This window comes from Cnephaeus nilssonii (assembly GCF_951640355.1).
Source record: "Cnephaeus nilssonii genome assembly, chromosome: 19".
In the NCBI taxonomy this organism is placed as follows: domain Eukaryota; kingdom Metazoa; phylum Chordata; class Mammalia; order Chiroptera; family Vespertilionidae; genus Cnephaeus; species Cnephaeus nilssonii.
The window spans coordinates 2,044,953-2,316,222 of NC_137090.1; the positions used below are offsets into that span (position 1 = coordinate 2,044,953).

A 271,270-nucleotide genomic window follows, 5' to 3' on the forward strand; every position below is an offset into this window, starting at 1 on the left:
CTCCCCAAACCTGGCCCTTCCTTCCTCCCTGTTGTAGTGAAGCGTGCCACCATCCACAGTCAGTCACCCAAGTCAGAAACCGGACCCACCTCCTCAGCACTCTCCCCTCTACACAGCCCCCTCCTCCCCCCCACCCCGAGCCCGCTCTTCTATTCCCACTGTCCTGACTTCATACAAACCCACCACCGTAGGCCTGGACCACTAGCAAAAGAAACTACACAGAATCTCAGAGCCTGCTTCTTGGGATCTTGGCCCAGAGGACGGACTGACTCCCAGCTCCCCCCACTCCCTTTCCGATAACTGCTGTCAGCTCCTGGAAATGGTCTGAGCCCCTGTGGACCTCAGAACTGCGATCCCCTGCTGCTGTGATCGTCACTCACCACCCTTCCCAAAGCCCCGTCCTCATCCTTCACCTAGTCTCCTCCTATTCTCCCAGCACATGGCTCTGAGAGCACCACCACCAGGGAGCCTTCTGTGACTCCCAGGTGTGCCTCTGAGGGACCTGACTTTTTCTACCTCAACTCTGCTCTTTTATATATATATATATATATATATATATATATATATATATATATATTATTGATTTTTTACAGAGAGGAAGGGAGAGGGATAGAGAGCTAGAAACATCGATGAGAGAGAAACATCGATCAGCTGCCTCCTGCACACACCCCCATCGGGGATGTGACCGCAACCAACATACATGCCCTTGACCGGAATCGAACCTGGGACCTTTCAGTCCGCAGACCGACACTCCATCCACTGAGCCAAACCGGTTTCGGCTCAACTCTGCTCTTATTGTGGCTTATGGACCTGAGCATCTTACAGCGTGAGTCAGAGAGAACGGCAGTACTTCTGGGTCACTAGTTATCAGCAGCCTGAAGCAGAGCTCTCGGTCACTAGGGCTGTATCTCTAACTGAAAGGAAACCACTGCCGGGAAGGAACAGAACCCTCACCGCCGCCTCTCCGGCCGCCAGGACCCGGCAGGCACTCCGACAGCTGGGTCAGACTGGCAAGCTCACGTCTGAAATGATCTCAGCCCATGACTACACAGAACTATTATCAATGAATCAATGATCCGAGTTACAAGAAACCACACCATTCGGGGAATGAGGAATTGGGAGGTGCAACTGAACGAAGAAAATGAAAGCCAGCAGTCACGGGTGAGTGGCCATGCAAACCCACACACCAAGGCCACAGAGAATCGGAAAAAGAAAAAAAAAAACACCTGCGAACCGAAAAGGGCCAGGCGTCAGAAACCTCGAGCGTGGTAATGCCAGTCGCACAGGCATTCTTTCCAAGGACGGCAAAGCACCAATTTCTGGCAGGTGTGCTTCTGTGTTGGTGATTTCACCGAGTTTCTGGTGTCATTGTTGACCCAGAAAAACACCGACTATCTCTCTCGGTTTAATCACCAAGAACCATGGGGCCACTGCACCTACTAACACTATTTACAAAAAGGGATTTGCCATTTTATTTATTTATTTATTTTTAATTTCTTTATTGATTAAAGTATCACATATTTGTCCTCATCCCCCCATTCCCATCCCACCCCCCTCCCCACACATGCCCCCACCCCCCTGTTGTCCTTAACCGCTGGTTAGGCTCATATGCTTGCACACAAGTCCTTTGGTTGATCTCTCCCCTTTACCCCCACCCTCCCGGGATTTGCCATTTTACACAATCCCCACTGACACATGGCCCCCGCCCCTCTCCTCTCCCCCCCAACCCCCCCCCCCCCAAAAAAAAGAACACACCAAGAAGACTGTGTTTTTGAGAAGAATTTGTGAAGATTGCCCAACATCCTTTAGGTAATCAACCCCAATGTCAAACAATGATGCATGAAGTGGTTTTCGTATAGTTTAAACACGTACAGGGCGATGACAAAATCGCCTAAACAGCTTGGAGGAGAGAACATTTCTTGAAACTTTAAAACAAATTTCTCGGTAGCTTGAGGCCAGGATGTGGAAGTCACCTGACTTGGCTGTCCCCTGGAAGGGACCGGTCTCTGCTAAGAACCGGTAACAGAAAGCGGCGAGGCCACGCCCACTCCCCCTGGCTGCAATCCTGTGGGTCTGAAACGCCTTTCCCAGAGTTCCAGCGCAGGACAGTTCCCCTAAATCAAACTCTTTCTGCTGAAAACCTCCGGCCGTCAGCCCTTCCCTTCCCTAGAAGCCGCACACTGGACTGGACCGCAGATCGCGGTACCCAAGAGGCACAGATAAAAATCTCAGGCAATGCAAAGGACGCAGTTCTGATATTTCCCCCCTAAGGATGCAGTGTAAGGCTCGAATCTAATGAAAAAAAAAAAAAAAACGTACTGGAACACAGAGAACTCTTTCCCCCTTTTTTTCATCTCAGCCACAGCAGCGGGCCTCTTGGGGCGGGGGCTCGGGGCAAGTGTTTGCTCTGGAAGCCCGCGGCCCGGAGGACCGGCCTCGAGCCTCCTTCACCGTTTACGTAACTCCCCTCAGTACTTTTCCGGGCGCAGGCCCGCGGAAGGCGCTGGTGGGGCGGGTTGGAGTGGGTCCTCTTCCCGGGCCGAGAGCCCCTGACTCAGGATTGCTTCACGGCCTCGGCCGGCGGGATGGGAGGGACACCGCGCAGCACCCCCGCCGGCTGACTCACGCCCCGGCCCCCGCGGCCAGCGTGACTCAGGGGAGACCCCCGAGCCCCACCGTCTCGCGTGGACACTGTCACAGCCCCCGCCGAGGGCACGCACTGCGCCTCGGGCAAGTGCGCGCGGCCCGGGGAGCCCGCAGGGCCACCCCCTCCCCGGGCAGGCGGGCGCCGAGGCGGGGACGCGGGGAGCCTGCGGGGTGGGGACGCGGGGAGCCTGCGGGGAAGGGAGCCTGCGGGCGCCGAGGCGGGGACGCGGGGAGCCTGCGGGGTGGGGACGCGGGGAGCCTGCGGGGAAGGGAGCCTGCGGGCGCCGAGGCGGGGACGGGGGAACCTGCAGGGCGGGGAGCCTGCGGAGAACGGGCGGGAACCTGCGGGCGGCGGGCGCGGGACGTGGGGAGACGGGGACACGGGGACCCGCTGCCACCCGCCGCCCTCTCACCTCCGGCGCCGGCGGTCCCGGTTCCGGCCGAAGCGGTCGGACAGGCGCCCCAGGAGCGCGGCCAGCCCGGGCCGGCCAGGCAGGAGGCCCAGCAGCCGCCGCCAGAACACCGGCCCCGCCGCGGCCGCCGCCATGGAGACTCGCGGCTTCCGCTTCCGGCGCGAAAAAACTTTATTGACAGCGGCGCGCGGACACGGGGCGGCGCGCGCACGGGCAGCGGCGGGAGGAGGCCCCGCCCCCGCGGCCGGCGGCTGGTGGGCGCCGGTGGGCTGCACGCCCCGAGCCGCCGCCGCCGGCACCCCCGGCTCGGCGTCGATACGCGGGGACACTGCCTTTCGGACCCCGCGGCCCGGTTCGGCTGCGACTCGGGCGAAACTGGGTTCCCGCTGACTCACTCCGCGCGCCGAGCACGGAAAAGCCCTGCCGGGCGCCGAGCCCGCGGGCACCTGCGGGTCCCTGGGCTGCAGCCCCACTGTGTGCAGGCCACGAAGGCTCCCGCGGTCACCGGCCCCCCGGGAGGGACGGGGCTGTGGCCGGACAGGAGCGCCTCCCTGCAGCCAGAAACACCGTTTGGCTCGTTTTTAAAAAGGAAAACGTTGCAGGATTCGGAGGCGGGAGAGGGAGCGCGGATGGGTTCCCTGTGGCTCCGGGGCGCACCCGCGTGGGCTGGGCCCCCGAACCTGGAGACGCTGCAGGAGATCCTCATTCCCTACTGATTCCGGGGGGCGGGGTGGTTGTGAGGCTAAAAGGACGTGGACACACGGGATAAAAAACTCCCCGAATTCCGCTTCCACCAAAGGGTTCCAAGCGAGTCAGTGACACGTTCCCTACAGAAACGCTCAGCTCGGCGTTGGTGCGTGACGTCACCAATCGGGACGCCATCCACCGCGGGGCGGGGGTTACACAAACACGGGTACTCCCCACGCTGGAGAACCACGCATCCATTCAAAAAATGCTCTTGAAGATGGGCTGCTAAGAATGTGTTTTGACATTAAGAGTAAACATCAATTCACCAAAGAGTAGGATGGCGCTTACCTCGTTTTGTTAAAAATTGAAAGAGAGTGCGTACAGACAGACTGAAGAAAAAGAAAAAGTTAACATTGGTTATTTGGTGCTATTCAAGAATTTCCAAATTGTTTGCCATGTCGAGTACTTGATTGGTTTTGATTTTCCCATTCAGATCAGATAGCTTTGCAAACAAATACAAGGCGGAATTTGATTCAGCTCTTCCCAGCCTGAAGTGGTGAATCACCGAACTTCCGAACTTCCAGGAACCAGAATGAGACCATCCCTTTCGCGGTTCCACGTGTGCACGGCGCCCGGCACGGGAGACGCACAGTCGAGGTGCTGGTTGGCCGCGCCATGAAGCTCAGTGTGAGCACCCGGTGGCCCCTAGCCGTCCTGAACAGGGCTCCCTAGCTGGTTTGGCGCAGTGGCCTGCAGACCCGAGGGTCCCGGGTTCGATTCCGGTCAAGGGCACCGCATGTACTTCGGTTTCAGGCTCCTCCCTGGCCCGGGCCCTGGTCAGGGCTCGTGCAGGAGGGAACCAATCGATGTGTTTCTCTCACATGGATGTTTCTCTCTGTTTTTCCCTCTCTCTCCCACTCTCCCTAAAAATCAATGAAAAAATATCCTCGGGTGAGGATTTTTTTTTAAATATATTTTTATTGATTTCAGAGAGGAAGAAAGAGGGAGAGAGAGATAGAAACATCAATGATGAGAGAGAATTATGGATCGGCTGCCTCCTGCAAGTCCCCCACTGGGGATCGAGCCTGCAACCCAGGCATGTGCCCTTGACTGGAATCGAACCTGGGACCTTTCAGTCCGCAGGCTGATGCTCTATCCACTGAGCCAAACCGGCCAGTGCTGGGTGAGGTATTAAGTGAGACAAACAATCACGTGCTGACCCCCGGGGCGTCTCCAAGACCTCAAATAAAGTGCCGTTGCCCTCCGTGAGGCGGACAGCATTGTGTGTGGGAGGCTTGCCTGCGGGACCGTGTTCACCGGGGTGTATGACGCAGTGCCTGTGGAGGGACACACTCTCAGAGCCTCTGGCCCTGACGCGGGCGTGAAACCAGCTGCAACCGGAGTGAAGCAACCGCAACTGTGCCCCAGAACACGCACATGTGGCGATCGCAACGTTTTCAATGATGGTTTTCAGAGATGGAGCCATGTTGCAAAGGGTTGCATTTATAAGAGGACGTTACATTTGCAAACACTCACTCCTTCGGGAGGTATCCCCGGGCCTTGGTGGGAATCCGTAGAGCAGCTAAGGGCTGTCACAGAAGGCGGGTGCCCCCCACGCCAGTCAGGGAGCCCCCTGAGCAGCCTGGAGGGTGGGTGGGCGGGCAGCCTGGGCAGACACCCCTGCTGCTGCGGGGGGTCTCGAGTCACACCGTGACGACCTGGGGAAGGCACCTGCCCTCGGAGAAACCCTGGCGCTCGGAAGCCATCGGCGGAGCCCCCCTCACCCACGGCCTGCCTTCTCGTTAGTGCTCTCGCGTCTTCCCACACAGGAGGTGCCAGGGTTAGAGTGACAAGGCCGATGCCCGGATGACAGAGCTCCTGTCTTCCCGGCCGGAAAAGGAAGCCCATTCACTGAAGGAGAGTTGACGTCAGGAAGTGGGGGCTGCTGCCCCCAGAGCCGGCTGCTCTCGCTGGCAGGAAATCCGGAGCCGAGGCCTGGGCCTCACTGTCCGGGCCTCACTCCCTGAACTGAAGACCCCGCCCGTGCCAAGGGCAGGGCCTGCTCCCCTAGCCAGGGTCTCCCCCCAACGAAGGGCTGTCAGCAAACTCGAGAGGGCGGAAGAGGCGGACCAGCCCACCGCCTGCCTCGGCGAAGATGGGAGACTTTCCTGCGCCCCTGGGACTCGGGGGATGATCTGCTGGTTCAGGGGAGCGCGCTCTGTTTCGCAGGGACCCCGGGACTCAGGCTGGGCTGCAAGCAGCTTCGGCCGCTGCCCGCCTCTCCCCCCATTCTCCCACCTGGTCTCACCAGCGGGCCTTTTTATTTTAAATAATTTGTATTGATTTCAGAGAGGGGGAGAGAGAGAGGAACATCCATGATGAGAGAGAATCATGGATCAGCTGCCTCCTGCACGCCCCTCACTGGGGAGCGAGCCTGCAACCCAGGCAGGTGCCCTAACCGGGAATCGAACCGTGACCTCCTGGTTCATAGGTCGATGCTCAACCACTGAGCCAGGCCAGCCGGGCAGCCTGACCTTTTTTTCAACCCCTTAGGTTCCCCACACGCATTGCTGCCTTAGGATCCTGTGTTAGCTGTTCCCTCTGCTTACAGGGTCTCCCCCGTTCCTCTCACCTCGGTGCTCTGACCTCCCCTAAAAAGCCTTCCCGGCCCATGGCGAGGCTTTCTCTCGGCCCCACGCTCAGTGAGCTGGTCCTATGCCCTGGTTGATGGCCCTGTGGTTGGTCTCCGCCCCACCCACCCCACGTGAGCCCGGAGAGCCTCCTGAGCTCTGAGCGCCCCGATGGGGCCCTGGCACCAGGGTGGGCTCCACAGGCGCTGGCTTCACCGACGCACCCCGGGCAGGAGCTGGTCAACTCCAGAGCCTCCCGCTGCACCGGGAACCACCGGTTCGTGCCTTTCCACCCAGGGTGGGGACAGTAGGGGGGCTTGGCCACCCGGAGGTTTCCTGACCTTGACCTGCTGCACCGATCCGTCTGTAAAACTGGACCTGCCTTCCGGGACCGGCTCGCCTGGGCCCTAGGCCTCCCTTCAGGCCACGGACCCTTTTCCTGCCTCCTTCTCCCGGGATGTAGTCTCTCTGCTGAGCTGTTACTCTGATCGCTTACAGTCCCTGACACCCTGTCCCTAAAACTAAGACCGGACGCCAGCCTCCCTGGCATGCGGCAGGCTCTGTCCCCTCAGAGCAGGGCTTGGCAAACGTTTCCTCAAAAGGCCCAAGAGCCCTGGTCAGTGTGGTTCAGTGGATAGAGCGTCGGCCTGCAGACCAAAGGGTCCCAGGTTCGATTCCGGTCAAGGGCATGACCTCAGTTGCAGGCTCCTCCTGGGCCCAGGCCCTGGTCAGGGCTCGTGCTGGAGGCAACCAATCGACATGTTTCTCTCACATCGATGTCTCTCTCTGTCTTTCCCTCTCTCTTCCACTCTCCCTAAAAGTCAATGGAAAAACATCATATCCTCGGGTGAGGATTAACAGTAAAAATAACGAAGTAAAAGGCCCAATAGTAAATATTTTACACTTCATGGTAAATGGCCAGACGGTAATTACTCAACTCTGGAGCCAAAGCAGCTGCAAGCAATACCAATAAATGTGGCTGTGTTGCCAATAAAACTTTATTTACAAAGACAGGGCACCAGCTGGAGCACCATCATTTGCCATCCTCTGCTTTGGAAAACAGCCTTCCCCGGAGTGGCCTACCACGGAGGTCTTCTGGCTCCGGGCCTGAGGGGCGGGGCCTGAGTCAGCGGGAGCGGCGGGGAGGGTTAGGGTTAGGAGCAGAAGGTTGCAAAGAACAAATTTGCCAAACACTGAAGCTCAAACCAACGACCTCCCCTGAGGGGTGCCTCCCCCCCCCCCCCCCCGCAAGCTTCTCGCATTTATCACCCCATCTTTTCAGGGTGGAAAACCTTGTCATCTGCAAAACAAAACCCCTATTGCACAAGAGCTCCCCGGCCGGCCACAGAGAGGCCCAGGCGGGCGCAGCTGGCATTTCATTAACAAGAAGCCAGAGCCCGACTTTCTGGAAGTGCGTCCTGGGCCGAGCATCTGGGCTGCCTCCATCGCGGGGAGGTGCGCGCAGCTCTCGTTTCCAGGGCAGCTCGGCCTCTTGTGGCCTGGCAGGCTGCCAGGCGGCCCGGCGAGGTGCTGCCTCCTCGGATCCAGCGGCCGGGCGTGGGGAGGCAGGCCGGTGGCCACTGAGTCCCAGGGAATCCCGGCTCCCTGGGGCTCGCTCGGGTGGCCAGGCCAGGGGCTGGGGGTGAGTGGAAGCTAGAGGCTAAGTGTGACCCCGGTCTGCATGGGCCGTGCCCGGAGCAGAACATGTCTTGCTGGAGGCGAAGCCCACGCAGACCGGCCCTGGCATGTGGGAGAAGCTCGGGACGCCCAGGCCTGTGCTTGATTAATTTCCAGTTTCCTGGAGTTGAGGAGACAGATCCCCTGAAGTCAGTTGCCCTTCCTGCCTAGACAAGGGGAGGTGGGAGGCCAGATCGCAGGAGCTCCTGGAAGGGAGGGGAGAGCAGTGGGGCGGGGGGGGCGGGGGGGGGTATGGGAGGGCGACTGTGATGAACTCTAGAGCCTAAGTCCCATCTCGAGGCCGACGGAGACCTGCCAGACTGCAGGCCACCGACGCCAAGTCATCTGATTTTTCCAAAGGAAGCCCCCAGTTCAGATGGAAATGTGAACTTTGCAGATTTTCAAATGTCTCACACTTTTTTAAAAATTCTGCACAGCCCAGCCGGTGTGGCTCAGTGGTTCAGCATTGACCTATGAACCAGGAGGTCACAATTCCATTCCTGGTCAGGGCACATGCCTGGGTTGCAGGCTCGATCCCCAATGGGGAGCGTGCAGGAAGCAGCCGATCAATGATTCTCTCTCATTGATGTTTCTCTCTTCTCTCCCTCTCCCTTCCTCTCTGAAATCAATAAAAATATTTTTAAAATAATAATAATAATAATAATAATAATAATAAATAAAAACTCTGCACAGGCCCACCAATGTGTCTTTGGTGTGTATTTAGCCTGTGGCTGCCCACTTTGCACACATCTTTTGGTCTGTAGAGACATGTCCCAGGTACCACGGGGAGGGGGCGTTAATAATGGGAGACCACCGTTCACCGGTTTGTACCTCTTGAATGTTGAACTGCGGGACCCCATTGCCTGTTCAGAGAATGTGCCTGACCCACCTCCCGCGGGTGGAAGGGAGTAAAATATCCTCATCTTCCCAGCTCGTAGCCCCTCAGGTTGAACTGGGAAGCAGGGGGCTGAGGCCTCCAGGGAGCAGGAGGGAGAGGGAGGCAGGAGTGACCAGCAGAAAGGACCCGTGGTGGCGGAGCGGGCACCTGGGGCTGGAGGCATGCAGGCCCCATCTCTGCTCACTCCTGGCACCTACACGCTGGGAGACCTGGGGAGAGGAGGGGACCTCTCCACGCCTCAGCTTCCCATCAGCCAGTGCGCACCGCCTCCTCCGGGAATCAATCCCCAGGGATGCCTCCCCGTAGATTGGGTCTCAGGGTTAGGATCCCACAGGCCCGAAGGCTTCTCCTTCGAAGTTCCTAGCGCAGTCGAAAGGAACGAATCCTGACAGCGCTTGTGGTCAACTCCTGTCCAGGAAACAATCGAAAGCTGCATGAGCTCCCAGACTGATCAACTGCAGACACCAGCTCTGTCTCTGACACACAGTAGGTGCTCAATAAGCCCCTCAGGAAGGAAGGAAGGAAGGAAGGAAGGAAGGAAGGAAGGAAGGAAGGAAGGAAGGAAGGAAGGAAGGAAGGAGCTGAGCGCGCAAAAACAGAAAAATGACGGGCGGGTCCACCTCCCCCAGGACCACCTCCCCCAGGACCTGGGCGCCCCCGCACTGCAGGGTGCTTAGGAAGTCCGAGCTGCGCTGGTGGGGAGGGGGGCACGGGCGAGGCCCCCCAATGTCACCCCGGGAATCTTCCTCTGTCCCTGATGGCGACCCCACCTCCCACTCCTTCTGACCCACGTCTCTGCCTTGCCCAGATGGGTGTGTGACGAAGTGTGCGCCTCACGACGGGGGGAGCCGGGGACGTCCTAGGAGACCCCGGCGTCAGGGGCTCCCGGCCACCCTGGTCCAGCGGGCCGCCGCCTGGCTTACTGCACCGCCTGCCCCCCCCGCCCCCCGCCCCAGCCCCGGCTCTCCAGAGGCACCCGGGCCCAGGGCGGCCTCCCAGGAGCCAGCCACACTGCCAGCCCCTCCCGGGCTCTCCGGCTCGGGCACTGCCACTTCAGCTCCGGGCACCGGGCCAGGCCTCCTTCGCATGGCAGCCCAGATGGTTCACCACAGCCTCGCTTCCCAGAACTGCCCGCTGCCCTGGTGTCTGTTCCGGGCGCAGGCGAAGGCGCCGGCGGGCACAGCACCACTGCGGCCCATGGAGACTCCTACCCCGCCCGGGCAGAGCAGCGCTGGGTGGTTCAGGGTCAGGGGAGATAGCGGACTGGAGGCAACTCCCTCTTTCTCTACCGCCCCCCCCCCCCCGCCCCAACTCAAAACTTGGACCAGATGTGAACTCCTCCTAGAGCCACAGCGCTGGTGGGAAGAAACCCCCTCCCCTCTGCACCCTCCTGAAGTCCCGCACCCCCAGACCCTCTGTGGGTGGAAGAATGGGCCCCCAGGACCGGCCGGGAGCTCGGGCCCAGCCCAACCCCACGGGCAGGAAGCAGGCGGCCGAGCGAGCGGGTGGGCGGCCGGCGGCGGGCGCAGTGTCTCTCCCCTCCCTCGGCGCTTTTTCTGGGAAATGCCAGAGGCCGGGTCTGGAATGTCAAGGCTGGAAAGAACTCCGGCTCAGCCTTCCAGCCACAAACCTTTTCATTAGCTCTGGGCCCTCGGACCGGCGCTTCCCTTCCCGCAGGGCCATTGTCCCGGCCTTGCCCGCCGCCCGCCCACCAGATTAGCAGGAAAGAGAGAGAATAGGGCCGCCCTGCTGTGTGACCTCTACCCACAAGCACAAAGGTCACCTCTGCCACAGCGGCTGCGACCAGGGGTCCCCACCCTCCGGCCCGGTGGGGGGGCCTCAGAGCAGAGGCTGAGATGCTGCAGGGCCCAGCTGCCCAGGGAGCTGCCCGCGGCCACGGGGGAGAGGGGGCAGGGCTTCCTGGAGGTCCCGTGAGGGGCAGGCCCCCCAGCATCACCTCCTTGTGGATCTGGAGAAAGGGGGGCCGGGGAAGGAGGCTTCCTTGCTCCCAGCACCTCCCCTCGAAGCACCATCCCCCCGGGAAAGCATCTCCGGCCTCCCCGACGAGCGGCACAGTCACTGAGAGACGTGTAAGGTCAGGCCACCGGCCGGCCGACCCAGGCTCCCTCCTGGTGCCAAAGACAGTCCGCCCGGGGCCTTGGCCTTGGCCTTGAGCAACTCTGTGGTCTGAGGCCAGTGTCCCAACCCCCGTGGCCGCAAAGGCAGCCACCAAACAATGGCCACCTTGGTGCCCGCCCCCGGGGCCGGCCGGAGGACAGAGAGGGTCCAGGCAGGTAGGGACCTTGAGCTCGCCCAGCGGTGCCAGGGCTTCCCGGGACCAGCCCGAGGGACCCGGGTTCCCATCGCCGAGGTTTGGGGAAGAGCTCCCGGGCCGTCACACGCCCATGAGTAAGTGGCGCCCCGCAGGCAGCTGAAACCGCGTGTACTTCCCCTCGGCGTGAATGAATATTATCTGTATGACCAAGCGCCTCTGACTGGAAATGGGATTCTGACTTCATAGACATTCTCACGGGGAGAGATGAGGAACAGGCGGGGGCCTCCTGCGTCCCTGCTTCGGGAGCAGCAGGGCAGGGCCAGGGGCCACCCGGACCGGACCGCGCTCCTCCCGCCGAGCCCCCAGCAGGCCGGGCGGGGAGAGGCCCGGCGACCTGCTCTGGGCGGGCGCCTCTCTTGCCTGGAAGCGGGGCCCCAGGAGTGTGTCTTGTGTTGGATGGCGGCTCCTCCCCCACTCTCCCAGCCACAGCGAGTCCTCACCCCCTTTGTCTCTGGATTAGCGGGCCTACTGATCCCCACCAGTCCACCCACCCACGCCCACCCGCTCCGCGCTCCCAGCCTCAGGGAGAAAGCTCTGCGAGGCAGGGCTGGTGGTACCCGACAGCGGGAGGCGGCGGGAGCCCACCACCCCGCCTCCGAGACTCCGGGGCTGCAGGGCCCACGCTCTGGCTCCCAGAGGAAACATCGGACACCGTCGGTGCGCTCCAGGTTCCCGCCAGACAGCGGCAGCAGAGCCGTTAGTCCACGTGGAAGAGCCCCTGGGGTTAGGGTCTCCAGCGCCAAGTGTCGCAAGGAAACAGAAACCAGCCAAAGTGCGGGACTTCGGTCCACCCGGAGGGAACCAACACGCACAGACCCCGGTCCGGGCCCTCTGGAGTCAGCGGGGAGCTCCCTGGAGCTGCAGCGTGAGGTGTGTGTGGGGGGGGGGGGGGGGGCAGAGGCAGCTGGCGGGGCGGAGATGGAGCGGAGCCGCGGCCACACACGCGCTGAGAGGCCGGGACCACCCCAAAGGCGACGGGAACCCCTGGAGCGATCCGGCAGCCGGAGGGACGCTCGGTGGCCGCTGGACACAAGATGACAGCTCGTGGGCAAGGACGCTCCGTCGGAGACGTCGGAGACGTGCAGCTCAGGGCCACACCACAGAGCGCCGCTCAGGGCCACACCACCCCCTGGCAGCCCCCGCGGCTCTCTCCACAAAGGCTCCCGGGCTTTGGAAATACGATGGCTGCCATGCATGGAGCACTTCACACGTGCAAGACGCTCTCCTGAGCGCTTCTTTTCTTTTCTTTTCTTTTCTTCTAAGCATTGTGCATGCATTCGTTCATTTAGTCCTCACAACTGCTGGATGGGGTAGGCACTGCCATCGGCCCATTTTACCAGCAAGGACAGCCAGGCACAGCTGGGCGAGTAAGTTGCCCAATGTCACCCAGCAACTGGGCGGCAGAGCGGGGCCAGCAGTCCAGTCTCCTGAGTCGGCACACAGGGGGCCCAGGCCCCCTCCCTGCTGCTTGTCCTGACTTCCTCCAGCCAGGACGGCCCCCCAACCCCCCGTCAGGGTCCTGGGCGTGCCTGCTGCCCTCCTCGCTGCTCTCCCATCAGCCCTGTACCCGGGGCCCCCGCCGAGCTCCCTGCCAGCCTGCAGCCCTTGCCGCCGGGCCTCCCCAGAGCCTGGGCTCGCCTGGGTCCCACACAGCTGTCCACAGGATCCACCCGTCCCAGAGGTCTCTCCACCTAGACGGGAATTCCCAGAGCTCCAGGCTGTTTCTTTCTATCACGCCCGCCTTCAATCGCCTCCTCCTTCCGCTCCCCAAATGAACCACCACCGTCTCACAGCGTCATCATCACCCCCAGCCCTTCCTCAGGGCACTCAGCACGTGGGGGTAGCGGGAGGGGGCCGGGAATCCCACGTCTCTCACCTCGCGCCTCTCTCCACAGGATTCACCCCGCACGCCGTCCGTCTTCCCAGCACTCTGGCCCGTGCCCGGCAGAAGCAGGCACTCAGCGGGGTTTGTGGGATGGATGAGTGAACCTGCCTGGTGTCAGAGCATTGTAATTTACACAGCACTTTCTCAGCCATTAACTCAAGGGCTATTCCTTGCGAGTCTTCCTCGTCCCCCATGAGGCTCCGCACAGAAGTGATGCTCATGGCGCAGCCTCCGAAGGATCAATGGCGGAGGAGAACGGACTCCTGGTTCCAGGGAGACGGACAATCTGTTCCACCAGCCCGTGCGCATCTTGAGGGCAAAGACCGGGTCTCAGTCGTCTTGGTCGTTCAGTGCCCTGCACCATGCCTGCTGCATAGACCGCCTTTTGTGAAGCGTGCTGAATAACCCAGCTCCCCTCTGCACACGTAATAACACGAGCACTCCTTGCTGCTGCGCTCCGCTAGGCCCCGAGGGCGAGCTGGACGATTGGCTTCCACGCCTAGCGTGCTCTGACCTTGTGGGGTTTGTTCATCTCAGACGTCTGATGGGGAAAGGTTAAAGCAAAGCAGTGTCTCAGGGAGCCTGCGTGCTGTCCTGCCCAGATCTCATAGTCCCCCAACATGTGGGGGGGGGGGGGGAACAGGTGATGGCACAGTGGCAAAGGCTGTGGGGTCCTATGGGCTCCCCAGAAGCAAAAGGGCCAGGCCCCCGTTCTAGACTCCCAGGCTGCCCTGGTGTTGTCGGTGCCTCTCGGTCCTGTCCGGCTCCTTCTCCTCAGATGTGGCGCCAGGGAAGAGGGCAGGACCCAGAGACCACAGCCCAGCCTGGGCGGGGGGGGGGGGGGGGGGGTGCTGGCAGTGCCGCCGCTGGTGCTCAGGGGTCTCCAGCGCCCGCTGCCTGCTGGGGGACAGATTCCAAAACCTTCCACCCTCATACAGCGGGCGCGATGCCCAAGCCACCCACACCCATGCCAGTGGGACCACGCGCATGTTCACCTCAATGGCACCAGGTCTCCCTGCCCCCCTCGCCCCCCAGAGATCAGAGCCCCTACTTAGAGGTGGGGGGGGGGGGCACGTTCCAGGCTGTGCTGGGCCATGCTTTCTGAAACGTCGCCCCTGCCGGACTTTTATTTCCAGGTCTGATTCCGGACGGGGATGCGAATTGTCCTGGTGTGTGTGTTGGGGGGGAGGGGCGGGCTGAGGTCCCCCGCGCCAGCTCCTGAGCCAGCCTCCGGGCGGCCCCCTGCGGTTTCCACTCCAGGGCTGCGGGGGAGCAGCACCAAACTCCACTCCACCTCCGAGACCCCAGGGCGCCCTCTAGCGGACGCGGGGTGCAGCCCTCGCTCGCCCTCGGGCCAGTCCCGCCGGGAAAGCGCACCTCGCCGACCCACACCACGCCACGCAGGTCTGGAGACCACGACGTGGGTGAAGCGGCTGTCCGTCGGTCTGGGTGGTGGGAGGCGGCACCTTGTCGGCGTCCGCAGAGAAACTGGCCGTGGGCCCTGGGCCGAGGCCGGCAGCGGCCACGCAGCGGCGTCCCCTCCAAGCCTGGGACTCGGGCTTTGCCTCGGGGACGTGCCCACAGGTGACCGTCGCGCGCCCCCTCCAACTCCCAGATCCCGCCTCCGTTTCGCGGCCCGACTTTAGGGTGTCCCCCGTTCCCTCCCTGCAGCCCCTGGAGACCCAACTTCCGCGCCTCCCGGGGCCTCGATCGGGACCTCGGGTGGGCCCGGGTGGGGGCGAGGGGGCGTCTCCGCGAGGTCCGAGAAGGGACGGGGAGCCGGGGCCTCCCAGCCTCCTGGAACTGCCCGCGCTCCCGGCGCGGCGCCCCCGCCTCTGCCAGAAACCAGCCTTCTTAGAAGGGAGGGAGGAGGGAGGGAGGAGGGAGGAGGGGAAAGTGTGAATGAGAAGTTGGGGGCGGAGCGCGCGGGGGGAGGGGCCGCTGCCAGGAACGCGCCGCCGAGGCTGGCGCCGTGCCCGCCGGCCGCCAGCGTCGCGCTTTGTCTCCGCGCGCGTCTCTGCCGGCCCCGGCGGCCCGGCCCGCCCTCGGCGCGGCCCCTCCCTCCGCGCGGCCTTTCATTGCTGCGCGTAGTGACTAAACATTACAAGAAGGCCGGCCACGCAGTTCCAGGAATCGCGGGGGGCGGGGCCGGCGCCGAGTATATACTCCCGAGCGGGGCCTCCGCGGCGGCTTCGACTCGGACTCTCCGCGCCGCTGCCGCCGCCGCCGCCACCGCGCGACTCCAGCCCGCACGCCGCCCGCCCGCCCGCCCGCCCGCAGCCCGCGCCACGGCCCCCACCTCTCCCCGGCCCGACCGACCCCGGGCTGCGCGGGGAGCCAGGCGGACGCCCGGGCCAAACCCGAGGGACGCACGAGGGAGGAGGGCTCCATTGTGGACTTCGCCGCCGCCAACATCTGGGCGAAGTGCGGGCCCCCGCTGGCCGCCGCCTCACCTGCGGGACCGTAGGAGGCTCAGCCCCGAGGCCGGAGACTCCAGTTGGGGATCAGGTAGGAAGGAGGGGCGCGCGGTGGACGGGGGTGGCCCCGGCTGGTCCCGGGAGCTTTCCCGGCTTCCCCTCCCTCTCCAGGGTCTTTCCCGGCAGGGAGGGGACGAGGCGGGCGGCGGAGCGGATGGGAGTCGGAGATCCCAGGTTCCCGGAATACCCAGGCCGGGGCCTCGGGCTTCTCACGCCCTCCCCCCGCGCACCCTCTCCCCGCAGCGCCTCGGGTTTCTCTCCTCGTCCCTGCCGCCCTGAGCCAGCGGACTGAGCGGCGCCCAGAGCGTCCCGGGGCCCTTTCCTGCTTCCCACCCCAGCCACGCTCCCGGGGACCCAACTTCCGCGCCCGAGTGGAACTCGGGGGCTGCCTGGGTGCCGCCACCCGCCGGCGCGACGACGGCCGGGCGGGCTCCGCGGGGTCCCTGGCTCGGAGCGAGGGCCCGGGCGAGGACCTCCAGGGCCGTGGGTGCCCGGCCGCTCGGGGGGGAGGCGCAGGCACCGGGGCGGGCCGGGCGCGCTGGAGTGTTCCGGGCACTCACGCGGCGCTCCCCTTCCTCCCCGCAGCCCCCCGGGATGCAGTAGCGGCCGCTGTTCGGAGGCCGCCGAGCAGCCGCAGCCGCAGCCGCCGCCGCGCAGATCCACGCTGGCTCCGTGCGCCATGGTCACCCACAGCAAGTTTCCCGCCGCCGGGATGAGCCGCCCCCTGGACACCAGCCTGCGCCTCAAGACCTTCAGCTCCAAGAGCGAGTACCAGCTGGTGGTGAACGCCGTGCGCAAGCTGCAGGAGAGCGGCTTCTACTGGAGCGCCGTGACGGGCGGCGAGGCGAACCTGCTGCTCAGCGCCGAGCCCGCCGGCACCTTCCTCATCCGCGACAGCTCGGACCAGCGCCACTTCTTCACGCTCAGCGTCAAGACGCAGTCGGGGACCAAGAACCTGCGCATCCAGTGCGAGGGCGGCAGCTTCTCTCTGCAGAGCGACCCGCGCAGCACGCAGCCCGTGCCCCGCTTCGACTGCGTGCTCAAGCTGGTGCACCACTACATGCCGCCCCCGCCGGGCGCCGCCGCCTTCCCCTCGCCCCCGACGGAGCCCGCCTCCGAGGTGCCCGAACAGCCGCCCGCCCAGCCGCTCCCCGGGAACCCCCCCAGGAGAGCCTATTACATCTACTCGGGAGGCGAGAAGATCCCGCTGGTCCTGAGCCGGCCGCTCTCCTCCAACGTGGCCACGCTCCAGCATCTCTGTCGGAAGACGGTCAACGGCCACTTGGACTCCTATGAGAAAGTCACCCAGCTGCCTGGCCCCATCAGGGAGTTCCTCGACCAGTACGACGCTCCGCTTTAAAGAGCCGAGGGCAGGGGTCGGGCGAGGGGCCCGGGCGCCCCCTCTTCTCCGTGGCACATGGCACAAGCACAAGAATCCAGTGGAGAGAGCCCCGCCGCCCTGGGTGAGCCAGGGGTTGGGCCGGCCCCTCCCTCGGGCCCTCCCCCTGCCGAATGGGGCAGGCGGGACGTGGAATGTGTTGGAGGGACGGGGAGTGCCACCTGAGCGCCCCTCCCCCGCTCGGGCCCGCCGGCCAGAAGGGACCACTTCAGCGACCGCAGTGGAGGGATGACCCTCTCCTCTCCGCTTCCTTCCGGACCCGGACACTGCCGCGTGTGCTGAACTAGTGAGCACTGCCGGGGAACCTGTAAACTTTCCAAAGGAACTTGTCTGCGCTTTGATTTGGTTTTAAACATGGCTTTAATCCTGAGCAAGTCTCAGGCCTGGGAAAGGGTGGACCAGAGAGGGCGCCTCCGGGCCCCAGGGCTACAGGCTGGCCAGAGAAATGGCCACTCCCACCGCCCAGCCCAGGTGAGGAGGGTGGCTGCGAGCTCCTCCCCCGGCTCAGGCTCCGGAGAGAAGGCCAAGGGGTGGCCTGAAGGGGGTCCCATTCTGCTCCCTCCCCCTTGGGACAGCCACCAGGAAACACAGGTCCTAGAGTCTGTTGAGTGCTCAGGAGCCCAGGGCCCTTCCCCCGTTTTAAGGGGGAAGTGGCATTCGGAGGGGGAGGGATGGACAGGCTGGTCAGCTCTTTCCCCCGCTCACACTATACCTTCCAGCACCTGGGGGCTGCGGGGATGGAGGAGATGAGCCATCTCTGACCCCTGATCCCGGCCAGAGAAGGTGGAGGGTTCTACTCTGCCTCCTTTGTCTGGCGCCGAGATTTGCCTTAAACGCTCCCTGTCCCATGGACAGGGCCTGGCACACAAGCCACACACTCAGCCGATCCTGGCCGAGGCCAAGGGGTTCTCAGAGGGCAGGCCGCCGGCCAGTGCGGGAGGCGGGGGCAGAGGTGGATGGCCACCCTGTCCCGCCGAGCCTGTCACAGGTGCCTCCTGGTGCCTGGGCTCTGGCCCGAGCACAGCCACCAGGCCCCCCACGGCCCCAGGCCCTGCACAGCGCTCCCCCCTCACCTGGGGACCGGGGAAACTGCGTGGAGCCACCCATCAGAGGCCGGGCACCTGCCCCCCCCCCCGCCCCGACCCCCTGGGCGGCTGCTCCACAATAGCACTGATAGGTGAAAACTTACAGGAATGTAGCAGCGATGGAATTACCTGGAATTGTTTTTTGGGGGGTGGGGGGAGGACTAAACACAGTTTTCTGTGTCGGGTATTGGTCTGGATGGGGCAACTGTGTGTTGGGGTTTTTCTTTTTTTTTTTTTTTCTTCGTTATTTTGGTTTTTGTTTTGTTTTGTTTTGGGTTTTGTTTTGATGATGTTTACAACCTGCCTCACTCTGTCTTTTATAAAGATTCCACCTCCAGTCCTCTCCCCTCCCCCACCCAGGCCTTCAAGGCTGTTAGGAGATGCTTGAACTCAACCAAATATCAATCCAAGTCAAACTTTGCACATATTTATATTTATATTCGAAAAGAAACATTTCAGTAATTTATAATAAAGAGCACTATTTTTTAATGAAAAACATGACTTGAGCCTTTCTCCCCGCCTCCCCCCCCTTCTCTGCCTTGCTTTCTCTTTCACACACACCCACACTCCGTGCCCAGGGGAGGGAGAGGGAGCGCCAGAGCGCCACCCTCCGCAGCCCTGCCCCCTTGCGGCCCTGGCGTCCTCGGCTCCTCTTCACGTCACTTACAAGCTCCGGCAGCCCCTGCACTGTACCGGGAGGGTAATTCCTGCTCGTCTGATTCAGATCTGACCAGAATATGCAAAGCGAGTTCGAAGGAAGCTCAAGCGCTTCAAAGGGCTTGCAGGGAGCGAGCTGAGCTGTGGTCAAAGCTTTTAGAGGCTCCAAGCTATTAGAGGCGCTCGGCTCCTTGGCAGGGAGGTTTTCCGAGAAAGCCAGACTACAGGGTCCTGGTGATGACCCCTGACCTCGGCGTAGCTGGGTTCACCGGAGGTGGGGCTCTCCCCAGGGGCTCTGCTCCCCACACCTCCAGCTGCCCACCTAGCTCCTTGGAGCCTCAGCCTGAGCAGTGATGGGGTCCCCGACCTCCCAGTCAGTTCTTCAGTCACTCCCGGCCCCGGGGCCCTTGGAGACCACCTGGATTAACCTCCCCAGCCCCCCCCCCCGCCCCCCAGGCTGATGTTCTCACCCCCACACTCCCAGGCACCGCTGTGTGTCCGTGGGAGCAGGGACGTGGACTGGTCACTTCTGATGCCTAGAGCGGTGCTCAGTAAATATTTGTGGACTCATTGGGGGCAGCCACTCAGTTCACAGAGGTGAAGCACCCTGCCAAGGGCACGCCATTCGGGAATGTGGGAAAGGCACAGGCACGAACCCTGGAGCATTCTCCCCAACGCCCCGGCCTCGCGGCTCCCGAGCACTGAGCGTCTCCCTGCCCAGGCTGCCCCTGGGGGGAACGCCAGGAGGTTAGTGCCACCCCACCGCCAGGACTCGGGTCTCAGCACTAAGGTTCTGCAAAAAACAAACAAAAGATCCCTTCTCTCTGGCATTTCCTTCCCTGCTTCCTCCTCCCCCAAACCCCCCAGACCCGACAGACGGAGGGATGCCTAGCAGCCCCAAGCCAGGGGCCCAGTCCCCATCCCTGAGCCGCGAACGCCCGAAACAAAGGCAGGCTCCAACAAGCTGCTCCAGGACCCAGTGTCCAAAAGGCACCGAGAGTAAACAAACAACGTCGTGTTTCTTTCCCATTTCCTGACCTTTTGAGGAAAATAACCTAAAGTGACCAGGCCAGGCGTCACTCCGTCCGCTGAGTGGACAGAGTGCGTAAGAACCACGCGAGAGAGACCCCCCGCCTCTGCGACCGGGAACACAGGCCCGATAGCATCACCTTCCCAGGGCACCAGGTCAGGTGGGGGGACCCAGTGGGCCTGGCTCCCCAGCGCCTCCCGGGAGGATGAGAGCCTGGGAGACTTCTGGCAGGCTCTTCCCTGCCCCGGGCTGCCAGTCAGCCACCATCTGCCTTCCAGGGTGCCTGAACCTGGAGCACACGGAGGCCCCCTCCCAGGGCAGGAGGCAGCTGTCACCCGGGGTGTCCGGTTAGGGCCACAGGACCCTAACAACATGGAGTGGCCTGGACCCCTAGCTGAAGGAAGACCCCTGACCCCTTTCCCTTGATGACTACTCCAGCCTCTTCCCATCTCCTCTTCTGTCCCCTCCGTTTCCAGTCCACAGACGGGGCTACCCTCTGGTTTTGCTCACAAGGAAACTGAGTCCCAGAGAAGGAAAGCAACTTGCTTCAGGTCACACAGCAAGCCAGTGGCAAAGGCAGAGCAAGAATCCCTCCCATAGCCCCTCGGGGCTCCTCCAAGCACGTCCCTCCCCCTCCTCCTCCTCCTCCTCCTCTCCTGCGGCAAAGGTCTCCCAGTTCTATCAGGGGCAGACACCCCCACCTCCAAAGGACTTCATGGGGGGCTCTCTGCCCTGGCGCTAGAGGAGGGGTGCCGCCTGGTTCCAGGATTTACTGAGAAGCATCCTGCAGGGCGTCGGGACAATTCCTGGTGGCTTTGCAGGTACCAATGCCTCCGTGGCCTCAAGAAGAGCACAGCTGGGGTCCCCTGGCCCCTGGATGGGGCGGGGGGGGGGGGGGAGCTCGCCACGCCCCGCACTGTGCCCTGGCTGCTGTGGACTCTGTAAGACCCACCCCAAGAGGCCCTCTCTCCCCGGCGCTGTCTGGGGGCGGGATCCCGAGGAGGGAGCGCCAGGCCAGGAATGGGAAACCGAAGGCTGCTCTGGGGGCTGGGAGGAGGCCCCGCCGGGGAGCGGGGGGAGTGTGCCCGCGGGTCCAAGGAGGGTGCTCGGGAGGGGGCGCCGCGGCGCACGGGCCGAGGGAGGGAGGGAGGCAGGGAGGGAGGGAGGCAGAGCCACGCCGGGAGTCGAAGCAGAGACAAGTGTGCAGGGTGGGGGCCGGCGTGCACGGAGCGGACCGGGAACACCGGGAACACCGCGGCCGACGGTGGGAAGAGCCGGGTCCGGGGCGCACCTTCCCGGGCCGCGTCCCGCCCACTCCAGTGCGGGCGGCCGCCGGCGGGCGGGCGGGCGGGCGCGTCGCTCCCAGGCCGCCGGTGCCAGGAAGAGGCGCTTCCCGGACTCGCGGGAGCCCCGGCGCAGCTCTGCGAGGAACGTCCGCGCCGAGCCCGGGCGGCGGCAGCTCCGGGGCCCGCGCCGCCGCCGCCGCCGCCGATACCGCCCAGCGAGCCTGCGCGCCCAGAGGCCCCGCCCCGCGCCGCCCGCAGAGCGCGGTCGCCATGGCAACGGGATTGCAGGCGCAGAGCGCTGTTTGTGCTCAGCGAGTGCCAGGAAGCTCGGCCGGGAGGCGGCCCGGCGCACCTCCCCGGCGGGGGGCGGGAGGGGAGGGGACGGGCCGGCGCGCGCGGGCTCCGCGGGGAGGGAGCCCGTCACTGGGGGGCCTGACCCCTCCGAGGGGGCGCTGCTCAGAAAGCACCGACTCCTTCCCGGAGGGGGTCGAGTTTTCTGGTCTCAGGGGAGCCCCGTGCCCCTCCAGGCAGCAGAGGCCTCCCCACCCCACCCCACCCCACCCCCACTCTCTATCCGGAGCTCCTGTTCCTGCAGCCCCCGAGCCCCCTGACCCCAGCCCCTCCCGCCCTCATTTGTTCACTCAGCAAACACTGATTGCACACACCCTGTGCGTCAGGCGATGGCGCGTGGACCCGACAAGGCCTGCTCGCCCCGCTCGCCTGAGTGAGTGGGAGTCAGTGGGAGCGGCAGACCCTAAACTACAGTCAGTCCACCCGCGGGGGCTCAGTGCACCCTCGGGGGCTCAGTCCACCCGCGGGGGCTCAGTGCACCCTCGGGGGCTCAGTCCACCCGCGAGGACTCAGTGCACCCCTCGGGGGCTCAGTGCACCCTCGGGGGTTCAGTGCACCCGCGGGGGGTTCAGTGCACCCTCGGGGGCTCAGTGCACCCGCGAGGACTCAGTGCACCCCTCGGGGGCTCAGTCCACCCGCGGGGGCTCAGTCCACCCGCGGGGGCTCAGTCCACCCCTCGGGGGCTCAGTGCACCCTGGGGGGCTCAGTCCACCCGCGGGGGCTCAGTGCACCCCTCGGGGGCTCAGTGCACCCTGGGGGGCTCAGTCCACCCGCGGGGGCTGCTGCACGTGCTGGAGGCGCCTCTTCCAGCCACACTGCCCGCGCGTCGCTAATCCGCAAGTTGGTGTCACCCTCGGTGGGATGACCCGCTTGGCCCGGTCCGCCCCGAGCTGTCCCAGTTCAGACCTGCAAGTCCTGCGAATCAGCACCGCCCCTCACCCGCCCCTCCGTCAGAACCGTCCATGCCAGAGAGGGAGAAACTGAGGCCTGAAACACAAGGCAGGTCTTCCAGGGGTGGGGGGCGGGGGGCAGTTATGGAGCTGGGGGTCCTAGCTGAGGATCCAGGGCTCTTCAGGCTACGGACCCTGAAATGAAACGTGGCGGGGATCCCCTCGGGCCGGTCCTGGGAACGCACAGAAACACCTGCAGACCCCCGCCCCCGCCCCCACCCCCTCCCCCGGAGGCGCTGCAAGCTCTGCTGCCGGGTTGCAGCCCCCGCTCTTTGGAAGCAGAGACCCCAGGACAGCACGGGAAGCTCAACCCTCAGGGGCTCCCCGTGACTCGGGACCCCGCTGGCGGCCTTCGGGGAAGACAAGCCGGGTCCTCCTCTCTTCCTCCCTGAGCCTTGACTAAGCGCAGCTGGGAAGTCAGCGGGGAGGGAGGCCCTCCACCGCCCTCCCCTCGCGGCGGCAAGCAGGGACAAGTGCAGCCGTTCCCTCTCCAAGACGGGGGGGGGGGGGGGGGGAGGACTCCTCTCCACCCCAGAGCTGAGCCCGCCCAGCTGTGCAGTGCTGGGAACAGGCCAGGCCTTTGTGAAATCCTGGGTGAGCCTGCCGCTGTCAGGAGGGCGGCCTGTGGAAGCCGGAGGGGGGCGGGGGGGCTGTTCCCAGAAGCGGGGAGGACTCTGGACTTCCCACTCCTGAGCGCTGGGCGGCCTTAGGCAACAGCGGCCCGAGGCTGTGCGTGGGGCAGGGAGGCTGCGGCCCCCACCCCGCTCTCCTCTGAAGGCAGCGGGGCTCCCAGCGCTGCAATGCCCTGCAGCCCTGAAAAATGCCCTGCAGCCCTGAATGCCACCGCGCAGCCCTGAAAAATGCCCTGCAGCCCTGAATGCCACCGCGCAGGCCCGGCTGTAGAGAGAGGCTGCCGCCCTGGCCCCCGGGCTCGGTGGGTGGGAGCCTGGTCCTGTGCACCCAAAGGTGGCGGGTTTGGTTCTGGGTCAGGCACATACCCAGGCTGCAGGTTCAGTCCCCCGTCTGGGTGTGCACGGGAGGCAACCGATCCATATTTCTCTCTCACATTGGCCTCTCTCTCTCTCTCTCTCTCTCTCTCTCTCTCTCTCTCTCAAAATCAATAAGGAGGCTGAACACCTAGGCTTAAAACACACACAAACACACACACACACACACACACACCAGGATGCAAGTTCGTTATTTACGTTTCACAAGAAAACTCATTTCCTCTCTTAGGCCTCCCTTCCCCCAAATCTCCAATCTTCTTTTCATACAGAAACACATGAGCAGGACCTGTAATGTACAGCAAACAGGTCAAACTCGCAGCCCACAACGAATATTTTTGCGGCCCGACCAAAGTAACGGTATGTAAGAAACGTTTTAATAAAAATTTCATACCTTAATTTTTACAATATCCTGCTTTACATAATTATTAATAACGAACTACAACGTTCGCTAATGGCTAATGACTATAATCGTGTTGCATTCACTTCCCTCACGTGCCTTATGCGCAGACGCACCATTTCTCTCCACTAATACCAGCAGCGAATATTTTAGCAGCCGATGGCCACGTCATTAGTCTTGGACGGACTTGTTTGGTGCGCGCAACAGGAAATATTTCGCTTTCGGAGAACAAGAAAAATAGGTCTATTTGCGTTACGCTTATTAATTTGTGCAGTTATTCGGTGTCTGGTAAGTTGATGTTCAAGAAAAGATGTTAATTTTTATTAATGTGTTCTATTATTTTATGTTAACGATGACTCATTTATTTCAGCCCTTTGTATTCACCTTGTCTCTATCGGAATAAACCTACGTTTCTATGAAACTTGAAGCTTTTGTTTTTTTGCGGCCACATACACTTCCACCTTGTTTATTTGGCCCGTGTTGGCCGGTGAGTTTGACATGCTTGGTGTACAGGATAGCGAAGGTATAGACATGAACATGAGGACCTGCCGCATGGCACAACTCCAGGGGGCGCTGTTTGCAATGCGATCTCTGTGGGTGGCGCCCGTGAAGTCGTGTGGTGGGGGCTGCAGGGTTTCTGAACTTGGGGTGCAGTAGCAGCACCTGCTACTCGCCTGAACAGCGCCCCAGCTGATGCCAAGGCAGGCAGGCGCTCCCTTCTGGACCCCGAGACACGCCTGGAGGTCCATGCCCATCAGGGGACATTGGGACTTTGAGAGGCTTCCCGTCTGAAAGGGGAACCGGGCAAGAAAACCAAGAAGCACCCGAATGAGGAGTGGGTATAAAAATAAAACGGCGTTCTGGGCCCGGCGGGGAGGGGGGGGGGGGGTTGGGGGAGGAAGTGGCCTCAGGTGTCTTCCCAGAAGCTAAGAAGCAGCAGCAGGGGCTCCTCGCAGGCGCGGACCGCGGGGCATGCTCAGGTCCAGAAACAGGGAAACCGCCCGGAAAGGGGAAAACACTTTGGGGAACTTCAAGATGTTTGCTGTGTCCCCATAGGGCGCATCCGTGCCAGACTCATCGTCTAAAAATACTGCCTTCCTCACACACACACACACACACGCACACACACACATACACACACACAAACACATACACATACACACACATACATACACACATACACTCACACATACACACATACACACATACACACACATACACACACATACACACATACATACACACACACACATATATACACACACACATGCACACACACACATGCACACACATACATACACACACACACACACACAGCCCTGTCGGACCCACACCGGTTCCCCTGGGCGCTCTCCTCTAAGCGGTTCCTCTAAAGAGCTTCAGGGTCTCACCAAGCACAGAGCTGATCTTCTTCAACTCCCCCCCACCCCACCCCCCACCCCCCACAGGGGGAGGCATGCTTCCTCCCAGCGGGTGGTCTCCTCACCTGTGCTCACCTGGGAGCTCTGTCATGCCAGAGGGACCTGCCTACCCAGGCAGCCCTTCCCCCTCTTGGAATTCCACCTCTTTTGAGGCTTCCTCCTTTCCTTCCCCCGCCTCCTCCCAGAAGCCCCCCTGGACTCCCTCTCCCCTCGGAAGGCATCCCATAAGCTATTCCCTGCCACTTGGTCACATGGCGTCACTGCCTCTGGCTTCCTCCAAACGGGCTGGGAGCTCCCGGGAGGGAGAGCTCACGCTTCTTCATTCCTCAGCCACTGTGCACGGAATGCCTTCTCGGCACCAGGCACGGGGGCTTCCACGTTTGTATGTTTTTCTCAAAACCCAGCAGAGTGGGGGTGCCTGGCAGAAGGCCCCCCTCCCCCCTCTCCCCCCACAGCCGCCAACCACTTGACCTGTGGCTGCACCAAAGAAGTCATTCCCATATGATTTAAATCATTCGTAACGTTTTACTTTGGGAAGCGAACGGGCATCTTTCTTTTCAGCACCTGGTGTTCGCATAAATGGTGCTTCTGTTTTTCAAAAATGCGTCCTAATGCATTAGCTCATCGCCGCCCCCTATGTGCCCGGGGTCCAGGGCTCCCTGAGGGGTCCAAGCGGTGGCTGAGTCACACTGGCCTCCCCCAGCAGCCAGCTCAGCCCTGGGGGTCCGTGTCAGCAGGGGGCCTTCCCTCCACCCAGACGCGGGTGCGAGCAGAGGCCCCGGGGCCGCCCCCTCCCGCAGCAGGAGCCTCGGCTCGCCGGTGGTGCCCACAGAGGTGGAGTTCCCAGGGCCGTTCCAGCAAGACCCCTGGCCAGCCCAGTGTGCGGGGTTCTGCCTGAAGGAGCCCAGCAGCGCCCCAAGGGAGGCTCTCTGGAAGCCCAGGGTGGGTGCGATGACTGTCCCCCTCGGTTACAGAATTCTAGAAACCGAGGCTGGAGGGAGAGGGGCCGGGCCGGAGGGAGGCCGCTGGCTCTCTCAAGCTTCTCCGTCCCCTGGCACCTGGTGGACGCAGGCAAGGGGGTCTGGCAGGAAGGCCACCCAGGAAGGGACCTAGCCGGCATTGCCCAGTGGGGGTGGGACAGTCATTGCTATGGAATCCTGCCCGACACCTGGGGGCTTCCTCACGGGGTTCCTCAGGCCCTCACTCGGGGGTTTGGCTGAGAACTCAGCAAGGACCCTGAGCAGCTGGGCCGGAGCCCTGGAGCGGAGGGGAGGAGCCAGGAGAGCCCCGCCGCCCTCCCGCAGGCGCAGGGCCAGGCCTGTCTGGCTACGAGGAGCCGAGCGCACCACGGGGCCGCCTGAGGAAAGAGACCGCGTCACCGGGGTCAGGACCGCGCTGGTCGGTCCAGCGGGGGGCGGGGGGCGGATCCTCAACCTGGGCAGAGCGTATGGGGCCCTGGGGCCCCCGGGCCACACTCTGTGGCTATTGGGAGGGACATCCGGAGAGGAGCCAATTAAAAGGCCAAATGGCCCCAGCCGGTGTGGCTCCGTGGATAGTGTCGGCCTGCGGACTGCAGGGTCCTGGGTTCAATTCCGGTCAAGGGCACACGCCGGGCTGCCGGCTCAATTCCCAGCAGAGGGTGTGCAGGAGGCAGCGGATCAATGATTCTCTCATCATTGATGTTTCTATCTCTCCCTCCCTCAGCCTTCCTCTCTGAAATCAATTTTAAAAAAACATTATTTTTTAAAGGGCCAGATGCCTGGTAGAGGTTTAGCCCCCCCCCCCCGCCCCCGTGACACAAAGATGGGGAAATGGCCAGAGAAGGCTGGAGGACTTCCTGTGTGCAAGGGTGGACTCGGGGAACGTGTATGGCAGCCGGCCAGCGCGCTGACTCCTTCGGCAGACCTGAGGCAGAGCGGGCCTGGGAGAGCAGAGGACCGCTCTCCTGGGTGATGCGTGACGGGAGTCACCCCAGTCCAGGTTAGCGCCGGGAGCAGCCCGGCCACCCGGGAGGCGGCTGACCGGGCCGCCCTGTGGAGGCCATGGCAGGGGTCCGAGCTTGCCTCTGGGAGGGGAAGGCTGGCCTGGACGAGGACCAGAGGTGCTCTTGGCCTCGGAGGCCAGATTCAAGCAACCAAATCGGCCGGCCAGGTTGCAGGTGAACACTGGCCCCGGGGGTCTCTGCCAAGTTCTGTGGGAAACCGACGGGGGCGGCCATGCCCTTGGCCTTGGTCTCCCGCAGCCCAGGGAGCGGGAGTAGGGCAGGTCCGCGGTCCCACAGCCCGTGTGTCTTATCCATTTCCGACGTTTTTAAAAATATATATTTTATTGATTTTTTACAGAGAGGCAGGGGGAGGGATAGAGTTGGAAACATCGATGAGAGAGAAACATCGATCAGCTGCCTCCTGCACACTCCCTACTGGGGATGTGCCCGCAACCAAGGTACATGCCCTTGACCGGAATCGAACCTGGGACCCTTCAGTCCGCAGGCCGACGCTCTATCCACTGAGCCACACCGGTCAGGGCTGATTTCAAACTTTCATGGTCATGTTTCCAATGCACCAAGAACCAGAAACACCCCCCCATTTCATTCTCCAGCAGCCCCTCAGGTAGGTCTTGTTGTCCCCATTTTTTTAGGGGGGGGGGCTGGGAAAGGGAGGTGCGATGTGACTTGCCCGAGGTCACACAGCTAACCAGGAACAGGCCAAGCGTCCAAAGCCAGGCAGTCAGGCTTCGGCATCTGTGCCTCGGCCAGCCCCCGCTAACCGCCCCCCCAGCCCCAGGCTGGCAGAGGGCAGAGTGCCAGCCAGCCTAAGGCAGGGCAGAGCGCCGGCCCTGGGGCAGGAGGGCTGGGCGGAGTCCTGGATCAGTGCTGCTAATGAATGGCCTTGGGCGGGTACCCAAGGGCCCTGCCTGGGTCCCTAACCCAGACGTGAGGATCTCAACCAAACCTGCTTCCGGATGGTTGTGAGGCTGAGACAGAGCCTGTCCGAGGTCAGTGTTCCTGGAAGAGTCTCCGGGGGACCAGCCCGATCGATCGGGACATCGCCCGCTCACCTGCCACCAACCCCCCCCACACTCCTGCGGGAGGAGGGCGGCAGCCGGCGAGATTCAGCCACTCGGTCCGGCTTCCTGTGCGAGGCGAGAGGAAGAGGCTGGCCGGGAAGATCCCTTCCGGCTGCTCCTGGGTTCCGCCGAGGCCTTGCTCTCGGCGCCGGCTGCCCTTCCTCCTGTTCTCCTCCGCTGCCCTCGGCCTGACCTTGGGTGGGTGTGTGAGTGTCCTGGGCCGCCATAACCAGGGACCACACACCGGGTGGTGGAAAACAGACCTCGATTTCCTCACGTCGTGGGGGCCAGAAGTCCAAGCTCAGGGTGTGCGCAGAGCCGTGCTCCCTCTGAAGCCTCCAGGGGCGGAGCCTGCCCCCCGCCCCCCCCCCCCCCCCCCGCCTCTTCCCAGCGCTGGGTGGTCACGGCAATCCTTGGTGTCCGGGCTTCGCCCCACAGCACTCCGGCCCCTGCCTCCGCTCCGTGGCCGCCTCCCTGGGTGTCTGTCCACATCTCCCTCTTCCTGCAGACACCGTCCTTGGACTAGCGCCCAAACGAACCTGCATGGCCTCACCTGAGCTCATCACGTCTGCAAAGACCCGGTTTCCAAATAAGGCCAGGCTCAGGTCTCCACGTGGACATGAACTCCGAGGGGCACGTTCACCCCAGCACTGCCGGTCGGGCCTGCGGGATGTCCCATCAGAACGTTTGCCCCTTTCTTTGCATCTTCCAGGAAGAGCCTGAGAATGTGCCTTTGGCTCAGGCAGGGGGACACGTGGAAGGCGCCGGTGTGTTCTGTTAAAGGCACCCCGCGCAAAGGGCGGGCTGGGAAGGTGCCCGGGGATGGAGCCCGGCGGATGGCCGAGCCAAGAGCAGGGCTAAGGGCAATGGCTCCTGGGAGGGGACGTGTCTGAAGCCGGAGACGGGCTGGCCTGGTCCTCCACAGACATGGCCTCATTCAGCTGCGACTCCGGCATGACGCTGGTGAGGAGCTGCAGTCGCAGCCGCCTCAGAGGACCCCTCACGGGAGAGCGCACCCTCGGGAAAGCTTATTCCGAGCATCCGTGGGTAAGAGAGGGGGGTGGAGCCGTGGGGCTGGGCGGGGGAAACCTGGCCGGCGTCACAGTCCCTCGGCAATGTATGAAGCTTAAGGGGCTTTGTCATCGCCGCCTGTAGCTGCATCCTCACCCCTCAGAGGGGTGGTGATGGAGGAAGGCGGCAGGCGGTCCTTGCGCGCGAAGGGGAGTCCTTAGGTCCTCACCTCCGAGCAGGGCCTGCAGCCCGGCTTTGCCCACTCTGAGCCTCACCTGCACCAGGGACTTGGGGTGCCCAGGTCTGACTTCTAGAGCCCAGGAAAAGGCACAGGGTGATGCTGCTACCTGAACCACAGGAAGGGGACCGCCCTACCCCATCCAGGGACAGGAAGTCAGCTGAGTACCAGCAAGCGGCTGCCTGGGGGAGGGGCTCAGGCCCCGGGGGGTCAGCGGGGCCGTCTGCGGCTTCTCTCCCGGGGCCACACTGGGAAGCCTGGAGTGGGGAGCCAGAGCCTGGGTTTCACCCCAGTTCCTTCACCGGCTCACAGCGGGAGACCGGGCCGGCCCCGCCTGCTCCCGTGCGCACCTGGGGGTGCCTCGTGCCACTTCCTACAGTTGTTGTGATAGCTCGGCGAGCAGACCCGCCGTGCCCAGCGCCTAGGGAGCACCCCTGGAGAGGCCTGGGCCCGGGACCCACTTTATTTCTCGCACGCAGCCTGGCATTTACGTGGTGGGGCGACCTGCGGAGGGGCGAGAGCTGAAGTGTTAGCACGCCCCGGCGGCCCCATGGGACCACTCCTGTCCTGGGAGGCAGGGAGGCCCCTCCAGGCCTCACGCACGGAGCCAGGCAGCTCCGGCTGCAGCGCCACGGGGCCCCTCGCTGGCGGGCCTGCCCAACCACAGGACCATCCGGCTCCGGGCCAGGCAGTTACCGTAAGCCCGCCCGCCCTCCCTCACATGGGCACCACAGTTCCCGCTCGGGTCCGAGCCCTGGTTCCCACTGAGGAGGAGAAGGGGGCTCAGGGCCCCTTCCCCCACCCCCAGGACACCCGTCTGTCTCCCCAGCCACCTCCAGGGGCCGCTGGAAGGGGCAGGGCAGCTGGAGCAGCAGTGAGCGCGGGCGGCTGACTCACTGCAGCCGCTGGGCCTCCAGTAATATTCTTGGACCTCAGCCCGGGATTCCTGCAGGTTCTGACCCTCCCTGTGTGAGGCGGGTGCCAAGGTAACCCCGGGGGGGTGGGGTGTTGACCACAGCAGCCCAGCCCTGGGGCGCGGGCTGGGGCAGAGGCAGGCCTAGCTGCCCCCAGGCGTGGCGGAGGAGGAAGGGGGGAGGAGGAGGGAACCCCATTTAGAGAGGGCAGGCCCCCTTACATAATTACTCTAATTTAATCGCACCAGCCCTGCATGGCAGATATGACAGGTCACTGGTTAACAGATGGGGAAACTGAGGCTGGGAGAGGTTAAGGAGGTGAGCATGTAGGGGGAAGGCTGGTGAGGGGTGGGGGCGCACAGGCAGAATGTGGGGTTGGGCGCCTCGGCCTCCGTGTCCGCCGGGGGTGCAGCGGGGAGCCTGTGAGCAGCGGCCCAGCCTCCGGGGACCACGTGGCCCCAGGTCTGCCTCTGAGGGCAACGCCGCTTTTCCAGGGGCCGGGGCGGGGCCGGGCCGAGTGAGGGTCCTGGGGCCCAGGTGAGGGTCCTGGGGCCGAGGTGAGGGTCCTGGGGCCGAGGTGAGGGTCCTGGGGCCGAGGTGAGGGTCCTGGGGCCCAGGTGAGGGTCCTGGGGCCCAGGTGAGGGTCCTGGGGCCGAGGTGAGGGTCCTGGGGCCCAGGTGAGGGTCCTGGGGCCGAGGTGAGGGTCCTGGGGCCCAGGTGAGGGTCCTGGGGCCGAGGTGAGGGTCCTGGGGCGCGGGCCGCAGGCCTCTCCCCACTCTCCCCGGGGCCGGGCGCCTCGCCGGGGCTGGGCTGGGGACCAGGCGCTGGAGTCCCCCGGCCTCCGGTGGCCATGGTAACCGCTGTGTGTACAGCAGAGGGAACACGCGCGCCGCCCCCGGCCGCCAGCTGCGAATTCCTCAGCCCTTCCATCAGCCGGGCTTCCTCCGGTGAGGTCAGCGCCCGCCCCCTGCCCCCCTGCCGCCGCGGGCTGGCCCCGCGCCCGGGATCCCGGCCCCGCCCCGCCGGCCGCCCGCACCGGCCCGAGCCGATCCCGGCCCCCTCCCCGCCCCCTCCCGCCCCGCCCCTGGATCTCGGCCCGCGCCCCGCCTGGTCCCGGTCCCGGTCCCGACGCGGGTCCCCCGCCCCCGTCCCTGCCGCGCCGGGGTCCGGGCCCCCGGGCCGAGCCCTATTTCGGGCGCTGGCGCTGCGGCCGGGGCAGCCCTGCCCGGAAGGGAGCTATTCTGGGCCGGGCGCGCTAGCAGCTGGGGCCCGGGCTTCCCGGCAGGGTGCGCGGCCGGGACAGAGGGCACCCTAGGGCAGGGCTCCCCTCCTCCCCTTCCTCCCAGGCCGCGCCCAGCTCCCACCCCTTTTTGGCCAGACCCAGGTCCTTCCGAGGCCTCGAACCTTCTCTGGTGCCAGGTCCCTGCCTGTCCAGAGCCAGGGGCCTGCAGAGCACCCTCCTCCAGGCCCCTCCCCCCCCCCGCACCCCCCCCCCCCCCCCCCCGCTGGCTCAGCCTCCTCTCTCTGCTCCCACCTCCCTGTCTGGGGTCTTCCCAGCACCCCGTGCTGGTCTGGGCACAGCCTTTGCCCCCACGTGTCCCCCTCACCTGCCCTCCCCGACTAACCCCTCACCCGTGTGTCCATATGGCTCAATGTTGAATCTCCACTTTCCAGCACAGGTGGGTGCCCCCAAAATGGCCTTAAATAAAAGTTGTTCAACGGTCACGATTTGTGTCCCATTTAGGACCCCAAACTCCATCCTGCCCAGCAGGATGGTCAGAGCGCCCAGCTGCCCCAGGCCCCCCGCCCCCCACCGGAGGGAGTGACTGCGTCCAGGGGGCCGTGGCTTGTTGGACAGGCCTCAGGCACCTGCGCACATGACCCTGGGCCCCTGGGGTTTACTCGGTGACCTCAGGGCCATTGCTGGACTCCTCGGGCCACACGGGTGAAGCAGGACAGGAGTATCCATGTCGCTCCCATGCCCACTTGTAAAGGAGACAAACAGCCCGGCCGGGTGGCTCAGTGGTTGAACGTCGACCTAGGAACCAGAAGATCATGCTTTGATTCCGGTCGGGGGTCAGGGCACATGTCCCGGTGGCGGGCTCCATCCCCACATCCCCCGTGTGGGGCGTGCGGGAGGCAGCCAATCAATGATTCTCATCACTGATGTTTCTCTCTCGCCCTCTCCCTTCCTCTCTGAAATCAATAAAAATATATTTAAATTTAAAATAAAAGGAGACAAAACAGATGCAACACCATGGGAACGCAAGCCGCTACCATTATCTAACCCAGCCCTCCCTCCAGGGCAACAGGCTCCCTCGGAGAGTCTAAGAGGCTCTGGGAAGGGCGGCTAGCGTTTACCCAGCCTGCTCTGCTCTGGCCACGACGCGTCATTCGCCCAGCACCTCGCCCACTTAGTCCTGGGAAACACTCGGTTCCTGGTGGAGTGCGACTCTGATTCCTCAGCCCCAGGTGCGGCCTGAGATGCCGCCTCTCTCCCCAGCCCCAGGCCTGCCTGGGCCAGCACCCACCCTGTGGGCTGAGGGGGGGGCGGGGACCACACACAGTCCACCTGTGTTCAGGTGAGGACTCTGAGGCTGAGCGAGGCCGGCGCCCAGGCCCAGACGCTGGGGGCCCTGGAGCCTCGGCTGCCGGGTCCTCCGGGTGCTCTGCCCAGACCCCAGGCGCTCCCCTCCTCCCCCCCCCCCCCCCCCCCCCCCCCCCGTTTACAACCTCAGCTTCCTTTCTTTTTCTTTCAGATTATGACACAATACCTGCACCTGTACACCAGGTGTACTAAATGTGTACGTGTCCTCAATTAAGATAACTAAAAATTCAGTCAGCCCAGCCGGTGTGGCTCAGTGGATAAAGGGTCCCGGGTTCGATTCTGGTTAAGGGCACACACCCCTGTTGCAGGCTCCTCCTGGCCCAGGCCCTGGTCCGGCCCCATGCAGGAGGCAACCCATGGATGTGATGACTCTCTCACATCGATGTTTCTCTCTGTCTTTCCCTCTCTCTTCCACTCTCTAAAAATCAATGGAAAAATATCCTCAGATGAGGATAAAAAAACAATAATAATAAAAATAAATTTAAAAAATATTCAGTTATCCTATCTAATAAAGAGGGAATATGCTAATCGACTGCCACGCCCTCAAAGATGGCAGCACCCACCGCCACAAGATGGCAGCGCCCAGTCCCCTCAGCCCTGCCGCGTGCCTGCCTCCAGAGTCCCCCAGTCCCCTCAGCCCCCCAGCCGCCCAGGGCCGCCGAGGCTCAGGTAACCAGGGCCGGCCGAGGCTTGCGCTGCCGGCAGTGGCAGCAGCAGAGGCGTGATGGGCGCGTCGCCTTCCCCTGATCACCAGGCCGCCTCCCGCCCCTGAGGGCTCCTGGACTGTGAGCGGGGGCTGGCCGGGCTGAGGGACCCCCCTCCAGTGCATGAATTTCCATGCCCAGGCCTCTAGTATATGAGTAAAAAGTGAGACTTAGCCCACTCCTCTCTCACTCCCAGGAAAAGCGGTGTGCTCTCGGGCTCACTGTCCATCTGGCGGGCGCCCTCTTGTTTCCTCACCCCTGGGGCTGCCAGAGTGGGGCTGGCGGAGAGGGGGCAGGGCGGGCAGAAAGCCGCCGGCCTGCGATGGGGGCTGGCCGGCGAGCAGGCGAGCGGGAGCAGAGTGTGCTGCACACAGGGCCCGGGAGGCGTGAGGAACCCACTTCCTCCCGGGGCCTCTCCTCCCACGGCGGGGGGCGGGGCACCAGGTGAGGGAGGCCCAGGTGCGCCCGCTCAGCTCAGCTCGTGAAGAAGCGAGAGCCGCCGAGGCCTTGTCAATAGCGGCCAGCCCTTCGCACGCCCCACCCCTAAGGGGAAGGCTGCTCAGTGGCAGGTGGATTAAAAGTGGGGGTTGCTGGGAATGTAGAGGGCTCCGTCCAGACTCAGCTGCGGAGGCCAGAGCTGTGGCTGAAATACACAGAGGGGGTCCTCGAAGGACGGTGCCTGCCCCTCGGGGGGCTCCCAGTCCGGGGCGGGGGGCACCCGGGCAGAATGCGCAGGCACTTGGCAGACCTGGTCAGACCGCGCCCACCAGCCTCTGTCCTGGTCTGTTCACTGCGGTGGCAACAGCCTGCCGGGCCCTGGGCACAGCCTTGGGCCTGGGCCTGGGACGTGGCAGGTTCATGGGGTCATCCATTTCCTCCTCCTTTCCCCGCTCCCGGCCCACCAAGGGCCCCAAATCTGCCCCTCGGTTCTGGGGCGGAAAGGAGCCGTTCCCAGCGAGTTTCCTTTGGGGACGGTACTTCCTCAGACTCGGGCCATGGGGGAAAGTCACAGGCGTCATTTCGGAGAGGGAAGGAGCAGGGCCCCGGGGGGGGGGCAGGGAGCGGGGTGCCGGGGAGGGAGGATGGGAAATCTCGCCATCCTCACTTCTGCTTTGCGGGTGCTGAACCCGGAGCTGCCCACAGCCCTCTCTTCCCATAACTTCCTCTCAGCGGCCCGCGGGCCATTTGCATGTGTCTCGTTGAAATTCCGGCCGAGCATCACCCTCTGTCCCCCGAACCGCCCTCTCTCCCCCACGGCCCCTGCGCCGAGAGTGGCTGGAGTGTCACCGGGGAGCCCAGGGGTGGGGCCGAGGGGCCCCAGGACGCACTGGCTGCCCCAGACCTCCCCCCACTGATTCACCCTGATTCACAGGCGGCGGCTTTCCTAGAATGTTGCATCAGAGGGTTGAGGGTTTTTCCAGAGATTTCCACTCGCAATGACCCATCGGGAGCCCCTCAGGGAGAAGTGGAGGTGACTCCCACTGGCCGGCCGGGTGTTTGCCCTTGACCTTGGGGTCCCTTTCTCGGGGCAGAGCTCAGCCTCTGAGAGCGGCCTCACGGCGCGCCCCGCTGTGCGCCCGGCAGGCTCTGGCCGGCGTTCTCTGTGAACACATATGGGCTCCGCGGATGGGATGGCTGGGAATCGCTGACCCCCGACGGGGACAGGAGGACGTCAGTTTTAAAATTCTTCTAAAAAAAGTCTGTCCCGAGCTTTACCCCTTCTTCCTAATGTTCCTTCGCTTTAGGTCGTCAGCTCTCCGATTCTTCGTTTTAAACTCTTGGCATTGGATTCTAAGCTCCTTGGGGCTCATCTAGCCCCCGAACCCCGGTTCGGAGTCACAGAGCAGGTTTCGTTCTGTTAGATTGCATTGCCTCTCTGAGCCGTTATTTACTTTTTAATAAAAAATGTTATTAATGCTTTCAGAGAGAGGAAGGGAGAGGGAGATAGAAACATCCATGATGAGAGAGAGTCGTGGATCAGCTGCCTCCTGCACGCTCCACACCGGGGATCGAGCCCGCAACCCGGGCCTGTGCCCCAACCGGGAATCGAACAGGGACCTCCTGGTTCAGAGGTCCACACTCAACCCGGAGCCACGCCCAGAGGCAGGCACAGCCCCGCTGACTAACCTTGGGCCGGCTCAGGGGTCACATGGTGGTGGGGTGATGGCGGTGGGATGATGGCGGTGGGATGGTGGGGTGGGATGGTGGGGTGGGATGGTGGGGTGGGATGGCGGTGGGATGATGGGGTGGGATGATGGGGTGGGATGGTGGGGTGGGATGATGGCGGTGGGATGGTGGGGTGGGATGATGGGGTGGGATGATGGGGTGGGATGGTGGGGTGGGATGGTGGGGTGGGATGATGGCGGTGGGATGGTGGGGTGGGATGGTGGGGTGGGATGGTGGGGTGGGATGGTGGGGTGGGATGGCGGTGGGATGGTGGGGTGGGATGGTGGGGTGGGATGGTGGGGTGGGATGATGGCGGTGGGATGGTGGGGTGGGATGATGGGGTGGGATGATGGGGTGGGATGGTGGGGTGGGATGGTGGGGTGAGATGGTGGGGTGGGATGGTGGGGTGGGATGGTGGCAGTGGGATGGTGGGGTGGGATGGTGGCGGTGGGATGGTGGGGTGGGATGGTGGGGTGGGATGGCGGTGGGATGGTGGGGTGGGATGGTGGGGTGGGATGGTGGGGTGGGATGATGGCGGTGGGATGGTGGGGTGGGATGATGGGGTGGGATGATGGGGTGGGATGGTGGGGTGGGATGGTGGGGTGGGATGATGGGGTGGGATGGTGGGGTGGGATGATGGCGGCGGTCTTTTCCGGTGAAGAGCCTGCTGTTTGAACTCCGGGGAAGGAAGTTCAGGGTGCACTCACTTTCCACGCGGTAAGTCCCTGTGGGTGCCTCACAGCCCGGGAAGAGCGATTGGGAATTGTCAGCCGGGCAGCCTAGACTGTAGGGGATATTTCTTCAAAAAGTTCAGGGAACTCTGGCCCAAGCCAGCTGTAGGCTCTAGGAGTGAAAAGGGTAAAAGAGAGTGATAAGCTGGCGGGCGGGGGGGGGGGGGGGGGCGGGGGGCGCAGCTCAGACCATGCGATCACAAAGATGTCTGTGGGAAAGAAACTCGGTGGGTGGGGGCACTCAATAAAGCACTGGGAACCTTCCAGGGAGCTGAGGTCATAGTTCAAAAAGGTGAGAGAGGAGAGGAGGAGGGCTGGCAGGAAGGGCAGGGAGGGAGGGCTCCCCACAACCGGCCGGGATCTGGGCCTTCGGCGAGAAAAGGGACTGAACTGGTCCGAGGACGGAGAGGGAAGAGGACGAACCCGCCTGTACTGAGCCTGTTGGGGTGTAACAGCGCGCCCCAAAGCCTCGGCATCTCCCCGAGGCCCCACGGAGAAGAGACCGCTGGACCCTCCTGGCGAGGGGGCCAGGGGGGGGCGGCCGCGCCCTCGCTGGGCACAAGGCCCTGCAGTCCGGCCCCAAGCCCTCCCTGCTTGTCTGTGGACTCAGAAGGAAAGTAGGGCGGGGGAGGGGAAAGGGAACCGAGGTCTGAGAGCAGGAGTGGGCCGGGAGGCTCTGAGTCGGTGGCGTGTCAGCCCCGGTCCCCGCCGCCCCGGACAGTGTCATCTCCCGTCATCCCTGAGCCGGGGAGAGGGCCAGGAAGATGGGCACACCAGGCCTGTGGGGCAGACACGGCTGGGGAAACTGGAAACTGAGGAGTGTGGTGTTAATCACCCGCAGGGCCCTGGGTGAATCACTGAGCAAATTTATTCGTGCCCTTCGTCAACAGATCTTGACGGGAGCGTCTCCAAGAGCAGGCTGCTGTGCTCCGGAGAAGGGGAAGGTCTTCAGTGAGGTGGGTGGGGGATGCGGGGCGGGGGGTGAGGGGCTGCTCCCTGCAGGACCTTAGCAGGACCAGCAGGGAGAGACGGTATATAATTACTGTTACGGAAAATAAGTCTATCAGAGAAGTACAGAGCAAGTCCGAGGGGGACTCAAAGGGGCACGGAGAAAAGGCAGACTGTAATATGGGGACACGTGCAGGGAGGAAGCTAGGTACATCACAATAGGTGTATCCTATCCCATATAATAGAAGGCTAACATGCAAATGGTTGTGACGCCCTCACGCTATAACGAGCCATCAGCAGGAGGCTGCATGTGGGGCAGGCGTGGGTGGGCGGGGCTGCGTGCGCTGCAAGGCCGGGGTGCCTGAGGCTGCGTCCCCTGCCCAGCGGGGCTTGTCGGGGGTGGGGCCGACCGGGTCTGGGTCTCACGCGATATATTATTTTCATATACATTTTGCTAATTTTCTTTCATCTCTGACACTTCTATTACAAAGAAAGGGCAAATAGCAATATTAAAATGTTTCCTCTAATTAATTCCCTTTTACTGTGCATGAATTTCGTGTACCGGGCCACTAGTGTAACAATAAAAGGCAAATAATCCCAATCCAGTCACATGGCCGTGTGGACTAGGACGGGTCCTCACTCCGGAAGACTGCACGGCGAGTAAACCTAGTTTATGTAGCCGTCCACTCACTCACACGGGAAGACGGTCACAGAACAGTCATCAGTGAAAAAGGCAGATAACAACACTATGTAGGTCCACCTGCATTTTTCTTTAACTACATTTCCATTGACTTCAGAGAGGAAGGGAGAGGGAGAGAGAGATAGAAACATCAATGATGAGAATCATTGATCGGCTGCCTCCTGCACACCCCCCACTGGGGATCGAGCCCGCAACCTGGGCATGTGCCCTTGACCGGAATCGAACCCAGGACCCTTCGCAGGCCGACGCTCTATCCACCGAGCCAAGCCGGCCAGGGCTGTCCTGTCTTCTTTGATAGGGTTGTCAGATCATAAAAACACCTGGGCTGTGGAATGCCTCGCTCGCGGTGACACCCTAGCGGGAGGCATGGAGACACAGCCTAGGCACCCGTCCCATCAGGTTGGGGCAGGCGGGAGTCACTGAGGAGGAAACAGAAAGCTACTGACTCGCAAACAGCGTCCCTCCAGGCCACGCCCTCTTCCACCTTCTCATCCACGACGTGAATGACAGCCACGACAGCACACGATGAGATTCTCAGATAAAACAAAACTGGGTGGGTGACCCCACTCATCTGGATTCAAAAATGACGACCGGCTAGAACAACAGGTTGAAAGACACGGATGGCCCGGCTGGCGTGGCTCCGTGGTTGAGCTTCGACCTATGAACCAGGAGGTCACGGTTCGATTCCCGGTCAGAGCACATGCTCGGGTACCGGGCTCGATCCCCAGTGTGGGGCGTGCAGGAGGCAGCTGATCCATGACTCTCTCTCCTCGATGTTTCTGTCTGTCTCTTCCTCTCGCTAAAATCACTACAAATATATTTTAAATTTTAAAAAGGAAAGACACGGATGAAGTGGAGAAGGCTCAAGTCGGAGGCCCCGGGGCCCAGGCCGGGGCCGGGGAGGAAGGAGCTGGAGGTGGAGCTGGCTGCAGATGGGTTCTTGCTTGGACGCCCCGGGACCCACGAAGCCACCACGTCCTGGCCTGTTCCGGAGAGAGTGTCCGCTCCTCCACGGCCGGCCACGGGCACAGTCCTGGCGACACGTTTAAAGAGCAGGGCCAGTCGCTGTGGGGCGTCCGCAGGAGGAGGACAGGAAGGCGGGGAACCTGCTGAGCTGGAGGGGATGGTGAGCTTCCCCCGCCGCTGGACAATCACGGGGAGGGGGTTCCCCAGATCCCAGAACAAGGGGCGCTTCCAGGAGGCTGGTTTCAACTCAACACGATGGACGGGGCAACTGTCACTCATCTGAGTGCCAGACTCAGCCCAGCCCCTGTCCACGCAGGACCCGGGTCTGTGGGCGCTCCAGCCACGGTCAGCTGACCACGGGGACTGCAGCCGAGGACCCCAGGGTTCCCTCCCAACTCCCTGGCAGCTCCTGCACGGGCCTGTGTTCGTGCTCAGGAAGAGGCTGAGCAAAGCCCCGACGGCGACAGTGACGACAGTGACAGGCCGGCGTGGGGGTGGCCCTGGCTGACTGGCCGGAGGAGTGACATCAGGCTGAGGGACAGCACGGAGGAGGAGAGGGCCCCAGGGAAGGAGGGGGAGGGAGCAGGAAGGGAAATCGAAAGAGAACGAGCAACAAGAGAAATGCAGGAGAGAGAAAGTGGGGAGCAGGGGGCGTCAGAGGCTGGGAGGGCACAGCGGGGCCAGAGAGAGACCGCGGGCCCCTGGACAGAGCCCCGGCGGTGGGCGCCAGCCTGGGCGTCCTGCGTGCGGAGGGAACATGCCCGCTTCCCCTGACAGGGAGCGTGGGCAGAGGAGGCGGCAGGAGGCTGTGCGGGGCGTGGGTGCGAGTGGCGGGGTTTCTGCAGAAGTCTGCGCCCAGAGTCACCCTCGAGTCATGCCCAAGCGCCCCGCTGTGTCAGGGCTGCGGGTGCTGGGAGGGTTCGGAAAATGAGGAAGCCACCCTCCGGCCAGCCCCCCAGGCTCCCCCTCCAGCTGGGAGACAAAGCAGAGACACATGGGAAGTACAGGACAAGGCAGGAAAGGGAGGTGGGCTCTCTAGTCAGGAAGATCTGAGTTCAAATCCAGACGGGATGCTGTGTGGCTTCAGGCAAGTTCCTTGACCTCTCTGAGCCCGGTTTCCTGTCATGGGGAGAAGTGAGACAATGGGTGTACGAGCTGTGGGCCGCCCCCATAAATGTGAGCAGGTCCTCGCTTTGAAGTAAGCAAGCCCGGCCCTACGCGAAGGAAAGCTGGGAGGTCAGGGCCTCCCGGGCGGCGGACGAGGCCTGGGCCCCAGCAATGCTCCTTCCTAAGGAGGCGCTGGCTTTGGACCCTCCACCGAGAGAGCCAAGCCCCCAGCCTGGTCTTCAGGCCGGAGGAAGTGCTGTGGCGCGGGAGCCCACACCGGCCGGCCGCGGCCTGGGCCCCAGGGACCCGGCCCGGCCATCTGCCTGCCTCGGAGTGCGGACGAGGTCCCTGCGCAGGAAGGCGACAGCTGGGGGCAGCCGGCAGGGTCAGGGCCCTTGGCAGCCGCTGCCCACTTTGCAGACGGTGGGGAATTCTTAAGGAGTGTCCAGTGCATGTGCCCACAGATGGCCAGAAAGCTGCAGGCCGTGGGCAGAGCGGGCAGAGGGCCCATCAGCCAGCCCCCGAGGGCGAGGCCAGGCCCCCCTCGCTGTGCCCCAGGCCCTCCCCGCTGTGCCCCAGGCCCTCCCAGCTGTGCCCAGGCCCTCCCAGCTGTGCCCCAGCCCCTCCCAGCTGTGCCCAGGCCCTCCCAGCTGTGCCCCAGGCCCTCCCCGCTGTGCCCCAGGCCCTCCCAGCTGTGCCCCAGCCCCTCCCAGCTGTGCCCCAGGCCCTCCCAGCTGTGCCCCAGGCCCTCCCCGCTGTGCCCCAGGCCCTCCCAGCTGTGCCCCAGGCCCTCCCAGCTGTGCCCCAGGCCCTCCCAGCTGTGCCCCAGGCCCTCCCCGCTGTGCCCCAGGCCCTCCCAGCTGTGCCCCAGCCCCTCCCAGCTGTGCCCAGCCCCTCCCAGCTGTGCCCAGGCCCTCCCAGCTGTGCCCCAGGCCCTCCCAGCCGTGCCCCAGGCCCTCCCCGCTGTGCCCCAGGCCCTCCCAGCTGTGCCCAGGCCCTCCCAGCTGTGCCCCAGGCCCTCCCAGCTGTGCCCCAGCCCCTCCCAGCTGTGCCCCAGGCCCTCCCAGCTGTGCCCCAGCCCCTCCCAGCTGTGCCCCAGGCCCTCCCAGCTGTGCCCCAGCCCCTCCCAGCTGTGCCCCAGGCCCTCCCAGCTGTGCCCCAGCCCCTCCCAGCTGTGCCCCAGGCCCTCCCAGCTGTGCCCAGGCCCTCCCAGCTGTGCCCCAGCCCCTCCCAGCTGTGCCCCAGCCCCTCCCAGCTGTGCCCCAGGCCCTCCCAGCTGTGCCCCAGCCCCTCCCAGCTGTGCCCCAGGCCCGGTCCCTAGAGCAGCACTCCCTGGCTTATCACTGTGGGTGCAGAGCCCCCTCTTTGGGGCCACCTCTGGCTGGGCCTCAGCCACTATCCCAGCTCCAGGAGGAGAGCGCAGAGCCACCGTGAGTCACCGTGCCCACTTCCTGCCACATGGACCCGGGCTGAGTCACTGCCCCCAACGGGAAAGACTGGCCACAAGGCCCGCGCTGGAGCCCGCTGGTGGCAGGGTGGGGGCACTGGCACTGCGGACCTCGGCGCCCCCTCCTCGGCCAGGGGGCATCAGCGGGACCGAGCCTTCGATGAAGCACCCAGCCCCCCTCAGCAGGACCTGAGCCCCCCCCAGCACCCAGCCCCCCTCAGCAGGACTGGCTGGTATTTCCCTCCCGCAGTAATGACCGTATCATCACCTTCGAAACAAAACAAAACACAAAACCCCAACTTTTTATTCTGCAATAATTTCCGGCTTACAGAAAGTTGCAAAAATGCTGCAAAGAATTCCCGTACGCCCTTCACCCAGACGCCCCGAGTGGTACCATTTTCCCACGTCGGTTCCCTTTTTCTCTTTCTCCTGGGCCGCTGCCTTCCGCCCAGACCCTCAGTGTGCGCCCTGCAAGCCAGGCCTTCTCCCCGGCAGCGCAGCGGGCACAGGAGGCCGGCATCCGGCAGTTTCGTCGCACCGTCTCCCCGCTCCTGGCCTGTGCGTGGGCCGGGCCTGGGGCTCCACCTGTGCGCTCCCCTCCCGCCTGGCCTGCGTGCAGGGGGACCACTCAGCACCCGTGACATCTGGGAGGTTCCCTTTGACTGCCGTACTCGGGAACCCTCCTCCCGCTCTGTCCTCACCCCTCGTGTTCGTCCGCTTGGGAGAGGGGAGGGCCCGGGAGACAGCCGTCAGCCCATCGCACTCCGGGCCCACGCTCGGGAGAGAGCCGAGCGCTGCAGTCACCTTGAAATCCTTTTTTTTTTTTTAAACATATTTTTATTGATCTCAGAGAGGAAGGGAGAGGGAGAGAGAGATAGAAACATCAATGACGAGCCCTAGTCAGTTAGCTCAGTGGATAGAGCGTCGGCCTGTGGACTGAAGGGTCCCAGGTTCGATTCCGGTCAAGGGCACGGATCCCTCGCCCAACCCGAACACCCCCGGGCCAGCCTGCCTGCTCCCGCTGCCCCTGAGGCCACGGCCGCGGTATGGAGCTCGAGCTGCCTGAGACCCCAGGCCCGGTGTCGGGTCTGCAGGGCCTGGGGGCACAGCCTGCTGCCCCCCTGAGCCAGCTGGTGTCCCCGCGGGAGTGTCCTGGCCGGAGCCGCCCAACAGGAACTGTGCTGCTACCATTCCACAGGTGAGATCACCAAGCCTCAGGCCAACTCCCCGAGGCCGGCGGCAGGCCGTTAACACCCTGGGACTCAAGCCCAGCCCGCCCTGCTCCGAAGCCCCAGCCGCCCTCGGCCATCCGCGTGCATTTCTGAGGCCTCTCCTTCCATCGCAGGGAGACAGGGACGGGGCGGGGGCGCCGCACTCAGACAGAGTTGGGTTAGGCTGGCGAGGCCCACGGGAGGGGAGTGACGCAGGTGCTGCCCCACGTGGCCCCGGACGGGCTCCCGGAGGCGGCCTGGCGCTCCTTTCCAGCCGCCGGGGAGAGCGGGCCTGAGTCACCGCGGCCCGGACCCTGCCTCCTCACCCCACGGCACGCGGTCCAGTCCCCGCTCTCTCTCCCCGGGGAGCGGAGAGGGGTCCCCGCACACCGGGCCCTGGGGTGCGGAGAGGGGTCCCGGCGGATTGGAAGCCGTCTGGGGTGGGATCCCTGCTCCTGCTCCCCAGTCCCCGCCTCACCATGGCCAGGTCTGTGCGTGGGTCTCGGGAGGGGCTGATCCCCAGTAACTTAGGGTAACAGGTCAGGAGCATGAGATACAAAAGCCTCCCGGAGAGAGCACCTCCGACTACACGTGACCTGCCGCTCGTCACCCCTCGGCTAGCTGTGAGGGCGGCACTGTTAGCACCCCCACTATGCCCAGGAGGAAGGAGAGGCTCAGAGAGGTGCAGTAACCTGTCTAAGGCAGCGCAGCAGCCAGCACAGCAGAGCCGCCGCCCCCCCACAGGCACTGGCCGCCAGCCCGGGGCTCGGCTCGCAGAGTCCACGGCTGCAGCCGCCCCGCTGGGGAAACTGACCCTCCGGATAAACAACGCTCTTCCTCCCCAGCCCAGGCCCAGGCCCGCCCGCCCGGGAGGAGGTGCCGCTCACTGTTTATAGAGACAGATGTTTGGGACGGAAAAAGACGGACAGCCCTCCTCCGTCCCCATGGAGACGAGGAAGTTTGCGACTTGGGCAGAGGCAGCTGAGCTGAGGAAGGAGAAGGGGAAGGAGGGAGGGAGCCGGGTCTGACCCGCTAAAAACCGTTGGACATTTTCGGATGCTGGTGCCTCACAAAGGGGTGTTGCCAGGGCAACTGCAGCCAGGCCCAGCCGGACCAGCCGGAGCCCGAGGGGAATCTGCCCGGGAGGGTGGGCAGTAAACCCCGAGGAGCAAACAAACAGCGCACGGAGCAAACAAACAGCGCACGCACCTCGGGGCCTCTCAGCCCGCGACCCCCAGGGCCCGCACAGCTGGGAAGTGACCCAGGCCCCCATCCCTCCCCTGATCTCTCCTGCCATCCCCCTTCATTTCCCCCCCGGCCCCTCTCTCGCCCTCTCCCACTCCTTCTCTCCCTCCTTAGTCCCGTCCTTCCTTGTTTCTCTCCTCCCTCCCTCCCTCCCTCCCTCCCTCCCTCTCACCCTCCCTCCTTCCCACCCAGGTGTTCAGCCTCGCTCCTGCCTGGCCCAGGAACAGCGTCCCCCACCTTCCTGGCGGCGGGTGCAGGTGGCTCCAGGCATGGCTGGCACTAGAAGGCTCTTTGGGCAGGGAGCACACCCCCCCACACACACCCCGCTTGGGCCAGGCAGGATGGCCACATGCTCACTCCCTTTGCCTGGAACCCTGCACGTTTGGAGCCGCAGTTACAGGAAGGAGGGAGGAGAGGAGCGCTGTGGGCTAAGGAGCCAGATGTGGTGCCTGGGACACCCTCTGCCCGGCTCCCCAGCCCCACACCTGCACGCTCCCCGCTCCGGGGAGCAGCAGCCTCCTGCCTCAGGCCTCCGGGAGTCACATTCTCATCTCGTTGCCTCCCAAGTGATAGCGTCCACTGTGGGGTCTGCGCCATGACTGTCCGCAAACTGGCCTCCCCGGACCCCGCCGGGCCCCATGCCCCCCCCCCAGGGACAGCCTCGGCTCCTGGAGGGCGGCCCTGCTCTCTCCCCTCCTTGCTCCCTGCAGGGAGGGGGGGCTTCTCATGAACGCTGCCCAGGTGAGGGGAACCCCAAAGCCCGGCCACGCTGTCTGCGAGTGTGAGGAGCCGGCCCCCACATCCCAGCCCCCAACCCAGGAGCCCCCCGAGAGGCCCGTGATGGGCAGGCCGACCACAGCTGGGCCACATGTTTGTCCGGCCGGCCCGCCCAGGAGCACCCCGGTTCCCAGGCCGACGTGTCGGGGTGACTGCCCTTCTCTGAATGCGGGGAGATTAGCACTTGGCAGGAAGCACTGGGCTGGAGGCTGGGGGGGCTGCCTCCTTCGCAGGGGGGGTTGGGGGGGGGACGTGTCCCAGGGTGGGGGCGTGTCACGGCAATGCGGCCCGCCCCTGCCACGGGCTGCAGGGGACACACTCCTCCGCCGGAGGGACCTGGCTGGAGGCGGGTGCCGAGGCCGAGCGGCCACCGGGTCAAACTTGGGGGCTCCTGCTCCCCTTCCTGTCCTCCACAGCTGCAGGAGCCAACCTGCACCCCAGCTCCTGGCTCCTCCCCCTCCTCCTCCCCTCCGCCCCCCTGGCCTGGGCTGCCTCCTTCGCAGGGCCAGGCTGCAGGCCTGGGCTCCAGCCCTCTCCTCTGGGCACGCCCACCGGCTCCCCGCCCTCCTTGGCTCCTGAGCCCGTGCTCAAGCCCCTGGATCTGCCTCACGCCACGGACTCTTCCAGCCCAGGTCCCCACCCAGGCCCTTCCCACTCCTCCCGCCCGCCCGCCCTCCTCCCTGAAGCCCCGCCCCTGCCTGCCTGCAAGTCACCTGACTGGGCTGCAGGGAGCCCAGCCCCACCCCGATTCCTCACCCAACTCTCCCAGCTCCAAGGCCTCCTGCTCTGAACACCCCCAGCCGGTCCCAGGCACACACGCAGCCTTGCCACCCCGCACCGGAGCTCCTATAACATGCACACACCCGTCCACATGTATGCACACACATGTGCATGTGTGTGTGCACACGTGCAAACCCGCCCACCATGCACACTCGTGTGTGCCACATGCACACAGAGATACACTCAGGCGTTTGCAAGCATTCCCACGTGTGCCTGCACACACACACACACACACACACACACACACACACACGGGCACTCTTGCACCGTCCAGTGGGTTTCACACGCCATGCTGCCTCCTCTCGCCTCCTGCACTGCTCCTTCCTGTCTCTGGAACTTGGGGTCCACATGAGCTCCCCAGTTCTTTCCTGAGTAGCACCTCACCTCACCTCTCAGGACAGTGCACTTTCCTGCTCCCAGGAACTGGCATCTAGCGCTCCAATCCCCTGTCTGACAGCCAAGATTCTTTGAAAAAGGAATCCGCTGTGACTGTCTGGTATTGGGGAATGACTGGGGGGAGGGGGCCGCCCCGCCCGCAGGCCCGGCTCCCCGGGAGAGGGACTTTCCTCAGAAGGAACCAAGGCGTCTGGTATCAGCGCTTAACGATTTGGGAAGGGAAGCGCAATCGCTCTTTACAGTAATCCGAACAACTAAATTATTCATCGAGATGCCAGACAGGGACAGTGGCTGAGAGACCAGAGCCCCCGGCCCAGCCCCGTGACCCCGGCCTGGGCGCCTCCCCCTGCAGTGAGAGGGGCCTGCGAAGGAGAGGCCTGGGGGTCTCCAGGAGGGAACAGTGTGGGTTCCAGCTGGGGGTGGGGGGTGGGGGCGGGGGACACTGCATCGAGGGCCCTGGCCCCTCAGGGCCTGCCCCAGGGGAGGGGCTCAGTGCCTGGCAGGGGGTCCGAGGCCACCGCTCTGTCCCGAGGCCTGGTCCCAGGTGTCTGGCTCCCTCTGCTCCCCTCTGCGTCTTCCTCCTGCAGCCCCAGGGCCCACCCTGCGGTCCTCGGTGGGTGGGGGGTGGGTGGGAGGGTGGCAGGGACATGCCAGAGGCTTCCCAGAGCTCAGGCCTGGCCTTCTCCCACAGGGGGCTCAGGCGGGAGGCTGGGAGCAGGTGGACGGCAGGCCTGGTCCCTCACATCCAAACAGCCCCAGGCCTCCCAGTCTCCCGCCCTGCCTGGTCCGCTCCCCACACCCTCTCCGCCCACCCGCCCTGAGCTCTGACCGGGAGGCAGGCAGGACGGGACGTGGGGTGAAGTCCCAGACACTGTCCCTTCGCCTTCTGTTTGTGGGCCCAGCTCTGCCTGTCCGGCCGAGGAGCGAGCAGGGAGCAGGGGGCACTGGCTGGGCTGGAGGTACCCTCGCAGGCCCCGCCCAGAGTCTCCTTCCCCTGGTGGGTGCTCCGTGATGCCCACGGACGGATGATGGAGGTGAACGTGGACGAGGAAGGGAGAGACCCGCGCGAGGACTGGGGCGGGAGCCGAGGCCCCGGGCAGGAGGGAAGGGGCAGGAGCAGAGGGGAGGCAGGGGAGAGGAGAGGAGGGAGCCTTGTGGTGGAGAAGAGGCCCAGGGCCGAGGGTCAGTGCCAGGAGGGGGTGGGGCGGGACGGGGCGAGGGAGGAGGGGAGGCGCAGCCTGTTGAAAGGGGCGGCCCGCCCGGGGCAGCACGTGCTGACTCACCCGCATGCCTGCGATTTTCCCTGCTTCCTGGGGATTCTCATTTTATTTTCGGGAAAGCTGCCTGTTCCGTGACTAATTTGTTCTTAAACAAACCAAACCCAGCGCTGGGGAGGCTGGGCGGGCCTGAGTCACTCTCCGCCCAGGGGGACCACACCTCAGCCCCGGCCCCCAGGTGCCTCTGCAGCCCTGACGGACGGACGGACGGACGCCCCGGGGATCCCCACCGCGAGGGAGCTCCCGCGCCCACTGCCCGGAACAGGCCTGGCACCGAGCCCGCACGCAGCTGGTGTTTGTTGACTGACTGACCGGCTGGCTCTTCGGTCCCCTCCCTCCTCTCCGCAGCCACTCAGCTTTGTGACATGGGTTTTACCAACAGGGACCCTTCCCGGAACCAGACCCTAACCACACACAGGATCCAGGCGTGCTGTCTGAACCGCTAGGCCCCGCACAGGACCCTGCCTGCCCTGGGGGTCGGCCCCTAACGGCTCTGCCCTCTGGGGTCGCTCAGGGGTGTCTATCCCACAGCCCGCCTGGCACAGAGCCAGTTGTGGGGGGCAGCCCACAAGCCGCCGGCCCTCTCCCAGGCCCGAGGAAGGCACTGCACCCTCCATCTGACAGAAAGGAAACAGGTCACTGAGCCAGTAAATAGCAAATGCACCCCCAGCCCCCCAGGCCTGCTGAGGCCTCTGGAGTAGGAGCCGGGTCCGCAGGCAGGGTGGCAGGAACCCCAGTGGGAGGATGGGGTGCCTCCTCCTGCTCCGGGCCCCGCCCGGAGGAACCCCGGTCTCCTCAGTGGGCCCTGAGCTAGACAAGCCATGGGCGTAGGGCAAGAAACACAGCCTTCTTTTTAAAAATCTCATCCTTTAACCCTGGCTGGTGTGGCTCAGTGGATAGAGCGTCGGCCTGCGGACTGAAGGGTCCCGGGTTCGATTCCGATCAAGGGCATGTACCTTGGTTGCGGGCACATCCCCAGTAGGAGGTGTGCAGGAGGCAGCTGATGGATGTTTCTCCCTCATCGATGTTTCTAACTCTCTCTCCCTCTCCCTTCCTCTCTGTAAAAAAATCAATAAAATAAATACATAAAATAAAATCTCTTCTTTAAAAATGTCAACTCTTTTTTTTTCTTTTTAAATATATTTTATTGATTTTTTACAGAGAGGAAGGGAGAATTAGAAACATCGATGAGGGAGAAACATCGATCAGCCGCCTCCTGCACACCCCCCACTGGGGATGTGCCCACAACCGAGGTACATGCCCTTGACCGGAATCGAACCTGGGACCTTTCAGTCCGCAGGCTGAGGCTCTATCCACTGAGCCACACTGGCTAGGGCTAAAAATGCCAACTCATATTATATAGAGATAGTAACAACGTGTCTGTGGCTTTTAAATAGACAAGTCCACAGGGCCTGGAAGATTCTCCTAAAGAGAGAAAGCCACCCCTGACCAGCCCCCCTCCCCGCCATGGTAGGCAGACACCTGTGGCTGCGGGCGCCCAGCCCGAGAGGGCGGGGTCCCGCAGAGGGAGGGGGCTCCCGGCTCAGAGCCGGATCCCCGGCCACCTGTGCGCTCCGCAGGGCAGGGCGTGGGGCTCCGGCCCGCCTGGCGCCCCGCCACCTTCCTGGGGAGGCCACGCTGCTACCGGGAAGGCAGGCAGCTGCTGACCTCCCGCCCCGCGGCTTCCCCGGGGCCCCCCCGCCCCTGCCCGCCAGCCCCCTCCCTGCGGGTCAGCAGCCGCGGGCACCTGGTGCCGGGCGGCCGTGGGACAAGGCAGCCCCGCTCCGGTCGCCCGTCGCTCGGGAGCACGTTTCCAGGAAGCGCGCGCGGAGCCCCGGTTCCCGACAGCCGCCCGCCCGCCGCTGCCTCCACCAGCAATCGATGCGCGCCCGGCGCTGCGCCCGCCTAATGGAGAGGGGCGGCTGCGCCCACACGCGGCGCTGGCCTCACCGGGCGGCTCCGCCAGGCCCCTCTCTGCCCGGAGCCGCACAGGGAGCCGCCACCCACCCCGAGCCCCGTGGGTGGGCGCATGGCGGGTGCGGGGTGCCCAGGGCCGGCCTGTGACCCCCAGAAGTCGTGGCGCTATTGTCACACAGCAAACCCTAGCGGAGACCCCGCTGGCCAGGCCTTGAAGCAGGCAGCACCCCCTCCTCCCTAACCAGAACCTTTCTCTCCGTCCCCCAGGCCCCTGCCCGCTTTTTACTTATTTATTTGTTTGTTTTTAAATATATTTTTATTGATTTCAGAGAGGAAGGAAGAGGGAGGGAGGGAGAGAAACATCAATGATGAGAGAGAATCATGGATCAGCTGCCTCCTACATGCCCCTTACTGGGGATCGAGCCCACAACCGGGCGTGTGCCCTTGACCAGAATCGAACCCAGGCCGGTGCTCCATCCACTGAGCACACTGGCCAGGGCACCCCCGCTTTTGAAATGGGTCCGAGAGATCAGCAAAGAGTCCCTGGAAGAACTCCTGTGGTGCAGGGGCTTGCTCTGGTCCCGGTTGGGGGGCTGCTTTGTCCCCTGAAAGGCAGGGGCGGGAGTGAGGGGCTGGGCGGGGAGGCCAGAAGGGAGGTTGGGGGGGGGGGCTGCCTCTCAGGCCCCTCCTCCAGGCTTGGCCACCACCTGGCCTGCAGCACGTTTGCCCCAGGAGGGGACCGCCCATTCACCTGTGACCTGGGGGACAGGCTTGCCCAGAATGGCGTGCATAGGAAGCCGTGATTCATGGGGCGTGCACGTGCGCGTGCATGTGTGCGCGTGCATATCTGCCTGGGCGTGACATATACCTGGGAGGTACACTCAAAACCACCTGCAAGCTGGGCTGCCTCTGGGTGGGGAAGCAGGCTGGGCAATGCGTGTATTCCTTTCCTGTAACAAATCAGCGGCTTAAAAGGACACAAAGGTGCTATCTTCCAGTCCCGGAGGTCGGGAGGCTGCAGGAGCCCGAAGCGGCTGCTCTGGGGGCTCTGGGGGCTCTGGGGGCTCGGGAGGAATCGGCTGCCTCGGTTTCCAGCTGTTAGAGGCTGCGTCTAACCTGGCTCAAGGCCCCTTTATCATAAACGGAATGCTTGGACCCCAAATCAATATGTTGAAGCCCTAACCCCCAATGTTGGGGGGACCTGGAGGTGGGGCCCTCATGATGGAATTAGTGTCCTTATATTATTATTATTATTATTATTATTATTATTATTATTATTGCCTTTATGAGACAGCGTGCTCCCTCCCCCTCTCTCCTTCCTGCTCTCTCTCCCCCCCCGCCCCCGCCACGAGGAGACACAGCGCCAGAGGCTGGCCAGCGAGAGGTCTTGGGCCAGCAGCGCAACTGGCCGGACGCTGGTCTGGACCTCCAGCCTCCAGAGTGAGAAATGGATCTGCGGTTTAGGCCCTGCCCCCAGGCGGTGGTGCTTTATTGCGGCACCCGACACCTTCCTGCACCTGCAGAGCCCGCTGACCCCTGACCCCTGCCTCCCGCTGATAAGGAGCCTTGTGATCCCATTTAGGCTCACCTGGATGACCCGGGATAACCTCCGTGTCAGGCCCTGAACGTAGTCACACCTGCAACGTCCCTGTGGCCAAATAAGGCAGCACCGGGCCCGGTTCTGGTTCTGGGGACTGGGTGGAGGGCACGACGGGGTCCCATTCGGCAGCCAGCCACAGAGGTGGCATGTCTCAGCCAACCCTCTTCACGCCTGAGCTCTGAACCATGGGACGCATGACCTATTCAACATGCAATGCCGGCTAAACCAACGAGGGGCGGAGACGAGGCCAGGGCTGCCTGGACGGGACGGAGGAAGCTGCTCCGAGGGAGGGACACAGGTGTAAACCCCGGACTGGGGCTGTGGGCAGCCCCCCGCCCCCCCAGGGCCTCAGCCTTCCTTGTTGGATGGCTACAGTGACCTTTCCTCCCAGGCACCAAACAGAAGGCATCCCAACGGCACCCCAAACAGTAAGTAACCCAGGGACATGGAAAAGACGGTGACGGAAGCACCTCTGACCTCTCCCCAGCACGAGGGGAGTCCCCTCCACCCCGGACGCACCTGGCCTGCCCCCCCTCTGGGGGAGGAGGGCTGGGAGCAGAGCCCCAGGGATGGACGCACCCCGGACACGCTCGCCTCTGCTCCAGTCGTGCGGGAGGCAGGGAGGCAGCACGGCGCCGAGTCAGGTGGCCCTATCCCCACAGCGCCAGCCACTGCCCTCGCCTGCCCAGCACCGTGGTCTCGGAGACTCACTGACGACCTGACCTCCCTCGGCCCCTGGAGCGAGGCACCACCCGGACGACCCGGTCAGAACCTGCACGCCCCTGTTGGGCCGGCCATTGGACCAGACACACGCAGGCCCGGCACGGGCTTTCTCAGAGCCGCCGAAGCCAGGTGGGCCTGGGGCTGCTCCCACCTGGGAGTGTCTATCATGTGAGCCAGTCACATGACCCCCGCCCGACCTATGACCCAGGGGGCCACGATTCGCTTCCCCGGTCAGGGCACATGCCCGGGTTGTGGGCTCGATCCCCAATGGGGGGCGTGCAGGAGGAAGCCGATGGATGTTTCTCTCTCTCTATCCCTCCCCTTCCTCTCTCTAAAATCAGCAGAAATAAAGAGACTTGGAGAGCTATATTTGTTTTCCAGAGGAGGGAGTTCTGACCTGCTACAGGGTGGGTGATGAGCGTGAGGACGGCATGCCGAGTGAAGTCAGCCAGACACGAAACCCAGGTCCTGTGTGACTCCCCTCCTGGGGGGGGCCAGAGCAGTGGAGCTCAGAGACGAGTGGCGTGGTGGGGGCGGGCGGGGGGGGGGCGTGAGTGTGCAAGGGGGACAGAGTCACGGACGGGGAAGAAGGGGGTGACGGCTGCACAACAACGCGAATGCGCTTACCGCCGCGGAGCCGTGCGCGTCACACGCTAACCCGGCAAACGCTCTGTCGTGTATCTTACCACATGGAAACATTAAGTCACATTTACAGTCCCTGTTATTGAACTCGTCTATGGGTCATGGGTCTGCCTTCAAACCGGGCTGCTAAGCCCAGACCTCGGCTTTTCACTGCCCACCCCCCCCCCCCCCCCGGTCGCTGGCAGGGGCGGGGTGGGGGTGCCAGCGCCCGGGGCCTGCCAGGTGGGCTGCACAAACTCTCGGGCCGCTGTCCCCTGGGGATGACCAGGGTCTGGTGTGGCAGCCAGACCCCATGGCCCCTGCCCAGTCCCGTGGAGCACACTCGCCCCTTGGTCCCCCCGGCCTGGGGAGGCGGGGCACGCCCACACGTGCTGGGGTCCTGGGGCCACAGCAGACCCATGACCCCTGACCTCAATGCACCTCCAGCTGCGTGCACACACACACCACACAGACAGGTCTGTCACCAGGTCGCCGGAGCTCCTGACTGCACAGGGAGAGGGGATCCTTGTCCCCCCGCCCCCCCCCCCCCCGCCAGCAGCCTAACCCCCCCCCCCGCCCATCTCGACTGCTGCCCCAAACAAAGCTCAAGTTCCCCTAAACATGGGCACCCTGGCGCCCCGGCACTGGCTCAGCCGGCCCGGTGCAGAGGCTGCCTGGAAATCGGAGGCCGAGGAATGCAGTGGGCAGCTTGGCAGAGAGACAGCCAGCTCCCGGCTGCCAGGAAGGCCCGCGGCCCTGCCCTCGCCCACCCGAGGGCGCAGCCAATGGATGGCGGCCCCGGGCTCCGGCCTCCAGCAGCGCCCCGCGCCCAGCTGCTGCGGGTCCTCCTGGTCACCACCCCTGCCCCCGCGACACGGGCGGAACCGAATCCCTGTCCTCCCGCCCCAGCCCTGCCGGGAAGGGGTATCTTAGCTTCCCTTCCTGGAATCCCACTGGCGCCCGGCCCGCCATGCCCAGCAGCGCTGCCCGCGAGCCCAGCCGCGCCCCCTCCTGCCCCGAGTCCCCAGGAGAGGAGAGGTCACCCCAGAAAGGCCGGCTTGCCCAGCTCGGTGCCCACCTGGCTGAGGCCCCGGGGCCCAGCCTGGACATGAGGCCACCAGCCCTCCCTCTCCTTCCTGCCCCCCCTCCCCCCGCCAGGGGCTCCTCATGCAGCCTGCTGCTTGGGGTTCTGGCCAGAATACTCCCACCCTCAACTCACTGCGGCCTGAGAGAGTCTGGGGCCAGTCCCTCCTGCGGGAGCAGGAGATGGAGGAGGCTCAGAGGGGGGTGGGAGCGGGGCGGGTCACAGAGCGAGTTGCACACAGGAGGCAGCCCCAGCCGCTCCCCACACAGCGTGCCCCCAGGGTGAATCCTGGCCTGAACCGTGTCCGTGAGATGCCGTGGGTGGGGCTGCTGGGTGAGTGACCTGCTGGGGCCATGTAGGGGACGTGAGGGGAGAGACGGACCGCGTCTGACGAGGCAGAGGGGCTGCTGGGAGCGGCCAGGGGAGGACGGGTGTCCCCGGAGGGGAGGACAGGTGGGGTGAGAAGGAGCAGCCACCGGTGGCCCTGGGCCTCGGAAGGGGGTGAGGGTGCAGGGAGCCCCTGGACCAGGAGTGAAGCTGGTCGGGCCAGGCCTGACCTCACTCCCCGGCCCAGCGACGGCGCTGGGCACAGATGGTTAAGCCAGGACGGGGGACACTCTCCAGGCGCCAGGGCTGGGTCGGAGGGGAGACCCGGAAAGCCGGCTGTCCGCCCCCAGGGGCTTGTAGTATGTGGGGGCCGGGAAGGGGCAAGAAGAAGAAACCGAGCCCCCAGCTAGCTGCGGCCAGGGCAGGGCGTGGGCAACGCGGGGGATTCGGAGCAAAGTTCGCACAGGTGAGGAGTCTGCGGCGGAGGAGGCGCCTGATAGGATGGACGCAGTGTCGGCAGCCGAGCTGGGAGCCGTGGGACCCGGGGCATGGGGGGGAGGGGGGCCGGGGCGTCAGGAGGCTGGGATGTTGGGGGACCAGGGTGTCAGGGGGGCTGGAGCATGGGGTGGGCGCGGGGGCTTGGAACAGCACAGAACAAGGGTGGAAAGGATGGGGACTGTGCAACTCCCAGGCCTGGGACCTCGGCGGCCGGTAACAGACTGAAACCAGGAAGACGCTCACGGTTTACATAACAAAGCATCCAGAGGCCGCTCCGAGCTGGGGGGCAGCTCAGGGCTGCTGGCGGGGCCGAGTCCTCTCTGTCCTTCCACGCGACGGAGGTGGGTGAGCACCAGGGCTCTCCCCGGTGTGGGGCTCCTCGTCCTGCACCCGGAAGTCAAACCCAGACGCCCAGTCGCCCTCGCACTGAGGACGTGGCTCTTCGTGGGCACAGAGGAGCTGCCACGTTCCAAGCATCACGCCTCACGTGACCGTGCGCTGGGCAGGAGGAGGTGGGAGGCCAGCAGGACAGATTTCTCCTCGAGCTCTCAGGAACCCCCAGACACCTTCCCCTTACACTTCACTGGCAGTCCTGGGGGGAGGGCCACCCCCAAATTGAAGTTGTCCCTCATATCCGCAGGAGCTGGGTTCCAGGACCTCCCACGGATACCCAGATCCGGGGGTGCTCACGACCCCTGTGGGCCGTGGCCCAGGCCCGTGCACCGCGAGGCCCGTGCCCGCAGACGCCCCGCCGCAGGAGGCCGGCCGGCGTCCCTGGAAACGCCTCCGTGCGGGGACCCGCGCCTCCGTGGCCGAGCGTGGATGTTCTGCGCACATTTCAAACACCCTGAGAGCGAGACAGACGCCCAGCAGCCTCCGCTTTGTAGGCGGAGAAAGTGCGAGGGGAACGGGTCCAGCGCTCGTCTCTTAGAACCACCCGCTCAGCCGGGACACGCATCGGCGCACGGACAGCAGCACCTGCATTCGGGGTGCTGCGGGGAGCCCGCCAGGACCCACGGCGGGACTTACTCGTGGGATATCCTCCCATTTACCGCACGAGGCCCATCCGGGTGGCCGGACGCGGTGTCCGGTCAGCAGGGGCCAGGCTGCGGCCGGGGTCACGCACATCTCACCACCGGTGCCCACAGCCCCAGCCACGGCGACCCTCGGAGGCCGGGGGTTCGGCTGCGTCTCGTGCGTTCCCCGTTCCCAGCGGTGTCTCTGGACCGAGCCCCCCACGCCCCAGGCTTCCCGGGGAGGGGCCTCCCTCTGTGCTCATGTCCCCACCTGCCTCCCGTTCTGCTATTAACAGTCACTCGATGGCCCCTCGGAGGCCTCCAGCCCTCGGGGACCTCCCTGGGGACCCCACCCCCGAGACACCCCCGTACGCCTGTTGGTCCGGGTGGGGGCGGGTGAGGGGCACGCGGCACCAGCTGGAGCGGGCGTGAGACCCCGGGATGCAGGAGGTACAGAGGGGGTGGCGGCCAAAAGCAAGGACTGGAAGTGGGGGTTCCCGGCAGCAGAGAATTCTGGGGGTCAGGACTGTGCATGTCGAGCGAGAGACAAAGGTAGAAAGGTCAGAAAAGCAAGACGGCAGATGGGAGCTAATATTAGTCATCCCCTCCTGAGACAGAATGTTCCAGAAGTCAAGTGGGCTGCCTCACCCAGTGGTGGGTCCCGGGGCCGGGCACGCAAGCACAGACTGCTGGGAGGTTCTGGATGGCAAGTGAGCGAGGACCAAGGTCAGCCCAGGGGCACCAATGGGCACGGGTCCGGGCGGGCGGGCGGGGTCCGGACAGGCGCTCCCTCCTGGGCTGGCTCTCCCCAGGGCTCACACGTGCCGCTAGGTCCACGGAACCGAGAAGGAACGCGTCTCCCAGCTGATGGCAAGCCCAGGGTCCCCTCTCTCAGCCCGTGTGGATGGATGGGGCTGAGATGTTCAGACCGGCTCAAACCAGCCCCGGCTCACACCCAGGCTGGAGCTGGGTCAGTGGGGAAAGTGCATTGTGGGGTGGGGGGTGGGGAAGAACAGACGCCGCGCTGGGGGGGGGGGGGGAGGGGGCGGTCACCGGTCCCCGGAGCAGCAGCAGCGTGGTGTGTCCACGTAAGAGCTGCTGGATAATGGACTGGGTCCTGGCTGGTGGGGCCCGCGCACCGAATGGTCTCGGGTCCAGGTCCCTGTCAAAGGCACACACCTGGGCGAAGGGGTCACTCCTTGGCTTGGGAAGCAACAAGTTCATGTCTCTCTCACATGGATGTTTCTCTCTCCCCCTCCCTTCCTGTCTCCCTGAAAAGCAGTGGAAAGGTATCCTCAGGTGAGGATTAACAACAACCGATAATCCTCCTATCCAATAAAGAGGGGATATGCAAATTGACCGGCACCCCATCACGAAGATGGCGGAGGCTGAGTTCCCGTAAGGAGCCTTAATGAGCAATCAGCAGGGACCTGAGGCTGCATGGGGCTGGGCTGGAGCTGGGGACCTGAGGCTGCGCCCCCCGCCTGGTGCCGGGCCGGGGGATCTCAGACCACACACCCCGCCCGGCAGGGCTTGACAGGGGACCTCAAGGCGCGCCCCCCCACCCAACGTGCACTGGGGGACCTGAGGCTGCACCCCCTGCCTGGCGGGGCTTGACAAGGGTGGGGCCGGCCAGGTCTGGATCTTGCCCAATGGGGGTAGGGCCAGCTGGGTCTGGGTCTCGCGCAATTTTGGGGTCCCGCAGGTGGGCGGGGACTTGACTCTGGATCCCGCGGCACACCCCAGACTCTGACAGGAGGAAGATTTTCATATACATTTTATTAATTTTCTTTCATCTCTGACACTTCTATTATAGAGAAAGGGCAAATAGCAATATTAAAATATTTCCTCTAATTAATCCCCTTTTAATGTGCACGAATTTTGTGCACCGGGTCACTAGTAATAATAATAATAATAATTGATTGTTGAGTAGATGCATGAAAGAGAGGGAAGGGGCAAAGGAAGGAATGAACGAAGGAAGGAAGGAAGGAAGGAAGGGGGAGGGAGGAAGGGAGGAAGGAAGAGGGAGGAAGGGAGGAAGGAAGGGGGAGGGAGGAAGGGAGGACAGGGCGTGAAGGCAGGAGACGGCTGAGACACGGAGCTGGTGTGCAGCCGGCCTCCCTGCTGGCCGGGACTCCGCCTGTTCCCAGAACACCACCTGCCCCGAAGGACATTCACCCGGCCGGGGAGGCTGGCCAGAGGGCAGCCTGGCAGCCCGCGCGCCGGGGTGAAGGCTGAAAGATGCCAGCTGACAGGCCCCGTGTCCCTGCTGGACCTGCCGAGCCGAGGTGAAGGTGGGCGCCGCCTGAGGGGCTGGGACAGGGGCTCCCTAAACGGGGCGACGCTCAGGCCGAGCGCCAGCGTGCCGACCTAGGAGCTCCCGCCTGCCCAGGGAACTGGGGTGCAGAGAGCGGATCCGCTATTGAAACCACCTCCATCTACAGCAGAGGAGCCGAGGGGCGCGGCTGCTCTGCCTCGGGCCCAGGATGTGTTTATCCTGTGAGGTGGGAGCAGGGAGGCCTGTGCGAGGGGAGGAGGACGCCATGGGCTCCCACATGCACTCGCCACAGATGCCAAGGCCCGTGGCCACGGGCAAGGCCCCACCAAAGCCCAGAAGTCTGACTCCCTCACACCCTGCGGCCCAGTTACCCCTCTGGCGGTGCCCGGCCCCCGTCTCAGAGGGGAAGTGAGGCTGCAGAGGGGGAGGGACGGCCGGAGGAGGCTCAGCTGGCCGGTGGCGGAGCTGGACTCGAAAGCCAGGCCCGCAGGACCCCGAAGGGCTGTCTGAGCCGCCGGGCTGTGCCTCCTCCCGCTGCGGGGCCACGCGCTGGCTCCCCTCCGTGGCGGCCACTCCCAGGTCTGGCAAGTTCCTCAGCCTCTCTGGGCCTCAGTTTCTTTATCTGTGAAATGGGTATTGCTTGAGCAGACCCCACCCCTGCAGGGCTCATCACACACACAGAATGCTTAGGATGGCACGGGCACCCTGCTCCATGGAGCCCTGTGGTTCTATTTGCCGTCCGCCCTGCCAGGGCCCAAGCCTCCCACCCCGGCTCCTGTCTCCCACCTCCAGCCCACGGAGCTTCCCCACCTACAGGGCGGTGTGCAGGCTCGGGCCACTGCCCACCGAGCCACTGCCCAGGTGAGGAGACACACACACACAGACACACACACACACACGGACACACACACACAGACATACAGACACACACACAGACACAGAGACACACACACATACACACACAGAGACACTCACACAGACACACATACACACACAGAGACACTCACACAGACACACACACAGACACACACAGACACACAGACACACACAGAGACACACACAGACACACACATACACACAGACACACACACAGACACACAGACACACACACAGACACACACACATACACACACACAGACACACACACAGAGACACACACACAGACACACACAGACACACAGACACACACAGAGACACACACAGACACACACATACACACAGACACACACACAGACACACAGACACACACAGACACACACACAGACACACACACAGACACACACACAGACACACACACAGACACAGACACACACAGAGAGACACACATAGACACACACAGAGACACACACACACAGAGACACAGACACAGACACACACAGAGACACACACACAGACACACACATACACACAGACACACACAGACACACAGACACACACACAGACACACACAGAGACACACACAGACACATACACAGACACAGACACACACAGAGAGAGACACACAGAGACACAGACACACACACACACACACAGATACACACACACACACACACACACACACACACGCACACACACTTCCTCTCGCCCCCAGACTGCCATGCGCTGCCCGGCGGCTCCGGCTCAGTGTGAGGCTGGGCTGCGAAGGTCTCCCTCTAGCGGCCCCACAAACTGCGGCTGCGGCTTGGGCCTGACTCCTAACCTCTGCAGGAAACGGCACCTGGGCACCTCGCTCCTGCTGGGGTTTCAGCAGAATCCTGCCTCCGCCCCCACTCCCTGCCCCCCTATCCCCCCCAGGCCTGGAGCTGCCTGCTGCTCATTCATTCATCTGGCGTCGGAACCAAGCCCTCCCCAGCAGCCCAAGTCAGAGGCTCGAATCTCAGAGCAGAAGACAGAGTTGGGGGCCTCAAGGCGGGGGGTGCCAGGCTGGGGGAGTAGAACAGGTCACCAGTGGGAGCCCGCCTCACCTCTGAGACCGGAGAAGTCCCGGGTTCCTTGTTAGCTTTTTTCTTAAGAAAAAAAAATCGGTGGTAAAATACACAGGACCTGGAACTTGCCGTTTTAACCATTTTGGGGCTGGAGTTCCGTGGCGTTAGACACATTCACGTTGTTGTGCAAGCATCACCCCATCGTCTCCAGAGCTTTCGCATCTCCCTAGACTAAGTCTCCGTCCCCACTGACCAACCCCTGTGCCCCCCCCACCTGTCCCCTGCCCCACCCCCGTCCTGGGCAACCTCCCTTCCACTCTGTCCTGGACTCGACGGCTGCAGGTGCCGGATCTAAGTGGGATCACACGGCGTTTGTCCTCTGGTCACTGAGCGTGTGGCCTCGCGAGCCGTCCACGTGCAGGCGCCAGGAGGCCCCTCCTCCTCAGGCTGAGTGACAGTCCAGTGTCTGCACGGACCACGTGGTCCCCCAGGGCATTCCCTACTGGACCCCATCCCTGGGCCTGGTGCTTCTCAACTTTTCTTTCCTTTTTTAAAAAAAAAAATATTTTGTATTGATTGCAGAGAGGAAGGGAGAGGGAGAGAGAGAGAGAAACATCAATGATGAGAGAGAATCATGGATCAGCTGCCTCCTGCACGCCCCACATTGGGGATCAAGCCCACAACCCATGCATGTACCCTGATCGCGAATGGAACTGTGACCTCCTGGTTCATAGGCCACTCGACCGCTGAGCCACTCTGGCCGGGCTCAGCTTTTCCATCTTACCTCCCAACTGGCAATGACAATAATAATCATGTTATTACCATAATGGGTTGAATGACTCTCCCCCCCAAAAAATATGTCCACCCAGATCCTTTGAATGTGACCTTATTTGGAAAAGGGTCTTTGAGTGAGCTCTAGCCAGTGTGGCTCAGTGGATAGAGCGTCGGCCTGTGGACCAAAGGGTCCCGGGTTTGATTCTGGTCCAGGGCATGTACCTCGGTTGCAGGCTCCTCCCCAACCCAGGCCCTGGTCGGGGCTCATGCAGGGGGCAACCCATCGATGTGTTTCTCTCACATGGATGTTTCTCTGTCTTTCTCTCTCTCTTCCACTCTCTCTAAAATCAACGGGAAGTTATCCTCGGGTGAGGATTAAAGAAAAGAAAAGAAAATAAATCTTGAGTGAGATCATCTTGGATTAGGGTGTGCGCTCAATCCCATGCCGTGTCCTCGGGAGAGACATAAGTGAGGACGGGCACAGAGAAACAGGACCCCAGACCAGAGCGGCAGAGCCTGGGGTGCAGCCGCCAGGAGCCCAGCAGCGTGCTGGTCCCAGAGCTGGGAGAGGCCAGGAAGAGGCCCTGGAGCCCCGGCAGGGAGCCGGCCCCGCTGACGCCTCCAAACCCGCGAGAAAACCGATTTCTGTGGCTGTAAGCCCCCCACGGCGGCAGCCCCAACACAGGGACCGGTGGGAGCCTCCGTGCCTCACAGCCAACCCTGCTCGGTGGGTCTTCTGTTCCCATTTCACTGGCTACTGAGGCTCTAAAACAGTGGTTCTCCACCTTCCTGATGCCGCGACCTTTAACCTTTTGCACTCGGATGTCGAGTGTGACTCGACACGGTTAGCATTAGAATAAAGGAATCGAGAAAAAAGCAAGCGAGTGCAAAGGGTTAATACAGCTCCTCATGTTGCGGTGACCCCCAGCCATAAAATTATTTTCGTTGCTACTTCATGACTGTCATTTTGCTGCTGTAATTTAGGCTCTACAGCAGCGGTTCTCAACCTGTGCGTCGCGACCCACAGGTTGAGAACCGCTAGCAGGGTCGCCTGAGACCATCGGAAAACACAGATATTTACATGACGATTCATTAACAGTAGCAAAATTGCAATTATGAAGTAGCAACGAAAATATTTTTACGGCTGGGGGTCACCACAACGTGAGGAACGGTGTTAAAGGGCCGTGGCGTTAGGAAGGTGGAGAACCACTGCTCTAAAATGTTCAGTAACTCGCTCCCCAGGCGACTGCGAAATCCTTGCTTCGTCCTTTTGAAGTCTGCCCTGAACCCTAACTGCCAGGCGGGCCCCTCACCCCGACACTCCCATCTGGACGGACAGCCCCCTTTCCGAGAAGGGTGTGTTAAGCGTTCCGCAGGCTTTCTGCTATTACGTTTATTCTTCACGGCCCCTTTTAGGGACATCACACGGTAGCTGTGTTGTGGCCGTACATTTTATTTCCATGGTCTTAAAGCGCAAACAAACAGAGCGAGTCGCCCTGTGAGCGGCTGAGCATTGTGCGCATCCTGCAGGAGAGACGTTTTCCTGCAGCCAGAACCGTACGGCACCAAGAACCTGCCGCAGCAAGGTGGTTGGGAACAGCCTGATCCCGCCCCGGCTGCCACGGGCCTGCTCCTCCGGAGCACAGGTGTGCCGGGCGGGCGGGGCCTGCACCCACCACACGGCGCCCAGGTCCTGGCCGAGGCCGGCAGCCGTGTTCCCGGGACTCCCGTTCATGCCCCGCCTCTGACCGGACACAGATAAAACGAATGACTCCCTTTGAAGTGAAGTTTCAATCATCCTGCTGACAAGAATGTTTTACTGCTGCAAATGTAAAGCCATAAAACGAAGAAGAAGAGGAGGAGGAGGAGGAGAAGGAAGAGGAGGAGGAGGAGGAGGAGGAGAAGGAAGAGGAGGAGGAGGAGGAGGAAGAGGAGGGGGAGAGAGAGGAGGAGGGGGAGAGAGAGGAGAAGAGGGTAGGAGGAGGGGGAGGAGAAGGAGGAGGAGGAGGAGGGAGAGGGAGGAGGAGGAGGAGGAGAGAGAGGGAGGAGGAGGAGGAGGGAGAGGGAGGAGGAGGGGGAGGAGGAAGAGGAGGAGGAGGGAGAGGAGGAGGAGGGGGGAGAGGAGGAGGAGGGGGAGGAGGGGGGGGAGGAGGAAGAAGAGGAGGAGGAGGGAGAGGAGGAGGAGGGAGAGGAGGAGGAGGAGGGGGAGGAGGGGGAGGAGGAAGAGGAGGAGGAGGGAGAGGAGGAGGGAGAGGAGGAGGAGGAGGGAGGGGAGGAGGGAGAGGAGGAGGGAGAGGAGAAGGAGGAGGAGGGGAAGGAGGAGGAGGAGGAGGAGGAGGAGAAGGAGGGAGAGGGAGGAGGAGGAGGAGGGGGAGGGGGAGGAGGAGGGAGCCATTTCAGCTCTGGGATAAGAAGGCAGCTGCAGGACCTCCCCGGGTGCCGGGGCCAGGGCTGCAGGATGCAATGCAGGGCGCCCAGTTCGGTCGTGTTTGGGACAAGTCTACCCACACGGGCAGGAGACGGACTCAGGCTAGAACCAGCGGCTGTTTACCTGAAATTCAAATTGAACTTCTGGGCGCCTGGTCTTGTGTTTGTTTCTTGTATTGAACGTGGCGGCCTCGGGTGGGACTAACGAACAAGACCAAGCAAACGGGCACCCCCACAAGTGACCTGGGGGCCCCTGGGGCCGTCACAGGAGCAGGTGCTCACGGCTGGTTAGCGAAGCAGGGCGTCCTGGGTCTCAGTGGGTTTAACGGTGCCCCCAAGCTTGAGTGAGGGGAGGTGAGGGTGCTCTGAGGGGCTTCGGGGGCAGAGCGTGTCCACCTGGGAGGCTCACCTGCCGCCCTCCGGAGCTTGGAAGGAGGCTCCGAGCCCCCCGCCCCCCAGAAAACCCCCCCAGGACTCCGGAGCGAGGGCGGGTTTTGGACCAAGAGCCGCAGGATCCGGTTTGGGTCTGCCGCTCCTTTGCCAAACCTCGCAGCCCACGACTCGGCTGCTGCCCCAATCCACCGCAGAGGTGGGCGGCGTCGCCCCTTCCTTCCAACAGGAGGGAGTTAGGAGGGGTGCACCCCAGGGGCCCCCAAATAGACTCCACCCCAAGGGGGCTCCGCGGATGAGTCCTGCCCTGGTCCCCCTTGGCTTCTGCTCAGTTCGGGTGGTGGTCATGGGTGGACGTGGACAGTGGCCCTCCCCACCTCCCATTTCAGGAGCACCCCGAGATCCTTACCTAACTACATCTGTAAACACCCTGCTTCCAAACAATGTGTGGAGGCATCTTTTTTGGGGGGCTACCATTCACGGGGGGTTTGAGTGGACAGAGGAGCACTCCCCCCGACTGGGAGCACCCACCTGGGCGGTCCTGAGAGGGAGAGGTAAGTGTGGGCACAGCCACAACCACCACGCGGGCCTCTGGGCACAGCTGCCAAGCCCACCCCAACTAGTACCAGTTACGAGAAACAGAAACCTATCTCAAACCACAACTGAAATGCAAATCACAACTGGGAGGTACCGCCGCTCACTCAGTAAGATAGCTGCTATAACGTCACACGCCCCCAAAACAGAAAATAACAAGCGTTGGTGAGGATGTGGAGAAATGGCTGGTGCATCGCTGGTGGGAATGCAAACCCACAGAGATGGGAGCAGAAAAAGGAATGCTTACTGTTGAATGCCCATAGAGAGACTATTTGTTACACAGCCAGTATGGGAACGGCTGACTGATACAGGGGCAATGTCCACCACCCACGGGAATGCAGGGAAAGGCTAAGGGCGGGCCTGGATTCTCAGCCCTGCCTCCACCAGAGCTGGCCCAGCCCTCCCCCCCTGTGGTCCCAGCCCAGGCCCTGGCATGGCTCATTTGTGTTTTTTGTTTTTTTTAATATATTTCTTTATTGATTTCAGAGAGGAAGGGAGAAGGAGAGAGAGATAGAAACATCGACGCTGAGAGGGAACCATGGATCAGCTGCCTCCTGCACACCCCCCACTGGGGATCGAGCCTGCAACCCAGGCATGTGCCCTTGGCCGGAATCGAACCTGGGACCCTTCAGTCCGCAGGCTGACGCTCTATCCACTGAGCCAAGCCGGCTAGGGCGGCATAGCTCATTTGGACCAGATTTCCGCCCCCCGCCCCCCGGCTCCCCAGCCCACATGCCACAGAGCTGCAGGGCGGGGCTGTCCAAGCCAGGTCTCCACGTGCCCACCCCAGTGCCTGCTGCCACGCTCACTGATGCCCAGAGCCAGAGGTGGGGATGGCCCTGGCATGGTGCTCAGGGCCCCCACTTTGTTCCCCGGAGCTGGCAAACCATGGAGCATGGTCCTCACTCAGACAAGGAGGGTGTGCGAGCCTGGCTTTGGCCTTCAGCTTCCTCACAGCCAGCCAGCCCGCCAGCCAGCCCTCGCCTGTGTGAAGCTTTGCACGGAGGCTCTGCAGACAGCTGGGGAGCAGGCCCCCCCCCCGCCCCCACCTTTGTGGGGTCTACATGGGGCTGCCGGGGATTAAATGAGCCCATGTAATGTGCTTGGACCAGGGCCTGGCCTGGAATAAAAGCCACAGAACTGCTTGCCGTGGTGATGAACGCCTGGTCCCCACGTACCAGGCCAGCCTGTCCCAGCGTGCACAGCGTGCCTTCTCGGCCCCAGCACCCTGGGGTGTCCACGTGGCTGAGCTCCCTTTTTCCCTGTGTGCACTGGGGCGGGGGACATGGTGCCGGACCCAACAGAGACCCAGGGAGCCCAGAGCAGCCCCCTGGTCCGGCGGGGGGCCCCGAGGGTCCAGCGTGCAGTGGGACATGCCCTGTCCCCACTCCCCCGGGGGAGGGGCCCCCTGCCTCTTGGAAGAGAAAAGGGATGAGTTGTAATTGAGGGGCGGAACCTTGCAGCGAGGCGCCAGGAGGTTGGGGCTCAAGGAGAAGGGGGGCCCCCCGGGTTAAGGCTGAGCCCGGGCCACGGGCCACGCAGAGGGAACCCTGGTGCAAAGGGAAGGGCCAGCTGCCGCCCGCCCTGGCAGGCAGGCGCCGCGCGGGCAGCAAGCCCTCCCTCTATCATCTGCCGGAGCATTTACAGTCAATAAACGGGCTAATTAATTCTCTTCAAAGACCTCTCAATTATTCATCCCGGCTGGAAGGAGCGATGAGAGCCCTCGCTCCCAGCCTGGAAGTGGAAGCGGGGCTGGGGCCCGGCCTGCGCAGCCTCAGGGTCCCCAGGGCCCCCCCACAGAAGACCCAGCAGCACCCCTCTTCCTCCTCCAACTGCAGCAGCCCAGGTCATCCCCACGCCCAGGGGAGGCAGCCCAGACCCCGAGTGACTTTTGTCCAGCAGCCCATGGGGGGCCTGAGCCACAAAGCCGGCCCTGGGCCCGCAGCCTGGCTTGGGGCTTCGGGGTGGGCAGGGTCACAGGGTCGCTGTCCCCAGCTGAGCGGGGCCTCTAGGGGAGAGGCTGCGCTGGGAGGAGCGTCGGGAGCTAATCCCCCAGCAGCTGCAGGCCGCTAAGTCCATGTGACCCCAACCCCTGCAGCCGAGACCCCTTGGAGAGCTGGGCCCTAGCGAGGCCCTGGGGCCACACCAGGGGCAGCCAGACCCCGGCAGGCCCCTCCCGGGTGGGGCCTAAGTCCCGAGCTCGCTTCCCGCGCCCCCTCCAACTTCCTGGAGTTGCTCCAGTCCTCTTGGAGGGTCTTGGGGGACCGGGCGGCAGGCCTATCCCCCGCCCACCTTCTCCTCTCCGGCCCCTGCCCCCCCTGTCGGCTCTCCCCCAAACAGCATGTGCCGGTGAGCGGAGGGTTAACTCCCAGCTGCTCCCAGACCGCGGAGTGGGGGGCGGGGGGCCGGGGGCGTGCCTGTCGGGAAGTATGGATTTCTGCAGTGGTTTTACTGGAAAAGCCGGCGCTGAAGGTGGGAGGGGGTCACCATGGCAACTTCTGGCGAGGGGAGCAGGTTGGCGGGTGCGAGCCCATTCCTCCGGGGGCCCCGGGGGACCGGCTGGCGCTGGGAATCCAGGGGCCCCCGGCCGCCTCCCGGGAGTCCTCGCCCTCTGCGGGGAGCACAGGGACCCGTCCCACCCTGGAGCGACCGCCTTCCCGCCCCAGCGACTGCTCCCGGGGAGGGGGCCCTGCCTCCCGCCCCAGCAACTGCTCCGGGGGCCCTGCCTCCCGCCCCTGGGAATCGAGGCTCCTGCGGAGCTCCAGCTCACCCCGCCCGGCCCACCGGCGGTTCAGGGAAGTCCTGCCCGTCCGTCCCCAGCGCGGGCACCACCACCGGGCGAGGGACCCCCAGAAGCCCCAGATGGTGGGGGACGCAGCCCCCAGGCGCAGGAGGCCCGGGTGCACCTCCAAATACCGACGCCCCCGCCAACTCGCCACCCCGAGGCATTCCGGGGGCTGGGGGGCTCCCGCCTCCCGCCCAGCGCTCACCCCGTCACGTCACGTCGGGACCCTCCGCTTGGCCCCGCCGGCCGCGAATGCAGCCCGAAGCCGAGGGGCCGGGGCGGCCTGGGCGCGCGGGTGGAGGGATGGGGCTCAGAGTCCTGGGGCGCCGCGGGGCGGGGGGGGGGGGGGTGCCCTCGGAGCCCCTTGCAAATCCTGCAGCGCAGCGGGGGGGGGGGGGGTACCCGGGAGGCGCTTCCAGGAATCTGCGAGGCGCTGCGGGCGGCCAGGAGGAGGGGGCACACGGAGGGCAGCGCCGCGGGGTACGGGGGGGGGGTGTTGGGGGGAGACGGCCCCCTGCCGGGGAAAGACACCCCCTTGCCCCGCTCCAGTCCGCGTGGGCACCAGCCGGGGGTTCCTCTGCACCCCCACTCTGGTCTGCAAGGGGCGGGAAGACCACTGCTCTCCGGGGCTGAGCGTCAGTAGTTGTGCGGATGGCGAGGCCACGCCTCCGCTCGCGCCCCCCACGCCTGGGCCCCTCTTAGGCCTCGGTTTGCGGCTGAGAGATGTGGGCCCCCCCCCCCCCCCCCGCGTGGCGTTCCCCAGGTGCGGCCCAGCCGCGGGGTCCCAAAGCCCATCAGCACCTGAAAGAGTTAAGCCGATCCGTGACCCCGGATCGGGACCTTTCCCTCCCTCACCCCCAGTCGGTTTGGGGGACCCTAGGCCAGCTCCCCGGCTCCCCACTGCTCCCCCAAAGTCCCCTCCCCGCCCTCGCGCCGCCTGGGGCATCCATTTAGCGCCCTCGGACCTGCCGAGTCCCGATAAAACATTTGGGGCCGTAAGTGCTGCATATAAATAATTAAGGCCACGTGCGTATTCGCCAACAAAAAAACAGCCCAAAGCCCCCATTCCCGGAACAGCGCCCGTGTGGGGCCCGCCCCCCAGCAAGCCCCGCCCCCAGGGCCAGGGGGCTGCTTCCCTGCTCCACCCAGATGGGCGGGGCGAAGGCGGAGGAGGGGCTCTGAGCCCAGGGTGGGGTGGGGAGACTAGCCCCACCATGGGGGTGGGGTGGCCTTCGTGCACCCCCAGAGGCCCAGCCCTTAGGCAGGGTCTCCCAATGCGTGGCTGGTCTCTGGGCCCAGTTGGTGCCCACAAACATTTCCTGAATAAATGCACGAAGGAGCCCCTGATCTGACTGATTGTGGGTTCCAGGGAGGGTCAGTCCTGAGCTCTGGCAGACACACACACACACACACACACACACACACACACACAACCCCACACCCCTGTACCCCCCACCAAGGGGACGGCTGACAGGCACCTTCTCCAGGTGCAGCTTGAGGCCTCAGGTGCGAAGGCTGGAAGGATTCCTGGAGGAGGGTGGGCTGGGCTTGCCCTGCCCTGCCCCTGATCAAGGACCTGACAGGGCTCCCTACTGACAATGGCGCCCAGTCCCAACCCTCGGGCTGGCGTTCAAGGTCCTCTGTCCCACTGGGCCCTCCGCATGACCAGACAGGCTCTGGCACGCCCCCTGCTCCGGGCCCTTGCTGGAACTGCCCCAGGTGGCCTGGCCCTCCCTGCCTGTTGTATAAATGCTGCTCCTCTCTGGCCCATTCCCATCTTGGGAGGGATGCCCCTCACACCCCTCTACTCTCCCCATCCTCATCCACATCTATTCAGGTCTTTTCTTTTACATCTGTACTAGAGGCCTGGTGCACACACTCGTGCACGGGTAGGGTCCCTAGGCCTGGCGGGTGATCAGGGCTGATCGGGGCCTTCCTTCATTCCGCGCCGCCCCCTGGTGGTCAGCACAAGTCATAGCGAGTGATCGAACTCCCAGTCTCCTGGTCAAACTCCCGAGGGGACACTTTGCATATTAGCCTTTTATATAGAGAGAAGATATATATATATATATTTTTTTAAATCAATTTCCGAGAGGAAGGGAGAGGAAGAGAGAGATAGAAACACCAATGATGAGAATCATTGATCAGCTGTCTCCTGCACGCCCCACACTGGGGATCGAGCCTGCAACCCCAGCATGTGCCTGACTGGGAATCAAACCCATGACCTCCTGATTCATAGGTCGATGCTCAACCACTGAGCCACACCGGCCGGGCTATTCAGGTTTCTTAACGCCCATCAGGTTCCAAGCTTGTGCAAGGATCCTGACAACAAAAGATGCAGGTCCTGCCCTCCAGTGAGGGACACAGGCTGCCCAGAGGGAAGGCAAGGTGGAGACGCAGGGAGAAGAGGGTGTGTCTCTTGGCAGAGGGCACGGCTCCCAGGGGCCCCCCCTGGCAGAGGGGCCGAGCTGAGCGGCCTGGAGGACAGCCGGGACTCCTGAGCGTGCAGACAGCTCTCCGGCCCTCCCAGCACCGCCCTCCGGCCCCACACACCTGTGGTCCTCACAGCCAGACCTGGTTCCCATCCTGCCTCTGCTCAGCAGCAAGCGACTCTAACTCCCAGGCCTCAGTGTCCTCGCCTGCAAAATGGGGATCCTGGCCCCGGCCGTGCAGAGGTCCTGGCCATGCCCCCTCAGGCCCCTGCCTCCGCGGGAGACAAAGCACCTCCCCCTCACGCAGGCTGGCACCCCTCACCGTGCCCAGGAGCGATGGCCCGGTGGGTGCACGAGACCTTGGCGTTTCCTTCCTGAGCCCCCTTCCTCGGTGCCCACAGGCCCAGCTGCTGCACCAGCCTCTGCTCGCCCGGGGCTCTGGGAATGCGCCGGGCACTTGGGGTCCCTGGCATCGTGTGCGGCTACCTGCCCACCCGCCCAGGAACACACGACGCCAGCGCCGAGCCCTGCCTGCCCGGGCCCTGCAGGAGCGAGACCGATATTGGTGTGTGGACTCAGTCTCTCCAGGGACCTGCTCCTCGCGGGGCCGGGGCTGGGAGACGAACGTGGCGCCCCCTGCAGTGCAGTCCCGTGCTGCCCCTCCTGAGGAGGGGGCCCTGATTCCGGAGGGCCCCGCCTGGCCGCCTCTCCCACGCCCAGGGCTGCCGAGCTCAGTCTTGTCTCTGCTCCTGATGGGAGAGGCCCAAGTCCCAACCCTGCTCACAACACCCCTGCTCCTCAGGCCCCCCCCCCCCCCCGCGCCCCTCCGGCCAGCTCGAGGCGGTTCCTGGCAGCCAGCCCTCCCCGTCCTTGACCGTGGGCCTGCCCTCCTCCTGCCCCGCGGACTTCGGGCTCGGCGGGCAGGTGCACAGGAAGAGAAGCGATAAGACCCGAGAGGCAGGACCTTCAAACCCCCGCGCCCCCGTGCTCCGCAGTGAGAAGGGTGTTGGCTCTGTGTGCACAGTTCTTCGTGGGTTACAGATTCCCACGCCCAGAACCTGCTGCCTGCTTCATAAAACACTCGCCAGGACAGACATTTTAAAAGGGTGAAATTTAGACACGAAGCACAAAATCCTCTCCCCACCCCATGGGCCGTGCTGAGACCCTTTGGAGACCTAGGTCAGGGGGCGACCCCTTGGACTCCCCAGCGGGACGGGGTCCCCAGCCTCCAGATCCAACCTTCCTTCTTCCCAAAGCCATCCTGCCACACCCGGGGTGCCCGGGGTGCCCCCAACAAGGCCACCTTCCACCTCTGAGAGCTGCCCCGGGAGAGACTGGATTTGTCTGTGGCCCAGGGGACAGAAGCAGGCCAGCCAGGGCCAAGGTCACAGGAGCGGTGGGGGTCCAGGCAAGACGAACTTCCCACACAGTTCGAGTACAGAGGAGGGTGCCCTTGGGCGCTAGAAAGCCCGGGTTTGGGGCCTGTCTCCAGAGCACACAGTAGGTGCGCAACATACAGCGACGTCATCGGAAATGTTGTTCACAAACACCGTAGGGCCTGCGCCAGGGCCCTGATGTCGGCCCCTGACCTCAGGGCAGGCTGAGGAGGCTGGGGCAGCCATTCTCCCCGCCCCCGTGACCAGGGGCCTGTGGGCAGCTGGGGAGACGACTGAGCGTGCGCACGGTGGGCAAGCCTGGCATTGCCTCTGCCCCTGGGATAGGGTCTCTAGGGCAGAGGACCCCAAAGCCCTGACTCCTCCTGTTCACGTGACTTCCATCCAGGTCTGCTTTCCGGAACCTTCTTTGACCTCCCTTTCCACACAGGCTCTGGCCCTGGCGGCTGCAGGAGTGGGAGGCCGGGGGCACAGGAGGGCCTGAGGGAAGGCCACGCACTGGGGGCACTCTGCCCCGTGGGCAACGGGAGGAGCCCATCTCCCACTCTGCAGGACGGGGGCTCAGAGCCCTCCGCGCCCAGCACGGCTCAGGCTCCGCGTCTGTGCAAGTGCCGGGCCTGCGCCCGAGCCTCCTGCTGACCCTCCGTCCCCCCGCCCGGTGGGCCGCGGGGCCAGCGCGCAGCTGACCCAGCGCTTCGGCCGGAGTAACAGGAAGCGGGCGGTGCCTGTGCGAGCAGATTCGGAGCTTCGTCTGCGGCGATCGGAGGCGCCTGCAGCCGAGGGCGAGTTACTGGCAGGAGGAGGAAGCTGCCGCAGTGAACACTGCCCGGCCCAACATGGTCTCCCGCGCGACCGGCCCAGTTGGGACGTGGGGGGAGGGGGCGGGTTGGGGGGGGGGAGGCGAGGCTGCGAAGCTGTGCTCTGCTTGCAGCCAGGGCGGGAGGGGGGGCGCAGGGGGGGCGGTCCTGGGAAGTGGGGATCCAGCCGGCCGGGCCTGACACACCAAGGGTCCCCAAACCTCTGCAGAGGGTCCCCTGGGCCCGCTCCCCATGCCTCCATGCGTACCTCAACCCCCAACCTCCAAGGGGGCCCCTGAAGTGGGGACCCAGCCTGGGCTCCCTTGGCTCCCCACACTCCTCCCCGCCCCCACCTCGGAGCGGATTCCTGGAAGGCTGGCTGCTTCCCAGCAGAGCTGGAGGCCGGGCGGCTGTTCCCGGGATCCCAGCTGCTCTGCCCCGCAGGCCCCCCGAGGCCCCCAGAAGCCCTGAAGACCTGGAGTCCCTGCGGCCCCTCCCCATGGACCCTAAGTTGTGGTGCCTCTGGGGAAGGGGTCGGACCCCCAGCACCTCCCATCCCCAGAGGCTGGGCCTCAGGCCTCTCCAGAGAGAAGAGGCCTAGGGCAGGGCTGAGCCCGGCGGGCACCAGGCTCTCGGGTTCGGGCTCAAAGGCCCGCCCACGGCCACCTGGGACTCCCTCCCGCAGCCACCGTGGCACCTGCCTCCCATCCTCCCTTCTGCTTCTGACCAAGACCCGGTCCCCTAACTGCTCCTGCCCCGAGCCAAGACTCTGAATGCCACCCTGACCCTGTCGCCCGCCGCCCACCGCCCGGGCCAGGGCACAGGGCCACGTGGGAGCAGCCCTGGCCTGAGCGCGGGGTGGAGGGGCCGCAGCCCCGGCCCACGCACCGCCTCCCCCCACCCTGGGATGAGCCAGTGGCTGCAGGGAAATCGCCCTCAACAAGCGTGAGCTTCCCGGAAAGAGAGGACTTCCGAGCTTAGAGGTCACAGGAGCGCGCGGTGACCTTGAGGAAAGGAAGGGGCTCTTGGGACAAAGCGGGGGGAGGGGTTAAACTGCATAAAGGGAAGACCTTGTCACCGATCAGGAATCCCACAAAAGTGAACCCCACAAAAGTGAACCCCCCCGGCCGTGGGAAGGGGCTCTTTCCGCTTCGCCCGTCACTACGGGGATCCGTGCGCAGCAGGCAGGTAACCGCGAAAGTTCCCGAAAAAGGCTCCCGGGTCACACAGAGACGACGTCACAGTGACCGAACACGCAAGGTGCTCACTTCCCCAGCTGTGGGAAGGCAGATGGAAATGCAGAGATAAGGGCCAGGGCGCGCCCGGCGGCTCAGCCCTCAGTCTGATAAGGCTGTGACGGGGACAGACAGGCCGGGAGGCAGGAGGGGGGTCACCTCCGCAGCCGCCAGCGGGCGGGCCAGCAACGCGCGATGGTATCTGGGCCTCGCGTCCGCCCCAGGCGCCTGCCCGCTGGTGCGCACAGGTGCCCTGCGAGCCGCACGTCCCCAGCAGGTGGAAGGAGAAAGCCGCGTGCCTGGGCGCACCGCGCTGTGGAGACGCACACGGTGGCAGCGACGGAGCTAGAGGGGCAGAGGCCCACCCCCAGGAGCCGGGCGGACGGAGCTGCGTCCCAGGCCACTTCACACCGAGTTCAAAGTCTAGCAGCTCTTACTCAGGCCTCCAGCCTTGGTGCCCAAACCGTAATGAAAAGCAGGTCATCATCATAGAAGTCAGGCGGCAGCAGTACCTGTGGGCAGGGGCGGGGCGGGGGGTGTGAATGGCAGAGAGCCTTCCAGAATCCTGGCCGTGGTCTTTTTCTGGATCCCAGCGGCAACGACATGGGAGTTCACTTTATTTTCTTAAATATATTTTTATGGATTTCAGAGAGGAAGGGAGAGGGAAACAGAGATAGAAGCATCAATGATGAGAGAATCATCGATCGGCCGCCTCCTGCACGCCCCCCACTGGGGACTGACTTCACACCCTGGGCCCTGACCCTGACGGGGAATCGAGCTGTGACTCCTGGTTCATAGGTCAACACTCGACCACTGGGCCACGCCGGCCGGGCTGGGAGGTCGTTTTCCATTTCTTTCTAATACTGAAGCCATGTTCTGTGCTGTTCTTCACATGTCGTGTGCTGTCTCAACACTTAAACACGCCCCGTGCCCCTGACCGGGCGCCCCGGGCCAGCCCTGCGCCTCCCGCCGCCTGCCCAGCGCCGTCCCGCAGCTCACGGACGGAGCTCCACCGCTCTGGCTCTTCCTCGGCTGGAACAGCACAGGGTCTCCGGCGACCATGACCCGGCCGCCCGCCCCCGCAGAGCAGAGCAGCTGCTGAGCAGGGTGCGCCCCTCACGCCCTCCCTGCCCCTCTCCAGGCCTCCCACTGTTTGCACTTCCCGGGATGGCTCTGAAGGTGGCCCTCTGAGGCGCTGTCGTGCTTGCCACCACGGAGGGGGCACAGGGCTCAGGGACGCCTCCCTCCCTCCCCACAGCACATGTGGCCTTGACCTGGGGCAGCCCCTCTCCCAGGGGCCCAGTGCGTGCCCACCGCTGTGCCCAGCCAGGCCCCCGGACCAGCTCTCTCTCCCTCACCACCCCCAGTCTGGGGAGATGATGGTGCAAACAGCTCGCTGGACTCCCGGGCTGTGGGGCCTGGCCCCGGGCCAGCGCCCTATAGATCCGCGGGCTCGGGGCCAGGAGCGGGTTGGGAAAGACATTAACCCCCACCCTGTTTACCAGGCCCGGGCGCTATCTGCAGCTCCAATCTGCTGCCTCGCTCTATCTCCTCGGGCCGCACAGGTTCCCAGCAGCGGCCTCCCGCCACTCACTTCCTGCCAGAGGCCCGGCGTTACAGGAATACGCGCTGAACTCCGCTCGCTCGTGCGTCTGAGCCCACACCCAGAGCCTGCGCCTGGAGGGGTGCCAGCGAGGCTGGTGAGGGACGGAGCGAGGCGGCCTCGGGAGGTCTGGGCAGGCCCCCCCCCCCCAGCCTGCCCAGGGTCCTCCCTGCTCCGGGGAGCGGCAAATGGAGGTCTCAGAAAGCCAGGAAGGGGCTACCGTGGGGACCCCAGACCCCCCCACGGAGAAGCTGGAGCAGGCCCAGCATCTGTTCCTCACCCACTCCTGGCCGCCGCTCAGGGACACGGCCCCCCACCCCACATCGCCCCTGCCTCCCGCAGCGGCGTCCGTGCCGCCCGGCTCCCGGAGCCGGAGTCGGGAAGTGGATCCTGTGTCCCCACCTCGCCAGCCCTCCCTGGCATTACCCAGTCCTGTGCGCTGGGCACTCACACTCCCCAGGCCAAGAGCCCTGGCCCCGGCCCAGACCCCACGGGCAGTGAGAGGCTAGGTGCCCAGAGGAGGCCACCTCCTTGCCCTGCTGGGCTGCGTTCAGGGGGCCTCCTGGAAAGGGGGCATCGCAGCTGAGCCCGGGGACACCTGCCCGTGGACGGGAGCTCTCGGGCAGGAGGCGGCAGGTGCACGGCTCTGGGGGTGCGAGAGGCCAGAGCTGGGGGAAGCGGTCTCGCCGGGCCGCAGTGGGTGTGAGCTTGGGGACAGGACGGGATGGGACGGGAGGTAGAAGGAGCCGCACCCTGGCCTGGGGGCAGGAGCCAAGGCGGCCTGGCCCAGGGTGGTGGCCGTGGGAGAAGGGGGCAGCTGATGGGGCAGGTCTTGGTGGAGGCAGGGGATGACGCCGTGACCTGCGGAGTGGGGACTAGCGAGGGAGCCGGACTCTCCTTTTGAGAAGAGTAGGGAAGGGGTCAGCTCAGTGACCTGTGCAAACAGGTTCAATGCGCTGCACCAGGGACTCTGGCTTCTCGTCCCCGCGCAGGAGCTGTGGACCGTCCCAACTAACCACAGGACGACTCACACACGGGGACACACACACACACACACACACACAGCCCACACACACACACCCAGTCCACATACCCACCCTACAAGCACATGTACCAGTACAGAGCAACCCTCGCACATGCTTGTATATACAGCTGCACATGTGTGCACACAGTTAAACAGTTCTATGCATATGTGCACACAAATGCACTGACCTGCATGCACACACACAATACATGTGTACACACATACATATACACATATTCACATACATACAAAAACACACATACACACACGCACGAGCCTAGACAACCCTGAGAACAAGCCTTGGTCAGAGGGTCTCCCCTCATGACAAGGCCCCGGAACATGGCTCATGCCGAGGGGCGTGTCCCTGCCTTTCTCCCACCCTCGTGCTCCCTCCTCACTGACACTGGGGAAGCCACACGGGGCGAGGCGGGCCTGGCCCAGGAGCCCGGGACCAGGTAGAGGGGAGCGGTCACGGGCAGAAGGGATCTCTGTGCGCCCCCACCCCCACCCCGCGGCTTCCCCCAGGAGGGGTCAGCTCTCTGGAGAGACGGCTTGGTTGTGGGAGGAGAAAGGCCTGGTTTGGGGCTGGCTGTGTCACCTGGTGGCATTCTCAGATTGCCCCAACCCCTGCCCAGCCCCCTCCCCCAGGCTGCCGGGAGGAGTAACAGGGACCTGCAAACTGTGAGGTGCGGTCCGTCTCCCCGCCCCTGAGAGGCCCCATCACTGCCCCCACCCCTCCCTTCCTTCCCACAAAGGCTCTGCTCCCCGCCCCCACTTCCCAGCAGAAGGGCTGGGGCCAGACTGAGATAAGGGGCTTGTTTTCTAAGGGCCTGGAACGCTGCGGAGGGTTCGGGTCAGGGCAGAGGGGCACAGAGAGCCCTTCGTTTAGACGGGTCCTCGGGGTCACCGGGCCTACCGGGCCTGGGATTTCCGCCCTTTCAGAGTGACCCTGCCAGGCACGGCGAGAGGGTGGGAGCTCCGGGGAGGCCGCCAGACCCTGCTCCTCTCCGGCCAGCTGGCCTTTCTGGACTCCTCCCCAAACCTTTGCCCATGCTGTTCCCTCGGCCTTCGTGTGATTAACGCCCGCTCTGCCTGCCACACTCAGCCAGGAAGCCGGCCCGGAGGCCTGGGCCCTGCCTTCACCTTCCCCCGGGACACCCTCCCTCCTGACCCCACCCCAGGTGCTGGCTCTCCGGTCCCCAGGCGGACCTGGAGCTCTGACGAAGGTCAGGGTCCAATGAAGGATGAGCGTCCGCTTTGCTGAGGGGGCCCTGCCCGGGGCTGCACCCTCTGGGACTGACTTCCTCCCGTGGGGACATCTATGGCTCGAACTCCAGGAAGAGGAGCCACCACTTGGGACTGGGCTTTCAGGAGGCCCGTGCTCCCTGCGTGGGTGGGTGCCCTTCACGGGCACCTCTAACTCTGCCCCTCATTATGCCCATGAGGTCAGGCGCTCAGCCTGGCTGCACCAGCGCTGTGTCCCTCTGCCTGGCACCTGGACAGAGGCAGGCGCCCAGCGAATCTGTGCTGAAAACATAAAGGGTGCAGAGCTGCTTTTCAGACAGTAACTCAGTGGCTCCGAGCGGACTCTGCAGACAGCCTGGGCCGCTTCCTCCGCAAGTGACCTCAGGCGCGGTCCTTCCTCCCGCTGTCCCAGCGCCCCCGCCTGTGAGACCGGCAGGATGCTAGTACTGGTCTCCCGGGGCTGGGGGCCCTCCCTGCGCCCGCATTAGGAAGGCCTGCTGTAGCACAACCTTCCCTCCGCTGCATCCCAGGACCGCGGCGCCCCTTACCCCTACCCCGCCGCGACCAAGTCCGAACTACAACTCCCAGCACGCCGCGCGGCCTTCCACTCAGGCTTGCGCGGTGCCTGCAGCGAGAGTCTGAACTACAACTCCCAGCATGCCGTGGTGCCCTCCTTTGGTCAGTGGCATCGGAAATCTGGGAAGTCCTACGGCGCTGACCCCGAAGTTCCCCATCGCCCTGGCCCGGGGAGGTCGGGGAGGGGTCGGGTGCTGCTCCCGCCAGGCTCCGCGGACTGACCCGGGCCGCGGCCCAGTGACAAGGGGCCAGTGGGTTGCGGGGATCCGGGAGCCGGGCGGGGGTCCCGGCGCACGTGGTGGACCTGCGGAGCCACACGGTGACCACGCTCCGGCCGGACGGGAGGCACACTGAGGTCGAAGCACTCGTGGGACGACTACATGGCAAGGCCCCCACCGTCCCTGGTGAGCCCGGCCTGAGGCCGGGACGGGGTCGTCACCGCGACCCCAGTGCGCTGTCCGTGGTGCTGGCGGGAGAGGCGGCCTGGGGCGCACGGGGTGGCGGCCCAGCTGCAGGCGAGGCTCTGCGCTCTCGTCCTTGCTGCTCAGTCGGGCCCATCACCTGCAGGTGTGGTAGAAATCAGATTATCGGGCCCACACCGGACCTGCTGAGCCGGAGTCTGCACGCGAGCAGCGTCCCAGGTGATCTTGCACATCGAGGTGTCCCCACCCTCCCATGAGGTGGGCGTTATCCCATTTTGCTGAGGACGGCTCTGAGACGCTGAGTGGCAAAGTCGGATTTGAACCCAGGTCTTCTCACTCTAAAACCTATAGCCCTCGTCCTGTACCCACCGCCTTTCCCCATGAAGACAAACAGAAAACTAACATGGCAAAGAGGGTCCTACAGGCGGCACCCCCAGAAGAAACGGTTCTCATCACCTCCGTTGCTGCCACAAGGACCTACTGCTGCTGCCAGGTGTGTACGACCCTCAGCTGTGCCAGCAACAAGCCACAGAGCTGCCACTTGAGCCCAAGCACCTGCCTGTGGGTCAGGTGGTGAGTGGGGCTGATCGTGCGCCCAGCCTGCACCCCTGCTGCCTGGAACTTCAAAGACGCTGAGCCCACTGCCAGGCAGCCTGCGCAGAGACAGCTGCTGCCAGCCACCCGTGGGGGAGGCGCCGGGCTTGCCGGCGTCCACAGAGCGCCGTGGGAACGGGGGGGGGGGGGCAGCGGGAAGGAAATGCTGGCTCCCCGGGCGGGAAACTGCAGGAGCAGAAGCACAGCGGTGAGAAAGGAGATCAGGGTTCGGTGGGGACTGTGGCTGGACGGGGAGGGGCAGGGGGGAGCGGGGAGGGGGGCACCCTGTCCCTGAGGGCAAAGCGGAGGCCAGGTCCCACCAGCTGTGAATGCTATGCTAAGGGCTTCAGACTTGATGCCATGGGAGAGGAGCCAGTGAGCTTAGAGCAGGAGCCAGGAGCCCCGCCCCCAGCCCCCAGTCCCCCCTTCTGCGGCTCCAGCCCTTCTGCGGCTCCAGCCCTTCTGTTCTGGGAGAGGAAGTCAGCAGAGAAACCGCAGGGCCCCACCTGCAGGGGCTGATGGGAAAGGAAGTGAGACAGGTGTGAGGTCTGGGTGGGTCAGGGGGGTTCAAACCACAGAGTTTCAATGGCCCAGAGGGTAGATGAGGGGCCCCCAGACCCGGGTACTTGGTCACTAAGACCACAGACTATGTAGCTGGCAGACTGGGGCCCCAGTCCAGCTCAGCCACGCAGCACAGTCCCAGGCAAGGTGTCCTGGTCTGGACACCAGGGCTCAGGGTTGTAACCCAAGGGGAGCACTTCGCAGAGTGGCTCTGGGCGAGAGCCGTTGTTGGTGGGGCCTCCTGGCCTCCCCACCCCATTCCTTCCCTCCGAGCTGCAGAAAAGGCTGCCGGCTGCTGGGGGTGAGCAGACCTCCATGGAGCCCACACCCATGGCCAGCCTCAGACTGGGCCTTTTAAACTCTCCGCTGAGCCAGTGCCCTGTGCCCTGTCTCCTGCTGGGGCCCCTGGGTGCAGGTGATGCCCTGCAGGTGGGCCTCAGGCACAGGGTGCAAGCTATGCAAAGCCCGTGATCCACGGGATGGCTGCCCTGGGCTCGCGTGGTGCAGCGGGACCGCTTCCCGCACAGGACAGTGCGGTATCTTGAAGGGGCGCTGTGCTCCGTACGGCGCTGGGAGTCAGCTGGTCTGGAGCTCAGCCTGGCCAGCTGGGTGGGGCAGAGGGGTCCCCTTGGACTCTGTGCCAGCACCGCCCCCACCTGTGTCTCAGTGCTGTGTCCCTCGGACAGGAGTGTCACCTCCACATCGGCGAGCTGCCGGGGGGCCCAGCGCAGGGCGCTCGGCGCTTCTGTGGGAACCAGCCTCCCAGGCACAGGGCTGGGACCTGCACTGGGCTCTCCCGGTAGCGAGGAGAACCCTTCCCAGGTTGACCACACGGGGGCAGCCGAGGCTCAGGCCAGCCGCTGACTCCGGAGCTCGGCGCCCTGCTGCACCCTAGTGGGCGCACAGAGCACTGGGTGCACAGCAGCACTCTCTCCAAAAGGGGGGGTGTCTGTGCCCCCGTCCACAGCACGGGAAAGGCTCCACAACCTGGAGCAGGGAGGAGCATTCAGGACCTGACTGTCCATGCCTCGCCCGCACCCCCTGCACACACTGCCACCCCTCCCGGACCTGCCCCCGGACCTGGCCGAGCTGGAGAGGATGGTCAGTCACATGGGGCCTTGGGAGCCCCTGCCACCCGGAGTGGGAGCTCCTGTGCCTGGAGAACACCCACAGCAGCGGGGGACGGAAGGGGGGGGGGGAACAGCGTCCCTATCGACTACCAGGTGGGCCCGGCCCTCCCCCGGGATTGGGTTCCCTCTGATACTGGACGTGGGTGCCCCCAAGAATGGGGGGCGGGCCGACTGGAATGTGTAAGCCATTTGCTCCTACGTGCCCCTGCTTAGAGGAGATGAAACCTGTGGGTCACTAGCTGGCGGTCAGCTGCGTACGCTGCTGGGCCCGGTCTGAGTATTGGGCCATCTGCAGGCCCAGAGGCGGGTTAGACTCTCCCACTGCCCGCCTGGGCGAGCCCACAGGAGCCGCCCTGGGGCCGAGGGGAGGAACGTGAGGCCTCAGAAGCCGAGACCTGCCCAAGGCCAGGCCCTGGATCTGAGAGGGGGACACTCCCCCGGGTCCCCCCGCCCCCCCAGCCCTCCTGGAATGAGGAGCTTGTGTCTGCAGAAGACGTGTCTGGATGGATGGACACACACTCACACTCATGCACGCACACGGCTGTGACGGTGCCACGGCCCTTGCAGGGCTCGTGAGCCACAGATGCTCGTTATCTATTCTGAAAACTTGTTTTTTTAGGTGAATCCTCACCTGAGGATACTTTTCCATTGATTTTTAGAGAGAGGAAGGGAGGGGGAGAGACAGAGAAACATGGATGTGAGAGAGACACATCAATTGGTTGCCTCCCGCACACCCCCTGACCAGGACTGGGAATCAAGCCTGCAACGAGGTACATGCCCTTGACCGGACTCGAACCCAGGACCCTGTAGTCTGAAGGCCAACGTTCTAACCACTGAGCCACCACCAGGGCCTGGAAACGAGAGAAGGCAATTGCGCACCAGCACAGGCTGGTTCACCAGGAGGCGGCAGGGGCTGCGACAGGACGGAGCCCCTCAGCCCCCGGATGGCCCAGCCCCCCGTGCCCGGAGCTTCCTGTGACCTCGGGAGGGGAAGACCAAAGCCAGAGAGGCCGCCCCCCAGCACACGCCCCAGACTCAGGAAGGCCCGAAACGGGCAGCTTGGGGCTTCACGTACCAGTCCCTGGGGATCCTTCTCCTCGGTCACCCCGACTTCTCCGCCTCCAGGAAAATGAGCGTCTGTCCTCGCCGACCACGCCGCCTGGTGTAGGCTGGCCGCCCATCCTCCCCACTGCCCCTCCGAGAGGCCTCTTCTGTGGCCCACAGCCTCCACTCACCACACCTGCAGCCCAACCCGGCCCTGGCTCCGCCACCCGGCGGCCGGCCCCTGCCAGCTAAGCAGCCCCTTCGCCGCCCCCCGCACCTCCCCCGCCACTTCCACACCTGCCTGTGCGGTGCCCACCAGGCCCCTGGCCATTGCAGACGCCCCAGGGAGCTCCCGAGGGCCTCAGGAGCAGCAGCCACCGAGGACAGGACAGGACAGGCCCGAAAACCAGGGAGGAGCCCGCGTGCACCTGGCCCAGCGCACCAGCCTGCACCGCAGACCCAGGCCCTCAGGCCCTCCCGCCCACAAGGCCTGGGGGCCCACGAGTCCCGCCAGCAGCGAGGGCCTCTGGCGCCGCCATTTGCTCTGCGGTGAGCTGGGCCTTAGTCCCCCATTCTGTAAAATGGGTGGTTAGTATTGTTAAGGCGACCGGAGGATGGGATGGGCCGATACACACACGGTATTTAACAGCCGTACCTGCCTCTCTCCAACAGGCAGCTTCTCCACCTGACCCAGGCCCCTAGGACTAGGCAGTGGTGCCACCAGGACCGATGGCAGAGGGGCGGCTGAGCACCCTCCCCACTCCCCCCCACTCCCCCTCGGGCGCCTGCTTCCTCTTTGGGACTCCCTTTCTCGCTTCTGCAGGAGGCAACCAGTTAGTGCCGAGGGCCTACACTGGGCAGGGAGCCCCACCCGTCCCCTTGGCCCAGCAAGAGCAGCTCATTCCTGTCCCCAGGCCCTGCCCGCCCCAGGACCCCCCCAGCCAGGACCCCAGCCAAGCCTGCAGAACGGGGCGCCCAACCCCAGGATGGGGAGGGAAACCGAACCCCTCCCCTCCCCTGCCTGCCGAGGCTGGGACTCAGATGACCAGAGTGCAGGGCACCGGGCTGCTGGCTGAGGCTGAGGGCCCGGGCGGCTGCGAGCAGGATGCCACTGAGCCCAGGCCAGGGCGAGGGACCAGCCGAAGCAGATGCCCACGCCCCGCACGTGCCGGGCGCCGTACAGGTGGGCCGCCTGGCAAAGGCCAGGTGCGAGTAGCTGAGGTAGCGGACAGCCCTGCCTGGGTCAGGCACCTGGGGAGGGGCACGGTGACCACTCAGTGGTCCTCAGCCCTGGCCCAGGTCCTGCCACTCACCTTCGGGGAGGATGGGGGCTCAGTCCTCAAACCCCAGGACCTCATCCCACAAAACCCTGTACAAACAGTCCCACGTACCCCCCAGTGCATGTCCCCCTCCAATAGCCCCCCAAGTCCCAACACACACCTCAGTGCCCCTCCCAGCCCCGGGGAGTCTCAGGCCCTTCTCCCCTCTCGTGACCCCTGCCCGTGCCCTGAGGACCCTCTCCCCCTCCCTGCGACTCTGCAGTCCCCACCCCCGCCCCTAACTCTGGGCCACAAGCAGATCCCCTGCCCCTATCAAGGGCCCGGTGCCACCCAGGGTGACCTGCTGCAGCTTAACCCCAGGGCAGGCCGGGCTCAGCGCGGCCCAGAGGGGAGCAGGGGCCCAGTAGCAGGAGAGCCGGACCTGCGGCCCCTCACACCCCAGCGAGGTAGCCGCAGTGAGGAACAGCAGAGGGACCCTCCGGGCCGGGGCACTGAGGAGGCCGCAGGCCCAGCCTCACCCCAGGGCAGCTGGTGAACGCTGCAGAACAGGGGGGGGGGGGGGTTCGGGGTGGGAGGGCCGGGCCTGCCTCAGAGCCGTCCGCCTGGAGTCCACCTTCACAGGACACAGGCTGCTTTGGCCTTGGCTGGGGGAGCTGGGCCATCGGCCTCCCTGATGCCTGTCGCCATGGTAACCACCCGACCCTCCCAGTGCCTACCTTGTCCTGGCACAGGCTTCCTGACGCCCAGGGTGAGGGGCTCCCCCACCGTCCCCAACCTTCCAGGCTGCTCTGGGGCAGCAGACACGTGCCCCATAGCCCCCCAGGGAGACCCACTGGAGACACAAAGAATCCCAAAGGGCACGGGACAGGCTGGGCGCGGGGCCCCTGTGCTCAGGAGCCACCAGAGCAGGGGGCCGCGGCTGGTCAAGGGGGGGTTTTCACGTATGTATGGGCCGGCGGGTCAGCTGGCCAAGTTCCGGGGACTGAAGGAGGGGTGACTGCGCCCAGGACTCACAGAGGGGGTCCCACATCAAGGCGCAGACCTCCAGGTTCTTGACGGCAAAGGGGTGGACCAGGGGGTGCAGCCGTTCCGCCCTACGAAGCAGAAGGGACACAGCCTGGTGGGCGGACCTGCAGGGGCCAGTGGCTGACAGCGCCCGGGCCACACCCCCTCCTGCACTCGGACTGGCGCTCCGCTGGCCCTGGGCGGCTCGAGACCTGATTTCTGTGATGTACAGGCGCCCTCAGGACCGCCTTAGGCCCCGCCGCTGAGCACACTCACAGGCTGGGACCGGAAAGGGTGCGGGTGATGTGGGCTGACTCCCCCCACCCACGCATGCACACACACGGCCCACCTGCACACACACATGTGCGCATACATGCATACACACATGCACATCTGTCTGGTGGATGAAGAGCTGGGTCTTTCCTCCCCAGGCGCGTGGAGGAAACCATCTCTCTCTCTCACTCATTCACACCCGTGAGGGCGAGGGCGCAGGCGGGGGAGGGAACGGGTGGCCAGGGCCCAGCTGTCTGTCCTCAAGGTGGGGCTGAAGGAGCAGGTGGGGGTGGGAGGCCCAGATGTGGGGAGGCTCACACACTTCTCACACACACCCCTCACTCACTCTCACATACACTCACTCTACACACTCATATTCAGTCACCTACGTGTGTGTGTGTGCGTCAGTGTTAGTCACATACACTGACAGGTGCACACACACACACACACACACACACACACACACGCGCGCACAGACACACACTCACACCCAGGCTGCCCCCCCTCCCCCCGTGTGAGGGAGCAGAGGGCGGCAGTGGGCAGTGTGGACACAGGTGCCGACCTACTGCCCGCCCGTGTGCTTCAGGCCACTGGGCGGGGCCTTGCCCCCGGCCCTGGCTGTGCCTGATGGGGGTGCAGGGCTGGGAGGCCCGCCTGACCTCCCGGAGAAGCCACTCGTGGTCACTTGTGGGCCTCCCACCTCCACTGCTCCCACTTCACCCCAGCCCCTTCTTGAAGGGACAGCCGGCCCTGCCCCCCCTCTGACCCCGCCCCAGTCTTGGTCAGGACTTGGGGGCTGAGTGGGACAGTCCAGGTCACACGCGGGGGGACTCGGGGTGACCTGGTGTCTGCCTTGAACAGGGACAGCCCCCGGGTGAGGCCCAGGCCGCCCAGCGTCCCCCTCATTCCCAGCCCAGCCTGGCTGGCCCGCCCAGGCGGCTTGGGAAGGGGTGATGGGGACCAGAGACCCTCTGCGGGCAGCATGCGGGCGGGCTCCTAGGCGAGGGGAAGGGGCCCAGCGGCAGCGGGTGGGCCCTGCCCCAACCTGCGTGGCGCCCGCGCTGCCTGCAGCCCTACCTCCGCAGAGGCACCAGAGACCTGAGTGCGAGGAGAGCGCCCGAGCCCCATGTGGCTGCGGCCAGCTGGGCCATGGGGCGGGGGGGGGGTCAGTGTGATTCCTGACTCCCCTCCCCTCCTGGCTCCCTCTACTCCGACACCCCCTCTCCGCCTTACCCCCCACATCGCTGCTGCTGGCTCTGCGGCGGCCAGGGCCTGGAGAGGGGGTGCACTTGCCAGGTGGCCCCCTGGGGGCTCGGGTTCTGGGCAGCAGGGGGGTGAACAGCGAAAGGGCGGGTCATCCTCACAGCGCGAGGGTGTGATGCGGTCCCTCAGGGAAGTGGACAGCGGACGACAGAGCCAGGAGCTGCTCCGCGGGGTTCCTCCCGCCCGGCCTGGATGCAGCCGCGCCGGGCAGGGCAGGGCCGGCCACTGCACTCTTCCGGCTGGAGCGGGTCGGGCTCTGAGGACCTTTCCCTTGTCTGTTTGGGGGAAATGTAACCTTGCCACGTGCCCATCGGAGGGGAAGGACCTTCAACCGACCTCAAAGCAAGAGGCTAGCTTTACTCAAGACGCCAGTCCTCGCCGTCCCTCCAGCCACTCGGGCTCCCAGTCACTCGGGGCTGCCACGGCAGGGGCTCTACTACAGTCCCTCTGCAGGCTTGAAGGTCACAGAACGATGACCAGGTGAGAGACCCGGAACGCACACAGCACAGCCAGGGGCCTGGCAGGTAGGCGGTCACAGGACTTGTCGAAGGGAGAGTACAGAGCACTAGGGACACAGAAATGCACACCCCAAGCTTAGGTTGTGCAAACACACGTGAATTGGCTCCTCGATCCTCTACTCGTCCAGCAGCAAAGACCCACGATGGGCTCACATACAGCTCAGGAAGCCCACGTGACCACACCGCCCCTCCCCCCGGCGCCTCCAGGACCCACAGAGCCACGAGGCCCAAAGGCAGAGTCAGCCGCGGCCTCGGCACCGCCGGGCAGACAGAAGCTGCGGCCCCACTTCCGAGAGCCAGCACGCAGTTTAAGTCCCTTCTCACATGGCCGTGCCCTCCTCTCCTACGTCACTGCTACGCCCGGAGCAGCGGCGACCCTGGGACCCAGCCTGGGCAGCGCCGCCCTCCGCGCGACCGGGAGCGGGCGGGAGGCGTCACTCCGTGGCGGCCAGCTGCTCAATGGCACAGCGGACTTTCTTTGCGATTTCTTCAAATTCTTTCTGCTTATTGTTGGCTTCCTTTGCCTGGAAATAAAGAACAGACAAATAAAGAGAGAGAAAGAGGAAATAAAGAGAAATAAAGAGAAACAAACAGGAAATAGAGAGAAAGAGCAGCTTCCAAATCGCACCCTGTGGCTAAGGTCGGCGAGACTGGGGTCCGAGCAGCGCCGGCTCCGGCTACCCAGCGAGCCCCCCGCCCACTAGCCTGGCTGCACCTGGCGCTCCCACAGGCCAGGCCAGAGCCTCCTCTTGTCCAGGTGAGGGACCCGGCAAACACTAGCTTCCTCCGAACACGACACCTCCGCCTCCTGCCGCCAGGGCCAGCTTCCACCCTTCCATTCTGCTCGGTGCTCTCCGAGAACAAGCGACAGCCACCGTAGCAACCCGGCCGCCTGCCCCACCTTAATTTTTTAAAAAAATTTTTTTTTTTTTTTCAGAGAGGAAGGGAGAGGGAGAGATAGAAGCATCAATGATAAATCATTGACTGGCTGCCTCCTGCACGCCCCCTACTGGGGATCGAGCCCGCAACCCAGGCACGTGCCCCTGACCAGAATCGAACCTGGGACCTTCAGTCCGCAGGCCGACACGCTATCCACTGAGCCAAACTGGCTAGGGCTGCCCTACCTTAATTTTCATTCTCCTTGATTTGTCACATTAAAAAAAACAAAAATTCTATTGGGTTAAATGTTTTCTAATAAGAAAAACTCGGAAGCAGCCCGGTGCACCGAAGCTGTTGCAAAGACGAAAACGGCCTACTCTCTGCACCGTGCACTCCGCGGCCCGCAAGCACGACGCAGCCGGTGTGGCCGAGGCGCTGCACGGGAGCCACTGAACCCAGCTCTCCCCACCGCCGTGGCCGGCGCTCTCCAACAGCACAGCCCTCGGACATCACAGACAGGGCCACGGCTTAGCTTAACTTTCCACCCTCTGTACGATGTGTCGGTTTTAAAATGACCCGGAAGGAAATACCCGATGAGCAGTGGCCACCCCTTACAGAGGCTCATACCATTTGTGACTAAACAGAGAAATAACACCTCCCGCATCACTGAAAGTGTTCCATGTAATGACTCGGGAGAACAAACACTCGTCGCCAAATAAATGCCGCCCACGCCGCCGGTGCAGACAGCGCCCCCTGGCGGGCTCCCTGCGGCCGTGCTGACACCTCCACCACAGGCCCCAGCGCTGCCTTTCTCCGTGGCTGGAATCGGCTTCAGCCTCCCTGGCTACACCCGTCTTCCTCCCGTTGGCTTTCTCTGACTGCCCCCGAACGACTGCCCCCTAACGACTGCCCCGAACGACTGCCCCCTAACGACTGCCCCCTAACGACTGCCCCGAACGACTGCCCCGAACGACTGCCCCCGAACGACTGTCCCCTAACGACTGCCCCCTAACGACTGCCCCCTAACGACTGCCCCGAACGACTGCCCCGAACGATTGCCCCCTAACGACTGCCCCCTAACGACTGCCCCCGAACGACTGTCCCCTAACGACTGCCCCCTAACGACTGTCCCCTAACGACTGTCCCCTAACGACTGCCCCCGAACGACTGTCCCCGAACGACTGTCCCCTAACGACTGTCCCCTAACGACTGCCCCCTAACGACTGCCCCCAACGACTGTCCCCGAACGACTGTCCCCTAACAACTGCCCCCGAACGACTGCCCCCTAACGATAAACAAGGCTGGTCCGTCACCAGAGCCGCCGGCCACCTGCAGCCTGCGGGCCACCCACCAGCCACGCCTGCTCCTGCACAGCCACTGGGCTAAGACGGCCGTGACATTGGTAAACGGGTGTGAAAACAAGAACCACAGAGAACGCCATCGCACAGCCGCGGCGCCCGAGGGGCTGTGCGGGCCGCAGGCTTCGTATGGCGGACACCCGCAGGGCCGGCTCCCGGCTCCCCCAAGCGCACGTACCACTTTGTTCTTGGCTCTTTCTTTGTCCAGTTTCAAAAATTCGCCGAGGGTCAGCTCTTCAAACTGCTTCTTGACGGAGAGGAAGGCACAGCCGGACGAGTGCTTCTTGTGCTCCTCTCTGGGGAAGGACACGGAGGTCAGCCGAGGCGGCGGCGAAGGGAGCAACCGCTCGGCACCGCAGCCCTCCCGCCGCCCCGCTCCCCTGCTCCTGTGAGAGCAGAGTGACATCCCACGTAGACGGAACCAGGGCTAGGCCCCCGGCCACATCCCCACGCGCTCAGCTCAGCGCCTTCTCTCTGTGGACCCCTCTCCCCGCCCCCTCCCCTGATGGGTTTTACCTGGAGCCCTCAGCAGTTAGGAGGAAGACCGTTATGTGAGTCCAGAGCAATTACGTCAGATCCCTCTAAAATCCTCAAGATATTTTTTTTGTTTTGTTAATCCTCACCCGAGACTGCGACGGAGGTATGTGCCTTTGACCGGAACTGAACCTGTGACCCTTCAGTCTGTGGGCTGACGCCCTCTGTCCACTGAGCCAAACGGGCTCGGGGCTCAGGGGTGTTTTGAAGCAGCCTCATATCCTGGGAGCTGTTACATAATCTGTCGGGAATGAGGCCCCCGGGCCAGGCCTCTCCAGGGAAGCGCTGGGCCTTGCACCATCACTGTCTGCGGGGGAGCAGGCGTGCGAGCGCACAGCGCCGAGCCAGAACCCCACGAATGAGCACAGCCACAGGACGCCCAGGGGGACAGCCCACAGTAACTAGGATCTGAAGACACTACAGCTCTCACACCCACTCCCCAAAACACGGGCGTTTCCCAGTGACTCCTGGTGTGCCCGCCGTGCCGCCCAGTCAGCACTGGGTGACGATCGCAAACACATTTCCTGGCAACAAGAGAAACAACTTGTTCTCCCGCTTCGTTCTCTCCAGGAGAGAAAGTGGTGGAAACGGTCGACTCCGCGGGGAAGGCGAGAAAGCGTGGCACGGCCCTGCCGAAGGCCCTGCTGTGGCCCCGAACGCACAGTCCCGTCCCTTACGGAACCAACCCCACCGGGGCCTAAGCCACTTCCAAAGGGTGGCCTCTGTGCTGTGTAAACTGAAGCACAATAAGGCTTGAGGTTTAAAACTCTGAAACAAGCCCTGGCTGGTTCGGATCAGTGGATAGAGCATCGGCCTGCGGACTGAAGGGTTCTGGGTTCGATTCCAGTCAAGGGCATCATTTGATTCTCTCATCACTGATGCTTCTCTCTCTCTCCCCCTCTCCCTTCCTCTCTAAAATCAATAAAAATATATATTTTAAAAAAACACACAACTCCGAAACAAGAAAGGCACCTGGACACCCCTGGTCACAGCAGGAGCTGCTCCCGGATTCTGTCCAACCTCAAGGCCTTGGGGACCGACAGGAAGGAGCCTCTTCAACATGCACCCCGAGGGGCATTGGCCAAACCAGGGTGAGGAGGCGGGAAGCGGCACCGGGCGCCGGCGCACGGCGGTTCATCCACTTGCAACAGCTGCTCAGGCGCAAAACGAGGTGGGAAAACCGCGGCTGCTGCCCTCAGTGTCTTTCTTGGAAACGCAGTTTCCCCAGCTCCGTGCAGAGCGGAGGGGCGGGGCCAGGCGGGCACTTACACGGGGTCGTCGTCGGGCTCCCAGCCCTCCAGCTCCTTGAAGCAGAAGAAGCACTGGGCCAGGTCGGGCTCGTTCTCGGTGGGGCAGTGGATGAAGCCGGCCGCGGCCATCTGCAAGGGAAGGCAGGCTCGGACCCCGCGGCGCGTCCCCTCCCGGGAGCCCAGAGAGGGGCCGAGCCCCGCGGGAGGGGACACCCCGGCCCCGGGAGCCCAGAGAGGGGCCGAGCCCCGCGGGAAGGACACCCCGGGCCCCGGGAGCCCAGAGAGGGGCCGAGCCCCGCGGGAAGGACACCCCGGGCCCCGGGAGCCCAGAGAGGGGCCGAGCCCCGCGGGAAGGGACACCCCGGGCCCCGGGAGCCCAGAGAGGGGCCGAGCCTCGCGGGAGGGGACGCCCCGGCCCCGGGAGCCCAGAGAGGGGCCGAGCCTCGCGGGAGGGGACGCCCCGGGCCCGGGAACCCAGAGAGGGGCCGAGCCCCGCGGGAGGGAACAGCAGGCCCGGGCCCCGTGGGGCGGGCCTGGGCCCCCGGGTCCCCCCGTCTCACCCGTTCCGGGGTGCAGGCGCAGCCCTCCAGGAAGGGCCAGTTCTTGAACGTGGAGACGCGGTGGTCCTTGAGGTAGAGCTGCCAGGCCGCGGGCAACGACGGGGCACCCATCTCACCGCCACCCCAGCGGTGCCGCGATTCAAATCAAGCGGTTGGCGGCCGCCGCGAGGCCTGTCGGGAATCCCAGTCGGGAGGGGCCCTCGCGGGCTTCTGGGAGTGCGCGGGGCATTCTGGGAGTTGTAGTCCTCCCTCTGCATGGCTCGGCTTCTGCGCCCGGTGCACCTAAGCGACCTCGGTCCCGCGTTTACCGCTTCTCAGGCTTAGCAGAGTGGTACGAAGTGGAGCTAAAGCTGGGCTGCAGTCTTCGTAATGGATTTAAGGAGGCGCCTGTCGAGTCCATCTGTATTAAGCCCTTTCAGCCTGCAAACTCTGGTGGTTCTTGTGGGCGCCCCACTCCTGGAGCCCCCTAGTACCAGCTCCCCCTGCCCTGGAGGGGGCTGGGTTGGAATGTGTGCCTAGGCCGAGCATCCTCCAGGGAAAAGATGTTCACTGAGGCCTAGAAATGGACCCTCGGAGCTGGGTTCCCGCCTTTCCATCAGAATTCCTCCAGAACTAGACATCCCTCCAGGTCAATAGACTATGCTCAGGCAGGCCCCTATGGACGGGCCTTCAGGTGGCTAATTCTGTACCATTCCTATCTAATAAAAGGCTAATATGCAAATTGCCCCCTCCACCGGGAGTTCCACCAGGGGGCAGGGCCAGCTGGCCAACCGCCCGTGGCCCCTCCTCCTGGCCTGCCCGGCCAATCGGCACCAAGGTGGGCCCACTGGACCCACCCACGCATGAATTTGTGCACGGGGCCTCTACTTGTAAATAACACGGCAGGAAACACTTTGTATGAGTATCCTTGTGTTCTGGTACTTTTGCTTCCAGGGGCTAGATTTCTAAAAGTGGATTTTTAGGACAAATGTGAATTTAACATTTTAATGCACTCTAACCATTGAGCACCACTGGCCAGAGCTGATCAATCATTCTTGAACTGCAAGCTATTCAGAGTGGGGCAGGGAGGTGGTGGGGTGCAGTGGGTGGCAGCTGGACACAGCTGGCTCCCGGGGGACTGCACACTCCCCTGGGGCGGGAGGAGGCGGGGGGGGGGGGGCAGAGGCAGAGGAAGCTTGCTCACCTGTGGGTGTCACTGTCCGGTCACGGTCAAGGTGTTACCCCGAGGCTAGCATTCCAGGGTTTCCAGGGCAGACCCACATGTCAGGTGGAGCCAGGACCGAGTGGACCAAGGAGTGACGCAAAAGGCAGAAGTGGTGTGGGGAGCTCTTGCACAAGGGGCAGCGAACTTTTCCGAAAAGAGCCGGATGGTAATTATTTTAGCTTTGGGGGCCACCCAGTCTCTGGCAGCCACCCAACTGGGCCCTCGTCGCTCAAACACCGCCACAGACAATTCCTAAACGCATGAACGTAGCCGGGTGCCGATAAAACTTTATTTATGGATACGAACATCTGAATGTTATACCATTTTTACATGTCACGAAAGAATACTCTTTTCTGATTGGTTTTAAAAGGTTTGTGGGCAGCGAGCGGAAGTCCGTGTATGAAGGTGGGCGCTGTCATTCCCGCCTCCTTTCTCAGCAGGCGGCGGGCTCAGACTTGGCGAGAGGCGCTCTGGGCATCACGCGGCGCTGCCCTGGGCTGGCCTGTCCCCGCAGCAGCTGGATTCCGACCGGGGCGTGGCCATGGAGCCGTGGATTCCTGCTCAGAGCTGGGGGGGGGGGGGGAGGACTGGGCTCTCGCCAGGGCGGGTGGACAGATGGAGGCTACAGGGCACCCGGGAAGCGGAGGCTGGTGAGGGGAGCGATCAGGCCCTTTGCGGAAGACTCGCAGGTCGGGTGCACGCTGGCGGCACGCCGGCTGGGGGTGGGGGCCCATCAGCACTCTTGGAAGATGGTTTTCAAAATCATCTGCAGCAGGAAGAGAAGACGCGGCCCTGGCATCGGAGAGGCCCTCGGAGGCTCTCGGGAGGAATGTGACGAGGGGCAGGGCTGCTGAGGGGGCACAGAGACGCGCCGAGGCGCGTTCCCCACCTGACGCGTGTTCCCCACCTCCCGTCGGAAATGTTCTAACGAGGCTCCCACCTCAAGCCCACTCACCCCGTGTGACCCACGGGCCAACAAAGGCTTTATGTTTTAAACCATTGAAAAGAAATCCAAAAGCATTATTTCGGGATATGTAAAAATTACAAAATCCAAATTTAACAGGGGGTCACTTTGCAAAGTATATACTTGTCTAACCACTATGCTGTACACCTGGAACTAATATAAAGTAATAGTGAATGCAACTCTAATCGGAAAATAAAATTAAGCCCAGCTGGTACGGCTCAGTGGTTGAGCATTGACCTATGAACTAGGACAGTGGTCGGCAAACTGCGGCTCTTTGGCCCCTGGAGTGTGGCTCTTCCACAAAATACCACGTGTGGGCGCGCACGTACAGTGCGATTGAAACTTCGTGGCCCATGCGCAGAAGCCGGTGTTCGGCTCTCAAAGGAAATTTCAGTCGTTGTCCTGTTGATATTTGGCTCTGTGGACTAATGAGTTTGCCGACCACTGGACTAGGAGGTCACGGTTTGATTCTGGTCAGGGCACAGGCCTGGGTTGCAGGCTTGATGCCCAGTGGGGGGCGTGCAGGAGGCAGCCGATCCATGACTCTCTCTCATCACTGATGTTTCTGTCTCCCTCTCCCTTCCTCTCAGAAATCAATTACAATTTTAAAAACATAAAGTTAAGCGGAGGAGGCAAGCATGGCACTCGATTCCTGTCGCCAGGCCTCCCCATCTCCTGGGCGACAAACAAGCAGGCCCCGCTGCTCCGCGCTGCCCCCTCCACTCACAGGCAGGGGCTCCGGCAGGGCAGGGCCCGCGCCGCCCCCAGGGAAGGGCTGCGCCCCACCTGGGTGAGCACACTGTCCCGCTCCGTCAGCTTCCAGACAATCTCAAAGTGGTCCACGTCCGGGATGTCTTCGAAGGAGGCTCGCCGCCCGCCTCGGCACAGGGTCTGGCGGGAGGAGGGAGGCGGGGAGCACGCAGCGGGCAGAGGAGAGAGGGGCTCTCCCCCTGGGCCTGGCCCAGAGCAGGTGCTCAGCACGCAGCGATGGGTGGTCTGGGGCGCCTGGGGTGAAACCCAGGGCAGGATGGGAGACGCCTGCCCCGCGCCCTGCAGCCCAGGGCAGCGGCCGGTACCTGGAAGAACTCCCGGGCCTGCCTGCGGAACTCGGGGCTGTCGTGTTGGCCCACGATCACCAGCACGGGGCAGGCTGGACCCCCGGGCTTCGCGGACGCCGCCTCCAGGTGCCACTGTGCGCTGTTCCTCCGAGCATCCTCCCTGGTGCGCGGTGGGAGGGGGGTCAAGGGGAGAGGAACCTCACACTCTCCTCGCACCCTCCCTGCCTCCCCCTGCACCTCTCCTGGGCTCCAGCCAGCGGGGAGGGGGGACTCACGGGGTCATGCGCAGAGGGGCGTTCACAGAGGTGTGCACGATGGGCCCCAGGTCGTAGACCCCACTCATCAGGAAGAAGGCTGGAGGGAGAGACCGCCGGGGGCCCGTGGCAGGGGGCCACCCACCCCGACCAGGCCTTGTGCAGGCACTGCGTGGGCAGGACGGGGCCAGCCCAGGACCCGGGGCGGGGATGGGGGGGGGGACAGGAGGGGGAGGGGGAGAGGGACCAGAATAGGGGACCAAGAAGCAGCAAGCAGGCCGGGCTCACAGCCTCCAAGCCCCCAGGTCAGCAGCCAGCGCAGGCCCCCAGCTCAGGCCCCGTGGGGGAGGGGGAAGGGGAGGGGAAAGGGGAGGGGCGGCTGCCGGCCCCACGGAAACCTTTGAGGTTGGGCGTGACGCCCCGCTCGGTGGGCCAGTTCACCAGGAGCATCATGGCGGCCAGGTGGGCCCCGGCCGAGTGTCCGCACAGGTAAATCCCCCTGGAGGGCCGGACCGAGAGCCGCGTCGCTGCTTGTCCTCCGCTCCACGGGCCAGAGGGCAGCGGGGCTGCATCGAAGGGGCTGAATGGCTGAATCCCGTGCCCCCGCCGCCCCCCAGCCCCCCCGCGTCACCACCCAAAGGTCAGCTGTGGCGACACCCACTCATTGCACGGAAACCGCTTCTGCACGAAGGCGATGCTCCGGGCCGCCTGGTCCACCATCTGGTCCAGGGTCCCTGTGGGAGCGCGCAGGGCGGGCTCAGCGAGGGGCGCGCTCCCCGCACAGCCACCGGCCCCCACGCCTGCAGGGCCACCGCCTTACCTTTGGGGGCCAGGGTGTAACCCACTACCACCACGGCCACTCCGCGCGCGGTCAGGGGGCCCGCCATGTAGGCCGACTGGTCTTTACTGCAGAGAGACACAGAGTGACCCCGGGGCAGCTCGGCCACCCCCCCATCCCCTCTGAGCCGCCCCTGTCCCCCCTGAGCTGCCCCTGTCCCCCCTGAGCCGCCCCTGTCCCCCCTGAGCCGCCCCTGTCCCCCCTGAGCCGCCCCTGTCCCCTCTGAGCCGCCCCTGTCCCCCCTGAGCCGCCCCTGACCCCTCTGAGCCGCCCCTGACCCCTCTGAGCCGCCCCTGACCCCTCTGAGCCGCCCCTGTCCCCTCTGAGCCGCCCCTGACCCCTCTGAGCCGCCCCTGTCCCCCCTGAGCCGCCCCTGACCCCCCTGAGTTATCCCTGTCCCCTCTGAGCCATCCCTGTCCCCTCTGAGCCGCCCCTGTCCCCTCTGAGCCGCCCCTGTCCCCTCTGAGCCGCCCCTGACCCCCCTGAGTTATCCCTGTCCCCTCTGAGCCATCCCCGTCCCCTCTGAGCCGCCCCTGTCCCCTCTGAGCCGCCCCTGACCCCCCTGAGTTATCCCTGTCCCCTCTGAGCCATCCCTGTCCCCTCTGAGCCGCCCCTGTCCCCTCTGAGCCGCCCCTGACCCCCCTGAGTTATCCCTGTCCCCCCTGAGCCGCCCCTGACCCCTCTGAGCCGCCCCTGTCCCCTCTGAGCCGCCCCTGTCCCCCCTGAGCCGCCCCTGTCCCCTCTGAGCCGCCCCTGACCCCTCTGAGCCGCCCCTGTCCCCTCTGAGCCGCCCCTGTCCCCTCTGAGCCGCCCCTGACCCCCCTGAGTTATCCCTGTCCCCTCTGAGCCATCCCTGTCCCCTCTGAGCCGCCCCTGTCCCCTCTGAGCCGCCCCTGACCCCCCTGAGTTATCCCTGTCCCCTCTGAGCCATCCCTGTCCCCTCTGAGCCGCCCCTGTCCCCTCTGAGCCGCCCCTGTCCCCCTGAGCCTCGTGGCGGGAGGAGGCAGGCTCTGAGCCTGCTGATCACGTGAGCGCCATGGGGCTTTTTTTTAATATAATATATTTTATCGATTTTTTACAGAGAGGAAGGGAGAGGGATTGAGAGTTAGAAACATCGATGAGAGAGAAACATCAATCAGCTGCCTCCTGCACACCCCCCACTGGGGATGTGCCTGCAACCAAGGTACATGCCCTTGACCGGAATCGAACCCGGGACCCCTCAGTCCGCAGGCCGACGCTCTATCCACTGAGCCACACCGGTTTCGGCTGGGGCCTTCCTTAACCCCGCAGCCGGGCTTCCGCATCCTCGCCAGCCCTTCCTCTGTGAGACCTGAGGGGGGTCAGACACGCAGAGACCGTCACCGGGCGAAGGGTCAGGTGCGACCACTGTCCTAGTGCCGCGGCCGGCTGGCTCCACGGTTAGAGCGTCGGCCACGGCAGGAAGGGCCGAGGCTTCGACTCCCCGTCCGGGCCTGGACCTCAGTTGCAGGTTTGTTCCCCGGCCTCGGTCAGGGCCTGTGCAGGAGGCGACCAGTCCATGTCTCTCTCTCCCCCGCCACCCTCCCACTCTCTCTCTCAAAATCAGTGGGAAAATTATCCTCAGGAAGGCTGGTAAATAAATAAACAAACTAATAACATGAACACGTGAGGGTGAGGGATGCATCTCCCGCCCGGCCGGCTGGCTCAGGGGTTGAGCGATGACCTAAGAACCAGGAGGTCACGGTTCGATTCCCGGTCAGGGCACATGCCCGGGTTGTAGGCTCCATCCCCAGTGGGGGGCCTGCAGGAGGCAGCTGATCCATGATGCTCTCTCATCACTGATGTTTCTCTCTCCCTCTCCCTTCCTCTCTGAAATCAATTAAATATATATATATATATTTTTATTTTTTATTTTTAAATATATATATATATTTTTAAAATATATTTTTATTGGTTTTTTACAGAGAGGAAGGAAGAGGGATAGAGAGCTAGAAACATCAATGAGAGAGAAACATCCATCAGCCGCCTCCTGCACACCTCCTACTGGGGATGTGCCCGCAACCAAGGTACATGCCCTTGACCGGAATCGAACCTGGGACCCTTGAGTCCGCAGGCCGACGCTCTATCCACTGAGCCAAACCGGTCAGGGCTATTTTTAAATATATTTTATTGATTTTAGAGAGGAAGGGAGAGGGGGAGAGAGATAGAAACATCAATGATGAGAGAGAATCATTGATCGGCTGCCTCCTGCCTGCCCCCCACTGGGGACTGAGCCTGCAACCCAGGCATGTGCCCTTGGCCGGAATCGAACCTGGGACCCTTCAGTCCGCAGGCCGACGCTCTATCCACTGAGCCACACCAGCCAGGGCTGTATATATTTTTTAAAGGTGCCTCTCCCTTGGCCGCTGCTCCCCCCCCTCTGCGGACCCACCTTCCGCTCTGCCAGTATCCTCCATGAAGGAACACGAAGAGCGGCCAGGCTGTAAGACAGAGCGCGGGGCTGAGGCCGGCTCCCAGGGCTCCGCGAGGCGCCAGGTCCCCGCTCACACCGCTCACCATCCGCCGCCGCCGCCGCCTCGGGGAAGTAGACGTCCAGTGTCTCGCCCTCCCCGGCTCCGTAGGGGACGTCCAGCAGGCTCCTCCGCGAGGTCCGGGCCCTCCTGGTGGCTGTCTCGGAAACAGACAAGGCTGTCAGCACAGCTCGGGTGGAAACCTTTGAGCTAAAAGCCTCTTTGCTGCCCGGCCCATGTGGCTCAGGGGTTGAGCGTCGACCTATGAACCAGGAGGTCACAGTTCGTTTCCCGGTCGGGGCACAGGCCTGGGTTGTAGGCTCGATCCCCAAGTGGGGGGCGTGCAGGAGGCAGCCGATCGATGATTCTCTCATCATTGATGTTTCTCTCTCCCTCTCCCTTCCTCTCTGAAATCAATGAAATGTATTTTAATAAAATAAAATAACGCTTCGAGCAACCACTGCTCAGAGAGCCTGCAAGGATCTAACCGCTAGAACCAAACAGGCTCCCGGCTGTCCACGCGCCACGTGGGGCCAGGCCCCTCCGCAGGACGCGCTGAGCAGAAGGGTCTTTTGGTAATTAAACGCGTTTCAATTGATTAGAACCACGGGACTTTGTGAAGTGGAGCAGTTCGATTGCACGGAGTGGGAGCTGAATCTTAAGAATTGTATCACACTCTGCACGCCGTGGACAGGCTCAGAGGGATTTCACTGTGAAAGTTCTGCGCTAGCTGAGCATCCGTTTAAAAGATAAGTGAATGCCACCGTTCTTTTCCTATGAGGAAATAGCAGTTACAATACCGTTAAAAATACACACAAAAGGCTTCTGAGCAAAATGTCCCCGCCCGCTGCCAGGGCGACCGCGGTCGGAACACAGACAGAGGATCTCGCTGCCTTTCATCCAGATGGCAGCGGGTTAAGTACGTGCGGCCCTGCCTGTTTCGTTAAAGATCTCTTGGAGCGCCTTCCCTGTCAGTACCCAGAGCTTCCTCGTTCTTTCCTTTAAAAAAACCAACACAGTTCATTAGTGTCTCGTCCTCTGGCTGCGCGTTAATTTATTCACACAAGTCACGCCAGCTGCTTAGGACCAGAAAACCACATCCTGGTCCGTCCTCTTGGCTCCCCTTCCCCAGCTCATCCGGAATCCCGAGCCGAGTCTCCTCCCCACCCCACTGAGACACCCCGGGTCCTCCCCACCCCACTGAGACACCCCCGGGTCCCCCAGAGCGTGAATACCCAACGGCAGGAACACGGGAGGGCTTCGAGGAAAGACTTATTACAAACTTCCTTTTGTGAAAAAGCAAACATGGGGCGTCTATTATTCATACCCAAAGCTGTCCCTCAGCCCAGCCTGTACCCTCTCACAATCTGGGACCCCTCGGGGGACGTCCAACTGCCGGTTTAGGCCCAATCCCGCAGGCATCAGGCCTAAACCGGCAGTTGGACATCCCTCTCGCAATCTGGGGCTGCTGGCTCCTAACCACTCACGTGCCTGCGTGCCTGATCACCCTAACCACTCGCCTGCCTGCCTCATTTCCCCTAACCACTCTGCCTGCCTCATCGCCCCTAACTGCTTGCCTGCCTGCCTGATCACCCCTAACCACTCTGCCTGCCTGCCTCATTGCCCCTAACCGCTCGCCTGCCTGCCTCATCGCCCCTAACTGCTTGCCTGCCTGTCTGATCACCCCTAACCGCTCTTCCTGCCTGCCTCACCACCCCTAACCACCTCTGTGTTGGCCCCCACTGCCGCGGCTTCGACCTGAAGGACGTCTGGAATGACGTCCGGAAGGTCATTAGGTTGTCCGGTCTAATTAGCATATTATGCTTTTATTATTATAGACTAGTGGCCCGGTGCACGAAATTCATGCACATTAAAAGGGGATTAGAGGAGCCCTAACTGGTTTGGCTCAGTGGATAGAGCGTCGACCTGCAGACTCAAGGGTCCCAGGTTCGATTCTGGTCAAGGGCATGTACCTTGGTTGCAGGCACATCCCCAGTAGGGGGTGTGCAGGAGGCAGCTCATCGATGTTTCTCTCTCTTCAATGTTTCTAACTCTCTATCCCTCTCCCTTCCTCTCTATAAAAAAATCAATAAAATATATTTTTTAAAAAAAGGGGGATTAGAGGAAATAATTTAATATTGCTATTTGCCCTTTCTCTATAATTGAAGTCTCAGAGATGAAAGAAAATTAGTAAAATGTATATGAAAACCTTCCCCCTGTCAGAGTCTGGGGTGCATCACGGGACCCAGAGTCAAGTCCCTGCTCACCCACATGCGCCTCAAAATGACCCAGACTCAGCCGCCCCCCCCCACCATTGGGCTAGATCCAGACCCGGCCAGTCCCACCCTTGTCAAGCCCCGCCGGGCAGGGGTGGTAGCCTCAGGTCCCCTGGCCTGGCGCCAGGACGGGGGGGGGCATGGCCTGAGATCCCCCAGCCCAGACCGGGGCAAGGGGCGTGCCTTGAGGTCCCCCGTCAAGCCCCGCCAGGTGGGGGACATGGCCTGAGATCCCCTCTCAAGCCCCGCTGGGTGGGGGGCATGGCCTGAGGTCCGCCATCAAGCCCTGCCAGGCAGGGGGGTGCAGTCTCAGGTTCCCTGGCCTGGTGCTGGGGCGCGGGGAGCAGCCTGAGGTCCCCTAGCCCAGCACCAGGACGGGAAGTGCACCTTGAGGTCCCCCGTCAAGCCCCGCCCAGTGGGGGACACAGCCTGAGGTCCCCTGACAAGCCCCACGGGACCCAGCAGGGGGAGGGCGTAGCCTCAGGTCCCTGCTGATTGCACATTAAGGCTCCTTATGGGAACTTGGCCTTGGCTGTGGGTGCAGCCATCTTTGCGATGGAGTGATGGTCAATTAGCATATTCCCTCTTTATTAGATAGGACTACGTATGTATGGCAGTCTCGGTAAAACAAGTTTAAGATAAATAGTTCTTAAAACCTCCCTCTGCTCTCTGCCCACGATCACCTGGCCGGCCGGCGCCCTAGCCTGAGGGAAGCCAGCCTTTGATGGGGGATCAGGTGACCTCCTCATTAGAAGAAACCATCCCCCACTGCAAGTTAATAGGGCGACGCCTCAGGGTGAATTCAGATAAAAAATAAGAGAAATGAATGAACTCCGGGCTGCACAAGAGGAAAACAGTCCACCTCCCTCTCTGTCCTTAGAGCGTTACTTCAGGAACCTTACACGGAATTGTAAATCGTTTCTCTACCCCTTGGAGATGGATGTCAGTATTTTATAAAGCTAAACCCGTCTCCACCCGGTTTGACAACCTGGGAAAACGTCTCTCAAAGACCGGGCAGGCGTCCCTTTGAAGTATCATCATCAGGAAGGAAGGCCCAGCCTCTGGGTCGCCTGGAGGCCGGAGCCGACCTTCCGCGGGGGGGCCTGGCTCCAGGTTGCAAAACCACCTCTGGTCCTAAGGTCTCGGGGCAGAGGCGACTGGCAGACGCCGATGCTCCCTCTGATCACCAGGGGGGTTTCGGCTGGACCAGTGCGCCCGGCTGGACCAGTGCGCCCTCCGGCTTGAGCACAGGCCTCCTTCGCCTTGAGCACAGGGACGCTCCGGGCGCGGCTGCCTGGCTGTGTCAAAGCGTGGGCTTTGCAATCCCTAGCGGCGTGCCGCGATGTGCAGCCGTACCCAACCCACAGGTTTCCTTGCTCTTTGTGGGAGGTTTTTCTGGTTCGGCAGAGACTTTCTCTTTCATTTTCTCCTGCTTTACATCCCTTCGCTGTGCTTTGCTGTCTCCCGTCTGTTCGACTCCAACGAGGCCATCTCCAAGGTCACAGGCAGCACTGATGAGGGTGGGGGCGAAGGCCAGCTGGTGGGCACTCAGGGTGCCCTCTGACTGTCATCACGACCCTCTGCTCCTCACACACACCACCTGCTCCACTCTGACCCGGAAGCTGTGTTCAGGGGGGTCACACATCACCTGCTGTGAGCCTGGGGAACGTTTTTAACCTCGTCATTCAGGGCCTGGACTGGGGCGGGGGAGGGGGGCCTACTTTCTAGGGGCACAGCGTGGGGAGGTGGCACCAAAACACTCCGCAATGAAGATTGTTACGGGCTGAATGTGGGTGCCTCCCCTAAATTCATGGTGAAGCGTGCCCCTGAATGTGAGGGTATTTGGAGGCGGCCCCTGTGGGAGGTGGTTAGGGTTAGATGAGGGCACGAGGGTGGAGGCCCTGTGATGGGATAAGTGGCCTTATAAGAAGAGAAAGAAAGACCAGCCCTAACCGGTTTGGCTCAGTGGATAGAGCGTAGGCCTGCGGACTGAAGGGTCCCAGGTTCGATTCTGGTCAGGGGCATGTACCTTGGTTGCGGGCACATCCCCAGTAGGACGTGTGCAGGAGGCAGCTGATGGATGTTTCTCTCTAATTGATGTTTCTAACTCTCTCCCTCTCCCTTCCTCTCTGTAAAAAATCAATAAAAATATATATATATATATATAAAAAAAGAAAGACCGGAAGTGTCTCTCTCTCTCTCTCTCTCTCTGCCATGTGAGGACACGGAGCAGGAGGCTGCCGGCCAGGAAGAGACCCCTCACCAGGGAACCAAATTGGCTGGCCCCTTGAGCTTGGACTTCTCCGCTTCCAGAACCGTGAGAAATCGATTCCTGTGCTGTGAGCCTCACCCGTCCATGGCGCTGTGTTATGGCAGCTTGAGCTGACCAATCACAAGACAAGTGATATTTAAGTGCAATGTATTTTTTAAATTAAAATTAATGTCCCAAAGTCCACGATGAACAAAATGTCAGCATTTTAAAGAGACAGGCTCCACCCACGCGCCTGGCCCTAAGGGAGACGCTCCTCTCTGTGAAACGGGCCCCTTGCCCCCCCACCCCACCCCCCGCCGCGCCTCCGGGCCAGCGGCGTGGGGACGGAGCAAGAGGGCCGCGGACTGCGAGCTGACCCAGGGCTAACGGAGCGCCCGAGCCCACGGCAGCGCCTCGTCTCAGCGCCTGCTGCTCCTGAGTGACTCCCTGTCTCCCTCCAGACCAGCAAGACAGACAAACAGGTTTCCTGCAAACTCATGCAGGGGCACTGCGCCCTCAAATATTTACCGAGCAAATAGGGCGTACTTGGCACCCAGCTGGGCACAGCAGGGAGCTCTAAAGAGCCCAGGACTCCGCTCCGCCCGGCTCTGTGGGGAATCGGTCCCCAGCCTGTGCCTCCTGCTGGGTCCCCCCGCCCCGAGCTGTGAGCAGTCTGCTCCAACACCCACGTTCCCGCGGAGGGTGGGGGCCGCCCCGTGAAGCTGTCTCCCGGAGCGCGAAGCCACAGCGCGGCGCTCTGCGGACACAGGCAGCGGGGGGACCAACCTCGGCGGTCACCGGCGTGCAGGGCCCCGAGCCCCCATGTCCTTAATGAAGAAAAGGCCTGGCTTGGCTCACTCGGTCACCCTGTGCCACCGGGGCGTGTGGCCTGAGGCCTGGGCATGGCCGGTGGGGCTGGAGGGGCGCGGGGCACGGTTGGTTGGGCCTCCCGCGTCCCCCTGGCGCCGGGCCCGAGCACCCAGGAGGCTTAGGCAGCGCCCGGGCTTGGGGAACTGCCCTGAGCGCTGGCTGGGCAGCGGCTCCACCCCCACCCCCACCCCCACCCCCGATTCTGAACCACTGCCACGTGCTGAAGTCCACCCGCAGCGGCCGGGGAAGGGGTGCCCTGTACCCTCGATTCCTATCTCTGAGTAGGTCCTCAGGGTTTCCTCGGGTCCACGGCGGACAGTCCACCTGCTGGGGCTGTACTGCTTCTCCAGCTCCTACGGGACAGACGGGCTCCATCAGACCTCCGACCGATCGCCCCAGCGCGCCGCCTCCCTCCCGCCTGGGTGCCCCTCTGCCCCAGAACCGCCCCCCCCCCCCATCTCAGGCTCCCACAGCTGCCCTCCGCTGCCTGGCAAGCCCTGCCCACCACCCCACCATCGACCCCCAAATAATTAGGAGCTTCAGATACAGCAAACAGCCGTAAAGAGAAGATGAAGATCGGGCCCCATCAATGTGACCCGATCAACCCCAGCCGCTCAGACCCAGGGAGGCCGGGCCGCTGGGGTGGCCCCCGCAGAGAAAGTGACGGGGAGTTGACCTCCCCCGAGAGGGTGGGGACCCGATGCAGGAGGACACGGCACAGTGGAAGCGCGGAGGTGACGAGGAAGGGAGGACCTGGAGGTCAGTTCTGAGACGCGCAGAGGGCGGCTGGGAGCCGGGGCTGCCGGACAGCGGGCCTGGAACGCCAGGCTGAGATGTTCGGGCTTAATCCAGAGAGCAGGAGGAGCGGGGGTGGGAACCACGGCACAGAGGCACAGGAGGAGGGGTAAGGCCGGCCTGGGGCATTCAGGGAGAGGTCTCGGGCTCTGGGCCAGGTGCTATCCAAGCTCCATCGCTTACAGGTTGTCTAACCCTGGACCACTCGCAGTCTCCGGGCCTCAGTTTCCTCATCTGGGCAATGGGCATAACCACAGCAGCCTCGCCAGGTTAGAAGACGCAGGGCATGGGAACCAAGTAAGGCAGCCACTCAGGTGCGGTTACCGCCGCTTCCCGCTGAGCAGGGCTCCTGGCCAGGGCTCTCGGGGTCTGACCGTCTGCACCTGTACGTGCCATTGTCTGCAGGGTGTTGGCAGCCATGCCTGGCACAGCCTGTGCTGCTACCATCATCTTCATCGCTGTTATGCATGATGGTGATATTGCAATGGATTTCTGTGGTCCTCTGATATTGTAGGGGTGTGTGTGGGGGGTGGGGGTGTGAGAGAGAGAGGTAGACAATGGGATTTCTTAGGGGCAGGATCCATAACTCATCAGACTCTCAGATGCGTCCGTGACCTAAGGCGCCGGAAACTAGCGAGGACATTGCAATCGATGGTAACCCGACAAGGCGCTGCACAGGCGGCTTCTGACCCCGCGCACCCGCAGCGCCCCCCGCCCCTCGCAGCCTGGGGCGCCTGGCACCTCCTTCCCTGGCATCGCATGACCTCGGGCTCCGGTGCCCATGCTGTTCGCGTGGCCAAGGCTCAGTGATTCTGCCCTCAAGTGAGGCTCGCGGGCTCACGGAAGCGGCGGGGGGCGGGGGGGGGGAGCCCGGTGCCGGCGCCCAGCTGGCCCCCAACGGCGCCCGCCCCCGGGAGCGGCCTGGCGGGGGTCTGAGCTTCTTCGGAGAACTTCCACCGGACCGTCTCCGGGCGACACCCGCAGCCCCAGCCCTCCTCAGCCCGCCTACCTCTCCCGACATCTTCTTCCAGGGAGCCTCGCCCCGGCGACCCTCCCGCGGCGCCTCCATCCCCGCGTCTCCACTCACAGCCGGGAGCGCCCGGCGCCCCGCTCACGGGGGCGGGGGGGCGGGGGGGCGGGGCTGCGGGGCGAGGTCAGGCCCCGCCCCGGTGACCCGAGCCCGGCGACGCGGTGCCGGTCCCGCCCTCGGAAGAACGGGCGGCGGATCAGTCTCCCGCCAGCTCCGGGCCGCGCGCTGATTGGCCGGCGGCCGGGGATAAAGGCGGGCGCGCGGGCCCCGCGCCGATTTCCGCAGCGGCGGTCGCGGCTCCCCGTCCCGCGAGCTCCCCGCGGCGCCATGAGCTGCGTGAACCTGCCCGCCGTGCTGCCCGGCTCCCCCAGCAAGGCCCGGGGGCAGATCCAGGTGCGGGCGGGGCCCGGCGCGCGGCATCGGGATCGGGGCCGGGGCGGGACCGGTGCCCCAGCGCCCGTGCGCAGCGGGCCCCGAACTGACCTCTCCTTCTCCCCTAGGTGATCCTCGGACCCATGTTCTCAGGAAAAAGGTAATGGCCTCGCGGGGTGGCGGGTGGTCAGGACCTCATCCTCCTTCCCCACCCTGGGACCTCCTCCTCTCCCTCCATCCTGCAGACCCCGCGTTCCCGCCCCTGCCTTTCCGCCCCGGTGCCTTCCCGCCCCTGCCTTCCCGCCCCGGTGCCTTCCCGCCCCGGTGCCTTCCCGCCCCGGTGCCTTCCCGCCCCGGTGCCTTCCCGCCCCGGTGCCTTCCCGCCCCTGCCTTCCCGCCGGGCTGGAGGTAGTCCTGGAGGAGGCTCTCCTCCCTGCCCGCCGGTCCCTTCCCGCTTACAGGTCAGCCCCTCGCTCAGAAGGGGGCGTCCGTGTCTTAAAAGGCGCCCCTGCGCCTCCTCCAGGGAGGCTGCCTTAGACGCCGAGCTCACAGGCTGAGCAGGCAGCGCGGGTCTGCTCCCCAGGGCGCCCCCCCCCCCCAGCTGTGATAGAACCGGAGGAGGTGGGGCTAGTGAGCCCCTCAAAACTCCCTGGCCTGTGTATAAAAAATATGTTTTTATTGGTTTTTAGATAGAGGAGGGCAGAGGGAGAGAGAGAGGTATTAACCAGCTGCCTCCTGCACGCCCCCTACTGGGGATTGAGCCCTGAAACCCCCAGCATGTGCCCTGACGGGGAATCACCAACCATTGAGCCACACTGGCCCGGCTCCCTGGCCCTTTTGTCTATGGCCCCGGGGGACGCTCTAGCCCAAATCCCTGGCCCACAAGGGCGAGGCTGATGGTAGACTCTCGGGCCCAGAAGCAAAGCCCTGCCGTTGTGGCACAGAAGGGTTTTGTGGAGGCAGTTCCAATTTTGGAAGGCAGTCTGGACCCCTCTCCCGGGCCCGTGGCCTTCGCCACCCCACCATATGCCCGAGAGACGTGCCCCTCCAGCCTCTCCCAGACCACACGGAGCCATCCCTCGCCCCCAGGCCCCCAGTGCATAATCCCCCTCAGGTGTGGACTCTCGTCCTCCCCCGCCTTCCCCGCGCCCCACCCTGCGGTCTTTGGGGCCGTCAGTCAGCGGGTGTCTGTAAGCCGGGGGAGGTGGCGGGGGCCTGGCCGGGCTGACGGGCCCTCCCCTCTGCCCTCGCCCGTGGGCCTCACCGCCGCTCTGCCTTCGCAGCACTGAGCTCATGAGGCGGGTCCAGCGCTTCCAGATTGCCCAGTACAAGTGCCTGGTGATCAAATACGCCAAGGACACGCGGTACAGCAGCAAGTTCTCCACGCACGACCGGTCAGTCCCGCGCCCACCCCCACCCCCACCCCCGTCCTTCCTGACGCCTCACCTGAGGAGCCCCGTGAGGTTGCACGGCACGGAGCATGCTGTCAGAGCCTTCAGTGGGACGGTTAAGAAGGCTGACGCCTGGCATGGGAGCCTGGGACGAGGCCTTTCCCGGGCCTCTAGCCTGTGGTTCTTTTCTTTTTTTTCTTTTTTAAATATATTTTATTGGTTTTTTACAGAGAGGAAGGGAGAGAGATAGAGAGCTAGAAACATCGATGAGAGAGAAAATCGACCAGCTGCCTCCTGCACACTCCCTACTGGGGATGTGCCCGCAACCAAGGTACATGCCCTTGACCGGAATCGAACCTGGGACCTTTCAGTCCGCAGGCCGACGCTCTATCCACTGAGCCAAACCGGTCTCGGCATTCTTTTCTTTTTTTAATATATTTTATTGACTTTTTACAGAGAGGGAGAGAGATTTAGAAACATCAATGAGAGAGAAACATCAATCAGCTGCCTCCTGGGATGTGCCCGCAACCAAGGTACATGCCCTTGACCAGAATCGAACCCGGGACCCTCGAGTCTGCAGGTCGATGCTCTATCCACTGAGCCAAACTGGTCAGGGCACCCTGTGGTTCTTAACTGGGGGCGATTCTGCCCCCCAGAGTCCATTTAGCAATGCCTGGGGATGTTTTCACTTTTCACAACTGGAGGGGGGTGCATGCCTCTGGCATCTGGTGGGCAGAGGCCAGGGGTGCTGCTGGGCATCCTGCAATGCTCAGGGCATAGGGCGGCCCCCACGCCACAAGGACCCGCCACTGTCGTCCGTAGCGCCTGCCAAGGTTGAGAGCCCTGCTCTGGAGTTGACACCTGTGCAGAGGCTGCGAGCTGGTTTTGTTTGGCCTACATTTTGGGTTTTGTTGTTGTTTTTCATTTATTTTTAAACTAGAGGCCCGGTGCACGAATTTGTGCACGGGTGGGGTCCCTCGGCCTGCCTGGCGATTGAGTTGATCAGGGCGTCTCACCCAGTCCCAATCCTGGCCGATTGCGGCTGGGTCGGGGGAGGGACCATGGGCGCGCACTGACCACCAGGGGGCAGCTCCTGCATTGAGTGTCTGCCCCCTGGTGGTCAGTGTGCGTCATAGTGACCTGTCAATAGGTCATTTGGTCAACCAGTTGTAACGGTCACTTAGGCTTTTATATATATATAGATATACTTTTATTGATTTTTAGAGAGGAAAGGAGAGGGAGAGAGAGTTAGAAACATCATTGATGAGAGAGAATCATTGATCGGCCGCCTCCTATACAGCCCACACCGGGGATGGAGCCCGAAACCCCGGGCATGTGCCCTGACCGGGAATCAAACCGTGACCTCCTGGTTCATAGGCTGGTGCTCAACCCCTGAGCCACGCCGGCCGGGCGACACATTGGTTTTTACTTTAACTCCAGGGGGCTGTCCTCGTCCACTCCCTGTGGTCTTGCCCCTTCACGGTCCCCGGTCTGTGTTTCTCTGCCCGCGCTCCATGCACATTTCGGTCTGAAACCTGAGGTCGGGGTCACCTTCAGTTCCCCTCCTGCCCCGTCCTGGGCAGCAGATAAGTGTCCGGGATCAGAGGGCCATTCCCGGCCATGCCGTCTGATGCAGGTCCACTTACCTCCCCGTTTGCGTCCTCGTCCCGGAAATGTGGGCGCCTGCTGCACAGGACGGGGCGCCTCCGGGAAGGGCCGTGAAAGCAGAGGAGGCAGCACTGCGGGGATTGGAGGTTCCGGCTCTGAGCCGGTCCGATGGGGTGAAATCCCAGCTCAGGCTGTGTCACGGTCCAGGCTGACATGGGCTGTCAGGACGGCGACTGTGACCCGACGGTGACCGAGTGCTTGGCAGGCGTGACCCCGCTCCCATGCTGCCCTCGCGGAAGCTGGAACCGGCTCGCTCCCCGCCTGCCTCTGCTTTTCTCCATTTCGGGAGGGGAGGGGCATTTAAGACGCAGGAAATAGTAGGTGATGGCAAGGTGACAGCAGCTGTCAGGTGCTTTGTTTTTTCATAAACACAAATGCAAACTGCTGAGCCTTCGGGAACGGCCCGCCCCTCGGAAGGCTAGCGCAGGAGGCAGAAATGGAAACAGAAGAAAAGAACATTGTAGGGAAAACAGAAACTGTTTAAAAAGTCAGAGCACAAAGGACAGCACGCCTCTCCCGGGCGGTGGGTGCCATTGGCCACAGAGGAACCTGCCCACACGCCGCCCACACAGCTGGTGGGACTCTCCCCCGGGACACAGGTGCGGGCTGCCGAGGAGCGGGTGCGGGAATCCTAGGTCATCGTGCTGCCGCTGAGCTCTGCCCGGGCCAGGCCACAGCCGTCCTGGGCCCGGGGCTCTCGGCCTTCATGGGTCTCCTCCTCCATCCAAAGGAAAAAAACACATTATGTTTGATGACTGCATTGATGTGAAGACAGATGTAATGCAAGACTGAGGTATACATATATGTATTTGATTTGTTTTTATTGATTTCAGAGAGGAAGGGAGGAGAGAGAGAAACATCATTGATGGGAGAGAATCACGGATCGGCTGCCTCCTGCACGCCCACCACTGGGGATGGAGCCCGCAACCCGGGGCATGTGCCCTGACCGGGAACCGAGCTGTGACCTCCTGGTTCACAGGTTGGAGCTCAACCATTGAGTCATGTGGTCCCAGCGCTGGCCCCTGGTCCTGCCTCTGGTTTGGGTCTCCTGGGTCCCCCTCCCGGGCAAGGCTGAGTTATATTTATTCTTCTGATTTTTAAATGAAATGAAAACATTTTGTTGGCCCCTAATGGCACCGTGGGGCCTGGTCACTCACTGCCTAGAGTCACCGGGGAGAAGCAGAGAAGCACTTGACGGCACCGCTAATTTCTGGTCCTGAGCGTGCGGTGAAATGGCGGGTAGAATAACCGGTTCTCCGCGCACAGGCCTTTGCGTGGGTGCAGACATCGCCACGCTGTAGGCAGCATGGCAGCCTGCCCTGCCAGCAGAGGTGGTCCCAGCGCCGGCCCCTGGTCCTGCCTCTGGTTTGGGGCTCCCGGGTCCCCCTCGCCGCCTCACCTCCGCTTTCCCCCCAGGAACACCATGGAGGCCCTGCCGGCCTGCCTGCTGCGGGACGTGGCCCAGGAGGCCATGGGCGTGGCTGTCATCGGCATCGACGAGGGGCAGTTTGTAAGTTGGCTCGTCCTGGCCTCGGCCTTCCTCGAACCCCTGACTGTCCCCCTTTCTCATCTCTGGGTTCAGCTGGGCAGCAGATGGTAGGGTGACGCCTTTGCCTTGTTCCTTTGGAAACGCGTCTGCAGGCCTGTAGCCGCTGGGAAGGTCACGGTCGCCCCGGCTGCTCTCAGCACAGCGTCTCGCCGGGCTTTCGTGTTAATTCCTCCGGGTTTGCGTTCGGTGTGTCTTCTGCCTGAGCGCTCGCGGCGTGGTTTCCGGCCAGGAGCCGTCTGTGAAGTTCTCCGGGCACTGCGACCCAGGGTGCTGGGTTTTGAGGACTAGTTTCCATTTCTGGGATTTCCAGTCAGCTCCTCTTTTATTTATTTTTATTTATTTATTCATTTATTTATTTACTATGTTTTTGTTGATTTCAGAGAGGAAGGGAGAGGGAAAGAGAGACATCCATGATGAGAGAGAATCATTGATCGGCCGCCTCCTGCACGCCCCCCACTGGGGATGGAGCCCGCAACCCGAGCATGTGCCCTGACCGGGAATCGAACCCTGACCTGGTTCCTAGATCAACACTCCACTGAGCCACGCCGGCTGGGCCAGCTCCTCTTGTATCTGCTGCACCATCTGTCTGTAACAGTGGTCGGCAAACTCATTAGTCCACAGAGCCAAATATCAGCAGTACAACGATTGAAATTTCTTTTGAGAGCCGAAAACCGACTTCGGCGCATGGGTCACGAAGTTTCAATCGCACTGTACGTGCGCACCCGCACGTGGTATTTTGTGGAAGAGCCACACTCCAGGGGCCAAAGAGCCGCATGTGGCTCTCGAGCCGCAGTTTGCCGACCACTGGTCTGTAACAACCCGCTGTGTTTCTTTTTTTTTTTTTAATATATTTTATTGATTTTTTACAGAGAGGAAGAGAGAGGGATAGAGAGTTAGAAACATCGATGAGAGAGAAACATCGATCAGCTGCCTCTTGCATGGAGTGCTTCCGGGAGGCGGCCTACTGGGGATGTGCCCGCAACCAAGGTACATGCCCTTGACCGGAATCGAACCTGGGACCTTTCAGTCCGCAGGCCGACGCTCTATCCACTGAGCCAAACCGGTTTCGGCGCGCTGTGTTTCTTTTTGATAGATGCTGTGCTGTGCATCCTGTCCTGACTGCGTTTCTCTTTCATTCAAGTCTCCGTTTAAGGCTTGCCCCATTTTTCTTGGTTTGTCCTACATCTAGCACATGTGACGTACCAGTGCCCTCGGTCATGTGCTGTAAATATTTTTTTGTTGTTGTTAATTTTCACCTGAGGATATTTTTCCATTGATTTTTAGAGAGAGTGGAAGGAAGGAGGGAGGGGGAGAGAGAGAGAAACATTGATGTGAGAGAGACACATCAAAGATGAGAGAGAATCATTGCCTGCAACCAAGGTAAGTGCCCTTGACCGGCATTGAACTTGGGACCCTTCAGTCTGAGGACCAACACTCTACCCACTGAGCCACACCGGCCAGGGCGTAAATATTTCTTCTCTGTTCGCCTGGCCTTTACCATTTGCTGTCACATCCTTCATTCCTGTCCCCGGTGGCCTTTGTGCCTCGGTGCCAGCATGAGGGCAGGAAGCGGAGCCAGCCAGCTCTGGGCAAGCTGATGACGGGGTGCACACCTACCTCCCGGCGTCCCGATTTCCCCTGTGGGTTCTCTCCCCCATTGGGCCTTGCTCAGGAAGCAGCTCGCGGCAGGTGGGGGCGGTGGCGGAACCTGCCCGGGAACCCCAGTGGGCAAACTCGTCACCATCCTCCTTTCCTCCCTTGTCCCTATACTGCAATTATTTTATCTACCAACAAAGCCCCAAATTCACTAAGAACTTTGAAATCCCATTTGAAATGCAACCTGTAGCCTGGCGGGTGTTGAGTGTCGACCTGTGAACCAAGAGGTCAATGGTTTAATTCCCCGTCAAGGGCACGTGCCCCGGTTGCAGACTCGATCCCCAGTAGGGGGCGCGCAGGAGGCAGCTGGTCAATGATTCTCTTATCATTGATGTTTCTCTCTCCCCCTCTCCTTCTCTGAAATCAATTAAAAAATATATTATTAATGTAAATCCTTTTAAAAAAAATCAATGGACAAAATATGCTCGCTCCTTGAATGAGGATTAGTTAAAATCCAAACAAAACTAACGGCAATAAATGGCAGCGACGAGGTTACCGGTGCTGAATGCCGCCGACACGGGCTCCGTCCTTACCTTGGCCGTGGGGAAGGCCCTCCTGGGGCCCAGGCTCGTTCGCTGGGGGCGGGGCGGCATGTGAGCGGGACAAAGCCTTCGGGCGGAAGCACCGGCTCTTTGCGGGCATCAGTGTCGCGAGTGGGGGGCCGAGGCCCCTCGGAGCGTCCTCCGGGGAGGACGGACTGTCCTGACGTGTCCGCGTGGAGGGCGATGCTGGCCAGTGGCAGGGGCTCCCCGGGGCTCCCAGAGGGGGGTCTGGGCGCTCACTCCTCGCCCGCGCTTTCCAGTTCCCGGACATCGTGGAGTTCAGCGAGACCATGGCCAACGCCGGGAAGACGGTCATCGTGGCTGCGCTGGACGGGACCTTCCAGAGGAAGGTAAGGCACCAGGTCTGGGTCCTGGGGTGGGCCCCGGAGGGAGGAAGAGGCCTGGCAGGCACAGGTGTGCACGGAGACCGGCAGCCCAGCCTCCTCCGCCTCAGCGGGGCGCTCCTGGGTGCCCGGGCGTGAGTCCCCCCCAGACTGGGTGCCCTCGCGGCAGGGGCCGGCATTGGCCGGGGGGAGGCGGCGGGGGCGCGAGGTCCAGGCAGCTTCCTGGCTCCGGTGCCTGTGAGTCGGGATTGGAAGGCCGAGCCCGGCCAGGTGCGCACACCTGTGCCCCGTCCAGGCCTTCGGGACGATCCTGCACCTGGTGCCGCTGGCCGAGAGCGTGGTGAAGCTGAACGCCGTGTGCATGGAGTGCTTCCGCGAGGCGGCCTACACCAAGAGGCTGGGCCTGGAGAAGGAGGTAGCTGCCCGCTTCTCCGGGGGGGGGGGGGGGAGGGGCGGGGGTGCTGTGCCCGCTCAGTCCAGGCCCCTTTGTGTCCCCAGGTCGAGGTGATTGGAGGAGCCGACAAATACCACGCCGTGTGCCGCCTCTGCTACTTCCGGAAGGCGTCGGGTCCGTCGGGTCAGCCCGCCGTGCTGGACGGGGAGGACAAGGAGAACTGCCCGGCGCCGGGGAAGCCGGGGGAGGCCAGGCCCGGGGAGGCTGTGGGCGCCCGGAAGCCCCTGTTCCCTCATCAGACCCTGCAGTGCAGCCCCGCCAACTGAGCTGGGGGTGCGGGCGCCCCCTAGCGGACACCTGCCCCGCGCGCTGAGCCGCCTCTCCGAGGAGGAAGCGGCCGGGGAGCCTTCGCCGGCTGTGGCTTGCCCCGTCTGCAGGCCCTTGCCCGGCGGGTGGCCGCAGCCCGGTTTCCCTCTTTGCCTGCCCGCCGGCCTGTCTCAGTTCCCTTCCCAGCTGCCGGGCCCTCGTGGCGCCCGGGCTGCAGCCGGCCCTGCGCCGCGGCTCCTCCTCCTTTGGGGTGAGGAGCAGGCCGCGTGCTGTGGTGACACCTGCGACGCTGGCTTCTTCCCTCCCTCTCTGTGGCTTCCACCGTTGAGTTTCTGTTCTCACCGGCCAGTCCGGGAGCCGCGGCTCCGGCCCAGCACCCAGTCTCGCCGCACACGAAGGCGGCGCTCCCTCCGCGGGGACGGGACGGCCGGGCGAGTGCCTTCTTGCTTCTCTCGGGGCTGAGTCCTTCCTATTCCGGGATCCTTCTCGGAATGACAGCTTCTGTCACGTGGTGGCGCTCACCCCGCCGGGCCTCGGGCCAGGGCTCTGCTGTCTCCGGTGGGGAGGGGGTCGGGCAGGCCCTGGCCCTGTGTTGCCGTGGGTGAAGTTAATGACCGACATTAAAGCGTGCTGGCTGCTGGGAGCGCGTTTCTCTTTAACCGCCTGGAATTCCCCGGGGTGCACGGCGGACACGGACGTGCCCTGTGGGGGGTTTCTTTCCGGATCTTCCTCTCGTTCTGCTCTTAGCCACAACCCTTTCTGACAGACACGGTGTGGAACAGGTCCTACGAGGAACGTCCCTTTCTGTCCTGACGGGTTTCGGGACAGAAGGGGTGAACAGGCGCCCGGCCCGAGTTGGGAAGAGGCGGCGGCTGGCCGCTCAGTGCTGCCAGCTGGGGCTGTGGGGTCAGGTTTTGTTTGTGAAACAGACACTTGACAATTCAGGAGCCAAGAAAACGGGCTCAGCTGCGCCTCACGAGGCGCGTGCCCGCGGGTGGGGCGGGCCTGGCTGCAGGTCTGCCCGGGCGCGTGGGCTCAGGGTCCCGGTCACACAGCGAGGCTGTAGCTCAGAACCCTACACGCAGTTACTGGGGTTTTGAAATGACTGGGGCCCTCTTTTGACAGCTACCTCTGTCATTGCTCAACGGGGAAGCTGCTTCAGGCCCTGGCCTCCAGGGGGGGAGAGGGGGGTGCTGGGGAGGGGGGTGAAGGGCCCGGAGGGGCTGAGCGCTGTCAGCTGGCGTGGAGGACCCCGGACCTGGCCAGGGTGTCCCCCCACTGGGGAGGGGGCACTGGGAGGGCAGGCTCCTGGGCACAGGGAGCTGGAAGGCAGCCCCGGACCCCGTCCGTCCTGTTTACTGGCTGAGCGCAGCTGCTATTTTAAGGTGCTGATGGAAGACAGTGTGAGGAATGCGACCCCAGACGGGGAGCGGGCAGGCGCTGGGTGTGCTGGAGGGGCAGCCGGCCACAACCTTGTTCAAAATGCAGGTTCCAGACCCCCCAGGCCCCCCCCCCCCCCCCCAGAGTGGAACTTCTCCTCCTACGGAGGCCAGCCAATGACAGTGGAGATTACGAATGAGAAAAACATTTATTCCATCTCAGAACCAGCCTAACAGAATCTGAGGGGCAGGAGGTCTTCCCCCCAAAAGCTTTCTGATCCATTCAGAACAGCCTGGGGGCTGAGGCTACACCACACCTCCCACCTAAGGCAGAATATTTACATAAAGCTGGGTGTTGTCAGGCAAAGCCCCTCCCTACTGTGGGGGGCGGGGGGGGAGGAGGAGCAGGGCAGGAGGCGCGGCCCCGTGGCCCCTGGGTGGGCACCAGCGCGCCCCGTGGCTGGCAGGAGGACGCCCAGGGGCACTGGCACAGAGGAGTGACCCAGCCCAGCAAGCAGACCCCGCAGCAGCCAGATGGCTGCCGCCTTAGGGCAGGCAGGGAGGGGCACCAGCGAGGGCATCTCCCAGAAGCCTCTGGGAGTGGGAAGGGCGCCGAGGCAGACGCGGGCAGACCTGAGTGAGGAGGGAGGGGGAGCCAGCCCCGCACCAGCAGCAGCAGTGGGAGGCCCCCCAGCCTCGTCTTTGGCAGAGAACCCCAACTCCCTGTGGCTCCCGGGGGCTTGGGAAAACGAAGGCACTTATCAGAACAGCATGGCGGCACTTCTAGCTACCAGGGGGGTGGGGCCATCAGAAGCAGTGACAAACGTCTAGTTAAAAACCCTTTGGATGCCCTGAGGAGGGGGTGGGGCCTGGGCACTCCGGGCACGGGAGGCAGGGGCTCCCCAGCTTGTGCCTGGCTCCCAGGGGGCCAGCAGCCCCTGGAGGCACGCCTGGTGGGCGAGAGGAGTCTCGAACCCAGGGCGGCCCTCCAGGCCCCTCCCTGCCCCGTTACCATCCCCTGCGGCTCAGTACACAACGGGAGGCTGGTAGCCCTCGGTGGCCTCGGCGCTCTGGGTGAAAGGAGGCTGCTGGTAGCTGTCGGCCGGCGGGCCCGGGTAGGAGGCGTAGGCTGTGCTGGGGTCCGGGGCGGGGTCCACGTAGTTCTGCATGAAGTCGTCCACCCCGGCCTTGTAGCGCTGGTAGGCCAGGGCGGCCAGCAGGCCCTGCAGGGAGTCCGAGGTTGGCTCCTCCATGCCCTCCCCGGCCCTCCCCGCCCTGCACCGAAGACCCCAGGAGCCCGGCCCGCCCAGGCACCTACCCAGGAGAAGATGGAGAAGAAGCTGAAGGTGATGGCCGCCCGGGCTGAGTCCGCTCCCACCAGCACATCCGCCGGGTTGGTGGCTGCCCACTGGTTGGTGAGGAAGCAGAAGCCCACGAACCACAGGAAGGTCCAGAGAGCTGGGGGGGGGGGGGGGGGGAGCGGGGGCAGGGTCAGCTCCACAGAGAGGCCGGCCACTCCCAGAAGCCTCCGGGAGGGGACAGGGCGCTGAGGCCACTTGGTGCCGGCGGGCTTCCGGCGGTTAGAAATCTGGGCACGGGCCGTCTGCTCCAGTGGGACCTCGCGCCTCTCCCCGCCCCTCTCCCAGCCCCTCCTGCAAGCTCCGAGGGCGCCCCGCCATCAGAGCCCCCCAGAGCGCCGGGGAACCCGGCCGCTCCCCGCCCCTCCCGCCCGGGCAGACACCTGAGAAGAGCAGGTCGCCGATGACCAGGTACTTGCGGTCCACGGCGTTGCTGATCTGCGGGAAGTAGACGTCGACCACGAGGAAGAAGGCGCAGGCCAGGAAGGCCAGCACGCCGATGGCGCTGCCGTAGCGGCAGGCGTCCTCGTTGTGGTTGAAGACGCAGTACTGCTGGTGCGAGTCGTGCCTGTTGCTGTAGCCCTCGCCGAAGATGCAGGAGAACTCGATCAGGGCGAAGACCTGGGGGCGGGCAGGAGGGGCTGAGTGGCGGGCAAACCCCCGGGGCACGCGGGGCGGGGGGCCCTGGCCTGTCCTGCTGCAGAGGTTCCCCTTAAGGGGGTCAGCATCCCAGCCCCTCTGGACGTGGGGGTGAGCGGTAAGCCAGCTGCCTCCTGGTGCGCGGCCCGCATTCTCACTTCTCCCTTCTCCCTGCCTCTCCAGACCACAGGGCAACATGCTGCACCGGAGGGGCAGGCAGGGGATTCCGGGACCGTGGGCGCGAGGGACCGTGGGCGCGAGGAAAGGACGGGGAACTCCTGGGAGGGGACTGCCCTGCCCCCGCTGCCTGTGGGATGGGGGTTAGGGGCGATCTGGCCACTTCCACATGCAATGAGTTTTAAACACGACAGGACACAGAATCACAGAAGCTCAGGCCTGGAGTCTCACCCCCTCATCACCTGCCTGTCACCCCCACAGCGCCCACCCCCTGCCTGATGCCCTGAAGGAAGACCCCGCACCTCTCAGCAAAGCCAGGCCCCCCAGCCCCTCCCACTTCCCTGCCCCAGGCCGGCCTCCCCAGTTTGTCCAGCTTTCTCTCCACAAGGACTTCCTGCCGCTCTGGCGTCCTGGCCACGCCCCTCCAAGAAAACCCCAATCCACCTCCCCACCCCCCCACCCCCAAGAGTGGGTGCTGATCACAGGGGTGCTCCAGGCTGGTCTGCACTCAGAGCCCGAGGTCCTGGGTGAGCTCCCCAGGGGGTTCCGGTGGGAACAGCCTCCGGGCACCTGGTCTCCTCCCCAAAGTTCAAGGCCACCGCCCATTCCGCAGAGGCAGGCGGTGCGGGCTCCCCCTGGGACGGGCCAGGCCTCCTGCGCCCCGGCCGGCCTGCCGGCACCGGCCCTCTCCACAGGCCCCGCCCAGGCTGGAGATGAAGCCGGAACTCCAGGATGCTGGGAGCGGGGTGCCAGGCCCAACTCCCGGCCCTGCCCTCCCGGCCCATGGGCACCTGCTCCTGGGGTCAGACCCCACCGCCAGGCAGGGAGGGGGCCCGGGGGCCACCAGGGCACCGCAGAAGGTTCCAGTCCCAAGTCCCAGGCAGATGTGAGCAGGGAGGGCCCAGCCTGCTGCCCGCCCGCCTGGTTCGGCTTTGGATGCCAGGCGCCCAAGAACATGGGACCCACCCCCACTTCCCCCCGCAGGAGCCCGGCGCAGGGGGAGGAGGCACCCTGAAGTCACCCGACCGTGGACGGGGAGACAGACCTGAGGCTACTCCTGCGAGGAAAGGAGGTCCTGTGTCAGGGCCCCCCCACCCCCACCCCACCCCCACCGCCACCCCCACCCCCACCCCCACCGCCACCCCACGTGGCCCGGGAAAGCCCCTTCCAGGTGGAAGCCCGGGCGGGAGCCACCGAGGCCCGCCGGCCACCTGTCCCGGAGCTGCCCCAGGCTCCTCCCCCGCCAGCGGGACGCGGCCTGCTCCCCACGGCGCCCCGGCCCCGCGCCCAGGCCGGCGGGGAGGGCGTCCGGGCCCCGGGGTGGGGTGGGGGCGGCCGAGCCCGGGGATTGGGGGGGTGGCGGGTCCCGGTCCCGCGCGCCGCCTCCCACCCCGCGCTCCGGGCCGCTGCCACCTGTCGCGCCGCCGGCTCGCGGGCGCCGGGCCGGGCGGAGGGGGTCCCCGCGCCCCCGCCCCCGCCCCCCGACTCACCAGGCTCGCGGCGCGCGCCACCACCTGCGGCTGCGCCAGGAAGCGCCACAGGTCGAAGGAGCCGCCCGCCTTGGCCGCGCCGTAGGCCCCGCTCTCCATGTCGCCGCTGCCGTCGCCGTCGCCGTCGCCCGCGGACGCCGAGGAGCCAGCGGCGCCCCGCCCGCCCGATCGCCCCGCCCCTCGCCCCGCCCCGGGGCGTGGCCAGCGCGGCCCCAGGGACCGAGGGCAAAGTGCGGCGGCGGCGGCGGGACGCCCGGCGGCCGGGCCCTTGGCGGCGGCGACACCGTCCAGCCCCGCGCTCGGCGGGGTCCCGTCCCCGCTACGCTGGCCGCGGCGCGACCCGAGAGGGGCAGGGCGTCCCCGGGAGAAGAGGACCCACGGCGGGGGGGGGCCCTGCCTTCGGCCCCGCCTTCCCGGCGCCTGCTCTCCCGCCGCCTCCTCCAGGAAGCCCGACCGGACGCCGTCTGGGCCGCACCTGCCGGGCCCAGGTCCCCTGCACCCCCACCCTCGCCTCCACCTCCCCCCGCCCCCCCCCCCCCCACGCCCCGGCCACCGCCTGGGCCCGCCCTGCCCGGCTGGTCCCCCTGCCCTCCTCTGGGAGCTGAGCCCGGTGCGGTGGAGACCACCCCAGTTCTTCCCCTGCTGGGCCCCCCACGCCCCCGGCGGTGAAAGGCGGCGGGACTTCAGACGGCCAGGCTCCAGCATGGGGTGCGGACAGAAACGGGGTTCCAGAGCGACAGGCGGGGGCAGAGTTTAATCCAGTTCTTTCCTGAGCTGGTTCAGAGCAACTGAACAGGGAAGGCGGCGAGGGGAGGGGTGCAGGCTGAGGACGGGAACCCAGACACCCTTCCTTTGCCGGCCAGGTCAATGAGGGGGTGCTGGCCAGGTGGGCCACCAGGAAATGGGGTGCCCCTCAGGGAAGAGGGGAGCCGTGGGGGGAAGAGGCCCTGGGTGGGGGTGTAGCTGGGCCTTCTCATTGCCCCCGCCTCCCTCCTGGACCTGCATGGATGGTGACAGGCAGCCTGGCGGCCTCCGCCTCCCCCACAGCCCCACCCCCATCTTGAAATCCTCGCGGCAGGGCCCAGGCTGGGGGGCTGTTCTTCATTCACAGGGGGTCCTCCCTTCGGGCAGGGATGGGGCTCGTGGGGGGCTCTGCTGAGCCTGCACCTGCTGGTCACAGCCTGGATGACAGAGGAGGTGAGACTCCAGGTGAGGGAGCGCCCCCCCCCCCCCCAGGCCTCTGCAGTTTGATGGCGCCAGGGGCACCGGTGGCCGGGGGGGAGGGGTGCGAGGCTTTGTCACCCCACCAAGTGAAGGGGGCACCGAATCCCCCAGGGGGCAAGTGCTGGCCCCAGGTCCCATGGCGAGTGGGGGTCTGGTCTCTACACCCCATGTTGTAGAAGGGAAACTGAGGCTCAGAGAGGTGACCTGGGTCGCCCATGGGTCTGGCCTCTGGAAAAGACAGAAACCTCGGAGGAAGGGACCTGAGAGAAGACGAGGCCTGGGCCTGGGATAGACCCCTGGGGCCGGAGCCGCAAGCAGGGGAGGCGGAGCTGATGGGGCCCCGGGACTGCGCCCCCTGCCCCCCACAAGCCTGTGGTGCCTGTGGTCTCACAACACAAAGGCCCTGGTCCTGTGGTTCCCCATCTTTTCTTGCCCCCCCGCCAAGCATCTCTAACATCCTGATGTCAGTCCCCCCCCCCGCCCCCCTGACATAGAATTCTTATTATTCAAACACTGAGCTCCTACTCACGGGGAGGAAGCCTAAAAGGCCATTAGCTTGGTCTAAACAAGCTTCCAAAGAGCATGGCATCCATGAAAGAGAGAAAGAAAAGAACGAAGGAGAGTGGAAGTCCTGAGGAGGAAATCACTAAGAAGTTGTTGCCCTGACCATCAGCCTGTGGACTTAAGGGTCCCGGGTTCGATTCCGGTCAAGGGCACGTGCCTGGGTTGCAGGCTCTATCCCCAGTAGCGGGCATGCAGGAGGCAGCCAATCAATGATTCTCATCACTGATGTTTCTCTCTCTCTCTCTCCCTCTCCCTTTCTTTCTGAAATCAATAAAAATATATATTAAAAATAAATTGTTAAAAATAATATGAAGTGATATGGAAAAAATAGCAAATAAAGCTTCAAAACATAATAGAGACCTGAAATGCGTAAATATGTCACTATATATTTCTATACTGTACCTGAGGCCCCTAGAACCATAAGAAACGCAAAAATTCACTCTGTTAATAACTCATTCTCGAATGGCCCCCCTTAACAATCAAATTGCCCCCCTGTGGGGGGGTGCCCCACGTTGGGAACCACTGCCCTGGTCACTTTACAAGTCATTGAAGTGATGACCTGGGAGAGGGGGCCCCAGGACGCCCCACCCCTGACTCTGTGGCTCCCATGGAGGTCGGAAGCCCTTGCTCCAACCTGGTCCCAGGAGGCATGTCCCCATCCCAACATCCCTCCGCAGACCCGTAAGGCCCACAGGGTAGTGTGCCACCCAGAGGCGAGCTGACTGCATTGCAGGGCAGGGCAGCTGGGACCAGTGGTCATGGTCACATCAAGCCTTGAATCAGCAAGCCCTCCGCAGGCACGTGGCACACAGTAGGTCCTCAATAAACTCCTGCGAGGCGCCCACAAGCGGTACGGCCCCTTCTTTGCCTGGTGGCAGCCCTGCCCTAAAGCCCACCTCCCTCTGCTCTCCAGCCGGGCCTCTGCTGGTGCACACAGCCCACCAGCTCTTCTTCCCACCCCTCCCCCCGCCCAGCCCCGCCTCCTACCTGGTCCACCTGGTCCAGCCCAGCATCCCGGAGGTGATGGCGGCGATGGAGGCGAGGCTGGCAGCCAGCACGAAGGTGGGGGCCTTGGGCAGCTGGCCTGTGAGGGAGGCAGGTAGGGCAGGGTAGGCATGGCTGCTCCCGGATGCCCTTCCCTGCTCCTGGCACCTCCCACCCACCCACCCAGCAGTGCCAGCTGCCCTCTGGACACCAGGGCCCTCTCACCTGGGGGCACCAGCGTGAGGGGGCTGCTCTGGACACTGACACCATTTTGGGCCTGGCACTGCAGCCAGGCCGGCGTCTGGGTCAGCGGGAAGGAGAAGTTGGCGGGCTGCCCGTACTGCGGTGTCTGCCGCATGTGCACGTGCCCGTCCCTCCCGACCAGGCTGTAGGTGATGGGTGGGCTGCCCGAGGCCGCCTGGCAGGACATCTCCAACCTGGGGCCAGCCTCTCGGTCCAGCACGGTGAAGCCAGCTTGCAGCTGGGACACGGGCTCTGGTGGGGGGGGGAGGGCGGGGGAGGGACAGGAAGCACAGGCATGGCTGGGAGACTCCAACACCCTCTCCCCAGCAAGTTCCCTTGTCCCAAAATAATCGCTGGAGGCCTAACTGTGATTGCGCCTCCTCCAGGCAGCCCTCTGGATTACTCCCTCCGCCTGGTGTCTGGGCTCCTACCCTACTTGCAGTGGGTACCACACAGTTTCTCGTTCGGTGTTAGTTTCATGTAGCATATTCTGGATTGCCAGTTAAATTTGAATTTCATGTAAACAATGAAGAATTTTGTTTTTAAATCTTCATCCGAGGATCCTTTTCCATTGATTTTTAGAGAGCGTGGAAGGAAGGGGTAGAGAGAGAGAGAGAGAGAAGCATCGATGTCTGAGAGACACATCCATCGGCTGCCTCCTGCACGCTCCCTCCTGGGGATCGAGCCACAACCTGGGCAGGTGCCCTGACCGGGAATCGAACCGGCGACCTCTCTGTGCATGGGACAATGCCCAACCCACGGAGCCACAGGGGCCAGGGCGACCACAAATCACTTGTCAGGATGAGTATGTCCCTGTGCAACATTTGTCTGGCAACCCTGCTTCCAGGCTTCCAGTCTCGGCTCCTCTACTGAAACACAAGCTCCTTCAGGACAAGAACTTCTGCTTAGAAGTTTCTAGATTCTAGAATCTCCAGGCCTTCCGCCCGATGCTCTGAACAGCCCCAGGCCTGCTCCGATCCTTACCCCCGACTGAGAACCCCACTGCCCCTCGGTACCCCTGGAGTAGGTGCTACCATCTTTGTTTTGTAGATGAAGCAACTGAGGCTCAGAGAGGTTGAGTGACTTGCCCAAGAACCCACAGCCTGTAAGTGTGGGGTTTGAACCCTCCACCGGAAGTGCTCCAGACGGAGGGCTCTCCTCCCCAGGCCGTCTCCAGGCGCAGGGCCACGGGGTCACTGTCCCAGCCCCCGTCCGACAACACTTCCGGCTGCCCCCCCCCAATGCCTCCCACCGGGAAGGGCCTCCGGGGGGAGCTCAGGGGGCCGGGAAGGACGCAGAGCTTGGAGCTCCGTGCAGTGGGGCTGGGAGCCACCGGTTGCCACTTGTGGGCCGCGGCCTGGGACAACTGTCTTAATCTCCAAGAGCTTGAGCTTCCTCCTCCAGAGGCTGGGACCACGACCCCGCCCGCGGCTGCTGAGAAGATGAAACCAGATAAACCCCCACATGTGCCCTTTATCAGCTTGAGGTCGGAGCTCGGCCCGGGGTGCTGTGTCACTGCTCCTTCGGCCCCCTGGGGGCCCGGCCAGGATCTAGACCCGCCTGTGACCAGGCCCCAAGGGACCGAGAGAGGCCCTTGAAGATGGACAACCGCTTGCCCCAGCCCCCCGGCTTCCCTCCCAGACCTGCGCCCCGCCCCGCCCGCCCCGCTCCCCCTGCACTCACTGGCCCACAGCTCCCAGTACAGCTGCAGCGGGGCGCTGGCCAGGCGCATGCCCCAGGCGGTGCTGGCCTGGCAGGTGTAGGTGAGCAGGTCTGGCCTGGACTTGAGCGTGACGTTGATGTGGAAGGAGACGGGGTCGCGGGTGCTCACCACCTTCTTGGAAACCTCAATGTCCCGGCTCCCCCACAGGGTGTAGGTGACCGGCGGGGACACCTGCGTGTGGCAGGTTATGGCCACTCGGCGGCCTCGGGGGAAGACCTCCAGGACTCTGTAGGCGATGGAGAGCTCCCGGGTGAGTTCTGGAAGGTGAAACGGAGGAGGGGGAAGAAAATGCCGGTTTGCCGGTGCTTCAGAAAGTTACACCAGGAGCCACCACCCGACCCAGCAGTGCCGCTCGCAGACATGCACCCAAAGGGCTGCAACACCCCGGCCGGGTGGCTCAGGGGCTGGGCATCGACCTCTGAACCAGGAGGTCACGGTTCGATTCCCGGTCAGGGCACAGGCCCAGGTTTCGGGCTTGATCCCCAGTGGGGGGCGTGCAGGAGGCAGCTGATGGATGATTCTCTCTCATCATTGATGTGTCTGTCTCTCTCTCTCTCTCCCTTCCTCTCTGAAATCAATAAAAATACATTTTTTAAAAAGGCAGTTACTGTCCAGTGACACGCTGCAGTGTGGCCTCCATCTGGCGCAGGGCCTCCTGATGTGATAGAGGCTCCTTGCTTCATGTGGCCAGGGGTCCGCGAGGGTGCACCGGGCTGGGGGTCCCTGCCAGGGATGGGGACAGTGAGGGACAAAGCGGACCAGGCCCCCGGTGGCCCAGCGCTGTATGGAGGCCTGAGCGTGCGCAGTGGCCAGAGGGACGCAGGGTGGTGGCCAGGCCAACATCTTGTTTAAAGGGACAGTCAGAAGGCAGCGGGCAGATGGGGACCCAGGTCCACGGGCACAGGGACCCCAGGCTTGCAGGGGACGGGCTGAGCCAGAGAGAAAGGGGTCACCCCGGACAGCAGCCTTTCGAGCAGCCGGGCCGCATGCTCACAGAACCCGCAGATCGCTCCTCCCTTAGACCCAGGGTCAAGCCCTCACTCAGCCCCAGCCGGTGTGGCTCAGTGGATGGAGCGTTGGCCCGTGGACTGAAGGGTTCGATTCCAGTCAAGGGCACAGGCCCAGGTTGCAGGCTCGATCCCCAGTAGGGGGCGTGCAGGAGGAAGCCGATCCATGATCCTCTCTCATCACTGATGTTTCTATCTCTCCCTCTCCCTTCTTCTCTGAAATCAATAATATATTTTTAAAATAAAATAATCAAGCTTTAACATTAAGAAAACATACAAGCCCCCCAACCCCCTCGCTCAGCCGCTCCCAGCAGGGCGCCCCGGGCCAGACCTCCTCTCTGTTGGAGGTGACTGTTTGTCCTGGGCGGGTTTGGGAGGCACACACACCTCCAAGGCCTTCCTATGGGCCTCTGGCTGCCCGCTGTGCATTTCCCACGCCACGATGGATGGACCATTTGGGTCAAACAACGCTGCCTTCTGAGTGCGGCGTTGGGGGCGAGGGGTGTGTTCTTAATGGTGCGTTTTCAAGACTAGTGTGTGGGGGCGGTGCGGGGGGGGGGGGAGGGACGCTTCTATGGGACCCAGATATCAGCCCTCGGGCGTCCTCCAGGCCGCTGGGCATGATGGCTGGACACCAGTGCGGCCAGCACACCCCTCGCTGAGCAGAGACTTGGAACAGGCCAGGGTGCGGGTCTCCGGAGGCGGCTCCCAGGAGCCCGCGTCTCTGAGCACCGGGCCTCCTTCTCTCAGCCGGGGCGTTTCTGGGTGTCACCAGGGGAGGGCGCTCTCCCGTCGGTGCCTCTTGCCATTTTCTGACTTGTTTCCGAACAGGTTCCCCGCAGAATCTTCCGGAAGCACGCTGAGCTGTCCGTGGACTTGGAGCTACTCTCAGGGGCACCGTTTTGCAAATCGCTACAACCATGTCATCAGTGCGAGCCTGGGGCCAGCCTCCTCCCCCCTGGGGCGGGGAGGGGTGCAGGGCACAGGCACCCACACCTCCGCTCCCTTCACCGTGAATAAAAGCGAAAGGAACGGCCCCTTCATTTCCCTGCCCACGGCTATTCGCGGAGCTGATTTACATAAGTTTCCGCTGCGGCTCACCGGTTACCTGCCCAGCCGCGGTGTCTTCCGGCCGGGGAATATTTGGCCTCCGCACCCGCCCCCCTACCCCGGGCCGGGCCTGGGATTTAAAACTCACCGCGGGCCTCAGAGCGTTGGCGGCGGGTGGCGCCCTCAGCGTCTCCCAGGGGACAACGGCCCCGGGGCCTGAAGCTGAGCGGCGGGCCGGGCCGGTGTGGCCGGGCGGCAGCCCCATCCGCTCCGTTTACCGCGTGTCCCGAAGGCCTCGGGCTCTCCTGCGCTTGACGCAGTCCCGTGCGTTTTGTGCGGGGACGTGCGGTCCAGGCCCGACGCCCAGGACTGGCCCGGGGTGCAGGGGCCGCAGCCTCCCGTGCACACGCGCACTGGGCCCTCGGCGGAGTGCACTCGCCCCAATTTCAGGACCGCCCTCGCCCCAATTCTCGGGATTTGGAAACACAGAGATAACCTTCCTCCGCATTCGGTCCCTTTGCCCGCTTCTCGCTCCCCGAGGCCGGGCCAGCTGCACCGCAGGACCCCGGCAGGTGCTCAGGCCAACGCACACCTGGGGTCGTCCTCAGGGCTCTGCCTGGGACCCGCCCCCGCGCCCCAGCAGGGCAGCTGGCCTGGCCTCCAGGCTCACCCACCGCGTCCGTGTTATCACCAGCGTCTGGGTCCGGGGGCGGCCCGGTGCCCTCTGGGGTTGCACCCTGGGTCCCCGGTGTCTGTCCTCAACACAGCAGCCGAAGGCCCCAGGAAGGCGCAGATCCAACCTCCCGCCGCTGCGCCCACAGGCCTCCCTGCCCCCTCCCGCCCTCTGACGCCCCCAGCGGCCGCCCCTCCTGCCTCCTGTGCTCTGGCCACGAGGCCCTTCTCCAGGCACGGCCTGCTCTGCGCTCTGCGTGTCTTTGCTTGGAAGGCTGGGGGTCCCCTTCTGAGGGCCAGCTTCCCAGGAGGTGCTGCCCTCCGCCCCCACCCCACGTGCGCCCCTCCCCTCGGGGAGAATCTCAGTGGAGCACACCTGTCCCCCCCCCCCGCCCCGCGGGCATGTGAGCTCCGGAGGGCAGGCTATGTGGTGTCTGCACCTCGTGCATCCCCCCCGGGGCCTAAAGCAGGCCCTGCGCCAGGCAGGCGTGCAGCCCGCGTTTGCTCGGTGAGTGAGTGATTTGCCTGTTGGTCTCTCAGGAGCTCAGTGAGCTGGACTCGCTGGGGACTGAGCGAGGAACCGCCCTGCCAGGTGCTCCCCAGAGGCCCGGCCCGAGCCCGCCCAGAGGCTGCTCTCCTTTTAGCGAAAACACCACAGCGTGCTTGTTTTTAAAGCAAAGGAGGAAATGGCATTTCAGCCTGTGCCGGGGCGAGACCAGAGGCCCGCCTCGCCTGTCCCCAGGCGGATGCCTGCTCAGTGACCCCGTGACCTGAGGGAGGAAGAGCAGCTCCCTGCCAGGGGAACCAGCAGAGGAGGTGACCCACCACCTTGACCTTGACCATAAGGGTCACAGGGCTAGACATGAGCCAGGAGGGGGGAGGGGGAGGAGGGAGGAGAGTGGAAAAGTGGAGGGCAAAGCCCAGGAGGTGTCTGGACCAGGATGTCCCCTCCCCCTGCTCTGTACCCCACCCCCTTAGACTCACAGAGACCAGGTCCCAAGCCCTCCCACTGCGTCTGGGAGGAGGCAGCCTCCCATTGCTGCACCTTGGGGGGGGGGCGGGGGCTGGACTTCCCCTTCGCTCACTGCCTCCTCGCCCCCCCCGCGGCGCCCCCATGCCCTCTCTGAGGTCACACCCACCCTGCAGAGCTGTGCGGCTTCTGGAGCGCCTTCAGCTCCATACATGGCACCCGGGGCAGAGTGATGGGGCTACACCTGCCCAGGGATACCCACCCCCCAACACACACACTCAGCCCCATGTCCCCCTGGAGGCCCCCTTCCCAGCCTCCCCTCCCCGCCTCCTCCCAGAGCTCTGCAGGGGCTGGGGCTGGGTTTTAGGATTGCCTGATTGTCCATCAGCAGACGCCCTCTCACCCAGCAGCACCCTCCCCCCAGCCAAGTCCCTCCTGGGTGGGGCCCTTGTCCCTCCCGCCCGTGGGGCTGCTCACCTGTCTCTGGCTCCGTGGAGAAGCTGCTGGTGGCTGTGAGGGAGGGAGGTGCGGAGGGGTAAGGGGGTGGGTTGGGGGGAGGCCGCAGGCCACCGGGGAGCCTCCTCCTGAGCCCAGAGGGAGGCACAGGTGTATCAAGTGTCTTCACTCACGAGAGCTCTTTTGAGCCCACGGTTAGCTCATCAGCCCGTTTCTCAGCTGTGTAAACCGGGGCCAGAATGGAGAAGCAGCCCTGGGCCGCACATGCCGTGACGGGCTGGTCTGAGGCTCAAGCCCACGTCTTTGCCTCTGCGTCCTGCGCTTCTGGGGGTGTCCATACCCGCGGTCCCACCTCCTCTGTGGCCCCAGCACCCCACCTCAGCGCAGTGGCCCTCCCAAGATGTCCCAGAGGCTCACCCAGCGTGGCCACGCACAGCAGCAGCGGGAGCCTCATGCCTGTCGGTCGGTGTGGAGCCTCTGCCCAGGCTCAGAAAGGCTCCCCTGTGGGGCCTCCTCCACCGGGACTCCCAGGGTGCTCCCTGGGAGGTACCTGCACTGGGGAGATAACCCCGAGGCCCTGGGGCCCCACACCAGGGCTGGGCCCCCAACAGCAGACGCCACCACACCCCACAGGGAACTCACCGCCGCTGCTGGGCTGTGGCTCGCTGGGTGGGTAGGTGTCCAGCCCTAAGGCCTGGATGAGGCCCAAGCCTGTTCCTAGGATGAGGCTTGAGTTGCTTAATCTGCAGAGTTGGAGGTGGGGGGTTATCCTGGATTACTGGGGTGGACCCCTCCCAGGCCCCCGGGGGTCTGACACAGGCGGGAGAACCCCTGGGCCGGACCCATCAGAGAAGCAGGCAGGAGGGGCAACTTCCACCATCGCACCCTGGTTCCCTCAGGCCACCTTCAGGCCTGTTAGGTGTCAATGCTGGGCTCAGCCCTGAAACGTAGCCTCAGGCTGGGTGAGGCCCTGGTAGGTGCTGGGCTGGAGCCCCACCCTGAGCTGGGGGGGGGGGCGGGGGCGGACCGCACTCCCAAGAAGGGCCAGGCGCCCTGGGACACTGAGTGAGTAACTGACATTTAACCCTCAGTCACCCCGAGGGTGGCTGAGGCCTCCCAGCCCCTCTCAGGAAGTGTTCCCGGAGGGACAGAGGGTGGTAAGTACGGGGCCTCCCTGGCTCGGTGCTGTGGCTCTCTCAGCGCCACCATCACCCAGGGGCTCACCCACTGGGCCCCGCCCTTAGAGCTCTTTTTTAATTTATTGATTTTAGAGAGAGAGGTAGGGGGTGAGAGAAACATCAATGATGAGAGAGATTCATTGATCGGCTGCCTCCTGCATGTGCCCCACCGGGGTCAGAGCCTGCAACCCGGGCCTGTGCCCTGACCGGAATCCAACCGTGACCTCCTGGCTCACAGGTCAACGCTCCACCACGGAGCCACGCCGGCCGGGCTGCCCTTAGAGCTCTCCGGAGTCAGGAGGCCGCGAAGGGCCTGAGAATTTGCATTTCTAGCAAGTTCCCAGGCGATGCTGAGGCTGCTGGCTGGGAGCCACAGGTGGGCCCCAGATGCTCATGAGCTTGTGTCACTGTCCGTGGGCCAGGCCGGGGCCTCCTGGGCTGAGCCGCATTGTTCCCTGGCACGCTCTCCGCCAGCCTGGGGCGGGCCCGGCAGGTGCCGACAGCCGATGGTCCTGTGAGGCGGGGTGAGGACGGGGGTGGGGGGTGCGGGGGGAGGGGTGGGGGATGTGCGGGGGGTGGGGGGGCATCGAGTCAGCGCCTTAATGACTGCAGGAAGCCTGTGGCCTGAGGGCACCGGGTCAGAGCGGCCCAGAGGCTGCTCCAGGCCTGGAACCCAGCCAGGCGGGGCCCCTGGTGGAGGGGGGGGGGGGCTTTGCAAGCAGGTCCTGGGTCTCTCCTGACCTTCCCTCCTGGGGGTCTGTGGGCCAGTGGTTGTCACCCTGGGGGGAAGTGGCCCTGGCTGGGGAAGGCCACCGGGGCTTTAGACCGCGGGAGGCCGGGCTGCCGGCTGCCCCTGGGCCCCGGGCAGGTCACCGCAGGGGCCGGCGTCTCGGGCGTTCTCTCGGCTGAGTGGTGGACTTAGAGCTGTTGCAGCCTCCGGCTTTGAAAAGGAAGCTTCCAGAGACTCAGGAATCACAAACCCGGCCTTGGGCGGCATCCCAACGCCGGGCCCTGCTGGGCCCTCTTCACCCCCACCATTTCCGTAGGTCAGCTCAACTGGGGGCGCGGAGGGTGGGAGACCAGGTGCTGCCCAAGGCAGGCAGGGTCCTGAGGAACCCCCTTCACTGAGGGGGCCGCAGGCGGTGGGAGCCGCGAGGGAGAGGCCGCCTTAGACCCCGTTCTGACCCGGTGAGCCCTGGAAGCCTTGGGGGGCGGGGGGATGACCGCTGGGTCCCCGCTGGTGGGGTCTGGCTCAGGAACGGTGTTGGGTTCTGGGCGGGGTGCCCCGCGGGTTGCTCTGACTGTTGGGTTCTGTGCCGGTTGACGTCCCCACGGGCGGAGAGCCTCACATTTTATGACGGCGCTTCCCCGGCAGACAGTTTCCGAGCACTCCCAACGGGTGAGTTTTATCACTTGTATTCATGGTTATTATACTAACATATTACGTCTTAATTACAAAACAGTCAACAAAATACAAAACTTAAAGAAATAAAAACATAAACTATACAAAGAAATAAAAATATAGACCATAAACACAAGTTTCCATGTTTTCTTCCGGCCGCCCTGGGGTGTGTGAACCCCGCTTTGGGGGTCACCGGGGAGCAGGAGCGTGGGGTCAGGGGACTCTGGGGTGGCGGCGGGGAGGCTCCAGACGGAGCGGGGGTCGGGCTACAGCTCCGCGCTGCTGGGGAAGCGGAACCTACAGGCGGGATCCGCGTGGGAGGGTGAGGGCCTGGGGGACCTGAGGGCCTGGGGGGACCTGAGGGCCTGGGGGGACCTGGGCCCCGGGGAGCCCGGGCAAGGGAATCCGGGGCACAAGGACCGCGGGCGCGAAGATGGAGAGTGAGGGGATTTGGGCCCCAGGGAGTCAGCGAGGCCCGGTTCTGGCAGCAGCCGGGACAGGTCCTCCACCAGGTGCCACTTCTCCTGGACTTGCTGCGGGGGAGCGACCGCCGGCCGGTTACAAAGGCGCCGCCCCCGGAGCCATCAGCCAGCCTCCCCGCTCGCCGCCCGCCCGGAGGCCCCGCCCAGCACAAGCCCCGCCCCCAGGCCCGCCTCCCCGAGCGAGGCCACGCCCCTAAGGCCCCGTTCCGGTCCGAGAAAGCCCATCAGGGTCCCGCCTTCGTCCGGTCCGAGACCACGCCCCCAACAGCGTCCCGGCCCCGCCCTCGGCCGCACTCCCCGTTAGACCCTGGTCTCCAAGTCCAAGGCCACGTTCCCGCCTCCACGTTCCATCCCCGGCCGAGACCACACTTCTCGGAGAGGCTCTCCCCGCTCTCACTCACCCACACCAGCTGCTTCCGGAGCCCCTGGACCGCCCTGGCGTTGGCCTGGGACTGGGAGACGCACACGGTCAGGACAAGGCTTTGGAGAGAGGGGGATCCGAGGTCAGTCACCCCCCATCCTTCCTCCCCACCTCCTGGGTCCTCTCTGCCTGGGTCCGCAGACCCGGCTTCCTCTCCCCTCTCCCTCCTCCCACCGGAATGACGGCAATAACCACTGCGGGTTTTCAGCGCGCGCGTCAGGCACTGTGCTTCCCCGGGGTCAGGTAAGGTGCCTGGGTGCAGGTGAGGCCCCAGGGGCTACCAGGGGCTGCCCACGGGCATAGGAGGAACCCCCAGGCCACCGGCCTCCCTGGGCTCTCCGTGTCCGGCTCCCGGATCCCATGAGAATGGCTGGGGGTGCCCATGGAAGGACCCCCCCTCCCAGGGGCCCTCCCTTGACCCCTGCTACCCTGAGGTACCTGAGCAGGATGAGGAGGGGAAAGCTGAACGCCTGGGAGCCCAGGTAGTGGAGGACCTGCTGGCCAGGGGGTGGCAGCCGGAGGGCCACCAGCTCCGGGACCACCTGCCAGGGGGCGGAGTAGTTGGCGAAGAGGCCGCAACCCCGAGAGGAGTGGATGCTGCGGGGAGACCAGCGTCAGGGCCCCCGTGAGGAGCTGCCGCCCACCCCTCAGCCTCCCGCCACTCTGCGCCCCGCACCTGCTGACCACGTAGCCCAGCGGCACGGTGGCCAGAAGCAGGCCCAGGACGAGCACCAGCTGGAAGAAGAAGGTGGAGCTAGAGGCTCGGAACCTGCGAAGGGACGCCCTGGAGTTCCTCAGGAGGGTGTACTGGGGAGCAAGCGGCACAGGGGGGCTGTCAGCTCCCATTTGCAGAAGCCAAGGAGTCCGGGGCCCAGGGAAGTGAGGCTGGGGGACGGGGGTGAGGGGCACCCTGCTCCCTCCCGACCCACCCGCGGGCCGCACCTTCTTGATGTGGAAGGTGAGGACTATGAAGGCACTGTGGAGCAGGGGCAGCAGCGGGCAGTAGAAGAGGCCCATCCAGATGACCGTCTGCCCCGCCACCATGTCCAGCACGTTCGTGGGCACGAGGAACTCCTCCCGGCCCAGCCAGGTCCAGAACCGGCCCGAGAATCGCTCCACCAGCACCCTGGGCGTAGGGCGGGCCCAGCATCACCACCCGGGAGGAGCGTGTGGCCCACGTCCGTCACGGTCATGGCCACGGGACACCCACACTCAGTCACAGGGACACACACATGTAGAACTGCTCACCCCTGGCTGCAGCCACCGGCCACCCCCAGGCATGCCCAGGTCCCCCCCACGCGATGGTGTCCCCACGCGGCTCACCTCCTGGGCAGGCTGACGAGGAAGGCGAAGGCCACGGTGAGCAGGAAGTTGAAGGTGCTCAGCTTGTACAGCTCCTCCCCCACCGAGGTCTCCCAGCACTGGGCAGAGTGGTTCCGGTCACCACCCGCGGCCCAGCCCCCACGCACCCCCCTGTGGGGGCATCTCTGAGGACGGGAGCCTTGCCTGGAGGCTGGTGTGACTGCTGTTAAAGCCCCGCCTCAAGGGTAAGTCATATAGGGACACCCGACCGCCAGGGCTGCCACCCTGCACTGTGCCGTGTGGTGCAAACAGCACCCCCTGGAGGTGGGCCCAGGTATGGGACGCTCTACCCCCGGCCTCTGGCAAAGGTGAGATGGGGAGGAACCAGGAGATCAAAGGGGCGGGGAGGTCCAAGGGGTGGGGAGACGCCCAAAGGGACAGGCCCCGCTGGAGCCCCAGCCACCTGGTAGTCACAGGCGTTGTAGCCGTGGGACTCACAGCTCGTCTTGTTGCGGCCGAGGCACAGCATGGTCTGGCCCAGCGAGAAGGAGAACATGCCCAGGCTGGCCAGCTTCAGCACCACGCACCTGCGGGCGGGCCGGGGCGGGGTCAGGGCAGGGCCTGGGGGGTAGGTGTGGCTGCTACCTTCAGAGCCCAGCCTCCTTCCCACCTGCCCCGGCCGTGGCCACGGTCCCCAAAGTGTGTTCCCCAGCATGTTGGCCTCCGGATGATTCACAGGAGAAGGGTTCTGTTTGTCAATCACTTTGGGAAACACTGCACGGCCCGGCCGTCCTTCCCCGACACCCGGCTTGGAGACGCGCAGGCCCAGATGGGCCTTTACCATCATTATTGATTGCAGGTGGGAGCGTCCGTCCGCCCGTTGATACCCCGCCCACCCCACTGCCTGCCGTACCCACACACTGCGTGCCTCCGCCTGAGCCGCTCCGCATGCACGCGGGGTCCCACAGGGAGACGCCGGCCCCGAGCCACCCCGGGCGTTAGAGCTAAGTGCGGGCGCTCAGGGCTGACGCGTGCAGGCTGGCGACAGCGGCTCTTCTGCTGAGGGAGGCTGGGAGGCAGGGTGGGGGTGGCAGGTGGAGCTCGGGTGGGGGGTTCACCGAGGGGCTGTGGGTCCATGCAGGACCGTAGCCAGGAGCCGGCGGAGGAGGGCTGTGTCTGAGCCTGCGCCCAGCTGGCATGGCGAGCTTGACCTTGGCCAACGCGCTTGTTCCCTGTGAACCGCGGTTTCCTCCTTGTCCAAAGGGGATGGGATGGCTCTGACTTCACAGGCCACGTGAGGGTTGTCGAGGGAAGGCGTGTAAGCCCCCGGGCGCCTGGGAACTGTGTGCGTCCCATGTTCCTGGTTTCCCTACGTGTGTGACGCTGCTTCCCAACACCCTCTGGCAACCCAGCCGCGGGCCCCTCGGCGTGGCCGGTGCTCGGTCCAGGCTGCTGTCCCACCAGGGCCCCCTGGGACGGAGTGTCTGGAAGCACCTTCCTGCCTGCCCTGCTTGGGACCCTGGCGCCAGGAGACCACCAGGACGGGCAGCAGGGCACAGCTGCTCCCGTGCCTCAGCGCCCCGCCTCCCCTCGGGGTCCCGCCTGGCACCAGGGCTGCGCTCACCAGACGAGGGTGAGGTTGACCTCGGTGTTGGGCGGGTAGCTCTCCAGCTGCACCAGGAACACAAACAGCAGGGGGCCCAGGAAGTTGACCAGGGCGATGACCCCAGGGGGCAGGTACTGGAGCAGCACAAACAGGGTCTCCTGCGGGGAAAGCAGGGAGGGGGTGCCATGGGCTGGGGTGCCCGGTAGCTCCCCTCCCCGACACCCCTACAGGGTAACTCTGGGGCAGGCAGGCCCCCGCGTCTGGGAGGCCCCGGGCGATGGCAACGTGGAGGTCGAGGGCTGCCCACAGGGTGAGCCAGGCTGGTGGGGCCCTGACTGGGCACGTTGCCTTAACCACTCTGCACCCCAGCTTCCTCAGGTACCGTCCGCCTCCTCCCACAGCCTGGCCAGGACTAAACAAACATGTCAGCGGCCTGGCACCTCCTTGTTGTCCTGTGAGTACTTGGTGGCCCAGAAGATGGCGCTGATGGCTCCGACCACCAGGAGCCCGATGAGGACGTTGACCCGCAGGTAGGAGAGCAGGTGGCAGGCTCGCTGGGCCCGCGTCTGCTGCTGCGCCAGCTGCAAGCGATGCCCCTCCTCCAGCTCCACCTGCCGCGGGCGGAAGCAGAGGCGGGTGGGGCGGCCAGGGTCTCGGCAGGGCTGGGGTGACACCGGGGCAGGGACAGGCCCAGGAGTGGCAGCTGCTTTTACCTCCCCTCCTGCACTGTGCAGGTGAGCGCTCACACCTACACCCGCACAGCCTCTGCCTCCAGGTGTAACACCTGTGTGCACGCATGTACACGCTCACACACACACACTCACACACACACACGCTCACACACACACACACACACACACACTCACACTCACACTCACGCCCACACTCACCTTGAACTCGTTGCTGATCTCATGCTTCTTGATGGTGGCTGCCTCCTGGCCCCGGATACAGAAGTCCCAGGAGGAGAAGACCTTGGCGCTGAGCGGCGACCGGTAGTCCTGGCCCAGGAACAGCTTCTGGGGCAGCCCCTTCACCATCCTGGAGGGGCAGGAGGCCAGGGCCGTGGGAGGGTGCCTCCGGCCTGCCAGCCGGGGCCGTGGCTCTGGGTCTGTGGGGGGGGAGCCCTGGCAGCCCCGGGGCCAGGCGTGGGCCTCGGCCTGGTGGGGGCGGGGACACAGGCCGTGGCCCGTGGCCCTGAGGGCTGCAGCCGGACCCGGAGATTGTACCCAGGAAGCACCCATGAGCCTTACTGGACGAGAGCCAGGACCTTCCTGCCAACCTGGGGCGGGACTATGCCAAGAGCGGGTGAGCGGGGAGGACCCGGCCTGTGAGGGGAGGGCGGGACGCTCACCGCCGCAGGGTCCCGCAGAAGCAGAGCAGGAGGCAGGCCAGCGGGCTCAGGAGGTAGGCCAGCCGGATGCTGTAGGCGGAGCTGCCCTCGGGCTCCGCCCGGTAGGTGCCGTAGAAGAGGTAGGTGTTGCTGAAGGCCTGGGATGTGGGTGAGGACCGTGGGGAGGAGCACTGAGCATCAGTCCCTGCGGGGCTGGGTGCTGAGTGCTCGCTGGCTCTCACAGTAACCCTGTCAGGGGGCAGGGAGGACGCTCCCTTCACAGAGGCTCCGAGGGCTCAGGCAGCGTGCCCGAGGCCGCAGCGTCGAGGAGAAAGGCCCGAGTGGCTTTCCGGGACGAGGGTGTGGTGGTGCTCATCTCAGAGGCCTGCACGCGTGTCCTCTCTTGTCCCTCGCACTCCCATGCCCGCTGGGCCCGAGGGCTGTGGGCACTTCTCCCAAGCCTGGCTGGTGCCCAGTGGCCTCAGCTCTCTCTGACCCCATCCCTGGCCTTGCCAGTCTGTCTACGTAAGGCCATCCCCCCAAAAGCCAAAATGCCGCACAGCCAGCGTGGCTCAGCGGGGGAGCGTCGGCCTATGAACCAGGAGGTCACGGTTCCATTCCCGGTCAGGGCACAGGCCCAGGTTGCGGGCTCCATCCCCAGTAGGGGGCGTGCAAGAGGCAGCCGATCCATGATTCTCTCTCATCATTGATGTTTCTCTCTCCCTCTTCCTTCCTCTCTGAAATCAATGAGCAAATAAGTAAGGAAAAGCCAAAATGTGCTTGGAGAGGTGAGGGTCCACTTAGCCTGGGGTCCCCTGAGGCCAGTTCCCTCCGGAGCCATCGCTAGGATGGAGCCACTTACCCTGCCAGTTAACACATTCCAAAGTCGAGAGTGGAAATTGGGAACGGCAGTCGGGGGCTGGGGGCCACCAGGGCACTGGAGGGCTGCTGAGGAGGGAGAGGGCCAACAGCAAAGGGTCCCCGAGGCATAAGGGAGGGTGTGCCCCACCCACTCCATAGCCCTCAGCGTGGGGGTGGGGGGGGCGTGCAACAGGCTCGCCAGGAAGAGTCCTTGCTGGACCCCAGGGAGAGGACGCCCAGAGACCCAGAGGGTGGGGGCTGTCCCAACACTCCGAGCCCTGGACCAGCCCAGTGCCTGGTGCGGTCCCCAGGGTGCGGTCCCCAGGGTGCGGTCAGGGCACTCACTGAGGTTAAGGGCGGGGCCTGGGTCCGGTGGGCGGAGCCACACCAGGGGCAGCAGCACGAAGCTGGAGGTCAGGAGCACGGTCAGCAGGTTGAGCATCAGCAGGAAGCGAAGGAAAGTGAAGTAGGACTGGATTCCGGTGCCGAAGAGGCCTATGGGAGGACAGCAGGCGGGCAGGGGCACTGAGCCCGGCTCAGCTGGGGTCCCAGGGCCCTGCAACCCGGCCGGTGTGGGGTCAGCCTCACGCGACCTCTGGTTAGTGGTCCCCGAAGGGGAGGCCCCTGGCAGTACCGCTGACGTCCACGAGGGGGTGCTGCCGCCCACCAAGGTTCGGGCCCCAGCTCAGGAGGGGTGTGAGGACAGGAGGGCTGGTTGGTGGGGGCCGAGGGGAGCAATGGACATTGAGACTCCAGACAGGGGAGGCGGGAGGTGGGTGCAGGTCTCACCCCCGATCTCGTAGAGGGCCCCCTCCCAGAGCCCGAAGCCCTGGGCCAGCCGCCGCGCTGCCGCCCTCAGGCGCCGTCCCGCAGTCCCCCGCCGCCGCTGCCACCGCTGCCAGCAAGAGGCCTTGGCCCCCTCGGGCTCCCACAGTTGCCTGGGATGGGGGGGGGTGATGGGGGCACCCTGAGTCACCCACCGTGCCCACCCCGGCCGGGCAGAGCTGCTAAACAGGTGATTCCTACCCCCACCCTCTACTCCCACCTCAGCCTGGGCTGTGTCCTGACCCCTGACCCCGCACCCACTGAGCACCCACTGGGCTGTGTCCTGACCCCGCACCCACGGGCACCCACTGGGCTGTGTCCTGACCCCGCACCCACCGAGCACCCACTGGGCTATGTCCTGACCCCGCACCCACGGGCACCCACTGGGCTGTGTCCTGACCCCTGACCCCACACCCACTGAGCACCCACTGGGCTGTGCCCTGACCCCTGACCCCACACCCACCGAGCACCCACTGGGCTGTGCCCTGACCCCTGACCCCGCACCCACCGGAGGAAGCGCCGGTCCGCCATGGCGTAGGGCAGCGTCCGCAGGGGCGCCCAGGAGGAGCACAGCCGCTCCATCTCCGGCTCCCACGGCTCCTCGGCCCCAGGCTCCTGCCCAGACTCCTGCCGCAGCATCTCGCTGGGGGGCGGGAGGTTGAGGTTGGGGCGCCCGTCCCAGGAGGGGTGTGGGCGCCTGTGGCCTGAGCCTCAGGTCCGGGCCTGGACTGCGCGGAAGGAGGGGAGGACCTGCGGGGAGAGAGCGGCACGTGGCCGGGCCTCGTCTGACGACCGAGCGGGAGAGAACGGGCGACAGGAAGACGGGACCCTGAAGCCCGGCTGGGCCAGGCCGCTCTCCCCTCCCTCCCCGCCCGCGGCTGCAGGCCTTCCCGGCCCCCGGCCCCCGGCCCCCCGCCGACTCCCCCGGGGAAGCCTGTCCCCGGACCCGGTGCCCGCAGCACCCCTCGGAGCGGGCGGGGACCCCTCTGTCTTCTCTCTCGTGGTCTCGCCCCCAGAGGAGGAGGCATGGCTACCGCCCAGCCCCCGGATGGGGAGAGGGACCCCGCCAGGCCGGCGCTGCTGCCCTGCCTCGGACCCCCGCCCAGCAGCCCGGGGCCTCAGCCCTCTCCCCTCTCCCCCGCCCTCCCCGCGCCCAGCGCACCTGGCCCGGAGCAGTGACCCCGGGGACCCTCTCACTGCAGGCGGGACTGTGGAGAGCAGAGGGGCGGTCACATGACAGGAACCCCGGCTCTCCGCGGCCTCCCCGCCCCCCACCTCCTGCCGTTTCCTCCCCTCTCCACCCGGGCGGCGCTTCCTGCGGGCGAGGGGCGCGGGCGGGCGGTGAGGCGCGGGTGCTTGCAGGGCAGGGTCGGCGCTCCCCTCCCCGCCTGGTACCCCAGCAGCCCCCCGACTCCGGGGACCCCGGCTCCTGCGGCTGCGCCTTCCCAGCCCCCAGGGGGGCAGGAGACAGGTCAGAGCCCGCTCCCCCCAGCCCGCTCCCTCCGGCTGGGGAGCCGGAGCCTGACCCCGCTGCGGGGTGGGGATGGGTGGGGGGCTCGGGGGGGGGCAGGCCCGTCCCTCTCTAGCCGGTGGCGGGGGCCCGCTGCCCTCGGAGGGCGCGATAGGGACTTAGCGGGCGGCCCCACCACCGCGGCCGAGTTATTTCCTAACTTCCCGCCTGGTGGCCGCACTGACGCCGAGGCCTGGGCCCAGCGCTGGGGGTGGACTCCATCCGTGCGCCCACGGAAGGGGTCTGAGAGTCACCTGGCCATTTCTCTCCTGGGACCCCCGAGGCCTCGAGGTCCTGCCCTTCCTCCCTGCTCCCTCCCCACCGCCTGTAGGCCGGCCACCTCTCAGCGGAGCCCAGCGGCTCTCCTGCCAGTGCCTGTGCCCGTGGGGGGGGGCAGGCGCTGGGCACAGTGGGATGGAGAGTAGGGAGCGTGGAGACAGACGGGCAAGTGTGCCTGGCAAGTGCTCCAACTGGGCTCGATCCAGGAAGGCTCCCCAGAGGAGGCGGCCTTCAAGTTGGGCCTGAGGTCATGCACGTCCCAGAAGGCTGGGGCACGGGCGCGCAGGGCGGTGGGGAGCAGTGGGAGGAGAGACTGCCTGGTGCCCAGATCCCGCCTGAGACCACGCTGACGGCTGCGTGACAGCCCCAACCGCCCTCGGTCTGTGTCCAACCTCAGGCCCAGGACGCCTTTCCCAGCGAGTTGCACCTCGTGTTTTCACGCTGGGTCCTGGCTTTGTCCACCTGTCCTTCCCTCCGGGGGGCCGCCCTCCGTGTCTTCCTCCAGCTCCCTTTCTCCCTGCCGCCTCTCAAGGCTTCTCGGACCAATGTGGGCCCCCTGCCCCCGTCCGGTTCCCGCTCACGTCCTCAGACCCAGGGAGCCTGTCCTCTGGCCTCCCGCCAGGCTGCTGGGCAGAGTCCCCGGGCGGACAAGTCCCCGGCCTGGTGGGCGACACCTGGGGGCCGATTAACCTCTCAGCCTCAGTTTCCTCGTCTGCAAACTGGGGCCGTCTGTGCTGATGGGCCTGGCTTGCACGGAGTAGCAGGAAGCTGTGGGGACTGGCCCCCTCCTCCCCAGGCAGCACACAGGAAGTGCCACCGGTCTGGTCTAGCCTGATCCCCAGGGGAGCCACGCCGCCGCCTGGGGCCGGTTGTCAAAAGGAAGGACTTACCCAACCGGGTGTGGCCAGGCGCTGAGGCCCGGCAGGCACCCTGTTGTTCTGATAACCGCCCAGGGAAGTGACGGGTTTGCGATTATTGTCCCCAAATGAAACTCGGGGAAACCGAGTCCCATAGAAAGTGCGGACTTTAGCCAGAGGTGGGAATCGATGTAGACACTGGCCTTCACCCGGCCCAGACCTCAGGGTAGGGTGTGAGGAGGGGCCGAGGTTGGCAGGGAGGGGGACCGTTGCTGGAGGAGCGTATAGTAGGGGTGGGGTGCGCCCCAGGGCAAGCCCGGTCCTGGGAGCCCGAGGCCTGCCACCACGTGGACCGGCGGGCGGTGCAGCTCCCTGGCCTCTGGCCCCAGGTCCGCCCCTGGGCCTTGTCACTCCCTTCCGCTGACCCGAGGCCCCTCCCCCAGGTGGCGGAGCCCCACCCACCGCACCCGCGGCCTTTCCCGGGACAGGCCCCGCCTCCAGCCGCCTCCCAGGTAAGAGCCGAGGTCTGGGGCTTGGGGTTGGTGGCCTTGCCCCCCAGCCCTAGCGCCCCGTTCCCGTTCCCAGTGGCTGGGCAGCCCCACCCCTTCCGAACCTTTGGGCCCCTGGGCGCTGGACCGAGAGTTCCCTCCCCCGTCCTCCCGCGTGTCCCTGGTTTGACTTGGAGGGGTGGGGGCCGGGGACTGCAGCTCCCAGCCCGCCCCAGGCACCCGCAGCCCCGGGAGGGTGTGATGGGCCGGGGCGGGAGGCGGGTCACGAAGGCTGGCACCACTGACCACTGACCGCCAGCAGGGAGTGGGGAGTGGCAGGCGGGTCGAGGGCTCGAGTTGCTCACGCCCTTGGGCGAAGAGGCCTGGCTGCGGCTGGTCCTGGGCGTCGGGCATCGGCTGCCTGAAAGGCCCCACCCTGCCCCTCCCTGGCCTGGCTCAGGGCTCAGGAATGGTGCACCCGGAAACTCACCGGACCTGCCCGGCCTGAAGTAGGGTGCCAGGGCGCCCGCCGCGTGCCAGCCAAAGTCAGTCCTGGGCAGTGCCCAGGGGGCCCAGGTGAGCCCCATCCCCCGGGGGAAGGCTGCTGGGCCCAGGCCTTAGCTTCACCCACCTCCCACCCCCCACCCCCTGCTCCTCCCATCCCACTCCCGCCGCTGTCCTGTGGGGAGCAGGGGTGTGGGGAGGCCCGTGGAGCTGGGCGTGGGAGGGTCAGGCTGAAGGACAGGGAGGCACGCCATCTGTGCCCTCCACCCCTTTCCAGGCTGAGGTGGAACCCCTCCCACCCTCTGCTGAGAGGGGAAGGGGCTGGGATTGTGTGGGTGCCTGGGCACCCCCAGTGAGGACCCTGTCTGGGCACAGTCCCCGCAGGGCCTGCTCTGCCTGGGCACCCCCCCCCCCCCCATCCCAGGAAGCCCCTGAGCTGAGTTTTCCTGGGGGAGGAGCGGGAGGCGGGGACAGGGCGGATGGAGGGCTGGCCCTCAGCGGGCAGAGTCCTGCAGGAGGCAGTGGCCGGAGCTGCTGTCCCCGCCCCCCGCCCCCCGCCCACGGTGCCGAGCCCGGACAAGCCGCCCTGGTGCGTTGTCCTGGGCGACAGCGGAGCCCTCTGCCCGGCACGGGCTGGACAAAGGCAGCCTGTTTAACGCCCGGCACCCTCCCCCGCCAGCTGCCCGGCCTGCCTGCTCCCGGGCAGAATGTGGGGGTCAGCTCCTGAGAGCTGTGCCTTGCAGCCCTGCAGGCGAGGGGGGGGGGAGGGGGTCCCCCGCTGTGTGTGTGTGTGTGTTGGGGGGCTGCTGGCTGGGTGGGTGGGGACCCAGCTGGAGGAGGTAGCTCCCGCTGTTTTGCCTGGGCTGAGGCCGGGTGGGGGCTGAGGCGGGCTGAGGCGGGGCGGGGTGGGAGGATTTCCTGTGGGTTACAGGGCGGGCACAGCGAAGGCCTCAGAGCTGCCCTGAACTTCTCACCCAGGGACGAGGTCTGTGCCCGCAGCACCCTCCCTTCCAGGGACGGGCGCCTGGAGCAAACCCGGGGAACTCCCTTCCTTCCCGTCCCTCCTCCTTTCCCGGGCACTGGGAGGGGTGTCCCTCCGTCCATTCTGGGCTTATTTGGGGCCACTCACCTGACCACGTGCTTGGCTGTGGATGGGGCCGGGGCAGGGGTACCTCCCACAGTCGCCAGGGAGCGGCCGTCTGGCCGGGGGCCAGGCCTGGAAGGCCGCGTGTGGGACCACGCTCCCCCCTCTGCAGATGGGCAGCCGGCGGCTCCGGAGGCTCTGAGCTGCTCCAGGGCCGCAGCCGGGCAGGGCGTGGGCGCAGCCATGGCCTTTGTCCTCGATGTCCCCGAGGCCCCTGAGGACCAGGGGTAAGTGCTCTGGGCCGTGGGCTGGATGTGCCCCGCCGGGGAGAGGCAGGCTGCGGGGGAGAACCGGTCAGCCCACCCCCCTCTCCCCCAGCAGCCGGGAGCCCAGCCCGTACGATGAGAGCGAGCTGCACCACTCCTTCCACCAGCTCATCCAGGAGCAGAGCCGGGGGGCCGCGGAGGAGGGGCTGGAGCTGCAGCCCCGGGGGCCGGGGGCCGGAGCTGCGGGCGCCTCGGGTGAGCCGCCTGGCCGGGCCCAGGAGGTGATGGGCTGGGGGTTTGGTGGGGAGGTGGCCGTCGTCTGGACAAGGCTCTCTGCTCCACAGCCAGCGACCACCAGGCCCTGCTGGCGCCCGAGGGCCCCACTGCGCACAGCACGGCCACGCTCCGCATCCTGGCCAGCATGCCTAGCCGCACCATTGGTGAGTGGCCTCTGGCCTTCACCCTGGCATTGGCCACAGCCCCTGGGCCGGGTGGGGTGGTCAGGGCATCTGTGTCCCACAGAGCCAGGCCCCTTACCCCCCCACCCCCCACCCCCTCGCCTGCTGCCCCGAGCCCGGCCAGACGGGCAGCCTCCTGGGTTGTCACCGGGATAAAAATAGGCTCTTGGGAACCCAGCAGCCGAGGGCTCCTGTGAGGCGGCAGCGGCGTGCTGGTCCCGGGAAGGGCGGGAGGTGGGAGTCCGGCCTGGCCGCCTGACGGTGCCCGGTGCCCGCAGGCCGCAGCCGCGGCGCCATCATCTCGCAGTTCTACAACCGCACGGTGCGGCTGCGGCGCAGGGCCAGCCGGCCTCCGCTCCGGGACCTGGGGCGCTCGGCGCGGCCCAGCCTCCGCCTGTACGACCTGGAGCTGGACTCCACGGCCCTCGCGGAGGAGGGTGAGCGGGGCCTGGGCTCGGGGAAGCAGGTCTGGCCAGCCGGGGGGAGGGGTGGGAGGGTGGGGCCCAGGTCACTGGGGATCAGAGCGAGGTGGGTGGGGCCGGGAGGAGAGTGGGGGTCCAGGAGAGGGGCATTGGGAGGAGGCGGGGAACTTAGGGAGGGGCTCAGGGGGTGTGTAGGGGCCGGAGGGGTGTCTTCATGGCCGCGACAGAGAGCCGTCCAGGCCCGGGTCGGTGGGCAGGGGCCTGGGGTGGGCAGCAGGCAGGCCTGTCCAGGGACAAGGCCTCAGCGGCGGGAGGGAGGGAGGGCGGGAGGGGTGCTTGGGGACCCACGGGCGCCCCGGTTCTTTCCTGCAGAAAAGCGGGTGCTCCTGGTGAAGGAGCTGCAGGGCCTGCCGGTGGCCCAGCGGGACCACATGCTTCGGGGGATGCCCCTCAGCCTGGCCGAGAAACGCTGCCTGCGGTCAGTGCCCACCTGGGCCCCAGGGTGGTCCCGGGAGGGCGTGGGCCCCACCCTGGTCCGGCCCTGACGCCACCCCCCCTGCCGCAGAGAGGAGACCCGGTCCCCCAGGAGGAGGCGGGGCCGCCCCGGGCTCCGGGCCTGCTGCAGCCGCCTCCGCTACGCCTGCGCGCTGGTAGGAGCCTCCGCTGGGCTCCCCTTAGGGAGGGGCCGTGGGCAGCTGGCTGGGGGGCCCCCTGCCTTTCCTGGGCTGTCCTGCTCGCGGGGACCCCCTGCAGGACCTCCCGGTGCTGTCCCCACAGGCCTTGCACGACCTGGGGCTGGGGCTGCTGTCGGGGCTGCAGGCCCTGGCGCCCTGGCACTACGCCCTGAAGCGCATCGGGGGCCAGTTCGGCTCCAGCGTGCTGTCCTACTTCCTGTTCCTCAAGACCCTGCTGGCCTTCAACGCGCTGCTGCTGCTCCCCCTGCTGGCCTTCCTCGTGGGCGTGCAGACCGCCTTCCCGCCCGCGCCCCGGGGCCCGGCCCCCGCCTTCACTGGCCTGGAGCTCCTCACCGGAGGGGTGAGGGTTAGGGGCACCCTCCGGTCTCCTCTGGGGAGACTCCGCCCCCGCCCTTCGCTGGGACTCCAGGGGGCCTAGACAGCTCTCCTTGTCCCGACACCTGTGGGGCCTGGGAGGCCCTGGGATGGCCGAGGCCTGTTGTCCACCTCCGTGCTGTCCTGTGGCCCGCCCTCTGCCCCTTGAAGCCACGGGTGGGTCAGGCGTGGGGAGGGGGTGTCCCTGACTCGGCCGGGCCTCCTACCGCAGGGCCGCTTCACGGACACCGTCATGTACTACGGCTACTACAGCAATGCCACCCTGAACCAGCCATGTGCTGACCCACCGGAGGGCGGCCAGTGCGCCCCCGAGACAGCCAGCCTGCCCTACAACATGCCCCTGGCCTACCTCTTCACCATAGGCGCAGCCTTCTTCATCACCTGCCTCACCCTGGTCTACAGGTAATGGCCCCCACCACCTGAGCCTGGCTCTGAGCACCACTGATCCACCCATCCACCCATCCATCCATCCATCCATCCACCCATCCACCCATCCACCCATCCATCCTTCCACCCATCCATCCATCCATCCATCCATCCACCCACCCACCCACCCACCCATCCACCCATCCATCCATCCATCCATCCATCCATCCATCCATCCATCCATTCTTCCATCCACCCATCCATTCATCCATCCATCCATCCATCACTCCATCCATCCACCCATCCACCCATCCATCCATCCATCCATCCATCCATCCATCCATCCACCCACCCACCCACCTACCCACCCATCCATCCATCCATCCACCCACCCACCCATCTATCCATCCATCCATCCATCCATCCATCCATCCATCCATCCATCACTCCATCCATCCATCCACCCATCCATCCATCCATCCACCCACCCAACCACCCATCCATCCATCCATCCATCCACCCACCCATCCATGCTTCCACCCATCCATCCATCCATCCATCCATACATCCATCCACCCATCCATCCACCCATCCATCCATCCCCTCCCCCCCCATAAACACTCATTGTGCTTGGGGCAGGAAGGTAAGTGAGGAGCTTGCTGTCCAGGGGAGGAGACAGACCAGTGAGAGGCTGGGTGTGTGCCCAGGAGTCATGGAGCACTCGGGGAGGAGTCAGGCTGGCTTCCTAGGGGAGGTGGCACCGGCCTCAGAGGCAGGTTCAGGGAAGGAGAGGAAGGAGTTTGGCTTTGGGAAAGTCAGTGCAAAGGCCTGGAGGTGAGCTGCACCTTCTCCAGCCCTGTCCCAGCAGCAGCAGCGGCCCTGTCCCAGCAGGAGGGGCCCTGTCCCAGCAGGAGGGGCCCTGTCCCAGCAGGAGGGGCCCTGTCCCAGCAGGAGCGGCCCTGTCCCAGCAGGAGGGGCCCTGTCCCAGCAGGAGGGGCCCTGTCCCAGCAGCAGCGGCCCTGTCCCAGCAGGAGGGGCCCTGTCCCAGCACAGCGGCCCTGTCCCAGCAGGAGGGGCCCTGTCCCAGCAGGAGGGGCCCTGTCCCAGCAGGAGGGGCCCTGTCCCAGCAGGAGGGGCCCTGTCCCAGCACAGCGGCCCTGTCCCAGCAGGAGGGGCCCTGTCCCAGCAGGAGGGGCCCTGTCCCAGCAGCAGCGGCCCTGTCCCAGCAGGAGGGGCCCTGTCCCAGCAGGAGGGGCCCTGTCCCAGCAGGAGGGGCCCTGTCCCAGCAGGAGGGGCCCTGTCCCAGCACAGCGGCCCTGTCCCAGCAGGAGGGGCCCTGTCCCAGCAGGAGGGGCCCTGTCCCAGCAGGAGCGGCCCTGTCCCAGCAGGAGGGGCCCTGTCCCAGCAGGAGGGGCCCTGTCCCAGCAGCAGCGGCCCTGTCCCAGCAGGAGGGGCCCTGTCCCAGCACAGCGGCCCTGTCCCAGCAGGAGGGGCCCTGTCCCAGCAGGAGGGGCCCTGTCCCAGCAGGAGGGGCCCTGTCCCAGCAGGAGGGGCCCTGTCCCAGCACAGCGGCCCTGTCCCAGCAGGAGGGGCCCTGTCCCAGCAGGAGGGGCCCTGTCCCAGCAGCAGCGGCCCTGTCCCAGCAGGAGGGGCCCTGTCCCAGCAGCAGCGGCCCTGTCCCAGCACAGCGGCCCTGTCTGGGGTCGAGTTGGACCCTTCTAGCCACGAGGCGCTGGTGGCACCGTGTTGCACAGGGCTGACCTGGAGTGGCCACAGGCCCACACCAGGCGCCGAGAGCTGGGCTGGTGGGGGCGGGCTTTGGCTGTAGGGAGCGTCCTGCTGCCTTCGGGCCTCCGCTCCCCGCCCTCACCTCCCCGCCCGTTCTCACAGCATGTCCCGCTCTTTCGGGGAGAGCTACCGGGTGGGCAGCACCTTGGGGGCCCATGCCATCACCGTTTTCTGCTCCTGGGACCACAAGGTGACTCAGAAACGGGCCTCCTGCCTCCAGCGTGACAACATCCGAACCCAGCTGAAGGTGCGCCCCCCCCCCCCCCCCGCCGCACCCTGAGTCCCTGCAACCCCAGCCACTCAGCTCTCCTAGACCTGGACGTGGGGGGGGGGGGTCTCGTCTTGCCCTCAGTGCCCGGCAGTGCCCCCCAGGCCGAGAGTGGTCAGCACTCACCCCCGGTCCGTCTCCTGTCCGCGTCCCTCCCTGGGCAGCCCGTCTGTTAGCCCCATGGCCCTTGGCCGTGGAGGAGCCATGTCTACAGCAGACTCCCCTCGCAGCGGGGTGTGCGTGCTGGGGGCTTTGATGGATCCTGCCCCCGTCCTGTGAGGCCTCCGTGTGTCCCTCCCCCTCCCCCCCCACAGGACCAGGGGCCGGGGCTGCAGAGGGAGAGGGTTCAGTTGGCTCTGGGGTCCGGGGTCCTTACGGCCTCTGGTCCCCGGCCTGAGGGGCTCCTGCTGGGATGCACCCCGCTCGCCCCAACCGCCTAGAGTGGGAACTGTCTCCCCGAGCCACGGGGTTCAGGCCCTTGCCCCTGGCCACAGGGCGAGAGGGCGGCTGAGCTGGGCCTCATGGAAACTTCTCTGCCCTTCGGGGGTTTGTGCTGCAGGATGGGGCTTCGCTGCCCTCGGGGAGTTCCCGTGGGGGCCCCACCCCCACAGCCGCAGGACCGCTCAGGAGGCGGAGCTGGGAGGGAGGGGACGGTGGGAGAGGTGGGGGTGCAGCGTGGGCCTGGGTGGGAGCAGGCTGACAGGCGGGGGCTGGTGGGATGGGGCCTTGGGCCCAAGTTCTGTGCTGTCTGCCGGGAGACGGCCCGGAGCTGGGGAGGGACAGGCGGCGGCACTGGGGGTGGGCGCCCCTCGGTCTGCTCAGCCGCCCTGGTGTGCCGTGCCCCCGTGTGCCATGCCCCGGTGTCTGCCCGTGCCCCCGGTGTGCCGTGCCCCCGTGTGCCGCGGCGCGGCGAGGCTGTGCCGGGGACTGAGGCCCCGCTGCCCGCAGGAGCTGCTGGCCGAGTGGCAGCTGCAGCGCAGCCACAGGGGCGTGTGCGGGCGGCTGCGCCGGGCGGCCGTGCTGGCGCTCGTGTGGCTGCTGTGTCTGGGCATCACGCTGGGCTGCACCGTGGCCGTCTACACCTTCTCCGAGCTCATGACCAAGGTGAGGGGGTGGTGGGCAGCCTCAGGGTCAGACACCCCTGCGCTGGGAAGGGTCCCCCTGACCGCCCCGCCCTCTGCACCTGGGCCCGGAGCCCGGAGCCCCTCCCCGGCCCTCCCTCCGGGCCTCGCACCCCCCCCCCCACACTCCCCCTTTTCTTTCCTTTTCTCCTCTTCTCCTTTCCCTTTTCTTTTTCCCACACCTGGGCCCGCCCCCTTCCTGTGGGGTTAGAACATGAGGCCTGGGGTGGACTATCTTGGGGGCGGGTGCTCCCTGCCAGTTCCTCCCCCTCCTGCTGTAGAACCCAGCCCCCCAGGCCTGGAGGTGGACCTGCCACCCCCGTGGCTGAGGCACCTGTGGTGACCACTGCCCCTCCCCCAGCAGAGCCCTGTGCCTGCTGACCGGGAGGGGGCGCTGCTGGCCCTGCCCCTGGTGGTCTGCCTCCTCAACCTGGGGGCCCCCTACCTGTACCGCGGTCTGGCCGCCCTGGAGCGGCACGACTCCCCGGTGCTGGAGGTGTACGTGGCCATTTGCAGGTAGGTGGCCGGGAGTCAGGTGGGGCTTCCTGGGGGGCGACCTCTACCGCCAGGCGCCCCTCCCTCAGCCTCCGCGCCCCTCGCCTCCGCAGGAACCTCATCCTCAAGATGGTCACCTTGGGGATCCTTTGCTACCACTGGCTGGGCCGCAGGGTGGCCGCGCTGCAGGACCAGGTGCGGGGGCCGGTCCGCGGGCAGGCTGGAGGCCGGTGGCTGGGCGCGGGGGGTGGCCGGGCTGACCTGTCCCCGTGGCAGTGCTGGGAGGACTTCGTGGGCCGGGAGCTGTACCGCCTCACCGTGCTGGACCTCCTCTTCGCGCTGCTGGACACGCTCTCCGGGGAGCTGGTGTGGAGGTGAGGCCGGCGGGGCCCCGAAGGCTGAGCGTCCTCCCCTGCGGCCCGCAGGCTCTCAGGCCGCCGACCTCCCAGGGGCCACGTCCCCCCCACAGCCGCTTTTGTAAGAGCCGTGAAGTGGGGAGACCTGAGCGGGTGGGGCCTGTTTTAGGTCGGAAAGGAAACGGGTTTCGCCCTGATCTGGACAGCGGGTCGCAGCGCGGCGCAGACGGGGGCGGAGGGGAGACGGAGGAGGGCGGCTCGGGGCCGCGGGCCGTGGGCAGCGTCCAGCGCTCCCCCCGCCTGTGCCCTGGGAGAGCCGGGGGCCTCCTGCCCGCGCAGGGGTAGAGGCTGGGCCCGCACCCGGGCGTGCAGTCAGGGAAGGACTGAGGCGGGGCCAGCGGGCAGCGGTCCCAAGTGCCCTCTCCCCTTGGCACCGGCTGGGGCCCGCGGTGGGGCGGGCAGGGACGGGAGCCGGGCATGCGGGTCCCCCTCGGGGCGGGGTCCGGGGCAGGCCCTGCGTGAGCCCGGCTCCTCTGCAGGCTCATCTCCGAGCGGCGGCTGGGGAGGGGCAAGCCCGAGTTCGACATCGCCCGCAACGTGCTGGAGCTGATTTACGGGCAGACCCTGACCTGGTGAGCACCGCCATCGCCCCCTCCGGCCTGGGGCCCGCCGAGCCTTTCCCGGGGCCACAGCGAGGCCGCCCCCCCCCCCCCCAGGCACCTTCCTGCAGCGCCCTCCTGGCCTTGGCGGGGGGGGGGGGGGGGGCACGGGCAGCGTGATCCCGTCCAGAGCCAGGCCGGCGGCAGCTCTGGCGCTGGGGTAGCACGGGGTCAGGACCCAGCCCCTGGTCTGCACCCCCGCTCCCCAGGCTGGGCGTCCTCTTCTCGCCCCTCCTGCCCGCCGTGCAGATCCTCAAGCTGCTGCTGCTCTTCTACGTGAAGAAGGTAGAGGTGATGGGCCCCGGGAGGCGGTGGGCCGGGGGCCTGGGACGTGGGCAGCCAGGGCGGCCGCTCAACTGGCAGGCACGGCGCCTGGGACTTGGGAACATTCCCTGACCCCAGCGGCAGGGGCTGGCCGCCCTCTGGGGCCTGTCCCACGCCCCCTGGAGGCATCGCTGCCTCTGCAGGCTGGGAGCACTCGCCAGGGGCCTGTGTGGGCTCAGGGCGGGCGCTATGAGACCCGCTCAGCCTCAGGCCACGGCCGTGGGAAGCGACCTTGGTCCCGTGTCCCCAGGAGGGCTGCTCAGTGGGTGGTGAGGACCAGCCCTGGGCCGCCCTGGGCCGCCTCTCAGCTGTGCCATGGGCCGTGCCGGGGACAGCCGGGACCGTGAGTCGGCGGAGGTGGCCGGTGGCTGCAGCCCTTGTGCATCGAGTGACCCGGACAGGCCAGCCCCTCCCGAGCCTGGGCTCCCTCTGCACCAGGGTCCCCGCTGTCCTGCCTCCCCTTGGGCTCAGGCCCTGAGTGTCTGCCTCTCGGCCGGCCACCCGCCCGGCCTTGCCTCTCCCCCCCCCCCCACCGTGGAGGCCGGGCGGGGGCAGGGCAGTGGCCGAGCACAGCCTTTGTCCCCAGACCAGCCTGCTGGCCAACTGCCGGGCGCCCCGCAGGCCCTGGCTGGCCTCCCACATGAGCACCGTCTTCATCTCGCTGCTCTGCTTCCCCTCCTTCCTGGGCGCTGCCATCTTCCTCTGCTACGCCGTCTGGCAGTGAGTGGGCGCGGCCTTGGGCGGGCGGCTCACCCCGGGACTTGGGAGGTGCTGCTGGGGGCCGCGGTGTGGGGCGACGTGGAGGTAGCCTGGGCCGGCCAGGACTCAGGCCACCCTGCCCGCCCCCTCCCCTCCTCCCCCTCCCCCTGCCCCTCTCCCCTCCTCTCTTCCCTCCCCCTCCCCCTCCCCCTCTCCCCTCCTCTCTTCCCTCCCCCTCCCCCTCCCCTTCTCCCTCTCTCCCTCCCCCTTTCTCCCTCTTCCTTCCCCCTCCCCCTCCCCCTCTCCCCCTTCCCCTCTCCCTCTTCTCCTCCTTCTCCCCTTCCCCTCTCTCCCCCTCCCCCGCAGGGTGAAGCCCTCGAGCCTGTGCGGGCCCTTCCGGGGCCTGGACAGCATGTACGAGGCGGGCAAGGTGTGGGTGCGCCGCCTGGAGCGGGCCGGGCCCCGGGTCTCCTGGCTGCCCTGGGTGCACCGCTACCTGGTGGAGAACACCTTCCCCGTCTACCTGCTGTCGGCCCTGCTGCTGTGAGTGCCCGCCCCGCCCTCCCGGCTCCTTCCGGCTCCTGGCTCTTGAGGGGCCCAGCCTGATGCCTGCCCCCTCCCTGCGCCGCCCCCACAGGGCCGTCATCTACCTCAACATCCAGGTGGTGAAGGGCCAGCGGAAGGTCATCCGCCTCCTCAAGGAGCAGATCAGCAACGTGAGTGCCCCGCCCCGCCCCCTCCTGCCCGTGTGGGCTGCTGCTCCCTGGGGCCCCCTGCCCCCCCCCCCGCCCCCGTGGTGGGTGCTTCAGGGCCTGGGGCCAGGTGGGCGGGCAGAGGGTGGGGGTGCAGAGCAGCCAGGGAGCGAGCCCAGCTCCGCCCCCACTTCTCTGGGAGCTGGGACCCTGGGCCAGGCCAGGCCAGGCCCTGCTGCTGGCTTCTGCCAGGCTGAGCCCTGCCCCCGCTCCCAGGCTGTGGGGCTGCAGGTCAGCTCAGCCTGTGCCCAGCGGCCTTCCCTGGCGGCCGCGCTCCCTCAGCGAGGCCATGCCGGCCTTCTGCTCCCCAGAGCTGAGAGGTGATGGGTCTGTGTTGTGTGAGCCACTGGGTTTGTGGTGATCGGTTAGAGCAGTGGTCGGCAAACTGCGGCTCGCGAGCCACATGCGGCTCTTTGGCCCCTTGAGTGTGGCTCGGCGTTAGAACCACTTCTTCAAAGCACACTCGCCCAGGCCGAAAACCGACTTCTGCGCATGGGCCACAAAGTTTCAGTCGCACTGTACGTGCGCGCCCGCACGTGGTATTTTGTGGAAGAGCCACACTCAAGGGGCCAAAGAGCCGCATGTGGCTCGCGGTTTGCCGACCACTGGGTTAGAGCAACAATGGGAATGAACACAAGCCCCATGACACAGGCATTCTTACCCCTTTACACGGTGACCGAGGCTGGAGGGGAGGCTGGCCGGGCAGAGTTCCTCAGTGGTGGGGTCAGGCTGGCCTGGGGCCCTTTCCCTTTTCCCCTTGGCCGCTGGGAAGCTCAGGCCTGTGAACACGCCCACTGCCCGGCTCTGGGTTTGTCGTCGTCCTTGTCGGGTCCCTCTTTCCCCTTCCTCGCACCTTTCTCACCTGTGAGCTTCCCCAGGGCGGTCTGGACGGGGCGGTTCAGGCAGCCGGACCATGTCTGTTCTCTTGCCTTCGTGTTCTAGGAGGGGGAAGACAAAATCTTCTTAATCAACAAGCTTCACTCCATCTACGAGAGGAAGGAGAGGAGCGGGTGAGGGCTTGGGGGGGGGTGGCGCCCTGTGGGTGTGTGTGGGGAAGGACGGGGCGTCGAGTGGCGTGGGGGTGGGAGGGAGGTGGCTGCTGGCTCCCTGGGTGGCCCCCTCCTCCGTCCTCCCCAGGTGGGGCATTTGGGGGCGGAGCAAGGTGGTTAAATTTGGTGAGAAGGGAGGCGCTGCCTGCAGGGGGCGGGGCGGAGCGGGCCTCACGCCCTTTCCCTCCGCCCTCCCCGCCGCTCCCTCTTCGTAAGGTGGGGGCAGCCTCGCTGGCCACTCTCCTTCCCGCCCCCTTCTCCCCGAGGGGTCAGCACCCAGCGTGCCGAGACTCCGCCTCGCTGCCCCTCACCCTCCTCAGTTACTGTGGTTAAGCCCAGGGAAAGGGGGCTGAGTTCAGACAGACAGACAGACAGACAGACAGACGGATGCCTCGGCCGGGGCAGGCTAGCTCCGCGGGCCGAGGTCCCTGGCTCCTCCCGGCCTCCTCCCGCCCTCGCGTCTCTCCGGGCGGCCGGGCCGCTGGGCGCAGAGCCCCTCGCTGACCGCGCCCCCTCCCCACCCCCCGCAGGGCTGCCAGAACCCAGGAGGTAGCGGCGCCCCCGGCCCGGCCTGCAGCCCATCGGGAAGCCTAGCAGGACCAGGACGGGCCTGGCAGCCCTGCGTCCGCTCACCCACCGGGCTGTCCCCACGGCGCTGCAGGCCCGGCGCACCGGAGACGGGGTGGCCCCTCAGGCGGCCCTGCGGGGACCCCGGGAAGGAGACGGGCTCAGCCCATCCAGGGCTGGAGCTGGAGGTGGCCGAGGGGCTGCGGCGCCCCCCATGGACCCGCCCTGCCTGGGACTCTATTTATTCTCATTAAATACGTTTGCAAAGCTCAAGCCCCAGCTGCCCAGGTGTGTGGGGCCTCCTGCCCCCCCCGCTGCCCCGGGGTCACCTGCAGGCCTCCTGCCCCCCCGGCCCCCCTGCCCGGGGTCACCTGCAGGCCTCCTGACCCCCGCCCCCCTGCCCCGGGGTCACCTGCAGGCCTCCTGCCCCCCCGCCCCCCCTGCCCGGGGTCACCTGCAGGCCTCCTGACCCCCGCCCCCCCCTGCCCCGGGGTCACCTGCAGGCCTCCTGACCCCCGCCCCCCTGCCCCGGGGTCACCTGCAGGCCTCCTGCCCCCCTTGCCCCCCCTGCCCCGGGGTGACCTGCAGGCCTCCTGCCCCCCCGGCCCCCCTGCCCGGGGTGACCTGCAGGCCTGCATGTGCCCCTTCAGCTCCTCCTCCTGGCTCGCTGAGGCTCCTCTCCTTGCCACACAGCGTCCCCACTGCCTCACCAAGTGCCCCGGTGCTGCATGGCCATTCCCAGGTGCCCAGGCTGTTTCAATACGGACAACCTGGGCTCCAGTGACCAGCGAGGGCGCCCTCTGGTGGCCAAAGCCCAGGTGGCAGGACACATGTGGCCCAGCTGGAGGGATACTAGGATCAGCCTGAGCCCGGGGTGCACCAGGCAGGCAGGGACAAGAGGGCGGGGAGGCGAGCTAAGGTGACAAGCCAGCAGCAGGGTGCTTTCGTGGTGAAGGGGTGGTGGCGAATTTAGGGAGGGGCTGGGATGACATTGGGGAGAGGAGCCGGCCAGGCCGAGGGGCAGCCGGCGCCCAGGCCCGAGGCAGGAGGGAGTGACGGGGTCCTGCCAGGCCGTTTGCAGAGCCTGTGGGACGCCGTGTGCCCGAGGCTGTCACAGCCACAGGTCCTGGGCCTGCAGGAGCTGGCAGGGCCCTGCGAGGGGAACCGGACGAGTGGCACTGGGGCCCACCATCCTGCATCTCGGGGACCCGAAGAGCCATGCTCGGGCCTGGGAGAGGCGGGGGCCGGTCAGACCCATCATGACGGCGCCCCACATCAGGAGGGCCGGGCTGGCCCCTCCCCAGCGCGTCCCCGGGGAGCTCCGTGTTTGCAGATGTCCAGGGGGCAGAGGCCGTCTGTTGATGGGGCCCCGAGGCCTACCCAGCGTCACCCCAACCTCTGGGGTCTCTGGGTCCGGCCCCAGACGCCTTCCTGGCTGTCGGGCACACTGTTGGTAGGTGGACACTGTGACCACTGCCAACTTCACGTGCGTCACCACCGGGCAGACTGACGAGCCGAGCCCACCTCCGGCCTCGCATCGACTGAGGCATCGACTGAGGCGGGACGAGCAGCGTGAGGCCGGGAGGCTCCCGGGCGTTTCCAGAGCCCGTGGGCTGCGGTTCCCTTGGCGCGGACCCGGTGCTGCTGTGCAGGTGTTGCGCCTGCTCCCCGCCTCCGGCCGGTCCTTCCTGAGCCATCAGGCTGCCGCCCGAGCCGCCGGCCTGCCGCTCATGGTGCCGCCACTGAGAACGTGCAGCTCCGAACCGGCCGCTTCGGTTCCAGGGAGCAGGCGTCCTTGTCACCGGTGGCTACCAGGCCCTCCGCTCACACGGGGCGGGCACTTCGGACCTCGGCCTTCTCCGTATCCCCCCACCCGCCCCTCGCTCTCCCCGGCCCATCCGGCCTCCCCGGCCCGCGGTCAATGCCTCCTCCTCCGTGAAGCCTGCCGTGCGCGCTGGACGTTCCTGAGGCAGCGACTTTCTCCCAGAGCCGGCCTGGCTGTTTGCTCCGCGGGAACCGCACACGCGCTCGCGGGAGGGCGGCGCTGGCGTGGCCGCCCCGGGCTCATCCCGGCTAGAAGGTCCAGTGCATTGTCCGGCCGTGTTCCTTCTTCCTCTGGTCTTTCTCCTGATGCGGCCCCCTCGGTGCTTCCTCCTCCGCTTCCTCAAGCCACGAGTTCGCCGCCTTCCCTGAGGGGCCACCGGGCCGCTCCTGACAAAACCAGGACTGACCCCCTGAAACGGAGACGCAGGGTGCTCCGCCCGCTGGCCTGAGCGAGGGCTGAGGGCCTGCCGGTTTGGACAGGTGCTGTGTGAGCAAGGATGTGAGAGGAGGGAAGCAAACGTCTGGGAAACGCGGGAGGCCGTCCTCACTCTTCTCCCCCACATTTCTGACCCTGATCGGGGTCCCAGGTAACAGCCGGGCTCGAGGCCAGGCCTGCTGCACGTGCTGCTGCTCAGGGCAGTCCCCCAGGGCGTCACCTGGACGGTGGGGGCGACGCAGGCGCGGGTCCTGCACGAGGCTCAGCGCTGACGGCAGAACCACAGGGCTCAGGCCCGGGCGCGGCGTGCAGCGGGCCGATCTCCCCGGTACAATCCGAGTGAAACCGGTGACACCCGTCTTAGAAAGAAAACACACACTGATTTCAACAGCCAAGAAAAAACTGCAGTTTATTAAGAGTCAACAAAGCTTGTACTTTTGAAAGCAACTTTCGGTGCGTATTCTTCAACAATCACATTCTATGAGGAAAACATTAAAAGCCACAAACTTGTTTCTTAATCTCAGTTACAGACATCTTCAAAATGAAAGGGCAAAACACCACCCCCCAACGGAAAACAAACAGACAGATTCTTTACTTCCCTCCGCGCTGTTCACACCTCGGGCTGCGGACGTGTGCGACATACAGATGCAGGGACAAACGTCACGTAAGAGGGTGCGGAGCGGCGAGGCGGCCGCCCAGGAAGCTGCTCAGCGAACACCCCGGACTGACAGGCCCGACCCCAGTCTGTGCATAGTTCGTGATCCGCAGAAAACCAGCTCTGTGGCCTGCGGCTCCGCAGGACCTGCTGCTGCTGCTTCCTTTTTTTTCTTTTTTTGTTGTTTTGTTTTGATAAAACCATTAAAAAGCGAATTAAAAAAAATGTAATGCACGTTTCCTGACCGAGCAGGCAGGGAGCACAATGTTCGTATGTTTTAAACATACTTGAGGGCATGTTACTCCATTGTCTTTCTTTCTTGCAGAACAATGAGAACATTGATCATCTTTAGAACATAAAGCAATTTAATATATAAAGCACTCTTCAAACACCTATGTCTTCGGAGTCCATTATTTGGTAAATATGTAACTGCTACACATTAGAGATTAGGTATTTTTCTTCTTTGAGTTTTTTTCCTCTTTTTTCTTTTTTCTTATTTTTTTGTTTTTTATAACATCTTCAGTGCTAGGAGTTGGGTTACAAAATACATGGAACGGCGTGGAGCTGCCCCTCAGAGCCCTGGCTTCCTGAGAGCGCTTCCGCGTGTGCAAGACAGTGGCCACAGCGCCCGTCCCGGGAGGGACGCGACAGAGTCCGCGGCAAAGCCGGAGGGAGAACACTGCCAATCCCAGAGCTCTGAAGTAGCGCGTCCGCGTCGGAAAATAGGCGTCTTACGACGGAAGTCTTTTTTTTTTTTTCTTTTTTTTTTTATATTCCTTTTTAAAATTTTTTTACTTTAAAGTCTGAAGGAGAAAAAAGGTCTGTAAACAGGTGGGAGCCCCCGCCACGGGCTCCTCCGAAGCAGTCACCGCCAGTCCAAGTGCTTGTCTCCGCTCCTGCGCGGAACCCCCGTCACCAGGATCTATGGCCACAGTTCACACGTTTTCTCGTTAACGTTCTCTTCCCAATGGAAAATGGTGCAATACTCTGGTAATAACTCTCTTGCATTATTAGTCCACAATAAAAAGCTGCTAAAGGTAGGTATACATATTATTTCTCCAGAGATACACACTGTAACTTTAAACGCGGTAACAGAGTCCTTGAGTAAACATTTACACGTGAATTGTCGCCGGCCCTGTCCCACGAGTTCTCTTTAACGTGTAGGGTTAGCTGGGGAAGGGCGGGACACTCAGTGCAAAGTTAGAAGCTAATAATAACGAACATCTGACCAATGCGCCGAAAAAAGCATATACTGAATAAAAGGGAAAACCCACAGTTAAGTCCCTCCACACGCGGCACGCGAACACAGGAAGTGCGCACACGCACGTGCACACGCATGCTGGTTCCGACGCGCGCCGGCTGTGACCGTGACCGTGGCGGCTCCGGAGCCTGTCGCTGCCGCCGGCCTGGATGTGGGTTAGACTGAGAGTGTTCACGTTGCGTATTGGCCTGCTGGATTCAAGTATTTGCATGTTTGATATGTCTTTTTTTTTTCAACTTTTAAAAAATATTTTTTGGGATAAAAAAAATGACATGAAAAAGTAATGAAACAAGGGTAATGTGCATAGGCGGATCCGTGGGGACAGAGGACTTCGCAGACCGGCCTTCCGCTCGGCTCGCCGTGGGGCCGCCCGGAGGCCGCTCGCCCGTGAACGCCAGCTCCCCTGATTACGGGGTCCGCCTCTGGTAATGTGCATAATCGTCACAGGCTCGTTAAATAGGCTTTCTCGTCTCCCTCCCTCCCGCCCCCCTTGATAAAATAACCCTTTCCAGCCCACAATCTGAAAAGTGCCCTTCATGATAGAACTATTCTAAGCAGCTTTTATACTTAAAAAATCAAAATGACAACACACCGTACAAACATAAGACAACACAAAATAAAAAGCTATGAGAACATCCTGTCATTAGCGTGTGACACGGGCGCAGCCCGCACTGTCTCGGGAACAGTTCGCAAGGGCTGCGCAGGGTTCGTCTTCAGTACGGACAGAGGTACGTGGAAGGGCTGCGGGCTGCGGGGCAGTGGGCCCGCACGCCGCGGGCTGGAGGGCCAGCTTTTCTTCCTAGTGCTGATGCCTGGTGCCCACGGGCCTCTCGGTCCTAGATGGACTCCCCACTCAGGAGGTCGCCGGGGAGCAGAGTGTTCAGCGGGGTGGGGCTCCCGATCACCCTGCCGTCATCGCTGCTGGGCGGGCCCCACAGGCTGCTCGAGTACTGGGGAACCCCGCCCCACAGCAGGTCACTGCTCCCCTTGCTGGCCAGGCACGGGGCGTTCCAGTGGCCGGCGTCGCTGCGCACCAGGCCGTGGGCGCTGCCCGAGGCCCCTAGCCGCGCCTGGCTGCTCCCGCTGCTGGACTGCCAGCTGGAGGTGGGCGGCAGCGCCTGGCCTTGCGCTAAGAAACGGTTCACTTCTTCTTCGCCAGCAAACTCGGCCAAGATGGTAGTGTTTCCCAGAACACACCTGAGAGAGAGAACAGCAACAACACTGAGACCTGGTTTTCTGAAAAGATAAACAAAACCGACTAACCTTTCATGAGACTAACTAAAAAAAAAAAAAAAAAAAAAGAGCAAAGACTCAAATAAATACAATCAGAAATGAAAGAGGAGACATTACAGCTGACACCACAGAAATGTACAGGATCTGAGAGACGACCATGGACAACTATATGCCAACAAATTGATAACCTAGAAGAAATGGATAAATTTCGAGAAACACACGACCTACCAGGACTGAATCATGAAGAAACAGGACATCTAAACAGACCAGTAAAAAGAACTGGTACTGAGAAGCCCAGGACCAGAGGGTTTCACCGGTAAATTAAGGAGAATTAATGCCCATCCTCTTCAAGCTCTTCCCGAATTGAAGAGGAGGTAATGTTCCCAAACTCATTTTATGAGGCCAGTATTATCCTGATACCAAAGGCAGACAGACACCAGAAAACGACCCCTGATTACTGAGCACAGATGCAGAAATCCTTAAAGTATCAGCACACCACGTCCAACAGCACATTAGGGGGTCAAACCCCATGACCCAGTGCGACTCATCCCTGGGATGCAAGGACGGTTCAACATCTGCAAGTCAATAAATGGGACACATCACAACAGAAGGAAAGGTCAACGTCACATCATCATCTAAATCGATTTAGAAATAGCATTTGACAAAACACACCATTCTTTCATGATGAAGGTCCTCAACAAACGGTATAGAAGGACATAACAAAGGCCACAGGACACACTCAACGAGGAGAGGTTGAAAACTTTCCTCTAAGATCAGGAACAAGACAGGGTTCCCACTCTCACCACTTCTATTCAACACAGTATTGGAAGTCTTAGAGCATTCAGGCAAGAGAAAGAAATAAAAGGCATCCAAATTGGAAAGGATGAAGTAAGACTATCATTGTTTGCAGATGACATGATCTTATACATAGAAAATCCTAAAGACTCAACCAAAAGACTGTTGGGACTAACCAATGAATTTATTAAAGTTGCAGGATATAAAATCAACAAACAGAAAACAGTTGCATTTCTATATCCTAACAATGAAATTCTGATAAAAAACAAAAACAAAAAACAAACAAAAACCCACCCCATTTACAATAGCTAAAAACAATAAAAACATTTAGGAATAAATTTAACCAAGGAAGTAATAGATCTGTACAATGAAAACTACAAGACTTAGATAAATAAAATCGAAGAAGATACAAATGGAAAGATATCCCATGTTCATGGATCAGAAGAATTAAAATAGTTAAAATGTCTATACAATCCAAAGCCATCTATGGATTCAATGAAATCCCCATCAAAATACCAATGGCATTCTGCACAGAGATAGTAAAAACAATCCTAAAATGTGTATGGAACTACAAAAGACGCTGACTAGCCAAAGCAACACCGATAAAGAAAAACCAACCTGGAGGCATCACATTTCCTGATTTCACACCACACTCCAAAGCTCTCCTAACCAAAACAGTATGCTGCTGGCACAGAAACGGACAGACCAACGCAACAGAACAGAAGCCCAGAGACAGGCCCCACGTACACAGTCAGCTGATATTGGACAAGGGCGCCCAGAAGTCTCTTCAGGAAGTGGTGCTGGGAAAACTGAATAAGCACATGTAGGAAAATGAAACTGGACCTCTATTTCAGATCACCCATAAAATTAACTCTAAATGAGTTAAAGGCTTAAAAATAAGACCTGAAGCCAAAAACCCCTAAAAGAAAACACAGGAAAAAGCTCCTTGACACTGATCTTGGCAATGAATTCTTTTGGACGTGACAACCAAAACACTAGCAACAAAAGCAAAACTCAACAGGTCAGACTATGCAAACCTAAAAGCTTCTCACAGCAAAGGAAAGCAGCAGGACAGGGAGAAGACAGCCGTGGCACGAGGAGAAGTACGTGCACACCAGCCGGTAAGGGAGCTCACTGGGCAGCACTCTCCTGGGCCTTCCCTAGTGGAGGGCTTGGCCCAGCAACTCAGAGCAGGAGACGCGGACACATCACAAGACACCTGTTCGGGGCGAACCGTCTCCTCCAAGCATCTGCTGAAGACCTAACCTCCAATCCTGGCGGCTGTCCCTGTATTTGGAGAAAGGTCTTTGAAGGACAATTGAGGTGGAAAGAGGACATCGGGGTGGCCCTAACCCACGATGGCTGCTGCCTTTCTAAGAGGAGGTAGTGAGGACACAGGCACCCTCAGACAACCCTGTGAGGACACAGGGCGAGCAGTCTCGGAGGGAACCAGCCCTGCTGATGCCTTGACCTGACTTCCAGCCTCCAGAACCACGAGACCGTCAACGTCTGTGCCTGCGGTGCCGACACGGGCAGCGAGTGGCGGGAGGGACGTACATGTGCAGGGACTTCTGGGCCTTGGCGGCTTCCTCCTTGGAGCTGTACCGGACCACGGCGTTGCCTTGCGTCAGGTTCAGGTGGAATGTGATGAGCGGCCCGTGCTGCAGGCACAGCGTCCGGAGGGTGGAGCCATCGATCTGATGGAGGAAGCAGAAGGGCCGGTAACGGGCTTCCTGGGACTGCTTCCACTACATTCCCCAAAGAAAACGGGCATGAAATCCGGCGCACTGAATGCCGGGAACATGGCTGTTCTTCAAGGGGCCTCATGTCTGACCTTGGTCTACCCTTCTGCTGCTCCGGGGCCTTCCGGTTGTTTGATGGCACCACCCAGAAGGAGCAAGCCGTTCTGGCTCTGCTCCCTCGGCACAGTGCACCACACAGGCCTGCGGCTCCCGGCAGCCCGTGGCCCGAGACCGGGAGGGGCACAGGCCACATCCCTCGTGGGGGCAGTGACTAGTAAAGGCGAGCTTACAGAGGTCTAGTCTTCAAGCCTCTAAAGAGCAAAGAGTGAACCACTCTCCAGGACCACGGCTCTAAGACCCCTGGCATGTCCAGTCCTTGCTGCCCACGTCCCCCCGGGCCCTGAGGGAGAGACTGTGCCACGGGTCCCCGTGCCCCATGGTACCTGGGGCGTGAGGTTGCGGAGAACGAGCCAGCTGCTGGTCCTTCCTGAGGTGTCGGTGCTCCAAGCAGAACCTGCACAGACCGGGGAGAGCTCGTCAACTCAGCGGTGGGCCCCTCCTCCCCGACCGTTTCTCACCCCACGAGGACGGAGCACGAGCGTGGCTGCCTACACCACCCCCAGCCGCAGGCCCCACGGAGCTCCAGCACCTGCTGTTCCCCAGGCGGCACAGGGCTGCCCGGGGAGGGCAGGCGGCCTTTCCCACTGCAGGCTGGCCTCGCCTCAGGGCCTGGCACTCCCGCGCCCTCCTCCCTCCGGCTCTCCCCCCGGCCGGCGGCAGAGGGCGCCTGCTGAGCCACAGCGCTGCAGCTCGGGAGGGGGCCTCACCCGGGGCCTGTCTGGCCGGAGAGCCGGGACGCCAGGGCAGTGTGGAGGGGCAGCACGTGTCAGGGTGGAACTGAGACCCTGTGCTGGTGGACAGACATGTCCGGGACCCTGTGTGGCCCTGGATGTGCTGTGACCCCCACCTCCCGCGTCCTGTGCGTGACCCAGGGCCATGCTGACAACACTGGGCCCAGACAATGTCTGGAGAGTCAGGGGCACCTTGACCCCTGGAAGCCCTCTCAGGATCCAGGGGGTGGGGCCGGGGTCCTCAAAGGAGCTGCAGGCTGTTCCCTAGAGGGTGAGCAGAGAGGCGGGAGCCCCCTGGAACGGGAGCCCATGCGTACCCGAGGAGTAAGAGCTGGTCCAGCCGAGGGGGCTGGCTCCCCAGGTGGAGGAAGGCTTGGGATTGGTCAGCCCCGGGGGCGGCCTCGTGGGTGCAGTCGTGTTCCTGGGCACCTTCCACAGCTCATGAGACAGAGAGGCTTGCGTGTGGGAGGCGGGGCCGGACGACCACGTCGATTTCATGTCTGAGAGTTTACCTGGAGGACAGCAGGACAGGCCCCTTGAGAGAGAAGTCAGAGCCACGCATGGGACCCTCGCAAAGGGCTCAGGCGTCGCAGGCCGTGGTGAAGAGAAGCGCCGGGGAAAGCCCACGCCACCCGCACGGCTCTCGCCGAGTCCTGCCTGGACGCGGTGCCTCTGACCAGCGTCTGAGACTTAACCCGTTGGCTAAACGTGCCAAACACAAGCCTGCCGTCGAGAAAACAGCATTCTTGTAGCTGGAGCTCAGCTAACCTACGGCACCATCTGCTGGGACACTCAACGTGACCCTGAGGCCAGAGCCCACTGCATCCCTCTTCCCAGCGGCTTCCTGGCACCCGCCCGCCCCCTCAGGGCCTGACTGCCACCTCCTCCGCTCTGAGGCCCGCCCTCGGGTCTCACTGAGAACTGGGTGCGGCCCAGCCACCCGACGGCTGGGCGTTTGGCATCTTGGCACCTGGGTGGAGGACACGTGTTTTCAGGCTCCTTGGGAGAACAAAAAACAGGTCACGACCACCCGCCCGTCCCTGCTGCGCCCAGGGCGGCGGGGTGTGTGGACACCGGGCCCCGCCACGCCCACTTCGCCGCCCGCACAGGAGGTGCCGGTGGCAGAGGCCGCGGCGGCTGTGCTCCGGACGGCACTGCCCTTCTCCGACCCCGGCCTGCCGCAGTGACCGACCTCACAACAAACACGCTCAGCTTGGCAAAGGAGTCCTTAGCCAACCATCCGTCAAACAGAAATGCCCCAAACGGCCTCAGATTCAGGGAAGGAGGGCGGTTTTTTTATTTTGCCCCTTCTCTTTAGCTAAGTGCTCGTGGGAGCATTAAAGGTCTAAACACCCTTGTAAACATCAGAAGGACAAACGTTAGGAGGAGTAACACGGACGCGGAAGCTCTTTCGTTTTAAAGCAAGATGCGAAGCCCGCACAGACGCTCTCCCTGGCCTGGCAGTGCAGCGCTCTCTCGGGTTCAGAGGCCCAGGAGGCGCTGGGGGCAGGGGGGGGGGGGCAGGGGGGGAAGGAGGGTGCACGCAGAGCTGCAGTTGAAGAAACTTGTACACAGCGAACTCTCCTATGCAAGGGCTCTATTCACACACCGGCCTCGTTCTGTCCGTGTGTCCACACTCCATGGAGCCAGGCTCCTCTGAAGGGTTCATGACAAACCCCACTCGATTCCTACTGGAAAGACTTGTGAAGACCGTGGTCGCAGGGACCCTAGCCACCTGCCCTGTGTCTCCTGAGTAACGGGGAGTGGTCACGCGGGTGGTGCTGGGAGTTAAGTGGGGCCGGCTGGTCGCCTTCCTCCTGGAGGCAAATGCCAGGCGATGTGAAGCCCCAGGAAGAGGGAGGGCGGGAGGGAGGAGCGAGTAGTCACTGAGGCTGCAGCAGGTACAGCCACGCTCCGGACCATCCGCTGCACACAGAGGAAGCCGCTGCCCCAGGTCCCGCAGCCGCTCTGGCAAAGCCCAGGCCTGCCCATCACACCACACGGCCTGCAGCCGGGAGGGAGGCACCTGTGATGGAGAGGCCAGTGCGTGCTGAACGCCGGTGCGGGAGCAGCGCTGCTCCAAGAGGGCTGCGGCCGGAGGCGCTGAGCGGCCGGGCCTGGAGGAAGGCAGCGCGGCCCTCTGGGTGCTGGTGGGGCGGACCCTGCGATCCAAGCACGGCACGAAGAAAGGGGGCAGCAGGCGGGGGGGGGGGGGGGGGGGGGGGAAGGGTCGTGGCCTGCTAAAAGGGCGTGAGTGTCTGACAAGCAGAGCCAACCTGAGCTGCAGCTTTCTAGATGGTTCCCAATGAAAGCGTACATGGTCGAGATCACGGTGAGGGGAGGGAGCCGGCCCGCCTCCTGCTCTGGGTCCCCGAGCCACGGAGAGCCTGGGCCTTCCGGACAGCCAAGCAGACAACAACCGGGAAGAGCTCCAACTTCCCAGCCAGCGTTTCAAGGCACAAGGAGAGGACCGTCACCAGATGTCTAAACACCACCCCACAGTTTTAAAGGGTCACACTGACTGCCCCTCGCAAACAAGAAAAATACAAATTCAGCGAACCGCCATCTTTTCACACCTCAGACAATACCCACAAAATTAAAACAGACAACAAAACAAAACTCCAAGCCTTTTGTTATGAATTTTACCATGAAGATGAGCGCTTTTTTCTGACTCAGACGGTCTCAGGCACCGCATTGCCCCCGCCGTCTCTGAGCGCAGGGCACGGAGGCAACTGTGCTGAGAACGGACCTGAGCCCCTGACCCAGAGCGCCGCCTCCTCTGAAGCCTGCCCGCCCGGAGGCCCCCCTCAGGAAGCTCACCCCTCCATGTCCTCAGGCTGGAGTGAGGGTGGGAGCCGATGGACCCAGGGCCCCCCACACGCTCAGGCGGGAGGGGGCAGGCCCTGCGGGGCGGTGGCGGACGCCCTCGGGGAGCCTCAGAGGCGCGGCTGCAGCGTCCCTGGCTCTGCTGCTTGCTGTGCCGCCTCCTTAGGCTGAGGGCACCTGAATTCACGACCTTAAAATTGACCTGCGATCTGCGTGTCTTCAGTTTTTTGATTTTTTAAAAAATACATTTTTATTGATTTCAGAGAGGAAGGGAGAGGGAGAAACATCAGTGATGAAAGAGGATCATTGATTGGCTGCCTCCTGCACGCCCCCTATTGGGGATCGAGCCCCCAACACGGGCCTGTGCCCGGACCGGGAATCGAATCGTGACCTCCTGGTTCACAGGTCAATGCTCAACCCCTGAGGCCCACTGGCCGGGCTGCAGGTCTTTAAAGGACCGCAGCCTACGCCAGGCTCACTCCTTAAAGCCTCTTCTTTCATTACCTACACCACTCGGTCAGCCAGAGCCCAGCACACACTCTAGCCCTACGTGGTATTTATTTCCTTTGTAATAACCAACAGGGCACTTAGGTTTTACCAGTGTTCTGGTTTTAACAGGGGAACTTGTCCCATAAAATTAGTCAATTTTCCTCTCCAGAGGAAGTGTCAGTATCAACGCCGCGAGGCGGCTGACCGCGGTGCATGAGTCTGGTTAAGTCACTGCTGAGGGTTAAACTATAAATAAGGTTGGGACAAAGACTGCGCAGGTGCACATTTTAATGCCAAATCAGAGCTTAATGCCGATGGCCATCAACAAGGAACAACAATGTCAATCTCCAGCCTAGAGCTGGAGGTCCTGCCTCCTTGTTTTCTCTGATGCTAACGCCCCTCCAGCTTAGGTCCTCCTGTGCCTTAGTCTGCGCCTCCAGGCTGCCTTGTCCCATCAGAGGCCACCCACAATGCCCCAGGGCCCCGGCGACCAGGCGGCACCAGACAGTCCCTCAAGCACCTGGCAGGAAGCTCTGCTCTGCACCCAGCATCCTGCTTCTTCCCGACGTCTTTTATACGGGGATGGGCAGTCGTCCCCTTCTCCACAGCCCTCCAAACCCACTGGCTTGTGCCGAGGAGAAGGGCAGCGAGGGCCGGGTCCTGTCTCCGGCTGTGCCGCCCCCGCACGCCTCTCCTCCAGCCCTCTCATGCCCCGGCCCGCCCCCACCCGAAGCAGCTGCATGGAGACGAAGGAGGGTGGGCACTGAACAGGAGGGGTGGCTGTATCCACACTGGCACTCTCCCAACCGACACACTTAGAGCCCTCGCGGTGAAGAACAGAGAAAAGACCGCATCTCTCCCGCGTGTCACAGTGCACGTGGGACACCGAACCTCATGTGCTGGGGACGGTCCGAGAGTTCCCGTGAGCGATGAGCATCCCGGGAGCCTGGCTGTCCTTCACCCCGAGTGTGAGCATCCGCCTCACAGCAGCGCCCCCGGCCAGCAGGGCGCCGGCCCGGCCCTGCCCTCCCGCGGCACTGCAAGTCCACACGGACGTTCCGTCCTCACAGCCCCGCCCACCGCCTTCCACTGGGGCCCGAGTCTGACAGGTGTGCCCACCCTGGCATCCTGGGTTTCCCCAGGAAGAGGTCCTGGGACGGGTAAAAGGTCTTTACCAGATGCTTTGTGGGAAGGAAAGCTAGACTGAGATGAATGAGTAAAGGGGTGGTGGCTCATTTTCAATTTAAAAAGATTTCAAGTGGCGATCTCTTCACTGAACAGCTTAGTGGTTAACACTGTGACTTATAACACGGCGCTCACAGCACACGGTGCGGTGACAATCCAGCCAACACCCAGCTCCAGCCGCCTGCAGTCCCACTGTGAGCAGACCCGACTGCTTTCCCGGGGCGAGAGCAGCTGCCGCCGCGCCGGCCTCAGAGCCCCCACTGCCCGCCCCGCGAGCAAGCAGCGCGCCCCCAGCGCGGGCCCCTCACCGCCGCTCTTGAGGAGGTAGCGGTTGACGTCCTGTATGGTGGTGTTGATGGTCGGCCCAGTGGGGACACTTCCAGGCGTGACGTCAGGGTCATTCTCGGGATCTATGTTCTGAAGTCCTTTCCACGGAACTCCAGGATGAAATTCTGGGAAGTTTCAAGCAAAATGAAGATCAAAACATGAGGATTAGGTGCCTTCACACTGCTTCACGGTCATTTTTGGGAGTTTGAAAGTTTGCTAATTAAATCAAAGGGACAACTTGAGACTTTCTTCCAGTAACTCGTCAGTCCCCTGAGCAGGCGGGAAGCCGCGTCACAGCCGCATTAACCTGCTCAGCTGTGAGCTAAGCCCGACGCCGGCTGGCTGGCATCCCGGGCCACAGCCGTCGCTCCTCTCACTGAACTAGGGGCCCCTGACCCGCGCTCCACACCCCCTGCCCCCCAAGCTGACCTGACCCAGGCTTTCCAGTGAACAGGCCAAGGCTATGGGGCTAACTGCTCTCCTGGGCGGAGCCAGGCTGATCTGCCGCTACAGGAGGTCGCCGCTCTTACCTGGGGGCCAGTTGATGCTGGAGCCGTTTGAGATTTTATCACTGTCGGATTTGGCACGTGACCAGCTGTGGGGGACAGCTACCGGAGGACTGGCTGGTGACTCGCTGTTCTGGAGTAAATCGTACCGGCCATAGGAGTCGTCCAGGGAGGACTTAGCTGGAGGCCCGATGCTCAGACCTCCAGGGGTAGCACCTGCGGCACAGCAGGAGACCGCGTGAACAGGGAGCCCGGCCTCCCGCCGGCACCCGCTCTTGTCCTCCCGGGGGGTGAGCTGCCAGGGTGGGCTAGGCCAGCATTCCCCGCGAGGGAGTGACCTCGTCGCTGGAAGACCAACTCTTCAGGAACTGCATCTGTGTGTCTAGTTGGACAGCTTGACAAAATGCACCCCGAACCCCAGGAAGCTGGCCCGCGAGCCGTTCCAGGGACCACGTCCGAGTGTCTGTCCTCGGCTCCCTCCAGGTGCTGCCCTCACTGCAGGACAAACTGACGGGGAACTCAGCCCTAAGCACACACTCGCCCGCCTCGCGCGGCCCCTGAGCTCTCTTGGGCCAAGGAAAGCGCCCAGAGAGCACGTGACGCTTTTCTTGGCGCGTCAGCCATTATAAAGCTTCTTTTTCTCTGCAGGATGTTTTCTATCAGAGGGCAGTCCATACCCATTACACCTTCTTTGCCGTTTCTGCTCCCAGGAAATTTAGAGCTAAATTCAAAGCTGACCAGTGTGGCCCCCGCCCGCCTATGGTTATTAGCACGTTTGCTTCTCCCTCCTTCCGAAGCGCGGGGTTTCCTATTGTTTCCTCATTTCACTGGAAACAACGTGGTCAGGAGACGGCACGTGCTGCTGAGGGTCACAGACGTAACAAGAGCACCCAGGCTGGCACCCAGGCTGGCTGCCCCGGGGTTCCCAGCTCCTTCTAGGGTGGCAGCTAAGATCTGGGGCTCGAGGTGTCAAGAAGTCTGATCCTGCCTGGCGGGGCCGTGCGCGCTCTGCGAGGGAACGCGGATTTCTACTCAGCTCTCAGCACGGAGTTTAGACGGGTGCCGGGCGCGGCCTACCGTGCTTGCCGGGGTTCTGGTCGAGAGGAGAAGCAGCACCGGGTACGTTATCCATCGGGTTGGGGTGTGTCCACTGAGGGAGGCGCGACTGGGACTGAGACGGGTCCTTCACCGCCAGACCGCCCGTCATGTCCATGCTGCTGACATTCATGTTGGGGTTCAGTCCAGCTGAGAAGGAAAACGCTGTGAGAGAGGCCCACTGGCCTCGAAATGGCCACTTTCTCCGGCTCTCCAGACAGAGGTTAAGAGGACAGGCCGATACAAGGATGCTGACGTCAGGGCATCCTAGGGCCATGGATGGAACTGAATTTGTTCCTAAAACAACTGTTCTTAAAGAAGCAGCGCTGCCGCGAACAGCCAGCACTTCACAAAGGACTCGCTACGTGCTGGGCGCCATCCTAGGAACGTTCCATATCAGCTCATAAAGAACTCTCGGGGGGAAGCATTCCCACTTTACAGATGGGGAAACCGAGGCAAAGAGCTGCCAAGGAAGTTGTGCAAGCAAGTGGTGAGCCCGCCGGTAGTGGAGGTGGGACAACCGCTAGACTCCTCTGCTTCCTGAACAGGGGGCCGCGACGGGCTTTGGCGGTGCCGCCTTCAAAGGTCTCAGGCTGGAAGGGTTTACAGCAAAGCTCCCGCTCCCTCAGAGGCAAGAAGCCGAGGCCGCCGCTCTCAGGCTGCTGGGAACCATGTGTCCCCCGCGACCCCTCCGTGGTGACCCCAGGCACCTGAGCCGGGCGGGGGCTGACGCGGAGACTCACCGAGAGGGTAAGGAGCAAAGGTGTTGGGCGAAGACTGCTGCTCTTTGGTCTGCAGGTCGGGCAGGCCGGGGGCCTGGGGGTGCGGGGGGAAGCTGTCCAGGGCCGATTTGCCTGCAGAGGGGTGCAGAGACAGGTGCGGCGGGGGCGGCGGCGGCTTCACGAGCAGGGCCTGGGCCAGCTGGCGCTGCTGCTGCTGGATCTGCTGCTGCAGGTTAGTGATTGTACGCGCGACCTGCGACGGACACATCCCGTTAGGAGGGCAGTGATGCCGTCACCTGTGTCCGTCTCCACTGCATTTACGCCTGGGCCACCCTCCTCCCAAATCTAGGTGACCCCAGGCTGGTAAAAGGGAGGCGTCGTGGGAGAAACCCAGCGACAACGGAGTAACCCATCCATCAGTGCCCCCTGGAGCAGGGGGACGAGAGCGCAGGGACCCCTAAGCCGGCGACACCCACTTGCTGCTCCTGCTGTCTCATGGGTCCGGACACATTCCGCTGGGCCTGTAGCATCTGCTGCTGGATTTGTAAACGTTGGTACGCCTGCAACAGAGGCCAGAGCGGCGTGAGGGAGCCGCCGTGTCCTGTGCACTTGCTAAAGAGCACAGAGAGGACGGCCCAGTCTCAGTCCCCTCACACCGATGTTTCTCCCTCTATTCCTCCCTAAAACCAGTGAAAACATGTCCCGGCGAGGATAGAAAAAACAATGATTAGGCTCCATCAGCCCTCCTCCACAGGGATTCTGAGAGAGAACTAAGTCCTAATTACTCTGTAACAAAGTAGCTGTAATCTCTCTCTTGCTTCTAGAATATCTGTGTGTTCCATCCTTAGGAGAATTTAGAACAGTCACTGCAGTGACTCTTCGTGTTCTGTGGCTGAGGCGGGGAAGGGGTGGAAAGCTCAGGCTACTAAAGCCTGAGAGATCAGGGAGGCGCTGTGCGCAGGAAGGAGCCGGAGGTGACCAGTACAACACCTGTAAGGAAAGCCTTTCTGACTCTCTTACAGCTCATAACGGGGGGAGCGGCCCCCTGACCCAGCAGCGTCCTACTGACTTCTCAGTCACCCCGCGCCGTCACCTTCGTGAGCACCAGGGGGCGCGCTTCCCTCGTCCCCGAGCAGGGCCTGGCCGGGCTGTCACTCACCAGCTGCAGCTGATAGAGCTGGTTCAACATCGTCATATGCTGAGGGTTAATTGGCGAGGTTAATAGTGCAGGGTTGAGACCAATGTTTTTTGCTGCAAACTGCAAAAGCTGTGCTTGAACCTGTGCAAACACACACACCGCGAGGCGCCGTGTCACTTGTAAAGCATTTCCGTGTCTGTGCAGTTCCCACATCCAACCCCGTCCATTAAATGACAATTTGTCTCCTGAGTGAACGTCAAAAGCCATTGAAACATTTGAGGGCCCCTGAATATTAGTTAACAGGCTTTTGTGAAGAACAAGAAGGAAGGAGGGAAGGATAGAAGGGAGGGGAAAGGGGGAAAGCGTTCCCCCTTCAAATATTCTACCGTGAACTAACTTTCTGATTTCTCTCCTAGGAGTGACTCTAGGTCGCCTCCCGAGTGAGTCTTTGGGCCAATGGAGGGAGTGCAGACGGCGCAGGGGGGTGAGGGAGGAAGGCGGCTTCCCTCCCCACAGCACCATGCCCCCCCCCCCCCCCGAGGGTCTTGTCCCAGGGCGGCAGCAGCCCCTTCTCAAGCTGGCGCACTTGGGAAGTGGTGCCCCTGCTCGCGGGAGCAGACACCCCTCGGTGGGCACATGTCCCTCAGCCTCCCCTGCGGCACCTGCATCTGTGTGACTCTGCCAGCCTGACCTTGACTGTCCAGGGCGCCTCTCCGCCTTAACTTGCCGCCCTGACAGATCGGGGGCTGGCACTGGCTGCTGCCATGCTCCCCATGGGGTGCCCTGCCCACACCGAGCACGGAAGCAGGGCGGTTTTAGGCACCACGTGGGCGAGCGGCTTTTACGTCACTAGTTGCTGCATGTGCACGAGAAACGTGGATTTCCCTATTAATGGTAGGTATGTGACGTCTTCTTGAAGAATAAATCCACTGAAACGAAGAAGGCAAGTTGGCTGACAGGAAACATCCGGAGCCGGGGTGGGCAGCTGTGTGCTGGGCGTGGAGGAGGCTGCTGCCCGCTCCCCAGGACCCTCCCTCCCGCCTGCGGGCTGGAGTGGCCGTGTCCCCGGACCGGGGTTTCCCCCAGCATGCTGCTTGGCAGGGGCCTGGCCTGGCTGGCAGCTGAGACACCCAGAGCCACGGGGCTCTGAGACCCTCGGGGTGCGGGAAGCCGGACCCGCCCTCCCGGCACAAGCTGCCTCCGCAGCACAGGACCCCCGGGGCCCGCAGAGCGGCGCTCGGGCCTGACCTGAGGGGATAGAAACTGAGGCACTTGCGCACGGAGACTGGGCTGGGAGGGGTTCAGCGGCGGCCCGGGCGGCGGCGGCGGCTGCAGGGTCCTGGCTTGTGCTGCTCCGCTGCTGCCAAACACGCCCAGATTGCCACTCGGTATCTGCGGGGACGAGGGACAGGGGTCAGCGCCGCCGCATGGCGAGTGAGCGACCTGCTTTCCTCAACACAACGCAACACGCTTCTGCTCCCTCCGGCGACTCAGCAGTGGCTGTGCGAGTGCTGGCCCCACGGGTCACGGCGGCGGGAAAGCAGCCCAGGGGGCGGGCCTGTGTTTGCACTGCAGAAGCGCGGGTACAGGGTCCCGAGCCGAGGCTGTCACAGAAGCAGCTGGTGACAGGGCTCGGGGTGAGCTAACGCACACGACCCGTCCTAAGGGCGGCGGACGGCGCGAGGGAGGAGCCGGTGTTCACGGCGGAGATGGAACTACGATTCCCACAGGATGAACCGGGCGAACGGCACTGCACTTCCCGCTGCGCCAGGCGCTGAGCAGGACCCCGCCGCGGGCGTCCCACTGAGCCCGGGTGGCTGTCAGACCCCGAGCGTCAGGCAGGCAGTGGGAGACGCGCTGCTGATAATCAGCCCGACCTCAGGCAGGCAGCGGGCTGCTCGGCCCCCGGAATGCCGCAGCACCCCTGAAGAGAAGTCTCGAAGGGTGCGTGGCAGCCTCATCAGGAGGAAAGGCACGAGGGGGACACCCTCCCGACGGGACGGCGCAGCCATCGTCACCCCGCAGGTCCTCCCTCCAGTGACGGGGACAGCGACTCCCCTCCCGAGGCCGTCACCTCGGCTCGGAGACAGGGGAGGTGGTGACCCAGGACAGCACGGCTAAGCCTTGGTGCCCAGGTCTCCGTTGGAGGAGCAGCGAGCGAGCCCCGAGGGCTGAGCTCCCTGCATCTCAGTTCCGGGGAAAACACACAGGCGTGCAGCACCCCGCATGGCCACCCCAAGGCCTGGATTCCAGGCCCGGCCCAGAGCGTCCCCTAAAGGGACTCCTAACGGCCCTCGGACCGCTGCACGCACCCCGCCCGAGAGCACGGTGCTAATGAAGTAAGACAGGGGCACCCCGAGCGCACGGCCCCCCCACCGCCTTACCTGTCGAGAAGAATTCAAGTTTTGCATGCCCAGCCCTGAGGCGATCCCACCCAGGGCCTGATTGGGGAGTGCACTGTTTGAAAGGGGGGGCTTCAGGCTTGGCGAAGGCAAAAATGGTGAAGTCGTGGGCTCTTCCACGAGGCCGCCGTCCTGATTGGAGAGAGAAAGGGTGAGCTGTGCGGGGCCGCGCACACAGCACAAGGCAGTGTCCCGAGACACACGGGCACACGATGAAGACAGAACCGGGAGAGAGGAAGGGGAGCAGAATGGAGAACATGGGCAGAGGAGGAGGGAAAGAAAAGGAGAACCGGGGTTAAGATGCCGTGTTCATGTAGACAGTTATCACACACACACATAGCGCATAACCCTCCCCCAGCGAGCCTGCCAGGGAGGCGGGAGCAGCAGAACCTGACTTGGAGACACCTCGCGACCATTCCCCCCAGCAGCTCCCTTCAGAGGGCTGCCGGCCCGGGTGGGCGCGGGCGTGCTGCGCACAGCGCGGCTTTAGGCCGACCACACAGCAGCCTCGCGCGGTTCAATCTAGTCAGCGGGTGAGCCATACAACAGACAGAACCCTATGGATTTTTTTACATTACTGAGGTGATGCTGTGTGTCAGACCCTTCGTAAATCTAAGTCATCTGATTTCCCAGCAAGCCTGCAGTATCCACGATTTAAAGGTAAGGAAACCAGACAGGCTCCCACATTAGCCAATGAAATAAAGAATGCCGAGTTAACTTGGAATTCCAGACAAAGAACAAGTGATATTTTAGAATACAGTATACTCCAAAAATTGTCTATCTGAAATTCCAACATCACCGGGCACTGTGGGGCCACGGACCCCGCTTCTTTGAGAACGGAGAGGAGCCCCCTCTCCTCCCGTGAGCCTTTCCTTCTTTCCTAAGTGTCCTTCCTGGCTTCCAACTTCTCCCCCAGGCTCCACACTGGACTGAACCAAAGGGGAGGCTTTGTAGCCACACCCTCGGAGCCGGGACATCGCGGGAAGGACTGACAGCAACTGCACATGTTCAACACCCCAGGGACAGCCGCATAGACACCGGCACGCCGTCTGACGTGGCCGAGCCAAGCACGGGCCAGCGGGCCTGGGCCCAGCCCCCTCTGCCCCTTTCTCAGATTCACATACAACACGGCACCTCCGCTCGGAAGCAGCGTGCACGTACACTAGGACGAACACCAGGATGGCATGCCCCCGTCTGCTGGACAAACTGAGGCAGGGAACCCAGCAAGTTCACCCACTACAATGGAATCGGTTTTCAAATTTAGTATTTTTTATTCCTCGTCACATCACAGAACACGTAACGCTACCTCTCCTGGGTTAAACATTTATGTATACAGAGACGCTGGGAAAAGTCAGTTAAATGTCACTGTCCAGCCAGCTTTTAACCTGGCTCCCCTGAAGGGCACAGGTACAATGGAAAACGCCTCCTTACACAGACAGACGAAACCGTACCTTGTCAAGAAAGGCGGGGCGGTCCACGGAAGACTCTTTGGAGATTGGTGGGCGGCAGCCAAGGGGCTTGGTGACCATCCCATTGTAGTCGGTCACCCCCAGTCCACGCTTGTCCATGTCCACCTTCTTTTCCAGCAGAGCACCTGCGGCACAGACACGGCCCGAGGCACTGCCGAGGCTGGTCCCGACCGGAGCGTGGGGCCCTCGCTCTGATGGTCTGCACCCGCTCCGTCTGGCCACAGCCCCTCAGGGCTCAGCCGTCCTCTCCTCTGGGACCATCCCCTTTGGTGGCCACTTCTCAGAGGGGCCTTCCCTGGTCCCGCCCACAGCCACAGATCTCCACTGGCCGGGCCCCTCCTCGTTGCCAGGACTCTTCTAGCTGTTGGGGCTACCACACCATGCCGGGGTCCACTGAACCCACGTGCTTCCTCTGTGGGGCACATCACACACTTCCTCCTCCGCGGGGCCCGGCCCGGCCCGGCCCGGCCACCCAACACACATCCAACCCTCATCCACGCCTACACGAACGCTCTGGAAATCAAAACCCCACACCCGGCCTTTCAACAGCGACGTCCGGTGTGTGACTTACTCATGGCCTGGTCGAGGTTCATGTTATTACTCTTCAAGGCCTCTTCAGCTGGCTCTCTCTGCGGGAAGACGGCTGTCGTCAGGACTGGTGTTGGCCAAAGGAAATGCTGACCAAGAGCCCTGGCAGCCAGCTCAGGGCAGGACACGGCTAACCTAGCGTTACTGGCTTGGCAGGGGACGCACCTCTCTTCCTTGTTGAAGTTAGAGTGAATGTGTCACAATGAGACACCTGCCCTGAGAAAATGGCCCGCGAGAGGGATTTGCGAGAGCACAGACCGTTAACACGGGAGCAGCTCACAGCTCAGGGCCGGGACCGCGACTGCTCCCGCGCATGCACAGTATCGAAAGGGAAGCGCCGTCTGACTAACGATGTGGACACTCGGCGGGGATGCTGGGCAGACGCGGGGCACCCCTCGCTAGCTGAGCTCCTGCCATTCGATCTGAGGCCTCAACAGACGGTGACAGTTTTCAGAGGTACAGCCTGCGGCTGGAGCTCCCTGCCCATCACCGGGACGAACCAGGTGGGTTAGGGCTCTTTCTGCAGTTTCCCTGTACACCAAGTCTTCTTGGGATCTCTGTCAATCTAATGCGTACTCTAATAAAAACTCACTTTTAATTGTAAACGAAAATGTAAAACTGTATAAACCACGGAAAATTGACAACCACAGGAGTTTTAACTCCCGGGAAAGGCGCCCACACCCTTCTTCACAGAAAGGACGTGGCTCTTTGCTGCGGCTCAAAGCGGCGATCCCCACACGGGGCCCAGGTGAAGGGGATTGCGAGGTGGGTCATGACAACCACCTCATCCCTTCCTTGTTACACGACAAGTGTGGGCAGGACAGAGGCCATGCAGGGGGCCCGGGGGGGTGGGCAGGACAGAACCATGCAGGGGACCTGAGGGGGTGGGCGGACAAGGTGCAATCACCGGGAAGCCCATGTCGGTGAGTTGCTTGATGAGCCGGGTCAGGATCCAGGCCTCGTCCTGCTTGCCGGATGTTTTCGTGCCCTGGAACGAAGCGAGGGCAAGGGGAGCCCGTGAGTCCCGTCTCCATGACTTTCTTCTGGACACGGGGAGACCTGCACTCAGGGGACGCTAAAGCCACAGAACCCTTTCGTATTAACGCTGAGCTTTGGGGTGCATCTGAGGCTGGCAGGTGTGTAGTGCATGGACTTAAGAAGCACGATAATCTCTTCCCAGAGGATGGATTCAGTGCAGCACAAGTCCGTGTCACGTCCACTACCAAGTATCTGCGCTCCTGGGCCTGCCCTCGGCTAGCGCCCTGCAAGCTGACTGAAGCCACAGGGCTTTGCCCTTTTGTAAGCTTCACCCTAAAAGGCAGAACTTGGGGGGGGGGGGTCCTTCCAACAGAACAAAAAGGCAACAAGAAGGAACAAAACACCTGTTAACTCTACTGACTATTCATTGCTTACAGCCCTGCGGGAGGGAAACCAGCGGAGGGAGGAGGGAGGAGGGAGGAGGGAGGAGGGAGGAGGGGGAGGGAGGAAGAAGGGAGAGGGAGGAAGGAGAGGGAGGAGGGAGGAGGGAGGAGGGGGGAGGGAGGAAGAAGGGAGAGGGAGGAAGGAGAGGGAGGAGGGAGGAGGGAGGAAGAAGGGAGAGGGAGGAGGAGGGAGGGAGAAGGGAGAGGGAGGAGGGAGAAGGGAGAGGGAGGAGGGAGGAGGGAGAAGGGAGAGGGAGGAGGGAGAGGGAGGAGGGAGGGAGAAGGGAGAGGGAGGAGGGGGGAGGGAGAAGGGAGAGGGAGGAGGGAGGGAGAAGGGAGAGGGAGGAGAGGGGAGGGAGAAGGGAGAGGGAGGAGGGAGAAGGAGTAAGGAGAGGGAGGAGGGAGGAGGGAGGGAGGAGGGAGGAGGGGGAGGGAGAGGGAGGAGGGAGGAGGGAGAAGGGAGAGGGAGGAGGGAGAGGGAGGAGGGAGGAGGGAGAAGGGAGAGGGAGGAGGGAGAGGGAGGAGGAAGAGGGAGGAGGGAGGAGGGAGAGGGAGGAGGGAGAGGGAGGAGGGAGGAGGGAGAAGGGAGAGGGAGGAGGGAGAGGGAGGAGGGAGAGGGAGGAGGGAGGAGGGAGAAGGGAGAGGGAGGAGGGAGGAGGGAGGGAGAAGGGAGAGGGAGGAGGGAGAGGGAGGAGGGAGAGGGAGGAGGGAGGAGGGAGAAGGGAGAGGGAGGAGGGAGGAGGGAGGGAGAAGGGAGAGGGAGGAGGGAGGAGGGAGAGGGAGGAGGGAGGGAGAAGGGAGAGGGAGGAGGGAGGAGGGAGAAGGGCGAGGGAGGAGGGAGGAGGGAGGAGGGAGAAGGGAGAAGGGAGAGGGAGGAGGGAGAGGGAGAGGGAGGAGGGAGGCCAACTGCAGATGCGGGGCAGAGGGGCTCCCTCCAGTCGTTCCCTCACTCCGAGATGGCAGACTGACGATGCCTCCGTACCCGGCCCGCCATCTCACCACGGAGGCAGGGAGCTAAGGGGTCTCTCCTCAAGGAGAGCCCACCGGGAGGCTGCTCTGCCCTCGCAATGCCGCTGGGCTCGCCGGGTCCCAGTCTCGCTGACCAGGGTGGTATTCCTGACGCCCCAGAACGGGATGATTTGCCAGCCTGCTCGTGAGAAGACGGCTCTGTGAGGCCTGCAATCCCGTCTACTTGCCTTGCTGACCACTGAATGCTCTTCTGAACTTTTTGGAACAGTTACTACACTGATATGCTTCGAAAGCAGAAAAAAGGGACACACGAAAGCACCTTCCTGCACCCCCTCCTGCCCGTTCTTGTTCTCTCCAAGGACAAACCACTCGGAGCAGTGCCTTACCCACCCCCGGGGAGACTTTCCAACTCCACAGAAGCCGCAGTGCGCACACACGCACGCACGCGCGCGCACACACACACACACACACACACACACACACACGCACACGCACGCGCGCACACACACACGCACACACACACCCCTTCTCTTCTTTCCCCCTCCCCACCCTGAAGTGAGATGAGCCTATAGTTCTATACACAAAGGTATTACACTCCCTTTCCTGGGTCTTACCCTTTTTTACTTAACAATATACTTCGGTGATCTTTTCATATCAATATGTATAGAATTTCTTTTAAAATATCTGTTTAACTTTCTATAATATGGATGTGGCATAATTTAACTAGTTACCCCATCGATGTACATCTAAGCTATGTTTCTTCTTTTTTAACCACAAAAACGCCACAATAGAAGACTGTGTACAAATGCCATTCGCTCGCCCATGACCATGAAGTGCTGCGCCCGGCCTGCTGCGTGGACACAGAACCACGGCCCTCCGCTGGGCGGCGCTAGTCCACACCCCCCGGCAGGCGGAGGCGGCTCTGAGGGCTCCGCAAGCAGAGCGTGTCTTACATTCCCGCATTCCCACTGCCGAGGTGAACGGCCCCTCTCCCCGCTGTTTTAAACTGAACTTTCCGCAGGCCAGGCTGCTGCCCTCCCGTCTGTTTACGGGCTATTGGTATCCTTTTCTAGAAATTATCTAGTCACATTCTTTGCTCATTTTTCTATCGGGTTACTAGTTGACTTTAAAAAAAATCAGCTCTAGTTGGTTTGGCTCAGTAGATAGAGCATCGGCCTGTGGACTGAAGGGTCCCAGGTTCAATTCTGGTCTACGCACATGCCTGGGTTGCGGGCTCCATCCCCAGTCGGGGGCGTGCAGGAGGCAGCCAATCAATGATTCTCTCTCATCCTTGGTGTTTCCGTCTCTCTCTTCCTCTCTCTTCCTCTCTGAAATCAATAAAATACATATATAAAGTCAGTGTCTAGGGCCTTTTTTACACTCGATCTTAGCCAAAAGGCTGAGAAGCGATAGGACCTTTTTAGATACCAGGGCCATCACAGATCTGTGACATGAGTCACAGATAATGTTTTCCAGTGGTTGTTTTCTGCTTTGAATATGGCGTTTATGTCATGCCGTTTTTATCTTTACCGACTCCGGTTTGCCAGTCTTCCCTTCCTGGCTTTAGAAAGGCCGCCTCTCCGAGACTGTCTCGTAACTCTTCCCCGTTTTCATGTTCTGCCTTTAAACGTGTGATCTACTTGGCAGTCCGGTGGTACACGTGTTACTTGGGCTTTTCCAGAGGCCGCCTGCCGGGGCAGCCCGGGATCGCACTGCCCTCCTGTCTCTTAAAGAGGAAGGGCCTAACAGGTCAGCGGCCTCCCGCTCCGCCTCCGCCTCCGCCTCCGCCCTGCTCCGCGGGGAGGGACTGCGTGTGGTCCCTAGAAACCCCGCGCTCAGGAGGCCCCGGGAAGGGTCTCGGGACTTTGAGGAGCTCAGCCCTCCCCCGCCCCCTTCACTGCGGTTCCGCTGCGGGAATGAATGTGTGTTAGGCGACTGTTAGTCCCTCTTTAGGGTGCGCACACCTTTTGGAGTCCTTTTTTGGGGGCGTTCCCCCAGGAGCTGCAGGAGGAGGAGCTTTCCTGGGAGGCAGCACTGTTCCACATGCCCCCTTCTTCGTCGTCCCACTGACTGGGGCCGAGGCTCACGTCGTCCCCACCACTGCCCCAGCCTTCTTGCATAGATTTTGAAGCTAAAAAGAGAGCGAACAGGAACGTGTCAAACTCACCATTCCCGAGGCAGACAATGCTCGCGGCAGCGCCATCCACCCTCCCACACCTGAGCGCGGAGCCCCAGAGCTGCGCCATCTCCACGCTGGCCCCGAGCCGCCTGTGCGGCCCGCTCCCGCACTGACCACAGACCACAGACCTCAGACCACGCTGAGGCAGGAGCTGCTATGCTGGACCCTGGGGCCCAGGAGAAGGGGGCGACCTCCACACGGCAGGAAGGGCCACCGACATGCAGAGTCCTCAAACGCCATGTCCGCCGGGGGGCTCACCCCACCTGCCCCCACCCGCAGCACCCCGTCGTGTGGACGGGCCAGTGCCCCCCACGTACCCCGAGGCCTGCAGGGGCCCAGCAGTGCCTGGTCCCGACCAGCTCCCCGAGAGACTGGGAGAGGCAGCCAGGCCCCAGGCAGGTGCGCCAGGCTGACCTCCGCCTCCACTTCGGGGCCCCGTCTTCTCCTCGCTTAACACACGTGACGTTTGGTGTAAAATGTACGCGGCATTCTCCCTGGCCTGGGGACTCTCTTCCTCTCCCTTCCTCTGCAGACTGTCAGGCCACGGGATGGGATGCTGACCAGGCGGACAGGCACCTAACAAGTATGCTGCCTCCCACTGGCCTGTGACCCTGAACCCCGGAAGCTGCCTGCCCCCTCAGATTCGGAACAAGACAGAACATGAGGGCAGTGAAGAGCCCAGCAGGGTGATGGCCTGGCACACGCCCAGTGCCAGCAAAGGAACAAACTCAGAGCTAGTCAAGCTGTGTGTTCTAGCCCAGTGAAGAGCTGGACACACGATGATGTCCAGAGAAGACGGGCAGCCTCCGCAGCCGGGTGAGCAGTTAATGTTAACATCAGACTGAGGCAGCAACCTCACGCTGATGTTAAAGTATCGCATCGCCACCCCCGCCCTGGGAGCCCGGGGTGAGCGTGCTCCGCGCATCCGTACACCGTGTACGTTATCCGGCACTTCTAACCCTCCTGACAACGGGAGCAATCCGCAGCACGTTTTTCTTCCCTTTAAAAAACACCCACAAAACAAAACAGAAACCACACACACTCACCCTCACAAAGAACACAAAGAAAAGATAAGAAGCGTGGACCTGGGGCGCCCCCAGCAGAATTCTGTTCCCAAGACCCAGCGAGGCCAGACAGGGAGGCCGGCACGCAGCACCGCGCTCTGACCCGGCCGCAGCTCAGGCCGCAGCTGCAGAACCCAGCGGAGGTGTGAGCCATATGCCAGCCACATACTCCATGTGGTTCTGATTCTTTCCTGTATTTACTTATTTTTTAAAAAGGAAAGCTGGGCTTCTGTTAAAAGTTTCATGGTGCTCACATATCAGACCTGGTAAGTTACAGCCTTAGTTTAATGCTGAAGTGTAAATAAAATGAGGAAAGTGGCCTAAAAAATAATTCTTAAAATTCAATGGAAAGCACCCTCTAAATCCAGCCCTCGGACCCATTTCTAACCCGCCCAACCAGGCAGCGGCAGAGCGAGCGCTCGGTACCTGGTTTGCACAGGGCTGGGGCGGTGGCAGGCACGCCGGCTCTCCCGAATGTCACGGCTGGCTCGGGGGGCTGGTCTCCCCATCCGCTGCCGCTGCTGGGCGGCTTGCCCCATGCTGCTGTGCCGTTGTCCACCAGGGTAGACGGGGAGGCAGGCTCTCCCCAGGAGTTCTCAGCCTTGGAGTGAATGTTAGGCATTTCTCCCCAGCCCGAGGAAACTGAAAAGGACGCCAAGGGGGAGAGAAAAATAATAAAAGTGAAACACGGAAAGGAAAGAGTAATTTCAAATCCCAAACAACTGGAGCTCATCTGTCTTAAAGAGGCTTTTAGTAGAAACGAAAAGGAGACACTAAATCTCATCAGGTTTGTTCAGCTTCTTCGAGTTGCTGTTGCCTCACTCCTGGTCCTATCCTCTTAGAAGGCTAAGTCCATACCTTCAACAATAAAGGTAAATAAAAAATAAAACTGCAAGTCCATTAAACATTAAAGACCATTACATTCACAGCTTTTGCAACATAACAGGATTTGAAAGAACAGTTTAAAACAAATGGGTAAGAAGTAGCTGTTTACTTCTGGTATTCTATGCAACAACCTAAAAGAAACTTGTTACATTATTTTCTTATAAGGAAAGTTTACAAGTTGCAAACCCACACTGAAAAGTTACTTTTGCTTATCTTTTGACCAACCACCAGACAGAGATCCAGGCAAAAACCGGGAAGATGCAGATGGAACAGGCACGGACAAAGCAGCGACTGAGGACCGGGCCGTTCCCAGGCGCCGCCTGGTGGGCTGAGCCAGCGCCCAGGCACTGGTCCTAAAGAGGGAGCAGAGTGGAGGACTGGGGGCCAGGGTGGCCCAGCGGGCACAGTGATCGCAAGGGTTTCCCCGGAATTCTTCCTCGTTCCTCTGCTCAGTCCTGCTGCCAGAGCATCCTGTTATATACTAAACGTCACTCTTCCAGAGCAACAGAAATTCTGGTCACTGCGCCTGCCCCTGAGCTCACTGGACACTGTGGATAGTCACGCTTTCAGATAGACAGGGATTCTCAGGTGGAAATGAGACTGTTTTAAATGCTAACTGAATAGAATAGTGGTTGGCAAACTCATTAGTCAACAGAGCCAAATATCAACAGTACAACGATTGAAATTTCTTTTGAGAGCCAAATTTCTTAAACTTAAACTTCTTCTAATGCCACTTCTTCAAAACAGACTCACCCAGGCCGTGGTATTTTGTGGAAGAGCCACACTCAAGGGGCCAAAGAGCCGCATGTGGCTCGCGAGCCGCGGTTTGCCAACCATTGGAATAGAAGAACAGAAGGCATAACATGCAAGCAGTTAACCAAAGATTTTCAATTATTTGGTTGCAACATGGACATTGCCATCTCAATCAGAAAACATTAATTCTCTGACTGAAATAGCATGGAATCACTCCCCGTGCCCCTCTTTGTTCTAATAAAATACAATAATATTGATTAATGACCAAAGGACATGCAACTAAGAGTCAGTTTAAATTACAAGCGCTATGCTGAGCAATATATTATGTAAATTATCACTAACAACAGGGAAGTTAGCTCTTATCAGTTATTGTCGGCAATTGTCAACTAGAATATTACCTGTAATTACACAGAAAACAATAGCGTATGTATATTTGGAAAAGCAGTTTTACAAATTGAAGGGACAAAATTAAATCAGGAAAATTAACATAGCTGATAAAAATGATGTGTGTTGTGGAGTGATAAAATAATTTAGGGGTTGCTAACGGCCAATCAGTTGTAAAAATACTGATTTATCATAGGTAATTACTAGTAAATGAAGAATTCGCCTAAAACTTGTCATCCTGCTACTTCCATATCTTTGAAAGGCAATACTACAAATCCAAACTACACATAAACATTTAAGACTATGGTACTTGTAGTTAATTAATTTTTGCAAAGAGTTTTTAATTCCTATTAAAGCAGCAGAAATGTCTACAGACTATTTTTATATAGAAGGCAAATGATTTGCAAAAGCAGCATGTTTCAAAATCTTAAAAATAACTGGAAAAATAATTGCCTACTAAAAAGTAAAAACTCCCAGTATTTCCATGTGAAGTTGATGTCTGGAAAGAATAGATTTTACCGTCAGTGCCAAACTAACCCCCGTCAGAATGTGCCCAAAGGCTCCAGAAGAAATGCTAAAAGCAGGTGGACTAGATAATTTTGATGCAAAGCAAATATTTTCAGTAGACAGAAAATAACCCTAAATACATACTGCTAAAATAAATGTAATCTCCACTGTTCAGTGTTGATTGCTGGGGCGACTTGGTGCCCTTTTTGTTAACGATCTTATAGAGGTTGTTTAAAGTTGGGCTTAATGAGGTGGAACACATTTCTACGTTATATTTAAAATTTTAGGACATGAATGTTAAAATTTGGCCCCGCCCTGTCCTACTGCTCTGGGCAAAGCTTTTCTGCACCGTGGGCTTCAGCAGTCGTGACCTCCCTTCCCCAAGGAATCACTCCCCGTGCCCCTCTTTGTTCTAATAAAATACAATAATATTGATTAATGACCAAAGGACATGCAACTATGAGTCAGGTTCTTCGAGGGGACACACACAGAGCTGGCAATAAAACACTAACACACAGCGCTGGCAGTAAAACAGTAACAGTAACCAAACGCATGAGCGTGCCATTGTATTCCATCTCAAATCCCCATTTCCACCCTTCTACGAGCGCAGAGAAAGCGCCTGGCGGGAGGGCACTCGGCAGGCTGGGAGCCAGAGCCGGAGCCGGTCCCTGACTCAGGCTACCATCTCGGCCCACAGCTAAGTCGGTAGATGGCATTCTTTCTTCTGTGAAAGAAAAAACCAATTCTCGCTTGTTCCACGGATGGGATGCTACTTGTATCGCTTCCTCAGGGTGGCAGGCAGTCCTTTCTGGGAAGAGCGGTTCAGTTAAAGTGGCCAATTATAATTAAGGGGAGGAAGGATAAAGGCCTAATTCAACTGATGAAGCATCCGAGCGCCTGCTCCGTGCGCGGCCCCGCAGGGACGTGCGTGCTAATAAGATGGGGCCTGTTCCCACCAGGGCCTGGAAGTGCAGTGGGGTCATTCCAAGGCCTGGCCGCACTGGCTGGGGGACAGAGCAGAATGGGTGGCTGCAGAGCCACCCCTCAGGTGTGACAGCCAGGCGGGCACCGAGAGGAGCTCCATGCAGAGGAGTCTGCTCCGTCAGGCGGCAAAGGGCACTGCTTTTCAGACGCCTGGTTTCGTGCCACTTATTTGACCCTCCGTCCCCTTCAGGGGAGTCTAGCTGAAGGCTGCAGATAAGGATCTTTCCCAAAAGCTGGCCCCGTGGCCTTGAGCGGCACACAACTCACAAGAGCTTCTTTGCCTGCCCTACTGTGTCATCAGAAACAAAAAAATCCTTAGCTTTGACTTTAGTGCGTTCATGCAGATTGTGAATGTGCTCAGTCTGTCACACGGACACCTGGGGGACCAAACTGTGTGTTTAACGTCTCATCGGCCCAGCCTCTGGAACTGAGGCTGTGCCCAGGACTTACACGGAGGGGACCCTCCCCCTTCCTTAGCCTAGTCCCTGCTCCTGCTCGCACCCACCAAGGCCTCCAAACACAGAAGAGTAAAAACACCCTAACCAAACCCAACCCAAGGAAAGCCCAGTTGCACAAAAACACAGCCCGCTGAGCTCACTCCCCGTTGGTAACTGCCGCATGGTGCTTAGGAGGCGGCGGGACCTAGCTCTGAAGCAGGCGGACACAGGTGAGCTCCAGCAGCACCCTGCTGATCACTCCACCCGCGGGTGACTCTTCTGTGTCTCCGTTTTACACCGAGCATGGAGGAGTGGCGAGCGTGTAGGACAGGGAGTCTCGCAGGAAGGACAACATTCCCAGCTTCTTCAGGGAACAACATGCGTGTTTACCTACCTAGGTACAACCCGCTTTCTCCCTAGTTTCAGTGTAGGATACGGCTGACCTGCCTCTTCCATGATTACTTCGCATGATCTCTGCCTTTGGTGATACTATTTGTGCCAGAAAACTAAGCGGCAAAGCAAACAGAACGTGACTAGGTTAAGTACTCCAACGCAAAGGCACGTCGCATCTGCCGGGAGCACAGAGCAGCCCGAGGGTCACAGCACAGCTGAAGTGGCGGACGGCCCACGGGACACCCCTGGGGCTGAGAAAGGCAGTGAACTGGGTGGAAAATGTAAGCGGACTTTTGCTTTTCTGATCGGCACATGCACTAATATTTCACTTCTACCTGCTGTTGCAAGAAGCAACCCCAAGCAAGAGTTCATGCCCTCACTCCACGGTCACTGGGGTAGCTCAGATCAAGTCCATAAAGGCCTTCATATTCGATTCTACTCCAACCACCAATCCCTTTCAAATTATCTACATGTTTTGGTGAAACCTGAGAGTTCAGGGATAAAATAATCCATTTCCGGAGACTCCCTCAACCTCACCGTTAGAGTCTCCTACGAGGAGTTGTTATTCACAGAAACGTCCTCGGAACACTCAGGGCTCTCCTGCGTCTGCAAACTGACTTCATGTGTCAGAACGTTTCTCTCTAAGGGCGGTAGATAACACCCTGCTCGGGACGCTGGGACCTTCATTCCGTGCTGACCACACATCAGACCCCTGTGGAAATCTGAAGTGACCAGTGAGTGGGCTTCCCTCCCCACTAAGATACTAGGAATCTGGGCTGGGTTCCCCAGCCCCCGCTCCCAGGAAATCCGCCTGAGAGCGGTGGAGACTGCATGTAAACAGACGGGCGCAGCGGCCAGCTCTCCCCGCCCCTGCCAGTGCGGGGACCTTTCTCTGGGGCAGAGAGCTGGCAGAGCCCTGCTGTGCACCGTCTTTGGATGCTATTGAAACACAACACTAGTTGCAGGGTGCTCAGTGACACTGGCTGTCAAAACACTGGTCGGAGGACGTATGCCTAGCTGGTGAGAACGAGCGCTTTCCCCCTCTTAAAGAACGCCCAGTCCCCTCCGTACCTGCACCGAGCAGCGGCGATCGGGTCAGCGGGGCGCCGGCGGGGTGCGGCGCCGGCAGGTCACCCACGCCGGTGCTGCTGGCGGCGGCGGCGCTGGCGGCTGTGGCGCTGCCCTGGAGGCCAGGGTTGTTTCTGTCCCACATGTTGACAGCTTTGTTGTTGTAGCTGCTCGGGTCTCCCCAAGCTGAGGTACCATCGTCAATTTCCATTTTGCGTCGAATGGACGGCGGAGAAGGTTCTTCCCAGCCCGTGGCCTCGCTGCTGTCCTTCTGTCTGACAGGGACCGGCCCCCCGATCCACCCTGTCCCTGTCTGTTTAACGGAAGCGGCTCCTCCCCAGTTACTCATGCTGCTGTCCTGGGGTTTGCTTGCCCAGTTCTGTTGGGGGCCAGGTTTCAAAGACTCTCCCCAGTTTGCCCCGGGATTCGCCTTTGCATTCGTGCCGTTGCCCCAGCCACCGGTCCCAGGCCGGGGAGCATCACTCCAGCCAGACCCTGACCGGCCACCGTCAGCATCCCACCCGGAGCCGGTTTTCTTCCCATCCCCCAGGTGCCCGAGGACGGAAGAGGGGTCGGCCCAGTCCCCCCCTCCGGCACTCCAGGATGGATTGGGCTTTTGTCCGTCCCCCCAGTTCTGAGACTTGGGCTTCAGAGGCTCACCCCAGGTGGGTGACTTGTCCTCCTGCCTCGCGGTCCCACTCCACGTGTGGCCACTCTTGGCAGCAGCAGCGTTAGGAACAGCAGCAGAGCCGATGGAGTCCCCCCAGACCCCGGGGCCGTTGGGCGCTCTGGCGCTGCTGTCCCCCCAGCCTGTGTTTGCTGGCCCAGCAGCAGGTGGCGAGCTGACCCAGCCCGATACTGAAGAGGTATTTGTACTGCTCATGATGGCCCCATCGTCCTTCCCCCCTGAGTGTGAAGGCTGAGGCGCCGCGCAGCCCCAGGCCTCTGTCCCGTTGTCGTTCTTCCGCTCAGACCGCGGGGACTCTTCGAATTCCCAGGCAGTGTTTTGCTTCACAGGAGTCTGTCCCCAGCCAGTATTCGACAGGACTCTCGGGTCAAGATCGTTCCTTGGCAACTGGATGTGCCCTTGGTCTAGAACCCCTTTGTCTCGCCTCCGGCCTTCGGCCCCGTCCCTCCCGGCGCCTCCTTCACCGTGGCCGCCAGAGCCCTCGCTGCTGCCGTCGCTCGCCGGGGCTCCCGAAGAGGCAGCCTTGGCCCACGAGCTCACGTGCTCCCCGCCGGGCTGCAGGGCAGGGTTCTGGCTGCCGCCGCCGGGGCTGTCCCACCCTGTTGGTCCTTTCCCGCCGGCGTCACCGCTGGAATGCTGGCTTGGGGGCTTTCCCCACTCCCCGTTCACACCGTTGGCGGTGCTGCGGCTGGGGTGGCCCCACGCTCCCGCATGGATACTCCCGACGCCGTTATTGCCACGGCCCCTCCCCCAGGCGAGGATCCCGGGGCCAGCGGGAGGCCCCGAGTCCCAGGCGGTCCCCCCATTCCCTTCCTTTTGCACAGCACTGCTGGATCCGTTTTGTTTAGCACTTAATGCTGAGCTCACAGTGTCTCCATTCCCCTGGCTGAACCCAGAATTGCTATTTCCTGTGGCAGGGTTGCCTGGGGACAGTCCCCACACAGAACTGCCGATTCCTTCACCTCCCCCACCGACTTGAGAGACTGATGACCCGTTAGCACCAGGAAGGCCTTGCAGGTGGGGCGGGATGACGGCCCCCACGCCGACGGCCAGGCCCCAGTTGGGCAGCCCGTTGGTGTGCACTGCATTGGCGGGGTTCGGCGAGGAGCTCGCGGCGTTAGTGTTGCTTGGTCCGTCAGAGTTCAGGTTCTGAGGTTGTGCGCTGAACGACGCGGTCTGAGAAGCGGGCGCTGGTGGCTCTGTGCTCTCCGGCGGCAGCAAGCTCCCCCACGCACCCAGCGTGCCCGGCGGGTGCCCGTTCTGGTGGCCCACACTGTGACCTATGGCACTGACTGGACTGCAAATACTGGAAGGGGTGCCCGTGGCCACTGTTCCCTCATGTCCGAGCACAGGCCAGGCAGCGGGGTTGGCGTTCGGGTTAAGGTTGAGGTTCATGCCAGCGCCGGGGCTGGAAGCGCCCCAGCAGTTCTGACTTCTCCCCTCGGCCAGCATGCTGTCCATTTTCCCTTCCCCGGGGCCCAGCGCGCAGTGAGCGAGGCCGGAGCTGGAGCCCGCAGCGACGCCCCACACTCTGGCCGCACTGCTGTTGCCGTTGGCGCCCCCTGCGCCCAGCGCACTGGGGTTCGGAGGGCTGTGGACCAGTGCGCCGTTGGTGCTGTTATTGCCATTGGTCTTCTTGGCGTGTCCGGGGAAGCCGCCTGGGGCGCTCCCTGTCGCCATGCTGCTGCTCTCCGCGCCGCCGTGGGGGGCGTAGTCAGTGTCCGTAGTGCATGCTGAGGCCGCCTCCGGCTCCGTCCCGGGGATGGAGGGCCACGCCTCCTGATCGGTCCTGTCTATGATCACTTTATCCCAGCTGCAGCTGGCTTCACTCCGGAACGCGGGCTGCTGTGCCCAGTGGGAACTTTCATAATGATCTGCCAATCCGCCGTGACTGAGATCTGGAAAAGATGAAACGAACCCCAAATGAGATTTTCCTCCCATTTGTCAATGAATCAACTGTTAGCTAGTCTTTGGGGGAAGCTCATTATTTCAAGTTTTCAGTTCTGAATGACAAATGCTAAAAATAGGACTTAAAGAAAAAAGTTGTTTGTCTTTTAATAGCTCCGACTTAAAAACGAGCTCGTGTTGCTACACTGTATTAGTTCCTAGCACTGCACCGACCTCTCCTGCCCCGGAGAAGGCCCCCGTGCCCACGCACAGGCATCTCAGCATCTGATGAAAGGGCGCCGCTTCACTCAAGTCCAGCCACGAGGAAAGGCGTGTCACTCGGCAGCACTAGAGCAGCGCTCTGGGAGACGCGGGCATCAACAAGGTCTCCTGCGTCTGAGTAGAACCTGTTATTTTCTGGAGGCTCTAGGGTTCCAGTATCACACAGAGGCTAGGCAGCTCATTTAGTAGAAAAGAACTGTAAATGCCTGGCCAGTGTTGCTCAGTGGTTGAGCACTGAACTATGAACCAGGAGGTCACGGTTAAATTCCCGGTCAGGGCACATACCTGGGTTGTGGGCTTGATCCCCAGTGGGGGGCATGCAGGAGGCAGCCAATTAACGATTCTCTCTCATCGTTGATGTTTCTCTCTCTCCCTTCCTCTCTGGATCCCGATCTCATATCACACACAAAAATAAACTCTAGATGGACTCAAGACCGAATTATGAAAAGCAAAACTTTTTAAAGTTTAATAAGGAAACACAGGAGACCATCTCTATGGCCTTGGACACTCCCTGTGTCTTCCTACGGGAGACATACCGATTCAACGGCGACATCAGAACACGGGGGTGACACACACATCACACAGGAAGCTGAAAACAGCCGCCGACAGGAAGGAGGGCGCACAGACGGAGATGGCCACCAGAACAAAGAACCAAACCAAGAGAAAGGCCAAGAGGCCGGCGAAAGGGGGAAATGGACAGGAAACCCATAGGAAACAATCCCCAGCCCCATCGCTGCGAGAAAGGCCCTTCAACCGGAGAAGAGACGCCGCACACGCTCAGATGGCCACTGCCACGTGAAACCTGAGTGAGGATCGCGGTGCCTCTGGGGGACAGGAACGGGGTGGGGGGCCATATCTGTAACATCTCTGAAACAGAGATCTGAACGAAACAGGGCAAAATATTAGGCCAAATCTGTATTGTGAGAGTGGTTTTATTTACTGTGTACTTTCTTCTATTTTAAAAAATTGAAAAATGCTTAAATACGCTATCAAATGAGGTAACAGAGAGAATCCCAAACGGTAGCCACAGTGAGTGCCCAATGTTCTGAGGTAGTAGGAGTGTAATTAAAAGAGCACATCTTTATTGTTAGAAAAATGTGACAACTTTACAAGAACGAAGAGATTCGGTGTGATGAAAAAAAATCTGATCCCTGAATTAAGAGCCTAATTTCTGAAGGTGAGTTTCTTAAGGACATGGGTGGTATCTTTTTAGTTTTATATCCATAATGCTTGCCACATATCAGGCAACCAATAAATGTGTCCTGGGCAAACCAAAGAATAAATATATAGAACCGAATCTGAGTTCTAGCTGAAGCAACCACTGAGTGAGCGGCCTGGCCATTTCTCAGCGCTAAAAAGGTGAGGAGGAACTAACGGTACAATCCGAAGGTTCTGGGCTCTCAACCCAAGACTCCCAGAGCTTCCCTCTGCCGCACCTTACCATGAGAATCAGCAAAAACACCCACGTTTCTGCATACGGAATCTCAGCTACACCATTAAAGCAAATGTACTTCTTATTGTGGTAAAATATACACAATATAAGCTTTCCATTTTAACTGTTTTTGAGTGACTTCAAGTGCATTCGCCTTGTGCGACCATCGCCACTATCCATCATCCTCAACGGAAACTCTCCACCCCGTCCCCGACACTGGCCACCACTCCTCTCCGTCCTTGCTCTGTGCTCTGCTAACCCGGGGCCTTTTATACATGCAGCCGCACAGTATTTGTCCTTTTGTGACTGGCTGATTTCACTGAGCATGATGTCCTCGAGGTTCATCCATGTTCTAGCGTGTGTCAGAAGTCCCTTCCTTTTCAATGCTGAGTAAATGCCACTGTGTGCCTAGACCACAGGTGGTTTATCTATCACCTACCATGGCCCATCGGGCGTTTCCACACGGTGGCTGTTGTGGACAATGCTGCGTAACACGAGTACATGCACATCTGTCCCAGGCCCTGTCAGTTCTTCTGGGTCCATACCCGGAAGCGGAGGTGCTGGGTCACACGGTAGGCCTATGTATGTGTAAGTTCCTGAGGAATCATACCGTTTTACTTTATTCTTTAAATTATTATTATTTTTTGCTAATCGTCACCCGAGGACATTTTTCCATTGATTTTTTAAAAATTATAGTTTGAACATAAAATGTATTTATTTAAAAGCTGGAAAGGTCTTAAAAACCAGAAAGCAAAAGTTATCATTTTAATGCAGTATTTATGGTTTCCAAATATAGACTCAATTTGATCTGCAAATACCACTCACCACTGTCTTCTTAGCACAGCGGTAAAAACACAGCAAACCCGGAGGCACACAGCAGGGCCTAAGCCCCACAGGACAGAGGGGATTCCCATTTTAAAACTTCGGGAGACGGAAAAATGATAAAGTGACAAAGTGAAAGGAGGAAAAGCTAAAGCCAGGCGTGGAGCCTACGAGTACCGCGCCCGTGTCTCCACGCCCGTGTCTCCGCAGCGTAGACGGTCCTCTGAGACGAGACCAGGCCTTGTTCATCTGTGAGCTCAGCAAGTCCCAGCTCAGAGCAAGAGTCCCTGTCCGTGAGACTCACAGACCCCAGCACACGCAGCGCATGACCTGGGCCTCTCCAATTACGTCTCCTCACAGGTGGGAGACAGGGTCAGAGAGGGCGGCAGGAAAAGGTGTGTCACCTATAACCAGCAGGACTGAACTAAGCCGGCATTTTCAGACTAAAACTCTCGTGCTCTTTCCACTCTACTGTTCTATTATCAAAACAATTTCCCCTAAAAACAGTCTTAAAAAGAAAAAAGGAATGAAGTTTGTGTATAATATTGTCCTTTCTTCTGCTGTTTAAATGGCTCACACGTTCTAAAAATAGGTGTCTACAACAATCTAAGTAACGTAACTGCCTTAAGTGATTAAATTAAAAAGGATTACATGATAGCATCGTTTAAAGAGAAAAGCTTTCTTTTTTTTTTTTTTTTACTTTCAAATTCTAAAATGTTAATGACATAAAGATCTATTTTTTCAAGGAAAAGTATTTAACAAAGAGCTTCCAAAAGCTACAGTAAGCAAAATCGTAATTAGGTATCAAATTAATCAGATAGGGAAGCGTGCACAAGATTTACTCAGAAGTGTGCAGAATGCTTAATTAGTCGTAACACTGACAAACAGGACATAATTCATTCTTTATCACCACAGCCTGCCAACGGAAATCACAAAGTAATAACTACATATTATAAAAAGTAATTCCGAAGCTTCCTTCCACAGCTGTGAGCACGCTGGCTAAGGCGCAGTGGGGACAGAGTCCTTGCCACTTGGTTTCCAAGGGACGGGGTACACATAACAGCTGCTTGGAGCTTTGGAGAACCCACACCTGACCCTCGACTGCATTTACGGTGTGAAATCTCAGGGAGGCCCTAGAAAGCTCTCCAGTGCAGGAAGCGGGGTTCTGCGTCAGACCCAGTCTGGGTAGAAAACAACAGGATAAACGACTCTTCTGGAAGCGGACTCACGTGTGCGCACTAACACCTCCCTTACCAGCGAAAGTCAGGGAGGCCCTAGGTGGGTAGAGCACTGGCCTGTGGACTGAAGGGTCCCGGTTCAATTCCGGTCAAGGGCACATACCTTGGCAGCAGGTTCAATCCCCGGCCCTGGTCAGGTCACGTGTGGGAGGGGCCAATCGATGTGTCTCTCTCACTTTGAGGTTTTCCTTTCTCTGTCTCTCCCCCTCCCTTCCACTCTCTAAAAAGAGGGTCCCAGGGAAAATACCCTCGGGTGAGGATTAGCAACAACAAAGCCTCAGGGAGATCTGAACTCAGAATTCCATCGCTGCACAGAGTCCAGGCACCTGATCCCATCTCCCTAGCGGAGATCCATAAATGCTGAGCGAAGTACCGGCGTGGAGGGAGAGGTTTCCTGAAACAACAACGGAGCGTCCGGGAGAAGCCGCTCACTGCCCTGGGTTTACGTCAAACGAGCAGCACAGGAGTCTGCTTCCCCCGGGCTGACAGCTGTCACGCCGCCGATGGGAGTGGGGGCCAGACAAGCCGCCTGCTCCTTTGGGAGACCGGCCAGTGCCCAGGACGCGGAGGAGGCCGGTGGGAAGGCCCTGCGCTGCCCTGCGCGGCTGCCGGCAGCAGGTGGGGCCAGCAGCTGCCTGAGACGCCATCTTATCAGTGTGACCGGCGCGGGAGCCCAGCGACAGCCTCATCCTGTCGCGCTGCCAGGCAAGTCCCAGGCCCCTGCGGGTGCCCCCGGCGCCCGGCGGGCAGCCCTTCCCCTCCGGAGGCCCCGCTTCACCCCTGCAGCGGGGGAGGCGCCCCCGGAGGGGATTGGAAAGCTTTGATTATCTAATTGCAGCTGACACTAAACCGACCTTCCCTCCTCTTTCAATTCTCCCAATGGTCACAGCACTTTTATTCAGGCCCAGTCGCAGGGGCGCCGCTGCCGGTGCTGTAGCTGAAAGCAGCCAGGAGAGAGAGCTGGGCTCGCTCTCGCTGCCTTTGTTTCCACCCGGCTTCTTCCTCCCTCTTCCTCACCCCCAAACATGCGGCATTCCAACACTCGCTCCAACACCCCAAACGAGCGCCATATGCAAATTGGCAAGTGTCCAACTTCTTAATTACTTTCTTCCTCCATCTAAAACCCATCTAAGTAGCAAACAGCCGCGCAGCCACCACAGCCTGTTTACACCGGTCCAAAGCAGCCACCAAACAACCCATTGTCCGCGTTAGCACGACAGAAAGGAGGGTCTTAGAACCCGGTGAAAGCTCTCCGGTGCGGGAAGCGGGGTCCTCCCTCAGACAGTCTGGACAGAAAACGGCAGGATAAACGACTCTTCTGGAACCTGAGTCACGTGTGTGCGCTAACAACCCCCTTACCAGTCAAAGCATCTGCCAACTCAGCACGTGAATTTAAGACCCCCGTCTCCCCTGCATTACTGTATTAGAGGCCACGTTGTATGTCAGGACAAATGGCTGTCATTTAAAGGAAGAGCCTGGAACCAGGGCTGGCAGGAACCCTGGCCTCCACGCGGCGCACGATCCTTCCACGCCTGACGACACGTGACTGCGTGTCTGGATCCGCCAGTCGGAGAAAGGAGCAGGGCCTCCCAGGGCTCCGCTGCCCAGCTCAGCCCTGTCCCACTAGCTCTGCCTCGACCCTCTGAGCCGGCCAGCTGGTTGCCTGCTGGCTCTTGGCAGTGGAGGCTGGGGCTCCAGTTTGGAGTCCGCCGGGGTGGCACCCTCATGGAATCGCAGGCCCTTGAGCAGGACTCTGGAGCAGCCGGGGAGAAAGGCCTAGAAACGCCTGCGAGGACCACAGAGGAAGCGAGGGAGCCCTGCGGACGGTGGAGCGCTGCCTTCACTGACGAACAGGCAAGCTCTTTGGGAGGGAAGGGACCTCAGATGAGAGGGCGTGAGGGGCTCAGGCCTGTCACTTTCCTGTGTAGCAGGTTCAGACACGTGCGTTCGAGGACACCTCACCAGCAAGCACTGCAGGCTACACAGCACGCCGAGTGGGAACTTACATGCTGCAGGCTGAGCAGTGAGGACGAAATACTTAGGGGATCCTTGGGGCGGGGGAGGCAATGATGTGGAGAGGGAGAGGGGGTGGGCGTCACCATGTGCACGCGCTGGGAAGCCGGCACACGTGTGAGACCGTGAGGCAGCAGCCGGTGCGAGGGGGAGGCAGCCGGAGCAGCCGGCAGCACGTGGCCAGACAGGCTGCGCAGGACGAACGAGAGGCCCTCAGGCTGAAGGACCCTGAGCCACCGCAAGGGGCGAGTTCAAAACAGCTGCCTGCCTCTGACCCCAGAGACTGCTGGGAATGCTGAAATTGGTGTAAAACAAAGACTTCTGTTTGGAAGCCAAAAATGAACCATTTCTTATTTTATTAATATGATGCAGATTAAGGGCATTTTCTGAGATGTGTTTAGTCATAAAATGATCTAGTCTATAGATATATATACATTAAAGTACAATAAACTAGGATACCTTTCTAGAGAATATTATACTTACAGAGACAAATGTTTTATTAAAAATATTTTCATAAAAAATTTTACTGAATCAATTTCTTATTAATTTTATACTTATTTGAGTAGATACCAGCAAAATTTTGCACCAATAGCAGTTGATGAAAACATTGATGCAATAGTGGCATCGAATCATATAACAATGAGACAAGCCCAGAAAAAAGCAGGCTGGTACATTTCTTTTTCCGTTTTTAAAAAATGCGTCACCTGCCAAAACCGGTTTGGCTCAGTGGATAGAGCGTCGGCCTGCGGACTGAAAGGTCCCAGGTTCGATTCTGGTCAAGGGCATGTACCTTGGCTGCAGGCACATCCTCAGTAGGGGGTGTGTGCAGGACGCAGCTGATCGATGTTTCTCTCTCATCGATGTTTCTAACTCTCTATCCCTCTCCCTTCCTCTCTGTAAAAAATCAATAAAATATATATTTTTTAAAAAATGCGTCACCCTATTTAGGTGTGACTGGCTGCACAGCTTCTGTCTCTGTGAGGCTGTCCTGGGAACCATATCCCAGTGCAGAAAGTAACCATATGCTTTTGGAAAAGTATGTTTTTATTGATTTTAGAGAGAGGGGAAGGGAGAGGGAGAGAAATACCCATTAGCTGCCTCCTTCACGCCCCCTGCTGGGGGATCAAGCCCGCAACCTGGGCATGTGCCCTGATTGGGAATTGAACCAGTGACCTTTCGGTGCACATGAGAACGCTCAACCAACTGAGCCACACCAGCCAGGAGGAGCCCTCTGTCTGATGACTGACTGCTTGCAGTGAAGTAGGGAATTATGTTCTTGTTAAATGAATATGTTTGACCATTTCTTTTCTCTCCTGACCTACATCCCCTTGACCAGGAACTTAGCAAGGATAGTCAAGACTATTTGAAGAGACATAGCAAAGCTGTCTAAAAATATTTGTTCCGAATATACCACGAAGCCACAGTTTTGAGAAATACACTATAAATACTTTTGTGTCATGTTGCAATTATTCCCCACATTAAGTTACTGTATGAAAGAAGAACATATTAATATGATCTGTGACATGCTTCTTTTAAATTCCAATCTAATACGAGAAGCCTCCTTACTTCTCCAATTGCAGACCCGAATTTCACTGCCATCAGCAAACCTGGTTCCCACGCCAGGGCCAGTGCCAACTGTTAACGCGGAGAGACCAACGGCACCGCAGAAACGTGGCCGTTCCCACAGGTACTCTGCTCTCTTCCAAAACCTTCTCTGAACTCCAGTCAAGCTCTTTAAAGTCCGAACCCTAAGGCCCAGAAGCCAGAACAGGCGACAGACAGGGGCTGTCTCCTCTGGAAGCTGGGGCCGGGGCCAGCGGCAGTTCTCCCGGACCGAGAGCAGCTGGAGGCGGCTGCAGGCAGGCGCCAGCAGAAGCGGGTGGGTCAGAACCCGAGGCACTGCACGCCGAGCTGTCGGCAGGTGTGGCTTTAAGGGTTAGACGTTACAGCTAGAACCACCCATTCCCATACAACGCCATCGCCTCCCTGCAAAGGACGCGTGCGGCCCTGCGCCCTCCTAGTGACCTAGCCAGGGCCTCGCTGCGAAGTCTCCTGCGGGCTCTGCCCACTGCCGACGGTCACTGGCCACCTACAGACCTTTGCTTTCTGTGAGCAACGAAGTAGCTAACGCCCCTGAAAACATGAGAAATAAGAAGTCCTATGAATAAGTAGGGGGAAGCAGAATTAAACTTCAAAATCCAACTGAAATGAATTCTACCTATTATCTATCAATTAGCTACCTACCGGCCTACCTATTATCTATCTATCTATCTATCTATCTACCTACCTACCTACCTACCTATCCATCCATCATCTATCTATGTATGTATCATCTATCCAGCTAGCTCTATCCCATGTACAGTATGGACCCACAGGTGTCCACTTCTATTCCTGGGCCATCAAGTGGGCAACAGTACCGAGCCCCGGATGAGAGCGCCTCCCGTGGTCTCACCTGGCTGCAGCTTACTGGGCTGCTGCTGCTGCTGCGCTCCGGCTCCAGGGAGGGGCGGAGGGCTCACCCCTGCAGGCCCAGCGCCCGGGGCTGGGCTCGCACTGGTCAGAGCCCCCGTGGGCAACGGCTGGCCTCTCTTCAGCAGCTGCTTCTGTTCTTGCTGGCGGAAGCGTGGAGGCACCTCACGAGGCAGGTAGCGGGACACAGCTGGCTGCTGGCCGCCGGCAGGTGCGCGCTTGCCATTGCTGCTGCTGGAGAGAGTGCTGGTGGAAGTACTGGTCCCGGTACCGGCAGGCTGGGGCTGGCTGGAACAGGTCTTGGTAGGTTCTGGCACTGTAAGGACAAAATGAAAAGACCCCAACACTTTAGTAACACCTCCTAAACCCAACCCAAACCGGAGAAAACAAAACAAAAAACAAAACAAAACAACTGAGAGAGATGACAATGAGGTGCTTTGGGAACAGAACTGGACTGAAGTCTGGACTCCGGGTTGAGAGCCAGTTTCCTATAAAGAACCTGCAATCTTGACTGTGGCTCTACCAGTTTCCTCATCTGGGAAATGGGTGCTTAGTCAGAGAGCAGTTCTCACACTCCAGCCTGCATCAGACTCAGCACGAGGGCTGAGTAAGGCCCGACTCCTGGGCCCACCGAGGGAACTCGGGTTGGAGGGGAAGGCAGACTACAAATCTGTGCTTTATTTTTAAGTGGAAGGTTCTGGGTAATAGCACCATCTAATACCAGGTGCGCATTATATTATGATCTATGTGCGCTACTGCACGCTCACCACCCAGACACCATCCGTCTGACAAGCCCCAGGCGACGGGGAAGCTGCTGGGCCCCGGGCCACACTCAGACAACCACGGCTCTCCGTCAGCATTTCTCCAAATTAGGGGTCCAGGTGTCCACCGTTAAGATGCGGATGTTTTGTTTTAGCCTGATGGCGATCTGAAAGCATGTCGGGTGCACTCTGGATCCCTGGGATACGAAAGCACTGGTGGTGCAGGCGCCCACCCGACCCGCCATCCCTCACTGGGAGAGAAGGCGCCCACCCGACCCGCCACCCTCACTGGGAGAGAAGGCGCCCACCCCACCCGCCATCCTCACTGGGAGAGAAGGCGCCCACCCCACCCGCCATCCCTCACTGGGAGAGAAGGCGCCCACCCCACCCGCCATCCCTCACTGGGAGAGAAGGCGCCCACCCCACCCGCCATCCCTCACTGGGAGAGAAGGCGCCCACCCCACCCGCCATCCCTCACTGGGAGAGAAGGCGCCCACCCCACCCGCCATCCTCACTGGGAGAGAAGGCGCCCACCCCACCCGCCATCCTCACTGGGAGAGAAGGCACCCACCCACCTGCCATCCCTCACTGGGAGAGAAGGCGCCCACCCCACCCGCCACCCTCACTGGGAGAGAAGGCGCCCACCCCACCCGCCACCCTCACTGGGAGAGAAGGTGCCCACCCCACCCGCCACCCTCACTGGGAGAGAAGGCAGGGGGAATGTGCAAACGCTGCACTTGCCCCCAGTGAGGCCAGTGCTACCAAGGAGGCTGCGTAGCCAAGGCTCAGTCATTTCAGTAGCAAAGGGCCGGCGCGGTGAGCGACGACCTCGTGCCAAGTGCAAAGGGTGGCCTGCGCCCCGCAGCCGCCCGCCTTGCATTTGTAACGTTCACAGCCAATAAGCACTACTTGTATCTTATTTGAAAAAATCTCTTTCTACTTAATTTGTGGATGTCTCGGGCTTATAGTTGAGCAATGAACATATACCTAGTTCTGTGCCTATCTCATACATGTAAGTAACGCCACAGAAAGACCCACGTTAAGCCAGATCTTTGAAACAAGCAGCCAACTAAGATAACTTCAAAGGGACAAGTGGAAGATCTGGCCATCTGCTCTATTCTTACCAGCAGCTCACACAGGCAGGTGCTGGTTAGCCACACAGTCTTCAGGTCCCAAGTTCTCAGTCAATGCTGCCCAAAGACACGGCGTGGTATCAAAGCAACCCTAACACTGCCCCTCCCCGACAGCCCGGCTCTCAGGCCGCGTCGGAAGGACCGAGGCCGGAGCAGTGGCCCAGCTCGCCCGTTACACAGCACAACACGCGAGGGCAGGGGAGGTTGGGCTGATTTTCTTCTTTTTAAAAACCTCACCAAGGATTATGTTTTTAATTGATTTTTAGAGAAAGAGGAAGGGAGAGAGAAACATCAATTGGTTGCCTTTCACACATGCTCCGACCAGGGATGGAGCCCACAACACAGGTATGTGCCCTGACCGGGTATTGAACCCACAACCTTTTGGTGTACAGGACGACGCTCCAACCAACCGAGCTACCAGGTCAGGGCTAGCTTGATTTTCTTTATGAGTCATCAGTGAATCTTATGTTTTATTTAGAAAAGTTACAATAGCAACCAGCTAGTAACTGTATACCTAAAAACAAAAAACCTTCCAGTATGCCCAGCCGGCATGGCTCAGTGGTTGAGCGTTGACCTATGAACCAGGAGGTCAGGGCACAGGCCCGGGCTGCGGGCTCGATCCCTAGCGTGGGATGTGCAGGAGGCAGCCGATCCATGATTCTCTCTCATCACTGATGTTTCTCTCTCTCTCCTCTCCCTTCCTCCCTGAAGTCAATAAAATACATTTTAAAAAACCAACAGCCAACCAACCAACAACCCTTCTAGTGAGCGGGAACTCTGGGTCAGGCTCCTGGGCCTAAAATGCATTCACTGCTCTTTTGTCTTTTAAATGAGGGCGCCTGCTGGTGAAAGGTGGTGTGTGAAGTCACTGTGTGTGAAAGCAAGTCTTTTCAAACAGTTTTCTTTCAAAGACAGTTTTCTGCTTTCAACTGAGCTTCTCCGAGGGCACTGTCACAGCAGGGCCCAGACACGCGCAGGAGGCTCCGCTATCCCTGGGGCGCGGAGGCCTCTATTTGGACGGAGCGCCTTCTATCCCCCTTGTCATCTCTAGACCAAGATGGAAGGAGCGCCCCTTGCTGACCAGCCCAACTGCCAGCAGCCCGGTCACTCCCTGTTCTCCCTGGCCCTCCGGACGCTGAGGCCCGGCCCTCCCTTTACTGTGCCACCCATACTTCCGACCGTCGCGCCTTCAGTCTGTGTCCACACTCCGGGAGGCGCAGCTCAGCGACAAGGCCCCCTGCCCGCTCGTGCTGCTCCAGGCCCCACGCTGCTGCCAGGTGCTCGCCCAGTGCAAGGCGGTCGCCAGACCCCCTTACGTGACTATACCACTCCCCTGCCCTTCGACAACCTCACCCTGCGCAGCTCCCCCTCGACCCACAGCTCTCCTTCCCTTAGTGCCCACGCAGAGCCTCCCCCAGCACAGCGCCGTCCAGGCACGGGGACGCGGCAGTGAACAGAAAAGGCCAACTCCTGCCCTCGGGGCTCACCTGTCCGGGGAAGACAGGTGACGACGGGTCGCATCAGCAGTCCCCGGAGGGTGCTGAGCGCGGGGAGCAGCAGCGAAGAGGGCCGGTGACACTCCGGTTTCTCACTGCCTATCATTCTCCTCTCACAGCGTGGGGCGCCCCCACTCACCCTCTCCTCGTTACTTATGGGCAATAGCTAATGCTGCCCATTTTGTGCCAGGCACTGGGTGCACGGAGGAAAATAAGTAGATAGGGTTCCTGTCCCTGTAGTTTACAGTCTAGTGAGAGAGATGTAATCTTCAGAGTGATCCTACAAATAGCTACAAGTTGTGGTAAGCATGATGGGATAACAGTGCACAGAAGACCCGGAGCAGGCTCCTAGAGGCAGTGACACGCAGGTGCAGAAGCCGGTGCACGCATGCTCGTCCCCCCACCCCACCGCGGGCGGAGCGGGAGGGGGGAGCCTCGGTGCTCCCGGACTGGCGCAGCTGGCGCGGCTGCAGCTCAGGGGCTCAGGGCGCTCCCGGAGGCGAGGCCGGGGCGGCAGGCAGCCTGTCAGCACCGCGCAGGCCACCCCGTGGCCATCAGCGGGCGAGCAGCGGGCGCCCGGGGGGAGCGCTCCACGGGGCTCCTGTCCGGTGCAGCGCCCGGGGAAGTCTGGAGCCCCACTGCGGGAGCGGTTCCTAGGGGCAGGCTCCTCTGACGACAACCTCACGGAGAGCTGAACTGATGTGACAAACAAGCCGGTGACCTTGATCAAGACCCTGTCTGTGCAGGCTCTAGAGCCAGGTGGCCGTCTGACATCACCTTTCCAGGTACGGAAAGCACAGTAACCATGGTAACCGTGGCCGCAGCGGCAGCACCCTCCTATAGACTGCGCAGGAACACACTGGCGAGGGCACGTTTCCACTCTGATCCACCTGACGCTCCTCATCCGGGACCCCACAGAGCTGGGGGGCCTGGGGGGCCCAGTGCGCTGGGCCCTTTCCACTTCTGTCACACCAGTCACACTGCCAAGACACTCTTCTTTAAGATGGAATCACCAACAAACCTCGTGTGCCAATCTCCAGCTTAATGAGGAAATGCCGTCCTTTCCACCACAGCCCCCCCTCCCCGCACCCCAGCTCTGTGCCCGGCTTCCCCGAGCTCACTGCCACCACTCTGGGAGGCCACCATGCACTCCCTCTCCGGAGGCAGAGGCTGGGCTCGGGTTAAACCTCAGCTCTGCCACGCACTGGCTGGTGACCTGGGTGAGTTACCGGACCTCCCGGCCCTCTGCTGTGCCGGCTGTGAAGTGTGGGTAAGTGGGGAGAAAATGGGGTAGCACTACCTTACTGAGCAGCCCGATGGGGAGTAAAGGTTAATGTATGTAAAGAGCCATTGACAACAGCGTCTGGCACCCGGCGCACTGTCAGTGTTTATATTATGCTGAAGGAAAAACGCAGTGACATCTGTTACAGATGGTGAGGCATGGGACGCGGGGACTCACAGCCAGGGCAGCGCAGCCTGGAGGTGGTGAGACAGAACTGGTTGCACTCTGGGTCACTAGCTGATTCCTGCCCAGGAGTGGCTCTCTGGGAGGATGCTTTGGGAGTCCTTTCTGGAGGCCCAGCCTAGGGCATGCCCCTTCCTCTGGCCTCACAATCTCTCTCTATAAAAGCCCAGTGACTGAACAGAGGAACAACCAGAACCATCGGTCGACCAGTCTCCATGATAAGCACTGACCACCAGGGAGCAGACGCTCAATGCAGGAGCTGCCCCCTGGTGGTCAGTGTGCTTCCACAGTGGGAGTGCTGCTCGGCTGACCGGGATGAGTGGCTGCTCCTGCAGCGGGCTGCTCCCCGCAGGCCTCACCCCCACCAGTGCACGAATCCGTGCACCGGGCCTCTAGTGATTTTATAAGCACTCAAGTTTCTGTACTTGAACTCATTTCTGCTTAAAATAGCTACAGTGGTTTCTATACTCATCGACTGAGCTGTGGTGAGGAGCACAGGTTTTTTTTAGCAACTCGTCCATTTAAATCTTTCATCCACCAGACCTTGGGGTATGTGGTAGGAGCTGGGTATTCCACTGTGGTTTCCTCCTAATGGTGTTGACAATACGGGACACCCCTCACTTAGAATGTCAGAGGCCACCACCATTCGCCTAACGTATGCTGGCAGGAAGGCCCGCGGTGGGTCGGCGGGATACTCTAAAAGTAACTGTTTATTGGTGAATGCTAACCGAGAGGGACATTTTGGCCCACACATCTTCACATGTCTTATTTCTGAAATTTGGATGCATCTTACAATTGGTACATAAACTTAATGTAGTTTCCTCATTTACCTTCAAACTCTATCAATAGAACATTATTAAATCAACTAGAGGCCCAGTGCATGAAGTTCATGCACTTGGGGGGGTGGATTCCTCAGCCCGGCCTGCGCCCTCTCCCAGTCTGGGAGCCCTCGGGGGCTGCCGTGGAGGCGGGAAAGGCTGCCACCATGCTTGCCAGCCTTGAGCCTGGCTTCTGGCTGAGTGGCGCTCCTCCCATGGGAGCACACTGACGATCAGGGGGCAGCTCCTGCGCTGAGCATCTGTCCCCTGGTGGTCAGTGCACATCATAGCGACCCGTCGTTCCGCCATTCGGTTGATTTGCATGTTAGCCTTTTATTATATAGGATGGTATGTCCTATAATTGATGGCATCTTAGAACTTAAGAAGTTCTGTATGTAAAGCACGGAATTTCTCTTATGCAGACACAAGACAGTGAAAGAAAAAAAAATGTTTAAAAATATTGCATTAATTCCATCCATTTTAGAATATATACTCAAAGATACGGAGTTTCTTAAATTGTAAATGTAAATGTAATCAGACATGTATGACTGGCTGACTGCAAGTGTGACGATCAGAGAGAACTGCTCTCCTGCTAAGGCAGCCAGGGATCCCAAGGCATATCCCCCCTCCAGTCTCCCGCAGCCTGCCGCAGCAATGCTGGAGCGAGAAATCCCCTACGACGACGAGACGAGACGCAGGCAGGACAACTATGAGCGACAAGGGCCCATCTGCCGTGCTTATCGGCAGTCCCAGGGGGTACAGCAGTGGCCTTCTGTTTGTTCTGTTGACAGCTTCTGGCTGATCTGTCACCATGGCAACTTTTGGAGCACAACTCAAAATGAGCACGAACTCATTAACTACTAACTACATTAACTTAGTGTCTGCTGCTAATGGGAAATGCGGTTTAGAGACATTTCCTATCTACTGTATTACAGTTACCTCCCCAAAAGGTATTAAAACGTGCCGATCCTCATATAAGCAATGTTTCTGAACAACAGCCGGCTGATTTAGAAGATTAAAACAGAAACGTCTGGTAACAGCCTGTGTTAAAGCCATGTGCCCAAAAGAGCATTAGTAGGGGCTTTTCCGTAACCTTTCAGTCTGTGACATCAACTGGGATGCCCGCGATGAGAGGGCACAGGGGACAGCCACGAGGGGAAGTCCGCTGAGTGACAGCTGCAGTTCCCAGCCAGTGGGCTACACCTCTCCGCGCCGCAGGGCGCTGAACCGACAGCTCTGCAAACCGCAAACCCAGCGCTCCAGAAATGAGGACGGCTCAAGGGGAATTAAGCCCCCAGGGCCTGTCCTCTTGGGACGCGTGCACCGCCCCCCGCAGAAGAATCGTGTGTGTGTGCGTGTGTGTGTGTGTGTGTGTGTGTGTGTGTGTGTGTGTGTGTGTGTGTTCTTTAATAAAATGTGGAATAGCAATAACCCTGGGATGTTTCCCCCCCAAAAGTGTGGACTCCAACCACCTGGCAGAAGAGGGAGCCGAGTCTGCCGACTCCAACATGGAGCAGAGAAGGCTGGGGATCGGGGAGGAAAGGGCCACACGCACACGGACTCTGACAAGCCCTCGTCCTGCTCTCAGGAAAAGGCCCTTCCCCTGCTGCCCCTCCAGCCTCCTGACGCCGCTCACACGCTGCGCGGCTGCGGTGGTCTGGCCTGAAATGCCCCCCTCCAGCCAGCCGCCTTGGCCAGTGCTGTTCCGTGTGGGGAGCCTCAGCCCGCCCCTCTCCCAGGCCATTACATTACGTTCTCTTCACCCCGCAGCCCCTCAAGCACCCCTCAGGCTGCCTGCCCGATCCAGCCTCGCTCAGGCTCCCGCTCCACGCTCTCACGGACAACGTCCTTTCCCCACAGCAGCCTCTCGGCCAGGGACGCGCTGGCGCTGTGACAGGCGCTAAATTCTAAGAGTGGGAGCAGCTCTATTTCCTGACATCGTCTCCCCAGCTCGAGCGCACAGAGCCAGGCAGACAGCAGGTGCTGCGCAGGCACCTGCTGATGAAACGATTAGCCCAGTTTGCTTCCAGCTACCGACCTGACCCTTCCTGCCACCCGACCCCACGGCCTAGGCCTCTGGGCCTGAGCTGGGCTCTGCGGCGCCAGGGCTCTCTCCAACTGCACGCCCATTCAGCCTGGCGCTCCGCGACCTAAGATGTAGCCTCCCGCCGTCCCTCTCCCACTGGGAGCGCTCCTGGCCCCTCTGGTCTAAAAGATCAGCTCTAAAGCCCCCAAGGCGGCTACGAGGACTCCCGGCGCTGGCCTCCCTGCCCTCACCTCCCTATTTCAGCCTCTCCTTTCGGGGGGACAGGCGGTCTGAGCGCTCAGTTCCAGTGGCCTCGCGGGCAGGTTAGGCCTGGGCGAGGTGTCCTCTGCCGTCCTCACAGGAGGACAGCCCAGCAGGCACTGCCTCCGTCCCTCAGCCATCTCCTCCTCCGGTTCACCAGAGGAAAACGAGCGCGCACCCCGAGATGGCCACGGCCAGGCGAACGGAAGAGCAAACGGTGATGTATCCAGACAGTGGGCGACTTCCCAGCGCTGGAAGGAACGCATCACTCACACAACAGGGACGGCTCCAAAGTGCCAGCGCGGCGAAGCCCAGGCCCTGTGTCCCTGTGTGTGACAGTCTAAGAAAGAAGCTTCCGAAGGAAGGGGAAGATCAGGGTTGGCACACCTGTGGGGGGGAGGGGCCTGCACAGTGATGGGAAGGGAGGGGTGTGCACACTGATGGGGTGGGCGGGGTGTTCGGAAACTTCCAGGGCTTATGGGCGTTGTCCACAGGTGTGCACAGGCCAAAAAGTATAAATTGTTCTCTTTAAATATGTTCAGTTTACTGCAAGCATGTCAAACTCGCAGCCCACAATGAATATTTTTGCAGCCCGGCCAATGTAACGGTATGTAAGAAACGTTTTAATAAAAATTTCGTGACTTAATTTTTACAATATCCTGTTATACATAATTATTAATAACGAACTATAATGTTCGCTAAATGACTGATTACTATAATCGTGTTGCATTCATTTTCCTTACACGCAGGCGCACCATTTCTCCCCACTGATACTAGCAGCGAATAGTATTTTAGCAGCTGATGGCCACAACATTAGTCTTGTTTGGTGGACTGACTTGTTTGGCGTGCGCAACAGGAAATATTTCACTTTCGGAGAACAAGAAAAATAGGTTTATTTGTGTTACGCTTAACTTGTGAAGTTATCCAATGTCTGGTAAGTTCATGTTCAAGAAAAATATTAATTTTTATGAAAATGTTCTATTATTTTATGTTAACGATTACCCATTTATTTCAGCCCTTTGTATTCAGCGTGTCTCTATGAAAATAAACCTACGTTTCTAAGAAAATGGAAGATTTTGGTTCTTTTTGCGGCCCACATCAACTTAAACCTTGTTTATTTGGCCCGTGTTGGCCTTTGAGTTTGACATGCTTGGTTTACCGTATGTCAATTATAACTCAATAAGCCATTAAAAAGAAAGCAGGTAATCTGATCAATTTTTCTCAGAAAGGTCAGCTTCCTTTAGAGCCATAAACTAGAACTTTCTCTAACTTGGAAACTGCCTTTATGTGAACAAAAAATAATGTTACAAAACGAGGGGGCTCGGAGTGGTGCTTCCAATTCACTCATGTGAACAAACCACAGAGCCGCCTGGTCACGTGAGCATCACGTGCTCCACCAACACCCACTAAGACGGTGATAAGCAAATTCCGGACTTGGAGAATAAAAAGAAATCGTACATATTCATAAGCAAAGAGGGACACATAAAAAGCATATCTCTCTTTGTTATAAACAGCTGGCAAAGACAAATTAGAAGCTTTAGAAGAGTTCAGTATCCCTTAGTTCTTAAACGGAAGCAATTGATCAGTTTAATCCTGTTTGGTGGAAATTAAACCAAAGGAAAATTATAAAGCATTTCTTAGAAAGCTAATATGACATTCTTTAGTCATTTAGATTAAACAAATGCCAATGAGATGCAGATGTAAACCCAGTGATAAAGGAAGAATTTCACAGTGAATAATATAAGGTGGATTCAAAGGCAAGGTTAGATTCTTTGTTTTTATCCATCAATTAAAGAAAAAGTCATCTTCATCAAAAAAAGTTTGGTACTGCCATAAAATGTGCCCCCTCCCCCCAAATAAAATAAACTTACCTTTGGTTTTTTGATCAGCAGCCTGAAAAAAAAAATCAGAAACTCTTTAGGAATAATTGTAGGATGTACACACCTATGAAAGTTTATAAACAGACTTTAATACTGGGGATTTTAAAAACAGTATTTTCCCAGTTCATTTATTAGAAGTTATTACTGGGGGAAAAGTCTAGTTGTTTACATGCTATTGACTAAATGCCAATATTGGCTGAAAGGCAAAAACATCTGTCTGGGAGCTCACTGGCGCTCTGTATTTTAATGCAATCTATAAGGTACACAGTTTAAACTACAAGCTGTATCAAACGAGGCAAAAACAAAAGTGAATGGCATCACTTGGTATGTTAAATGCCATGAATTCAAGCATGGCTTAGGGCTTTTAATTTTTCATGTTTACTAATAGGGTTTGTAAAAGAACCCTATTTTGCCAAAGCTGCAAAAATTATTTGTAACTTTTCTAATAAAATCAGTTGAATGGCCCTTTCTTATCGCTTAGACCTGGTTGTTCTGGACAGTTCATCTCAAGGAGAACAGTATGAACATTCTTTACTTCTGATCACCGAAACCACCTTCTTTGAAACACAGCTCTCCCACTTCCAGGTCTTTAAGGCAGACATGCCATAGTGGTCACCCTATACTTATTTCATAGCGCAATAACTATTTTTTGTTAATTACAGATTTAGCACCTTAACTTCTAAAAGTAAGAAAATGCAATTCTGTAACGTGATGGCCATGACAATGCAAATGCAACATGGGATGATCGCAAAGACAATGAGGCAGCGACTGCAGCCAAACCTTTTTCTGAGCACCTTCCTTCTTTTTCTTTTCTTCCTGCTTTTTCTTTTTCTTTTCTTCCATCAAACGTTCCTCTTTTTGTGTTTCTTGTTCTTTCTCCCTGTTAAGTAGAAAGAAAAGTGGCATCAGCACAATGTCCCTCTTAAATCTATATAAAACCCTAATATGCAAATAGACCGAACGGCGGAACAACCGAACAACCAGTCGCTATGAGGTGTGCTGACGACCAGGGGGTGCGTGCGGAACATGGCAGGCGTGGCCGCGGCGGGATGGTGGAGCAGGTGAGTGGGAGTGCCAGACCAAGCCGGGGCACCAGTCGCTGTCATCAGGGCAAGCCTCTGGTGATTACTGAAAATTCGTTGCTCCCATGCGCCACAGTCCCACCCAGCGCTCGCACATGCTGCCAGTGCCAGCCCCGGCCCGGCTTGCACCTACCCTGATCACCCCTCAGGGCTTCTCCACCTCCCCCTGCTCCTGAGGGGTGATCAGGGCAGCTGCCACCGCTCATACCCGCTGATGGTGCCGGCCCTGCTTGCACCCACTGCTGGCGCCAGCCCCAATCGCTCTGTGCCATCAGCGGGGTACGAGTGGGGCCGGCGCTGTCAGCGCGTGGGAGCGGGATGGCGGGAGCAGGGCTGCTGGCACAGCCTCGCGGCCCACAGTTCCTTTCAAGGTGCACGAATTCGTGCACTGGGCCCCTAGTCAAAGAAAACACACATTATCTTCGGAGAGCTGGAGCCAGACAATGTTTCGCGTGTCTGAGGGCCTGGGAGAAGAGGTGGCGTGCCTCCGTACTGCTGCAAGGCCCTCTGCTCTGGCGGCCCGGCTGCTCATTCACTCAGCCCACACCTGAACACCAGCCTTTGCTTAGGCTAAGAGTACGAGATGGAGTAAGACACAGCTCCCAACAGTCCAGCCCAGGCCTCTTAGGGACCAGTCATCAGAACCCTGGGGAACCTATTAAACACGAAGGTTCCTGGGCTCCACCCGGCCCCACCAAACCAGAATCGTTGGCAGGGGACCTTTTCCGCACAGACCCTGCACTCCGGCCTCCTGCTGCTTGTCCCCCGACACTCATCCCTCATGGCCCTCTCCAATGCCACGGCCCTCCCAACCAGGACACCCTGTGGTCCATGCCTGCTGCTTTACTGCCCCCCTTCCTCTGCACACTGCATGCTGAACCATGCAGTGCAGCCGGCCACCAGGAGGGTGGCACCAGGGCCCCGTTCCTGTGAGCCACGCCACTGGTGAGCTGGGCCTGTGCTCCAAGCAGTGCTGCCTGCTGCCCAGCGACTGCGGACAGCTCTGGCCTGGGCAAACCAGAGGCTGCTCTGCCATGCAGTGGGCTGCAGTGTACCTTCCTCAAGGAGAGGGAAGCCCAGCCTGGAGAGCTGTGACTCATTACCGTAGGGCAGGGTGGGGAACACCCAGCCCAAGGGCGTAGAAGGCGGGAAAAACCATTTCGTTTCGCCCTGCCAAGGCGTCAGGGGGGAGCTAATTAAACGTTTGCCCAAATCGAGCAGGCTAATTGTGAAGTTGATAATTCTGTGTGGCCCTCGAATGATGTTATAAATATCCTAATGGCCTGTGGCAGAAAAAAGGTTCCCACCCGTCTTAGATGATACTTTCCAGGAATATTTTCAAGTTAAAAGGTGGGGAGACACTAAGAAATCTGAATTCACAACATCAAAAAAAAAACCAGGCATGTAGTGGTCACCACCCTATTGCTCCTTTTTTGTTTTGTTTTATTAATCCTTACCAGAGGATATTTTTTCCCATTGATTTTTAGAGAGAGTGGAAGGGTGGGGAAGAGACAACTGGTGGCCTCCCACACGCACCCTGACCAGGGCGGGAATGGAACCTGCAATCCAGGTACAGGCTCTCGACTGGAATTAAATCTGCGACCCTTCAGTGCTCGGGCCGGCGCTCTAACCACTTAGCAACACTGGCCAGGGTCCCATTGCTATATTGTCTTAATCTGCATACAGCACAATGAAAGCCTTAAATTATCTCCAGATATTAAACTTACAGCAGGCAAGTATAGCTACATTATTAAAAGGTATTCAATAGAAAATGGAAAATGGTTTTTGCTTAATTCTATTACTCTGAAAATTAAATTAATTAAAGCCAGCTATTCCCCCAGCAGTACAGTTAAGGTTTTACTGTAACAGTGAAATAAAATGCTGTAAATAAGGAGCTCATGGCTCATGTAGTTGGGAGGTATCTTACACTTTCCCGCCTGAGCTCACGTTTATATGACAAAGCACAATCCAAGGTATGCTCTTCAACAACGTTCATCTCATTTTCCCCAGCGAGCAGTAATTCCTCCTACTTCTAACTCGCAGTGTACAATTCTGCCACTTCCCATTAGTAACTAAAAAACCAACATCGAATCACAGTTTCCTCTGTGAAGTAACACGTGTTCACGGAAAAAACCAACACAATATGAAAGATACACAGCAAGACAGACCCCTCCCGCGCCCACAGGCCCTCCTCGGGAGCGTTAGCCGCCCTGCCTGTGCCCACGCTGACCTGTCCCTCACAAAGAGCGGCGGGAGCAGAGGGCCACTCTCGCTGCCTTCCCTTCTCACTAACCCACCGTCCGCCAGGAAGGGACGCGTCCCTCCCCATCTCCAAATCCTGGCTTGGATTTGCTCTCTCTTGACTTAGCGACTGGAGACATTGGCAATGTGACCCTAGAGTGATGGATCTGGGTCTGGTCCTTACAATAACCCTGTCTCCCACCCCATCACAACCCTCAGTACAATCCATAAATGCTGTTTGCTTTCTAAAGAGCATATAAATGCCCTCCGGAGCTGCGGAGCACACCGCCATTACGTTTTACTCCTTGTGCAGCTGTTTCCACTGTCTGCCTTCTCCTCTCGCACTAATTTCCTTACACGGTTCTGCTTTCACCCCACCTTTCTCCCACTGCATTCCCGGTTCTTCCCGGGCCCTCAGCCCGCTCGCTCCAGGCCGGGAGCGCCCTGCCAGAGCTCTCATATCCTCTGCTTTGTTTATATTGTAAAGTTTTTAATTGTGATCAACTACACATAGAGTTTACCACCTCCACCCTCTGGAGGCGTGCAGCGCAGGAAGGGACATGCACTGGTACACAGCCCCCAGCTTTTCACCTGCAAACGGCCCAGCACTGCCCTCTGCCCCTCCCCGCCCCGGCAACCACCATCTCCTCTCACTAATTTGACTAGTACTTACGGTGGGGCTGGTTTGCATTTCCCTGACTAGTGATGTTGAGCATCTTGTCACACGCTTGTTGGGCATTTGTGTAGCTTTCTGGAGCCTGTATTGCTCTGTTACCTTTAAATAAAACGTGTTTGTATCACCGTACCATTTCTATCAACCAGACTGTTACCGTGGGAAGAACTTACAGACTGAGCAGAAGGAACCACACATGCAAACTCCTCAGCAAAACGTCACGCCCACCCAGGATGCTGGTTTCAACATATCAGCTCGGTCGCCTGGGACTCCCTTGTTGAGTTATGCCCTCGATTTGCTGTAAACCCTCAAGCGCCTTTTCTAGAAAGCGTGTATGGGGGGTGATTTTTGGAGACCATGTGTGTCTAAAAATGGCTTTCAGCTACCTTTTGGTTTCAGAGATGACGTGGCTGAATCCAGAATTCTAGGTTGAGAATGAGCTTGGAAGGCACTGTGCCGCTGCATCCGAATACCCCTAGCACCTACTCAGGAGAAGTCTGAGCCAGTGTGCTTTCCGGCCCTTTTAGGTGATTTTCTAAGCCTCTCTCTATCCCTAGAATCCTGACATTTCGTGATGCGCGTGGTCTCTATCTGCTCCATTATTTGTGCTTAGTATTTGGCTGATGCTTTCACTACAGCATTTTTTTTCTCACTTTTTGCACCAGAGACAGAAAGAGGGCTGGTTTGTAACAAGTACTTTCTGAACAATGGCATTAAGTGCTCTGGGATTTCAGGAGTGAACATGGCAGAGTTCATATGCTTTCAAGGATATTCATATAAATAATGAGTCACACCACTGATTGCTATTACAACAGCGAGATGTACGGATGCAGTCAGAGCGAGGAGAGGACATGTACGCCTGCGTGGGCGATGCCTCCTGCCTGTGTCATCTCCCCGCTACAGTCGGGCTGCACGTCCTGGCTGTCACAAGCAGCGTGCTTTCTGTCCTCTGCGCGGCGAGCACCTTGGTGGCAGAAGTCTTCTGCTCTGTGGCACCAAGACAAGCCTGTCATCACCCAAGACGTTTCTGGTGCCGGTTTCTGGCCCACAATCTCAGCTGGAATCCACCCTGGAAAAACCTGCTGTAAGTAAGTACCCTTTCTTTCCTAGGGAAGCGTTACTTTTCTGAAATGATCAAGTAATATTTAATAAGTTTCTCTCTACCTTTTCAGGGCTGGTAAAAAGATTATAAACTTAGATTTGGAAACCTTCTTGCCCCATTGAAAGAGGAAAAAACTAGACCTAGCCGGTTTGGCTCAGTGGATAGAGCGTTGGCCTGCGGACTAAAGGGTCCCAGGTTCAATTCTGGCCAAGGGCACATGCCTGGGTTGTGGGCTTCATCCGTCCCCAGTAGGGGGCGTGCAGAAGGCAGCTGATCGATGATTCTCTCTCATCATTGATGTTTCTATCGCTCTCCCTTCCTCTCTGAAATCAATAAAAATATATATTAAAAAAAAGAAAGAGGAAAAAACTAACAGGTATCAACTATATAGTCAATTGGTACTTTTCTATGTTGAGAAATTGTGAGATGGGTTTATAGTCAAGACTGCAAGGGGAATAAAGAAAAGCGATGATCAGGTTGGGATAATTTCATTTTTAAATTTTAATTTCAACTTTAAATACACAGGGTTTTATATACATTTATATTTAACTTTCCTTGTTTCTCATTTACTTGGCATCCCCTTATCCATCCCCCTTCCCCACATCCACATCGAAGGTCCACTCTTTGCACCTCCCTTCTAGAGGACCCATGTTAACCACCTACTCTACAGCCTTTATCCCCACGCTCACATATCCTGCTTACAACAGCGAGATGTACGAAATGCTGATATATCTTTACAATGCATTTTATTTGACCACTAGAGGCCCGGTGCACGGAATCTGTGCACGGGTAGGGTCCCTAGGCCTGGCCGGAGATCAGGGCTGATCAAGGCCTTCCTTCACCCGGCTGCCCCAGGCTGCTGGCCAGGGCCTTCCTTTGTTCCATGCTGCCCCCTGGTGGTCAGCACATGTCATAGCAGGTGGTTGAACTGGTTGGTTAAACTCCTGAGGGGACAATTTGCATATTAGCCTTTTATTTATATAGGAGGATTGTTTTGTAAAACTGGGATCAAATTATAAACATTTTTGCATCTTGCTTTACTCATTTAGGGGGTTGGGGCGGGTGGGAATCTCTTTCCTTATCCCTCCCCAATCGATAGATTTAATCTATGATTTCTAATAGCTCCACAGTATACTGCGGTGTGAATGTCATATTCTATTCACGCATTCCTCTGTCCATGCACATTCTCTCCTCCCCAGTTACCACTCCCAGCAGCTCCTGCTGGCGAGAACAGCATTGCTTTGATTGGTGTCTGTTTCAGTAGCAGTGGAAACAAGGTAAGTAGAAAACCTGATATGGGGTTCAACTCTGGACCCAGAGATCCCTGATAAATACAGCGTCTCAACTATCTATCTATCTATTTAATTTAGGCTTATTCAGCAAGTGCTGACTGGATTTAGCACTATTTTCTCAAAATGAATCAGGTTCAGTAGACAGTTTTAACAACTATAAAAATTGCTTTAGTATCACTATATTAACATGTCAATTATAAATATAGGGGTTATAAGTAATATTTTTTTAAAACCTCTTCTTATTTCATTTGAGTTTAACGCCACCTCAAATTAAGTCAGAAAATGACCTATACTTTTCAATGTTGCTCCGTTTCAGTCCGCTTATAGAATGATGCCTGCGTATGACACTGTAAATGTGCTTAAAGCAAGAGAATCACATCCCGCGCGGCCTCACATACAGCAGTGCTTGCTGGCCCGTCCTGGGGTGCAGGCTAGAGAGGTTATAAAAAATGAGCAGGAGCCGAAACCGGTTTGGCTCAGTGGATAGAGCGTCGGCCTGCGGACTCAAGGGTCCCAGGTTCGATTCCGGTCAAGGGCATGTACCTTGGTTGCGGGCACATCCCCAGTGGGGGGTGTGCAAGAGGCAGCTGATCGATGTTTCTCTCTCATCGATGTTTCTAACTCTCTATCCCTCTCTCTTCCTCTCTGTAAAAAATCAATAAAATATATTTTAAAAAATGAGCAGGATTTCATTGTTTGCTAGAAAAATTTAAAACCAGTGATAAGCATGCTTTCCCCAAAAGTGTCTGCTTCCAACTGCCACGGAACCGGGAGGCGGGGAAGGGTGCTGTGTATTAATTTACGGCTTCGCAGCTCCGCACAGCTGTTTGGCCGCTCTGGAAACAGATCTGGGCCCCTGAGGCACTTGTTTCTTTGCCAGCTGGCGCGATGCTAAGCTTTTCCAGTAGAGGGCGCCACAGAGCTAGTGGGAGCAGAGGCCTGCAGCCCCACCCCCATCCTGGCCTCCGAATCCAACAATCCCCCTGCACCCCTGCTCAGTGACTTCTCTGCCACCTGGGGTCACAGCTGTGCCCTCCTGCCAATAGGTCAGGACTCAGCCAGGGCAGTGGCTCCTCCTTTGCCTGCTCGTCCACGTTCTTTACAGCTCCCATTCCTTCAGCCGTTTGCCTGAATTTGGCCAATGCCACTTTTTCTAACTCCACAGGATTTCTGTCTAAGACTGGAGGTGCGTTTGGTAAATTTAGAAAAGGCTCTCGTTCGTGATTACACAAGAGAAAGGGCTAAGTCCCAGGGCATACGGCCGCAGGCGAGCACTGAGACATGGAACGCCGCCGGGCAGTTAGCAGTGAGGTCTGGACTGCGGATGATGGCCAGGCAGCTTCTTCTGAAAAACTTCTATAATTCTGCGAACTAAGAGGACTGTTAACTAATTCTGTTTCAGGAGCCATTAAATTACCTCGTGCTCAAAGTTCGATTCTGATTTGCAAGGGCAGGCCCAAGCACAGACGGCAGAAAAGCTTCATGACAACGTGGACAAGGGGACAGTCAACTCAGAAAGAGATGTACCACCTTCCCCCGGGCCCCGCATCTGGATCGCCTGCCACGTCCAGGGTTGGCCTGTGAGGCTGTTAGAAAGAAGGTCTTAAGGGTATGTGCCAGGGTCAAATGCCTGCCTGAACAGTGTCTATACTGAAACCGAAGAAAAAAATATTACTTTTCTATTTTATTTTTAAACCCACACCGGGTTAATATGGGAAAACAAAAACAAAACACAAAGTCTGGCCAGAGCTCCCAGCAGAACCAGCTACCTGATTAAGAAAAACAAGTATCTGTAGTTTGCCATACTGCTCTGACATACCCAGGCTCAGCCTTCGGTCATTATTTCAACAAACACAAAGCAGTGACGTGCTGGACAGTTTGAGACCCTGGCCTGCTTAGTCACATACTCTGTAACTAATAAGTATTTATTAGTCATAGATTGTTGTTTCTGCATCTTAAACTACTGCCTGGGAATTGCCGTCTTACATCAACTCTAATACTCAAAGTACGTGAACTTGTAGAACAGCGTATCCAATATTATATTCATAAAGCAGCTTTAAAAAACAAATGTTTCCCATTACTCCCTCAACGTCAACTTACTGCTAGTTGCCACCACTCTGGCTTTCTGATTGTTTTTTTTTTAGAAAAGTCTAGAAAGGACTTTAACGGGACTGCACCCAGTAACAGATCAACACAGGCACTCAGAGCTAACTAGGCCTGCCCCATAATGAAAGCAGGGAGCAGATATTTGTTACTATTTTATGTTCCTCTTTACAGTTCAGTTCCTCTGTCCTAACGGCTTCTCATTGCCGTGAGAACGCAGGGCTCCCCAGAGAGACGTTTCCCTAGCATGCAGGTCCAGACACAGGTTTGCAGGCCCCTCACACAGGGACGGAGCCAAGTGCCGGGCAGCTTCTTTTATGCCCTGGGCCTGGAGAATGCAAAGGGCGAGGCTTTATCACACCTCCTTCCAGGCAAACGCATGGCAGGAAAATCAGGGAACTCTCAAAATCTCAGCAGTTCTGGGGAGCCAGGCAACAATCCTCAGGGGTAACAAGTCCAACGGAAAAAAGGCCAGGGCAGCGGGCAGGCTGAGGCGGCGGGCTTGGGGAAAACTAATAATAGCAATGGCTGTCATTTACTAAGCATGGGCTAGCGAGTCTTTTAAACAGATGACCTCATTCACTCCTCAAAACAGTCTTGTTGCAACGGACATCACCTGCACGTTACTCTGAAGCTCAGAGGATCCCGTGAGCAGCCCGATGTGACAGTCACTGGCAGAGCTGTCAATCAAGCTGCGGTTGCGTTCATCACACCACGCTGCCTCCCTAAGGAGCACACACTGGGTCACATACCCTTCTCTGCAGTCCAAGAGCCGGAGCATCTGCTCCAGACTTAAGTGGTCAGATGACCTCATCATTTGGAAATTAAGCCAAATCAAGACAATCTCTGAGATGATGCATTAGTTACAGTACAGGCAGAGCTGCTATAACAAAGAGACCCCGGCCCTACTTGGTTTGGCTCTTGGCCTGTGCACCGAAGGGTCCCAGGTTTGATTATGGTCAAGGGCACGTACCTTGGTTACAGGCTCCTCCCTGGCCCAGACCCTGGTCAGAGTGCGTGCAGGAGGCAACCAATCAATGTGTTTCTCTCACATCTATGTTTCTCTCTGTCTTTCCCTCGCTCTTCCACTCTCTCTAAAAATCAATGGAAAATATCCTCAGGTGGATTATAAACAAACAAACAGACCCCAGTCCGGAGGCTGGCCGGGCATCTTCGTTCCATGAGGTCATCCCCACATCCTCTTCATTCACTAAGAGGAAAAGCAGATCTTTCTTTTTTGGATCATGCCCTGGAAGTTCACGAATTTCTGCTCACATCCAATTAACCAGAGCTTATTCACCTGCTCATAGCTAGGCACGAGGAAGGCTGCGGGAAAGCTCTCTAGATGTGCCCTAAGCTGCTTCCACACGGAAGAAGGGGAGACGCCTGCAGGGAAAATGAAGCCTGTGGAGCCCATGGATGGCCTCCCACCTTCTAATGGAGACACAAGGCTTAGAAATGCTTCCGCAGAGTGAGTGAGCACCACCAGGTCCCCAGTCAATCTCCCAGAATGAATGTGTTACAAATACCAAATTTCATCTCACCTAAGATGCCTTCAAATAGAAGACGCACCACCATTTTATGCGCCACTGAGAGAGAGAACCGCGGCCCATAACCACGCTAAGCCGTGTCTGTAAGAGGCACATCAATTTCAGAGATGTTAAAGGCGGGAAATGTGTTTCTTAGAACAAATAAAACGCAGTTTGCCTCTGAAATAACAAATCAAAACTTATCTGCCTTGTGAAATTACTGGGCAAAAATCAATTAAATTTTAGAAGACAAATTTTATAGTCCCTATTAAGCCATTCTTTATGATGATGACATAATAAATAATATATCGAGGCCATACCTAGACTTCAGGAACTTAAAGACCTAACTGGATTCTATGGAAGGACAGCTACCTTCATGTGTGACAGGGCAGGGTTCCCAGGGAGGTGAGCTTAGTTCTGAAGGGTACTGAGCTGAGCCGGCAGGGGAACAAACAACAGGACAGCGGGCGGAGTGTGGCCTGTGGGCGGGGGAGCCGATGAGCAGTGGGCCTAAAGCCTGGGAGCAGGAAAGAAATAAACGCTAGAGCAAGTCTAACAGGGAGACTGAGGCTGAAGTTTTGTTTTTATCCTCAGAACAATGAGAAGCCCCTGAAGAATTTTAAACAAGAGAATAACAATCATACTGTGCTTTTACATGACCATTCTATGCAGAGAGCGGACTATAAGGGGGTGTGGACAAGTGGAAACCAGTGAATAGCTCCTGTTGTCGATCTATGAGTGTAGACTTGGCAGTTTAGATTTGGGGAGCAGCAAAGGATTTGGGGACAGAAAGCAGGGTTTAAAATAGTTAGGAACTGACCTTGGTGGGGAACTGGCTATGAGCATAGAGAGAGGGGGGCATCAAGACCCACCGAGGTTTCTCCCTGGGTGACGGAGTGACAGCATCGCTCACAGAGATAACTATGGAGCAGGAGGAGCGAGTCTCAGATGCCTGAGCAGGAAGCTGGGCAGGGCGCTGGCAGCTAGACACTTCCTCCTGGATCCAGAGGAAACCAATCAGCTGGAGGAAACCTTCAGAGATGTCAAGGCACAGATAGAAATCAAAGCACAGTCACAGGGGAAAACAAGCAGGGGAAAAAGGCGTGGGAATTGACAGAGAAGTGGCTTCAGGAACATCAACATTTAAAGGTCAGGCTCAGAGGGATGCAACAGCCATCCGTCACTTAGGCATCCATTATTTATTAACGCCTGGCCACAATGTGCCAGGTCTCTGGTTTAGGAGTCAGGACATGCAGCGAACCCATTCTGGTTAGAGATATGCCCATGAGGTGGTGATTCACTCTTCAGTGTGATGCGTGCGCACTGAGGGTGCACAGAGCTTGCATATTAGTAAAAGTACAAAGTTTCCTTGAGAAATTAATGTTACTTCTCCCACTAATGGTTCTTCATTTGTAGGCACATGTACCATAAAAGAGATGTAAACATTCAGCGCTCAAACAAGAGCGTCCAACACTGACAAAGCAACTGTGTAGTTTCAAATCCCGTGGGAGCAGCCCGTAAGGTCTGAAATGCAGACAGCAGCACCCACTGGAAAAGATGCCAGTTATCACCAGGCCCTCTGGAGTCTGAAGATGCTCAGTCGAAAGAGAAACGGGGGAGCTGCGCGTTTCTAACCAGGGAGTCACTGAAGCACAGGAGCGGCCTCCTGTGAGAGCAGACGGACAGAGGGCACTCCAGAGGAGAGATGCGGATCTGGGAAGAAGACGCAGGGAAGGAGGAGCGGGTAAGCACTGATAATCGCACCGCACCGCTGGGTACAGGTGACCGCCGTCGTCTTACTCTCAATGACGCTCAGCTCAGCTCAGGGCATTTTCTAAACTCAGAGATGGTTGAAATAATTCTTTATACACAATTTCATATTCTGCTTTTTTTCATTTATAACAAGGTATTCTCACACTAAACAAATGTATTTTCATTAATATAACTTTTAATGACAACACAATACTGTCATTGTGTGGATAGATCATAATTTTCTTAATAATTCCCATGTTGTTTATTTGGGGGTTTCCATTTTACACTTTTTCCGTCACAAATCCCCTTTTGTGTAGTTTGTTCTATGCTTGCGACTATTGTCGTGGGAGATTTCCAGCAGCACAGCAGCCTTAATGAAACAAAAGGATATAATTAAGGGTTTCAGTACTTATAACCAAACTGTTATCCAAAAGCATTTTAATAATCTAGATTTTTATTAGCTGAGTACAAGAGTGCTTATTTCAAAACACCCTCCCAAGCACTGAGATTACAATTTGTAATCTTGGTTAATCAGATAGAAAAAGTATCTCACTGGCTTTAATTGGCAATTCTTTGATTATTAATAAACATATTTCCCCATATTTGTTAACCTGAATGAATTCATTTTCTGTGAATTCACTGTTTATATCTCCTGGCCTATCCACTGGGTTCTTAGGGGATTTTTTAAAATCAATTTATAAGAGTTTATATGTAAAATGTTAACCATGTTGTATATAATTTTTTCCCATTTTTAATTTGCTTTAATTATTTTTGGCATTCAGATATTTTCATTTCCCATAAATCCCATGAAAATTTTTTATGAAATACTTAGTGCAGAAATATTTCCTAAATTTATTTTTATTCCCTAGATTTCCTTTCTTTAATATACAGATGAGGCTTTATTTAAAATTCATTCAGGTGTACGGTAAACACTGGGTTTACTCTGGTTTCTTTAGAAACAAACAGTGAACAGAGTGCCTGGGCACCCCTTGCACCCAGGACTAAACGACCGCTCCTTGCTCTGCTCATTTGTGACCCTGACTCTCCATCTATCAGTCACAACTAACAGAGGGGCCTGAAGGCCATTCTGCTGCATTAACACCCGTGGGCTTCTGCCAGGCCCCACAGTCCTGATTATCCCCGTTTTTAAAACTTGTGGTTATTTGTTACCACTAGTTTCTCTCGTTACTCTTTTAAAAATTATTTAAGTACTAGTGTCCCGGTGCACAGATCCGTGCACACTGAAAGGAAATTAATTAGAAGAAATATTTTAATATCACTATTTGCCCTTTCTCTATAATGGAAGTATCAATCAAATTCAGGATCAACAGTGACAAATCAAAACACACACGTGCGATTGGCGCCAGCAAGAGCTTTATATGTATCGCGCATGTGCGAGTCAACTTAGCCTCTTATATATATGGCCCTCAGCCCCCCTGGGAAAGGGGCTGCATCTGCTGCCACCCACTCCCGCCCCCCCCCCCCCCCCCCCCGGCCCGGCCGCAATCAGGTGATCGGGGCCGGCCGGCCAGGGGGAGTTACCAGGAGGCTGGCCGGCAGGCCCCATCAGCAATCAGGGCCCGCGGGCTGGGGGCAGCTCCTGTGCAGAACGCCTGCCCCTTCGTGTGTCATAGTGACCAGTCGTTCCGTCGTAACAGTCACTTAGGCTTTTATATATATAGATAATAAACTTGCTTAATTAGACCTGCTTTCTGATTTAGCTAAATTTTTTTCAGGCCAGTCAAGCACCCCAACTTCTCTTACAGGTAATTGTCAGCAACACAGTAAATATCAACATGAAGCAAATTATTATTGTAGATCACGCAGGGAGAACAAAGGGTAAAATATTTAACTGTATCAGTGTTTGACCATATTCTGCACAGTGAGAAAACCTGAAGTCATTTTCAAGTTCCACCATTTCTTCTTTTCAGTCGGGTCAAGTTTCTAAACTTTCTAAATCTCATTTTTCTGGTTAATGAAAAAAAAAAAAAAGGATTCCACTGAGTCTCCTATCTACCTACTCCAGGACTTCTGTGAGGATCAAATGAGATGAGGCATGAGAAAATGCTTCATAGACATTTGGTTGCACCTGGCTATAAAGCAAGTCGTGTTGTGTTCCTGGGCTGAAGAAACTCCAAGGAGGCTAGCTGCTAGGGAAAGGAAGCCAGGCGTTGCTACATGATGTCATTACCCGGTGCCCACAGCGACCATTTCCGGGCTGGGCTGGGTTGTGGGCTGCACTTTGTGCTATGGGGTCTTGGCAGCGTTGGCCCCAGACTTTTAGCCTTCCAGATGAAATTTACAACCATTTTGTTATGTTCCAAAAGAAAACTATGTATTTTTTTTTTTTTTATTGATTTTTTACAGAGAGGAAGAGAGAGGGATAGAGAGTTAGAAACATCGATGAGAGAGAGACATCGATCAGCTGCCTCCTGCACAACCCCCCCTGGGGACGTGCCCGCAACCAAGGTACATGCCCTTGACCGGAATCGAACCTGGAACCTTTCAGTCCGCAGGCCGACGCTCTATCCACTGAGCCAAACCGGTTTCGGCAAAAAACTATGTATTTTTAAAAAATTAGAACTGCTTTAAACCTGCAAATTATTTGAACTGAAAACTCTGTAGGATTTTATTTTCCTGCTTGAGAAAAATCTGTTTATTTCTCTCCTCTCAGTGACAATGTCCTTTTCTTCATATTCATTTCCTATATATGTTAAGCTCATTTCTAGGGATTTTATATTTTCTTGTTACTATGTATGGTATCAATATTCCATGAATCACCTAACTCAGTGGTCGGCAAACTGCAGCTCGCGAGCCACATGTGGCTCTTTGGCCCCTGGAGTGTGGCTCTTCCACAAAACACCACGTGTGGGTGCGCACGTACAGTGCGACTGAAACTTCGTGGCCCATGCGCAGAAGTCGGTTTTCGGCTCTCAAAAGAAATTTCAATCGTTGTACTGTTGATATTTGGCTCTGCGGACTAATGAGTTTGCTGACCACTGCCCTAACTGGTTACTGCTGGTAGGTATCTGGCCAGGTTACTGAGTGATCTATATTGCATCAAGTAACTCTTTAGCTCACGCGTCCTCAAACTACGGCCCGCGGGCCACATGCGGGTGTTTTTGCCGTTTTGTTTTTTTACTTCAAAATAAGATATGTGCAGTGTGCATAGGAATTTGTTCATAGTTTTTTTTTAAGCTATAGTCCGGCCCTCCAACGGTCTGAGGGACAGTGAACTGGCCCCCTGTTTAAAAAGTTTGAGGACCCCTGCTTCAGCTGATCACCTTGAGTTTTCTGGGTATACAATCTATAAACAAAACCGTCTTTTCACCTTTTATTCCTTATTTCTATTTCATATTGTGGTAGGCAGAATGTTGAGATTTTCTCTCCACCCCGAGATTCCTGGCCCCTGGTGTACACCCAGATCCTCAGCTCCAGTACCACACGGCTGGGCTTAGATGGACTGGAATTTACACAGACTGGGGATGAGAGACGCTGGCACAGTCCATTGCTTTGGCCACTCAGCTTCCATATACATTGTCCCCACACCGAACTACATAGACCATCAAAACAACGGTTTGCACCGGACAGCATGTACCTATCTTCCCATAAATGAAGACGCTCTGCCTTCCCCCAAAGTGAGGAGCCACAGTCCTAAGAGCCATTGTAACCATCACTGCTACACTCCTTACTCCTTGCATTCAGTGCAGTCCCACTGAACAGTGTTCTCAAAGGCTAAATTAACTCCCAATAATTTGGATGTAAAATAAGGGGAAGAAGAAAAAAAGTTAACATACAGATATAAGCAGCAAAGAAAAAACCTCACTTCTGCGCCTGGTCCTGAGGTCATGATGGTGTCATGACTTCCTTTTCCACTGTCCATCCCCGCTTTCTTTTGTCCTCAATCAGAACCTCAGCTAAGCAGGGTCCTCAACATGACAGGACCACCCCCACCTTCAATCCTGAAGAATCGGACTCAACAGCTCTGCCTTGCGGGGCCGGGGGGAGAGGGTCTTGCAGATTTTCCTTATTCTTTAATGTTGAGCGTAGCAGTACTTCCTAAGGCACACTTCAGAGAATCCTGCCACAGACATTTAAAGCTATGAATTTCCCTCGGAGTACCATTTAGCTGTAGCACATAACAATTTTGATATGTTGTGTTTTCTTTTTTAATTCGGTTCAGAATATTTCTAACTTTCCTTGTGATCTCTCCTTTGTTGTTGGTTATTTAAAAACCCGTCTAATTTCTTATGGATTACGCATGGAGAGAGAGAGAGGAGGAAGAGGACTCCAACGGTTTGACTGGAGCTGACAGTTAGGGAGAAGAGGGAATTACAGATTTAAATAATGCTTCTTATAAACACATCAAAGTTAGTGTTGCGGGCTTTATATTTTTAAAGCCCAAAATTATACTATTTGGGGCTGTGAATCCATTAGACACAGGAGATTTATGTAACATCCATCAGGTAAATGGGAGGTGTGAGCCAGAAAGAGGCCTGGGGTCCCGGGCCGATGAGGCGGAAGTGCTCTTTGAGCGGCACGCGGAGGAGGCAAGCGGATACGCAGACGCTACATCTGGGAGCGGTCCAGGCTGGTGACATAAAGCTTAGGAGTCTTCAGGTATGTGTGGCATTTAAAGCCACGGGACAGAATGAGGTCACCAAAGGCGAGTGTCAATGGCGAAGAGGATGTTCACATGCGTAAAGGTGGGAAGGTTTCACGAAGGAGTCTGGTGCTATGCTAGGTATGCTGGGACATTGAGAATTTGACCTGGCAAGGACAGACGCCAATTTAAGCTCCTTAAGCCATGGATGTGAAGTAAATGTTATCACATGATAGCATGTGACTAATGGAGGTGTTAATAATTACCAGATAATGATATCAAGAGACCTAGGTGTCCAGCTAGACATTTAAAAACATGGACATATTAGTATTAGGCTTACAGCATATATGTTTACTAAAATGCTAACATCCTGACATTGTCCGAATACCTAAACAAGATCCGTACCCCCCACGCCTATTTTTTCTGTACCCACAAGTCTCTCTACCAACCACGCACTTAACATCGCTCTCTTCTGGAAACGTGACCAACCACGCACTTAACATCGCTCTCTTGTGGAAACGTGAATCTAAGTAAAGAAGCACAACTGCCGGCCCGCCCCCGTCAGAGAGCGAAAGGAAAGGCAGCACGCTGCTCCAAAGGCGAGGCCGAGTCTCCTCGCCTCCGGTCCGGGCGCTTGCGCCGCTCCATTCTTTCCCACCGTGTGGGGAGGAACCAGGAGGAAGATATAATGCAGAAGGAAATGGGTCAAGTGAGGGAAATTGCTTTCCAACTGAGGGTTTCGATGGGAGAGGAAGCGGCTGAATGAGATGGAAGAAAGGCAGCCATCGCCCATTCATATGCTGCTCTTCTTTATCAAAGGCAGCTCACTGCCTGCCTTCCCCATTAACTAAAAGGTGACACAGATTTTCATAGAAATGTCTTCCCACTTGATATAATGTGGATCAGAACTAGAGCCCCTTTAAGTAGGCTTCATCTGTTTCAGTAACGTTAATTTTCAAATAATGCTTCAAGCAAACCCTGCTGCTGTGGCGGAAAAACCTGTAAGAGCTCCCTGCATCCGACCCGCGCCTGCCCAGGCTGCTTTTCAGACGCAGAGCGGACAGTCAGGGAGAAGAGGGGATTACAAATTTAAATAATGCTTCTTATAAGCACATCAAAGTTAGTGTTGCGGGCTTTATATTTTTAAAGCCCAAAATTATACTATTTGGGGCTGTCACCCCATTAGACACAGGAGATTTATGTAACATTTGATAACTTTTTAATTAAAGCAGATCAGATGCGTAGACCAGATCTGGGCCCCAGAGAGCTCTTAGATCCCACACAGTGGGACCCTCCTCTGTCTGAATGAGCTGATGACAGAGCTCCGGTGCCTTAAGCGAGGTACGATGGTGAGACTGTACTTGGCACATGGTAAGAACGCAAAAGCTATAGCTGTTATGAAGTTCAGAATCCTTTCTCCAGCTGTGAATTTGTATCTTCCAAGCAACAGGCTCTGGGACACAATACATCGAAACGAAAGAAAGCAGACCCTATTGTCTCAAACCAGGCCTTAACTCCCATCTATGAAGTTCAAAGTTGCAGGAAAGAAAATGTAAACAAACAAACAAACAAAAACCCTCCCAAAACAAATGGAAAAAAACCTGAAAAGGTGAAAGCAAATTTTAAAAAGGAGAGGGGAAGGTTATGGGAAATGCAAATAAAAGGCTTGAAAAGCTTTTGAGCGATCCTAAAGTCTGAATTCTGAAATTGATGCCCACTAATTTGAGACTTAGCTGGGAAATCACAAATTAATGAGAAATAGCCATTTTCGTAGGCTGCAGGATTTATGTAATCAAAATTCTGCCACTGCAGGGTATTAAATCGGCAGTGTAGTAAATTAATCACATTTAATACTTTTGCTAAAGGAATACTTAAATTATGAGTGAACATAAATTGATTTCAAGAAAAAGAATGCTGACAATATCCTTTTAAAGTCTGATCTGATTTCCACACAGCCCTCCCTGAGCAGACGAGCTCAGCAAGTGTAACACATGCTCCGTGGACATCCTGGGTTGGCCAGAATGATCGCAGGGGGTCGTATCTGAAGGTGGTCACCAGATCTGTGAAAGGCAAACCAGGAGTTATTTTGTAAAATTTTATCATACCTAAAATTCAAACGTCCCTAAGAAATGTCACATTATTTCTTCACAAGTTGGTTGGTGGCACTTACCCAGGGGCCTCAGGGAAAGGGAACTGCCCATTCCCATGGGCACCCCCAGAAGACAGTGCAAGGTGCCCCCTGAGGGCACTGAGACCATCACCCATGCGCCTCTCCTCACACCTGAAGGGAAGCCCACAGGGAGGCTGACTATTCGGAATTATGGTTGGCTACCACCCTAAAGGCTAAAGGAGGCAAAGAACTCATGTACCAACTTCTTCCCTTCCCCTGCCATCACCTATGGAAGCAAAATCTCTGAAGAAACAGATGACTCAAAATAAAAATGAAAATTTTAATCTTAGCACCCACAATATATTGTACAAATACAAAAATGTTATCTCTGCTATCAAGTAACTCAAAATCTAACAGAGAAATTACTGATAATGAAGGTTTTCTGCAAAGCACTCATCCGTAGGGCTCTGCTTGAGTTTAAAGTCTAAAATGAATAGAGAGAATAAATCATGCTCGTCAATTAAACATAAAACCGTAACATATACACAGGTACATGGTGAGCAGGTTCTTATTCCTCACCCAACTGTGAGATAAATATTTTTGTTTGTTTTAAAGCTTCCTCATTCCACTCTACAGGAAGGTTAAAAAAGTCCTTTTTTTTTTTTAGTTTTATTTTCTTTGTTAAAAAAGAATCTATTATCACTTAAGTTTAAGGAATCTATTAAGTTTATCTAACCTTTAACAAGCTCTAGTAACTTCAACACAGACATTACTAATACTGGTATATATTTATGTTATAATCTGATCTTATGTTTCCTGGAAATACATTGATGATTTGTTTTTTTCTATTTTCTGTCAATATTGTGCCAATACCCACAACATTTACAATATATTTGGGACTGTTACGTAAGTCTGAGTTAAGATTTTTTTATGGGTATGGTACTCAGAAAATTCCATTTCATTGGGAATATTCACCATAATTAACAGCAGAGCCCTGTCATTACATGGCTCATTACATAGTTGGATTAATGCTGAGTCAGATCTCTACCCCAGACCCTCACACAATAAACTCCTCTGAAATGCTCTCTTCTGCGCTCCCTTCTCCACAGCCTGGGAGGACTCGCTGTGAGACACTGGACGGAGCAGTGTGTGGGTCTACACAGCAGTAACAGAAGGTGCTGGGAAGGTGTGGCACTGGGACATGCTTGTAAAAACATTCTAGACACACGCTTGATGCGCACATGGCCTGCACTTATCTCCAGCACGTGGGCTTTATTTTCTTAAGTATCTTCCTACATGGTAATGTTAGAATGGTTATCTCATTAAATAAAGCAGTATGCAGTTTAAAATGTAAGCATGCAAATAATAGCAATGGGAGAAGTACTGAGAGGGAGGAGGGAATGAGTCTAGAAGCTCTGTGGTTCCCACCAAAAATGACGTAAGTAAATAAAGGACTCAGTGCCCGGGGAGACCGGCCTTTAAGATGGGCTCCTTCACGCGCTGAAGGCCCCCGCACACTCCACGAACAGTCCTGGGTGCCTGACCTCTTAGCACTCAGCCCTCCCACAGCCCTCGCCAAGCAGGCTGTCCTGTCGGGTCTGCTGACTCTCCCCGCGCATGTCCACGCCTGCATCACCTTGGAGGCAGCTGCAACAGCCATGGTTTCATGCTTCCGACTTAACCTCCATCGACTACTCCTCGGCTCAGAGGAAGTTCCTCATCTACCACTGAGTTTACATCATGCCCATCAAGTTCCCACGAAGCCCCTTTAAACCTCACTGCCAACACAAGCCTCCACTTACAGACCTGTCATTTTTTCAATAAAAATACTGAGTCCAAGGTGCTATGCCAGTCACTTTCCAAAATGTTCCCCAACATGACTTGTCCATTCGTCTCCTTGTAGAATATCCCTTCTAACCAGCCAAAGTCTGCCCACCTTCCAGGACCCTGCCAGTGAAGTCTTGCCTGACCTCTGACCCCTGCGCCTCTTCCCTCTCTCCACACTCCCCACGTCTGTCCCACTGAACTAGAAGGTGGCTTGGAGGGGAAGCAATGTTTGGTAGTCACAAAGGTTTGGGAAAGACGAGGCTGATCATATTTCTTTTGCTGCTGAACTCCTCCGAGCATCTAATCCATTCACACGCCTCTTCCAGAGGGGAGACATGGCACACGGCTCCCTAACTGCCCCCCACAGGCTTCCGTTAACTCAAGGAAGCCGCCCGCATCCACCTGCTGCTTTGCTCTGTTCTCCTGCGGCTGCCTGTCTCCCTCCCCTGTCTCCCTCCGTAGGGCGCCCCCGGAGGGCAGGAGCTGTGCCCTTGCCGTGGCTTCTGCGCAGGAAGGAAGGTGCAGCGGTGAGGCGGGCTTCAGAAGCGGCGGGCGGTGAGAGCCAGCCGCCGCAGCAGAGGACCCACCCACACTAAGGCTCTGACTTCAGGCAAATGACTCGCCCCGTCAGCCTTGCTTCCCCCGACCCCGGTGACAGTGCTCCCTTACGGGGTGCTGCTGAGCCGCACACGCTCCTCAGTGTCCAGCAGGCACGCGCTAGCGTCACCGCACACAAGTCAGAGGGGGCGAGGCTCATTTAAACGCCATTCAAATCCTCCACGCTACCAGGTGGACCGGGTAATGCGGATTTTGTAATCAAAGAAAACACCACAATTTCAAGAGAAACATCAAAAGTGCTTTACTCAAAGTAATGTCCATCGCTAGCTACACATTCCCCCATCTTCAGGTAATTTGTGGATACCGTCCCAATAGAACTTTTCTCGTTTTGAGGCAGACCATTCAGAGACCCAATTTTCCACTTCTTCCTACATTTTTGAAGTGCTGCTCAGAAAGTGCGTGTGCCATCGATCGGAACAAGTGGTCATCTGAAGGAGCAAGGTCTGGTGAACACGGAGGGTGGGTTCATACTTCCCAGGCAAGATCTTTTAACGTGTCTTTAACTGGTTTTGAAGTGTGTGATGGTGCGTCATCACGAAGCAAAATTACTTTGCCGTGTCTTCTGGCACATTCTGGTCCTTTCACAATCACAGTGTGATTTCAACTTGATATTTGTTGTCAGTATTAACGGCTTCACCTGGTTTTAGAAGCTCCTAATACACCACACCTTCCTGATCCCACCAAACGCAGAGCATTGCTTTCTTTCCGAAGCGATATGGCCTTGCAGTCGATGTTGGTGGTTGACCTGGATCAACCCATGATTCTGTGCGTTTGGGATTCTCAAAATAAATCCACTTTTCATCACCAGTCACGATTTGATGCAAAAAAGACTTTCTTTCATGCCATTGAAGCAACATTTTACTGATGACTTTTCGGTTTTCCATTTGTCTTTCGTTCATTTTCCTTCCTTTAAAATCTTTCCCATTGCTTGTAAACCATCGGAAATTGCTTGCTGAGCAACGTTTAATCTTTCTGCAAGTTGTTTTTGAGTTTGACACCCCTCTTCATCCAATAATGCTTGTAATTGTTGGTCTTCAAACTTTTTTGGTTGACCTGGACGTTCTTTGTCTTTCACATCGAAATCATCACTTTTAAAGCGTTTAAACCAGCGTTCACAAGTATCTTGAGATGGAGCATGTCCACCATAAGCTTCCCGAAGTATTCAGCAGCACTTTTCTTCAAAATAAAGTAATTACAACAAAACAGCATACATATCAAATCGCATATATATCAACCTATGTGTAACTCCATCTACTGAAAACAATCCGCCTTATTAACTGGTGCACCTAGTACTTATCCACAGGGAAGGGATCTGAAGGGGACTGAGTTTACATTCTGGCCTCACCTCCTACAAGCCGTAGGATCTTGTAGACGTAACTTTCCTGGTCTGTCCTCCCGCTCCTCGTCTAGAAAATGAAATAAATAACACCAACCATTTGCTGGGAGCACTGTGAGGATGACAGACACTCATGCCTTTGGCTCACTACCACAGAGTAAATGCTCAAATATCAGCTGTACCCAGTGGCAGATTATTTTTAAGTGAACATCTGGGTCACCTGAGAAGGTGCTTTCTAACTACTCCCACCCCACACGGCTCCTCAGGTGTCCCCAATGACTCAATGTACTTGCTTCCACACAGCCCTCACCTTCCCCCCTCACCTCCTCTCCCCGCCCAGGAAAGCCTCCTTTAAAACCCCAGCCTCCTAAAGAACAAAGCCTATTAAATGCCCTTCCCACACGCTCCCCTGCCCGGCAGTATTTCCCATTTCATCCAGTGTAAGAAACACAACGCGATCAAAGCGGCGATCCCGTGTCCTCACCCCCACCCCAGCAGCTCTGCTAGCACCTTTCACAGCACGAACGGGGAGAAGTGATGAGCTGGGCCTGCGCTGCCATTTCCCCATTTCAGACCTTACTTTATTCCCGATTGCTACTTTAACTTAGATTCCCCGCTTATTAAAAGAGTAATTAAAAAGAAATTATCTTTGGGAATAAAATGTAAACAATACCTTTGCCAGGCGCAACCCAAGCAATTGATTTCTGTGAGACCTTCTTCTTCTTCTTAATAAGAGGCTGTGCACATAGAGGAACCCAGCAAAGCGCACACCCCAGTCATCACCTTGGCACGCAGCTGCGTCTGGCACTAGCCTGGCTGCCCATTTGAAAGGACTCAGCCTCAGGGGTCAGCTGCTGGGAGGACTCTAACTTGATACTGTGGTATTGCAGGCCTGCAGTTCAGGCCTTCAGAGGAAGGACATTATGAAGATATAACACAGCAATAATTTCTAAAATGTTCTAAAGAAGGAAAACGGAGTCTCTAAACAAAAAAAGAGCGGTTCAGCCCTGACTGGTGTGCTCAGTGGTTAGAGCGTTGGCCTGCTCAACAAAGGGTCATGGGTTCAATTCCTGGTCATGTACCTGAGTTGCAGGTTCAATCCCCAGCCCCAGGTAGGGTTTATCTGCAGCCAATTGATGCGTCTCACATCTCTCTCCCCTTCCACTCTCCAAAAAGTCAATGGGAAAAACATCCTCAGATGAGGATTAACAACAACAAATAGATTACTATTCCGTGTTAGTTTTCTAGAGGCTCACCGGGATCATCTCAATTTATACAAACATTTATTGGTCACAGAAAATGCTGTACAGTGCTGATGAGCTGACATATTTGCACACTCTTTCATTTTCCTATTTTGTATAAAAAAATTGAAGTTTTTCTGGTGTAAAAAAAGGTTTACGAGCCGAAACCGGTTTGGCTCAGTGGATAGAGCGTCGGCCTGCGGACTCAAGGGTCCCGGGTTCGATTCCGGTCAAGGGCATGTACCTTGGTTGCGGGCACATCCCCAGTGGGGGGTGTGCAAGAGGCAGCTGGTCGATGTTTCTCTCTCATCGATGTTTCTAGCTCTCTATCCCTCTCTCTTCCTCTCTGTAAAAAATCAATAAAATATATTTAAAAAAAAAAAAAAAAAGGTTTACGAGGAAGTAAGGTGGGAACCGGCCACACCAGTTCCATTCACCTGGGAGACAGATGCCGGATGACTCTGGGGGCTGTGCTGTGGCCCAGGCGCCCCAGGCCTGTCCCTCTCCAACAGAAGTGTCTCAGCAGAGAGGCCAACGTGGAGGGAGGCCTGTGAAGGACAACTCACCACGCCCTATTTCCTAGAGCAAGTATGTGAACCCATCGCCGAGAAGAAACATTTCCGAAGCTGCATTCCTGCCCACCGGAATCCTTACTGGATCTTACAAAGCCGGGTCCCAGGGCACAGCTGGAATTCGGAGCCAGCACAGAATACTGAGTTCACAGCAGCGGTGCCACTGCCTCCCGGGCCAAGCCTCCTGCGGCGGCTCGCAGCCACAGGCCAGGGTGCGAGCGCTATCTGGGCCGCAGCAGTGATGCTCCGGGCTGGGTGCCAGCTCGCCAGGCTCTCCCACAGCCGTGTCTGCGGCTACAGAGGAGAAGCCTCCTTAACGCAGCTCCCCAGCCCTGCAGGAGCTCTGTCCTCCTCTGAAAGCAGCTGTGGCCAAGAAAGAATTTTTAGTAAAACTCCAAAAACGGCACGAAGGGTATGAATTTTTCACCATGTTTTTAACGTGCAAAAGCTTGTCACATCCCAGTTGGAGAATTTAAAAAATCAATTACAGTTCAAATGCATGATTTACACAACAGAAAACTTATAGGAGTATATTAATCAATTTGTTCAAACAAGTTCAGAGGGCAAGGATTACATATTTCTTGGTTTCAATGTCAGGCATACAATTTCTATACAAGGTTATATCGTTATTTCTGACAAGTAACCTTTATATCTTTAAGTAATTGTATTCCTGAAAAGCTGTACATAAGGTGAATGTTTGTAATTGAGAACATCTTTATTGTATTAAAGTCTATTTAAAGAAAGCTCATTGTATATTATTTTGCAAAATAAAGAATTCTCTCTTCATGACTGAACAATTATTTAATTTGTAAAATTTTAGATAATCATAATTAGACTGGCTTAAAGAAAATCTGAAATCTACCTTTAAAAAAAGGCTAGCTCTCATTTGATGGTCTGCTCTCCCTACTTCAACCTATGACATCTTCAACCAAAAATAAGGTATTAAGTGTCTTAATTAAGCAACTAAAACCCTTTACTGTGAAATCAGCCATCATGAAACTAGAACACAGCACCAGTACTCACAAGATTTCTATAACTTAAGAAGGCCCTCTGAAACAGAGCTAGAATAAAAGGTAAAAACCCATTTGATTGTCTCAAAATCATGAGGTGAGAAGCCAAGACGATTTCAATGAAAGACAACAAACCCAAATGAAAGTTACCTGGTTCCCCACTCCCATGAAGAACCGTCTATGCAGTCTGCTCAGGGCCCTCCTGCCCGGCGTCCTGGCCTCCTCTGGGTCCCCAGGCTTCTGTCACTGCCCCTGGTTTCTCCATGCCTCACGCTTTCCCACAGGCTTCAGTTACTCTGGGGCTAAGTCATCTTTACTTGCTCCATCTCCAAATCTTAATTATGTCCTATGCTATGCTGATAGGCGCGCAACGGCCCAGACGCCACAGCCAGTCTATCTTCCTGCTTTAAAGTCTTCTTGGATGTCACTTTGCACAGTAAGCCCTGACCGAGTGGTGAGCAGTCACCTAGACGTAAGCATGCACTCATGGCGGTAATTCCTACTGCGGAAGGCTCAAAAAGTCGTCTCAAAAATGGCTCTGTAGCCGAAACCGGTTTGGCTCAGTGGATAGAGCGTCGGCCTGCGGACTCAAGGGTCCCGGGTTCGATTCTGGTCAAGGGCATGTACCTTGGTTGCGGGCACATCCCCAGTGGGGGGTGTGCAAGAGGCAGCTGATTGATGTTTCTCTCTCATCGATGTTTCTAACTCTCTATCCCTCTCTCTTCCTCGCTGTAAAAAAATCAATAAAATATATATTTTTTAAAAAATGGCTCTTTAGCCTTAAAATGCTAAGTTGTCTGGGAAGTTATATGATGCCAAAGACATTCTATATTCTTAAATCAAATAATGGACAAATACACTCATTTCCACTAGTCATCTTTTTAAATTTTATTTAAAATTAGCATCACTTTCTGGAGTCCAGCAAGAGTAGGTCTACATTCAGGGCCTCGCTGCCCTCACTGGGAGGGGGAAGTAACGCCAGCTCCCCGTTCTCGGCCAATACAGTTTGAATGCAGCTTCCGTTTCTTTCCAACGGAAAGGTGTCCTCCCTGGGGAAAAGCTGCCCCCCCAGCCCAGCCCTCTCCTCCTCCCGCTCCAGTGGCTTTGGAAGGGAGCCAGGTGACACCTTGGAAAAGCACACGTTTATCTCAGTAAAGCTGGCTGCTTAACAAAAAGGTGGTGGTGGTGAGAAATACTGTAATTTAAAGTTCCCTATATTCCTCCATGACATTTTTAAATCACTGAGTGTCAAATGAAACACTTTGCCCAGTTTCCCTCACAATCAGCACTATAATGCAACTATTTGTTCCAAAATTCCTGAGCCAACTAAGTATAAATATAAACCTGTTACAAAATAATCTTTGTGAAAGTGGTTAAAACATACGCCACTTGGAAAAGAACAATAATAAACACTGTAAGGAGTGAAATCTAAAATCAGCATTTACATAGACCCAGGTTACTACTAACATATGTAAATGCCAGAACCCAATGAGATAGGATTGAGCCTGACAGCCTGGTGTCACCCCTCTTTAACGTCAGACCTCAGTAACAAACAGGAGGTTCTGGCCAGGGAGGTCTCGGACTTGGACAAGAAGCTTGGAAGACTTAGAATCAGCCTCTAAAACGAGATCCTCCTAATAAAGGCCTCATATACTTAGATCTGGGACTGCAGATACTCTCTGCTGGCTAAGGAAGTGCTAAGTAACAGAAATTATTGTGTCACCGTAAGTATGATTTAACGTAACTAATAATTTTACTATTACCGTTTTCTAGGCTATCAATTTCTCATGACCCAACCTGTGAAAAATAAAACACACACAACAGATTCCAAGACCCTCTCTTCTTATGGAAATACAAATATTAAGAACTTTCTGTAGAAAAAAACACAAACTTTCAGTATAGGCAAACAAAGTAACCATTATTCAGGCTATTGTCTTCTGTAAACAGCAACAATGAAATAAATTTGGGTAACGTAACTGGGTTGGTCATTTTTAAAACCTCATTTTGTATCATTTCCCCCAACAAAGCATCCCAGAGGTGCCAGGCTGGAAGGTTCCAAGACCTCACTCCCTCCGTGGTTCGGAAATGATGTGCCTTTCTTCAAGGTGCCCTCTGCCAGCCAAGCTCGTCTGGCCTGGGGCTGGTCTGGCCCTTTCTTCTTTCACGGAGAACCGAAGGGAGTCTGGAACCTATGCATTCCGTTGTCAGCATCCCCTCCGCATTTCAGACCGGCCACTACTGTCCTCTGAGACCATTCGAGCCCCATTTCCAGGGTCTCAGCTCATCCCCATCGCTACTCAATTCTAAAGGGAGGAAGTCAGTTGCACAAAATAAGCCTTGTGCAGGGTCAATGACGTTCAGAGACCTAGCAGCCTCTTGACAGTGGTCATCCTAAACTGACCCCTGCGCCGGCCGTCGCATGACGACCTGAACGCCGGACACAGGAGAAAACCCGAACCTCGGCAACACAATGGATGTAACCACCCAGGCGCCTCCAACTTGCAACTCCTTAAGGCGCTGGGGATGGACATCTACAGAGCACCATTTTGAGTGGAGAATCGGCAGTTCATGCCTAGCAATAACCGAGCACAGCAAATGGAGGTTCAATCTGACAGGGGGAAGCCAAGGTTCCAGGCACGGTGCTCCGCCAGTGCAGAGCCCCCGCGGCCGCCGAGCGCCCGAAACCGCAATCGGTGCAGCGGGACCTGCGCGGCTCCTCCCCCGCCCGCCACATCCAGGCGGCGATCCTGCATCCTCGGCGAGATCCCCCCCCCCCCCCCCCCCCCCCCCGGCTCCGCGGAGCCCGCAAGCGAACGGTTCCCTCCGTCGGGCTGCCGCGCAGGGAGCCCCTCCATCCGCATCGGCACGTTCTAGAAGCTCCGACTCCATCCATTAAATCTCATCCGCAAGGTGAAGGGGCAGAGGTGGCGCCCCGGCGCTCGGGTTACGCGATCCGATCGCCGGGCAGCTGGGAGGTGGCGCGGCTCCCCTTCCTCCCGCGCCTCGCCCCGCAGCCGGCGCCGCTCCAGCCCACCTGCCTGCAGGCCGGCTCCAGGCCGCGGCCCCGCCACCTCCCCCGGAGCACGCCCGGGGTGCTCTCCCCCCGCACCCCCGCACGGGAGGCCCTACCCCGAACACACTCGGGTCCCTGCCGGCCATCAGAAACGCAAGATCCCTGGGCGACCGCTCCGGGAGAGCCCGCTGCCGCCGCCCGCATCCGTTCAAAAACGCCGCAACTGATGTGTCACCGCACCACCCGCGGCGACCCCGCCGGCTCCCCCGCGCACCGGGACAGGCGAACCGCTCTCGCCGCGCGCGCGCGCGCACCCGACCACGCGCGGCGGGCAGCGACTCCCGTCTCTCCGCGCCGCGCACCCCTTCCCGCCGGGACCCGCGACCCCTCGCGCTCCGGGCCCGGCCGAACAAAGGCGACGCCGCCAGCTCGGCCAGCGGCGGCGCCTCGGAGCTCGGCCCGCGCTCACCTGGGCTCCGTCCCCGGCGGCGGCGGCGGCTCCTCGGCGGGGCTCCGGCGGCGCGGGCCTGGAGGCGGCGGCGACGACAACAACCCGGGCGGCCGCCCTGAGGCCTGCGGGGCGCTCGGGCGGCGGGGGCCCGTTCAGCGCCGGCGCCGCAGGCTCAGGTCCCGGCGCGGGCGGCGGCGGTGGCGCGGGCGGGTGGGCGGCGGCGCGTCCCGGCAGGTCCAGGTCCGGCCCCGGCGACGCCGCGACGCGCCCTCCTCCTCGCGCCCGCGGGCGGGACGGCGGCTCCGGCGCGGCCCGGGATCCCCGGCGGCGGCGGGGGTAGGCGCTCGGCGCTCGGCCGGCTGCGCTCCGACCGCCTCCGGCTCGGGCGGGCCCGCGGCGGCGGCGGCAGGAGCGCGGCGGGGGCGCGGACGGCCCTGTCAGGGGCGGCGGGGGCGGCCGAGGCGGTGCTCAGGGCTGCGGAGCGGCGGGGCCGGCGGCGGCGGCTGCGGCTCCCCGGGCCGTCGCGCTGAGGTGCGGAGCTGCCACCGCGGCCATCTTGTTGCTCTAACTGACAAGAACCCCCCTCCCCCCGCTCCAGCCAGACGGGGCGCTCGCGCCCCCTTCCCCGCCCCACGTTGGCCTCCAACAGGAAGTCGTCCCGGCCCCTGGCACGTGACTCCACCGCATCTGCATACCGGAGCCCACTGGCCAATAGGCGCTCTGCCTCAGCTCCGCCCCCCGCGCCCCTCCCAGGCCCATTGGTTGGCCTGGACCAGGCCACGCCCTCTGCTTCCCCCTTAATTCCCGCCCGCGCTGTGGTTCCCCAGATCGCTCGGGGAGCGCGCCAGGGTGCGAGCGAGTGGGCGCGCGCTCTGCTCGCCCGGGCGCGTGGAGGCTCCGGGGGCCAGCGCCCGCCCGGGGTCCGCGGACAGCCGTGCAGCTTCCTCCCCTGTCATTTGGTGCAGCGGCTCAGTGTTAGCGCGCTGAACCGCGGGGCGCAGATATGGCCTTGTGCCTCCGCTGGGTTCCCCGGGCCTGGGTTTTGTGCGTTATTTTCACTCGGCGGCGCCGGCTCTGGCGCGCGTCCCGCCCGTGCCGTGCACACGCCCGGCTTCTCCCCACCGTGCGCACACACGTACGCGCGCCTGCCCGGGCCCGGGAGCATCCTGCTGGCCGCGCGCCTTCCAGCTCACCCTGGCGCGCCGCGCATCCCAGGGGAGCGCCCTGCTGCGAGCCAAACAAGTCTCGCTAGGAAACAGCCCCCTCCCCGGGGAGACAGCCCTTCCCCGGGAGCACGAACACCCGCCTCACCGCGCAAACGGACGTCCGGGCCGGACCCCGGCGCTCTGGCTCCCACACCGCACGGCTGCTTCCCAGCTCTCGGCACCCGGTCGTGGTCCTCCATTCCGCCGCTCCCCCTCCACACACACTGGTCGCTAATCGTGGGTCTGGAGCGACGTGCAATTTAAAAGCCCCCTTTAACTTTCGGTTCCAGTCGCGAGAATTGTCTCCGTGCTCACGGGTCGTGGAAGCCGGCCAGCTCTCCCCTGGGCGCGGAGGAGGCTCGGCGGCGGCGCTACGTGAAAGCCGGTGCTGGAGGAAGCCATTCCTGTCTACGTGTCCCGATCGCGGAGAGAGCAGAGAAGGACACACTGCCTGCACGTTGCAATTTTGTTACCGCAAGTGTCATGCTTTGAAACGTCTGTGATGAGAGAGACACAACAGATCCCTCACCCTGGTTTCCCTTTCGGGGGCCCCAGGAGCCTGGCGCTCTCTGTTCCTCCACGGCCCTGCGGTAAGGCCTCCTCCCCTCGTCAGATTCGCAGCCCACTCTCCAGCGTCCAGGCCCACGTCTGATTCAAGCAGAAAGACAGAGTGATCACCACCCTGCCTGCATGGATATCGCAGAACACCAGGTTATTGCATTGCACACAAAGGCTGCATTAGCTCAGCGGTTCTCAGAGTGTGTTCCCTGGACCAGCAGCCCGGCATCCCCTGGGAGCCTGTGAGACATACAGCTTCTCGGGCCCGCGGGCCAGATCTGCTGAAGCAGAGACTCTGGGGGTGGGGCCCAGGTACGTGCCTCTGAAGGAGCCGGCCAGGTGATTCCGGCAAAAAGCCGAAATTTGAAAATAAAGCAAACAAAGCACACCTTCCCTCCCGGCTCTGTCAGGGACACTTGCCTCCCCTCATCCCAGCCACTTCCTTCGCACACAGGCTGCTGCTTCCTCTGGGTCCCCAACCACCGGACACCAGAGGCTGGGCTCCTGGGGGGCTGGGAGGGAACCCACCTGCCCGCACCTTGGTCTCAGGTTCTGAGCTGGGGACCGGGAGACGGGGTTTCTGTTGTCTCAGCGCAGCCACAGGAAACCCGCACGGCCGCGAAAGGAGGGGCTCAGCCGGAGAGAAACCTGAGGCCAAGAACGTGGTTTTTCGTTGTTTGGTTTTGCTTTTTTAGAGGGAGAGACATGAGCATGTTAATATGCCGAGGAGAAAGAGCCAGTCAAGCAAAGAGGAAGGAGTTTGCCTGTGGGTTTGAAAGGGTTGAATATGGAGTAAAACAGGCCTTTAGGCAGATGGAGATGGGGCGGGTGGTGGTGGGGGATAGTACTCTGTGTTCAGGGGCTCTGAGGGGCCACTTCTGTTACAGGGACCGGAGGAGGCAGGGAGATAGCTGCAGAGGCCGTGAGCCTGTGCATGGGTGTGATGGGTGTGATGGGTGTGTGTGCGAGAGAGAGAGAGAGAGAGAGAGAGAGAGAGGGGGGGGGGGGAGGAGGTAGGGGGGTGGGGGGAGAGGTTTGCAAAAAATGGAGGCCATTACCCCCTTTTTAAAAAAATTATATTCTTTTTAAAAAATATGTATTTTATTGATTTTTACAGAGAGGAAGGGAGAGGGATAGAGTTAGAAACATCGACCAGCTCTCTCCTGCACGCCCCCTACTGGGGATTGAGTCTGCAACCAAGGTACATGCCCTTGACCGGAATTGAACCTGGGACCCTTCAGTCTCTGGGCCGTCGCTCTATCCACTGAGCCAAACGGCCCCACACTTTTTTTTTTTTTTTTTTTAAGATGTTGTGTCCTAAGATTCCCTGTAAGTCTAAAATTCTGTTAGGCCTTTGGGAGCTCAATAGATATTTGCATACCAATTGTTGTTTTATTCTATATCAGTAGTGTTGCATTTAAATCTGTTGTCTGAGGTGAATAGGAAAACATACTCCTTGTATCTCTGCCTGCCATTGAAACACAGGCCCACCCCCACACCATGCCGGGCCACATACCCAAACCACGGGAGGCTATTTCATCTGCCTTTGTTTCTCTGGGCCTGGAGCATAAGTGACATTTTGGGTATCTGGGAGGTGAGCCTTGCTCAGCACATGTGGGCACTTCACAGCGCTCTCTTTATTTTTATTTATTTTGTTGTATTGATTTCAGAGAGGAAGGGAGAGGGAGAGAGATAGAAACATCAATGATGCGAGAGAATCATTGATCGACTGCCTCCTGCATGCCCCCCCCCCCCCCCACTGGGGATCCAGCCCGGAACCGGGGCCTGTGCCCTGATTGGGAATTGAACTGTGACCTCCTGGTTCACAGGTCAACGCTCAACCACTGAGCCACACCAGCCAGGCAATGCTCTCTTTCTCCTGGGCACCCACCATACGATGACCGATGAAGTCATGATGAGGATGTCCCCTGTCTGGGGGGCTCAGCTATTTCCAACGGCCTCGTTTAGCGGGGTCCTGCGGTACGGGGCCAGCTTTGGGGCACTGCTTCTTCTCTGATCCAGTTCTACAAAACGGGCACTTCACCTAACAGGGAAGGATAGGGGATTCCGGTGGCAGAGTGTCACTGGGGGTTGAAGGAAGAGGATCCTTCAGAGGCTGCGTCCCAGCTGGGCTTCTCTGGGCCCCACGTCTGCTCACGGATCTGGTGACCAGTGGCTCCGGGGCTTGCCATCTGAATGAACCCCCCGTGTGGGACCAGCTCCTTCTCTCTTGCCTGAATTCAGCACGTGTTTGCAGGCCTCTAGCCACACAAAGCATGCCCAGGCGCCCGCCACGCTGAGCCCCTGCCAATGGAGTCCTGAGAGAGAGAGAGAAGCGGTTTTACCTCCCTGGTCTGCTTTGTCTTTTTTTTTTTTTAATATATTTTATTGATTTTTCACAGAGAGGAAGGGAGAGGGATAGAGAGTTAGAAACATCGATCAGCTGCTTCCTGCACGTCCCCTACTGGGGATGTGCCCGCAACCAAGGTACATGCCCTTGACGGGATTCGAACCTGGGACCCTTCAGTCCACAGGCTGACGCTCTATCCACTGAGCCACACCGGCCAGGGCTGCTTTGTCTTTTTGCTACAGCATTGATCACCCTATGTGATGCATAATTTGTTTTTTAGAAAAATATATTTGTATTGATTTCAGAGAGGAAGGGGGAGGGAGAGAGAGAGAGAAACATCAATGATGAGAGAGAACCATCGATTGGCTGCCTCTTGCACGCCCCCTACTGGGGATGGAGCTGCAACCTGGGCATGTGCCCTTGACCAGAACTGAACCCAGGACCCTTCCATCCTCAGGCCGACAGTGTATCCACGGAGCCCAGCTGGCGAGGGCTATACTCTGCTTTCTATTGTAGTTCTTGTTTCTCGTCTCCCTGATTAGGATGTAACTCCACTGGCGCAGAATTCTTGTGTTTGGTTCCCTGATGGATCCCAGGCCCGCGGAGCAGAGCTGCTCTGGGCGCTCAGTGAGTCTGTCTCTGTGGAGTGATGAGGAATTAAGGTACACCGGGGAGCATGTCCTGAGAAAGTGAACAGCAAGCAAAGCGCCCTGGGAGAAATGACCTCTAGATGGCACATAGGATGGGGGGTCAGGGCGGGCGCCAGGGGATGGCGTCCAGACAGCGTTAGAGGGATGGATAGGAGTCCTCCCGCCCCCCCCCCCTCTTTCTCTTCCTTCCTCTCCCTCTTTTTCTTTCTTTCTTTCTTTCTTTTTTTTTTTTTTAAAACCCACACCATATTTTTGTTGATTTCAGAGAGGAAGGGAGAGGGAGAGAGAAACATCAATGTTGAGAGAGAATCATGGATCAGCTGCCTCCTGCACGCCCCACACTGGGATGGAGCCCGCAACCCGGGCCTGTGCCCTGACCGGGAATCACACCATGAGCCCCTGGCTCAAGGTCGCTGCTCAACCCCTGGGCCACGCCGTCCGGGCTCTTGCGCTTTTTCTTAGCGTTGTCTCATTATATGAGACTCAGGACTATACTCAGAAGAAATACCAGAATGTTTGACGTTTATAACAGACATTTCCTGAGACCTTCGTAGAACCCAAATATTAAAACAAAACAAAACACCCTTTACTAGATCATTTTCAACGGACTCCCCAGCCCAAGTAACGAAAACACACACTCGATTGTGCGTGGAAATCAGAAGTGTGTGTTCGTGAAGTGCTGCTGCGGAACAGATGATCTCTACCCTTAGCTGCGTGTGTCATACACACGGTCTCCGAGAGTGCGGACCGGGGAGCACCGGCGGGGAGGTCCTGGCTCAGGGTCCTTCATGAGGTTGGGGTCAAGCTGCTGGCATCTGTGGGGGCTGAGGTTCTGGCTGGGGCTGGGGCATCTCCAAGCCCTCTCACGGCTGTGGGCAGGAGGCTCCAGTGTCCTGTCTCCATGGGGCTGCTCACGACATGGCGGCCCCCAAAGCGAGTGATCCGAGAGCAGGAACACCATGATGGAAGCCCGAGTCCTCTATAATCTACTACCAGGAGCAGCGTCCTATCGCTTCTGCTCTACAGACCAGCCCTGGCTCAGCGGGGAGGGACTGCACAGCCTGGGGGGGGGGGGGGTCCCGGGCCACCTTGGAGGCTGGCTCCCTAGCCCGCAAAGCCACACGGAGACGCAGGTTCCCAGAGGCCAGGGAGGCCCACTCCCAGCGCACACGATTCGAATCTATGACTCAGCAAACTCCAGATCATGCCCTGTCATTGCCTTCGAGGACCCCGCTGGACTGTTGCTATGGAGGGGAAACATCTTCTGGGGATGCCATGACCCCCTGAGCCTTTGGGGGCCTCATCTCCCTTCTCTTATATCAATGGAATGGGACCATATTGGGAAGGTCCCATCCAACTCTCCAACTCTGTGGCTCAGGAATGGTTTCAGTGGCTCGGTCAGTAGACATGAAAAAAGTCTCCAAAGAGAAGACAGAATTTGTACTTGAAGACCCCACAGTATGGAGGTGGATGGGACGTGCCCCGTGGAATGCCCAGAACCCAGCGGGAGGGATGGTGGCAAGGTCTGGTGGCTGGGACTCCGGAAGGTTCCCGTTGGGAAGCAGGGACACAGGGTTTGCATAAATAAGTGAGCCGTTGGGCTAAGCTAAGAGTTTGGATGTGGTTCCATAGGTTGTGAATGTGGCAGAGATGCCTCCGCCCAAATCCGAATTGCCCTTCCACATTGTTGGTTTTCACTGAGTCGTCCAGCCCTGGACTACATTTCCCAGCACCCCCTTCTCATCTAGGTAGAGCCGCGTGACTGACTTTGGCCAATGGAATGTGAGCCGGAGTGATGGGCTGCACTCAGGTACCTAGGCAACTGAGAAGCCTTTGTACCTTCTCCTCTCCCTCCTTCTTCTTCCGGCCTGGATGCAGAGGACTTGGGGGGGAGGGTGAGGGGTGCTCAGGGGAGGGGAGAGCCTCCAAATGAAAAGGGCCTGTGTCCCTGAGACGTAAGAGGAGAAAAATCTCCTACACACCGGAATGCCAGATGAGTAGACAGGTATTCGGTGAAGCCCCAACGAGCTACCACTGCCCTAGCACACATCCGGAAACCTCTGCAAAGCCCTCAGCAGGGACTTGGAGAAAAATGCTCTTGGGAAGACCACTGTGCCATGGGTCAGTTAGGAAACGCCGGGGTTTCAAGGAGGCGTCATCGGGAGATGACATTGGGACTAAGGAACAGGGGAGCATTGGGGGGGGGGGGGGGGGGGAGCGGGGGAGACAAGGAAGGGCCAGGCCTAGGCTCAGGGTTCCATGTCCGTGACGGTGGGGAAGCCGGTTTGGGGAACAGGGCAGATTCCTCGGTGATGGAAACAATTCTGACCTCAGACTCTGGGCTGCGATTCTCGCTAAAATCAACAGGGTGAATAATGAGAGGAGCGAGGCCAGGGAGACATTCACACGCTCCTGGCAGCTGCCGCCACCACAGATTGCCATCAGTTGACGCGGTGGGAGCCCGGCAGGTTTCCCCGGAGCCTGTCACGGTGCGTCCGATCTGCTGGGACACGAACGTGCTCCCTCCTCCCGGGGACGGGATGGGTCCTGCCCTTCGATGCAGGGGAGCGAGCGTGGGGAGGTGCGCTGTGCTGACGCTCAAAGTCACCTCTGGAGCACCGTCTCGGCGTCAGACAGCGTGACTCTGGGAATGAGCACACAGCCCGTCTCGGCCCCAGCGAGGCCTCCAGGGTCAGTGTCGCTCGGAGAAGCACAGGATTAGGCTCCAACACTGACAGAAGGAGTCCGCCTCCTGCAAAGAGACCGTGTCAGGAACCTGGGGACCTGCTTCTCGCAGGGGGTCCAACCCCATCGAACCTCACGAACCAAAATGCACAGGTTCTGGTGTGTGTGTGTATGTGTGTAGCCAGAACTGGTTTAAAAAAAGCAAAAACAAAAGCCAAACCTGGTGAAATTCAGAGGTTGCCAAACCTCTAAATTTGGCGTCTGCTGTGACCTGGACCGGCCAAGAGGTCCTGGGCGTCCTCCTCGCGCGGCCGGGCGGGGGGCCAGCCGCCAGTTGTCGGAGCGGGGCGCGCGGAGAATGTGGTACCGGGACGGGGAGAAGCAAGATAACGAGTTCCCACCCTATTCTCTCACCCTAGCAACCGCCTGTTTGTTTATTTTTGTTTATTTCAGTCTTTCCAACGATAAAATAATACCCGCTCGCTATGGAAAAAACACGTCGAAACTATAGAAAGATGAAAAGAGGAAGAGTCTCACATGGTCCCAGTCCTCAGAGACGCCGACCTCAGTCTTTAAAAGTGCCTCCTCCCAGCCTCACGGCATCATTTGAAAACCCGCAGACATGTTCGCGCCCCACGGGTTGCTCCTGAGCCCCCCTCCGGGCGTCTGTTCAGCCTCCGAGCGGAAAACTTTTTCACGTTATAATTTAAAAAATATATATATATTTTATTGATTTTTTACAGAGAGGAAGGGAGAGGGAGAGAGAGTTAGAAACATCGATCAGCTGCCTCCTGCACACTCCCCACTGGGTATAGGCCCGCAACCAAGGTACATGCCCTTGACCGGAATCGAGCCTGGGACCCCTGAGTCTGCAGGCTGACGCTCTATCCACTGAGCCAAACCGGTCAGGGCTCACGTTACAATTTTTCATGTTATCACCAACAACTCTTCAAAACCATCTTACAGCCCTAGCCAGTTTGGCTCAGTGGATAGAGCATTGGCCTGTGGACTGAAGGGTCCCAGGTTCGATTCCGGTCAAGGGCATGTACCTTGGTTGCGGGCACATCCCCAGTAGGGGGTGTGCAGGAGGCAACTGATTGATGTTTCTCTCCCATTGATGTTTCTAACTCTCTCTCCCTCTCCCTTCCTCTCTGTAAAAAGTCAATAAAATATATATATTTTAAAAACCCATCTTACAGCAGACAGACTGTCTTAGCAAACGAGTTTGCCATCATTTGCAGAGCAAATCTCCTCGGAGGCCAAAGGGTCCCCGGCCAAGTCCTCCTCGCCGGCCGGGGCCCGGCACGTCCTGACGCCAGGACGCACTTGGAGGGGCAGCGCTGTTCTGCTGCCAATGTTTTGTTGTTGTTATTTTTGTGGCTCCTCGCGGAGGATATTTTTCCATTGGTTTTCTGAGAGCGTGGAAGGGAGAGAGGGAGACAGAGAGGAGAAACAGGGATGTGAGCGAGACACATCGGTTGGTTGCCTCCCGCACGTGCCCTGACCAGGGCCAGGGATCGAGTCTGCAACCGAGGTACATGCCCTTGACCGGAATCGAACCCGGGACCCTTCCGTCCGCAGCTGCCAATATGTTTTGGAAAAGGCGTCTCCCTTGCTTTCCTCCACCTGTTTGCAGATGGACAGTCACCCCGAAGGACAGACGTCGGGAGGACTGATTCTTGCGGAGAATCTTCGTGCCGTTCGCCCCGTGTGTGGAGCAGGGGAGGGCGGCGGGCTCTCAAAAGGGGTCGAGCTGAGTGGTTTGTTGCCCGGGCTCGGTTCTGTCATCGGCAGAGCTTCCAGACGGAGCTCATGGACCCCGAGCGCCTCGCTCACGATGGCCCCGGGCTGCCCCCCGGCCCCGGCCCCGGTGGCGGCAGAAGATTCCCGTTGGTCCGGAGCATTACCCACCCCCCCGAGCCAGCAAGCCTTTGGCTGCCTCAGTTTCCCTGCTGCCCCTTCACAATCCTACCTCCTCCTCCAGCTCTTCGGGGGGAGAGGCTGCATGACTGACGGACAGTGGCTGCCCAGGCGGAGCCAGGCCCTGGGGGCCCGCCGTCGGGCCGCTCGCCCAGCCCCGCCGCGTGGCCGGCTGGCTGAGCAGAGAAGATGGCCTCCCCGAGCCCCACGCACGGCGAGCCCAGGCTTCTCTGCCCACAGGCCCGAGCACAGATCCCAGACACGTCCCGCAGCCGTCGGGGCACAAGCGGGCCTTTATGCCGGGGTCACTCGGGCTCCTAATTGGCTGTGTCAACAATGGGCCCCTGTGTTTGCTCCCAGGAGACGCCAACGACACGCGTTCAGTGTCAAAGAAAGGAGCGGAGCGGGACATTCCAGCAAAAACCGCTTTGGGAGTCCTGCCCTGGTCGCCGGAAGACCTTGCTACCCGCCCTCCGAGGGGCTGCCGGCCTCCCCCACTCCCCGGCCTCGTCCCTGGGCCTGGTGGTGGTGGTGGGGGTGCTCCGGAGTGCCTGCAGCGCTGTGAGGAGCGGCCGGTCTTACTGGGCTTGATTTAGGGCCTTGAGCGCCGCGGAGTCCCTCCATCCCGGCTCCAACTCCAGCCACGCAGTAGCCGCGGGAAGACAGCACGCCCCTCTCCCGCAGACGCCCGCGGGGACGGAGGACGTGCCAGGGGCCCTGGGCAGGGCTTTGAGCCACAGGGACCTTGGAAGAGGGAGATGAGAAGGCACCGGGCCAGACCCCGGCACAGGTAGGGGTTCTGCACGGCTGTTTGCTGAAGACGCTGCGAGGGGGGGAGTCCTCCACTGCGTCCCTGCCCCCCCCCCCCGCCTTCATCCTGGCGCGGCAGCTAGTGAGGCTGCGACAGGGCGGGAAGCGGAGCCAGCAGCCAGGCCTGTGCGTGCTGTTAGGCAGGGCTCTGCGGAGAAACAGAGCTATGGGAGAAAAAGAGATACATACATGCACACATACATACACGGATAGATACATGGATAGATACATAGGTACACGGATAGATACATACCGTAGATACACGGACAGATACACAAGGATAGATAAATATATATATATACATGGATAGATACATATATATAGATAGATAGAAATAGATACATGGATAGATACATATGTATATAGATATAGATATAGATATAGATACATGGACCGATACATGGATAGATAAATATATATATACATGGATAGATACATATGTATATAGATAGATAGATGATAGAGATATAAAAATAGTTACCTGGATAGATACATATATATAGAGATATAGATACATGGATAGATACACAGATATATATAGATAGATACAAAGATGATAGAATGAGAGAGGGAGAGAGATGGAGGGGAGAGAGGATGGATAGGTAGATAGAGTTTAAGATGCTGGCTCAGGTGATTGCGGGGCCGGGGGGCTGGTGACCTGGGAGGAGTTGGTGCTGCAATCTTGAATGGAAGGCTGCCTGGAGGAGGAATCCTCCTCCCTCAGGAAGAACTCTGTTTCCTTTCTCTTAAGGCCTTCAGCTGATGGGACGAAGCCTCTCTGTTAGGGAGGGTAATCTGCTCTATTCAAACCTACTGATTTCAATGTTAATCGCATGCAAAAATAAAAATAAAATCCTTCCCAGGAACACCTGGACTGGCATTGACTAGACAACGAGGTGCCGCTGTCCAGCCACGTGGACGTGTAAGATGAACCGCCACCGCCGTCCAGGAGCCCAAGGGGGTGGCACAGGGTGGCTGGGCGCTCGGATCGCCCTCACCTTGTCCCCCGCCTTCCCCTCCTCCCTGCACGTCCTCCCACCTGACATCCGCTGTGTTTTACAGCGTTCTCGGCCCTGGCCTGTCCTGGATGTGTCTGCTTGGTTCTCAGTGCCTGGCACGTAGTAGGCACGGAGTCAGTCTTTGCAGAAGGAACGCACTTGAAGGGCAGCAGTGCCCACCAGCAGGACATTAACCAAGGGCGAGGCCACGCGTGACTGCGCGGGCCCGCGCCCAGGAGGCCGGCCTGCGAGCTTCTGGCGCGTGAGCAGCCCTTGGCTCGAGGCGGTCGCGGTTGGATTGCAGCACGGAGGCTGCGAGGCTGCGAGGGCAAGACGACGCCACTTATCTCCACTTCCCAGTGCCCGGCGCAGAGCCTGGCGCAGAGCAATGGGCCCAGCAAAGTGCTGAATGACTGAGGGACCCCACCGACCGCTTCATGATTGATTCCCCACATCCCTTGCACGCCTGGCAGTCTCCACGCTGCCATTTCTACCTCCCCTTCTTATTCCTTCCCACAAGGAGTAAGTACAGTGTGACGCTGAGCCGCAGTCACGTGGCCACTCCCTGGTCAGGTCTAAGCTGGCTCCTCCGGGGCCCTCACCCCCCTGCGTCCGAGGGGTGGGCAGACTTTTCTCGGCGCCGGTCCGGGCCTCCTTAATCCTGTGACTCGGAGGGATTTATAGACACCCACCTACTATTCGTGGAATGTCTCAGCAATAGGGACCCATTAGACAGCGATTCAGAGGGAGATTAAAATAATGAAGGTGAGAATAAAGCGAGGACCCTGTGCTGCTGGAACTCCATCCATCATCATTTGTGGCTTCGAGAGAGAATGATCGTCCCAACCCATTAAAGAGAGTTGTCAATTAGGCCCCGCGTGAGGCCTCAGACAATTGCTCCCCGAAGAGGACGTGAGGAGGGCGGGCGCGGCCCTGAGATGAATTTCTCCCCAGGGAGCCCAGTGCGGCTCCCTGGGTGAAGCGGAGGGGTGTTCGGGGAACCAGACCAAGTGTTCTCCACTCACCCCGGGTCTCAGGAGAAGCCCGGGGCCCCGAGGAAGGGGCTCGGGACGGCGGGACCCCCAGGCGGGTTCCCAGGGTCGGAGTACCACCTGCTGTGGAAAGAATCACTTCTAATTCCCATTTCGAAACTTTAAGACGGCTTCCGGCTGTCTTCTTATCAGAGCGCGTGTTTAAAGAGACAGCCCCTCATAAAGTGAACTGGCTACGAGGCCGACAGCACGTGCGGGGCGTCTGGCTGGAAGGAGGCCCAGGGACTCCGGCCGAGAGATGGACGCAGCGCGCCCTGATCATGCTGTCTGAGCGCCTGCATCCAGCCGCACCTGCAGCCGCCTTCCTGCAGCCTCCGGAGCAGAGCGCTTCCGTGTGCTCGAACCCACGGGTTGCTTTTCTGTCGTTTGCAGCAGGAGGAGCACTTTCCAATAGACTCCCTTTGAGGAGCCTCTGTCTTGTTGGGGACACAGACAGACAGATGATTTCGGATGTGTGGGGTTCCGGCCCAGGGGCCTGCAGAAGGGCAGGGGCTGAGGCTGGGCTCCTGGAGGGAGGATGCCGGAGCTCAGTTCTGCAGGAGCAGCGGGAGCCAGAGGTGGCCTGGGATCCCTGACCTGCTCCCAGGGCCCCAGGCCCAGCGATCCCAGAGGCCCGGGGGAGAAATGCGGGCAGAGAAGCCCACGTGGGGGCTCCCCAGCGAGCACCCGCATTTCCTGGTGCCCGGGTGGGAGAATGTACGCTCCACGGAAGGCGAACTGCCTGGCGGTCCCGGGCTGCCAGGTCACACCCAGGGAGGGAAATTTGGGGACAAAAAACAAACGCAGCGCTAACACGCCCAGGGAAGCTATTTTACAGTGGATTTGGGTGATTTCGGATTCATGAGAGTATACACTGAGTGGCCAGGTTATTATGAGCACCTGACGTTTGTAGGCAGATTAGCCGTACGCTGCATCGTATGGGATATGGAAGCCGAAGGCCTGTTCAAACACCTTTGCTGTCTGCAGTTACCGAGATAAAACATCTCCAGTTTGCACAGGAACACAGGATTGGACAGCCGAGCACTGGAAAAAAGTCATGTGGTCCGATGAATCACGTTTCCAGTTGCATCATGTAGATGGCAGAGTGAGAATTTGGCGGAAACAGCATGAAAGCATGCACCCCACATGCATGAGTACAACCCTTCAAGCTGGTGGGGGCAGTGTTATGGTTTGGGGCATGTTTTCCTGGCATGATTTGGGCCCTTTAATTCATGTGGAACAACGTCTGAATAGCACAACATACCTAAGTATCGTTGCTGATCAAGTTCATCCCATCATGTTGATGGTGTATCCCAATGGAGATGGCTTCTTCCAACAAGACAATGCGCCATGCCAGGTGCTCGTATTGTGCAGGAGTGGTTTCAAGACCATGAGGGAGACTTTACCTTGCTTAGGTGGCCCCCACCATCACCAGATCTCAATCCGATTGAGCATTTGTGGGACGGAGTTAAAAGAGCCATCAGGCAGCTGGTTCCACAACCATCAAATCTCACAGAACTGGACAGGGCTATCCATCAGGCATGGTGTCAGATTCCTCGCATCACCTTTCAACATCTCGTGGAGTCCATGCCAAGAAGAATCGCCTCAGTACTGAAGGCAAAAGGTGGCCCAACGAAGTACTGATGGGGGGTCATAATAATCTGGCCACTCAGTGTGTACCGCCCGTCAGAGTTGGGCTGGGAGGGGAGCTGGGAGGGAGAAGCTGGAGTGTATTTCTCGTTCGGCGTCTGGTAAAAATGTATTTGCAATAGAAATATCGTTCCCTAAGTAAATAGGTCAGTAATGAATAAACCATCAAATACGGCGACGTTGGGTTCCCCTGACAACCGGGGAGAGACGAGTTCAAGCAGATCCTCGACACCTCGATCAGAGGGAGAGGCCAGCTGAAGGCGGAAGGACCCGCTGCTGCCACAGGGCCTGGAGGCGGTCAGGGACCCCCCCTCCCGGCCAACGTCGCGCAGAAGCAGGGCTCGGGGTGGATGCAAACAGCGCAGGAGGGAGGCCTGGGACTGAATGAGCCGGGGAGGCCCAGGGATTATGGGCTCGGCGTGATTTCCTCGGGGACGGCGCTGAAGTGCCTGGTTTTATTGGAAATCGGACCGTGTGAAGCAGGGTCAAATGAAGGAGCCCTTTCCGGCAGTCACCTGAAGCCTCTTCTCTCTAATTACCAGGATCCCCGCCTTGAAACCACCCCATTGTTCAGCCGCTGCTCCGGAGAGCAGGCTCCAGGCGCCAGGAGCCGCATGCAAAGCAGGGTTCCTCTGCTGCTCTCCGCAGCAGGCGGATGCCCTCGGCGGGTTATTGGGGAGTCACTGCCGTAAAAAGCGAGAACACAAATGCACGCCTCCAGCGCCGGGAACACGCATGGGAAAGCGGATACACGAGACCGTGCAAACAACCACGGGACTGTGGCCCCACGCTTCCTTCCCGGGGATCGGCGTGGAGGGAAGTGTGGTAGCCGGGTTCTGTGCCCCGTTCCCATGACACCCGGAGAAGCTGCCCGCCCTGTCTGTGTGCGTGCGCTGCACGGGGGTCCTGACCGCTCAGGGGACAGGCACCTGTGAGCTCCGGGGCGGCCTGGCGCCATGCTCTTTCCCTCTCTTCCTGTTCCCGCCGCTAAGATGTGCGTTAGCCACCTGGGGGGGGGGGGGGTGGGGGAACCCTGGCTGGGCTGGAGGTGGGCACCCCGGGGGCCCCAGAGCTCAGCTCCTCCCGCAGCAGGGAGGACCCGTGGGGGTGGGCTCTCCCGGAAGGACAGGGAGACAGTGGGTGACTCTGCAGGGCGGTGCTGGGAGGGCGGGCGGGTTGGCTGAGAGAAGCTGGGAGATACCCACCCCTGCTGCTGCAGACTCCCCGGCCCAGCCCTTCCCTCTCTCCCAGGAACCTCGGACACGCTGCAGACCCTGGTCCCCACGTTTCGGGTGCAGGCCGGGCAGAGGGGCGGCAATAGGTGTTTGGCCAGGGAGACCTTTCAAAGCCTCTCTGAGCACCTCTGTCCTCTTCGCCAGGCCTGAAACTGGGGAGGACTGTGCCCCAGGGAAAGGGCGTTCCCGGGAGCAAGGGGGGAGCCTGCGGGGCATGCATCTGTCCCCCCACGTACTTCATGGGGGAGGGGGTCGAGGCAGAAGGAGGGAGAGCAGAAGGCTCCCCTGCACCCTCTGTGCCGCCCACCGAGAGCCCCCTGCCCTGAGGCCTCTGCGCAGCTGGACCCGCTTTCCCCTTCCAGCCCGGACCACGTGGGACAGCCACTGAGCGTGTGTGCAGCCCACGTGAGAGGGACAGAGAGCATGGGAGGGCGTGTGTGTGTGTGTGTGTGCACATGAGAGACACAGAGAGCATGGGAGGGGCATGTGTGTGTGCGTGTGTGTGCACATGAGAGACACAGAGAGCATGGTGTGTGTGTGTGTGTGTGTGTGCACATGAGAGAGACAGAGAGCATGGGAGGTGTGTGTGTGTGTGTGTGTGCACATGAGAGACACAGAGAGCATGGTGTGTGTGTGTGTGTGTGTGTGTGCACATGAGAGACACAGAGAGCATGGGAGGGGCGTGTGTGTGTGTGTGTGCACATGAGAGACACAGAGAGCATGGTGTGTGTGTGTGTGTGCGCACATGAGAGACACAGAGAGCATGGGAGGTGTGTGTGTATGTGTGTGTGTGTGCACATGAGAGACACAGAGAGCATGGGAGGTGTGTGTGTGTGTGTGTGTGCGTGCACATGAGAGACACAGAGAGCATGGGAGGGGCGTGTGTGTGTGTGTGTGTGCACATGAGAGACACAGAGAGCATGGTGTGTGTGTGTGTGCGCACATGAGAGACACAGAGAGCATGGGAGGGCGTGTGTGTGTGTGTGTGTGTGCGCGCACATGAGAGACACAGAGAGCATGGGAGGTGTGTGTGTGTGTGTGTGCACATGAGAGACACAGAGAGCATGGGAGGTGTGTGTGTGTGTGTGTGTGTGCAGCCCATGTGAGAGGGACAGAGAGCATGGGAGGTGTGTGTATATGTGTGTGTGTGTGTGTGCACATGAGAGGCACAGAGAGCATGGGAGGTGTGTGTGTGTGTGTGTGCACATGAGAGACATAGAGAGCATGGGAGGTGTGTGTGTGTGTGTGTGTGTGTGTGTGTGTGTGTGTGTGCATGAAAGACAGAGCATGGGAGGGGCGTGGGGTGTGCACACGCTTGCACACCTACATGCTCGGGAAAAGCCTTTCCAGGCAAAAGCAAGCAGGAAGCGCGCAAACATCTCCGTGTGCTGCGTTCTCCCGTGACCCTTTTACATAAATGACACCGTTACAACAAAGCCCATTTAGCTTTCATGCCTGTGGTTCGTGGTGTCCATTCCAGTTAATTACAGTGATTTAAAAACATCTGCACTTAATAAAGAGCCTTCCTCGCCCCGCTCCCAATCTGCCCCCTCCCCACCCCCACCTTTCTTCAGGCCCCTGGGCTAACGAGTCGTCACAGTCCCCAGCAGGCCACCGCGTGTGCAATGAAAGACACAGAGAGCATGGGAGGTGTGTGTGTGTGTGTGTGTGCACATGACTGCAGGCGGCCCAGGGCAAGGAGCTGGGACGCGGGAGGCCCAGGGGTGGGGCAGGCTGGGCTGGAGCGGGGCAGGGCCGGCCTTGGCCTTCTCCACGGAGGCTCTGGGGCTGGGACGGGCCAAGCCCAGGGGCTAGAGCATGGATACGTCCAAGCTCTTCCTTCGTTCCGGGCCTCAGGCTGTTGGACAAAAGGGGAGACCAAGGCAGGCAGGGGCTTCCCTCTTCCTCTGGGGCCTCCCTTTGTCCAGGAAGGGGCCGGGAAGGAGGGAGAGGGCAGGACCCGAGAACAGCGGTGAGGGGGGCGGCGGGGGGGGGAAGGAGGGGGATGAGCCTCCGCACTGGGCCCGGCCCTGGGCCTGGAGCCTCCTTTTCTCAAACATGACGCCCGGCACTGGCCCCTCCTGCTGCCCCGGGGGTGCGTCTGCGGCGCCTGCTCGGTGTCAGTTCTGGCTCTGGCCATGGTGGCTCCTCAGGGGACGCCAGGAGGCCCCATGGTCCCCAAACACATCGGCCGCGGGCGAGCTTTCCAGGCTCCAGCCAGTGGCCAGCAAGCAGCAAGGCTCCGGGTGGGCTGCCCCCCGGCCGGCCCCCCCAGGAATCGGCTCCAGAGCTGCTGACAGCTCACCGAGCACGGCCGGGCTCCCCAGCCCCGGCTTCCACACAGAGGCCGGCCGGGCCAGCCACCTGACTTCAGTGGAGGAGGCAAACCCGACTCGGCCGCGGCCCAGGGCTCTGCCCCCAGGAGACCTGGGCGCCCTGGGAGGGCCGGGAGGGGGCACAGAGGGAAGCGGAGGGAAGCCAGCTTTGGGGTGCTAGGAAGGGGCAGGCGCCCAGTTCCCAGTGAGACCCAGGGCTCCCAAGAGGGGTTTAGGGGAAGGAGCAGGACCAGGAAGCGGGGGCGGGGGTGCTGGGCTTCCCCAGGGCTAATGTCCACCCTCCTGGTCTCTGCTTCCGGCCAGAAGGGACGCCTCCCCTGAATCTGTCCCCATTTCCTACGATCAAGGCGCAGAGACTCCTGGTCCTGGAGGACAGACCGCCACCCCCGAAGCTGCTGTAGGCCGAGGGAGGCGGCGTGAGAGGCTGGTCAGTGGGCTCAGGGCCGGTGGGCCCAGCGCAGGTGCCACGGTGGATGCCGACTTTGAAGGCGGTTGGCCCGGCTGTGTGACCGGCAGCTGCTCACCTCCCGGAGGCCTGAGGATGGGAAGGCCCTCCCTCTGGCCCAGCCTCCTCGGGGGCGGGGGTGGGGGAGGGGGAGAGGGTGGGGGGAGGGCCATGGCTGCACCTCTGCCCACGTGGAGCCCCTTTCATGAGCTTCCAGGTGACTCTCATCCAAAGCTGCGGGCCGGGGCGGAGCGCGCCAGGGGATTCCGGGGGCTGCCGGCCCTCCGCACCTGCTGGGCCAGGGGTCAGACCGCCAGCTGGGTGTGGGGGAGGGGCGAGGAGACCCCACCAGGGTCCCTGAGTGGCAGCCAGACCGAATAGCCCCGGTGGGCAATGGAACCCTTCCCCGGTCTAAGGCAGCCCGGACCCCCCACAGCCATGGGTCCCCTCCCCCGGCCTAAGGCAGCCTGGACCCCCCACAGCCATGGGTCCCCTCCCCCGGGTCTAAGGCAGCCTGGACCCCCCACAGCTGTGGGTCCCCTCCCCCGGTCTAAGGCAGCCTGGACCCCCCCCCCACAGCCGTGGGTCCCTCCCCCGGTCTAAGGCAGCCTGGACACCCCACAGCCGTGGGTCCCCTCCCCCGGTCTAAGGCAGCCTGGACCCCCCCCCCCCACAGCCGTGGGTCCCTCCCCCGGTCTAAGGCAGCCTGGACACCCCACAGCCGTGGGTCCCCTCCCCCGGTCTAAGGCAGCCTGGACCCCCCCCCCCACAGCCGTGGGTCCCCTCCCCCGGTCTAAGGCAGCCTGGACACCCCCCCCCCACAGCCGTGGATCCCTCCCCCGGTCTAAGGCAGCCTGGACACCCCCCCCCCCCACAGCCGTGGATCCCTCCCCCGGTCTAAGGCAGCCTGGACACCCCCCCCCCCACAGCCGTGGGTCCCCTCCCCCGGTCTAAGGCAGCCTGGACACCCCCCCCCCCACAGCCGTGGGTCCCCTCCCCCGGTCTAAGGCAGCCTGGACCCCCCACAGCCGTGGGTCCCCTGCCCCGGCTCATCGCCTACAGAACCTGCTTCCTCCCGCCTCCCCTCGGCCCTTCCTTCTCCACTCGGACCACGCACAGCCGGGCGCACTGTCCCTGAGCAATGGCTGCCTTCCTCCTCTCTCCTTCCGCCCGCATCGCTCAGCCGTCCCCGGACGACCTCCCTCCTTGCCGGGTGCAGTTTCACCCGCGGACCTGGCCCCCTTCCTTTGCCCGTCCACCCGGGGCCCTGCCCTGCCCCCCTGTGGTCGGTGCAGCCCCCGGGCCCACAGCAGCTCAGCTCGGTTCGGGTCAAGGGGACGAGGAGAGAGAGTCATCGATGGGCTGCCTCCTGCACGCCCCCCACCGGGGATGGAGCCCGCCACCTGGGCCTGGGCCCTGACCGGGAACCGCACCGTGACCTCCTGGTTCATAGTTCGATGCTCAACCCCTGAGCCGCGCCGGCCGGGCAAGGCCATCCATCTGCTTTAGACACAAAGGTGTGGGTTCAATCCCCAAGAGCATGACCTCTCTGCAGAGGGGGTCTGTGCTGGGTGGTCCTAGGAGGGGGCTTTCTCCCTTTGCTCGTGAATTCACTCAGCAAACACTCCCTGAGCCCCCACAGGGACCAGGCTCCGAGCTCTGGGAAGGGGAGGGAAGCAGCAGCCAGCCCGTCCCCCCGGGAGGCGGGAGGAGATGGGCGCCAGCCCGGGAGCCTGGCCGCAGGACGGGGCAGGAGCAGCCCGGGGCGTGGCGTTGGTGGACATCCGCGCTCCGGCCCGCGTGGGAGCCTGGCCCAGCGCGACGCGCACAATCCTTTGCTCTCCGACAAGGAGCTCCGCGTAGAAAAGGGTGGGAGGCCTCGGGGTGAACTTCTGGCAAATTCAGACTCGCCAGGAGCGGTCGGCCCATCCATCACCCGGTTAGGAACGGTGCAGATTCTTGTTGGAACACCACCGGGCCCACACCCCCTCCGCCCAGGCCAGGCCACCGGTGAGCCTCACGTGTTGCTGGGCTCTGCGGGCATCACGGAAAGTCTCAGCCGCTCGGGCCCAGGACGTGTGCTTGTCAACGCGCTGAGCACAGATCTCCGAAGCACGGTGTGCGGTTCACATTGTCCTTCCGAGAGACAAGGGCCCTCTTCTCTGTGTGCTTCCCACGCCCAGTGTCACACCCACGTCCACAGGCTGTGGGAGGCGGGCCCTGCGCCTGCGCAGACGAGGGAGATGGAGTCGGGGAGGCCTCCATGGGTCCAGCACCTGTGCCCAGTGAGCTACCTGGTGGGAGGGAGGGAGGGGGAGCTCTGGGGCGGGGGGGGGGGGGGAGGCGGGGGGGAGTGGGATGGCTCACTCCTGGGGAGTAGGAATGACAAATGGCTCCCGCCGGGAACCCTGCCTGCCGTCCTTCCAGATCATTCATCTCTGCGGGTGATTTGCATACTGACAGGTGGAAACCGCCTCCCCTCCCCCTCCCCCCTTCCCATCCCCCTCCCCCCTTCCCAAGTCAGGGATGTGCTGTGTGTGGGTATGTGCGTGGGGGCCTCTCTCGGGCTGGACTGGTTGGTGTGGAGGTGGTTGGGCTACAGGTCTGTCCTGCCCCATCCGGGGTCAAGGACATGTCCCCGGCCCTGCAGGACCCTGTGTTTCTCCTTAGGAGGCGTTCTTCACGCAGGCGCGGCGCTCATTCCCTCCTGACGGACGGACGGACAGGCCGTCCAGAGCCTCCCGTCCGCACTCGTGGGCGCCCGCGTGCAGGGGCCTCGGGGACACTGAGAGTGGCAGTGGACGCACGGGCAATCCCTGCGCTGTGGGGCCGGCCTCCATCCGTGTGCGTTCAGCGCCTGTCCCGTCACAGAACACGGGCTCCTCGGGGGCGGGCCTCTTCCTGTCCGGTACCCCTTCCTGTCTGTTACCCCTTCCTGTCTGTTACCCCTTCCTGTCCGGTACCCCTTCCTGTCCGGTACCCCTTCCTGTCTGTTACCCCTCCCCGAGGCGTGCCTGGCACCCACCGGACAGCCTGTTGGGCCCATCTCTGAGAGGAAGGATTTTTTTTCCATTGATTTTTATTATTTATTTATTATTTTTTAAAAATATATTGTTATTGATGTCAGAGAGGAAGGGAGAGGGAGAGAGATAGAAAAATCAACGATGAGAGAGAATCACTGATGGGCTGCCTCCTGCACACCCCCCACTGGGAATCGATCCCGCAACCTGGGCCTGTGCCCTTGAGCGGAATCGAACCTGGGACCCTTCAGTCCGCAGGCCGACGCTCTATCCACTGAGCCACACCAGCCAGGGCTTCCATTGATTTTTAGAGAGTGGAAGGAAGGGAGGGAGGGAGGGAGGGAGGGAGGGAGGGAGGGAGGCTGGGGAGAGCGAGACACATCCATTGGTGGCCTCCCTCACACACCCTGACTGGGGCGAGGATCAAACCTGACACCCAGGTGTGCGCCCTTGACCGGGAATGGAACCCGTGACCCTTTGGTGCTGGCCGGCCGGTGCTCTAACCAAGGAGCACACCAGCCGGGGAAGAGCAGCAGGAATTTGGAGTCGCGGGTGTCCACGTAAGAGGCACACACAGATGGTCTTGTGTCCACATTGTCTGTCGTGGCCACGTGGCTGTTCTCCCTTTAATGTTTCCTCAAAGTCCTGGAATTCGGTGGAATCCAATTCCGTCTACGGCGGATCCGCGTGGCGGTCCTGAACAGCTCGATGGGAAAGGCTCGCGGCGGGTCCTTCGATGGCCCGTTCTCCGCTGTGCCGAGACCTGTGTCAGGTGCCCGGATCCAACAGGCCGGAACACGGTCTCAGAAGAAGCAAGTTCCCCCAAATCACTGGGTCTAAAACACCCTCCGTTTGGCCCTCAATCTTTGCAATGCTTCCCTAATGCTCCTCTTATGCTAAACAAGGCGTGTAGCCCCAATACCCTGGGTTCCCCCCGCACCCCCCGCTCTCCGCCCCAAAGGGACAGGCACCTCCATTCTCAGGCGGCCGTTTGTCCGTCTCCAGGCGGTCAGGCCACGGCTCCAGGTGCTCTCGGTCCTACAGAAAGGGTCAGGCTTCGCACTCCGCCCCAGCTGTCCTCCTCCTCCTCCTTCTTCTTTTAAAAATATAATTCTTTTTATTGATTTCAGAGAGGAAGGGAGAAGGAGAGAGAGATAGAAACATCAATGATGAGAGAGAATCACTGATCGGCTGCCTCCTGCACGCCCCCTACTGGGGATCGAGCCTGCAACCCAGGCATGTGCCCTGACCGGGAATCCAACTGGGACCCCTCAGTCCGCAGGCCGACGCTCTATCCGCTGAGCCACACCAGCCAGGGCCCAGGGGTCCTTCTTCCACTCAGAATCGTTCAGAGGTAGGGGAAGCCCGGCTGGTGTGGCTCAGTAGTTGAACATGGACCAATAAACCTGAGGTTGAGGTTCGATTCCCGGTCAGGGCACATGCCCAGGTTGTGGGCTCGATCCCCAGTGGGGGCCGTGCAGGAGGCAGCTGATCAGTGATTCTCTCTCATCATTGATGTTTCTCCCTCTCCCTTCCTCTCTCCCTCTCCCTTCCTCTCTCCCTCTTTTTTCCCCTTCCTCTCTGAAATCAATAAAAAATATATTTAAACACACACACACACACACACACACACACACACCCAGAGGGAAAATCACAAACTGGCGGACGGCACAGAGGCCCAGACACCGGGGAAGCCCTCGCTCCTTCGGTGACCTGAGCACTCCAGGTCCGCGTCTGGTGCCGTCTGCCCCGGGTGGAGCGTGCGGGGGACCGAGGCCCGATGGGCCGCCCGAGGTACCGAAAGACAAGCCCAAGGCGAGAGACAGAGAGGGGAGAGGACGAGGCTAAGACCCAGGACTCCCCCACCCCCCCCATGGACATAAATCCCGGCCCAGCTCCCAGCCTGCTGTGCGGATGACATGCGCAGCAGAACAAAGCCGGGGAGATTTGGAAATGTCATCGCCGGGCTCCTGGCGGGATCACAGCGTTGTTATTCATCACGCCCGTCAGGAGCCTGTAATTCCTCCGCTCCGCGCCGGAGAGCTCGCAGCTGGGCCGTCCCGCTGGCTCCGCGCCACGCCGCCGCGCCAGGCGAGCTGCTCTCCCAGCGCTTCTGTAGGTGGAAGAATTTTTTTTTTATTTTTATGGCTGCCATGGGGATCATGCCCAACTGGAAGACCGTGGCAAGCAAAGGGAACCGGGTCGTGTCGGCCTCTGCCTGCGAAGGCCGGGGTTCGGGGAGGGATGGCGTGTCCGTAAGCGCAAGCCGTCCGGCCCCCTCCCTCCCGCTCCCTCTGGCGGGGTGGGGGTTTGATCCCTGTGAACTATAAAAGCCACATGCACGTGGCCCTTGGCCGAGGCCCCAGGCTCTGGCTGCCTCCTGTGGCTGTTCGGAAGCCCGAGCCCCGTGTCCGGGAGCTCCAGCCGCTCCTCCGTGTCCTTGGGGGAGAGAGATGCGTGCAGGGCGCGGTGGCCAGGCCAGCGGCCGCAGCGAGGCCACGTTTCACCTTGATGCCCGCTGAGCTTCCTTCTGCTTTCAGAATGAGGACCTTCAGCCGTCGGTCCGAGCTTTCCAAGAAGTTTCAGATCCACGTTTTTAGCCGGAGAGGAGGCCCGCGGACAGGTTTCGCTCACAGGACGACGTGCCGGGACCGGGCCAGGCAGGGCCTTCCAGCAGGCGAGAGGGGCCAGCCGGCGGCTCGGGCCGCGCTGGGGGCTCTGTTTCCCCAGAGAACTCTCTCTCCTCCTTTTAGATACGACCTTTTACTTATTTATCTATTTTTATTTTTTAAAAATATATTTTTATTTATTTCAGAGAGAGAGAGAGAGATAGAAACATCAGTGATGAGAGAGAATCACTGATTGGCTGCCTCCTGCACACGCCACACTGGGCATCAAGCCCACAACCCGGGCACGTGCCCCACCGGGAATCGAACTGCGACCTCCTGGATCATAGGTCGATGCTCAACCACTGAGCCACGCCAGCCAAGCCAGATACGACCTTTTAAAATTTTTTTTGTTGTTGTTAATCCTCACCCGAGGATATATTTCCATTGATTTTTAAAATATATATTTAGAGAGAGTGGAAGGGAGGAGGAGAGACAGAGAGAAACATCAATGTGAGAGAGACACATCAATTGGTTGTCTCCCGCACGTGCCCTGACCTGGGCTGGGGATCGAGCCTGTAACCGAGGTAGGTGCCCTTGACCAGAATCGAACCCAGGACCCTTCAGTCCGAGGGCCAACGCTCTATCCACTGAGCCACGCCGGCCGGGCCAGATACGACCTTTTAGGTGAGGCCCTGGCCCTGGGTCACTCTAAGGCAGCCAGCCCTGGGAGAGGAACCCCATGGAAAAGATGAAACCGCACACGCAGGACAACGGCCACGCGAGCTCAAGTCGGTAAAAAATACTCCGCGTCATTGATTTTTCTGAGAAAAAACCGGTCTGTTTCCGGGGGCTGCCTATTGACCCGCAGCCCGCCGAAGTAATGAAGAAGCATCACGATCGACCGGGCCAAAGGGCCCGTTACTCCGCGTCCGTCCGAGCAGCGCAGCCGCCTGCCGGGGACGCGGGGACTCCCCAGACGCCTTCTCCTGAGCCGCCGAGATTTATCTCCATCGGCAGCAACATAACAAATGGAGCCCCATGACGTCTCCCCCTGCGCCGAAAGCCCGGAGTACATCACACCCGTCACCACGAAGCACACGGGAACCCAATTTGCAAAAAGGAAAAAAACATCGAAAGAGAAACTGCGTGTTTTAACCCGAGCGCATTAGCTCCTCCCCCGCGCTCGGTTAGGATGATATTTTACTCCTCAGCTCACGGTGGGTTTCTGCCTTATGTTCTCTGTCCTCCCCCACCGGCCCGGCCCGGCGGCTCTAGTTCAGGCGTCTTAGAAGGTGTTCACTAAGGACAGGTCGTTGGGATGGCAGGCTGATCATTCTGAGCAGAGTGAGCAATGCGACCGTGTCCTCTAAGGCCGTGGTCGGCAAACTGCGGCTCGCGAGCCACATGCGGCTCTTTGGCCCCTTGGGTGTGGCTCTTCCACTAAATACCACGGCCTGGGCGAGTCTATGTTGCAGAAGTGGCGTTAGAAGAAGTTTACGTTTAAAAAATTTGGCTCTCCAAAGAAATTTCAATCGTTGTCCTGTTGATATTTGGCTCTGTTGACTAATGAGTTTGCCGATGGATGGCGGCTCTAAGGAATAATACAATGGGAGGCGATGAGCACCTGCAGGGAGAAAGGCTGCCGACTCCCGGCGGCATTTGCTTTGCAAAAAGAGCTCCAATCTGAGCTGCTGTTGATTCCGGAAAGTGTCATTTGCATTTTGCCTTTGCACCGAGGGCACTGCCCAGGGCCCGTTCTGATCAGAGGCGGTGCAGGCCCATCCCTCGGCTTTGAACTAGTTTAGGAGGCAGCTGTCTCCGGGGCTGACCCGTCTCCGCCCTCTCGGGGGAAGCTGGCTGGTGCGGCTGGCGGAGTGGGGGTGCCTGGTGCAGGATGAGGTTGTCAAGGTCAGTGGGGACCGGATCGCAAGGACATTGCCTGAGGGCACTGGGGAGCCAGGGAGTCTTTTTCGAGGAGAGGGAAGTGACAGCCATCGCTGGCGACAGGGTAGAATTGCAGTCCTCAGCCCCCTGTTAGTGGGTGATGATGGTGATGGTGATGATGGTGATGATGGTGATGGTGATGATGGTGATGGTGATGATGGTGATGATGGTGATGGTGATGATGGTGATGATGGTGATGGTGATGATGGTGATGATGGTGATGGTGATGATGGTGATGATAGCAACACAATGGGCCAAGCTGCCTCCAAGTTGTATACGGAGCAACTCATTTACTACACCAACCCTATGAGGGAGATACTGCTGTTCTCCCATTTTACAGGTGAGGAAACTGAGGCACACGCAGAAAGCTCTCACCTTTCAAGCCCCCTCCTTTCAAGTCCCAGAGATGCGTGTGATGCCGGTGACAGAGGGACAGTAACCTGGAGTCGGTGCCGATTTGTTTTCTGGAAATAAATCATTCTGGGGAAACGCAGCCATTAGTGAGCGATGGCGCGTGCGCATCTTCACAGATTCAGAGGAATCTGCGCATCACAGCTTCAAAGCCCAGCGTGGAGCGTGGTGTGGAGGCGGGGGAGCTGCCGGGAGCCGGGCAGGGGGCGGTGCCCGCCTGGCATGGAGGGGGAGGTGTCCAGCCCAGTCGCCCGGTGGACGGTGGTGCCATGCAGAGCCGGGCGTGTGCCTGTGTGCGGGTGTTGATGCCATGACCCCACCGGCGTTACTGGGCACCTCCTCTGGGCAGCGCCCTCCGTGCTGGGGGCTGGGCACGGCGGCCACAGGCCGGGACCTTGGGCAGATGGGGACGGTGGGTGCACCTGGCACGCGGTGCCTGCACGCCTGCGGCGGGCGGCGGCCTGGCTCCCTCCGTCGGTGCCACGCGGTGGCTATGGGTGGAGGTGGGTCTTCCGTTCCACATGGCTCCGGCTTCACAGGAAACGCTGGTGGACATGCAGGCGGCGTCGGATAAACCTTGGGCTCGGACTGGGCCCAGCCTCCGTCTGTCTCCCGTTCTCTAGCCGAGAGGCGGAGAGACCCTCGCTGACCAGAGGGAGTCTTGGACTCCAGTTCCCCGTCCAGCCTTTCCGGGGAAGCCCAGCCATGTGACCACCGGCTCTGGGTCTGGCTTTTCTCCGGGTCAGTACCCGCAGCACCTCCTCCCGGCTTTTCTCCGGGTCAGTACCCGCAGCACCTCCTCCTGGGCCTCTGGATCCACCCTCACGTTCACGTCTGTGCTCATTGGCTCTCACGAGTGCCCTCGGGTCTCCTGCAGCCCGTGGATCTGGAGGGGCTGCCCATTGTGGGGGGGGGGAGATGCCAGCACCCCCTCGGGGTCGGCGGGCACCCTGGGCATCAGGAAGCGGGCTTTCTGGTCATGTTGGTGGAGTTTCCTGTGCTCGCCCAGGGCTGGGGGTGGGGCAGGGTTTGCCCTGGGGCCGCTCCCCTGGAAGTTCTCACGTTTTCTCCCCCCTCCCCCGCCCTTTGCTCCCGAGCTCTGGCCTTGGTGGGTGACCCATCCTACAAACCTGCCCCCATCCTACAAACCTTGCCTCCCATCCTGCAAACCTGCCCCCCTGGCCGGTGCCTCCTTTCTCTCCGCCCGTGGCCTGGCCTTGGGCCTTGCCTGCTTCTCCGACACAGAGCCCTGCAGCTCCTGGACGGACGAGGAGCGCTTTCTACGCGGCTTCCAGGTGCCAAATGCGCGGAGCTGCGGCCTGGGCTGCACTGAGGGGCAGTGCCGAGGGGCAGTCCCCGACGAGCAGGGGGCTCCCCGCTCGCTCTCCAGGTGCCGGAAGCAGCCCAGACAGCGACCATCTCAGAAACCCTGGTGGAGACGCACCCTCCCACTGCGCCACACTCTCACACTCTCGCCGCCTGCACCGGGGGGGGGGGGGGGTTCTAGAGTCCCTGGGCCTCCAGGCGGCGGTCCCTGGGCCTTTGGGGGTGCATGTGTGTGGGCACAGCTCTGGAGCGGGGAAGGATGGCCGTGGAGAAGGGCATGCCAGGGCCGAGCCCAGGTGAGCTGGCGTTCAGAGGGTCGGTCAGGCCTGCGGTGCGTGGGCAACCCCTGTCCTCTGTGAAGCCCGGCCTCCCGTCCTGTCGCCAGAGCGCCCTGCCCTTGACGGACGCGGAGCTGAAGGAGACGGCGGCCTTCAGAGCGCCTGGAGGGCTGGCAGCTCAGCTACCAGATGACAACTGGAGATTCAGGGAGAGCAGCTCCGATTTGCATCCACTTTGCATCTCATTTGCATAGGACACGAGCCTGCGGAGCCCACACCTCTCAATCATCCCCTGTGGGGGTGGGGCGTCCTGTCCTTTGGAGAAGGGGGCGGGGGGGGAGGGGGCAGGACGGGTGGCGGGGTCAGGGCGCGGGGCAGCGCTCGCTCCTTCCCTGGGGTCATTGTCTCTGAAACCAAGAGCTCGAGGTGCTGACAAAGCGGCCCTTGTGGCCTACCCTCCCATCGGGCCACTGGGTTTTCTGCGGCGCCAGCAGCACCGAGGCCGGGGGCTGGGGAAAGGGCGGCCACCGTCCTGGGTCTGAGTGCGCCTTGGAAGTTCCTTCCCCCCATCCTGTGGGCCGGGCCGGGCTGGGCTGTGCTGGGCTGGGCTGGGCTGGGCTGGGCCGGGCTGTGCTGGGCCGGGCTGTGCTGGGCTGAGCTGGGCTGAGCCGGGCTGTGCTGGGCCGGGCTGGGCCGGGCTGGGCCGGCTGCAGAGCCCCTCCCCGTGGCAGCCAGGCCACGCCAGCCACCCTGCCCTCTGAGGAAGGGGACTCACCCCAGAGGCTCTGAAGCCTGGACCTGTTCCATGTTTTGGTCGTGTGGGACCCCAGGCCTGGGCCCCCCACCCCCACCTCTGCCTTTTGGGCCCCCGAGAGTGGGAGAAGCCCTGGAAGCAGGCGGAGCCTCTCCCCGCCCCTCTCCCCACCTGACCTGGCAGTGATGGACTGGGGCCCACAGAGGGCTCTGCCCGCGGGTAGGAGTCCCTGCCCAGAGCTTCCCGGGAGGGGTCAGGTGCTTGCTGGGCCGAATCCCTGCTTTGCCCTTGCCGCTGGGCGACCCTGAAGAACACCGAACCTCTCTGAGTCGTAGCTTCCTGCGGCCTCGAACCACGACACCATCTTGAAACAGAGTCACTGCCCGTCTGAGGCCCGTGGCCAGTGACCTCTGCCCTTCATGAGGGGCATGCCCAGGGCACACGCCTCCTTCTTCCCCTTCGCCACCCGCTCCTCAGGGTGGTCGGTGCGGCGTTTAGGACAAACGTCAGTCAGCCCGTCGCCCGGGGGAGCTAGCAGAGGGGGGTCCTGGGGCCTGACCTCAGCCTGTGCCTCGGCCGCTCCCTCCCTGAGCGGCCACGGGGAGGCCGCCTGGGGCCTCGGCCACCGCCGGGCACGCCGTCCTTCCTCAGAGAGGTCGAGGGAGTCGCCACTGCCACCAGGTACCCCCGGCTTCCAAGGCCGCCACCCCCCTCCACACACTCAGGAAAGGGCAGGGGTGAGGAGGGGAGAGACAGGGGTCGGAGAACCGCTAAGCCACGAAGGACTTAGAACAGGGTGACTTTAATGATATACTTCGGTGATCTGCTGTAGCTTCCCGTCCCACGATTACATCACAACAGTAACACCTCTAATGGGTTTTCACAGGGAAAACATTCATTTTCTTTTATTACGTTTTGGCGCTGTGGTCCATAATGGAGGCAGCAAAACCTGCCCTTGTACCCCGAATGGGCAGGGATGGGTGGGAGGGCCATGGAGCAAGGGGGTGGGGGTCCGGGTCACCTTTGTTCATTCCCAGGGCAGGCAGCCAGGGGCAGCCGCGAGGTGTAGAAGGATGTAGAAGGATGGGGCTGGGGCGGGGGGGGGGCGTCGTGGCAAGAGGGGTATGGGGGGGTGTCTTGGGTTGGAAGGGGAGATGTGGGGGCTGCCGGGTGGTCAGCCACCCGCCCCTGGGTAGGTGAGATGGATGAAACGGGGTCACGCCTCCCCTGTAGGCCTGAGCAGGCCCCGTTGGGGGGGAGAAGGACCTGGGTCGGTTCTCTCCAGCCTCCGCGTGGCGGCTGCTCCGAGGGGAGATGGGAAGCATGAAGCTGGCCCGGAAGTTTCTGTGTCCTTTGTGGTGGAAGCAGATTCTCCAGAGAAATCCGAGGGCACCTGGCCTGGGGGCCGAGCTGGACATCACTGCCTCCCCCGCTGTCCCTGTCTGTCTCTCTCAGCTCCTCTGAGCTGGAGTCCTTGGCCACCCCGACCCTCAGTGTCACTCCCTGTGAGTACCTAAGTATCAGACAAGTACAGAGAGGGAGGGAGGGAGGGGGAGGGGGAGGGGAGGGGGGAAGAGGGAGAGGGGGAGGGGAGGGGGGAAGAGGGAGAGGGGGAGGGGAGGGGGGAAGAGGGAGAGGGAGAAATTGGAATTAAACCACTGGTAACAACAACAACAGCTTGTTTTGAGCATTTACCATTTGCTTGGCCTTGTAAGTACATTGTTATTAAATTACTAGAGGCCTGGTGCACGACATTCATGCACTTGCAAGGGGGGCGCGGTGCGTCCCTTAGCCAGCCTGCACCCTCTCGCAGTCCGGGACCCCTCGGGGGATGTCCGACTGCTTGCTTAGGCCCGCCATGGGGAGCAGTCCTAAGCTGGCAGTCGGACATCCCCTGAGGGGTCCTTAGCACTGCTGTGGAGGCGGGGGGAGGCTCCCGCCACCGCCACTGCGCTCGCCAGCAGTGAGCCCGGCTTCTGGCTGAGCGGCGGCTCCCCCTGTGGGAGTGCACTGACCATCAGGGGGCAGCTCCTGCATTGAGCGTCTGCCCCCTGGTGGTCTGTGCACGTCATAGCAACCAGTCGTTCCACCGTTGGGTCTGTTTGCATATTAGGGTTTTATCATATAGGATGACAGCAATCGAAGGAGGTAGCTATGGGGATTATACGCCTCATCGACACACTAGGAAAAGGAGGCGTAGGTCAGTTAGTTCATAAGACAGGTCAGTACTAAGTGCCTGATGGTGAACTTGACCCGGACATGACCCAGAAGCTCATGCTGGTCACCATTGGTTTCAAGAACTCACTGGGACAGGCCCTGCACCTAGAGTCTCAGGGGGCCGGGGTCCGGGGTCCGGGGGCCGGGGGCTAGAGAGGGATCTTTGTAACGAGCCGCTCAGGTGGCTCTGCTCCAGGCGAGAAGCGCCGGCCTCCCCAGAGAGGCATGTGGCAGCCATGGTGGCGGCTGCGGGTTCCTCCCCAGGCGCCTCCCCGCTCCTCCTCCCTCTTCCTCCCCTGGCCTGGCCGGCCTGGTCCAGACACTCGGCACCTGCGGGGGCCTCGCCTGCAGGTCCGCCCGCATCGCCCGCCGCACAGGGGCCCCGCCTGTCCCGCTCTGTGCTCCCCGCTACTCAAGCCGCTCTGCTGAGACCCCAGCAGGGTCCACGCCGCGCCCGGAGCCCTCTGCCTCAGGGCTGCCCCTAGCGGCTCGTTCCTGCCTCCCCCAGCCGCAGGCCGCTGTCCAGCTGCACCCCAAGCCCACCCTGGGACCCGTGACGTCACTGCCCCGCCAGCCTCTGCAGCTGCTCTCGGCCTGGTCCCAGCGCAGGCTTCTTTCCCTCCCGCACCCGCACCGGGGCCGCAGGTCCCCCGAGGCCTGTGGGGGGGAGGAGGGAGGGGCAACGCCTGCTCACCTGCAGATTGGCCTGGGAACGAACCTCCTGCAGGGCTGGCATCTGTAAGCCGCTGTCACGCTGCCTGGCACACAGAGAACCGTGTCCCCTGGCTCCCCTAGGCCGCACAGAGGCAGCGGGCGGGTCCCAGGAAGCGGACCACGTGCCATGGCGTCTGAGTTAGCGGATCCCTGGCCACCAGCCTCCTCGTCATAAACTCACCGGCCTCGGAGCCGTACGGGGCGCGCTGCCTGGGGACCTGGGGCGCAGGGCGCCGTGGCTGGCAGGGCAGAGCGCAGTCAGTGGGTGAACTCGGGGTGAACCGTAGGGAGATACCGTGGCTGCTCAGCCAGGGCCTGCTGCGCCATTGCCGGGCGGCTGTGAAACGCTCCGAGCACCCCCCGCCCGAGCCCGGCGCCCGCCCTGGAGGTCCTGGGCATCCTGCCCTCTCCCTGGCGGCGTCATTCGGCCCGGCTCCCACCTGTGGCGCTCCGGGGCTGCTGGGGGACAACCGTCTCCTGCGGGCCGCGTCCTGGTCCAGGGACCGGGGGCGTGGAGGGCGAGCGTGGGCGCTGCTCCCCGAAGCTCCGCTCCCCGCCGGCTCCTCGGAGGGCGCGCTGGGAGCAGAGGGAGTCTGATTGGGAAGCTGGAACCGGTGTGCGGCCGGCCGGGGGTGGGGGAGGGGGACTCTTCCTCAGATGGGGTTTGTTGACCGAGTATTTCTAAACCTCAGCCCGCCCGCCCCCTGCGCTGGTCTTGCAGGTTACGTTCCCAGAGGCACGTGGCGTCTGCAGGGGTCTCTAGAGGATGAAAGGGGGGATGCCACCCCAATAAATTCCATTTGAAAAAGAAAGGGGGGTTCAGGCGACCCCGAGGAAGGCACTGCGACGGAGGAGGTCAATTTCCTACCTACACGTTCATTATGTCTTCCCCTTTGAAGAAAAACGCTGCTTGGCCTTAAACAAGCAAAATAAAACAAACAAAAGAAAGGAGGGAAGGAAGCAGGCGTGGGCAGGGGGAGGGTCTGGGTGAGGGGACCCGTCGAGCTGCCCTGCACTGGGTGGGGCCGGCCAGGCCTGTGCCCCCTCCACCCACAGGCCCCCGCTGTGGCCCCGCTGGGGAGGGCGAGGTCATGGGCGAGGTGCCTCGCGGCCGCTGAGGCCAGCCCTGAGCTCCCTGCCCGCACTGGAGGGCGTCTGGGGGCACAGCCCAGTGTCCACCCCTGTGTGGCATTGCCCGGCGGCCTCACTGACCCTCCGGGGCGGCCTAGAACCCTAGCCTTGGCCTTCGTCTCGTCACCGCCCATGTCCTAGCCGCTCCATTCAAGCTCCCTTTGTCTGCCCGGAGAACTCCTATTCATGCCGCAAGACCCAGCTCCAATGCCCCCTCCCAGCCACCTGTGCTGTTTCCTTCTCTCAGGCTCCGTGGTGCACCCCCCAACCCTCATCCTAGACTTGACTTCCGAGCTCTGGAGAGGATTCCTTGCGAGCCTGCCTCCCACCCCACCGACCGTGAGGCCCGGGCCAGGCCAGCCTTGGATTCCCCTGCGTCCTTGGCACCTAGCGCTGAGCCGGCAGGAGGAAGATGCTCAGTGGCTTTGCGGAGTGAATGAAGGAGCGAGGGCGTGGGGAGGGGTGCTGGATGCCCCCCAGCTTAGCCGGCCCTCGGTGGGAGGCTCGGGCAGAGCCCTTGGTCCCAGGCAGCCCGGACCCTCCCTGCCGCTTGCCCCTTTGGCGGGAAAGAGCCCGTCGTCAGGGCTGAGGGGCGCGCTGCCCCTTGGGGCAGTTAGACAGGCGCCTGCTCACTCCGCCCTCACCCCTCGCTCGGCCTTTGTCCTCCTAGGAAGCCTCCCTGGGCTCCGGGCGGCCGGAGCTCGTCAGGGTGATGGATGGGCTGGGGTCACGGCGAGCTCTTCCTGCTCGTTCTAAACCCTCCCCGCAGCGCCGGAGGGTCAGGGAGCAGAGCCGGCTCATCCTGAGGGTGAGGATTTGTAGCGCCCTCCCTGGGGTCACCGCCGGCGTTAAAGGTTAAGTGTGTTTATGTGGCACCTGCCGGAGGTCGGAGGTCGCAGGCCTGCCGACACCAGTGAACGGTGACGAATGGCTGGTGTCCTGTGTCTCCAGCTGGGCGGTGGCCTCAGCGGCCGCCCTGGCACCCAGGCAGCTCCAGGCGCCGCCGTCCAACAGGCTGGGGGCCAGGAGGCCAGGCGTGGAGCGGGCGGGGAGGGGGCGGAGTCAGCAGGACCTGTGTGTTTGCAGGGGGGCTGTGTGTTTGTAGGGGGGCTGTGTGTTTGCAGGGGGGCTGTGTGTTTGTAGGGGGACCTGTGTGTTTGCAGGGGGGCTGTGTGTTTGTAGGGGGGCCTGTGTGTTTGCGGGGGGGCCTGTGTGTTTGTAGGGGGGGCTGTGTGTTTGTAGGGGGGCCTGTGTGTTTGCGGGGGGGGCTGTGTATTTGCAGGGGGGTCTGTGTGTTTGCAGGGGAGGCTGTGTGTTTGTAGGGGGGCCTGTGTGTTTGCGGGGGGGCCTGTGTATTTGCAGGGGGGGTCTGTGTGTTTGCAGGGGGGCCTGTGTGTTTGCAGGGGGCCTGTGTGTTTGATGGGGGACCTGTGTGTTTGCAGGGGAGGCTGTGTGTTTGCGGGGGAGGCTGTGTGTTTGCCAGGGGACCTGTGTGTTTGGAGGGGGCTCCGAACTCTCGGGCCCCAGTGGGCAGGTGGTCTGATCCTTCTGACCCTGCTTCCGGGTCCCCTTAATTGGGAGAATAACGCCCCCCTCTGAGCCCGCAGGGGAAGAGGCGCTCGGGGAACAGCAGCAGCTTGCTTTCGGCATTGAAGGGTTTAGACCATAAACCCTGACCGCGCTGTCAGACATGAATGACGGCGACCTCAGCCCCGCTCACGCCAAAGCCCGGACCGGGCAGCCGGCAGGAGTGTCTGCATTGTTCTGGGGGCGGCGCTCTGGGGGGCGGGGCCTGGGAAACTGACCGGCTTCCCCAGGAGCGGGCGCAGGAGCCTTCTGAATCCAGTGCTGGCCACACATCTGGAACCTGGGGTACACTGACACGGAGCCTGAAGGGTTAACAACACCCCCAGATTTTCCCAGCCCTGGGGGTGTGCGTCACGTGACCCAGCTCTAACACAGACCTGCAGCTCCGTGGCCCGCAGGCCACTGTTCACGTCCCGCACCGTGACCCGCCGGGACATGCTTGTCACCGCTCCCACCGCACAGTTTGTGGCGGATTCCAGCTCTCCTTTCCCTCCCCGGAGTGGCAGGCCCCCCACGAGGTGGGTGCAGAGTCCCCCCTGGAACCTCTGATGCCGGGGGGCCACACACGGAATGTCGGGGCTGTGACGGGGGAGAGGCTGTGAACGTGCTGGCACCGCGAGCGGACCGGGCCCTGTGGCTGCTGGTCCCCGAAGGCGCCGGCCCGGGACCTCGCCCCGGAGAAGGAAACGAGCCGGCCGAGCGCTGTAAGCCGCTGTGAACGTAGCGATGGCTGCCTGGTTTGCAGGCCGTGGTGGTCAGTTCAATATTTGCTTAATTTCCTTAGGGAGAAACTAAGCATTGGAAGGCAGCAGTTCCTGCCCGGCCAGCGTGGCTCAGTGGTGAGTGTCGACCTAGGAACCAGGAGGTCACAGTTCGATTCCCGGTCAGGGCACAGGCCCGGGTTGCGGGCTCGATCCCAAATGTGGGGCGTGCAGGAGGCCGCCGATCCATGATTCTCTCCCATCACTGATGTTTCTCTCTCCCCCTCTCCCTTCCTCTCTGAATCAATAAAAATAAAATATAATTTAAAAAAGCAGCGGTTCTAGGGAAATCGGAGGCCCTCCTCGTGCTCCTAGAAAGCTCCATGCTTGGGTGGGGGGAGGGGCGAGGGGGTGGCCACGTGGCACCCCCTGGGGCCCTTAGACCACCCACAGCAGCACCGTGTCCGCAGCCGGCCGTGGCCCAGCGGCAGCACTCACCTCCAGTGCTGGCCCCGTGGACACCCGCATGGTCAGGGGCAGGAAGTCCCGCAGGTAGGCCCGCAGCAGCTCCCGCCGCTCCTCCTCACGCAGCCGGGCGAGGAGGCGGCCGGGGGGGGGGGGGAGTGGGGGGTCGAGGGAGGTGGGGGTCTGCCGGAAGATCTCCTCCAGCTTCCCCGCCGGTGCCGGTCCTGCGGAGGGGCCCAGAGCGGCGGGGGTGAGGGCCAGCCACGCTCTCCCTCCCTGCACTGTGGGGCGCCTCTGGGGGTGGCCGGCGCTCGGCAGACTGTCCTGGCGGGTAAGGGTCTACTCCAGGCTGCGAAGGAGTGGGCGGCCGGGTTCTAAGATCATTTATTCACTCAACAAACTCCCAGGGTCTGCGTGGGCGAGGGAGGCGGGGGTGCTGGGAGGAAAGAGGCTGTCCCTGATGGCCCTGGCTCAGGGCAGCGGAGACCAGAGCTCGGCTCAGGCTGGGGGAGATGAGAGAGTCTGTCCCGGCCCCTGGGGCTCTTGGGAGGTTGGAGAGGAGGGGGTTGGAGAGGAGGAGGTTGGAGAGGAGCGGGTGGGAGTGAGCCCCAGCAGGCAAGGCGCCCCTCCCGCCCCCCAGAACACCCTCCTTTGGAGTCTGTCCTGCATTTGGGTCCAGAGGAGTCTCCTGCCCGAAGCTCAGGCCCCCTGGGACGAGGGGTGAGCAGCCCCGTCTTCCTCAGCGAGCAGCCAGCGGACACACGGGCGGCCCCGGCGTGGCCCCGCAGAGGCGGCTCACAGAGCGGCCGGAGACAGCCTGCCCTGCATGTCCCTCTTCCCTCCCAGCCGTGAGCCTGGGGGCGGGGGGGATGGGGTTGTGATTTGCCTGAGGTCACGCTGCTGTGGGAGGGAAGGAGAGTGGGCCCTCCGCACCCAGGCTGTCGGAGTCCAGAGCAGGCGTCTGCGGGGAGGGCTCTCCGCACAGCTGGCTGCCACCTCTGCGCTGCCCACCTCGTGCAGCAGGAGGGTGCGGAGCTGAGGGCTGGCTGGTCTCCATGGCAACAGCTGAGGAGTCTGCATCAGTCGGTGGCAGGGCCGCCATCCTGAGGCTGCCTGGAGTGGGAGCTGGGCTTCAAGGATGGCAGGACCGTGGGGGCGGGGAGAGGGGCTGGAGGGGTGGGGGAGGGGGAGAGGGGCTGGAGGGGTGGGGTGGGGGAGGGGGAGAGGGGCTGGAGGGGTGGGGTGGGGGAGGGGGGCTGGAAGGGTGGGTGGGGGAGGGGGAGGGGGCTGGAGGGGTGGGTGGGGGAGGGGGAGGGGGCTGGAGGGGTTGGTGGAGGAGGGGGGCTGGAGGGGTGGGTGGGGGAGGGGGAGAGGGGCTGGAGGGGTGGGTGGGGGAGGGGGAGAGGGGCTGGAGGGGTGGGTGGGGGAGGGGAGAGGGGCTGGAGGGGTGGGTGGGGGAGGGGGAGAGGGGCTGGAGGGGTGGGTGGGGGAGGGGGAGAGGGGCTGGAGGGATGGGGTGGGGGAGGGGAGAGGGGCTGGAGGGGTGGGTGGGGGAGGGGGAGAGGGGCTGGAGGGGTGGGTGGGGGAGGGGAGAGGGGCTGGAGGGGTGGGTGGGGGAGGGGGAGAGGGGCTGGAGGGATGGGGTGGGGGAGGGGGAGAGGGGCTGGAGGGATGGGGTGGGGGAGGGGGAGAGGGGCTGGAGGGGTGGGATGGGGGAGAGGGGCTGGAGGGATGGGGTGGGGAGAGGAAGAGGGGCTGAAGGGATGGGTGGGGGAGGGGGAGAGGGGCTGGAGGGGTGGGTGGGGGAGGGGGAGAGGGGCTGGAGGGGTGGGTGGGGGAGGGGGAGAGGGGCTGGAGGGGTGGGTGGGGGAGGGGGAGAGGGGCTGGAGGGGTGGGTGGGGGAGGGGGAGAGGGGCTGGAGGGGTGGGTGGGGGAGGGGGAGAGGGGCTGGAGGGATGGGGTGGGGGAGGGGGAGAGGGGCTGGAGGGATGGGGTGGGGGAGGGGGAGAGGGGCTGGAGGGGTGGGATGGGGGAGAGGGGCTGGAGGGATGGGGTGGGGAGAGGGAGAGGGGCTGAAGGGATGGGTGGGGGAGGGGGAGAGGGGCTGGAGGGGTGGGTGGGGGAGGGGGAGAGGGGCTGGAGGGGTGGGTGGGGGAGGGGGAGAGGGGCTGGAGGGGTGGGTGGGGGAGGGGGAGAGGGGCTGGAGGGGTGGGTGGGGGAGGGGGAGAGGGGCTGGAGGGGTGGGTGGGGGAGAGGTGGCTGTGCTCCCAGGAACCCTTAGGCAGATGCTCCGAGTCCCATCTCAGTTGGGCCACTGGTTCCGGGCGGGTTCTGCTTTGTGTGCTGGGAAGTTGGCTCATGGCACACACATGTCATGGGCATTGGCCATGCACCGGGCACGGGCCGTACAACCGGCTCGGGACCCAGTCTTGCTCTCAGGGAGGTTATAGTCCCGGGAGGCGGGCGACCCGGCAAGTCCTGGACCGTATTGATGCTGATGGTGGGAGGTTGGGGCCCGGTGTGAGCCCCCGGGAGGCACCCAGACTCGGGCAGGAAAGGTCTCCAGGAGAGAGGAGTGTGTACGAGGCAGCACAGACACGCAGGCGGCAGCAAAGAGGGGCGGCGCGGGGGGGGGGGGAGGGGGGGAGGCGGGGGGATATGGGCCCTGCCAGCCCGGCTCTCCCCACCGTGCACCGCCGGGTGAGGCAGGGAAATGAGTCCTGGAGGCGCTAGGCTCCCTCGGGACCTGCCACACCTGCTTCCCCCAGGGGCTCTGAGGGGGGGGGCTCCTGTGTGGCTGCGAGTGAGGCCTGGCCCCACGGCGAGGGCCGCTCACCGTCCCTGCATGCCCTGTGGGGACTTGAGTCACGGACTCTGCAGCCGGCCCCAGGGATGCCATCAGAGCCAGGCAGGGGCCGGGCCACTGAGTCTGGAGGCAAACCCTGGCTCTGCCCCCTCTCTCTGTGTCTCTCCCTCTCTCTCTCTCTCTCTCTCTCTCTCTCTCTCTCTCTCTCTCACACACACACACACACACACACACACACACACACACACACATGACTTCCTGGTGCATCTGTGTTGCGCCCCTGCATCCCGCCCTGGCTGGGTGACACAAGGTGAGCAGAGGGCTGTTTGGGTGAGGATCCCGGAGGCGCGGGCGCCATGGAAACCGCTCGGAAAGCCTGGAGAGCTGCAGCCGGAGAGGCAGCCCGAGCATTGGCTGGCCGCTCAGACCGCTCCCAGGTGCATGTGACGTGTGGGTGTTGTTTACTGCTCCCCTTTGTGTGTCTCCGCTCCGGGTGCTCCCAGTCCCCCCCCAGGTGCTCCCAGCCCCCCCAGGTGCTCCCAGCCCCCCCAGGTGCTCCCAGGCCCCCCGGTGCTCCCAGCCGCCCCCCCCCCGTGCTCCCAGTCCCCCCAGGTGCTCCCAGCCCCCCCAGGTGCTCCCAGGCCCCCCGGTGCTCCCAGCCGCCCCCCCCCCCGTGCTCCCAGTCCCCCCAGGTGCTCCCAGCCCCCCCGGGTGCTCCCAGGCCCCCGGTGCTTGCAGGCTCATGCAGGTTGCTGCCCGCAGGCCAGCAGATGAGGGTGCTAATGGGGTTTTCAGCCTCATTTCCTGGCGTTCCCCCCAGCAGCACTGACTTGTAAGCTACAGAGGTTGGAGGCGGAGAACAGGATTATGATAAAGGAGGGGGGGAGGGGGTGCCAGCTCCCCTGGCTGAGGCTGTGGAGACGCTGTCACCAGGGGTTCAGAAGCAGCCTCAGTTTACCTGTGAACCCGAGGAGGCCTCCGGGGCCGCGGCCCGAGCCAGACCGGACAGTGTCTGCAGGGCGCGGTGAGGCGCGCAGCGCGGTGGGCAGCTGGCCTTCCCACGCCTCTCCCGTGCACACGTGCTGGGCAGGCGGGAGGAGGCTGTGAGCTCCTGATGACCCCCACCTCCTCTTGCCTTTGAATAATAATAACAACAATCATCAT

The 271,270-nt window shown here is 60.8% G+C and overlaps 10 protein-coding genes, 1 long non-coding RNA gene and 1 pseudogene across 32 annotated transcripts in view; 5 read left to right on the plus strand and 7 right to left on the minus strand.

The window, feature by feature from the left end:
* The window catches only part of PGS1 (phosphatidylglycerophosphate synthase 1), a 26,459-nt gene extending 23,253 nt beyond the window's left edge, over positions 1–3,206 (minus strand). For all 4 annotated transcript variants that reach the window (XM_079798984.1, XM_079798983.1, XM_079798985.1 and 1 more), the window contains exon 1: positions 3,060–3,206. In XM_079798984.1, coding sequence (XP_079655110.1) covers positions 3,060–3,193 — 134 coding nt within the window. In that variant the 5' untranslated portion in view covers positions 3,194–3,206. The remainder of the gene's footprint in view (positions 1–3,059) is intronic.
* A 12,166-nt stretch (positions 3,207–15,372) lies between these two features.
* On the plus strand, positions 15,373–19,699 carry SOCS3 (suppressor of cytokine signaling 3). The gene is made up of 2 exons (XM_079797303.1): positions 15,373–15,679; positions 16,234–19,699. Exon 2 carries the CDS (start codon positions 16,328–16,330, stop codon positions 17,006–17,008), a length of 681 nt encoding a protein of 226 aa, XP_079653429.1. The 5' UTR covers positions 15,373–15,679; positions 16,234–16,327; the 3' UTR covers positions 17,009–19,699.
* Positions 19,700–42,883: 23,184 nt separating this feature from the next.
* On the plus strand, positions 42,884–79,656 carry LOC307115398 (annotated as a pseudogene). The gene is made up of 4 exons: positions 42,884–43,035; positions 76,996–77,447; positions 77,597–77,783; positions 79,427–79,656. The product of its transcript is annotated as an uncharacterized misc_RNA (transcript).
* Positions 79,657–84,233: 4,577 nt separating this feature from the next.
* Positions 84,234–89,619, minus strand: BIRC5 (baculoviral IAP repeat containing 5). The gene is made up of 4 exons (XM_079798140.1): positions 89,460–89,619; positions 88,919–89,028; positions 87,294–87,411; positions 84,234–85,402 (listed from the first exon to the last, which is right to left on the minus strand). The coding sequence occupies exons 1-4, from the start codon at positions 89,568–89,570 to the stop codon at positions 85,313–85,315; spliced, it is 429 nt and encodes a 142-aa protein (XP_079654266.1). The 5' UTR covers positions 89,571–89,619; the 3' UTR covers positions 84,234–85,312.
* Positions 89,620–90,938: 1,319 nt separating this feature from the next.
* On the minus strand, positions 90,939–103,590 carry AFMID (arylformamidase). Of its 10 annotated transcripts, none has more exons than XM_079797134.1 (11): positions 103,468–103,590; positions 101,926–102,016; positions 96,313–96,423; positions 96,188–96,236; positions 93,760–93,845; positions 93,601–93,673; positions 93,338–93,438; positions 92,961–93,039; positions 92,704–92,845; positions 92,414–92,518; positions 90,939–91,429 (listed from the first exon to the last, which is right to left on the minus strand). In XM_079797134.1, the coding sequence occupies exons 1-11, from the start codon at positions 103,525–103,527 to the stop codon at positions 91,397–91,399; spliced, it is 930 nt and encodes a 309-aa protein (XP_079653260.1). In that variant the 5' UTR covers positions 103,528–103,590; the 3' UTR covers positions 90,939–91,396. The 10 variants fall into 10 exon arrangements, with proteins under 10 accessions (XP_079653260.1, XP_079653255.1, XP_079653254.1 ...); XM_079797129.1 differs by having other exon boundaries at positions 92,414–92,623; XM_079797128.1 differs by having other exon boundaries at positions 92,414–92,632.
* Positions 103,591–103,707: 117 nt separating this feature from the next.
* On the plus strand, positions 103,708–112,907 carry TK1 (thymidine kinase 1). Its single transcript, XM_079797790.1, has 7 exons — positions 103,708–103,881; positions 103,989–104,020; positions 105,144–105,254; positions 108,336–108,429; positions 110,927–111,016; positions 111,306–111,425; positions 111,509–112,907. Exons 1-7 carry the CDS (start codon positions 103,816–103,818, stop codon positions 111,728–111,730), a joined length of 735 nt encoding a protein of 244 aa, XP_079653916.1. The 5' UTR covers positions 103,708–103,815; the 3' UTR covers positions 111,731–112,907.
* Positions 112,908–113,305: 398 nt separating this feature from the next.
* On the minus strand, positions 113,306–116,873 carry SYNGR2 (synaptogyrin 2; the record flags this gene model as incomplete). 2 transcript variants are annotated; one of them, XM_079797791.1, is made up of 4 exons in its annotated part: positions 113,306–114,333; positions 114,429–114,568; positions 114,852–115,089; positions 116,775–116,873. In XM_079797791.1, 4 exons carry the CDS (start codon positions 116,871–116,873, stop codon positions 114,136–114,138), a joined length of 675 nt encoding a protein of 224 aa, XP_079653917.1. In that variant the 3' UTR covers positions 113,306–114,135. The 2 variants fall into 2 exon arrangements, with proteins under 2 accessions (XP_079653917.1, XP_079653918.1); XM_079797792.1 differs by lacking the exon at positions 114,429–114,568.
* An 80-nt stretch (positions 116,874–116,953) lies between these two features.
* LOC307114909 (protein IL-40) lies at positions 116,954–126,171 on the minus strand. 4 transcript variants are annotated; one of them, XM_079797787.1, is made up of 6 exons: positions 126,085–126,171; positions 125,689–125,721; positions 121,473–121,769; positions 119,772–120,041; positions 119,550–119,646; positions 116,954–117,955 (listed from the first exon to the last, which is right to left on the minus strand). In XM_079797787.1, the coding sequence occupies exons 1-6, from the start codon at positions 126,119–126,121 to the stop codon at positions 117,949–117,951; spliced, it is 741 nt and encodes a 246-aa protein (XP_079653913.1). In that variant the 5' UTR covers positions 126,122–126,171; the 3' UTR covers positions 116,954–117,948. The 4 variants fall into 4 exon arrangements, with proteins under 4 accessions (XP_079653913.1, XP_079653912.1, XP_079653915.1 ...); XM_079797786.1 differs by lacking the exons at positions 125,689–125,721; positions 126,085–126,171 and adding an exon at positions 122,121–124,368; XM_079797789.1 differs by lacking the exons at positions 119,772–120,041; positions 125,689–125,721; positions 126,085–126,171 and adding an exon at positions 122,121–124,368.
* Positions 126,172–128,127: 1,956 nt separating this feature from the next.
* TMC8 (transmembrane channel like 8) lies at positions 128,128–138,227 on the minus strand. Of its 2 annotated transcripts, none has more exons than XM_079796811.1 (16): positions 137,256–138,227; positions 135,583–135,824; positions 135,039–135,187; positions 134,595–134,744; positions 134,251–134,333; positions 133,410–133,546; positions 132,949–133,096; positions 132,499–132,669; positions 132,077–132,216; positions 130,916–131,039; positions 130,474–130,571; positions 130,093–130,276; positions 129,827–129,957; positions 129,589–129,747; positions 129,131–129,209; positions 128,128–128,780 (listed from the first exon to the last, which is right to left on the minus strand). In XM_079796811.1, exons 2-16 carry the CDS (start codon positions 135,711–135,713, stop codon positions 128,514–128,516), a joined length of 2,151 nt encoding a protein of 716 aa, XP_079652937.1. In that variant the 5' UTR covers positions 135,714–135,824; positions 137,256–138,227; the 3' UTR covers positions 128,128–128,513. The 2 variants fall into 2 exon arrangements, with proteins under 2 accessions (XP_079652937.1, XP_079652936.1); XM_079796810.1 differs by having other exon boundaries at positions 128,129–128,780; positions 134,251–134,336.
* TMC6 (transmembrane channel like 6) lies at positions 136,280–150,560 on the plus strand. Of its 3 annotated transcripts, none has more exons than XM_079796807.1 (22): positions 136,280–136,545; positions 138,164–138,232; positions 139,969–140,083; positions 140,175–140,317; positions 140,407–140,502; positions 140,799–140,957; positions 141,315–141,420; positions 141,508–141,592; positions 141,720–141,977; positions 142,224–142,414; positions 144,269–144,413; positions 145,383–145,538; positions 145,917–146,071; positions 146,164–146,245; positions 146,327–146,424; positions 146,946–147,038; positions 147,275–147,350; positions 147,976–148,109; positions 148,455–148,631; positions 148,726–148,804; positions 149,783–149,850; positions 150,420–150,560. In XM_079796807.1, the coding sequence occupies exons 1-22, from the start codon at positions 136,308–136,310 to the stop codon at positions 150,481–150,483; spliced, it is 2,787 nt and encodes a 928-aa protein (XP_079652933.1). In that variant the 5' UTR covers positions 136,280–136,307; the 3' UTR covers positions 150,484–150,560. The 3 variants fall into 3 exon arrangements, with proteins under 3 accessions (XP_079652933.1, XP_079652934.1, XP_079652935.1); XM_079796808.1 differs by having other exon boundaries at positions 136,282–136,545; positions 145,920–146,071; XM_079796809.1 differs by having other exon boundaries at positions 136,282–136,545; positions 140,178–140,317; positions 145,920–146,071.
* A 3,158-nt stretch (positions 150,561–153,718) lies between these two features.
* On the plus strand, positions 153,719–154,889 carry LOC307114426. Its single transcript, XR_013815010.1, has 2 exons — positions 153,719–153,788; positions 153,895–154,889. It is a non-coding gene; the product is annotated as an uncharacterized lncRNA (long non-coding RNA).
* A 137-nt stretch (positions 154,890–155,026) lies between these two features.
* Positions 155,027–232,418, minus strand: TNRC6C (trinucleotide repeat containing adaptor 6C). Of its 2 annotated transcripts, none has more exons than XM_079796805.1 (22): positions 232,289–232,418; positions 204,496–204,595; positions 203,707–203,728; positions 193,859–194,191; positions 183,048–185,630; positions 178,060–178,275; positions 176,355–176,521; positions 172,908–172,988; positions 171,984–172,041; positions 171,395–171,537; positions 169,926–170,075; positions 168,790–168,933; positions 167,563–167,682; positions 166,880–166,963; positions 166,425–166,656; positions 165,664–165,831; positions 164,611–164,802; positions 164,062–164,205; positions 159,571–159,765; positions 158,846–158,916; positions 158,218–158,357; positions 155,027–155,829 (listed from the first exon to the last, which is right to left on the minus strand). In XM_079796805.1, the coding sequence occupies exons 2-22, from the start codon at positions 204,556–204,558 to the stop codon at positions 155,469–155,471; spliced, it is 5,667 nt and encodes a 1,888-aa protein (XP_079652931.1). In that variant the 5' UTR covers positions 204,559–204,595; positions 232,289–232,418; the 3' UTR covers positions 155,027–155,468. The 2 variants fall into 2 exon arrangements, with proteins under 2 accessions (XP_079652931.1, XP_079652932.1); XM_079796806.1 differs by lacking the exon at positions 232,289–232,418 and adding an exon at positions 231,936–231,956.
* Between the last annotated feature and the right edge of the window lie 38,852 nt (positions 232,419–271,270).

Bases quoted from the DNA above. Each gene is read 5' to 3' on its own strand.
- SOCS3 (XM_079797303.1), top strand. From the start codon at position 16,328: ATGGTCACCCACAGCAAGTTTCCCGCCGCCGGGATGAGCCGCCCCCTG.
- BIRC5 (XM_079798140.1), bottom strand. From the start codon at position 89,570: ATGGGTGCCCCGTCGTTGCCCGCGGCCTGGCAGCTCTACCTCAAGGAC. The intron at 89,029-89,459 runs GTGAGACGGGGG...CTTCCCTTGCAG, and splicing joins GCGCCTGCACCCCGGAACGG to ATGGCCGCGGCCGGCTTCAT. The intron at 85,403-87,293 runs GTACGTGCGCTT...CTTTATTTCCAG, and splicing joins AAAGAGCCAAGAACAAAGTG to GCAAAGGAAGCCAACAATAA.
- AFMID (XM_079797125.1), bottom strand. From the start codon at position 103,527: ATGGAGGCGCCGCGGGAGGGTCGCCGGGGCGAGGCTCCCTGGAAGAAG. The intron at 93,674-93,759 runs GTAAGGCGGTGG...GCGCTCCCACAG, and splicing joins TTACACCCTGGCCCCCAAAG to GGACCCTGGACCAGATGGTG. The intron at 93,506-93,600 runs GTGGGTGTCGCC...CCTTCGATGCAG, and splicing joins AAGCGGTTTCCGTGCAATGA to CCCCGCTGCCCTCTGGCCCG.
- TK1 (XM_079797790.1), top strand. From the start codon at position 103,816: ATGAGCTGCGTGAACCTGCCCGCCGTGCTGCCCGGCTCCCCCAGCAAG. The intron at 108,430-110,926 runs GTAAGTTGGCTC...CGCGCTTTCCAG, and splicing joins GCATCGACGAGGGGCAGTTT to TTCCCGGACATCGTGGAGTT. The intron at 111,017-111,305 runs GTAAGGCACCAG...TGCCCCGTCCAG, and splicing joins ACGGGACCTTCCAGAGGAAG to GCCTTCGGGACGATCCTGCA.
- LOC307114909 (XM_079797786.1), bottom strand. From the start codon at position 122,355: ATGTTGGCCTGGCCACCACCCTGCGTCCCTCTGGCCACTGCGCACGCT. The intron at 121,770-122,120 runs GTAACTGCCTTT...TTCACCTTCCAG, and splicing joins CTGCAGCGTGTCACTGGACA to AACTCACCCGGGAGCTCTCC. The intron at 120,042-121,472 runs GTGAGTGCAGGG...CCCCCCCACCAG, and splicing joins GTACTGGGAGCTGTGGGCCA to AGCCCGTGTCCCAGCTGCAA.
- TMC8 (XM_079796810.1), bottom strand. From the start codon at position 135,713: ATGCTGCGGCAGGAGTCTGGGCAGGAGCCTGGGGCCGAGGAGCCGTGG. The intron at 135,188-135,582 runs GTGGGTGCGGGG...CCCCCATCCCAG, and splicing joins GCGGACCGGCGCTTCCTCCG to GCAACTGTGGGAGCCCGAGG. The intron at 133,547-134,250 runs GTAAGTGGCTCC...CCCACATCCCAG, and splicing joins GGAATGTGTTAACTGGCAGG to GCCTTCAGCAACACCTACCT.
- TMC6 (XM_079796807.1), top strand. From the start codon at position 136,308: ATGACAGGAACCCCGGCTCTCCGCGGCCTCCCCGCCCCCCACCTCCTG. The intron at 145,539-145,916 runs GTGAGGGGGTGG...CCCCTCCCCCAG, and splicing joins TCTCCGAGCTCATGACCAAG to CAGAGCCCTGTGCCTGCTGA. The intron at 148,805-149,782 runs GTGAGTGCCCCG...TTCGTGTTCTAG, and splicing joins TCAAGGAGCAGATCAGCAAC to GAGGGGGAAGACAAAATCTT.
- TNRC6C (XM_079796805.1), bottom strand. From the start codon at position 204,558: ATGGAAGAAAAGAAAAAGAAAAAGCAGGAAGAAAAGAAAAAGAAGGAA. The intron at 203,729-204,495 runs GTTTGGCTGCAG...TTTTTTTTTCAG, and splicing joins AGGAAGGTGCTCAGAAAAAG to GCTGCTGATCAAAAAACCAA. The intron at 194,192-203,706 runs GTAAGTTTATTT...TTGTCCTTACAG, and splicing joins TGCTGATCAAAAAACCAAAG to TGCCAGAACCTACCAAGACC.